Below are 283,458 nucleotides of genomic sequence, written 5' to 3' on the forward strand. Positions count from 1 at the left end.
GGGTGGTGCAGGGGGTGGAGTGCATGGGGGGCACCCCAAGGAGGGGAGGTGCAGGGGGTGGAGTGCATGGGGGGCACCCCAAGGAGGGGTGGTGCAGGGGGTGGAGTGCATGGGGGGCACCCCAAGGAGGGGTGGTGCAGGGGGTGGGGGGTATGGGGGGCACCCCAAGGAGGGGTGGTGCAGGGGGTGGAGTGCATGGGGGGCACCCCAAGGAGGGGTGGTGCAGGGGGTGGAGTGCATGGGGGGCACCCCAAGGAGGGGTGGTGCAGGGGGTGGGGGGTATGGGGGGCACCCCAAGGAGGGGAGGTGCAGGGGGTGGAGTGCATGGGGGGCACCCCAAGGAGGGGTGGTGCAGGGGGTGGAGTGCATGGGGGGCACCCCAAGGAGGGGTGGTGCAGGGGGTGGGGTGGGGGGCACCCCAAGGAGGGGTGGTGCAGGGGGTGGGGGGTATGGGGGGCACCCCAAGGAGGGGAGGTGCAGGGGGTGGGGGCATGGGGGGCACCCCAAGGAGGGGTGGTGCAGGGGGTGGGGGGTATGGGGGGCACCCCAAGGAGGGGTGGTGCAGGGGGTGGGGGGCATGGGGGGCACCCCAAGGAGGGGAGGTGCAGGGGGTGGGGGGTATGGGGGGCACCCCAATGAGGGGTGGTGCAGGGGGTGGAGTGCATGGGGGGCACCCCAAGGAGGGGGGCATGGGGGGCACCGGGGGGGCCCCGGGGTGGGGGGGCCATGCCGAGCGGCAGGGGAGGTTGCCGGCCCGGCCATGCAGCGAGCAGGGAGGGGACGGGGCGATCCCGCCGCGCGCTCCCTGGCAATGCGCATGATTCTGCGGCTCTGTGCACTGCGCGCTCCAACCCACCTTGAAACGGGACCTGCCTCCCCCCCTCCGCTCCCCGCCCGGCACTGGCAGCGCCCCAAGCCAATCAACGCCCCCTCTCTTCCCCTCCGGCCAATAGGCGCCAGGCGGGGGCGGAGCAGAGGAGCTAAAGAGCCCAGGCTAGGCTACGCCCTGAGCCTGTGCTGAGCTGCGCTGTAGCTCCTAGTGCAGGTGCCTGGTGCATGTCAGCAGAGAGGGCGAGGGGGCTGCTCTGGGGAAGGAGGGATGGGGAGCGCGGAGGGGAGGCAGCAAGGCGCAGGGATGCGGGCATGAGAAGGGCACCAGGAGGACCCTTTGCACCGGCCAAGGGCTCTGCGATGAACGGTCTCCATCCAGAAGGGCACTTTTGAGTTAGGATGCTGCTCCTCATTGATGGTCGGTAGTACTATGATTTGGTATGTGGCCACTTTGATAGCAAGTGTAATCACCACCAGAGGACTTCCAGCTCAAGGTGAGTTGAAGTGCAGCCTCTCGCTGTGTTTTCACCCCTGCACTCCTGCAAACAGCGTCTCCAGCTGCCTTTCCCCTTGGCCTCATGCCTGTTACCCTTGGGGGTCTTGTTGCCTGCACCCCCTGATTTGCAAGGATCCGAATTGTTGTGGTGATGTTGTTGTTGTTGCTGTAAGTTTCACTCCGGGAAGGAGGAACTGTCAGGGGGATTGTATAAACTTGCAAATCTAAAGCAGCTGATTTGGGTGCTGGCGAAGCTAGTTGTGTGAGTATTTCAAGAGGCTGCCTGCAGGGAAACCTTTTGGTCTGACCAGCAGAAGATGCTTAGAAGAAAGAGCAGGCTAGAGAGAGGGAGAGAATTTGTTCTTTCTCGGACTTTTCTGAAGTATTTTATTTGTAGCCAGCTTTTTGTATTCTTCGCTACAAGAGCATTTTAAATGTTTCAGAGCTGTGGTTTCTTTCTTCCTTTTTTCCTTTATAAGAAGTGGGGAAAGCTTTCAGAGACTGTAGAAATTCCAGGTAGACGAGTGCAGAGTTGATTAATACATTTTATTTTTTTAATTGAAACGTTATTGTACTAGCTAACAGGTTTTTAAAGTGAACACTCTATTAATGTTGCTGCTTTAAAAGTAATGCAACTGGGAAGCCTGGGAGAGGCTAATAACTTTTTTTTTTAAAATCTGGAAGAAAAATATCAAAGTGGGGAAAAGCCCAGTTTAGCAGTAAAGGAATTTGTTTCTGCTGGTCTCCGGTTAACAGCTCACCTTTTGTGTGAGACACCTCATAGGAATCTCTACAACGTATTGGGGGGGGGGGGGGAACCTGAAGTCATTTCCAGATATATTGTTTTTAACTTAAAAGCTGAGCAAACTTAATTATGTAGCAAATGCCAGCTAGGAAGCAGCTTGGAAAAAATGCCGTGGACTGGTAGGTGCTTTGTGAGCAAACGACAGGTGCAAACTTCTAATAGGAGGTGTTGAAATCGATGCAGTGGGCTTGTTGGAGGCAGCGGAGAGGTGGGGGAGAATGCGAAATCTTATTCAGAGATGTGACTTCAGAGTACATGTCCTTGTCCTTAGCAGTATGCTGGTAAAATGGGCTGGCTGTTGTGCTACATGGCTACGGGTTACAGCATGCGATGCGACTCCTTTCATGTGCATTGCTTATGTATGATGGTTAAATACTTTAAATGATTCCAGATAGCGCCTGGCAAAACAGGGCTTTTTATGCCTTTTAAGGAATCCTCAGGAAAAGAGCTAGCAGCGCCCCGAGCATCTTATGAAAATGCTAATTGTTTTTAAAATGACCTCCCTGAGGGTAGTCAACCCAAACTCATGAAGTTGATGAAGCATTAGCTTGCACGCAGCACTGTGCATTGCGTTGTCAGGGACCGGAGTCACTTGAATGCTGCAAAAATGCTCTGGAGGGCTTTGGAATTTTCTCTTTCAAGAAGTGAACCAGATGAGCTGCGGCTGAGAAGGCGAGCAGCCTGGGAGTGACGAGCGCTGGGTGAGGGAAGGAGGGGAAGCCAGGCAATCGCTGGCCCATTCCAGCAGGAGGCAGGCTTCCTATAGGGTTCTTTCTTCAGCTGCATTTCACTGGCTCTCACCAGACCGGCCACTCGAGGTAGATGGAGGTGGAAGAGTGAAAGCCTTGTCCCATTGTAGTGAAGGCGCACATGGAGGCGATCAGTATTTCTTTTATTTAGAGAGCAGACTTCATCCCCTCTCTTTCTCTAGGCATCGGGGATTTGGAGCAATGTCACTCCTGCCCCACTGTTTGTTCATGGCACTTCTCCAGTGCCTTTCAGGCTTGGGTCCCTAGGAGCATCCTCTCCATTTTACAGATCAGTAAACTGAGGTGGAAATCTGCTCAAGGTCACTCAGGCAGAGCTGGGCATGAAACTCAGGAGTCCGACTTCCCCATCTCTTGCTTCGATCACTTGCTAGCACTGCTGCCCCATTCGTATGACTCACCGGCAAACCCCACGAAGTTCCATGCGAGTTCTGCTCTCTTAGCTCCAACAGCTGGAGGTCCCCAGGTCACATTATTGGGCCTTCCAGCCAGTGGCGCCCGACAGGTCTCTAAGGACACGTAGCTGCTTTGGATCCAGCGGATGCCCTGATGCAGGGAGCCTGCTGGGAAAGCGAAGTTCTTGACTTCTGGGGGAGGGCTTGGTGCGTGGAGGCGAAGGGAAGAAAGGCCTTTAGAGCACTGCAGTACAGCGGGCTCCCTGAAAAGGATTCTGCAGGCGTTTGCTCACCAGTGCTCTGTAGAATTTCCCAAGAGCCTGTGTACTTAGTGGCTAGAAAGGGCGTATATTCAAAGCAGTAATTGACCAGTCCCGTCCTCCTCGCCTGATCCCAGGGCTGCACCCTGCAGGGGTACAGGGGCTGCCATGAGAAGTAACAGCCACCCCCATGTTTTCCCTTTTCTAAGTATAGGGGAAAGCTGCCATCGCACTAACGTGTGACTGGGTGCTGTGGCAGTGCCTAGGAACCCCAATCAGACCAGGAGCCCACTGCCCTAGATGGGGCGTGCACATAGAACAGAAAGCCCAGACAGCACCTGTGGCAGTGCCTAGGAACCCCAATCAGACCAGGAGCCCACTGCCCTAGATGGGGCGCACACATAGAACAGAAAGCCCAGACAGCACCTGCCCCAAGGCGCTTACAATCTAAGTCACAAAACGGCAGAGAGCGGCCGGCAGCTGGACACACATGGAGGAGCAATGGAGCAAGGAGGTTCAATGTTGGTCTAAGGCCCGTTATTGTAATGGCCCTCAAGGGTGGGTCCCTCGGTAGGCCACTTCCCTCCCCAAGTTCTCTGTCCGCGCAGGATCTGTTGCCAGGGGCAGCAGGTTTGCAGGAATTTTGCTGGTGCCCAGAAGGCCCAGAGCCTACACCCCTCCCCCTCTCAAAGTACTCCCTGCACCCTACCTGCTGAAGGCTCAGGGAGGGAGTTGAGGTGCAGGCTCTGGGCGGGGGGGGGGGGGAGGTCATTAGCCCAGCTGCATTGCCAGTGGTGGCGATGAGGGACCCCTGGGCTGTTTGCAATTGCCGGGGTGGCCAGTACAGCTGCGGGGAGAGACCTGGCCCCGAACTTTGGTGGAGCTGGACCCTAGGCCATGAATATTCCTGGTGCCCAGGCACTATGGGCCCATAGGACTCGCCCCCTTTGCCTGTTGCACACGAGCCTGCTGGCAGGTATATGCTAGGTTAGGGACTGTCACCCGCCTGGGTACTCCCGCACGTTGAGGCGTCTCCCTTGCTGGTGATGGCCTGTGCTCGGCATCCTTAGCTGGTTCGAAGAGTTGGCCGAGTCCTTTCTACCGGCTGATATGCTGGTGTCTGCTGAGCAAGAGGGTCGTTTGCCGGGGTGCGTCTCCGAGAGGAAGAGGGTCTCTTCTGTGCCGGAGGGTCAGGGGAGGGCACCACTCTGGTCTCTTGCTGAGCGCGAAGGGCAGGGCTGGCCTTACCAGGAGGCGAACTGAGGTGGCTGCCTCAGGTGCCAGACTGAGGGGGGCGCCACTAGGACCCAGAGAATTGAGACTTTCCAAAGTTTTGGCCCAAGCAAGAGGGGATGGGGGCGTCCTTTGAGCTCCCCGCCTCAGGTGCCAAAATGTTGTGGGCTGGCCCTGGGGAAGGGATGCTGAATTCCATGAGTGTCGGGTAGGGGGAAGAGATCTCCTGTCCTGGGCAGTTCCTGCGTTAGACATGGGGGTCCAGAGATCGGGGGCAGAGCATGGGAGCTGACGGGGGGCATGGGCTTTGGTGTTGTGCGGGCCTGCGAGCACGTGTGCCTTGGGGGGTGTGTGTGTGTGTGTGTGATGAGTGAGTAGAGAAGACGTGGGGAGTGAGTGTACTATGAATAATGCGTGGGAGCAGACTGTGCATAGACTGCGTGGGGCGAGTGAGCTGTGTGGAGTGAGTCTGCATGTTGATGAGGCTGGAGTGCAGTTGTGTGTATCATGAGGGAGTGTGTTATGGCTGGGAGGGGAATGCGCACACGTGTGTGTGTGTGTGTGTCTTGCGCCTAGTAAGTGCTGTGTGCCATGTGTTAGGAGTGTGATGTGCCCCTGGTGTTCTTCCCGCGTGCTGTCCCGGCGTTGTGCAGGTAGCTGGCCCAGTAGACGTTGATCGTACTGCGAAAGGGTCAGGCAAGGTACCCAGCGTGTACCTCCCGCCTGACCCCTCCGCTCAGAATGTTAAAAGGCATTTCTTCTGTGTTTAATATTTTGAACAAAACAGCCCTATTTATTTTGCTAAGCCGTTTTATCTTGTTCTCCATTAAAATGCATTTGTACTAGCTACAATATGTTTACATAAATATTTAGTGCCTTTTACGCTAGCAATAACTTTGCCAAGTTTGTGTACTGAACAGTGAAATTGTCAGCATTAATTCCTGGCCTAACTTAAGTTCTCAGCCTCTGGGTTCTTCAATCTAGCAGTAGATCCTCTGCTCCAGGCTGTCTCTTTACTACCTGGTGCACCACGAGGGCCACTGGTGTGTGTACACTGTGCTTAATTGTTCCCGGGGGCCAGGAGGGCCATGAGTGTATATGTGTGGTGTATTATGACAACAGTGCATTATGCTTGTGTTCTGTGCACAGCAAGGGCTCTGAGCAGTGCTCCCTCCAGTCGTCTTCATCCATGTGCGGAATAATGTTATGTGCACTGAGGTTCGTGTGACTGTGCACGAGCAATAGAAACACAAAACTGAGCTGTGGGCGCTCTGCTAATCATCAGGGCAGCATTTGAATCTCTCCTGAGCAGCGGCACAAGCCCACAGCTCCCAGGGAACGCTGGCCCTGAGTATGCGGGGCAGGGGGACATGTGGGCCCTGGAGATCAGGACATGGTTTTCCCTTGGGCTGTAAAGCAGGGCAGGCTAACGAGGAGCACTGTGTGTGCAGGGCTGCTCTGTGTGGTTCCACTCTAAGATTTCCAAATGGCTCCAAGCCTCCATTTACAATATTTTGGGGTCAGCAAATAAACAAAGTTGGAAACCACTGCCTTAGAAGGGTGACTGGTCTGGCCTAGTCCTGCTCTGGAGAGCTGTTCTGTTTCCCCGTGGGATTCCTCCCTGTACATCATCTCTGCGGGTTCAGCTTAGCACGGCCATAGGCTGGCTCCGTGGGGCCGAGGCAGGACATAAGAACTTAAGAACGGCCGTACTGGGTCAGACCAAAGGTCCATCTAGCCCAGTATCCTGTCTGCCGACAGTGGCCAGCACCAGGTGCCCCGGAGGGGGTGGACCGAAGACAACAATCAAGCAATTTATCTCCTGCCATCCTTCTCCAGACAAACAGAGACCAGGGACACTATTCCTACCCCCTGGCTAATAGCCTTTTATGAACCTAACCTCCATGAATTTATCTAGCTTCTCTTGAAACTCTGTTATAGTTCTAGCCTTCACAGCCTCCTCTGGCAAGGAGTTCCAAGGGTTGACTATGTGCTGTGTGAAGAAGAACTTTTGCTTATTCGTTTTAAACCTGCTACCCATTAATTTCATTTGGTGTTCTCTAGTTCTTAGACTATGGAAACAAGTAAATAACTTTTCTTTATTCACCCTCTCCACGGAGCGAGGCAGCTGTCTGCATGGTCCTGACAGGCTGTCCTGCATTTCTGCAGCTCTTGAGCGAATAAATGAACAGCCAGGAGCTCTTTGGAGGCAATAGCTTTTGAGAGTGGAGGTTGTCACTAGCAGGCAATGGGTGGGAGAAGATGGCCCAGGGTTCTCTTCTGTCCTTGTGCTGCAGATGCACACGCCGAAACGCCTTCAGCGCATGAGATAAGCGGGCCGAAGCCTAGGAATTCAGAGTGACGGCTGTAACCCCGGATCGCCCGCGGCTGCGAGTGACCATGGAGGGGTGACCAGTGCAGCCTTCGCTCTTACTGACACGGCTTTGCTAAGCTAGTGCCGAAGTCTGCAGCGTGTCTGTTCTAGCCTGTGTGCTGGGGTGCTGGCCATGCACAGCCGGCATCGTGTGTGGACTGCCCCGCCCCCCAGCGTTCCACCGCTGCGCCCGGCAGCACCTCTGCTGGCAGAAGTGGGCGCTGCAGCACCAGAGCTGTTGCGCTGTTGCGCTGGTCCCTGCTGCTGTGCCAGCTTGGGAGACGCGGGTGTGCTCGGGGCTAGCACCCTGTTCCCAGCGGGGGAAGCTGGGATGGGAATAGTTGTGAGCTGGCAGTGAACTGATCCTGGGCAGTCTCAGCCGTCTGCTCATGCCCGATAAGGAGACTGGCACCAGGGGTCACGTGGAACAGTGGGATGCTGTGTTGTGGCTCCCTTGGCTCTGTGGTCTTGCCCTGGGCTTGGGAGCGCTAGCCAGGAGTCTGCGCATGGCTCCTTGGGGCATCTGCCCTTCCCTGTCCTCCTGTCGTGCTGCACAGGTGGGTGTGTGGCTGGCTCCCTTGTGTTGTCTGTTGCTGGCTGCATGCAGGAGGGAGGAGAGAGTCAGGCTACCAGGGAGCAGGATGTAGGGCTGGGCACATCGGCCTCTCACAGCACCTTCTCTCTGAGGCTCCAAGACTTGACCTGCATGAATGAGAGAAGGCATTGTTATCCCTTTTTACAGTTGGGGAAACTGAGGCACAGCGTGGGGATGTGCCTTTCGTGAGGTCCTCTGGTACTGACTGACTCTGCCGACTGACCCTTTTGCCTTGGTTAGTTACAAGACTTGCTGATTGCCCCTGCGCTGTGAGGTGAACCCCCCACCCCGCCTTCCCAGGCTATTTTCTCCCTTGTGCCCTTGTGTAAATGGGAATCGCTGCAGCTGAGGTCCTGTGGCTGTTGAGCCCCCAGGGAGGCACTCAGTAGCTCCCCCCAGCTGCAGCAGGGCCCCCTTGCAGTGTCATCCCTCTTTCTAGTCCTGGGCTGGTAGCCTTGGTAAGACCCAAGGCCTCTCGCCTCCCAGCGTGGAGCCCTGCGGCTTGCCGTAGCCGACGGTAACGGGGCGGCGCTCGCCTCATGTTCAGCCGGAGGGGGGCGCTTGTCGGGGGGGGCTGCGCACTCCTGTTTTGAAGGCTCTTCCACAACTCAGCCCTCGGGCCAAGTCGCACCCTCTGTGTGCAAATCCACAGACCCCTTCGGGGGTGCACATCCACCCGGGGCCCGTCTCTGTGTCTGTGTCCGTGTCCGTGTCCGTTCCCCACTCGGAAGATAGCGGTGCCGCCAGGGTTTCCCCTCCAGAAGGCAGCGCCTTCGCCCTTACCTTTGGGCTTTATCTTGGAGCCCCATCGTAGTCCAGCGGCCTGCAATAAGCTGTCCCCCGTGTGGCCGTGCTCTCAGCCAGCCAGACCCCTCGTCTGGGCACCTTAAGATCGCAAGAGGAACCGACCGCTGCGGTGTTCCCCAGCTCCTTTTATAGGGCCTTCCTGGCCCCTGATTGGCCGCTTCCTCACTGCCAGTGTAGCATGCTTCCAGGGCTTCTCAATTGTGTCTCTGGGGCGGGGGGTGGCAGGACCACCGGGCCTCAGGGCCGGCTCCACCCTGGCACGTGGACTTTCTCCTGAGAACTCTCCATCCCTTGCCCTCTGCTGGGTCCGACACGCCGATTGCAGGGCTTAGCCAGCGGGCACCAGAAAGCTCATTTAGGGCCTTTGCGAAAAGCTGCGTGGGTGCCTGCCTCCTTCCCCACAGCTCCTAATGCCAGGCTACTGGCTTCCTACGACCTGGGGCTCCAGGGGACGGGAGAGCAGCAAGGAGCTCTCGGCCTGATGATCCAGCCACCCCAACCCAGCTTTGAGAGATGACTAGAAGACACACCCCATTGCTTTAGTTAGCATGGGCCCTCCACTGCAGGGGAAGGAATAATACAGGTTGAATTTCTCCGGTCCGGCACCCTCAGGACCTAACCAGTGCTTAGGCGGAGATTTGCCAGCCCGCAGGAGGTCAATATTGTCTTACCAACACTGCCACTGCTCACTGGGCTCTTAGGAGACATGTCGGGGTCAATCCGAGCTAAACAGCACGGAGCACTGAGAGCCAGGCCTGGTGGCTGTAAACAAACTTCATGGGACCGCGGGAAACTTGGCCGCACTCATGCTAAGTGGTCACCTGGCTCACTGAAATCAGGCTGGACCATGGATGTTGCCAGACTAGAGAGCTGGACTTGAGAGGTTCAAGAGCGGTGAACTCCGCAGGCTCCTGGTCTCACACCAGTTGCACACTGGTGAGAGTTTTACTGGGTGTGTTGGCCTTCCTGTTGCTCTGTAGTTGGGAGGAGGCTGGATGCGCCAGGGCGAGGCAAGGGGAGGGCGTCTGAGGGCGAAGTTGGGGATGGGTTCCCCGGCCGTGAAGCGCTGCAGCGAAGTGCCGGCGTTTCTCCATGCAGCCTGCCGGAGCGCCTCTGGCTTGGTCTCAGGTTGCTTCTCTGGCGCAGAACTCCAGCGAAGGCCTGCAGAAAATGGTGCTGAAGCCTGGTGCCCCTGCTGGAGCCGCTTCTCCTGCCCGAGTTGGAGCCCGGGGGGCCGGGAAATGGCGTGCCAAGGTGTTGCCGAAGGGGACTCATTCCATGTTGTGGCCCCCGACAGTGTTCGTGGGAGTGTTTGGACTGGGACCCGCCTGCCAGGATCCGGCATCTGGCTCCGTGCCCGGGCAGGGTGCTGCGTGGGAGGTCTTGGCAGCGGGACTTGCACTGAGTCGCAATGGGGGAGCTCTGGACTCAGCACGCCCAAGGCGGTAGGTCGGTGGCCGTGGCTTTCTCCCTTCCCCTGGGCTCAGAAGCGGGGAGGCAGGGGAGGAAGAGCGCTAGATTGCAGCGGTGGTGGTGACGGGGCTAAGTTGCCTGGTGTAGAAAACCCACCCTGGGAAGCTTGGCCCCGGGGCTCCCTGCTCCTTTCTGTGCTGCAGCCGCAAAGAGGAAACTTCCCGGTGGTGCCTGGAGTCTGGGCCAGGCCGGGCTGTTTCCTTTTCTAGCTTTTAATCTTTTCTCAGGGGCTGAGACTTGGGGGATCATTCCCCCCCCAGATGGCGAGCAGAGGAACCGTGGGGACCCATAATTTCCAGCCTCTGCAGGGAGCAAAGACTAATCGGATTTATCTTGATTTCCCAGCCTCTAATCAAAGAGCAACGTAATCGCCTGGTCCCAGTGAGCGGCTCTGCTGGACTCCCAACCCGGTGGCTTCTTTGCCGATTGGGGGGGGGGGGCAGTTGATGCTTCTTGCTGGCCCTGGGGTGCCCCTTGTGATTCTCTCTGAACGAGGCATCCCGGAAGGGAAGGCCCCATCTCCTTCCGTGGGGCGTGCCCTCCGGTGAGAGCAGAGGAGCTGGTGGCAGTGGCTCTGTTTGGGGGGAGGAGATGAAGGGTGGGTGCCTGGCCGGTGGGCTGCACTGGCAGCAGTTGGGAGCTGAAGGGGGCCGGCCCCCGGCAGAGCGAGGAGGGGTTGGGCCTGTTAGCTTTCGGGCTGTAAAAGCGCCGTGTCTGGAGCCACCGTGAACACAAGCTGGTTTCAGATGGACCGCGCCGTGGGCCGGGGCTCCAGCGTTTACAGGGGCAGACGGGCTCCGGCTCGGCCCCAGACTTCGTCACGCCCCTCTTGCACCTGCTCTGCCGGGCCTGCCCCTCTCCTGGTCCTTCGGGAGCGGGGCGTTGGTTCCCATCGGGCCCGGCGACCCCGCTCTCCCTGTGGGGCTGCTCTGAGTGGGGAGCAGGGTTTGTGGAAGTGCAGCCAGCGGGGCGCCCTGGGGATGGCCGGGTCTGAGGCAGGTCTGTGACCTGGGGGTGGTTTCCACTTGGCAGCTGATCAGCGCTGAAGTTAGGGCGGGGGGACCTTTTGGAGGCGCACCTGCAAGTGGCCCGAGGGGCAGCCACGTGGTAAGTGCGCGCGCTTCCTGTGTGCCCCGCTACCCTGGCGGGGAATCCCGGGGATGCCTGTTGTGGACGTGGCTGTCTCCTGCTCCTGCACACGCCAGGCTTGGCTTGCAGACTGCAGCAGCCACCCGGCACCTGTTTGGAGAGCCGACCTGCCCGCGTCCAACCAGTGGCTTGGCCCTTGAAGGCACCGTGCCTGTATTCGGGGGAAGAACGATCCTCGTGTGCGTGTGTCCGCGCCGCACGGGGAGTTGACTGATGCTTCAGGACAGGCAGTGTTGGGGCGCTGGCGTGCCGGAGCCAGTGTGGTGCTGATGCTAGCAGGTGAGTGTGCCGTGGCACGGCCGGGCTGGGTGCGGGTTGCCCAGGGCACTATGCTGATGTGCTGGTCCAGGGCACCCGTCTGTGGGGATGGACCGTGGCTAAGTCCATCTCGAACTCTGAAAGCGCTGCTGCAGGCTGGGCAGCTGTGAGATGGGGACTGGAGTTTGGGTTCTGCCATCGCCCTACTCCATGGCCTAGGACAAGTCCCGTCTCTCCGTGCCTCAGTTTCCCCATCTGCGAAGTGTGGATAATGCCAACCTCACCAGGATGCTGTGACTTAATTCCCAGGTGCACCGCACTCGAGGGCCCTGGCACAACCCAACCGGTCAATATCCATGCGGCGTCTCTGTGAGCAGGCTCCCTCTCTGGCCCCTGTGGAGTAGGCCAAGCTGGTCCCCAGTAGGTCCGCGGGTCTCTGACCTCGTTCTCTGGGCCGGAAGTTGTGTGGTGCGAATCCCGCCGTGGAGTCGGGTACCGGAGGTGTGATGGGGACGGGCAAGTGTCGCCATTGTCACTAATTGCCACCGGCATTGGCAGCGCCCGAGGGCTGGAGGGGAGCATAGAGGTGAGGGCAAAGCCGTCTCTGGGGGGCCCTCTAGCTCAGGCTTGGGGGGGGGGTGGCAAGGAAGCATCAGGCTCCGGGTTCTCAGTATGCGGAAGTGGGGGGGATGGGGAGGTCTGAGTGACAAGGTGCCCACCCCACACTGGACTGGCAGAGGTTAGGGGGCCAGGCAGGCCTGTGAACTGCAGAGGAAGAGCCGGGGAGCAGGGATTGGAAACAGGGTCAGCTGTGCAGGAACAGGTGCGGCCTGTCCATCCAGGGAGCTTCTCTCCAAGGACCCCTCCCCTGGAGCTGGCAGACCCAGAGGCAGGCGGGAGGACCAGCGAGGAGGCAGCAGCCCAGGGAAGGAGCCGGGAGGCTGGCAGAGGAAAGCCCAGAACTGCTGGCTTCCGGGTCCCTGAACTGGGTCCCAGTGGAGGGCAGGCCCGGGTTCCCGTCCCAGCCACTGAGGGACTGGCACTGGCTAAGGCTGCGAGGGGGAAGGGGAAGATGCGAGCCGCAGAGAGGGTTTGATTCCTGGTGGGAGCGAGGGGCCGCAGACCGCGAGAGTGTTGGAGCAGCCCCATGCCAATCCCAGAAGGGGTCTGGGCCTGGAGAGCGAATCCCTGCAAGGACCAGCCGTCCGCAGAACACCTGTGACAGGAGCAGAGTGGTTAGAGGCTGTGTCCTTCACCTGCGAGGCAAGCGAGGGCTGTTCTGTGGAGGCTGCTCCGGGAAGGAGCAAGATCTCCCGGCTGCTGCTTGAAATGAGTCAAGTGGATGAACCGCAGTGTCCTCACGGCTGTTGGGTGTCCAGTGGTTTCTGATCTCAAGGCTCCGTGCGTTTTAAGCTACAGGGGACCACTTCAAAACTGCAGCGTGGCTTCTGCATTGAAAACTTCTGCATTGAACTTGGCAGAGGCAGCCTGGTCTAGTGGGCAGGGCACTAGTCTGGGAATCAGGAAACCTGGGGTCTGGTTCTGATTCTGCCACCGACCAGCTGTGTAGCCTTGGGCAAAACTCTTCTCCTCTTTTGTCTTGCCTACCTAGTTTGCAAGTGCTTGGGGCAGGAGCTTTCTAACTGTGTGTGTGTGTGTGTGTGTGTGTGTGTGTGTGTGTGTGTGTGTGTACACACACTGCACCTAGCGGGAAGGGCCACCGTTTCAGCTGGCACCGGTATCTCCTGTGGCAAGGTCAGTTCCACTCCTGGGTCCCAGACCTTTGTTCAGTCTGCGATCTTGCAGTCTTGGTATTGCGGTACGGGTCCTGCTTGCCTGGGCCAGGGTTGTTTTTCTAGTAAATGTCTTGGTTTTCTAATACCCTTCTCTCCTTCGTGGTACTGGGAGCAGGGAGAGGACAGCGCCCAGAACGGCATGTTGGAAAGAGCTGGTGGGTGGAGGATGAACACTGCCCCGCTCGCTGGATTGGGAAGCCTCAGGATGCTCACGCTCTCATGATCTTGTACTCGCAGATGGTGCCAAGGGATCATCAGTGCCACCGCCAAGGGGCTTGTGATTTTACTTGGAGGGCCACTGCTGAAGAAAAGCCCCTCCCTTCTGTTGTGTGGTTCTCTGCTTTTCTGAAGGGCGTGTGCGTGTGCGTGTGCGTACACACGTACGAACGAACCTGGGGCTTGAGAGAGCCTGGTTATTCTGAACCTGACCTAGACCACTGAGCGGTCCCCTCTGGCTACTCCAGCTCTCTCTCCCTCCCCCATTTCTACTGTGTGACCTTGAGGCAAGTCACTTGACCCATGTGTGTCTCAGCCAATCCATCCGGAAAATCGGGTTTAAAAAGCAGGGATCTTGCTGCAAACCCAGATGCTGCTCCTGAGTGAGGTGGAGAAGTGGGGGAAGGGGGGAGAAGGGAAAGGCTCTTGATTATGGGACGAGTGGGGGTGGGGGGGGTAGTTCTCCTGGGTGGTGGGTCCAGGCAGGGGGTGGGTCAGGAGGCAGAGCCCCTCCCCGCCAGCAGTGCGGACAGCCAGAGCTCTGGTCGGGAGGGGCAGGAGTCAGGCCGGCGTCTTCAGTGATGCCTTAGATGACTGAGCAGCTAATTGCAGCTTCCTGTCATGTTCTGCTCGCGATGCGCGGGGATGGCAGGGAGGCGGGCGGAGTCCAGATCTCCAGTTAGCGAGGGTGGGGTCCTCCCCATCGGAATCTTTCCCAAGAGCAGACCCCCCCCGTGACGTGCCCGCGGCGTGCTGCCCGGTCCCTGCAGTAGTCTGCCTTGAGTGCCGTGACTGGGACGTGTCAAAGCGGATTTCATCTCCGCTCTGCGGGGTGAGAACAGGCCGCTGAGAGCTCTGGGCTGGGCTGATCCTGCTACATCATCTCTGCCCGTTGGGTTGGGTAGCAGGGTGCAGCTGGGCTCTGTGGCTGCCAGGCCTCTCCAGAAAATAGGGGCTATGATTGGTTGGGCCTGGAGGGGTGGGTTGGGTCCAAATGGGTCAGCGGTACCTGTATGTTGATTGGTGGATGTGCATGCTGGGTCAAGCCTCCCAGGCCTCTGATTGGTGGTGGAGTGGGAAGGGGGGGGGGGGGCGACACACATCTGTCACTTGTCTCTAGGCCCCTGATTGGCAGGGAGGCGCATCTCAGGCTGGCTGTCCGGGTCCCAGCTGGTCAGTGAGCCCGCTAATTACTCCATGGCAGAGGGCCCCGTGTGCATCGCGCTCCGGCGGGACGCCGCTTTCCCGCAACCTCGAGTGATCCGTGGGATCGTGCTGGTGGAGCGTGGCGAGATGGCTCCGGCATGCCGGGCGCGCGGGGAGCCTCCTGCTGCCTGGGCCACCAGCGGAGCATTAAGGACACGGCTGCTCCGAAGGGACTGGTCCTGGGAGATGGAGGGGAGGCTCAGTCCCGTGTCCCCCACTCGGGCAGAGCTGAGGAGGGCAGGTTGTTCGTCTGCCAGTCGGGCGGTCCCTTGGGGACGGGTGTCTCGTTCGGGATCTGCCACGTGGGGCTTTCAGGTCAGGGCCACGGCTCCTTCAACCAGCCTGCTAAAGCGATTGTCGGCCTGTCGTGCTGCTCTGCAGGCAGCATGCGTACAAGTGCACCAGGCAACTGGTAATGAGAGGAAACGTCGCCACCCAAACCCCTCTTGCTGCTTGAGAACCCGTCAGCGGTTGGGGGTTATCCCTCTTTCACAAGGGACACTGAGGCATGGGGGAGGAGGGCAAGCCAAAGATCTGTGAACCCCCAACCAGGAACAAGACTTGGGGACCTAGACTCTGATCCCAGCATGCCTGGGAGTAGTGGCAACATGCCCTTTCCTTTTTCCTTTCCTTTTTCCTTTCCTTTCCTTTTTCCTTTCCTTTCCTTCTCTCCAAGTTGTAGTGGAGCGTTGAGGGATTTGCCACCTCTTGGGGGTTGGGGGGGGGGTGCTGTGGTCCCAGCTGGCTGAGAGGGTCTTTTCACTGGGCTCCATGTGACTTTCTCAAGCCCTTTCTGCCTCTCTCCTCCTGCGTAGCAACTTGGCACCAGAGTAAGATCAGCAGAGAGACGGAGCCGATGGCCGGGCGCTCGCGCTCCTGTGGTTGGACGCTCTGTCTGAAGCTCCTCGGGGCCTGAGCCGCTCTACCCGCCACTGTCAGAGTTTGGCCTGTAGAAGTTCTTGGGCTTGGCGAGTCCAGTGGAGATGACCGTTGACCTGCCACTGTTGCCCCGGGGAGGGAAGGTGGGAGACAGACCCATTGGGGTGGTCCTGGGAACGACATGGGGAAGCGAAGCCGTGGAGTTCCACTCTGAATATTGGAGGCTTTCAGGCGTCCGGTTGAGCTGACGGGTCTGTCTTCACCTTGTCACCGGCCGAGGGCTCTGCTGGGATGGGCAGAGCAGTTTAAGTGCACGCACCATCCCCCTTTCCTCTGTGAGCTGAAAGGAGTTGGCGGGGAGCAGGGGGAACAGGCTGGCTAGGTGGAGGGGGCTGCAGAAGCTCCGAGTGCTCAACACATCCCTAAAGGTGTCTTCTCCCTGGTCTCACCCTGAAGCCTGCCTCTCAGGACTCCGAAAGGCCCTGCTCCCACTTGTGTGCGGTTGCGTTGTGTTCTAACGCTTTTCAGAAGGACCTACACGGTACTTGGGACAGGCGCTCCTCACATGGACAGAAGCAACCGCAGGAAATGTTCAGAGACGCTGGTTCTGCCATTCCCTGTCATCGCTGATGGATAGACCCAGCCACAGATGCAGGGCCTGTCACCTCCCATTCGCTCAGCTCCGCTTTTCCATCTGTCAAGTCCCAGTTCTGGGCCTGTGCCGCCCCAGCCTGCAGCTGTGGCTCGGTGTTGGCACCGGCTGTTGGATGATGCCTCTTGGCCGCTTGGTGGGCTGGGGTGACGGGAGTGTTTGACTCCTGCCAGGGCAGCAGGACCATGAAGATGTCCCTTCCAATGTTTCCTCTTATCGTGTCCATCCATGTATGGAATAAATTTTTTTACATTCACGGAGGCACGTGCAAATGTGCACCACCGGTGGAAACCACAACCAGCTATGGGCGCTCTGCTAATCAGCTGGGCAGCATCCAAATCTCCCTGAGCTACTGCGCTAGCACCCAGCCTACAGGGGACACTGGCCCCTGCTCTCTCCCCTGGCCCCAGAGGAGGGGGAGAACCCGCACTGCTGACAGGAAAGCAGCGGCTGGAGCGACCACCTTTGCGACCTGACTGGCTTTTACAACAGACTGTGTCCTTTTAAACAGATACTGCCTCATCCCTGCTGTGCCTGCTTCCTGCGGCTGGCTTGTGTTTCCACCAAAGGGGGTGCAGAATGCAGAAGACGGCTCATCTTTTGACCAGTCGGCTTGCACGACGGCAGCGAGAGAGAGCGAAGAGGGTGCGAGGGGAAAAGAGAAGAGTGGAGATAGTACTGTTGTGTGTGCACTGACCTTCTTAGGAGCACCGGGGCCTGTTTACGTAGGCATGGTCCATCAGGCCAGGGTGTGACACGTGAGCACCTGTACCGCTCCTGCGTGTTCGCATGGGTGTCAGCCGTGCCTTTCCATGCCATGCAAAGTGGCACTGCACACTGATGCTTGTGCACGTGATTCACTCAGTTGCTTGGGGCTTTTTAGTACCTTATCTCCCTGTATTGCTGATCATAAGTCAGGCCTCTGCAATCATGAAACATTCAACTACAGGCAGTCCCCGGGGTACGTACAAGATAGGGTCTGTAGGTTTGTTCTTAAGTTGAATTTGTTTGTAAGTCGGAACTGGCGTCCAGATTCAGCCGCTGCTGAAACTGACCAGCAGCTGACTACAGGAAGCCCGAGGCAGAGCTGCTCTGCCCCGGGCTTCCTAGAATCAGCTGCTGATCAGTTTCAACAGCGGCTGAATCTGGACGCCTGGGACAGAGCAGCTGGGGCACTGCCGGGTAGGTCCCCGCAGTGCTGAGGTGCGGCACTGTAGGGACCAACCCGGCAGCACCCCAGCTGCTCTGTCCCAGGCGTCCCCAAGTCAGCCGCTAGTCAGTTTCAGCAGTGGCTGACTTGGGGACGCCTGGGGCAGAGCAGCTGGGGTGCTGCTGGGTTGGTCCAGTAGCGCTGCATCTCGGCGCTGTGGGACCAACCCGGCAGCCCCCCAGCTGCTCTACCCCAGGCGTCCTGATTCAGCCGCTGCTGCGGCGAGAAAAGCCTGGTCTGCTGGGGGAAGGGGGGGCCGCACTAGCTGCGCCCCCCCCCCAGCAGACCAGGGAGACGCGGAGCGGCTTTTCTCGCCACGGAGGACGTGGGCGGCAGAACCTCCCAGACGTGCCGTGGTCTTGCCGCCTGTGTCCTTCGCGGCGAGAAAAGCCGCTCCCTGTCTCCCTGGTCTGCTGGGGGGGAAGCACCCCCAGTGCCGCTGGAGGCGGCGACAGTGGGGGAGGCACCCCTCATTAGCTGCCGCCCCCCCGTTCGTATCTAGGGGTCCGACTTAAGTCGGATCCACGTAACCCGGGGACTGCCTGTAATACGTTTGGGATTCTTTATTTGCCCTCTGTCTCTTTAATCTTTAGGCAAAGGGGAAGTGTTCAGCGTGCACAGTGAGTATGCCGGCGTATTGTGTAGACTCAACAAGCACTTACAAAATGTGACTCCACCTTGGCGTGGCAGGGTTACTGAAGAACCCGCTGCTGTTCTGGATGTTGTTCCATTCCCCTTGTGATGACGAGTTGGGGTTCCTCTGATCCTGCAGCCCCGTGGTAGAAAGAACAGTCTCCACCAGCCAGTAGAACAGGGGGGTTTATTGCTCCTCCCGGATACAGCCCAGCAAAGACGTGACGTGTCTACAGGGGTCTGGGCCAGGATGCTTCAGACCCTTTGAGATGGGTCCTCGGGCCCCTAGATTCCAGCCTCCCACTTAGACTGGTTCCTTCATGATTCCAGCCCCAGACTCCTCCTTCCCCCAACACTCACTTCCTAGTTCCCTCGCTGCCCTCAACCGGTCAGACCGGTTGGGTCTTAGGCAGCCCACCTGTTGGGCAATGCTCCGGACACTGGCCAGTAGGGGTCATCCGTAGCCCAAGCATAGCGACCAGCAAGGTACTGACACTACATTACACCCCTCATCTCTTCTCTAGTTCAATCCCTGACCATATCTCGGCCGTGTGTAACTGAGTGGGGCTGCCCCTGAATGCTCTGTTTGGGTTGGAGGCGCAATTCACACAACACAGAGCCAACCAGTGGAACTCCTTGCCAGAGGATGGTGTGACATCCAAGATTAACAGAGTTCAAAAAGAACTAGACAAATACATGGAAGATGGGTCCATCACTGGCCGTTAGGATGGGCAGGGATGGTGTTCCTAGCCTCTGTTTGCCAGAAGCAACAGGGGATGAATCACTTGATGATTACTTGAGCTGTTCATTCCCTCTAGGGCACCTGATGTTGGCCACTGTCGGCAGACAGGACACTGGGCTAGATGAACCTTTGGTCTGACCCAGTATAGCCATTGAGTAATGAGTTTCTGCTTGTCCCGCCTCCCTGCCGCAAGAGATACAGATCTCCCTGTGAGATCTCAGGCGCTGCCCTCCTGCGGAAAAGGGAGGGGAATTCTGGGCTAAGGCCACTAGTGTGCAGTCTGAGTAAAACTTGCTGGAGAGATGGGGCACGCAGCCAGGCGGGAATCTGTCCTGAAGAGCGGACTGGTGGCGAGAGCCAGGATCCCCTCAAGAACTGGGTGCTTGTAATGGTAACGGGTGGCAGACTGCTTCCCTCACATGGAGGTGAAGCGGAGCCGTGCATGTGGCTACCCCGCTGGCTTTTCGATTAGATCCCGGCACTGCAAGCTGCCAGAAACTGACCTATTTTCCTTCACTCACATCTCCGCGCTTCCATTCCAGAGGCTACTGCAAGGCATGTGTGTGCTGCCGGCTCCCTGTGTGCCAAGCCTATTCAGGCAGCAGTTGGCAGGAAGCGCTTGGCAACCTGTGAGGGTCAAGTTGCAGGTATGGGTAGCCACGTCCCCTCTAATCTCTTCCATCCACATGTGGAATAAATTTTTATGTGCACCGAGGCGTGATGCGTGCACCACCGGTAGAAACCAAACCTTCCTGTGGGTGCTCCGCTAATCAGCGGGGCAGCATTTGAATCGCTCCTGAGTGGTTGCAAATCCACGGCCCTTGCAGGTGGGAGAAGACCAGGCTCATCAGTGTGTCTAGGCATCTCTGACCCTGCTGGACTTTGCGCCCTCCTCTGGAAGGAGGGGTTGGGATTTCTAATCCGGCGCGTGTTCGTTCGGCTTCATGTGCCCCAGACGGTCTTAGCCTGGGAACGGCCGGCTTCGAAGTCACTGGGGACTGGCTCTGGTAGGAACGGGGATGCCCAGGCATGCCGTCCTTGCTCCGGCTCCCTTGGGTGTTCCTTTCCTTGTTCGTTTGCTCTTGGTCTCTCTCCCCACGCTCATCTGTTCTCTTCCCCTCCCCGCCTCCACTCTCTCTCTCCAGTTCTCCATTCGCCTTGCTGGTTCGCCGCTTGGTTCTTCCTGTGTGGCTGGTTTCCGGTTCACACTCCCGTGCCCATTCCCCACCCGGTATTAAGGAGCTGGTTCTCGGAGCTGGAGTTCACCTTCTCTGCTGCTTGTGGGCTGTGAATCTTCCTGACCGGGGGAGCCAGCTCGTTGGCTCCTGATGGGTGGGGTGCTGGAAATCCCTCCTTTGGCCATGCTTCCTGGGAAGGGCTGATGGCCAGCCAGAGAGAAGGGAGGGAGCCAAGGGGATCTCTGCATGGAACAGGTCTTGTCTGTGCAGCTCTCATGACTCTGACGCCGTGCGTCCCCCCAGCTTCGCTGCTGCCGCTTCCTGGAAGGGGTCCGGGACCCAGACACCTCTGCAGGGGTTAATTACATCACTTCTCGGCCGTCCACCTGCCTCCTTTGGTGGGTGTGGGTGACTCTGGCTATCCCCCCTCCCTTGAGCCCCCTCATGGCTGGATTTCCAAAGCGGCTGAGCTCCTGCAGCTCCCGGTGAAGCTGGGTTTCTTCAGTAGCTTGGGAAGTCAGGTTGCGACTGTGGCTGGGGCTGAGCTCCTCAGAGAGGGGTCGCGATGGTGGGCAGCGGGGACTTGGCTGGTGAAGGGAACCCATCCCCTTAGTGCCTGGACACGCGAGAACGGCTGATGCTCGTGAGTCCCCTTTCCTCCTGGGACCCCCCCAAACACTTGGCCAATGCCGTCACGGGTGGGTACGGCGCCTGGCCTCCCGTTCAGAGCGAGGAGGCCCCGGCGTGAGTTTGAGGCTCAGGCAGCGCCGGGTGAAGACCGGACGGGGGTTCAGTGCGGCCCCCCGGGAAGTGTCTTTTGCAGAGAGCGGAGCCTGTGGAGAGCTGGCAGTTGTGAGGAGATGGGGATGGGTGTGGGGAGGGGAGGGGTGAGAGGGAGACAGAGACCCTTCCAGGCACAGGGAGGAGGGAAGCACTGGGAGATGGGCTCAAACCCCCCCCCACACACACTTCGTTCTCCGCAACAGGGAGCCAGTGGAGAGAGTTGGGGAGCAGGGGGTTGGGCGCGGTGGTCAGAGCAGCGGGGCAGGAGGTCTGCATTACCTGCTGGGTAGATGGGAGGACCAGAGAGAAGGCTTGGACATGCAGCTCATGCCGCTTAGTCCCTGGGGCCTGTGTTGGCTGGGAGGGTCCCAGAGAGCCCTGCGCTCAGGTGGGCGCAGGGGAATGGCCGGGGAGTGTCTTTCAGCAGGGCACCGGGCGGGGGAATGGCCGTGGGATGAGCGTTGCCTGGGGAGCAGCAGCAGCCAGGGCGTGGGACGAGTGTAGAGGGAAGCGGGGGCTCTGAGGGAGGAGTGCAAAGCACCCCAACCCCCTGGGCCTTCCCTGCAAGGCCAGGAGTCGCTTCCAGAGCTTGGCCCTGCTTCCTGTGGCGCCGTGCTGGGGAGGGCGGTGTCGAACCGGTCGGGGCTGTACGGTAGCCGGCTCCAGGCGGAGAAGGGGCGCCCGCGGACGCCACTGGGCCCTTGGCATCGGGCCTCCTCGCCCTGTGCTGTTTGTGTCTCTTCTGTGAGAGCCTCTGGCGCTGCCTTGGAGAACGGCCCGTCCTGTTCCGGTGACGCAGCCGTCCCAGGGCGGAAGGGTTCGGCGCGCGGGGGCTGGGGACGCCCTGGCTGTGCGTGGAGAGCGCGTCCCGCTCCTGCAGTACCCGCCTCGCTCAGCAGGAGGCGCTGCCAGGGATCATGGAGCCGAGGCAGCCCCGAGGCAGGGTAACGGGGAGAGGTGGTGATGCGGTGTCGGGTCTCCGTGCTCTTGCTCGTTCTTTCCTCCCCACCAGGCTGCTCTGGCAGAAGTTGCTGTTGCTGGTTTCTCCACCCCCACTCGCCCCCGCTTTTGTGCAGAGAAGCTTGGAGATTGAATTACCGACTTCCTGCGAGGAGGGGCCTTGAAATACGACCCGGTCGAGAGCAAATGAAAGTTGCTGGTCGTGCCGAGAAGCCGGGAGGCTGGCTGTGAATGGGGATCGACCAGCTGCCTGGCCCGACAGCGCACGGGTGGGGTCCGCTTCCTGGCGCGCCTCGCTCATTCCCAGCAGGAGCCAGATGGTGGGCTGGGCGCTCCTCCTTCCGCTGCCTCGGTCCCTTGCGGCCAAGCAACGTGGGCCGTGCGCTCATCGATCTCCACTAACCGCAAGCAGGCTGGTCGGTAGTCAGATGGGAGCCAACTGGCCGTGCTCCTCCCTCGAGCCAGCATGCACCCGGCGCCCCAGTGTCAGGAGGGGGCAGTGGGGTATACGTGGCTGACACAGCATGCTCTGGTCTGCACGTACCACCAGTGTTCCCTGTAAGCTGTGCGCTTGTGTGGCCGCTTAGGAGAGATTCCAGTGCTGCCCAGCTGATGAGCAGCGCGCCCACAGCTAGGTGTGTGTTGATCCGGTGGTGCACATTTGTATGTGCCTTGGTGCATGCAACAACATTTATTCTGCACATGGATAGAAAAGATTCGAGGAAGCGCTGCTGATCACAAAGTGACTTTGTTGGCTAGCTCAGTTCTTCACGGCCACATCCAAACACTACTGAGTCCTGCAGGAATGTCCCTCTGGGTCTTGATTGGCGGAGCAGCATGCCTCTGTGTGGCTGGTGCTGCATGAGGCTGTCGGCCTGCCAGAGGGCCTTCTCGGAGGGGGTCTGAGGGCATGTCAGCTGAGCAGAAGTTGATGTGGGCTTGCATGCCGGAGCTAGCCTGACTCTGGCAAGAGCAGGTAACGGTGGTGCTAAGGACGGTGCAGCAGGCGCGCTAGTGTGCGGAGGACCTTCCCAGGGTCCGGGCTGGGCGTGTGCTCGCCTTACTGAAGCCTGTGCCCAGTGCTTGCTGTGGGGATGTGCCCGCTGGCAGGGAGGATGGGAGCACGGGGTCCGCTGGCGCTTGCGGCAGACGCGGTGGGTTTTGGAGATTAACCCTGGGGCTCTCATGTGAGCTCCAGAGCTGGCGCCTTCCTGTCACTCCCGTGAGTGTTGCAGCCCTGTTTGTGCAGGGCGGGTTGGGGTGGGCTGAGCTAGTTCGCAGCCAGCGGGAGTTGGTCCCTTCCCCTGCAGCAGGACAGGCTGATGCCGGAGGGGCGTGAGCCGCTTGGAATCTGGCTCCGCAGCAGCTTCAGCAGCTTTGGGGACAGGCTCCTTTCGAATGGGGCTCGTGCACACGTGCCCGAGGCCCAGAGCCCTGGAGTTCAGCCGGCAACGCTGGGCCATTGGAGCCAGCAAGGGGCTTGCTCTGTGGCCGAGCTAGGAGCTCTGTCCGTTCACCGAGCAGGGCTGTCCTGGCCCGCGGCCAGTGCCAGACGCCCCTTGCCTGGTGACGCCAGTGGCCAAGCGTTCCTAGGCTGGGCACCATTGTTGGGTCTGCCTGGCTGTAGCTCAGGAAGGGCCGGCCCGGCGCTGCAGTGCTCTGCATTTCTCCCCCGCCTCGTGGCTTCCTTGGTGTCCCCTCCAGGCCGGGCCAGCCCTGCTCCTGCCCCAGCCACGTGGCGCTTGCATCACGCGCACGCCGGGCGGGCGAGGCTGCGCTTGCTGGTGTCACGGCCCTTCCCCCAGCGCCCTGCTTCCTTGTGCTGAGGGGGCTGCGCTCCGCAGGCATCTGCTGCTTGCAGAGCTGCCGGCGCCGGCGCTAGCTCCCCCGGGCGTGAGCGCTGGAGGCAGGTGCTGAGGAGACACGGTGTCCCTGGGGCGGAGGGGGGCGCGGGGGCAGCAGCCGCGTGTGATTGGGCCCGGCGGGGATGAGAATTCAGGGTGCGGAGCTGGCGGAGGGAGCTGCAGGGAAGGGGGGGCCGCGTCCGTACCCGGAGCTGCCCATGCTGGGGCAGGGCGGAAGCAGGAGGGGGTGAGTTGTGATGCGCCTCTAGGGAAGCGGCCTCTGGGTCCCCTGGCCCAGTCCTGTGAGGTGCTGAGCACCGTCAGCAGCCAGGGCCCTGTCAGAGGGGTGCAAGGCGACTAGCGAAGTCTGGAGCTTACCTTCCGCTCGCGCCGCCCAGACCCTGGAGGGGGGCCCAGCTGAGGCCTGGCAGACTCACCCCACCAGTGCGCCTGAGGTGGCTAGAGGAGGGTGCGGGATGGAGCTGCCTGGTGCTGCCAGTGCATAGGGAGTCCTGCCTCCCCCTCCCTTCCTGCCCCCCACCCCCCATCCTCCGCTGCTCTTGCTGGCCGCGTGGCCTCTGCCTGCTCCTCAGGTGAAAGGCGGCCGGGTGCTGACTGGAGATAAGAGCTGGGGACGGTGCCAAGGTGCATCAAGTCCCACACGTGCTGGCAGGGCGCCAGCGGTGTGTGATAGGGAGACGCTGCAGCTGCTGCTACCGGCGAGGGCTTGGATGGGCTCCGAGCTTCTGCACCGCGCAAGCTGCTAGGCGGGGACCGCTGGGCGCGCTCGGCCCTGGGGCCCTGCTGGCTCCCTGCGGCGGGGGGCTGGCAGGAGGCAAGTCCTTGGGGCGTGGCGGAGGGGTCGTGCAGGGTCTCCCAGGGGGCAGCAGAGCTCTGCCCCCAGGCTGGACCCCAACCCTGCAGCCTTCGCCCAGCCAGGGCCCCCTCCCGCTGAAGTGAAAGGAAACCGGCACAAGTGCACGTTTGGCTCCTCACGCAGGAGGGGTGCTCCTGCCCCTCCATCCTCCTCCCAGCCCGGGCTCTCCCCAGCGCTTTGGCTCTGGCAGCTGCTGTCCCATTTAGGTGCGGGGGGGGGGGGGCGGTCGGCATCTCTGGGCCAACCTCCTGATGTCTCCTGCGGGGAGGAGGCTGCCTCGGACCAGGGAACCTTTGGCCTCCCAGTGCCCTGTGCGGACCCCAGCCCCTCCCACTTGCTGCTGCAGCCGGGCGGTGTCTCCTCCCCCCCCCCCCCCCCCCCGGGCGGTCCCCCCCCCCCCCCCCCCCGCCGGGCGGTGTCTCCCCCCCCCCCCCGCCGGGCGGTGTCTCCCCCCCCCCCCGCCGGGCTGTGTCTCCCCCCCCCCGCCGGGCTGTGTCTCGCTGCTGCAGCATCTCCAAGCAGGAGGCTCCCCAGAGTCGCGGGGGCGCGTCTGGAGCCGGCTCGTGGCTACTAGGCCGTGGCCCTGGCTCCCTGCGGTGGGGGTGCCTGCGGGAGCAGAGGGTCGTCGCCCGGGAGCCGGCCCTGGGACCCTGGAATAGGAGAGGCCGGATGCCAGTCCCGGGCCTGCCTCAGCTCCTTGCAGATTCCAGCTGAAGTCACCCCATCAGCTGAGGAGGCGTGAGAGTCTCGGCCTCATTAGAAATACAGCGCTAATGAGGCCCGGCGAGGTGTGAAGGCCGGGGGTGGGGGAGGGAGGGGGTGATGGGTGGAGAGGGCTGCCAGGCTCTCCTCTGCTGTCAAACATGCCCCCACGCCCTAGTGGGGCACAAACGTGCAAGGCCCCAGCCCCCCTCCCTTCCGCGCCCCCACACAGCATAAGCCCTTCTGTTCTCTGCGCCTCGCCTCCGAACCCCCGGGCCACGCTGCTCCCTGCGACACTTCGCCCCACGTTGGCTCTCCGTGCCTGGAGCGGCTCTCAGCCCTCGCGCTGCCCGGCTGGCGTGTGCGTCTCCCTGCACTAGCGCAGCTTGCGGAGGGGGAGGCTTTGGCTGCTGCCTGTGCTATCCCGGCAAGCGGCGGCGGGTTGCGGTGCCAAAGCCACCTGGCTCCGTGCCCCAAAGGGACTCTGATTATCAGCCTGCCCAGGGGCCCGGCGGGGCCTGTGGGGGCTGCTTGCTGCTTTATGTTCGTGTCTGCGCCAAAAATACCCGGTGATCTTACTCTCTGGTTGTGGAAAAACAGTGATGTCACTATTGGCCAATCAAAGCTGGCCCTGAAGAGCAGAGCGAAGGATCTGGGAACATGCCTCCCTGAAGAACGGAGATTCTTCGCTGCTGCAGCGTCCCGGCTGCCTGCGCAAAGGAGCCTTTTCACGCAGCCAAAGCGCCGATGCCCAAAGCCGCGGGACCCGGGGGCCACTTCCCCGAATGCCCCGGCTCTGGCGTGTGCAGGATGGAGGCAGGCGCCGACCGAAAGGCGCTTTTAAAACCCGCCGCTCTCCTGCCCCAGGGAGCTGGCCCGGTTGTAGGGGCGCTCACAGCGACTCCAGAGCCAGCCTCTTCCAGCAGGTGTCTCGGCAGGGCCTGGGGCTGACGGCTTCTTCAGCCCCGGTCTTGCTCGCAGACCTCTTCCGGAGGAGCGCTCGTTTGGGGGGAGTTTGCGGCTCCCCTCATCCCAGCACCTCAGCGCAACAGGCACTTTGGGGAGCAGCGCAGGCTGTAGCCAGGCGCGCCGAGGAACAGCAAAGCCAGCGTCCCCGGCAGAGGGTGCTGTGGGGCAGAGTGTCGGAGGGGCAGGGGGCTGCTAACAGCTGCTCCGGCCCTGACGTGGGTTGGTAAGATTGTGTGGAGAATAGTGTGTGTGTGTGTAGGGGGGGGGGGGCGGGGGGGAGATTGTGGGATTTCTGGGTTGCAAAAGGTTCCTTGCCTCTGTGGTGCTGAGCCAGGCTGGCAGTGGAGATTGGCCCCGTGTGCCCTGACTCGGGTACCCACGGGCCTTACTGTCCAGCTCCTGCTTGGAGAGAACCCGTGAAGGGGCCAGTGTAGAGTGAGGCAGTGCTGGCTCCTACCCTCCGCCCTGCCCCGGTAGGAGAATAGCTGACACCGCTTCTCACGACCCTGTCTGAGGACAGAGGAGGGGAGGAGCAAGTGTGCCCCAGCAAGCTGCCGTGAGCCCTTCTCGCCAAGCCTGTATCTGCTGATCGCTTTCCTTGTGTCCGGTCAGCAGAACCACAGACGGCTGCACTGCCCCGAGATTGTGCACAGCCCGCAGGAGCATGTAGGGAGGCAGTGCGGCCTAGTGGCTAAAGCCCTGGGCTTGGACTCCACAGGTGCGGGTTCTGTTTCTGGCTCTGCCGGGTGACCTTGAACAGCTGGGGGGTGTGTGCCTCAGTTACCCCATCTGAAAGCTGGAGCTAAGGACGCTCCCCTTTGTAAACCAGATGGGGCTCTGGATGAAGGGTGCCATGTCTGAGCTGGAGAGGCGTTGCCAGAGCTTCTCCTGCGGCGAAGGCGGCTGTTCAACATGGAGGAGGCAGGGGGGTTGGCTACCCCAGAGCAGAAGCGGCACTGGGCCCTTTGGGTCGTGTGCTTTATCTGAAAGGCTGCGCTGCCAGCAAGCGAGAGCTGCTCAGCGGGGGACTTGGGGGGCAGAGCTGACTCAGAGGAGAGTGTCACCTGTGGCAGCTGTTCATAGAATCCCAGGGTGGGCAGAGACCTCGGGAGGCATCGAGTCCACCCCCTGCCCAAAGCAGGACCAGCCCAACTCAGTCATCCCAGCCAGGGCTTGGGCAAGCTGGGCTTAAAAACCTCCAGGGATGGAGATTCCAGCCCCTCCCTAGGGAACCCAGCCCAGCGCTTCCCCACCCGCCTAGGGAAAGAGTTTTTCTTAAGATCCAACCTGGACCCGCCCCGTTGCCACTTGTGACCATTGCTCCTCCTGTCATCTGCAACCACTGAGAACAGCCTCTCTCCAGCCTCTTTGGAACCTCCCTTCAGGTAGCTGAAGGCTGCTCTCAAATCCCCCTTCACTCTTCTCTTCTGCAGACTAAACAGACCCAACTCCCTCAGCGTCTCCTCATAGGTCATATGCTCCAGCCCCCTAATCATTTTGGTCGCCCTCCGCTGGACCCTCTCTAATGTGTCCACATCCTTTCTGTAGTGGGGAGCCCAGACCTGGACACAATACTCCAGATGTGGCCTCCCCAGAGTCGAATAAAGGGGAATAATCACTTCTCTGGATCTGCTGGGAATGCTCCTCCTAATGCAACCTAATATGCCATTCGCCTTCTTGGCTACACGGGCGCCTGTTGACTCCTATCCTGTTTCTCATCCACTGGAATCCCCGGGTCCTTTTCTGCCAAACTGCTGCTTAGCCAGTCAGTCCCCAGCCTGTTCTCTGCAGCACTTGGGTCTTTCTCTCTCCCGCAGTGACCCTGACTTGATCCTGCTGAGCTGAGGAGTCCTCGCACAAGGGGAGGTGGGCTGGCCGCAGGCTGAGGTGCAGGAGCTGCCTGTGGTCTTTAGAGAGGGTGATGGGGCTGGGTTTGGACGCTGGAGGGGGGACGAGGAGACGTGGGACATTCTGGTTCTGGGGAGATGAACGTGGCAGGGAGGGTGGCTTCAGGGTCAAGGTGAAGGCAGAGCAGGGACCTCTCAGGATCTGGGGCAGCCATTTTGATGGCCCTGTCGCCGCTGTGGGTGACACGCTGTTGTACTCTGTTTCGAAACAGCCCAGCATGGTGGAGGGAAGCTCCCGGCACCTCTCGGGGTACCCAAGCCTTCGTACGCCTTGTCCCTTGGGCACGAGTCGCCCTGTGACCCCACAGAATGACGAGAGGCCGCTTACAAGCAAAGCCACCGACTCTGCCCGGCTGCTTTTTTCCTCTCTCTCAGGTGCCCACGGCTCACGGGAGGAACCCGAGTTTGTGACGGCTCGTGCCGGCGAGAGCGTGATTCTGGGATGCGACGTGATCCATCCAGTGACCGGGCAGCCCCCTCCCTATGTGGTGGAGTGGTTCAAGTTCGGAGTCCCCATTCCGATCTTCATCAAGTTTGGGTTTTACCCTCCCCATGTGGACCCAGAGTATGCAGGTGAGTCTCTCCCCCGGGCTCCTGCGCCGAGGGGCCTTCCTACTGGGTTTGTGCTCCAGCCTCTTCCCCTGGCCAAACAAGGTGCCCTGGGCCGAGGCGGGTGTCAACGGTGTCCTGCCCTAAAGCACAGGGCCCCCGCCTTCCGCTGCCACCCTTCCCCAGCCTGCTGGCGGTGTGTGTGGAGCCAGGCCCTCAAACCCCAGGAGCGCACTGCGAGCCGCATCTCCCCCTCCAGGAAAGTGTCTCTCTCCCCTTCCTCCTTTCATTGCCTGCCTTCCACCCGCCCGAGCAGCAGCATCGGGGAGCCAGCTGGGCTGCGTGGGCCGAAAGGAGCCAACGCAGCAAATCCCAGAGCAGCCGCGGGCTGCAGCTTCTGGGGACAGGAGCCTTTCTTGATGCGCCCGGGGAGGAAGTTTCCACCACCTCTTTCCTCTGGGCAGCAAGGGGAGCTAGTTTTACCACTGTGCCTTGGCCCTTCCCTCTGGCTGCTCAGTCCCGGGGGGCACCCCTTGGAGAGGGGGGTAAATTGGGTGAGTGGGACAGGCCCGAGCCAGGAGGTGCTGGATCCTGCGGTCCCCAGGGTTCAAGGCCAGCGTCCATGCTGTGGAGAGAGCCCGCCCGGGGTTCAGACCCCAGGCCCCTGCAGTCATCGGGGCGATGCTGGTGTATCTGGGGTGGCGGGAGCGCAGCTCCCCTGCAGATTGGGTGGGCGTGGGAGAAGCTGAGTCGTCGAGGAGGCTGATCTGGCTTGGGAGGGGGAGAGCAGGCAGCGAGCTGCCCGCATGGGCCTCTCCGTAGGCTCCTCTGCCCTGCACAGCCCCGCTGGCTTCCTAGGGGTTCACGCTTTGTCCCGTGGCCCTACCCATATCCCTTGAGCTCGGGGCTGATGGTCGTCAGGGACAGCCTGGCTGACTGGAAGGGCGAGTGGGAGCGTTCAAAACCGATTCCAGGGGCCTCCATTCTTGGGGGCCTGGCCTGAGACCCTGGTGGGAGACGAGCGTTGTGGTGTGTGGAGAACAGGCCTGCAGTGCATTGTGGGGGGCCCCTTTAGGAAAAGTCGGCTTGGGCGCCCAGTGGTGGCGGGAGGGGCCGGGCTAGGGCAGGGTGGGCTGCGGGACCAGGCTAACGCCGCAGCGCGGTTTCCCAGCGGGAGCTGACTCCCCCGGCTCTGCTGTGTCTCCCCCAGGCCGCGCCAGCCTTCATGACAAGGCCTCCCTGCGCGTGGAGCAGATTCGCTCGGAGGACCAGGGCTGGTACGAGTGCAAAGTGCTCATGCTGGATCAGCAGTACGACACCTTCCACAACGGCAGCTGGGTGCACCTCACGGTCAACGGTGAGTAGGAGCTGGGGGGAGGGCGCCCCCCCGGCATGTGTCTCTGGGCAAACCTGCTCCTGGCATGTCACTGGCCAACGCATCAAATCCCAGCGGCCCTCGTGTGTCTGGTCGGCACTGGCCACTAATGAAGAGCTTCCCCTTCGTCCAAGCATCTCCGGTCTCCTTGGTCCCTCTGCTGGAACTGCTGGCTAGAGTCCTCCCGACTGAGGAGACAGACCGTCCCCACAGAGCCCCGGCCCCTAGATTGTGTGTGTGCTCCCCCCCAGGGGAATGGAGGGAGGGGCTGGAGCACCAGCATGGGCTCCCCAGTGCTGCGGGGGGAACCCTGATTCTCAGAGGCTGATCCAAGCAAGCAGGGGGCTGCATCTGGCCCCAGGGCCTTAGGCTCCCCGCCCCTGTCTTAGATGGAGACTTGAGGAGGGGGAGAAAGGAGAGGATCAGGGGGGCGGGTGATGGGAGACAAGGTGGAGGAGTAATATCGGGAGACTCTCCAAGCCCTCTATGGACTAATTAAAACCTCACGAAGGCGCCTGTAGAATAGGGGAAGAATATAAAGTGGAAAGTTCCCTATATCCAGCATTGAAATGCAGCCACCTCTGGAGTGGAACATGGCGGCTGTTTAACAGTATCACTTGGACAGTTATTTGGGAAGTGAAGCAGAGTTTTACACCCCATCAAAACTGCCAAGGGAGTTGGGGTAATGGGAGGTAATTGCTTCGGGGCAGGAGCACTAACACCTCTACCCCTCCCTCGATTGACCAGAGCTGTCGAATGGCCCCAGCTGGTCAGGACCTAACTTCTGGGTGGCCCCCAGTGCTGGCTGGGAGGGAAGAGACCCACTTCGCAGCACTGCTTCCCGCGTGTCCTTCCACACCCGTATGCCTTCAGGGGCTTCCGCTCAAGTTCTGCCTCCCACCCTCCCGCCCCATCAGCTAGATGCAGGTGGCTGCCAGCCTGTTCCTCCAGGTTTCCTTGGCAGCACGTCTCAGCACATCCCCTGCTCAGCGGTGATGGTGAATGTCTGTAAGAGGAGCAGGAGGGCGACGGGAAGAGGTGGACGTGGTGCTGTCCCCTTATGGTACTTACCGAGCTCCCGCCGCCGTGTACCGTCTCAATAGCGTCCCAGCCCCCCGGGAGGTAAGGAAGCCCCGTGCTCCCCTCTTGGCACGTGGGGAGTGGAAGCCCGGAGAGGCGAAGCGATTTGCCCAGGATTACACTGGGGGGGGGGGTGTGTGTGTGTGTGTGTGTGTGTGTGTGTGTGTGAGAGAGATGCTGCAGGATCTGCCCAGACCTACACTGTGTTCACGAGAGCATCATTGGGCCATTGAGAGGGAGAAGGCGGGGGAGGTGACCAGGCAGCAGCTGGAACAGGATAAATCCAGGCTGCTCCATAGGGAAATTTTAGCTGGTGGGCAGTCTGGGACCAGACAGCCACGTCCAGGACTAACCCATCTGGAGACAGGCCTAGCCTTCCACGTGGGACCCCGTGGGACCACCTGGCATGCAGGAGCACTAAGAGCGTGATTCAGGGCTTACTGTGCATTTGGGGAAGGGCAAAGAGATACTGCGGGATCTGGGCGGTCGTCACAAGAGGAAGACCAGTGAAGGTGAGAAACGCTGGCCCATGGCAGGTTCCCTCGCTGCCTTGGTCGCCCTTCTCAGAGCATGCTCTTGGTGGCTGCGTTCGCGTTGTCTCCACGGAGCGGCTGGGAGACGGGGGCCCAGCCCAGGGCTGGTTGTCTGCCTTCTGGTCACTGCTGTGTCACAAGTTGAGCCGAGGAGGAGGCGGCAGTGTCTCGGTGAGATGAGATCAAATCCCACCCAGTCTGGGTGCCTGGCTCCCGACCCTGCCGATATAACCCACAGACCTCCCAGGTGTGCTCTTCTGTCCCACCTAGTGGCATGGAGACGACTTAGAGAATGGGTCTGCTCTGCTTTTAGCTCGTGCGTAGAGCCGAGGCTCACGTACTAAGCTCCAGAGGTCGCAGGTTGGATTCTGCCCACAGACGGATGGGGGCTGTTGGCATTACACAGGTACTCCCCCGCCTGGACGCTGTTGGGTACTCTAGGAATGCTGCCAAACTGAGACCCAGAATACGAGTCCAGGTGAGGGGGAGAGGAGCTTCCTGCGAAGAGATCGCCCTCGGACCGTGCCAGCTCGCAAATGGCACCAACTAGGCTAAAATCGGTTTCAAAACCAGTTGAGCTGCATTGGTGTCAACATGGGTGCATGCCCATCTGTTCACAGTGCGGGATACTGCTGTAGCTTGCTTGGCTGCGTTGCAAGGAGCAGCAAGGGAGCCTGGATAGGAGTGGGAGCTGAATTCAGCTTAAAATGGATTTTTGTTAAATTGTAAACCAGCTCTGAGATGAGCTTCTAGCCTTTGACGGGCTCTTAGAGAGCAGCATTTGCAAGTGGGAGCACAAAATACACGTTGCACAGCACCCCCCTTGGGCTCCAGGCTCTCCACTGGATTGAGATGGAGAATCTGACTGGAAAGAGAAGAATCCAGTAAGGAACGTGCTTCCGATCAGGGTTGTATTTACTCCGTGCCGGAAGGGCCTCTGGGGAGCAAGGTAAAGAGACGCAGGAGAAGGGGTTTACGGATTTTGGATCCTCCTGCTCCTGCCGGATAGCCCTTGCTTGGGGAGTAATCTCATTAGCATTCATGGAACTTTGATGGCGTAAAATTCAACCGGTGTCAGAGGCTCGGGATCTGTCCCTTTCCTGCCTTGGCTTGTGATGTATTCATTCCTAGAGTTCCGATTTAGAAACCTCTCTCGCTCTCGTTCTCTTTGTGGTCTCTGAACTTATGTGTAATGCTGTGAGCAAGATTTTTTGGGAACAAAATGTGCCTCATGATGCTGAGACGGCTGCCGTGACTGTTCTAGTGGCGCATTGGCACAAGCTGCTGCAGTGCACCGTGGCGTGTGGATTTCAGCTTGGGCTAGGTTAAAAAATATATATAAATGAAACCCATCTGGAGCTGGCGGCTGCTGCAGGTCAGGACTAGCAGGGCTAGGGGCAGGGGAGCTCCATTGTGGAATCGCGGGGACAGGCCCACCGTGGGAAGCCTTGCACTGGCATAGCAGGGAGTTCTGTGGGTCAGGGTTTGCAGGAGCAGTAGGCAGTAGGAGTGGGATAATAGCTTGGGATGCTGTGGCCAGGGTAGCTGTGTACCGGCAGGAGTAAAGGACAAACTCACACCTCACCTATTCAGTGATACTTTGCCCACTTTAGCACTTCCCATCTGAGAACTGCACGTGCTTTGGACCTGGTAACGTGTTCAGCTTTGCAAGGCCCTCGTGAGATGGCCAGTGGCTGCGTGCGGATTGCTTTCCTACCGCTGGAGTGGAGCAGGGCAGCGGTTTGACCCCGCACAGGGCACTGCACTGCAAAGCGAAGGGCAGGAAGGCAAGAAGCCTGAAATCAGTCGAAAGTGCAAGTTGCCAAGATGCTGTTAGCAAGGGGCTGGCATTGAGCCCTCCCCTTCCGCACACCGTCCTTTAAGGGCACTCAGGATGGGATTTCAGTTTTAAATCTCCCCTAGAAGCAACTCCAGCAGCAATTCGGGAGGGAAGAACTTCAGTTCTTGGCTTTTAACCAACGTCCAGCTGTGCCTCCTATAGCAAGTGCATAGGGACCTCCTCTTGTTCAGTGTCTGGGGGGTGCTTCCTTGCATGAGAAGAAATCTGCTCTATTCTGGCCAAAGGGCCACAGTGCAAGGCAGACCCCTCTGGGAACCTTCCTCTTTATTCAGGAAGCAGGGATATGAATGGTTTACCCTGTGCAGGTATAACCCACGCGCCTCGTGTTGTTCACTGGCCCAGGCAGTAGAACCTAGACCACAGCAGCAGATAAGATCAAGAGACCTCTGCAACCTAGGCTGAGCTCCAGCTGGCTTCATGGCTCAAGCTGTGGAGGGTCCTATACTCGCTATAAGCGCCAGAAGTCCTAGGTTCAGAAGAACATAAGAACGGCCAGACTGGGTCAGACCAAAGGTCCATCCAGCCCAGTAGCTTGTCTGCCGACAGTGGCCAGCACCAGGTGCCCCAGAGGGAGTGAATAGAACAGACACTGATCAAGCGATCTCTCTCCTGCCATCCATCTCCACCCTGTGACAAACAGAGGCTGGGGACACCATTCCTACCCATCCTGGCTGATAGCCAATAATGGACCTAACCTCCATGAATGTATCTAGTTCTCTTTTAAACCCTGTTATAGTCCTAGTCTTCACAATGTCCTCAAGCAAGGAGTTCCACAGGTTGACTCTGCGCTGTGTGAAGAAGAACTTCCTTTTATTTTTTTTTAAACCTGCTGCCCATTACTTTCATTTGGTGGCCCCTAGTTCAAATCTGCCCAATGGCAGTTACATGGGTAGGGCCCGCCATGGAAGACGGGTGACTTGAGGATTACTTGCTGTGTTCGTGCCCACTGGGCCACCTGGCACTAGCCACTGTTGGAAGACGGGACACTGGGCTAGATGGACTATTGGCCGTTCTCATGTAATTTCTGATGAACGTTTGTGCTATCTTCATCACTTGAGGGGGGAAAAAAAATCCAGACATTTTAGGTTAGAACATGCCTTCCGAAAGGGAAAAAATAGTATTAGCAATTACACAGTTTAATTAGGTGAAGCTTTTCAGAATAAATTACATTTTGAAATATTGTGGGAAAAGAATCACTTTTTCAGTAAATTAGTCGGAAAATCAAATCTTTATTTTCTTGAAGCTCAGATTTTAAAAAAAATTACCTTTTGTTTTTTATTAGTGCTTAATAACCTAGAAACTAGTAATTTGGCACATTAGGAGATGTTATTTTTAGCTTAGAATAAGTAACGTTGGGATCGTTTGTGTGAAAGCAGGGCGGCATGACTTAATGATTTAGAGTGAGGGAGTTGGTAGTCGGGGTGGCTGGATTATATTCTTGTCTCTGCAAAAGACTTAACTGTGCAGAGCCGCAACCTCCCTGGCTGTAAAATGGGGCTAATAATATTCGCGGATCAACCCATGAGTTGCTTGATAGGCTGTAAAGAGCTGTGAGATCTTAGGGTGGAGAGTTCTGGGGAAAGGCGAAGCAGTAGTTTCCATAAACGGAAAGTCACACCGGAAAGTCAGTGGCTTCTTGAAATAGCTCTTGCTGCCCAAGTTAGACATAGGGGCACGGCATGAGGGGAGCTGTAGGAGAGAGAGCATCCTGCCCTAGTTTAACAAGTCATTTGCACTTACGTAAAACCTTTCATCCATATGCCTTAAAATAGTTTGCACAGACACTGTGGTCCCAATGCTCCCATACGGCCCTTTGGACATGAAGTTCATGGGGCTGTGTAATGTCTGTGACTCAGCGCTGCTGCGCCTCCTGCTGGCCACTCCGCGAATTAGCTCAGTCCAGCACCAGAGCGCCCCCTCCTGGCGGTGTCTTGCCCACTTTTTTGTCGGTTCAGCCCCACTCATTCAGACCCACACTCCTCTCAGACTGCAGCGCCCTCCCCTCAGGGTACTGCCCCATGGCAGTGCCCCTACACGGTGGCCTGCTCTCCTCACAGGGAACCTCCCCCCTCTCTACCACCTTGCCTCAGTGACCGGCGGCCAGTCGTCATCCAGCCGCTGCCTCAGGGCAAACTGCAGCCTGAAATGGCCACTCAGCATTGGCAAGGAGATGGCAGCAGTTCCATACCTCCTGCCCTGGCTGCTCCTCTGCAGCCCTAGTACCAACCTGGGATCCTGTCACGGGGCTTCAGCCTGGGGTTAAGTCAGGCCTGAGCTCCCCTCGCCCAAGACACCCCGCGCCAACAGGCAGCTAGGTCCTCTCCCTCCCGAGCTGGAGCGAGAGTGTGCTCCTCCTGGCTGGCCATCTGTTTATACAGCCCCGCTGGGCTCTGATTGGCTGCCACAAGCCCCTCCTGATGGACTCGTAGCCACCGCCCTCTCTCAGGGCTGTTGGCGCCCTTTTCGTTCCAGTGCCCCGGTGGGTGTCATGAGCTTTCGTGGGCACAACCCACTTCTTCAGATGGTGGAATGGAGAACAATGGAGTCGGCCGAAAATGTTGGGCCATGTCACTTATCCGGGATCGCACAGTGAGTCAGTGGCAGACTCCGGGATCGAGCCCTGCACTCCGTGTGCTGCATCTTTGTCTCCCTTCGTGTGAACGCTAACCTTTTCCCCAGCTGCCTTTGCGCTCTTCCATTCCCAGAGCATTGGCCCTTGGGAGCCGTTGGCGGAGCAGTGGCAATCCAGTGCCAGGGACGTGGGCAGGGCGGTGGAGACCCCTGCTTAAATGTTGTGGCTTTTTAAAAACAATCATTAAAACCCCTGCTTGCCTGGCGCCCAGGGAACACGGGCCGCGTTTCATCGAACGCTCCCTGCAGCGTTCACCGCTGGTGGCTGGTGCGCTGAGCATGGTGGCTGGAAAGCCAGAGAGCGAAACCAGCCGGTCGAGTAGAATTGTCTGAATTTCATGAGGTGCAAAAAGGAAACTAAGCGCTGGGGCAGCCCGCGGGGTTGGGATTCTTTCTTTCCGTACTCAAGAACGGTCGAAAGGAGTCAGTAGCCCGGCTCAGTGCAGGGATGAATGACTGGAAGGCCCTTTTGCTCAACCCTGGATGTCCGGATGGTGACTGGAATTTTCCTGTCTCCTCTCAGCCCCCCGTTTGTCTGCATCTCGGCAAAGGGCCGTGTCTGCCTCTGGGCCAGGGTTACATGCGCTGGGGGCGTGCGGTGTGCGTGTGTCAGGGCCTATGATCGAACGAGCATGGAGAACCGTGCCCTCGTTCCACAGAAGGGCTGGGAGCTCCCTTTGGATCGAGGTTAGTCGTTGACACACTTTGTAGATGAGATCGTCCTGTCCCGCTCCCTCCGATCTAGTTCCCAGGTGCAGGGTTCCCCCTGGGGCGTCTGTTTCACAGCCTGGTAGAACAGGGAGATCATATTCATGCTTACGCCTACGGTTTCCTTTTCTTCTAATGGTTCCCCCCGCTCTCCTCCATCCTTTGCACATCTCTGGGGCTGAAGTCACAGGCCTGCTCGGCTTGGGTCAGGAAGTAGGAGGAGTTTTGGAGATGGGCTGGGATGTGTCCCAGGCCTATTGAGGGAGCAACCCAGGATCGTGGGTGGGTGTGTGTGTGTGTGTGGGGGGGGGGCGGGGGGTTGAGATTGACTCATTTATTAACTCAGGCAGGAGAGCCTGAGTCACCAGGAAGCGGGCGATCCAAACAGGATGGAGCCTTGTTCAAAACAGAATGCGCTCCCCCCCAATCCTTGTACATCAGGCGGATTTTGGTGGGCCGGCGAGGCGTGGGGGATGAAAAGCGCGAGTGACGATGGGGGGGATTTAACCGGGTGCCCCCCCCTTGTGACAGGGACCCTGGAGTGATTGTAATCTTTGGGAAGGGGCTCCCCTCCTGCACCCCCATTTTTAGAGACATTCCCCCCCGGGTCTGACCGCGGGGCTAGGTGTGGGGGTATCAGGACAGTGGTATGTCTGGGGATGCTGTACAAGTGTGGAGAGCATGGCGGAGCAGGGTTGGTGCTTCCATGAAGGCTTTTGGGTTGGCCACGTGCACTGGGGAATGCACCGAGCGAGGCCCAAGCTTGGCCTCCGCTGCAAGCCGTGGAGACGGGAAGATGCTGCAGCACCTTCCCAGCATACCTGCCTCAGGGCCAGCTCACCAGCCGCTTCCTCTCCGTGGTGGTAGGTGCCGATGGCACCGTGTGGCCGGGAGGAATTCTTTCCCCTGGCACGGGCTAATTCTTTCCTTCCCCTGGTATGGCCAGGAGTGAAGCGGCAGGTGCATGCAAGCCGCTCCTCTCCCTCGCGGGTCTGTGCCTGAGATCCTTTCCCCACCAGCTGCCCTCCAAGGTGGCGCATCCGAGGACCCCGTAGCCTTGTGGTGGCGGTGGCATACGCAGCCCAAGGACCTTGCCACGCACTGCTCAGCACTAGGGGCTTCGTCACCAAAATAATCCTCTGGAACCCTCTAGGCCCAGCCGCACGCTGTAAGCAGAACTGCTTTTCCAGGGAGGGCGGTCGGCCTTCTGGAGCGCATTAGCTCACTTCGTCGTCGTAGGGAAAAATGATTATTTTGGGGGGGAACCATATCTTCAGCATAGATTAAGTTGCCAACACATGTCCCTGGAAAGTGGGATTTAAGTACTGCTGATAATTAGGGGCGGGCTGTAATTCTGCCAGCCTCTCTCTCTCTCTCTCTCTCTGCAGTGCAGTGTTTTCATGTGTTGTGACAGGAACAAGTTAATGCATAATGGGAAAAGTAGCTCGAACTGTAAATGGGGTTGCGCCCGAACAGGGAGGCGGGAGCTGGGTCTCTGGCACTACTCCTGGCGGTGTGACCTGGAGCCGGTTGCTTCATCTCCGGTGCCTCAGCTGCCTACTTGGCAGGAGGGTGGGGAGCAGTGTTCCCTTTCATATTTCCATGTGTAGAATAAATTTTGATATATGCACCGAGACATGTGCAGATGCGTACCATCTGAAGACCCACATGCTGCCAGCTGTGGGTGCTCTGCTAATCAGCTGGGAAGCACCTGACGCGCTCTCCTGAGTGGCCACCCAAGCACTCAGCCTGCAGGGAGCACTGGTTGTGAGGCTTCATCATTTAGGCCAGCTCTTTCAATAGCAGCCTCAGTGTCTGAGTGTTCAGTGTCCCGCTGCTGTGAGATGTGCCCAGAAAGGCCGGGCTACCTCACATCCAGCAGCAGTGAGAAAGAGGGAACATTGATGCAGCTCCCTCTAATCTCTTCTGACCATGTGTGGAATAATTTTTTATATGCACCAAGGCATGTGCGCATGTGCACCACCACTAAAAGCACAAACCCTAGCTGTGGGCACTCTGCTAATCAACTGGGCAGTATTTGAATTTCTTCTAAGCACAAGCGCACAGCTTACTGGGAACACGGTGTGACGGCCAGTCAGGGTTCCTCCAATCCTGCAGCCCCGTAGCAGCAAGAACAGTCTCCACCAGCCAGTAGAACAGGGGGTTTATTGCTTCTCCAGGATACAGCCCAGCAAAGACGTGATGTGTCTACAGGGGTCTGGGCCAGGATGCCTCTGCCCCCTTGGGATGGGCCCCTAGATTCCAGCCCCCTCCTTCGTCTGTTTCCTTCATGATTCCAGCCCAAGATTGCCCCTTCCCCCAACACTCACTTCCTTTGTTCCATCCCTTCCCTTTACTGGTGGAACCGGTTCGGTCACGGTCATGGGGGCCCTCGACGCGCCCCCGCTGGGCAGTGCTTACGGACAGGCCAGTATGGGTCACCCACAGCAACCAGCAAGGTACTGACACCGCATCACACACTGCACCTCGGACACAGGTCTTCTCTTACACCAGGGGCACCTGAAACTGGTGGCCATTTGGCGGGGGGGAGGGAGGGGAAATGTTGGCCTTGCTGTTGCAGCATGTGCTGAGATCGTCTGATTGACAGAGCTACTGAGCTGCTCAGGGTGGCTGTTACTTCATAGGGGCAGGAGACCCATGGCTGGATTTTGGCTTTTATTCCGAGGTGCCAGCCAAGGTAAGTGACGAAAGGCAGCACATGCAGCTGTTTCACTTGCTGCTCTGTCTTTGGCATCAGCTGGAAGACCCGTTCCGACGGTGTTGGTATGTGGCCATGGGCCTCGGCCTGTTCGCGCTGCAGGAAGGGTGCGCAGGCTGGACATCCTGGGCGGCCCGGCGTGTCGCGCGTCTCCGTGATGGACGGGTTGATTTTTTTCCTGACTCTCTGTGTCTCCCCTGCAGCTCCCCCCACCTTCACGGAAACGCCCCCCCAGTACGTAGAAGCGAAGGAAGGCAGCAGCATCACCCTGACCTGCATGGCTTTTGGGAACCCCAAACCTATTGTCACTTGGCTGAGAGAAGGAGACCTCCTAGGCGCCAGTGGGAAGTACCAGGTAAGTGCTTGGCCTGCTCAGCTGCTGTGAATGATGAACCCTCCCCCCTCTGCTGGGTGCGTTGGGTGTGTCACCACTGCAGTGAATTTGCAGGGACTCTGCCTCGGTGCGAAGGGAGCGCCTTCACGCATGAGATTTCAGGCTGCTCTTGAAAAGCGGCGGGAGAAGCTGCCCCTGGTCCTGCAAGAGGCGCTCTCCAGGCCGGACTGGGCTCCAGGTGCCCAGAAGATGACAGGAAGCAGCACAGTCAGGGCTTCTGAAGGAAGGATACAGGCGATGCTGCAGCAGCCAGTGTCTCTGGAGCTATTCCTGCTGCCTCCGCACTTCCCTCCTCCCCCTCAGTCCGTTTCCTGGTGGCCTTTTGAGATGAAGTTTCTCCTGTCTGTGAGCTGACGGTGGCACCCGCAGGCAGGCGTGCTCCTGCATCCCCTAGCCGTGACCGTCCTCCCTCCGACCTGCCAGGGCCGCCAGGGTAGGGGAGCAACGGGTGTGCCTAGAACCTGCTAGGCCTTGGCTGCCACAGCCTGCAACTGCTTTGCTGACCTTGCTTTCCCACCCGCTCCCTCGTCTCCTCTACTCCATCTTCCTTCTGGCTGCCCGTAAGGGGCCTGGCCCCAGAGAGCTTCCTGGGCCTCCTGGAGAAGGTTTCTCTGTGGCCGAGGTGCCTGCTGAATGCAGCCGGGGGGATCGCGGAGGTTCTGAGCAGCAGCTTTGGAAACTCCCGGTTGTTCGTCACTTGATTTACCTTGGTGCGACTCAGGAGAGACTCCCTGGAGGTGCAGCCTGGCGCGGGGGAGAGGAGAGCCAAGCCTGTCGCCCTGACTTGGCTTGCAATGGAGGAGCTGGCTGGGACCAGGCAAACATTTGCTCCGGCCTTCTCTCTGTGCATCTCCACACGTCCATCTGTTCAGTGTGCTCCGTCCCTCCCCTCCCCCCGCCCTGGTTTGTCTTCCAGTTCTCTGAGCTGCGGGTTGGAAATCCAGAGTGTTCCTCCACATTTCAAAACCGTCACTGAGTCCTCCCCCGCCCCTCCACGCCCGGGCGCCCCGTCCTTCGGGCGCTGCTCCTGCCCTGCGGCCTTGGCGATGTTCGTTCTCCGTGGTGGCTCCCCTCTGTCCCCACCAGTGCTGCGTGGGGACTTTCCTTCCAGGGCACGGAGTGGCTCCTAGCTCCATGGAAGGGAGCATGGCCCCTGCAGGAGGCACGAGTCCCCTACGAACCTGCCTGCAGGGAAGGGACCGGCTGCTCTGGACTCCACAGCCCCAGTCTGAGGCACTGCGAGGCCTATCCCAGCCCTGAACGCTGTGACCACGCGGGGGGCCCTGGGCCAAGCACATTAGGTTCAGAGGGGGCAGATCTGCAGCTTCTGCATGAGGTTTCTTGCACTCCTGGCCAGTGCGGAAAATCCTGTTAGGGAGGGTGGGCTGCTGGGGGGGGGGGGGAGGCGGGGACGCTGGTGAGTACACGGTGGGGGCAGGGGGCTTTCACGTGGGAACGGCTGCTCTGGAATTCCCTTGACTGAACAGCGGGAATTAGGAAGATTTGTTTCCTCCCCTTGTCGTGTCCCTCCCTCTGAGCTTCTGTGTGTCGCATCAGGAGCTTCTGATCTTCCGCCCAGCCCGGGATTCCACACCGCTGTAATTGGCAAATCGGGCACTGGAATCTGCGCAGGCCTTAATGAGAGTCATTAGGAATCATTTGTTGCTAATTGAAATAGAAGGATGAGGCAGAATGAGCATGGGGGGGGGAGGGGGAGTGCATTATCTCTGGGTTTCTTCCCTCCCACCCTTCCTCCGAGCGGCTGTACCCTTCCTCCGAGCGGCTGTACCCTTCCGCCGAGCGGCTGTACCCTTCCTCCGCTGCTTCCCTGGTGCCCAGATTAAGAAGCAGTCCCTTTGCTTCCCCCCCCCCCCCCCGCCTTCTGTGCCATGAGAGGCAGGAGCCCAGCCATGCTAAGGAGGGGATGGAGACATGGAGCAGGTTGGATAATGGCTCCGGACAGCATTGCCAATTGCATTGCAGCCTCGTGGGACAGGTCTCTGCTAACGTGCCTGCCTGGAGCTGTCAGGGAATGACCATTTCACAGCTCGTCCCTGCTGCAATGGCTGGAGGGTTTGAGTAGCGTGAGAGGAGAGGCAGGGACGGAGGTGGCTGGACCGGATGGGGAGAATGCTGGTGGCTGCAGACAGCACCAGGCTGCTGTCTTGGTCCCCTCTCTCAGCCCTGCACGGGAAGAGGCGGCTTGAGTCCCAGTGTAAAAGTCAGGCTTGGACGTGCTGGGCCAGATGCTCCGCAGTGGAGTCTGGCGTGACGCCTGCCGAGATCATGACCCCGCAGGGATTAGTAACAGCCCCGGAGGCTGAAGGCCTGTGAATCCCTGGGGCCAGCATGGCATGCCTTTCCCCGTGGAGATAATCTCTGGGAATGAGGCCAACCTGTCTGGGAGACAGCATGGCCCACTGGTTAGGGCTGGGTGCCAGGCTGTGTTCCCAGTAGTCTGCATCACTTTGTGACCGTGAGCAAATCACTATGCCTCAGTTTCCCTAGCAGTTACACAGGAGTAATGACAGCAGCCTTCTCCCTCCCTCTCAAGTGCCCTAAGGAGAGGGGAGCCGGCCACACAGGTACCTTTTGGGGGTGAGAATTCAGTCCCCTAGTTCCCTCCATGCTACTTGGCCTCTGTTCAGCCCTGGCCTCCCACAGCCACCCATCTGCGGCGCATTGCTGAAGGCAGGGGCATTCGAAAGAGAAGGCTTTGAGCAGCCTACAGCGTGTGTGTGCGCAGGGTGGGGGGGTGGGCCGTGTGCACCAGCATGGGGCCGTGCGGATTCGTGCACCGTTGTGAGCGAGGGGTGGGTGCTGTGCACGGGCCTGAGCTGAAGTTTCTCCCTTCTCAGGTGAGCGATGGCAGCCTGACCGTCGTGTCGGTCAGCCGGCAAGACAGAGGCGCGTACACCTGTCGGGCATACAGCATCCAAGGGGAGGCCGTGCATACCACTCGCCTGCTCGTCCAAGGTAACGCCGCTCCCGGGGGAAACCCGCACAGGATTCCTAGCGCCGCGGCGAGGGCATCTCCAGACAGCTGGGCAGAGAATGGAGAGCCCTTAGAATTGGCGCTCGAGAGCCCTGTCAGTGACTGACTGGCTGCAGGAATTATGGGAGTTTAAACCAGCCAGGGAAAGCCCATCCATCCTGATTGCTTTCAGCTGCCTGGTGCTTACAGCGATTCTGGCCGCAGCCTGGGATTTTTCCCCCTAAAGGCTGAAGGCGAATACAGCAGCCAGTCGGAAAGCCGGGTTTGTTCTTGGCTTTGCGTCAGCCTTGTCAGTGATCCAGTGTACAGCAGCAAGTGCTAGCGGTTAGAGCAGGCGATTGGGAGCCAGGGATTCTGCTGCTGATTCACTACCAGGTGCAAGTCCCCCTCTCTCCGCTTTCATAGCCTGTGAACTGGGAGCCCTTGCTTCACGCTGGAGTTGCGAAATGCTTAGCGCCCCTAAGCTTAAAGCACCGTGGAAATGGTTTGAGCTCCACTGGGGACAAGTTTGCAGCCCCTTATGTTCTTAAACACTTGCATTGCCCGGATGCCCGAGGTCCTGAGACAAACTGGGCCTCGTTGCGCTAGGTGCGGTACGTACCCACGGTAGCGCGTGCACCGCTGCCTCGGCCTGTATAAAATAAGGCCTGTGCTGTACAGGCGGAGGGGTTCCGTGCGTGGCGTCTGGGGCACCTCCCCCGGGCGCCACGAGGCGAGTGTGCAGCTCTGGTGTAGGGACTGAATTGGCCGGTTGTCTGGCCCGGGCTGCCTCTTGCTAGAGAGACGTGGCCTCTCCCCAGCCTTCCATTTCTGTAAATAAACAAGGACATTGAAGCCCAAACCCCAGGTGTTTAACTAACACTGAAGGCTGCCAACCAAACTGACCCAAGAGGGAAGGCAAAGTGAGGGCTGATGCCGGAATCATAGGTGCGAATGTCTAGTGGACAGGGCTACTGACGGCAGCAGCAACAAGTCTTTGGCCTTGATTGTCTGTGGCTGCATTTTCTCGTGTCTTTCTCCCTTGGCTTGGCAGGCACCCTTGGACTACACCATGCTTGGAGCTGGCGGTTCTGGGGCACAGGGTTACATGGCCTTTCCCTTTGCCCCGAACTCTTGGGGGGTTGCTGGGCTGAGTGCCAGGCAGCAGTATCACCAACTCCCTGTGTGATCTTGGGGAAAGTCTCATCACCTCGTGCCTCAGTTTCCCTGCTTATAAAATGGGGACAGTGATACTTGCCTGCTTTTCTGGATTGCTCTCAGGCCTCTGGCTAAGAAACGTGACCTAGGGGAGGAGGGGAGCACCTTAGGAATGTCCTAAGAACCGTGGTCGACGTGACACAAAACTGAGTCTACCAGGCTTGATGGGGTCAAAGTCAGGACTGTCCCACAAATATTCATTGGTGGGCAGCTCGCAACCTGGCCAAAAATTAAATGACACCCGCTGCTCTTTGGTATCTGGCTTTGAGAGGGAAGCGTTAATGTTGAGGGTGCGTGTGCAATAGCTCTGCTCAACACCCCTGTGTGTAAGGGGTGCAGGCGGTGCGCCCTGCGGTCCCTTTTAGATGCGGTGCAAAGCCTTGTTGTGTTGGGTCAGTGGGGGCATCCGGATGAGCTCTCTTCGGCGCGTGGGCTGAGGGGTCTGTGCCGAGCGAGGGGTCACCTGGTGGGGGTTGCTCACTCCCAGCTGTTAGTGGCACTAGAAGGGGCTGAAGAGAAATAAATACTTGTTTCCAGAAGCAATTGCTGTCGTTTGCAGAGGGATGTCATGTGACCGCCAGTAACGGCGACGAGCCACTCCCACGAACAGGCACGGCTCCGGCACAGCCAGTCTCTCTTGAGCTGCGAACCCCAGGATGAAAATGCTTGCGAGCCCCCGTCTGAGTGTGCAAATCCCTGGTCTGCAGGGGATTGTGGGAGTCCACAGTAATCGCGTCTCGGATGGCTCCACACCCTTTTTTATTAATGACAAGGCAGGATTGTCGCCTCCGAAGAGCCCAGAGCCCCCTCAGACTCACGTGTAGGCGTGTACGTGCGGGGCGAACATCTGCTGCGTTAGCACCCACTGGTTCTACATCCCCTTTATACTACAGCAAAATCCACTTAATTGGGACTCCCCAGCGGATGGCCTGTCTTTTTGAGGAAGCAGCTGTCCCGACGAGCAGAGACTCCGCTGATTCTTTTTTTAAAGGCGTGTGGGCAGGCTTCCAAAAAGCCGGGAAATGCTGCGCAGAATAAAAATGACACCCGCTGGGTCTTGTCCTGATTGCAACCTGGCTTCCTCCCACTGTATAAATCTTTTATTTGGTCAACTTCTGCCGCGAGATAAGGGCGCTTAGCATTTCACACCTATTGAAGCACTTAATACTGCTCGCTGCTTCTGCGCTGTTTTCCATCTTCAAAGCGCTTGGCAGATATTAACCAACTAATTGGCACTGCGTTCCTGGTGGGTTGCTGCGGCCCTCCTGGGTGTTACCCCTGGGCCATGTCTCCACTGGGCTAATCCGTCCTGGTGTTCGCTGTCAGAGAGAGGGACGATTGCCGCATCTGGTGATGTGTTTCCTCCCAGCGTTGCTAGGTAGCAAAGGGGTGGAGGAAGGATTGTAAGGCAAAGTGAGTTGCCCAAGGTCAAGTAGGAAGCCAGTGGCAAAACTGGGAATGAACATAAGAAGCTTGACGCCCAGTCGTGCTTTAACCACTAGACTGCACTTCTGCCCAGAGCTGGGACTAAAATCCTGGCCCCTTGATTCCTGGGTTTCGCTGCTGAGTAGCGATCTCCTGCCACAGGCGGTGAGAGACACCACTGTGCTGGTCCCCGCTGGTGCTGGGGGGGCTGACCCGAGGGTGTGCAGCGTGTTGCGGGTGGCCGGGTGACGGTAGGAGGCTGAGTGTCCGCCTGGGTGACGCTGGCAGAGCGTGCTTGGTGAAGCTGTCTGTATTCCCTGCCCCCCCCCCCCCCGGTCATTCCATCCCCTCTCCCCGGCTGAAGAGGATCCCGGAGGCCGAGTATTGAGTGTCTGTTTCCTGGGCTGAGCTCTTCCTGGGGGACTGATTCAAACTGCTCTTTGGGTGGGGGGAGGTGTGGGGTGGAGGGCACTGGAGACCAGCTTGCTGCAAGCTGTGTCCTCCCCTCTAGACCAAGGTCAGAGCTTATGCTGCACTGGAGTCGGACCCTGTTCCGGTCCCCACCACCCCCCTCCGTTTGCTGTGTCCGCATGATCCTCTTACAGCACTTCCTGCGGGCCTTAAAGGGACAGAGTCCCCTCTCCCAGAGGACCCTCCTGCTCAGAATTGCCCCAGTGTGAAGGGCTTTGTCCCCAAGCTAGTCACGTTTGGGCAGAGGCTCTGGGTTGAAGGCCAGTCCCGGGGTCGCCAGGCCGACCGATGGCGCAGCGCAGGTGTCTGGGCCATGTGGGGGTGGGGGTGCTGCCTTTTCCCTGGGAGGCCGTTCGTGGTCAGGGCGTTTCTGCTGCTGAAGTAACTGGTTTTTCTCGTGCTCTCCCTCAGGACCCCCCTTCATCGTTTCCCCTCCAGAGAACATCACCGTCAACATCTCCCAGGATGCCCTGTTCACCTGCCAGGCCGAGGCGTACCCGGGGAACATGACCTACACCTGGTTCTGGGAGGAGCAGAATGTCTACTTCAAGAAGTAAGCTCGACCCCGGCTCCTGGCCTGGGCTCCATGCCGGGAGGAGGGACCCGCTTTGCAGGGCCGGGCTCGCTCTCGGGCGTTCAAGCGAAGGGGGGGCGGTGCTGTTCCCAGGGCCCCCAGCAGCGCGATGGTGTACTCCCCCAGCAGTGCCCACACACCCATGCGCGGCGCCCTTTGCTGTACGAGGGGACCTCGTTCCGGTTCTCCCCCCCGCCTTTCTCCCTTCTGCTCCCTCCACCCACAGTGACCTGAAGCTGAGGGTCCGGATCCTGATTGATGGGACGCTGATCATCTTCCGTGTCAAACCAGACGATGCTGGGAAATACACGTGCATTCCTAGCAACAGCCTTGGCCGCTCGCCCTCCGCCTCCGCCTACCTGACAGTGCAGTGTGAGTGGGGCAGAGAGGCCGGGGGATCTATGGGCCATACCCTGCAGCGGGGAGGAGATGGCATCCATTATGCTTTCCCAGTGCAACTTTTAGGGGTGCTGTGACATGACAGCCACAGATGGAGTGGGGCAGAGGGGAATAAAATCACACTAGGTTACCGGCTCTAATGAGAGCAGGCTGGCTGGCATAGTCTGAGTTCATTACCTTGTTTAATGCAATGGTACCTGGCATTTGCCATATTGAATCAGCTGCTGATGCATCAAGTTCAGTACGCCGTCAGGAGCTGATGTTTCAGTGGAAGATGAATACCTGACACCTAGTGAACAGCTGGATGCCATGCAGGGATGGTAGAATGCTTGATGCCTAGGTGCCCGTCGCCTGAATTGGCCCCAATAATGCATGAGGCATTTTCCAACCCCCCTGTCCCTGAGTGCCCGGAAATGTAAAACTTGATGCATCTTCATTCCAGAGTGTTCCCATCATAACCAAAGGAAATGTGAGATTATGTTCACACACAAAATACCCCAAACTTCCCTGCAGGGTACCCGAACCCTGGTTCACAAGTCCCCTGTACCTTGTCTGGGCATTTACCCCATGACAAAGTGGGAATAGAGCATTGGCCTGCTAAACCCAGGGGTCTGAGTTCAATCCTTGCAGAGGCCACTTGAAGCAAAAATTTGTCAGGGATGGTACTTGGTCCTTCTGTGAAGGCAGGGGACTGGACTCAATGACCTTTCAAGGTCCCTTCCAGTCCTAGGAGATAGGCAATCTCCATTAATTTAAGGTTGCACCCATTTTCCCTCTAAATGTTTCCATCCATGTGTGGAATAAATGTTATGTGCACTGAGGCATGTGTGGATGGGCACCACCAGTAGACACACCTGCTGCCAGCTGTGAGTGCTCTGCTAATCAGCTGGGCAGCATTTGAAAATCTCCTGGGTGGCCACCCAAGTGCTCAGCTTATAGGGAACACTGGGTGGTGCACACTGTGTTGGTACAAATGACTGTAACTTGTGCAGTCCAACTGTGTTCTGGGACAGTGCTGTCTTTGGCAGGGGAGGGGGAGTGAGCGAGAAACCACGTGGGATACACCGTGACTGTCTCTGCAGGGCAGTGCTATGCAGATGTAATGTATCGGGTCGGGGGGGTGAAAGGCAGGATTGAAAGGCTCAAGACCGATGGATGGGATTGCACTCCTAACGGCTCTAGGTGCAAAGTTCGCTATTGGGTCCAAATTCTCCAGCCTTTCAAAATGCCAGCCAGTGTGTTGGACTTGACAGCCGGTGGCTGTGAGCGCTAATAATAGAGTGTCTTGATTTGTTGCCTTCCGTCTTGTTCTGTGTGGGAAGCAGGGCTGTGACACATCAGATCAAGTGTGTGCTTATATTTTTATGTATAATTATAAAAACCTGTTAATGCCGCCTTGTCTTCCGGGTGTGCTGGCATCCTGAAAACATTAAACACAAGGCAGCGATTGATCTAAATAAGTTGAGGGAGAGATTCAGTGACTTCACATTTAGTATGCCTCCACTTCTGTGGGACTGGTTCAAATGACTGGTGCTCACAAGAATGGTATTGAGGCAATGTGGTCTAGAGCAGTCGTGCTCAACCTTTTCTTTTTTTTTTTTTTTTTATTCACAACTCCCACGTCCGGAAAAATTTTTGTTGAGCAAAAAAGAAATGGAAAAAAAAAAAGCGCGGCCCCTTTAATTTAAAGCACCGGTCCACTCCCACTATGCGTACGTCGGGTGTGAAGCCGGGAAAGCAATGGCGGCCAGCCCGGCACTGCGACCTCCCCTGGAAGACAGGCGTGACCCCCCTCCACAGGTTGCGCACAGCTGGTCTAGAGGATGGAGAATTGGCCCTGGACTCAGGAGATCTGGGTGCTCTAGTGTATTGGGTGACCTTAGGCGAGTCAGTGCGCTGCGCTGTGCCTCAGTTTCCCCATCAGTAAAGTGGGGCTAGTGGCCCTGACCTCTTGTGTGAACCGGTTTGAGAAGCACTGATGAAAAGCGCTGTATGAGGTAGGCTCTGTTATCGTGTTGATTGGGCCTGCTCCTGTAGAAGACTGGCATTTTATTTGATAAGCAGAGGCAAAAACCTGAACCAACCAAAGGGTCTTAGAAGGCGAATACACTCACACTGTGAATAGAGCCCTAGTCAATGTGCACTAAGGAACGAGCTTAGGCGGGTGGACCTAGGTCAGTTCCTCCTCTATGAATTCAGAGAAGCAAGGCCCAGAGTCAGGGAATTGTCCCAGAAGCACCTTAGCCAAAAGGGTGTGAGTTTAGGAATGGAGTATAGAGGCAGCTGGGCTGACCTCAGCTTTTGGGAGGGAACATCGCTTTACCACATCACATTGATCCTGCCACTGATGCATCTCTCACGCAAGGCTCATAACCGTCCCGAGCAGCTCTGGAGAGCAGGCACTCCGCTTTTTCCTTTTTTTCTCCCCCTTCTTTTTTCCTTTTTTTTTCAAAATGGGTGCTGAGATGCAGAGAGGGCTTCTTACACGTTGTCCTTCAAAGCTGCAAGGTGCGAGAGGTGTTCCTTTGCAGCTGTCCAACTCCTTGGTTGGAATAAGCTCCTCTGCTTTTATCCTGGGTCTGGGAACTTTGCTCATTTTGGCAGTAAATTCAGCTGTCCAACGGGCAGCCCGGATGCATTCCTCTCTCCCACCTACCTGGGAGCACAGGGTAATGTCAGCACAGACTCCCCATGTGCTGCTCAGCAAGGGAGGTGAATCATTTGTTCGGAAGGATCAAGTTCAGGATGGGCGGGAGAGCGGGGAGGGGAATTTGGTGTCCATGGCGTATTAAGTGCTTGGTCTCTCTGCTGAGAAATCTTAGCAGAAAGAGGAGCAGGTAGGCAGCTCTGGTAGGGCTGACTCTGAGGTGGTCACTCCTGTTAGACTCTGGATTGAAACCGCCAATGTGTTTCATGTTAGCCACCATCGCAGCCGTGCTGGTTGTTACGGAGCCCGGTTGGCTTTCAGCCCGTGACCTAGTGAAAGGCTCCGGAGCCCATTACTGATCACTTGAGCTTGTCTGGTTTTGTTGATTACATTCCCTAAGACATGATGTTAAACCGGGGGGATAAAGCAAGTTCCATATGATGAACTACTTTCCAATCTGGGTTACGGTGCCACAACCACCATCACGTGTCCTTGGATATTAGCCCTTAGGAGAGAGTGATTGGGCTTAAAAATGTCAGCCTGCGAGTGTGCAGGGTTAAAAACATCCTCAGCAGCCCCATATTACCCCGTTCCACATCTGTGCACCCAGGATCCTGCCAATATCCGTGCAGACTGGCCCCAGAACACAGCCAAAAACCAATAAGGTAAAACTCATGTGCATTTTAATAATGGGGTTTCCATCCTTTAGTTTCAATGTGGTTTGTGTTTTTCTCCCTCTGGCCTGCCATCAAATCCAAAGATAGGGAAGGAAGTAAACAAAAACATCCTTAAAACCTGACTGACTAGGATAAATTCTTCCGTGTTCCTGTTCCCATGAAGCCTTCCTGCCTTCTGCCAGTTCCTGACAATGGCAGGACCCTCCCCTCCCTCTGTGCTTGCCTTGGGGAATCACTGACACTTTCCCCTCTCTAAAATGCTTTCGGAGCCTGGGGAGAAGGGACCTGGAAGTGAAGCAGGTGATCAGGTTGCGAGACCAGCAAAGGAGAAGGGGAAAACAATATTCTCTCTTCACATGCTGTGGGTGGGAGGGAGATGTAGCTGGTAGCAGCAGGGATCATCACTCTAGGCTGAGGAACTGCCTGTGCGCCCTTTGCAATGCCCCTTCCCATGGAAAAGTCCTTTTCTTTCCAGGGTCTTACACGTAAAGGCATCTCCGCTCTTGCATCTCTCCATCTCCCTTGTTGCCATTTTCTCATTCATCCCCATACCGAAGGGCTCGCTTTGCTCTTTCTTTCACCCATTGTGTGTTTCCTTTACTTGCTGTTTCCGCGTAGCATGGTCTTTGCGGATCCGTGGATTGAATGGTGGAACCTGCAGCTGCCAACTTGGCTCACCGCCTGTTAAACCATTGGAGTCACCTGTTGGCTTGGGCTGCTGTGGTTTGCCGTGAAGAAGGAAACCCGGGTAGAACCCAGGCTTTTCTTTGCATGCCATCTCCAGCTGGATTACCCAGGCTGCTGCTACACCCTGCGTGTGTTCGCCACCTTGTGTTCTCAGGGGAGCGCCTGTGACACGCTGGCTTGCTTGACTTCCTCGATCCAACATTGGAGTGAGTGGCAGAGCGGAAGTGGCTTAGGCTGGGTGAGAGCTGCAGCTTACTTTGCAGGAGAGGGCATGTTTTAAGGGTGCCGTGAGGACAGCTGTAATTACGTTGTGCCTGTATTGTTCTTGTAACGATAATTCTACGTGGGCCTGAAGCTTGGGGTAGGGAGGTCGCTTTGAGTACGGAAAGCTCGATAGAAATTCTAAATATGTTAATGGATTTGGAGAGCATAATGGGGCTGTAAGGATAATGGCCTCGCGGGGCCAGGGGGAATGCAGGCTGCCGAGTTAACATTTGGGCTTTGCACTCCATTACAGCAATGATGTTGACCCTTCCAAACCAGGGTACGGTGACAAGAGCGTGTAGCGGGGGAAGGGGGGCAGATGGACTGACCCTCCAAGCTGCATTCAGCCATCTCTAGAAGTTCAGAAACCTAGCTGCACCGGCCGGGGCTCAGCTTCAGCCCTGCTGAACCCTGAATGCCACCAGCAGACTCCTCTCCCTGCTGGGCAGAGGCGATGTGGGGGAGCACGTGGGGGCAGAAGCTGTCCCCGATGATTTCTTTTCCAGGGTTTTCTGGCCCTGCTCAGTCGCATGGTGCTGCTGGATCCCCTCCCCGCATGGCAGCCACTGGGGCTGGGAGTTGCAGCCATGGGGAGAGGCAGCGGCAAGCGGCTGGGAGCTGGAGGGAGCTGCTGCTTTCACGGCTGCCACTTCCATCAGAGGTAAAGCAGCCGCTGTCTGGGAAGCTCCGAGCCATTTGCCACTGGCTCTTCATGGGGAGCTAACCCCCTCCGCAGCCCCTCCCTGCAGCTCCCCTGGAAGGGGGCATGACTCAAGCTGTTGGGTGAGAGGAACCTTTACATTGTGCCTTCCTCCCCCAGCCGGCATCCACCATCCAGGTAAAACTCTTAGCCTTGTTGCAGGGCAGAAGGCCTGAGTTTCTCCCTCTCCTAGCACCCACTCCGCTAGGCAGAGCGCGAGGGGCTCCGCCAGCCACACTCCCCCTGGAAACGGGCTGCACGCGGCTCCCGGGGAGGGCGAAGAGGGGTGAGATGAGTCGAAATAACTTCCTGTCGCTCCCCTCAGATCCGGCCCGTGTGGTGAACATGCCCCCCATCCTGTATGTTCCCATTGGGATACACGGATACATCCGCTGTCCGGTTGAGGCGGAGCCCCCGGTCACCCTCGTCAAGTGGAATAAAGACGGACGCCCCCTGCGCATCGAAAAGGTACGGGGGGGGGGCGGGGCCGGGGGGGTCTGGGCAGAGGCCTGTGGGGCTCTTCGGGGGGGGGGAGAAGGGGGAGACGCTTAGAACGCAGGGGAGATGTCGTACGGTGATGCCGTTGGGGGCCGGAGGGAAGGGTCTGGCAGCATGTGGCGATGGGTCTGGAGTCAACTGGGCAGGCAGGCCCATGGTTGGGGGCTGTGGGGGAAGGTTCAGCCCTATGGGGGGCAGGTGAAGGTAGGCCCCTAGCTCTTGGGGACTACCAACCTGATGGGAAGCAGTGAAATTGTAACAGGCTGTCTCTCCATGGGTCCCTCCCCTGCTGCCAAACTCCCCTTGGCCCTCCCCGCCTGAGGCATTCAGCCATTCTGTCCGTTTATCCTTCCTTTCCTTCCCGCCTCCCCCAGGCTGCTGCAGGACCAGACCAGAGACCGCTTCCTCCACCGTCCCCTGTAGGGCTGCCTGTGGCGGCCGCAAGCTCCCCGTGCTCCATGCTGTGAGAGCACAGGTGGGAGGAAGGCGCCCGCGGGGCTAGAGAGGCCTGAGGGGGGCACAGCCCGGGCTGACCCCTTCCCCCAGCTGTGTGTGGTGGCCGGTCGGCAGACAGCTGGTCAGGCCAGGGTACCACAGGCAGCTTCTGGCGGTTAGTTCCCAGTGGTGACGCTGTTGGGTGCTGGGGCTGAGGTGCCGAAAGCGTGAGGGAGCAGAGGTCGGTTGGTGTGAGGAGCTGCTGGACCCTTCTTGCCTCAGGTGGCTCTGAGAGTGCACGTTTGTATGATGGTCCCTTAAAGAACTACCATGCTGCAAACATTCCCTCCATGACAACAGTCCCAGGGCCTAGCTCGGGGTGGGGAATCTAAGGGCTGGGGGCTGGACGGAGCCCCCAGCTTGCCTGGATCTGGCCCCCTAGCGTTGGGGTTCCCTCCAGCATTGGGAAACCTGTGCTGGTGCTCCAGCCCCCCCCTTGGAGCACACACAATCTAGCTTGAGCCCCCCCGGGCTCTGGTGTGCGAGGGGAATGTGGGGAGTGTGGGGCCACCTCAATGAGGGTTTGGTTTTCTGTTTTGTTGGGTTTCTTTTTTTGCTTCTCACTTGTGTGCGGCCCCCAGCTGATTTTTCTGTGGGTCAGCTGCCCCCACCCCAAAAAATTCCCAACCCCTGGCCTAGATCGACTAGCTCAGGCTCCCAGGCCTCACGCCGTGGGGCTGAAAGGAGCAGGGTGGACACATTTGCTAGGGCTCTGAAACTCCTCAGAAGGGGGGGGGGGGGGTCTTGGAGCCTGAGCTCCAGCCTGAGCGGGCGCGTCTACACTGCTATTTTTAGCCCAGTAGAGTGAGCCCAGCTCAGGTAACCGAGGCTCCGGGCTTTGCTGCCGCCACGGGGCTGTTTTTTGCATTGCCATCGTACGTTTTGTGTCACGCGCGTTCCGGATGCCTGTGGTGAAAAACCTTTCTGTTCCGTGCGCATCTTTCCCTCGCGCGTGGGTATTTTAAAAGTCCGATTGAGAATGAAGGGCTCAGTCCGGAAAAGTCCTTCAGCCCCTGCCTCCCTTGGCTGCCCATGGGGCTTAAAGGTGAGCAGGCACTCAAGTGCTGTGCTTCGGATCGGGGCCAGAGCGCTCAGCAGCATTCAGGATGGAGCCTGAGTTGCTGGCATTCAGCACCTCCCAGATGGAATACCCACTCCTTAGTAGATGTCTCAGCAGCCTCCTTCCATCACTCGATTCCCTTCTCAGTTAAACAGCAGGTGCCAGCCTTCTGCCCCCAAACAAAACCCGGTGCTGTGCCCTGCAAGAGGGAGACGTGCTGTTGTGAACAGAGAAAACCTGAAGGAGAACTGCCATTTGTGCTGAGTGCCAGGACTCTCCGCCCCCCCCAAAAAACACCAGGGAAAAATAAGGGGGGGGGGGGAACACACCAAAGTTGAGCCAAAAAAAAACAAAACCGCATTAAGGGTGAGTCCCCTTTAAGAGTGAGTGCAGGGATAGGAACAGGGGAGCGGTTGAGCACTAAGACCCAGGGGAGTCATTGCTTCTCCTTGGTTTTGTGCCGGCAGCCTTGCAGAACCAGGTACGCATGGGGGCTGGGGTCAGGGTGCTGGAGGTGTTGGGGGCTGGGGAGGGAGGCTGGGTGCTGAGTGTTTGTAGCGTTGCCAGGTGCCTGGCATTTTTGCCTCCTGGCTGGGGAAAAATTCCGAAAATACCGGATATCTCAGGTGCCCAGTATTCTCTGAATTTTTTTACCAGCCAGGAGCTGAAAATACCAGACTGACCGGGTGAACTCCGGACACCTGGCAACCCTCATGGAGAGGGAGGTGCCCAGAGTCATTCTGCTGCTTGTCCTCCAGGGGAAGGAGGGCTCGGGCCCATGATCCAGCCTCCATCCCTCTGGGCCTGGGCATGGTGTAGGAGCAGAGAAGAGGGAGGAATGCGGGTGGGAGAGAGGAAATGGAAGGGGAGAATCATCTTGGCAAAAGCAAGGGAAGGAAAGAAGAAATGCTGAGCTGGAATAGGGGAGGAGGTGTGGTCTGTGGCAAAAGCTGCGGAGGAAACCCCTTGTTAGCAATTATGAAGTGTGTTTTTGGAACTCAGACAGGCCCAGCAAGTTGTAGAAAGAAAAGTGGAATGGAGGCAGTGGGGGAAAGGAAGGGGCCTGGCTTTCTAGAAGGCATGTGAGTTTGGAATCTGACTTAACAATTTGGCTCTTTCTAGCTGTCATCCCCTCCGACTGAAAAAATATGCCCTCCTGTGGATGCAGAGGGGGTAAACTCCCTCCGTCTCCGATTCACCCCCAGTGGGTGTCTATAGCCACATACTAGCAGGGGTGTGAACAGCTCTTTGTAAATCCACCTCTCCCATCGGGAGGGAGGGAAGGGAATTCAGGTGCCAGTTAAACTTCCCCTTCAGTGGAGTCTTCGCTGTAGGTTCTCCACTTAGCTCCTGTTGGTGTCCTAGCTAAACCTCCCACGTCTAAAGCCAGCATTGCTGTTAAAGGGACTGCCTCCCCGACTTGGCTTTTTATGAGAAACTGATGCTAAAAAGCCCTTTTCAGGAGTCTCCGTCCTGATATAATCCCAGTATAAAAATCCAAGCAAGGACAAGAGGCTTTTAATAGTTAACCTAAACACTCCATCTTGAAAGTGTTTTGTTTAAATAGCATGGGTACAGATGTGGTGGTCTCACCTCAAAAAAGATATTTTGGCCTTGGAAAGGGTTCAGAAAAGGGCAACTAAAATGATTAGGGGTTTGGAACAGGTCCCATATGAGGAGAGGTTAAAGCGACTGGGACTTTTCAGTTTAGAAAAGAGGAGACTGAGGGGGGATATGATAGAGGTCTATAAAATCATGAGTGGTGTGGAGAGGACCGACAAAGAAAAGTTATTTATTAGTTCCCTAAATAGAAGAACTAGAGGACACCAAATGAAATTAATGGGTAGCAGGTTTAAAACTAATAAAAGAAAGTTCTTCTTCACACAGCGTGTAGTCAACCTGTGGAACTCCTTGCCAGAAGAGGCTGTGAAGGCTAGGACTATAATAGAGTTTAAAGAGAAGCTAGATAATTTCCTGGAGGTTAGGTCCACTATTAGCCAGGGGATAAATGGTGTCCTTGGCCTCTGTTTGTCAGAGGCTGGAGAGGGATGGCAGGAGACAAATCGCTTGATCATTGTCTTCGGTCCACCCTCTCTGGGGCACCTGGTGGTGGTCACTGTTGGCAGACAGGATACTGGGCTAGATGGACCTTTGGTCTGACCCAGTGCGGCCGTTCTTATGTAAATATTAAAGGTTTAAAATTTGATTCGGATTGTTCCAACCGAGGATCACAACAGATCTAGAACTTTGCGTGCAGTCTCTGTATTAGCTTCTCTTGGCATGGGCACCTCCGATGATGCAGTTGCCATAAGATGGCTGCTGTCAGCTGGAGGAAATTCCAGTTGGGAATATAAACACTCGTCCCAGTGTATTCTGTGCGGCTTGTCTGGCGGAGGGAGATGAAGAACGGGTTTCACCCGCCCTGTCTCCTTTAATCTGGGCACTGCACACATGTCAACCCCCCAAAAAGGGGTGGCTCCATAGCCCTGAAGACAGGCCTCCGTTGTCCGTAACCCCACGTGTTGTCTTGACCCTGCCCTGTTGTCGGGTCCATTGCTAGGACAGCGAGGAGTTCGGTCTCTCTGGCCCACTGAGTCCTTGACCTCTTCAGGGAGACTCACAAAGGCCCAGTTGTGCTGCTGCTATTTTTTTCTAATGGGGATACAAAAGAGAATGGACTGGAAACTGCCCTGATTCATCTTCTGCTGGTAATGACTCTTGAACACTACTGATCTGGGTTGTGTATTTAAATTACTCCCCATGGCAAAGTATTCCATACCCCATATCTGGGCCCTTTGCCAACGACTTTCCCTGTGGCAATAGATTTATACCAGTTGGCTAGATGCATTCTAGCTAGCCAGCCCAGCTGATATGTTTGCAAGCCTGTTTTTAAAGCAGTATTTAAAACCCACTGTGTTCAGACAAGATACGATTTTTTTTTTTTTTTTGTTGTTCCTGAAATCACAAGGCAAGTAACCCTTGTGGGGTGTGAGTCCAAGCTTCTCTTTAGACTGCAAATTTCTTGAAGGGGCGACATTGCCACTTTGTTTTCCTGAGTGGTTTTACAAACGGGATATGTTGCCATAGCAAGAGATTTTTTTTCCAAGCAGTCGAGACATGTTACGTTAAATAATGGCAGGGCGCGTGTCAAAATCTTGGCCATCGTCCGTACGCGAGAGACAGGCAGAAGCAAATGGATGGGATTAACCATTTTGGTGCCACTTGACCCCACACACCTGGTGTTCGCATGGTGATGTTCCAGCAAAATGTTAGCTGAGTAAAACACACCTCCGCTCCTGGCTGCAGCACAGTTGACGAAATTGGTTTCAGCAGCTGTCATGTTAAGTTCAAGCTCTGTGTTTCTCCCCTCTGCTGTGGAGCAGCGAAAGAATTTCAGAGAAGCAGAAAGCAACATGACTTCTCTGAGGAAGGATTAAAAGAATTTGTTCAGATGACATCTTGAGTGGGTTTTGTGACTGGTTACAAACATTCAAATGGCAGAAACGTTGTTTAGCGTGGTCTGGGAGTAATGGCCTGAAATTGAGTGAAAGCAAACTCAAGGTAAACATCAGGGAGAAGTAATTTCCTGAGCTTGAGATTGGTTAAGGCCTGGAATGTGTTCCCCAAAAAGTGCTGGAATCTCCATTGCTTGGCACAAGAAAAACTAAATTGGATACAATATATTCGTCAGCAAACTAGACAGCAATCCTTCGTTGGTGTCTGGGATGGAGGCCTTGGTGGACCCGATACACCACAGGTCTTTTCCATCTCTGAAGAGAGGATTTCACACTGTGAATAAAATGAAACCTCTTAATGAGACCATTCTAGCCTCTGCTCCTTGGAGGTGGGAAGTTATAAAGGGGCTCAGAAGGCTTTGGAGAACAGGGTGCACTGTCTGGACAGTCCATTGGGTATTGGCCCCTAAAGGTCATCTTGATGCTCTTTGAGTAGCCTTGGTTTGTGGCAGGCTGGGGCAGGAATGTGGCTGATTGATAGAATTTTTTTTTCTTTTCAGGTCAGAAGGGAGACCATTATGCTAATCTAGTTCAAATGGGCCAGAAGGAACTCTTGTAATCATCTGGTTGGCATCTTCGGGGGGGTGTTCTTTTTATCATCCTCTAGAGAGAAATTCAAGGAGTTGAAAAAGAAAGGTTCTAGTGTGATGGAAACTCTGAAACCAGAGGTTCCCAGCTCCTGACCATGAAAGTCCCATTTGTCTGATCTGCAAAGGGGATCCCAGCTGTGATACAGAACTCTCATTCGCAACTGTGCCGTGTTTGAAGGTGTGGCAAGGTGACAGTAGCAAAGGGAAGGAAGTTTCTCCAGTCCAGAAATTACAGGGAATTATTATTACCAATAAACTTGCGTATGAGATTTGGTCCGCTTGCAGAAATGTTGCAATGTTGGGGATCATGGATAAACGATAATTTCTCATGGTAACTCCCATCTCTCTTGGCCCTGCACAGTATTCTGGCTGGAACCTGTTGGAAGATGGGTCAATCCAAATAGAAGAGGTAACAGAAGACGCTCTCGGCACTTATACCTGTGTGCCTTATAACGCCCTGGGTACGATGGGCCAGTCCCCCCCTGCCCGACTGGTACTGAAGGTAACGTGTCTGTTGGATTCCTTGCTATCAGAAAACGTTTAATAGTTTCTTAAATGATGGAATTAACATGCTAAAGAGTTCTGTGTCAGGGACTGGAGAACATGCATGTGTTTTTATAAACATCAGGATGGATAAAAAATGTTTTTAATGAAGTTTTTTTTATATTAAAAATAATGATTTTTTTAAAATTACATGTCACTAGTTCTCTTTTTATTGTTCAGTCCTTAATTGCTGAAATGGATGGTGTGTATTGGTTTCTTGAGCTAGCTTTCAAATAGTTGGTAGAATTTCTGGTTTTTATGTCATGACTTTTTTTCTACTAAGAAGTGTCATTTTTAAAGGGCTCACGTATGCTGAGAGAGGTCAGTGCAAGGCCTCCGTATGGGTGGCATTGTGTGAAAACCACAAAGTTGACTAGCAAGTAGCCTGTGCTACATTTGTGACCAACCACATTAGAATTATAAAATCCTAGGCCTGGAAGAGACCTCCGGAGTCATCGCGTCCAGCCCCCTGCCCAAAGCAGAGCCAACCCAATTCAATCATCCCAGCCAGGACTTTGTCCAGCCAGGATTTAAAAACCTCCAGGGATAGAGATTCCACCCCCTTACTAAGGAACCCATCCCAGTGCTTCCCCACCCTCCTAGGGAAAGAGTTTTTCCTCATATCCAACCTAGACCTCTCCCACTGTAATTTGAGACCATTGCTCCTTGTTCTGCCATCTAACACTACTGTGAACAGCCTCTCTCCAGCCTCTTTGAACCTCCCTTCAGGAAGTTGAAGGCTGCTCTCAAATCCCTCCTCACTCTTCTCTTCTGCAGACTAAATGATCCCAAATCTCTCTGCCTCTCCTCATAAGTCATATGCTCCAGCTCCCTAATCATTTTGGTTGCCCTCTGCTGGACCCTCTCCAATGTGTCCACATCCTTTTTGTAGTGGGGGGCCCAGACCTGGGCCAATACTCCAGATGTGGCCTCACCAGTGCTGAATAAAGGGCATTAATCACTTCTCTAGCTTTGCTGCAAATGCTCCTCCTAATGCACCCTAATATACCATTAGCCTTCTTGGCTACAAGGGCACCCTGTTGACTCATATCCAGCTTCTCATCCACTGTAACCCCCAGGTCCTTTTCTGCAGAACTTCTATTTAGCCAGTCAGCCCCCAGCCTGTAACTATGCTTGGGATTCTTCCGTCCCAAGTGCAGGACTCTACACTTGTCCTTGTTGAACCTCATCGGATTTCTTTTGGCCTAATCCTCCAATTTGTCTAGGTTACTCTGGACCTTATCCCTACCTTCCAATGCATCTACCTTTCCCCCTAGCTTACTGTCATCTGCAAACTTGCTGAGGGTGCAATCCATCTCCTCATCCAGATCATTAATAAAGATGTTGAATAAAACCGGCCCTAGAACTGATCTTTGGGGCACTCCTCTTGAAACTGACTGCCAACCAGACATTGAGCCATTGATCACTACCTGTTATGCCTGACAATCTAGCCAGCTTTCTATCCATGTTACAGTCCATTTATCCAATCCATATTTCCTTAACTTGCTGGCAAGAATACTATAGGAGACTGTATCAAAATCTATTCAATGTATTGAACTTTTTGCAAGTGAAGAAAGCTGAAATGCTGGAAGTAGGTTGTATGTCTCCATCAGGGTTTATAGTTTAAAGTCAGTGGACCTTGTGCTTCTAAGTCACTTAGGGTGAGTCTATACTGTACCGTTATTTTAAGATAATAAGCGTTATTTTGAAATTACAATGCGAGCATCTACACAGCCATTCTGTTATTTCGAAATAATTTTGAAATAACGGATGGCTTATTCTGAAATATGTAAGCCTCATTCTCTGAGGAACAACGCCTATTCCAAAATAGCTATTTTGAAATAAGGGTGTGCGTGTGCGTGTGTGCGTGTGTGTGCGCGCGCTCCACTGCTGCTATTTCAAAATAGCCCCTCACCAGAGCCATTCTGAGTTATTCCTCCCCTGTGCCTCCTGGGGCTTTAATGTATGTCTACATTAGGGAAGCCTGCCTCAGACTAATTTTGAGGCTTCCCTGCAGCGTAGACATGCTATTTCAAAATAAGCTATTGCGGAATAACTATTCTGGAATAGCTTATTTCAAAATAAGTGTGCAGTGTAGTAGACATACCCTAAGATGCTTTTGAAAATCCATTAGGTGCATAAAATATGTGCTTAGGAACCTAACTTTAGGTTCCTATTTTTGAAAATTTTGGTTTGTGTGTTTAAAAAATAACCACAAGAACTTAATTTACGTGGCCTCAGTAGCTTTGCTAACATTGAAGTAAAGGTCTTTGGCACTAAGAAAGGTTTTATAATAAATGTATAATTGTAGCCTCTAATATTGTGCAAACATTAATATACATGCTTAACTTGAAGCATGTTAGTGCTTCCAATGAACTCAATCAGGCTGTTTTTGTGAATAACCTTCCCAAATAATTTTTTTAACAAAAGGACAAGCTCAGTGTTGCAATGGCTAATGTTTTATTTTTTAATGTTTACAATGACAATGTTTTATAAACCTGTTACAGCTTTCAACATGAAGAAAAAGGTTCGTTAAGGAGCTGCTTCAGTGTTTGCAAGTTCAGGGCCTTAATTTCTAATGTTTTTATCCCCTCCACATTTAGTTATGTAAAATTCAGAGATGATGCCCGAGCAGAATGATCCTCTTGAAATTTCCCCGGCATATATAAAGTCGCTGTAAATGAGAGCTGCTACAGCACACATTTTCACTTAGTTTTACAATGCCTCCATCCGATTTTTTTAAATCAGTGAATTGGAAAAAAAAATCAGGTGATTTTTTTTTTTTTTTTTAAATCAGTGATTTTAAAATCCAGGTGATTTAAAGCCCACAAGTTCTTTACTTGAGCTGTAAGTGGCGCTCCAAGGAGTGATTCCCTGGGTGTTTGCGTGTGGGGCATGCGTGCGTGTGGGACGTGCATGTATTAATATACCCATGCCAATGTGATTTGGTGACAGTTACTTGAGTTTTCTCTCTGCTGTAGGACCCACCCTATTTCACGGTGCTACCAGGCTGGGAGTACAGACAAGAGGCAGGGAGGGAGCTGTTGATCCCTTGTGCTGCTGCAGGAGACCCCTTTCCTGTCATCGCCTGGAGAAAGGTACCCGGCCTGCCAGACAAATCTGCAGTGCCTTTGGCTTTTGATGAATATTGCAGACAGAGAAGCCACACTCTGTCCCGGTAAGAACAAACTGCAGGTGCAGCTGCTTCGCTTTGGGCTGTACCACTGCCCTCCTGTCCCGCAGGTGGGTGGGGGAAACCCAGCTCCTGGCATCCAAGCATTTAGTGCCACGAAACCTTCACAGCAGCATCTGCCACGCTGAGCACGGCCCCCGCCCCTCTTCCTCTGGCCGCTCCACACTGGTATCCAGATCAGCAACGCCACCTGAGCTCCCCGATCCATTCGGCCAGGGGCACCGCCTGCAGGATGGACTAACCCGCCTGCGATGCCGTGTGGGGAGGGTGCCGGGCTAGCACCCTAGTGCATCTGCGGAGGAAGCGCTGGTGAGGGTAGGGCGGGGGTTCCCCGTGACTGGCCTTGGCTGCACTTTGGAAAGCGTCTCTCACTCGGCGGAAGCTACCCGGCTTTTTTAGCGAAGTCCTGCCTCTGCGTTACTCCCCTGGCAGAACGTGTATTCTGCAACCGGGGGCATTTGCCCCCCACATGCGTCCTTGATTGGTGAAGATCCGGCCTGTTCCTTTAATGCTGCCAGATGGCACATGGCATTGGCATGGAACTTCCCTGCGTGTCCATTGCGTGGACGGGGCAGCGGTCCCCGGGATGCAGCCTGCTTTGGCTTGATAATGACCCTGTCATGATGACGTCCCGATATGCCTCTTTAACGTGGAGCCCTTTAACTGGCAAGTCTGTGACAGTGGCTGTCCCATAGCCCGGTGGATTGCGGCCGGATGGGCAGCCTTTTCTCCATTCATCTACACAGTCTGGCAGCTAGGGATGGAGGGTCGCACTGGCTCTTCTGCCCAGATGCTTGCTTCTTGTTTCCCGGTAGCGCCGATAGTTGTTCCTCAGTGGCCAATAGTCCCTCCTTCTGGGCTTCCCATCGCTCCTGGTGCCCCTTCCCTCAAGCCTCCTTCCTCGCTCTAGAACAGCCGTGGGACCTGCTTTGCCCTTTGTCCCTATTGCTGGGTCTTCTCCGCAGGCTACTTCTCCTTTTACTCCTCTTCTCTATGGGCTGCTGTTCTATGGCGCTCTCCAGCCCTGCCTACGTGGCCCATAGGGCTGGGTTCTCCCATGCACAGCAGCTGGGTGAGGGGAGAGAGTGGGGAACGGAAAGGTTCCCAGTAGGATAAACAAGTGGTCGTGCGGGGACAGTCAGTGCGAGGGTCCGCCGGCTTACGGTGGAAGACCGTGCGCGACTGGCTCGGCCCTTGATGTTTGTGGGTTCAAGGCAGAAGATGGCAACATAGTCCAAGTGCAAACCTTCTGGACACGGGTAAGAAAATGAGAAATGGAAGCGATTTGCCCATTGGTGCAGAACTGGTGCATCTTTCTGTCCATCTTCTTTCCTCTCTCCTTCATTTCTTTTAATCCTCTCATGAATGTGTCCGGCTCTTCCACGCATCCTCTTCGGCCCCAGGGTTTTGTGTGTCTTATGGCCAGGGATAATCAAGGCAGGTCATCCTCCAGCGTTTTTCAGCCAGGTCTAGTCTGGATTTACTTGGGTTTCCCCAGAAAACATCAAAGCAAAGGCCTTTGCATACTCTACAGGTTCATGAAAGCTACTGCCACCTCAAACCTGGCTTACATGGAGAGGCCACTGAAGGCCTTGGATTTAGCATTGCTAGCCACTTGGGATAGTTGATTGCCCTGCTCCCATGGGGGGAAAAAAAATCTAGTCCATTTACAGGTGCTCCAAAGAAGGCCAGTAAATCCCAGCGAAGCTAGGCACAAGAAATCCACAGAAGAGCTAGGCACCTATTGTGGAGAATGAGGACTTCAGAGCAATGTAGGAGTTGGACAAGTGCAGTTGGTGGCTTTGACTGGGGGTGGTTTATGGAATCCATCTCCCTTTTCATGGCTGAGACACTGGTCCTCTTTTTTCCCCCCAATTGAAGCAAAACAAAGCCTCGAGGCTCGTCTTCCTGAATGGGCCCAGCCGAGGTCCAGGGTGCCCTTTTGAACCGAAGAACGCTGTGGAGTGGATCCCGCTTATTTGAAGAGTGACGTGGAGGAGTATTTAAAGCATTCCTAGAGAGACACAGGGCGACCAACAAGGAACATGGGAGGGAGGTGTTGTGGCCACATGACTGGCATCCCTAGCTCAGGGAAGGGGCAGGACAACCCCTCTCTGCCCCCAGCCCTAACTGTGCCCAGCCTTTCTCCTACCCATGTTCCACCCCACCCCGCCTCTTCCCTTCCTGGGGGGGACTAGCAGGGCTGGGGAGTCTGGTGCTAGCAGCATGGGTCCCCCCCCCCATTCACTAGCAGTGTGCGGGGGGAGCGGAGCAACGCAGCCCCAGCTCATTCCACTCCCCTGCTCCCTGGCCACGTCACTCTGCTTCCTGTCAGTGAGTGCCGGGCTGGTGACGCCCCCTCCCCTGAGCCACGGAAGCAGAGCAAGCGAGGGCCGTGTTGGGGCCCGACTTATGATGCGAGTGCCAGACACCCCCCACCCCTGGCTAGTCCTCTGGGTCCCCCAGAGGCTCTGGTCCCACTGGCTGCTGGCCCCTTGCCTCTACTCCCATGGTGGTTTTGGGGGAAGGCATGTGCTCTCCCCCCGTCCCCCGCCCGTTGCCCCACAGTTGTACCATTGCAACAGAGACAAATTTGCCCTCTAGTCTGGAAACTTACAACCAGGTAAAAGATGGAAATCTCCTTTGCGGGCTGCCGTGGGCACTAAGCAGTGACTCGGTGTTAGGGTCTGACAGTGTCAACTGGAGCAATGGGAGATGAGTATCGCTCCCCCGAGGGATACAGACCTCTGAGTGTGTGATCGGATCTCCTCCCAGTGGCTGGCACCAGAGACTACAGTAGCTTCCTGCAGCTAACAGTGCTTTTTGATCTGCAGTGCTAGAGTGTGTCCCAGGTCGACTCCCCTCTGGGGTCCGTGGGTGTGGGTGTGTGTCCGGCCAAGTGGTGAGCCCTGGACTTTGTCCTGCGTGTGTTGGCTCTAAGTATTGTGCCATTTTAGTTGGCATGTTTCACTGAAAATCCACAATTTTCCTGCCATTTGCCAGTCTTCGTAGCCAGCCCAAGTGCTGGAGAGCCCAGAGCCTTTTGACCCCCTTAATCTGTAGGTCTCGCTTGCAGTGCCTAGCGGGTTCCCTCCTGCCGCTGCCTTGCAATGTGCTTCTGAGTTGTTATTTTTCTTCCCCTCTGCTCTCTCTGTTCTTTGCCCAAGGTAGGGAAGCCCAGTAGAAGCAAGCACAACACCCTTCCCGGTGGCAGCCTGCAGTTCCAGTCCCTCAGCAAGGACGACCATGGGGAGTGGGAGTGTGTCGCTACCAACGTGGTCACGAGCATTACTGCCAACACCCACCTTACAGTCATAGGTACGGGCAGGAGGGGGAGACCTACAGGGGAATAGGGAAGGGAGGGGGGTGGTCGTGTGTGGGGAAGCAAAGGCCTTGCAAAGAATGTGCATGACAAAGGGTCTCTGGGGGGAAGGGGTGGGGGAAGGACTGAGGCAGGGGATGGCGGGGCGGGGGAGGACGAGGAGTCGCTGAGGGGTGGAGGGATGTGATCAGAAAAAGGACAGCCGTTGCCCCTTCGTGTACCCGCCACGCAGGACGGTAGCCCCTGCCTCTGGCTGTGGGCAAACATTATTGGATTCGTCTCCCATCCTTCCCTACCCTCCTTTGTGTTCTGAATGGGTCTGAGCCCAGCGTCTCCAGCGCCTGGCTCCCTGGTGCCGTTGGGTACAACTCTTCACTTTAAGCATGTGTAGGGTTACCTGTGGTAGCATTAATCTAGCTACCGCAGGGAGTGTCGTGACTGAAGACGCAGCAGTCTGGACTTGCAAGGGGGTTTGTAACCCAAGTATGTACCCGGAGTCCCTGATGGGCCACACTTGCACCTGGATTTGTAATGTAGACGAATCCTTTGTTTGCCCCTGGAGTTGACTACCCGGACTTTCAGCTAGTGAATGGATTGGCTGCCAGACAGTTTGGAGATGGGGGAGGTTCATATTTCCTGTCTTGCTGCTCCGAGCTGTGTGTGGAAGGTGCTACTCAGGGACGCTTGCCATGAAAAGAAGAGCAACGTTTTCCATTAATTTCACCCTCCAGCGATACTGTCTTTAAATCTGTGCTTTTATTCTGGTCACATCCCACGGCCGATCGAAGGGCTCCTGTCCTCACTGGCCAAGTGTGTCCTCCCAGCTAGAAGACAACTTGGTTAAAACTTGAGGGTTTCATAATCTTGTGAGTTCCCAGATATTAAAGCACGTTCTTCTGAGGTTCCTCTAATTAACGGACTCGCCCACTGAGGAGGCTAGGTTTGCCCTCCAACCAGCACACCCGCATGTTTCCCACTAGTGCCTTCTGCTGGGGAAGCTGCTCTTTGGAATGGGTCCCTTTTGTGCACTACCAGACGGGGGGGTTGGTGCCCCTGGCCGATCTGGTGCATTCTCCAATGGGACGGATCTTGCCTCCTGAAAGGAAAGTTTAAAAAGTCCTTTAAGGGGAAAATGTCCTTCCATTCCTAAGCTCCTATTTCTCTAGGCTCCTGTCTTGTCTTCTAAACAACCAGAAATCCCACAGTCAGTTCTACAGCTGCCGTACTTTTGGGTGCGCCAGTGACTGGCCCCGCTAGTGTGTGTTTTTCTCTGTTTTGCCTCTGACACTGAGTTTCTTTCTGTCTGCAGGCACAAGCCCTCATGCCCCGGGTAGCGTGCATGTCGCGGTCTCCATGACCTCTGCCAATGTCTCCTGGGAGCCAGGCTACGACGGCGGATACGAGCAGACATTCTCAGTTTGGTACGGCCCTCTGTGAGTCATCCCAGCATGCTTTGCTCTCTGCTTCGATTCCTCTCTCCTTGGAGCAATCATAGGCATTGCCATTTCTAAGCAGGGGTGGGAGTAGAGGGGCTTTGAAAAGCATGGGGTCGGAATTGGAGCCGGTGTCTGTCAGCCTAGTTCCATTGACTTGAATGGAACGACACTCACTTCCATCATCTACGAATCTGGCCTGTGAGGTTTTTGCTTTGTTGAACCCTGGTGCCCCAGCACGGTCGAAGTGGGGAGTGCTGGGAGAATGTTTCTGATCGTATTTTGCTGAATGCTCAGTGGCTGCTTAATCGAGGTTTTGTCCTGGTAAGACCATCTCTTCCCCCTTCTCCCTACCCCTGCGGTCAGTGGATTTGAGAGACAGATGGATAAGTCTTGACACATGCAGTTGTCAACTCCTGTGCCCTTGTGTGTCTTTCTGTTGTAGACAGCGTTAGGTCTGCCGGGCTTTCCTTGGTCCCTCTGTCAGCCCTGGAAAACCTTATTCTGTTTTTATTAGAGGGGAAATACATTTTGACATTAACTGCCACCTTCCTGTCTCACTGTGTTCCCACCTGCACTGAAAATCCTGTTTTGAATGTTTAAAAGACAAATCACAGACAGAAAATAGAGAGACTTGAAAGTGTATTCTCAAGAAACACGACTGTCAAAAGACCACTTCTTCACTCTACAGCTGCCTGCGGGTAGTCCGTCCTGGAACAAAAGAACTGCAGCGCTGGGCAGCTAGGCTAGTGAGTGGCCCTCCTTCATTTCAATGGGTCACCAGGTTGAAATCCGTCACGTGCACTAACATGACCGAAAAGTAAGATTAAATACGTGAATATGCAGAACTCTGGATATTTGAAAACAAGCAGAAATACTTTCATTGTTCATATATTAATAGAACTGGCATCAACCTCAAATACTAATAAAAATGCTTACTTGACAATTCGTCCTGCTCAGTGCAACTTCTGCTTGGATCTGTCCTCTGCAAGCTTTCTTAAATTAGGAATAAAGATGTGCAGACGCTTTGCAATTCAGCACCGAGGTTTCCATCCATTAAATTCCTGCCCGGTCTCTTCCCCGCCTCCTCTCCCAAGCACCTCCCATCCCTGCTCTTCCGGCTCCCTCCCAGCACTTCCAGAGCACCATGAATCGGCCGTCCTTGCTCTTTCCCCTCCCTCCCAGCGCTTGAATGCTGCAAATCAGCGGATTTGGGGCATCCAAGCTCTGGAAGAGATGGAGAGTTGTGGGGAAAGGATGTGAATCAGCTGATGCTGGAAAGGCTGGAAGGGAAGAATAGGTAAATGTGGGGGCCCCAGCGCGTGGGGGCAGAGGGTAGAGAGGGGGTGTGGGCTGCATATGGAACCCTGGCAGGCCGCATGCAGCCCATCAGCCACAAGTTGCTGCCACACTGGGTCAGACCAGTGTCCTGTCAGCTGATAGTGGCCAGTGCCAGGTGCTCCAGAGGGAGTGAACAGAGCAGGGAATCACCAAGCGATCCCTCCCCCGTCGCCCCTTCCCAGCTTTCTAATACCACTCGGGACTCACGCAAAGTAAGTCTCCTATTTGCTGACTACAATGAACAAGTGATTATTGTTCTCTATTTGGCACGGCTGAGGCCACATCTGGAACACGCTGTCCAGCTCTGGAGCCCCCACTACAGAAAGGATGTGGACACATTGGAGAGAGACTAGTGGAGGGCAAAATAAATAAAAGAGGGTCCTGGAGCACATGATCAACAAGGAGAGACTTGGTCTTTAGTCTGCAGAAGAGTGAGGGGGGATTTGACAGCAGCCTTCAACGACCTGAAGGGAGGTTCCAAAGAGGAAGGAGAGAGGCTGTTCACGGGTGGCAGATGGCAGAACGAGGAGCAATGGTCTCAAATTGCAGTGGGGAAGGTCTAGGTTGGATATTAGGAAAAGCTATTTCCCTAGGAGGGTGGGGAAGCACTGGGCTGGGTTCCCTAGGGAGGGGGTGGAACCTCCATCCCTAGAGGTTTTTAAATCTTGGCTGGACAAAGCCCTGGCTGGGATGATGGAGTTGGGGTTGGCCATAGGCTTGATGACTCCTGAAGTCTCTGCCAGCCCTGGGATCCTATGATCTAGGTGAGTTTGGTGCATTATTAGTCCTTTTACAGAGCCACGGCAGCTGTAAGAAAGTGAGCCGTGTTCCAATGCCACTGGCACTTCCCCAGCGTGCGCTTCTGCTCCCATTGAGGTCAAAGGTAGAATTCCAGCTGAGCACAGTGGAGCCAAGAGCAGACCCCACAGTCTGGGGTGAAAAGCCCTTCTTCCTGTTGAGATGCCCTGGGGGAGGGCCTTTCCCGCTGCCACTGGGTCTATGCAGACTAGAAACCCCAGTTGAAAAGAACTCGAAGGAAGACAACAGTTGATTAATGGACATTAATGATTCAGGTTGAATCTCTCATCTGGCATACTTGGGACCTGACCGGTGCCGAATCACAAGAAGTCAGTATTGTCTAGCAGCATTACCAATGCTGTCACTGCTTGCTGGGCTCTTAAATGACATTTAAGGATACATTTGAACTAAATAGCAGCCCAGAACACGGAGTGTCAGGACGAGTGGCTGTAAACAAACTTTTTGGGGCCGTCGGAAACATGGCCACACCCATGCTAAGTGAATATCCGGCTAACTGAAATTATGCTGGACCGCGGATGTTGCAGACTAGAGAGCTTCAGTATATATAACCAAAGAGACTTTCATTTTCTACCTATATTGTCAGTGTTCTCCTGTTTGGAACGATTGGCCAAAACCGTGGATAGATTTTAAAAGCTGCTTGGCACCTCTCCCAAGTAAAGCTCAAATTCTGACTGCATTTGGGTGTGTCTGGATCCGTGTCTTATAGCAGTAGAGGCAAAATTCACACCAAGTCCCCCAAGGCTGAGATGCGTGCCAGCATTCAATCCACAGCTTTCCACTCGGGAGGGACCTCTATGGCAGCACCAGCTGGCTGCCAGCAGTAGTGTGACTCAAAGCAAGCGCCGGAGATTCAAATTCCCAACTTTATAACTGCAGCGACCCTCCATCCCTTTCCGGTGAGGCTGCTCTCGCAGCCAGGCTTCCTTTGTTCCTCGTGCAGCCTGGAGATGCTTCTGCAGTCGATCCTTGGTGCAGGAACCATAATGGACTGCAGCACAGGCCAGTCTAATTTGGATGCTCAGCGGATTCTTGGGATCTCTGTCAACTGAATTCTGAAATGCAAAGGTGATGGTGACCTTCCCTGCTTCAGCTACAGTTTTCTTCTCTCCTCCTCCCCCACCCCCACAGTTGGTTCATTCGGTCTTTCATTTCTTAATTTGGCCAGATGGAGTCGGCTGATAGAGTGGAGATTGGATACATGCTTCCCATGATAAATGCTGCTCTGTTTTAGACCCGGCACTGTACTGGAGCTGGGAGGGGTGGGGAGCTGGGCTGTAGCGTGAGGAGACAAAAGAAAGGGGCTAGAAGGAGGGAGAGAGACAGGAGGGAGGAAAAGAGCCCAGAACGAGCAAGAGAATGCGCTTAGAGTGCAGAATTCACACAACTGCCTCTGATTAAAATGTCCTTGAGAAGGAATGATTACCCCCCCGCACACTTCCTTCTGAAACGCGTTCCACCTTGGAGGAGGATGCCAGCTGCTGCTGTTTGCTGCCAGCTTCCTTAACTGATTCTTGGTTACCTTCCTGAGAAGCCAGCATCCCACACCTGCTTGGAGATCCCAAACAAAATGAGACTCGAATAAGAAGAAAACAGCGGAGGGGGAAGATGAAGAGGGGAGACTCTTCACCCAAACCTCATGTAAGGACTGTACGGTGGGGTTGGACCCTAGGCCCCATGTGTGGGGGAACCACTTCTGGGTAGAGGAAGAGAAAGGAGCAGTAGAAAGTCATCCCTCTGATGCTAGCTGCTCCGGGGAGGCATCAGCCAGGGAGACCCTGTGGGATATGGTGCCAGATGGCCTGGGGAGAGAGAACTGAAACAGGCTTGTGTGCAGCAGAGTTACTGCTCATGGCTAGTGTCTGCTTATCAATGCCAGCCTTCCTCTCCGTCGCAGCCGGGAAGTCTGGGCCCTGGGGAAGGTGATGCATTCTTTCCCTTCTGTATCGATATGACCCTCCTCAAAGAGACATTCCCTGCAGGTCGAGCACCTTGGTGTTGGCTCTCTTTCACCTTTGTCCTTGATCATGGCTGCTGCCATCCTTCTAACGTGGTGTTTTCTCCTGTGGTGCCGCGCTCCCAGTGCTGACGTTACTCCGTAGACCACCCTTTCAGCAGTGCTGGGAAGCTTGGGTTATAAATTTCACCCCTTCTGTCAAAAATGGCAATTTCTTGTCCAACAAACAAACCAGAATAAAGTTCCAGGGAGCCTACAAAGCGAATTCCATGCGTGTGCTGTGTTGGGAGCTAGGGTTCAGTGAGGCTATTGGGCTGGATTAGGATTGAATTGGGTTTGGGCAGCACCCTCCATACTCCAGGCACCCGGCAGCGAGACCTGGCCTGGGACTTTGGCTTTGCAGGCTAATGCAGAGACTAAGAGCTTACGCACAGCCATGGATGTTCCACTCTGGGTGAAAGGAGGATTGGCCAAAACTTGCAGGCTGCTGCTCTTTATAAGGAGCTCTAAGGGTTGTTCGCATCTGCCTTGGTTAGCTGGCCAGGGGAGTCAGAGAGGAGAATGGCATTTGAAAACCCCCCTCTTGTTGGTTGATCCCTTCTAAAGAGTGTGTTTCATCCAAGGATCACTTGTACATATCTCAATACCTTCTGGGTACACCTCTATTAGGGGGAGTACACACTGGTGGGGACCACCAAGTCCCATGTGTAGCCCAGACTCCGTTTCAGCTCTCCCCCCCCCCCCCCTCCTTTTCTCTAGTTGGCAGTGGGTGCTGTGAAAGCAAGCCTATTTCCACAGAGACATTTGGATAGAGTCCAGTGGACAGCAGCTGGGAGCTCACACATGCTGCTTGTGTATGTGCAGTCTCATTAGGGGAGAGCTTTCCCCGTGCTTTGATGGTAGTCAGTGCTGGATTTATAACCAGCACCTGCTGTTCCAGTTACTTACTGAGACTGACAGCTTAGAGACGTGGGTCAGGTGTCAGTAAGGAGCCAGTGGGAGGGGAAAACCTGGACCAGACAAAGGTTTGACAGCTGCTTCTTCCCTGCCCTCATCCCAACTGACCGAGGATTCCGGGAGCTGTCATTTTAATTTGTTTGGGTAGTTGTGTTAGGCAAGAAAGACCTCCTGTCCTCTCTTGGTTCTCTGCAGCACTGTTGCTTTCTGGCGGATGCTGAGTTCCTCTGGGCCCATGGCTTTGTTCCTTGGTTACTCGCTTCCATAACTTCATGCTTCCTTTCTCCCCCTCTTGAGGCATTATCTGTCTTCTCCCCATCCCTTATCTCTTGCTCTGTAGACTTGCCTAGATGAATAGCTGGGAGCTTTCTTCATGTCATGTGCACTGTAGTTCTCGTTCTCTCATATTTACAGTAGTCCCCCCTAGATACTCTGACATGATTATAAACTGCATCCTGTGGGGGGTTATTGCTGAAGGACATATTCCTACTAGAGTGTAGAGGTCCCAGCTGTTGATATTTGTCATCCCATTCCAATTCAAGGACACCACACTGAGTGACATTATTTGCCACAACTTCACATTGCCATGACTTGGAGATGTCATCTCACAAGGTCATGAACCCTGAGGAGTGCACCTGGGAACCTTGCTGTACGCTGGCTTTGTGGAAGGGAAGAATAGAATAGACCTGAGGCTGCCTTGTCTGAAAGGTTCTTGTGGTTCCATCTAGGCCAGTGTCCTGTCTGCCGACAGTGGCCAATGCCAGATGCCCCAGAGGAAGGGAACACAACAGCTAATCCTTACACGATCCCTCTCCTGTCACTCATTTACAGACAGAGGCTAGGGACACCTTTCCTACCCACCCCGGCTGATAAGAATTGATGGACCTAACCTCCATGAATTTATCTAGCTCTTTTTTTTTAACCCTGTTAAAGTCCTAGCCTTCACCACATCCTCTGGCAAGGAGTTCCACAGGTTGACTGTGTGCTAAGTGAAGAAAAAAACTTCCATTTGTTTGTTTGTTTTAAACCTGCTGCCAATTAATTTTGTTTAGTGACCCCTAGTTCTTATATTGTGGGAATAAGTAAATAACTTTTCCTTATTCACTTTTTCCACACCAGTCATGATTTTATAGACCTCTATCATATTCCCCCCTGCCTTAGTCTCTTCTTGTTTAAGCTGAAAAGTCCCAGTATTTTTAATCTCTCTTCATATGGGACCCGTTCCAACCCCCTAATAATTTTCGTTGCTCTTTTCTGAACTTTTTCCAATGCCAATATATCTTTTTTGAGATGAGGCGACCACGTTTGTGGGCGTAGCATGGTTTTCTATAGCGGCAATAAGATATTTTCTGTCCTATTTTCTATCCCTTTTTTTAAATGATTCCTAACCTTCTATTTGCTGTTTTGACTGCCGCTGCACACTGAGTGGATGTGCACTCTTTAATGGAGAGGAGATTGAGAAGGAAGCTTCATCTGTCCCCTACCAATATCTCTTCCAGATGAGGCCATCGTTCCAGAGTTGACATCACCTCCTTTTGAGGGCTTCGCAATTTAAGACTGTTAGGAGAGTGCCTTGTCTTTGGGAAGACAAGCAGAGCGTGTGCACAACAGTCCGCACAGACTGTCAGGCCTCTTGCAAATTCCCACTCCAGAAAGGGTTGCCGTAGCAGGGCACAGACTCACCATTGAGGCTCTTCCTGCTGGTGAGTCTGACCGTGAGGTCTCGTGCGTTGAGTGCGCCGCCTTCGACTGGGGTCTCACCTGTTGTCATAGAATCCTAGGGCGGGAAGAGACCTCAGGAGTCCTCAAGTCCAGCCCCCTGCCCAAGCCAGGACCAATCCCAACTAAATCAACCCAGCCAGGGTTTTGTCAAGACGAGACCTCAAAACCTCTAGGGATGGGGATTCCACCCCCTCCCTAGGGAACCCATCCCAGTGCTTCACCACCCTCCTAGGGAAATAGTCTTTCCTAATCTCCAACCTAGATCTTCCCCACTGTATCTTGAGACCTTTGCTCCTTGTTCTGCCATCTGTCACCACTGAGAACAGCCTCTCTCCAGCCTCTTTGGAACCTCCCTTCAGGTAGTTGAAGGCTGCTCTCAAATCCCACCTCCCTCTTTTCTTCTGCAGACTAAACAAATCCAAATCCCTCCGTCTCTCCTCTGTCTCCGTTGTCTGCACGTGTATCATTTCCTGGACCACAGGGTCTTTTCAGGGCAGAGACTGCACTCCCAACTCCATTCTCATCCCTTCGGGGGGAATGGGCAGTCTTCAGACCAGACCCATGCTGCAGTGCCAAGCTGCAGCGCTAAGCTGTAGCCTCTTAATTGAGCCCCTCTTTTGGGGGCAAGCTGCAGTCCTTTGGCTGCTTCCTTCAGTGGGTTGAGGGGAGGAGGGACTCAGGCCCTGGGCCCCAGCCCTGGGAACCTTAAGGCTGTGTGCAGACTCGGGGTTTTTTCGAAAAAACTTCACCTGCGTCTAGACTGCAGCCGCGTTCTTTTGAAATTAAATCGAAAGACCGCAGCTTTTCTTTTGACGGCGGTAAACCTAATTTCACGAGGAAGAACGCCTTTTTTCGAAAGTGCTCTTTCAAAAAAAGGCGTTCTTGAATGCAAACAGGGGTTTTTCGAAAGAGAGCATCCAGACTGTCTGGGCGCTCTTTTGAAAAAGCGGCTTGCTTTCTCAAAAGTTCCGCTTGCAGTCTAGACGCTCTTTTTCGAAAGAGGCTTTTTCGAAAGTATCTTTCGAAAAAGCCTCTTTTGAAAGAGGCTTGCAGTCTAGACATAGCCTAAGTGGCAGCCACCTGCTGCCCTCCGCCTGCCTTCTGCCCGCATTCCCTGTGCCACTTCCCCGTAGCTCTTGCTCCTTCTCTGATCTGTGTAGCTATCAGGCTGGAAGGTGCTCTCCATTGCTCCCCTGAGCCTGCCCAGCACTGCTCTGTCCTAGGTGCTGGCCTTTAGGCTGCCGTTCTCCCTTGCTCTCCAGAGAGACTCCTCTTTGATCTGCTGAGCTGCCTTTTATATCAGGGCTGTCCTAGCAAGCTGCCTTGTGATTGGTTTCTAATAAGCCTGCCCCTGACTGGCTGGATTCTGCACAGTGTCTCTCTCTCTCTCTCTCTCTCCAGCCTGTTTTAATCCCTTTTATGTGCAAGTGTGGCAGCCACCCCACCACAATTGCTTTTTCCAATAGTTAAGCTTTATTGGACTTTGAGAAGACCTTTTGGCAAAGACCTGCCTCTGTCCCATCCTCTGCCAAATGGGTGGACAGACATTAGTAGGTTCCTCATTGTATTATTTTACAGCAAGAAGTACAGCTGTGATTAAAATTGGTTATCCCAGTGACACGTTTCTACTTCTGCTACATCCTGATCCTTAATGAGAGGTGATTTGGACTTGAAAAACCTGTTTAGCTTTCTTAAGAAAATCAAGTTCAGGATTGTTCTTCCCTTGCCTTATTCTTCCAAAGCTGAAGAGAAGCTCCATTTCTTGGAGGCTGTGACATTTTTACCTGCATCAGTCTTTCAAATCCTCTCCCGGACTATTTGCTGAGGTGATTAAAGAGCAATCTGTTATAGCCCGGCCTATTTCACGCTGGATTTTACAGTATATCAAGCTTTGCTATGACCTGAAAAAAGTCTCTTCTTGATACACCCCCAGTGGACGGTAAATGTGCACAGTACATGTCAAGTAACAACAGCTCTTCTCAAGTGGTGTCTGTAGATGCTCCACTCAAGCAATTGGAGACTATCACTAGCAATTGGAGACTTTTGCTGACAGTGCCCGGCTGCACTGTGCATGCTCAGTAGGTACCCTGTAGTGCCCTGTGCACCCAATGCGGCTCCCTCAGTCCCTTCTCTCCTGTCCCGAGCAGCAGACAGGGCCCTAAGCAGTACGACTCCTCATGAGGGATGTAAAATCCCATTTAAATGTTAACCAGTTAAACTATGTTTAGCTGGTTAACTGGCTTGTTTCCCTATGATGTCACCAGAAACCGCTATTACCCACTACAGCTCTCCTATCCAGAATCCTCGGGTATATCTTGGACCTCAGAGTCAGGACTAGTCCTAAGCTCCCTGAAAGTCCATCTGGCAGCCATCACCACTTTCCACGAACCTAAAGATGGCTTGTCTGTCATCACCAAACTTTCTCACAGGAATTCAAAATATATACCTGGAAGTGCGACCAGGGGATTTAAAGCGTGCTCTTAAAAGCTCTCAAGGACCCCATTGGAACCGCTAGTGACCTGCTCCCTTCTCGACGTGTCGATGAAGTTGGCATTTCTAGTGGCTAGCACAGCAGCCAGGTGCATTAGTGAGAGAGCAGCCCTCACGGCAGAACCTCTGCCCCACGCAGTTTTCACAAAAGATGAAGTCACACTCCAACTCCACTCTAAGTTCTTGCCGAAGGTCGCCTCTTACTTCCACATCAATCAACCCGTACACCGGCCTTCATTTTTTCCCCCCTAAACCACACGGATACTAAAGAAGCGTCTCCTCACGCTTGAGAGGTAAGAAGAGTTGTTACTTTTTACTTGGGCAGGACCAAATCATCCTGCAGTTCCCCCTGAGTATGGGTTTCCATACGATCCAAGCACGCAGCAGTCCCGTCAATGGATTACCAAATAGATATCCTTTTGTATTCCCACCTGCCGTGCAGCTCATGACAGAAGTCCCCCCCAGTCACAGCATGTTCCACTTCAATGGCAGTTTCCACTGCATTCCTTAAGAATGTACCGTTAAGGGACATATGCAGAGCCGCTACTCTGGGGATCATCAAGCAATCCCTCTCCTGTCGCCCATTCCCAGCCTCTGACAGAGGCAAGGGACACCATTCCTACCCATCCTGACTAATAGCCATTGATGGACCTAACCTCCGCGGATTTATCTAGTTCCTTCTTGAACCCTGTTAAAGTCCTGGTGTTCACAGCCTCCTCTAGCAAGGAGTTCCACAGGTTGACAGTGTGCTGTGTGGGGAAAAAAACTTCCTTTGGATTGATTTAAACTTGCTACTGATTAATTTCATTTGGTACCCCCTGGTTCTTATGTTATGGGAACAAGTAAATAACTTTTCCTTACTCACGTTTTCCACACCAGTCATGATTTTATAGACCTCTATTATGTCCCCCTTTAGTCGCCTCCTTTTTTTAAACTGGAAAATCCCAGTGGGACCAGTTCCAAACCCTAATCATTTTTGTCCTTTTTTGAACCTTTTCCCGATGCCAATAGATACCTTTTTTGAGATGAGGCGACCACATCTGTACGCAGCATTCAAGATGTGGGCGTACGATGGATTTATATAGAGGCAATAAGATGGACTCTGTCTTATTCTCTCTCCCCTCTTTAATGATTCCTAACATTTCTGTTTGGTTTTTGACTGCTGCTGCATATTGAGTGGATGTTTTCAGAAGTTACCTTGTGCAGTAAATACCCATTTTTTTTCTGGGTGGTCCCATCCGCGGTCAGAAACTTTCCTCTGTGGAGACCTGCTAAGGGTGCCTTCTACCCGTTATCTGTGGGGAAAGAGAAGACGGCACAGGAGTGATTGGAAGAGGCAGGTGCCAGCTGAGAAACAAGAGGGCCCTGTCTTCCCAGACTGACTGAGCTTTGTTATTCCTGCCATCTCACTAGATTCATTAAAATCACCCCTTTTCTTTGCTCTCCTGGCTGGTTTCGTGGATCCTGTATTGGGTTAGTCTGGCACTCGAGTGGTGTTCAGAGTGTGACAACCCATGTGTTTTGAGTTGGAAGAAGTCTGTGAGGATTACAACTACAGCCTTTGTTCTCTGAATGGCCAGGATAGCCACCATCCGAAGAAGGAGATCAAGAGAAAGATGGGAGATAGAAATGAAACTGATGAGCTCAGTTTACTTCAGAGAATTTGCCTTCTGTGTTCTTAAAGTGCAGCTGTTCTGAATGACACGACACCAAAACTGTGCTGTTCTGTCAGGAAAAAAAAATGACTCTTAAAAAGTGCATTCAGTATTTCCTTATTTGTCTCTAACACTTTGTTTCCAAGTGAGAAGAGGCAGCTTTTTGCAGGAGAGAGGGGACAATCTCCCCCAGTTGCCATTGCTAGCTAGCCCTTCAATCCTGAGATCAGATCCCAACTTGACTGATTTTTTTCCTCCCCTCCCCTGCCTTCAGTCTGGCTTGTGCTTAATCACCAATTATGGAAATTATTGAGGACCGTTTCTGTCGTCCTAATGCCTGTGTAAACCCATTGGAATGTATTCTCATTTACGCTAAGGCTCCTTTTACATTGTTCTGAAATGTAAATAACATTGACTCTCGCTTTTAAACCCTTTTACATCGCTCCGACCGTATAAATGGGCCTTGGTTTAAGTGAGAATCTGGGCAATTGTCTATAAAATTCTGCTCTTCTTTGTCCTAACCGTAAATCCAGAGTCACGCCCTTGGTTTCCCTGGAGTGACTCCTGGCTTGCTCCTACGAACTAGATATCACAGTTTGGCTCCATGTCTCCAATGGGGTTGCACTGCGGGGGGGAAATATTTATTGTCTGTTGGGAAGTTAATTAATTTTGCTGATGAACAATGAGCCAGAATAGACTCCTCTCCCCCTGCCATAGCTGTGGCAGTGATAACAGGACTAAACAGCAACAAAATGTCCTTTTTTTGTCATGACCAGTAATCAGGTTCTGACTCTGTTCTGTTATTTGTGACCATCATCCTAAGAGCTGTTCGTTAAGGGTCTGGGGTAATAGAGGTGGGAGGGCTGGCAAGAGTAAATAAAGTTGTGTTTCCAACCGGGTGTACAGTGGGACCAAGTAAAGAGCCCTGTGCGCCAAGCAAACAATTTGAATCCCAGTTTCCCTCTTTCCTCTGACCTAGTTTCAAGGCAGTTCACATCTGTAGGCAGCAGACTCTCCGCATGTGTTGCTGGTATGTGAAACCCAATCCCGCATGCGGGGTAGTTCCCTTATTGCTTAAGGGGTTGGCTCTCTCTATCTCTCTCTCTCTCTCTCTTCTTTCATTCATTCAGACTTTCTCTCAACCCCCCCCCCCCACTTGAGTTGTTTGTCTTCTCTCTTGCCAGGATGAAGAGAGCGCAGTTTGGACCTCATGATTGGCTGTCTCTTCCGGTACCAACTGGTCCTAGCTGGCTGCAGGTAGACACCCTGGAACCAGAGACTGCGTACCAGTTCAGTGTCTTGGCTCAAAACAAACTCGGTACGAGCGCCTTCAGCGAGGTGGTCACTGTGAACACTCTAGGTGAGTTGGAACAGCATGGGGATGATAAAGAGAAGTCAGAGGGCTGCTAGATAGGAGAAGGGTGCTGAGATGAGGAAGGGTCCTTTGGTCACATTCATTAGGTCCCCTCTTGTGTTAATGGTGTCAGTGAAAAGGTATCGTGGCAATGGAAAGTTCAGAAAAGGACAACAAAAATATGGTGTTTGGAAAGGCTGCCATACAAGGAGAGATTCATAAAATTGGGACTTTGCAGCTTAGGAAAGAGGAGACAAAGGGGGATGTGACAGAGGCCTATACAATCATGACCAGTGTGGAGAAAGTATATTCGGGAAAATGATTGCGTGAACCCATAACACAAGAACTAGGGGGTTCTTGGGTTATGAAATTAGTAGGTAGCAGGTTTAAAACAACAAAAGGAAGCTTTTCTTCACTCAACACACAGTCAACCTGTGGAACTCCTTGCCAGAGGATGTGGTGAAGACTAGAACTTTAACAGGGTTCAAAAAAGAACTGGATACATTCATGGAGAATAGGTCCATCAACGGCTATTATTCAGGATGGGTGGAAATAGTGTCCTTAGCCTCTGTCTGTCAAAAGTAGAATGGGTGACAAGGGATGGATCACTTGACGATTCCCTATTTTGTTCATTCCCTCTGGGTTACCTAGCAGGATACTGGACTAGATGGACCTTTGACCCAGTGTGGCCATTGTTATGTTCAGTGACGTTGCCCGTGCAAGTACTAATGTGACCCATGGCTTATTCGTCAGGCACTATGGGATTCACCAGATTGCAGAGAGAAACGTTGAAATCTTGTCTTGAGTGGGGACTGGTTGGTTTGGGTGTTTCATACCACAGCACCATTCCCCTCTAGGTCTCCATTTCATGTTCAGCCCACCCTGGTAGTAACTAAAATTCATAGGCACTAGCTGGTTGTAAAGTACACCCTATCTCGGGCCAAGTCATGGTACAGAATCGCTAATCCTGCTAGTTTCCTTGTGCTGCTCTCAAAAGTTCCAGGAATGAATGGACTCTGTAATACTATATCCCCCCTTTCTTCTTAGACTCCTATCTAAGATGGTTCCTTTTCTCATACAGACTTCTTGGTTTCAAAGGTAGCCATGTTAGTCTGGTTCAGATAATGAGTCCAGTGGTACCTTACATTTGGCACACAGACTTCTTGGCACCTTTCAGAAAAGAGACCTTGTAGATCCCTTTGTGGCTACAGTTCTTACACCGCAATAGGAACTGCTATAGTGGATCAGACCAGAATTCCTCTACTCCATTATCCGCTCTCAGATGGGCAACCGATGGTCCGTGCTTGTAAGAGAGGAATAAAATGCCCTTAGTGGGCCTCCATTGTGCAGTCTTTTCCTGTGCATTTTGGAGGTGGTTGGTGTATGCCGGGAGGCCTGTGGAGTCAGAGCTCTTCAGGCGTAAATCCTACGCAGCACAGCTGCAGGTGGTGTTGGAGCTGCAGTGCGTGGTTGACAAAAGATAAAGGCATACGTGCACACTGAAATGAATTCAAGAAAGTAGCTACCAGTTGAACCTCTCTAGTCCGGCACCCTCGGGACCTGACCGGTGCCAAACCAGAGAATTTACTGACCATGGGAGGTCAATATTGTCTAGCAGCATCGCCAACACTTCCACTGCTCACTGGGCTCTCGGAAGACTTGTAGGGGTAAATCAGAGCTAAAGAACAGCACAGAACACTGAGAGCCAGGCCTGGTGGCTGTAAACAAACTTTATGGGACTGTGGGAAACTTGGCCATGCCCACGATAAGTGGGCATCTGGCCAACTAAAATCATGCCGGACCACAGATGTTGCCGGACCAGAGAGTGCTGGACCTAGAGAGGTTCAACCCGCAGCTGTAGAACCTACTGATCTTTTTTTTTTCTTGATTCCACTAAACGTTTTCTCTGCCCCAACCCCTCCCTACTCTGTGTGTCTTCAGCATTCCCTGTTACAACTCCAGAACCCCTGGTGCTGGTTACTCCACCGAGGTGCCTAACAGCCAATCGGACACAGCAAGGAGTCCTGTTGTCATGGCTTCCTCCAGCCAATCACAGCTTTCCAATTGACCATTACATCATGGAGTTCCGCATAGGGGAGAGGTGGGAGATATTGGACGATGCCATTTTGGGGAGTGATAGCGACTTTTTTGCCAAGGATTTGTCTCAGGTAAGTGGTTGTCTGAGCACTCTTGGGGTTTTTATCCCGGATTGGCCCTTTTCTTCAACAGCTGATTGTTCACCATCTGTGTTGCAGCCCTGGGAGAGCTTCTGGGGAATACTTTCAGGGTATCTGTTGCTTATTTCCACAGTAAGGGCTAATTTGGTATCCTGAAGCATAGACCTGGTAAAGAACATATTCCCCTTTCGGCCTGGGGAAGGGCAGTTCTCGTAGGACAGTTTTGAGGAGCCTCATCATTGGCCTGAAGAAGTTGCCCTGGTGCTTGATTTGCTCTGGTGTGCTAAATGTGGAAGTAAGCTGCTTCTTAGTGGTTGTGTTGTGTTTGGTGCCGTAGGACACCTGGTACGAGTTCCGAGTTCTGGCTGTCATGCAGGACCTCATCAGTGAACCCAGTAACATAGCAGGTGTCTCCAGTACAGGTAAGTGTTCTTCCAGCCCCCAAAAAACGTAAGCACATGCTCCACCAGGGGAAACAGTAGCGCAGTGTGGTGAGGTGCCGGCTCTGCTGCCGGGTACTTTGGGAATCGGGGGCCCTCTGACCTCACTAGAAATGGCATATTCTGCAACTCCCACGATTATGTCCACAAACAACTGCTGGACTATGCAGACTGGCGCTGCCTGGAGCAGGAAAGATGGCACAACACGGTTGCACGTAGGCCAGAAGCAAAAGATGGTGTTAGATACTGTACCAACTAGGGATGTGGAGCATCACCTTAACAGCGACCTCACACTGGGGCGGAATCAGCAGCCTTACCCCACCCCAGCTTCCGCGCCCCCTTCCGATCACCACACAACACTGCCGACTGCCAGCCTGTGTGGGCTGGGAACCAGCAGCCCCTCAGGGCTGGAGCAGCATCTGCCCCTGGCATGGGGACTGCTCCAGTCCAGCCATTGCAGATGGGGGCAGGCACTTCAGCCCCGTGGACTGGAATGTTCCCCTCACCCTCTCCTTAATTAGTTAACTAATTAAATGGCATTTGATATCCCTAATAACAGCACAGTAGGGTACTAAGTAAGGGAGCATATCCCTAAATAGGGATTTTCAGTGCACCACGGTTCGGCATTGTAGCTCCACATAAACTGCAGCGTATAGCAGCCCAAGAAAGCACACTGCTGCCCTGCATTCAGAGGTGTATTTCACAGACTGCAGGAGAATCCACCATGTCAAACATAGCACATTGTGATGGAAGGAAATATAATCCAGGAAAGGTGAGACACAAATAAGAGCGATGGGAACCTAAATGACACCAGCGCACAATACGAGACCAATGAGATCTCAATTCTGCAGTGTACAGGGCAAAGCCGGTCCAGCACTGCCCTCAAGTGGTGTTATGCAGAAACATTTTGCTGGATGTAACTTAAAAAAAAAAAAAAAAAAAAAAAAGATTAGCTTCCTCTTCTGCAGTTTGCCTGCCTGCACTTGCTTGCCTGGGGGTGTGTAGATGACCTCAGATTATGTCCAGGTGTAGCTAGACAATGTCCCTTACTGCCATCTCAGCCCCAAAAAGTTCTACCAGCTGGTGCTAATAACAGGTTTACAAACCCTGATATGAACGACTAAGTGACTAGATTATGTAGTTTGCATAAATCATGTTAAATCACTTCCCATAAATTGTACACTAACACTTACAAATCCACTCATGCCAAGCTTGCTGATTCAAATTCAGCAGGTCAGGAACCACTGAACATCCTCATCTGAAAGCTGTTGGGTAACCGCTCAGTGGCCTGTAAGTACTGAGGGTGTGAGTGCACATCCTGTAGGTCGGTGTTTACGTTACCTCTGGGGTGCTTGCTTACCATATGGCTATGCATGAGATACGAACACGGGCCTGGGAAGCTCCCAGCATCTTTGGTCTCCTCAGAAAGGTGGAGTGAATGGGGGCACAGGGACCTTTCACTCTTTGAGGTGATTTCTGCAAGTCAGGGTTATGGTATGTTGCCAGGCAACCTTTCACTACTACAGCAGGTGCTAGAACAGGCCTCCTCTCAGGCCACCTCCCAGGCATCTGATGGTAACAACGTTCACTCACTACCACTCTGGGCCCAATTACCTGGTAGGGAATGGCTCCGCACCTCAGCACCAATCCCCTCAGCAGTTTACATGCCCTATGCAAACCTCACTTTCCAGACAGTGATGAGGACCCTGGTGGGGGACAACCGTTTCTTTAAGAGGATTCCCCTTTCCCCTCTTCCTGCAGACCTATTCCCCCCACCCGACCTGACAGACGAAGGCTTGGCCCGACCGGTGCTGGCGGGCATTGTTGCCACCATCTGCTTTCTAGCTGCTGCCATCCTCTTCAGCACACTAACTGCCTGCTTTGTCAACAAACAACGCAAACGCAAGCTCAAGCGCAAGAAAGGTGAGTCCTGCTACTTTTACATCCCCCCCCCTTGGGGAATCTGGTGGTAAACTTCGCTCTTTGTCTTTGGGAGAAGAAGCTTGTCCTAACTCGGTCCTTCCTCTCTGACCGTTTGGATCCTGGCCCTTCCCCTCCCCCATTTTTCCTCACTTCTCATCCGGACAGATGGGTTAGCTATTAAATCATGTCAGAAGTGGGTGCTGAGGTCTGGAGGCTTGTGGAAATCTCAACATCTCAGTTCTGAGCGAAGTGCTGCTGTGTTAGAACAGAGTAGGAGTGGAGATGCCGTCTGGCTGTATCAGAACCTCAGCTGCTGTCCGAAACCTCTTGTGATCAGAAATGGGGGAGGCAAGGTGGGGATGAAGAAGAAACAGAGAGCGGTACCTAGACTGACATGGCAGGGGAACCGTCCTAATGGTGAAATCTGTTAGACCAGTCGGGTTGAGGTTTGGGCACTTTTCATTCTTGGGGAAGAGAAGCTGCTTGCAGACTCCTTCCTTCCCACAGCCCTCCAGTGGCTGGTTCTCAAGTCACGTCCTTCTGAGGGCCACCAAGACCAGTTGCTTGCATCACTGGTGTTTCATGGACCAGACAGTGTGAGAAGGATCTGGTGAGGCCACATCTGGAGTATTGTGTCCTCCCACTACAGAAAGGATGTGGACACATTGGAGAGGGTCCAGCGGAGGGCGACTAAAATGATTAGGGGGCTGGAGCATATGACCTATGAGAAGAGGCTGAGGGAGTTGGGTTTGTTTAGTCTGCAGAAGAGAAGAGTGAGGGGGGATTTGAGAGCAGCCTTCAACTTCCTGAAGGGAGGTTCCAAAGAGGATGGAGAGAGGCTGTTCTCAGTAGTGACGGATGGCAGAACAAGGAGCAATGGTCTCAAGTTACAGTGGGGAGGTCTAGGTTGGATATTAGGAAAAACTTTTTCCCTAGGAGGGTGGGGAAGCGCTGGGCTGGGTTCCCTAGGGAGGGGGTGGAATCTCCATCCCTAGAGGTGTTTAAGTCTCTGCTTGACAAAGTCCTGGCTGGGATGATTGAGTTGGGGTTGGTCCTGCCTCGGGCAGGGGGCTGGACTTGGTGACTCCTGAGGTCTCTTCCAGCTCTGTGATTCTAAGGGTTGTATTCTTAGATGATAGAACTGGTGTGTCCAAGCTGTGGCTCTTTCGCAGTTAAAGTGCAGCTCCTGGAGTCTCCCCATGCTGCTCCTCACATTCTTTGCCAATCAGACTGGGAGAGGGAGCTCATGAGTCTGCCCTCTGGCAAGATGGCGGGACCAGGGGCTTCTGTCCTGTACTGAGGTGGGGGTCTCGTGGTGTTAGCTCCATGGAAGGGGGCACCAGAGCTCAAGCCTTCAGCCAGGTGCGCCTGCCCAGCAGGTACCACCCCACGGCAATGAAATGCCAAGCCCCCGCGGGCGCTGCCCTTGGGCATGGTGTGAGTGTTCTGCAGCTCCTGAACTTCTGGTATGTGGCTCCGAGGGTCAGTACGTTTGGCCCCTCCTGCTATAGAGAATCTCCCAAAGGAAGTGGCAGAACCCCCCTTGTTAAGTGATGGAAGCTGGCTCTGGAACAAGGAATGCAGGGAAATTCATACTGGCTGGGCCTGCGGAGGGTGGACTCTTATCTCTAGTGTGTATAATTCAGTGACCACAGGATGGATAGGAAACTGTCTGGAGTTGTTTGTTTGTTTGTTTGCGACTATTAGAGCACTAGATCAACCAAAATCTGGCTGCCTCTTGAGTCTTTTTTTTTTTTTTTTCCCTTGATGTTGATGTAAGATTTCTGTTGCCTCCTTTCTGCCTGGTTGTGCCTTTTTAGCGTTCTCTCTTCACTGCCCCTTTTATTCTTTTCCAGACCCTCCTCTCTCGATAACCCACTGCAGGAAGAGTCTGGAGTCTCCGTAAGTATCTCTGCCTTAGAGATGCCACTCAGGCTATGTTTTAGCTGGTAGATTTTTGGAGGCACCTTTTTATAGGGATGCTACTCTCATGACATGGAAATATCTGACTTGAAGTGTCTCAGCTTTGGTGATCCTAGTGTCTGATGTGTTGGGTGTCTCCCTAACTGTGTGGAACGAAATAGTCTGCAGGAGACGGCCTGGCTTTGGAGCAGAAGCAGAGGAAATAGTTACCAATGAAGCATGCCTGGGAGATTTCCCAAGGGAGCAGTGCTGGATGTCTGTTTTGAGGTGGAATTGTAGTGCCAGTTTTGAAGTGGTTCCTTAAAAGAAGTGTTGGATCATTAATGCAATTTCACTGTGTCTAGGAATATTTCACCTTGCATTTTTTTCCCCTGTAACTGGGAAATGTGGAGTTCTACGAGCAACTCTTTTTGGCCTTGAAGATTCCCCCAGACTCCATTAAAGACCCTGGATCACTGTGTCCCGCTGGTCTCAACTCCTCTCGGAGCCCATCAGCAGTGCTCAGTGTCTCCACCAGCAAGGGTAGCTAGAGAAAGGGGGGGGTGTCTTTGTTGTGAGTGTAACCGTGTAGCCTCTGATCACCTCATCTGAAGCTTCTGGCGCATGAGGCAGGACTCCCGTGCTTACCCTGACACTTGGTGTTTTTTATCCTGTTCCACTGGTGTCGTCCCCCCCCCCCCCCCCCGTGGGCTCTCTCGTTTCACTGAGAAGGTGGCACTTTGCAATTTCCTTGCCCCCACTATCCCAGCTGGATCTGCAAGGTCTCTCTTGAATCCTGTTTGTCCCAAGACGTCTGGGTAGGATAGGTGAATTCCGAGCAGCTGCCCCTTTCTCCCTTTGGGAGCCTTACTAACCCTTACCTTCCAGGCTTGTGGGAAATGGATATGTGTTTTTTCTTCACATGTTGGGAGCTGGGATCAGAAGTTGCCAAATTTTGCAAATGGGGATGGTCTTGTGCTGTTCTTCCCCAGCTGCAGGTGAAAGCACTAGGAGTGAAATCACATGAGGGAGAACATCTTATTGAGAGGTTTCCCAAGCTAGTTTTACAAGAGGCTCAGATGAATCCAATGAATGTACCAAGCAGTGGCCTTGTTGTCATTCAGTCCTACGGGCTGGTGAAACAGATTTCAAGGAATTGCAGTGGGTTGCCTGCTCCAGGGGGGATGAGGGAGCATGGAACATTTCTCTGTTTGGCACTCGGGGAGAAGTAGCAGCCACCTGTTGGTCTTATCTCTTATGCCTGTTCCTTCCCAGCCCACTCCTGGGGCCTGTGTTAGAACCATGCGAGCTTCTGCCACTGTAATAATGCCCCCACAAAATTCTTCCAGGCCGCCCTCTTTTGGGAACGATTAAGGCTTTTTCCTTTTTTTGTGTCCAGCTGGCCTGAGATCCTGCTGGGCAAGCCCTCCAGATTTTTTCTCCTCTCCCCGTGACCATCCCCCCTTTTTGTTTTGGTTTCTCTCCTCTATGGTCCAGGTTGTCTTCCGGTAAAGTGAGTCCCGAGAGCATCCGCACGCTCCGCCCCCCCTCGGAGTCCTCTGACGACCAAGGCCAGCAGGGCAAGCGTATGCTGAGCCCCAGCAAGGAGAAGGAGTTGTCCCTTTACAAGAAGACCAAGAGGGCCATTAGCAGCAAGAAGTACAGTGTCTCCAAGGCTGAAGCCGAAGCCGAGGCTACTACTCCCATTGAGCTCATCAGCCGTGGGCCTGATGGCCGCTTTGTCATGGACCCTTCCGAGATGGAGCCCTCACTAAAGACCCGCCGGATAGAAGGCTTCCCCTTTGTGGAGGAGACAGACATGTACCCTGAGTTTCGCCAGTCCGACGAAGAGAACGACGACCCCATTGTGCCCACATCTGTAGCAGCCCTCAAATCTCAGCTGACTCCTCTCTCCTCCAGCCAGGAATCGTACCTTCCGCCACCAGCATACAGCCCCCGATTCCACAGGGGCTTGGAGGGCACAGGTGCTCTGGAGAGTCGCCTGCAGGCCACTGGTCAGGCCAGACCGCCAGCCCCCAGGCCTTTCCACCACAGTCAATTTTACGGTTACCTCAGCAGCAGCAGTCCTGGGGAGATGGATCCTCCGCCCTTCTACATGCCAGAGGTCAGCCCCCTCAGCTCTGTCATGTCCTCCCCTCCTCTACACCCCGAGGGGCCCTTTGGACACCCTACCATACCTGAGGAGAATGGAGAAAATGCTTCCAACAGCACATTGCCTCTGACCCAGACGCCAACAGGGGGCCGGTCTCCTGAGCCATGGGGCAGGGCTGAATTCCCTTTCAGCGGCCTGGAGGCATCTCCCATGATATTCCCTCACCAGCTCCACCAGTGCGACATGGCAGAGTGTGTGCAGCCGATGGCCTGTCTTCCTAGGGGCCCGCCCCCCTCCTCTCTCCAGGTCCCTGCGTCCTACCCTGGCATTCTGCCCCTGGAGGCACCAAAGAGTTGGACTGGCAAGCCACCTGGCAGAAGCCAACCCTCTGTGCCCACTACCACCAAATGGCAGGACAAACCTATGCAACCTATGACGAGTCAAGGGCAGCTAAGACATACCAGCCAAGGTATGGGCATACCCGTGTTGCCTTACCACGAACCGTCCGAGTCAGTCAGCCACAGTGGCACAAGCACATTTGGCCTGGACACCAGGTGGTATGAGCCCGAACCCAGACCTCGGCCTAGCCCTCGGCAAGTCAGGAGGGCTGAGCCCAGTTTACATCAGGTGGTGCTACAACCTTCGAGGCTTTCCCCTCTGACCCAAAGCCCCCTCAGCTCCCGCAACAGCTCCCCGGAGCTGACTGCACGTGCCAGACCGCGGCCGGGCCTCATCCAGCAAGCGGAGATATCGGAGATCACCCTGCAGCCCCCCGCAGCGGTCAGCTTCTCCCGCAAGTCCACCCCGTCGACCGGCTCCCCGGGTCAAAGCAGCAGGGGAGACAGCCCCAGCTACCGACCTGCCATGGCTTTCACCTCTTTGGCCACTGGCTACCCCTCCTCTCAGTGCCCCTCCCTTCCTGGGGACAATATGGATGTTTTTGGACAAATTCCTTCTCCGAGGAGGGCTGGGGAGGACATTCTCAGACCTGAGCCTACACCGACAACATTATCCACTTCAGGGTAAGTGTTTGTTTGAATCCTTTAGCTGCCCTTTATCTGCCTTTCCTGCCCTACCCCCACCTCACCCACTGCCTCCAACTCCCTCCTCCCATCATCATCATCATCATCCGAAATCATAGGGGTTGTCTGGACGCGCTGCAGCATCCCTTTTGGAGGTGACTTCCAGTTGGCACTGGTAGGACCCAGCTCGGAAGAGACTCTCGCTGCCGGCACTGTTAGGACATGGCTCACGTTAATGGGTTAAATAGGCAGAGGAGCAATCGGTCATTCACAGTGTGTTACTCGACAACAGCTGCTCTTCCCCTCGCAAGTCTCTTTGGAATTGGGACGGCTGTGTTTTCGGATGTGCAGAGAAGGGCCCACCCGTGCCAGGAGCTAGGTTAGGGGTCTCACTACCTGTGCTTTGTTGGGTCACCGGCAGTTTGCTTTTTTATTTCCTGGCTCTTGACTTTCCTGGAAGATTTGAGCGTGCCCGCTTCTTTGGCTTCTTTCTGCCCTTCCCCACGAAGTCTAGTGACCATTAACGAATGACAGAGACGGCCCCAAAGGTCACCCTGCCCTCCATCTCCAAAAGCGATGCTGCAGTCCCACGACTCGGGCGGGAAGCGGGTGCAAGGACTTAGTCCCATGAACAGCATGCAAGGAGAAGAAATTCACCTGAGCGGAAAGCAGGAAGCTGCCGGTATTCTCAGATCCTACCCTAAAGAGTGAGGCTGCTGTGCTAAACTCCAGTGGCTGGTTTTCCAGGTACCAGGGGTGCGCCAGGCAAAGCGTCTTTCTGTTTTTCTTCTCTTTCCCTCCGTCTCTGCCTCTTTTTCTTCTTTCCCTCGTCTCTTTCGCAGCATCTTAGAGCCTGTAGGCGTTCCTTCCTTCCATCCCTTTGTCTTTTTTTGTTTTCAATTCTATTTTTTCACATAGCGGGGGGTCTAACCTCTCAGTTCCCTCAACTCGTGGAGCTTAGAGATGAATGGCTTGAAGTAAGAAGTTCAGGGAAGTGGAGAGAAGAGCTTGGGTCAGGCGAGGAGGAAGGATGGTGTGTCGCCAGCTTTGGCTGAGGTGTCGGGAAAGCAGCAAGGTTTGGGGGTGGGAGCTGGCTTTTCACCCTGCGGTGCTCCCCTTGCATTTCACTTACTCTCTCTGGTACCTGGAAGCTTTAAAGCCTTAGAAACCCAATTAGCCCATTCAGCACTGCTGTTGGTTGCTGGTTTTAGAAGACTGGGTGAATGGGTCAGAGAGGGATGCTACTATCCGTGGTGGGTCTGTACTAACAAAATCAACCTCAAATCAATTCTATTGTCTTTCAAAAACATATATATATATCTCGTGTGTGTATGAGTGTGTGTGCATATATATATATGTCTCCAACCAATCTGCTACACCAGGACACCTTGGTGAGGCCCAGCAGGTATAGGGAATCACAGGACAATGCTTGTCAGAGCACTGTGGTCTGCGCTTGTATGCAGTGTTTTCATCCGCTTCGTTGATTTCTTTCTTTTTCTGTTTCTTTCCCCTTTTTGTTTCCAGCCTCATTTGGTTTGGGGCTTTTTTTTTTTTTTTTGGCTTCTTTTCCCACTTCTCCTCCGTTGGCGTTTTTGACGTGCTGATGTGTTGCGGAGCTCGGCTCCTTGCGGGTGTTAACTGCTTTGTTTTTGATTAATCTCAGCTATCTGGGCAGTGTTGTCGAGACAAGCTTCTCCTCAGCTCAATAGGTAAGGGTGATCCATGTCCGAAAGGATGGTGTGGGGGCTCTCGGAGGGTGGCGGGGAGTGGGGCCTGGGAGGGGCTTTTCCAATCCCATCTCTTCCTTTAAAGGGGAATAAGGAATTGTCAAATACTAGGACAAAACCTTTGCGCACACAGTCTCTGTGGCTTTTGGGTTTTCCTGCTTAGCAGTGCCTCAATGTTCTTGTGTATTCAGAGAGGCCTATTTGCAGTCGGGATACAGGTAGGAAAAACTTGGCGTGGCTGTGACTTGTGTGGGGCAAGCCCAGTGCAGAGAGTAGATAGCTCCTCATTCTTTATTGTGCAGGGAAATGCATGGTTGAGAGCATTGAACTATGCATTGAACCAGGATTGGGAGCCAGGAATGTGTAGGGTCTAGTTGCCGCTCTGCCACTGACTCACATGACCTTAGGCAAGTCACTTAATGTGCCAACGTCTCCACTTTCCTCCCCTGGCAGTGAGGATAATAACACCTACCCAAATGAGTTGCAAGAAATGGCCTGTGCTAGTGCTATAAATATTCAGTGCTATTAGAGAATTAAAGCTTTTTTTTAAAGAAATACTGGGTTCATCCTATGGATACAGATAAGAGAATAACAACACAAAATGGCACGTGCTCAGCAAGCACTAATAGCTGCTCTCAGTTTGACATCAACTAGCAAACCGATCTTTGGGATCATGATCTCATTCCATGAATTCATTAAAGGGATCCCCATTTTAGAAATAATTCTCCAATTGTATTTTAATAGTTGAGGTCCCCCCTCCCCCCCGCTTCATTCCCAAGATTCCTAAATTGTTTTAAACTGGAGGAGTTCTGGGCAATTGTCCCTCTAATCTTTCCCGTCCACGTGTGGAATAATTTTATGTGCACTGTGGCATGTGGGAATGTGCACCACCAGTAGAAACACAAAACCTAGCTGTGGGCGCTCTGCTAATCAGCAGGGTGGCATTGGAATCTCTCCTAAGTGGCAGCTCGGGTGCAGCTTACAGGGAACACTGGTTTTGTTTTATTTTGTTTTTCTTTCCTTGTGCCATTGGCAGCAGTACGCTGCGTAGCTTCAGCTCACCCGAGGAACAATATATCTTTGTTTTAAAATGGAGTCGGTTAATTACAGCGAGAAGCCTCAACTCTGATACTTTCCTTGGTGAAACCTTGCGAGATGGCTTCAAATCCAACAGTGAGGACAGTGGCTTAAGTAACCCTTGCTAGATTTCTCTGAGAAAACAGCTCTTGGCGATACTCTTTTGAAGGGCAGTTGCACAGATGAAGCAATGTCCTTATTTTCAGGCTCCTTTGTAGCATTTGAGCTTTCTCTTCCACCTTTCACTAAGTTCTTGTGTGCTCTTTTGCCAGTTACCAGCTCTAACGGCCCATTGAAATGACAGGCCACTACCAAGCAGACTGGGTACCGGGGAAGTAGTGTTCGGGTATGTCTACACTGCAGTGTTATTTTGAAATAGTTATTTCGAAATGACGCGTCTACACACAAAATGCATTTCAAAATAGCATTTTGCTATTTCAAGATAGCGCGTCCACACTGAGTGGACTCTGAATCCATTTAAGGCCGGCCGCAAGGCACCAGGTCAGGACTTGCTGTGTGGGGCTGCTGCCTGAGGCTATCTGAGGTCTGTGCTTAAAGGGACCCCCCCCCCCCCCCCGGACAGCCAGTTCTCTGGTTTCCCTGCTTGCTTATCTACCTCGATGAGAGATAGTAAAGCATTTTGTCTCTGCATGCTCTGGTTTCTCTCACTCGGGACACCACAGCACTCTATAACATGGAGTGGACCACAAGTTGTATGATTCTAGGTTGTATCAACAGGTGTGTTGTAAGCAAAACTCGTGAAGTCATTCTGCCGCTCTACTCTGCACTAGTTAGGCCTCAGCTGGAGTACTGTGTCCAGTTCTGGGCGCCACATTTCAAGAAAGATGTGGAGAAATTGGAAAGGGTACAGAGAAGAGCGACAAGAATGATTAAAGGTCTAGAGAACATGACCTATGAAGCCAGGCTTCATGAACTGGGCTTGTTTAGTTTGGAAAAAAGAAGATTAAGGGGGGACATGATAGCGGTTTTCAAATATCTAAAAGGGTGTCACAAGGAGGAAGGAGAAAATTTGTTCCTCTTGGTTTCTGAGGACAGGACAAGAAGTAATGGGCTTAAAGTGCAGCAGGGGAGGTTTAGATTGGACATTAGGAAAAAATTCCTAACTGTCAGGGTGGTCAAATATTGGAATAAATTGCCAAGGGAGGTGGTGGAATCTCCCTCTCTGGAGATATTTAAGAACAGGTTAGATAGACATCTGTCAGGGATGGTGTAGACGGAGCTTGGTCCTGCCTTGAGGGCGGGGGGCTGGACTCGATGACCTCTCGAGGTCCCTTCCAGTCCTATTATTCTATGATTCTATGGAGCCAGAGCTGCCCCTGGCCACTTTGGTACTTCTCTTGGAAGCATTGCTGCGAGCCTGACTGCACTTTCTGCAGGCTGCCATCCGAGAGGTCCAACGGGGGCTGTCTGTATCCAGGAGGCCCTGCAGGAGAGCTTCCGCCCTGAGGAGCACTAAGAGCCTCCTTAGTCTGCCCCACTGGGGGCTTGTGCCTCATTCCTCCCTCACGTCCTTCCACTTACCCCTCCCTAACCCCCCTTCCTGATGTCAAATAAAATACACGTATTTTCATGAACACAAACTCTCTTTATTTAACAAAACTGGGGGGGAAGGAATGAAACTCCGGTGAGGCTGGGGAAAGGAGGCGAGAGAGGGGAGAAGAGAAGGGAGGGGGGAAACCTGGGAGGAGGGAGCTGGAAGGGGGAAGCAAGGGGAAGAAGGGGGAGGGGAAGCTCAGGGTTGGGGGTCTCACTGCATCAATATGATTGTCATGCAAACCTGCTCCTGGGTTCGCATGTGGCCTTTGGTGGCCAGGCTGGTGGCTATCCTGCCATAGACGGCCGCGTTCCTCCGTCTAGTGTGGAGATCGTGGATGTTGGGGGCATCCCCCCCACTTGAATAAGATCCAGGATCTCCACCCTAGACCAGGAAGGCACCCGCCTTTTCCAGGTCTTGGCAGGCTCCTGGGAGCTGGCAGACTGATCCGGGGGAGCAGTGGAGGGCTGGCTGCCAGTGGCTTGTTTCTCATGTTTTGGAGCCACTGGTTCAGGGGCAGTGACTTCTGGCTCTGGGCTGGCAGGCTTGGAGCTGGCACAGGCTCTGTGGCCAGAGTCAACCCCTTTAAGGGCTCTAGGGATGGAGGAGGGAGAAGAGTGTCCTTGATTGAGGCTGGAGTGGCCACCAGGGTACCCTGGGAAGGCTGGAGGCCCCCTATTTTGATATAAGTGTCTATACAGCACTTATTTCGAAATAGCTGTTTCGAATTTGGCGTTATTCCTCTTGGAATGAGGTTTACCACATTCGAAATAAGTGCTCCGCTATTTCAAATTAATTTCAAAATAGCGGTTTGGCTGTGTAGATGCTAGGAAAGTTATTTCGAAATAAGGGCTGTTATTTGGAGATAACTTTGCGGTGCAGACAGACCCTTCCTGACTTGTTTTCAGTGCCGCTAGCGGAGAGGCTGCAGCAGATTGCCAGAACTTCACAGCTGCTGTGCCTGCGCAGCGTATCAAAGAGGCTTGCGGAGTGCAGCGAAACAGCGAAAGCTGCAAGGGGCACCCAAAGGGATACAGCCCCCCCCCCAGCGCTCTGTGAGGAGTGGCGGGGGATGGGAGAGCAACACGGGGTTGGACATTCAACCAGGGGAGAGAATGAGGAGTCATCCTGGTGCGTTCATCACACTGAGGCCCAGCTAGAGAATGCGGTAGACGGGGGTGAAGCATCGGGGTGAGGCAGAATGTGAGACTGGTCAAGAGAGCGGTCCTATTGCTTCCTTTGGGTGCATTACCCTTGGCGCTCCCAATCAGGTGGCTTCAGTCGTTCCCGCAGAGCTTCAGAAGCTCCCGGGAGGCCGGCCCTCCTTTCGGGGCAGTCTGTTTATCCATAGAATCGTTCTGTCCCACATCCCATCTCCTGCTCCCAGTACCCAGGGCCACCCTGACGCCTTTTCAAGCTTCTTGCACCAGTTCCAGGCAGAGATGTTCATCAGGGCCTATAAAAACCCATGCCCTGTAAAGATCTTAGCAGCAGCCAAGCCACACAGATGTCCATCGGCAGGGACCTCATGGCCAGAGAGTGAAATACAGCTTGTTCTAGGACTTGGGTACGAATGCACCGCAATGGAACCAGTTCTCCCTCCATTATTCCTAATAGGGAAGGCAGAGGGATAATAAATCCTGCACGCGAATGAGAAAAGAATCCCATAATCAGCACAGCCCAGTAATTCCTTCATGAGGGAGGATTTTAAAATGGTCAGTGGATCCGGGGCATTGGCGTTTTATACCAGACCAGCCAGGTTTTATGCTTCTGTAATAAAAGCAGAGAGGGGGAGACAGGCACGGTTTGCGCGCTCCGTGGTGGCCACGGATCAGTTTGGGGCACTGCTAGCAGCACACATGGGATCTCCGCTGCAGGGATGCGTGCAGAGCAGGCTGCAGGGGACAGGCAGACGGGGGCAAAGAGAGGGATACAAACGACTCTGCATGCTGGATCATTGATACTCCCTCCGCATGGCTGGAGCGGGATGGCGTTTGCAGGGCTGTATCTCTTGCTGCGTGAAGGGCAGGCGAGTTTTATTGAGGGGGGTGGGTAATGTATGCCAGGATGGAAATAGCACTAGTAACGTTCCCTGTTCTTTTAATGGAGCCCAACGTGCCGGGAATGTGTCTCCTAATTGGGAAGGGTTGGCTCTGTCCTCTCACTGTAGTAGGAAACCCAAAAACCACAGGGAAGGCAGGCGAGCAGCTGTCTGGTGCTGGCAGCCCCAGCTCCTTCCCTCGCCTTGGACAGCACAGTCAGTCCTGGGTCCTCCCAAAGCTTCCGCTGCCCTCTGGGTGCCAGTGGCAAAGCGACCTCCCTTCCGTGGGGGAGGAAGCTGCCTGCCTCCCCACCCCCCCCCCAGCGCGGGGAGGAGGTCTCCCCCTGGTTTTGAGTTTGAAACGAGTAGTTCCCCTTTAAAGACTCCATGTGCTGACCCTCTGCATGCGTTTCACGCCCACTCTCGCTTGGAGAAGTTGAGTCCTCTTGTCCGAGTAGTTTTCTCTGGTTTTCTTTGTCTTTTTTGTTTCCTCACTCCTGAGTTGATTTATTTTCCTTTTTCCTCCCTTGGTGCTCTTTTTTTCTTCTTCCTGTCCTCTCCTCTCCGGCCCCTCTTTTCCTCGCCCCTCTCCCGTGGTCCTCTCCTCTCAGCATGGCGAAGTCCATTGTGTAGATGAGTCGTGTTGTCTGCAGACCCGTAGAAGGGGTGCCATTTCCAGCGTTCTCCCTGCTCTTCTCAGCTCCTTCTCTCCTTGTGGTGGGGGTGCCTTGGCAGCTGCTCGGTGGAAAGGGCGTGTGACTTCTGTGTTTCTTTAGCGACTCTGATTTTGAAGCAACCTCACCTGGTCCCAAGTGATAAAACCACGGCGTCCTCTGGGATGGAGGCAGCAATCAATCCCACACAAGACTGGAGGGGAAAAGAAAACTCCTAAGCAAAGCCTCATCTGGGAACGGTAGAGTCCATGCAGCACACAACGGATCTTAGCTTGTTACGTTTCCTTACATGAAAGCACCCTTTGTAGCTCTATGGAGTTAATACTTTTGGAAGGGTGTAGGACCGAGTAAACCTGACCAGGATTTGAACCGGTGGGCTCTAGGCTGGCTAGATAAATTCAGACCAGCCCTTTTAGTTGCCAAGCTGTTGCTGAAGTTCTCTGCCTGTTTGCTCAACTGAAGAGAGGCAGGGATGTTTTCCTGGCAGGGAAAATTGTATATCGCACCCTAGGATCTTCCTGCCTCTTGTGCCGTGGATTCCCGTTCTGGCGGAGATGGGCTGCAGTTCTTCCCTAGGCTTCGTCTGCTTGTCTTCTGACCTCCTATGCACAAAGGCCTTGGAAGAGGAGCAACAGAGACTCTCTGCTGGGTTGGACCAGCGCAGCTCCTTGCTTAGCCTAGGATAAGGTCCTTCTTGCATAGTAGAAACACTTGTATCAGCTCCTCTAGGGAGCATTGGTGAGCTGTGCAAGCTTTGTAACACGCTCTTCTCTTTTAAACGCTGCCCTTTGCACACTCAGGAGCCGGCTGCTTTGCGCACTCCCTCCAGAACTGTGAGGTGCCTTCAGGAACTTTGCATATGGTTCTGACTCACTCTCATTCGGAAGTGTGGTAAATCGAAGCCCTAGAGAACTTCTCCATGAGTTCTTCTGACTCAAACTTTGTAGGGTCTGGGGTCTGTGTTCACTGCAGAACTTTCAGAAAGTATTTTTAAGGCCACCTTGCCTTGTTGTGACTCAGCGCTGCAGAGCAAACGAATGCAGGGACCGATTCCACATGCGAGTGTTCGGGATGTGCTTTGTGCATAGGCTGTTGCCCCAACCCTACAAGAGGGGCCAGGGGAGTGGGAGACCCTTTTCTGGTCTTGGAAAAAATCACAACCGGAGAGGTGCAGTTGACTACAGAAGTAAAGGGTGGCAGAGAGGGTTGGTGAGTAGCTGTTCTTTCTCCTGCCACCATCCACTCTATGGCAGTTGAGGTAAAACTGTGTTAATGGGTTTAGTGCATTTGTTATGTGGGGCCAAAAATGGAGGTGAGTGTGTGGGGAGGGAGACGAGTTTACCGAACAAATGGAGTTGGATTCATTTTCAGCCTAGTCTCTCATGTTTATGGTTCTAGAAAAATACCCATCACAGTTGCTAATATCCTCATAGAAGAGGAATGTAGCAGAAATGGCAGGGCTGCTGCATGGCCAGGCTGAGTGAGATCGGTATAGCTGTGTGGTAGGGGACCGGCAGTGGCACAGGATTGCTAGTTGGTTTAGGACTTAAAAAGCAGAAGCTGTTTCAGCCTGTTATGGAGGAGAATGAAAGGGCAACTAAAATGATCAGGGGCTTGGAACAGGTCCCCTATGAGGAGAGGCTAAAGCGACTGGGACTTTTCAGTTTGGAAAAGAAGAGACTGAGGGGGGATATGATAGAGGTCTATAAAATCATGAGTGGTGTGGAGAGGGCGAATAAAGAAAAGTTATTTATTAGTTCCCATAATACAAGGACTAGAGGACACCAAATGAAATTAATGGGTAACAGGTTTAAACCTAATAAGCGAAAGTTCTTCTTCACACAGCACATAGTCAATCTGTGGAACTCCTTGCTAGAGGAGGCTGTGAAGGCTAGAACTAGAACAGAGTTTAAAGAGACGCTAGATAAATTCATGGAGGTTATGTCCGTAAAAGGCTATTAGCCAGGGGGTAGGAATGGTGTCCCTGGCCTCTGTTTGTCAGATGGATGGCACGAGACAAATCGCTTGATCATTGTCTTCGGTCCACCCCCTCCGGGGCACCTGGCACTGGCCGCTGTAGGCAGACAGGCTACTGATCTAGATGGACCTTTGGTCTGACCCAGTACGGCCGTTCTAATGAAAGACCAAGAACGGAGCACCAGAAGTCACTTTTGGTCAGGACTGAGCTGCATTGACAGGACATTTGGAGAAGTTCACTGAGATCCTGCGTGCATAGAATAGCCACACACTTGCTCGTATCAGGGATGGAGCACTGAGGGTGTGAGCTGGGTGTGGGAGGACCACAAATGCTATCGTTGCCCATACCAGTTGTTGTTCAGCAGCAGAAAATGTGTGGCTCGTTAAAGAGCACCAAGTAGAAATGCTGCGGGAGTGCTAGCTTCTAAAATTAAGTTACAACCCTGCATTCACCACACATGTTGCCTTATTGAGAGGACTTTAACCATAGTGCCTTAGTTCTTATACATCTTAAATCTAGCCCCTCTGAGCAAGGTTAATTTCTCACTTGGTCCCAACAGGAGTGTGACGGACCGGGCCGTGTCTGGGCACAGCTGAGGGTGTCCTCTCAGGGCGAATTGCTCAAATCCGGGGCTCCTTACAGCCCCCAGACTGGTGACCTCTCCAAATAGGCCACAAACCAGTCCCACAGAGCGCTTCAGCAGCCTGCCTGAAGCCTCACGAGCAAAACCCCTCCAACACCCCAGCAATATCCGTGCCCCAGATGGCCCCGGGCCTCATACACAGGTGGGGGGTCCTAGCACCCAATCCCACCTACCCCGAACAAGTTCTGTCCGGTTCCAAGAAACCAGCCACAGATCCCTGGTCAATTTACCCTTTGGACCTTACCCACAAATCACGCTGGGCCAATCCTTTAGAATCTAAAACTAAAGGTTTATTAACACAAGAAAGAGAAGCATGAGAGTAAGGTTATTAAAGTACAGTACGTTACATGCACCGAATCTCCCAGTTCTCGATGCAGGCTCTAGCAGAAATGTTGCAGCTGCTGGTTTAAAAGTTCTTATTGCGCATCCTAAGATCAGGATGGGTTCACAGGTCTTTCGGGCCCTTCAATTCCTGCAATGCTGCCTCTGGGATGAAGTGCTGAGCTGAAGACAAAATGGCATCGACCACATGGCCTCTTTATACCTCCTTCCTGGCCTCTTCTTGTATGCAGCAGGTCACCTGGTCAGAGGCCAATCTCTGTGTTTCCTGCTGGCTGCTCTCAGGTGACAGCCCCCATTCTTTCGGTGTGTCCTTGGCCCATCAAGTGCCATTGTCCCACAGGGCCTGGCTAATCAGCCTGTCCATAGCAATGCTTAATCACATTCAGAGAAATATTCAGCTTCCACACAGATTACAGATTCCTACCTACACACACAGACATTATACACTCACATAAATAGCGTACATAAGATCAGCAAACAATAAGCTCCCATTCAATACCCCACATGGCTCCCTTTTATACGAATTTCTGGGGCCAAAACCCCCACCTAGGGGTGCAGCAGCGATCTGGCTGCTTCCCTCCAATTCGGTAATGTGACAAGGAGGGAATTGTGGCTTGTCTACAAATGGGTTTTCTCCTCTAGTGAAATTGATGGTTCCTGCTTTGTGGGGAGTTGCAGCTATTCCATCAGAGATAGTCTTGAGGCTCTGTCTCTTGGCACGTTCATCAAACCTTGAGGTGTGGGCTTGAGCGGTGAATATGAAAGGGGTTGTTTTTATATCCTAAATCTGATGGCTTCAGTTGCACCTGCTCTTTGTGCCAAATGCTTTTCAATGCTGTTAGCAAAATCAAGAAACTTTGCTAGTCATATCAGTGTCCTCAAAGTCACCAGCCTGCTGTATTCTAACTAAGCGTCTACTGCTATGAAAGCCCATTCCTACATCGGCCCCTCTTGTCTCCAGGTAAAGTCTCGCCATCCCGCTGCAGCCTTAGCACCAAAATGCAATGAGGGACGTAGAGTCAAGTAACAGGAAGTTCCGGTTCCGTGTATATTAAATACTCAGGAAGTAGCCTGAGCTAAGTGGCCACAGATACTGAAGTGCACTGTGATGCCTTTTTTCAGGGCCTATTGCAATACTTTAAGCCTTACAAAACCCCAATGTGAGGTAGGTATTCTCTTCATTTTGCAGATGCGGAAATGGAGATGTATTGAAGGACAAGTTACTGGGCCAAGCTTTGAGCAGAGCATAGACCCCCAGGTATCTCCTCCAACTTCCCTTCTTTCACTTCTCCCCAAACCCATTCAGTGCCAGACTGATCTGATTGCAACCGGGGATTGGGTTTCATGTGTCTTGCACGTTCTTATGCTTTCCAAGGACCTATGCCATTTCAGGCATCTTAAATTCAGGGTTGAGGTCTAAGCCTTAATCCCACAGAGAGGGTATGTTTTGCAGTTTGCTTTTCTCTTTGAAAGGAAAGGCAACTCCTCTACCTGACCTGCTGTTGGGTCGGAGCTTGGTTTCTTCATTAATACTCCGCATTGGAAGGCTTAAATGACCAGTTGGCTGCTAGAACAGAGTTCACACTGGCATCCAAAGCGAGCTCCTTCCGTTTAGGGCTGTCAAGGCTGTTCCCCTCTCTGGTACTTCGAGTGGAGAAGGTGGGGACCCACAAGAGTCCTTTAAAATACCTTGCCTCTATAGGCTTCTGCTTAAAAACGCCCCCAGGTCACAGAAGCTCTTTGGAACACCTTCCAGAGGGATACAAGCTCTTTTACCACAAGAGAGCTTGAAAAAGAAAAGAAAAACCGTAATCTCCGATAGCTGACCTCTCCATCTTAGGCATGCACACTTAGGCCTCCTGTTACCTTCCAGGAAACAAGAATCAGATCATAAACTTAAAAAAAAAGATGATTTTATTAACAAAACAAAAAGATGGATGGATATGGTAAACATACTTGATTGCTGGGTGTTATAATGCAACTGAGAACTGATTAAAGCACAGAGAATTGCTTCCCTGGGATTCAGCATTAGTTACAGTGTAAGGGCGGGGCAAGGTTCTCTTTAAGTTGCATGGTAGCATGGCCCTGCTTCCGCGTCCCTACTGGCTGGGAGAGACTTGCTGCTCTGTTCTCAGCAGGGAGCTCCTTCTGTAGGTGAGGGAGAAGCCCTGATTCCTGTCTGAGCGGGGTTCATTAAGCAGCTACGGGGCCATGCTACCGCACATCTCAGAATGGGGGCAGCACATGTACTCAGCACAGAGGAATTTAACCAAACAACAAAACAAAGAAAATAACCTGATTGCATTGAACTAAAAACATTCCCTATCTACTCACGTATCCGGACTTTCAAGGTAAGGATGTTAAGGGCTAGTCGACTATCCGATAAGCAAAAGTTTATCGGATAGTCCAGTTGATTATCAGTCCAGTTGACTAGTTCATTTCCGCCCTCCCCTCCCCCGCCCCCTGTATATTTCAAAGGAGGAATGCAGACGTGCCTATCGACTAGTTGAGTAGTCAATGGAAATTCTATCGGCTGCTCGACTAGTAAATTACTTGCTATTTAACATCGTTATTTCAAGATCCAGTCCAATTCTAGGCATGGGTATTCCTTCTTTAGGCATGGGTATTCTTTTTCTAGGCATAGTGTTCTTGCCTGGTTTAATTCATTCCCTTCCCCCCCCCCCCCTCCTGATTTGAACTCCCCTCAAAAAAGCAGCAGGCAGATTCTCTTTCAATTCAGATCTCAATACTTCCTTCCCATTGGTTCTCCTGGCTCCCTGCCAACACTTCCTAGCTACCTGGGTTTAACCCTTTAGTTACTCAATGCTGGGGTGTTTAGAAAAGGACAGCACCCCTCCCATCCATCACAAGGGCCATTAACAATGCGGTTTCCCCACAGACTGTCCGGCAAGCCAGACAAACGTTCACTTTTTGTCCATAGATGGCACTTTTTATCTGTGAGAAATGCACCGGCTAATGTAATCATTGTCTTTGTCCAAATCTTTTTGGCTTCTGCTGCTCTAGCCTGCCCTAGGTGCCTGCTGTCTCTCTTGATCTGCTGTGGTGTCTTTGTGTGGGCAAACTAGAATTCCACCACTCTTTCTACCAGAGGCTGTCGTGCAGCTGGCATGTAGAAATGAGTTTTGCCTCTCTGAACACACCTTCATCCGTCAACCCCACACTTATCGGTTCCATCTCGGGTTCTGCTGCTGCGTTGAAGATGAGCGCAGGGGAGTGAGGAGTTGATGGGAATGAATGAGGATGCCAGAGTGCTGAACTACTTTAAGTGAATCTCAAATGCCGTGAAGTGTGAACAGAAGACCAGCTCCGATTTGCATTCAGATGAACCCTTTCAGGGGAGTGTTACTGAAGTGCCCGGGATCTGACACATGCCTCCTCTTTGCTGTCTTTGCCATCGGCTTCTCTTTCTTTGAACCCTGGAACTGATGGCTGGGACGTGCAAGTGCCATGTTCCTTGCTGGTGCTACCTCTTGGAAACTGCCAGCCAGAAGAAGAATCGTTGCCTTAATTTCCCTCTTTCCCTCAGCACTTTCTGAAGCTTGGTCAAGCTTTGTGTCTCCTCAGGAGATGCAGAAGAGCAGACTATTTTTGGTCTGCCCATGGCAGTTACCTGTCATGGAACAGGAGAGTGGGACTAGGTTGACATTTGAGTAACACTACCATGACTCTGAGGCACCTGGGAATTCAGAAATGTTCCGAGCCACCCCTCTCGGAGCAGGCGTTTTGAGACAATTTGATTAGTGGTTTCCAGTGAGAGACTAATGGTACCAAAAGAATGTCCCCTCCTGTGTGGAAAGGTGTGACGGAGGGGAATGTGTTGGTGGCTCAGTGGATTAAATCTCTGTCCTTTCATCTCGGGAGACCTGGGTTTGAGTGTTGACTTAGTCACTGTGAGCACCATGAGGCCCTGGTGAGGCCACAGCTGGAGTATTGCGTCCAATTCTGGGCCCCCCACCACAGGAAGGATGTGAACACATTGAAAAGGGTCCAGCGGAGGGCGACCAAAATGATTGGGGGCTGGAGCACATGACCTACGAGGAGAGACTGAGGGATTTGGGTTTGTTTAGTTTGCAGAAGAGAAGAGTGAGGGGGGATTTGATAGCAGCCTTCAACTACCTGGAGGGCAGGTACCAAGAGGATGGAGAGAGGCTGTTCTCAGTAGTGACAGATGGCAGAACAAGGAGCAATGGGCTCAAGTTGCAGTGGGGGAGGTCTAGGTTAGATATGAGGAAAAACTATTTCCCTAGGAAGGTGGGGAAGCACTGGTCTGGGTTCCCTAGGGAGGGGGTGGAATCTCCATCCCTGGAGGTTTTTAAGTCCCGGCTTGACAAAGCCCTGGCTGGGATTGAGTTGGGGTTGGTCCTGCTTTGGGCAGGGGGATGGACTGGATGACTGAGGTCTCTTTCAGCTCTAGGATTCTGTGACCTATTCCTTGTGGACCCGGCCTTGTCACTGATGGGCTCTGGCTCATACCTCAAGCCACCTCCCCCCCACTCTTTGGCATTATGCCTGACAGTCGGCAGCACTCTGTGGCACTCTCCTAGGGAATGGGGCTCCAGGGCTTGTGAGAGCTGCAGGTCACAACTGAGGTGTGTTCACAGAGCTGTGTGAAGGCTCCGGTTCAGCCCAGAACTAGGGGTCACCCAGTGAAATGAATCGGTAGCAGGAAGGAAGTTTTTCTTCACACAGCGCATGGTTGGCCTGTGGAACTCCTTGCCAGAGGATGTTGTGAAGGCCAAGACTTTTAACAGGGTTCAAGAAAGAGTTAGATAAGTTCATGGAGGTTAGGTCCATCAATGGCTATTAGCCAGGATGGGTAGGAATGGTGTCCCTAGCCTCTGTTTGTCAGAGGCTGGGAATGGGTGAAGGGAGAGGGATTGCTGAAAGATTCCCTGTTTTCTTCACTCCATCTGGGGCATCTGGCATTGGCCTATGTCAGCAGACAGGACACTGGGCTAGATGGACCATTGGTCTGACCCAGTGTGGCCATTCTTATGTTCTTATTATCTGTAGTATATCTGGCCCTAAGTGTCAGTGCTCAGACTTTTGTTTGTGGATCATGAACTCGGTTTTGACGCGCGATGTATCAAGGTAGAACTGTTGGGGGGAAAGGTATGGGACAGAAGGGTGAGAATGGGAAAGTCAAAGATTTTGTGAAAACTGAACTTGTATAGTTGGGCAGACTTGGTCCGGAGGGAAGGGTTTTTCCTGTACTCATCTTCCCTCTCCCCGGGTGTCCTGCCTCCCCATATGTAGTAAAGGAAGGACGAGCAGACTGGAAAGAACTGTACAAAAAAAAAATGTATGCAGAGCCTGTTTCCCATGCATACAGGTTTTGGTGGAAGAATAAGCCCAGCAGAGAATAAATCAGAGAAATTAGCTGATGAAACTCACACTGCTGAACCCCTGAATGAAAACCCCATTGCAGGAAACAAAGATCTGGCCCCCCACAGTGATCAAATCTTGTAAATACTTTAACTTCCAAGTCCTGGTATGTCTTATTGTACTGGGAAAGAAAATCAGAAGGCTAGCATCTAAGAGTTAAACAGAACCAATCCTCAGCTCTTGTTTTATTGGGTTGCGGCTCAGAGCCCTGATTCTGGAAGGGGTATCAACTTGCTGGCCCCAGTAATGCTGGCTTGCAAACCCTTTGTGTTTCTGTTTGCCATATTTTTGTTGTGGGGCTGGGGAAGGGAAGGATCTCGGCTTGCGTTCTGTCTGTCTGAGTCCCTGCTGCCGCAGCTGGCGCTGTGCATAGTGGTCACATGGGGGCCGCTTTCTGTTTCCATACGCCTTTTGTTTTCTCTTTCTTTAAAGGGGTTTGATGCAGGTTTCCCAAAAGTGCCTTGTCGGACATAGGATCTGCCCCTCTCTACCCACTTAATGGTTTTGACATTACAGACCCAAATGCATTTTTAAGATGTGAGTCTTGGTACCAGTTGCCTTACAGCGTGGCTCTTCCGATTCCTCCACAGCTTAGCCATCAGCAGGCATTGGATTCTGTCCGCAGGAGCAACCCTGGCTGGATTCTAACCCCTCTCTGTGAACTTTGCCTGATCTGCACTCTCAGTGGTGTGAGAGGGAGGGACACAGTGGCCCGGGGAAAAGCTGAGGTGCTAGGGGAGGGGCACTACAGCTGTCCGAAAGGCAGCAAGTAGCCAGTGTCATGTTTCCACCAGCATCCCGTGTAGCATCAGTGCGGCCGGCTGACCTTACTCCATCCGCCCAGGATTCCTCACATTTTCCTTTCCATGGCAGAGGATGGGAACTCTTCCGGCCAGCGTGTGACAGGGGCCACTGATGGCGCATGTCTGCTTTTCCTTTCTAGAGAACGTCCATCTCCATCCGGGAACGCTGCTGCACCTGAGAGGCTCGAAGCTCTGAAATACCAGCGGATAAAGAAGCCCAAAAAGTCATCCAAGGGCTCCTCAAAATCCAGAAAACAATCCAGTGAGTGTGAGGATCACAAGCCTCCCCACTAGTCTCCCTGTCCATCCTCCTTGGGAGGCCTGATCCGATGCTCATTAAAGTCTCTGACTCTAATGGGAGTTGATTCAGGCCCAGGATCTGTAGGTCTCTGAGCTAATATAAAACCCACGTTTTATCCTTTTGCTCAACAATTCCTTACAAAGGCACCAGGCTCTTTTTCCATTAGGCCACGAGGGCTTCCCTGCTCCTTTCAGCAGTAAAATGGAGGCCCCATCGCCTGTTGTTTTTTCCCCTTGGGATGTTACTCCAGATCTTAGTTCAGAAGAGGAAGGGGACAACTTCCCTTGGTAGTCCTGAACCTAGCCAGAGAGCCCTAGAATGACCCTTCTGCCAGTGTCGTTAGTGGCTCTGTCCATTTTAAATTCAGTCTCCTACATCTCTCCACCTACATCTCTGCTGCCATTTCCTCCTGCTCCTTCTCCAGTCCCGTATCTTCTCCTCAGGTCCTCTGCCTTGACTCTTCCCCTTGTCTCCTACTCCCCTACTGAGCTGTGCCCTCCTCGCACTGTTCCCTATGCTTAGAACAACCTTCCTCCACCAAATCCCTCAGCTGAGAACCCTCTGTTAACCTGCTACCCAGCCAGACCAGAGGTTGGTACGTTCGTCTGAGTTAGACTGTGGCTTCTCAGGGCCGGGACCAGGTACTTGTTTGACAAGCTCTGTAAAGCACCACATCTGCTCATGGCACCCAGATAGACAACTAATCCTCTTTATTTCTTGTCCTTCCCTCTTCCTCCTCAGATGGTTCTGCCTCCCAGGTTCAGCAACTTCCCAACTCTCAGGTACTGTGGCCTGACGAAGCTGTCTCCCTCCGCAAGAAGAAGAGACACTCTCGTCAGGATCCCTTCGCTCGCCTCTCAGCGCTGAAGGATGACCTCTGCCACCGGCAGCTCCCTGAGGACCAGACGGCTATTCTCAACAGCGTGGACCATGATGATTCTGGCGGGCACGCCACCTTACTTTAGCGTAGCGCCAGCCAGACAAGGTTCAAAGGGGGGAGGGGGAGGGAGGGGAGATCTCGTGACCTATTGACACACGTGGGGAGAGATGGGGTATGAGCTTCAGGCTGGGTTCTCCTACCAACAGGCTGACTGTGCAAAAGCGATTGCGTCTCACTGGGCACAGTCTGCCTGGTATCGCATCCAGGGAACCCAGCATCCAGTCTTTGCCCACTGGGAGAGGCTCTCCCCTTCACAGGACACCTTCCATTTAATGCAGGTCATGGGGTGGGAAGGAGGGGAGGATATCCTAAATTAGAGGGGGGGGAGGGGAAAATACTTTCGCCTCACCCACCACCATGTCATGGGGCTCCTCTCCAGGAGCAGAAAAAGGTGAGGTTGGGGCATGCAGGGCTCAGAGCAAGAGGGTTCAACCTTAGGGCTGTCATGAGACTCTGTGGTCCCTCAAATCCCCCTCTCTGTTTTATGAGCCCTGGAAGAAGGATGAGGTTTTACATCCTGGCTTCCAAAAATACGCATCAATTTAAAAAAAAAAAACATAGGTGCAGATTGCAATGTATTTATACAGTGTGGCTGTGTCTAGACTGGCAAGTTTTTCTGCAAAATCAAATGATTTTGCGGAAAAACTTGCCAGCTGTCTACACTGGCCGTTTGAATTTCCGGAAAAGCACTGACGATCTCATGTAAAATCGTCAGTGCTTTTCTGGAAATACTATGCTGCTCCCGTTCGGGCAAAAGTCTTTTTCCGAAAGACTTTTGGGCAAAAGGGCCAGTGTAGACAGCACAGTAGTGTTTTCCGCAAAAAAGCCCCGATAGCGAAAATGGCGATCGGAGCTTTTTTGCGGAAAACCGCGTCTAGATTGGCCATGGATGCTTTTCTGCAAAAAGTGCTTTTGTGGGAAAAGCATCCTGCCAATCTAGACGTGCTTTTCCAAAAATGCTTTTAACGGAAAACTTTTCCGTTAAAAGCATTTCCGGAAAATCATGCCGGTGTAGACGTAGCCTGTGTGTTTGAGTAGAAACATGGAAGTAAGCAAATGATGTGAATTCACAGGAATCCTTTGGATTCCACAAACAATTAAGTGACAAAACAATCCAGATTGGAATTGATAACTCAGTTAATCTGATTACTTTAGAATAATGCATTGCAAAATTATCCCAGAAAATATTACCAGCGCAAAATCTCCTTGCCCCTGCGCCTTTTTGGGCAAGGATGATGAATAACAAAACCACAAATATTTTACTTCTGTCCACAAAACCTGCAGAACTCCAGGCTATCTTGCAAGGTCACACTCCTGCACACTCTCAAAGCTTGTTAATTTATGATAACATGTCTTTGCAAGCCTGCAAAATCGGGTGTGCGAGGGGGAGAATTTAAAACCAAGGATCTTCTATCCCACACTGTACTTTGTCAACTTGGATGAGGGTGGTGTAGATTGACAATTTATTATGCTTCTTCATATTCTTAGTAAATGTTCTCTAGTTTACTTTGTAAAATTAGTGAAGTCTTAGAATACAAGGTCTCACTACAGGAGTGTTGGCATTCTTTATGATTTGCTGCAAAAGGAGGAGCAAGGATGGATTTTCTGTGTAGAGTGTGAATGGATAAGCTACGACTGTGTACCCCCAAAAAGTGAGAGTTGCAACACGTCAGCCTGCACCTATCAGCCCTTTGCCCCACTAATGAACATAAACTGGGCGAATACAACGATGCCTGAGAGGAGGCTTTGGGGTGGTAACTTTTGGTCCCTGGAGTTGAATAGTTGCTTCTAGCAGCAGGCAGTAAAAACCAGTTCTGTCACCTTGCATCAGTTCTAAATGTGTTGCTGGTTTGTCACCTCCACCTCCGTTGTAGCATGAATGTGGGTGTAGGTGCATTGGGTTTTAGCGCTCTCATGATTCAGTCTGGGGAGTTACATTGTCCTCCTTTTACTCATGCCATTCCAGTTCTTCACCAGAGTGTTTTCTATCCCAGTTTCTTTGATTCACGTGGCCATCAGTTTCTCTCTGGATTGCATAGGTCTATATAAGAAGGGCAGCTCTGGTGTAGTGAATGGAATATGAGGCTAGGAATCAGGACACCTGGGTTCTAATCTTGGCTCTGCCAATGACTCAATGTGTGGCCTAGGGCAAGTCACGTAACCACTCTGTGCCTCAGTTTCCTCATCTGTAAAATGGAGATTATGATACTTAAGCTCCTTCGTAAAGTACCTAGAAGTCTACAGCGGGAAAGTGCTACATAAATGCTGAGTATTATGATATTCCTGTATTCATAAATATTTAGGTACTTTCTAAGAGGCAGGATCAAATGGTGCATCCAGGTCTTTGTGTGTTTCATCCCTTGTGGTGGAGTGCTAAGATCGTATCCTGCCTGGGAATAACACACTTACACTTCTTAAAGTATTTCATGGGGGCATTTTTTGTTTAAGTGATTTCAGGATGTAGAAAATGTCTCAGGTAGATCCTGGGAAGACTTACGTACTTCTTTGCACTGTTTCCATGGCAAAGGCTGTTCGCTCATATACTTCCCAAGATGTTGTTTTAAGTGGGGATGCCCACAATGTATTTCCCAGTCTTGCTATGGTTAACACAAGCTTTGGCTATTGTTTTTGCTAATGGTTGAACTTCGAAGGGCTCGGGGGGTTGGAGAAGCAGCCAAGAGTTTCAGATGCTTTGTAAAAGTGAGCAGTTTAGACTAAGCAATATTTCTGAGTCAGTTATTTGGTGAAATTTAAGGTAAACTTTTCTCTTTTCAGCCCACCTAGAAATATCCCCAGAAAACCTTTTTTAAAGATGTTTCCCAGCTCATCTGCTGTTCAGAAATAATAATAAAAATTACGGCACACTTTGAAACCTCAAAATCCTGATTAGGTTCAGAGCAACAAATTTGCACGTGAAAGGAGGATACTCTGGACAAAATCTGAATCTCGAGCATGGCTCAGGGCTTTTTGGCAAGTACATAGTTGGTATCCCTGGCTAGGTGAGAAACCAGCTTTGCTTGTGGCCTGAATGAGGATCTTTTTGGTTACTGTGTGTTTTAGGGATTGCCCGATACTCCACTAGGACCTGGATTGGATCGAATGTCTCTTGCACTCTAGGGGTAAAACCTGAGCCCCTGTGACTTCAGCTGACAGACATTAGTGCCACAGAGAAAACCAGAAACTAATTTCTAGCGCTGGTCCAACAGGCCAGTTGTTGGGTCTGATTTTTAAAAAGACTTCTGACAAGGGGGAAGGAAGCAGTTGGCGGGAGGTACCATCTCAAATTTTTGTAGGAATCTCTGCTTAAAGGTTCCTAGCTTGCTTTGAGGAAGACTTCATTCTGTGGGCGTATGCCCATGTATGCTAATGTCACAAGACTCTGGGCTGCTTCCAGTTGGTGGCACTGCACAGAAGTCGGCTATTTAGTCCTGCTTCCAAGCCATAGGTGAAATTGGCCCCTGTGCAGAGAGGTAGCACAATGAGTCAATAGTCTGACACTGTTGCAAAAACCGCAAATGTGATCCTGGGCTGCCTTAACAAGAGTGTTGTGAGCAAGACACGAGAAATCATTCTTCCGCTCTACTCTGCACTGATCAGGCCTCAGCTGGAGTACTGTGTCCAGTTCTGGGCAGCACAGTTCAGGAAGGAAGTGGAGAAGTTGGAGAGCGTCCAGAGAAGAGCAACCAAAAGGATTAAAGTTCTAGAAAACATGAGCTCTGAGGGAAGACTGAAAGAATTGGATTTATTTAGTATGGAATAGAGAAGACTGAGAGGGGACATAGCAACTTTTAAGTACCTAAAAGGGGGTCACAAGGAGGAGGGAGGAAAAATTACTCTCCTTGGGCTCTGATGATAGGACAAGAAGCAATAGGCTTAAATTGTAGCTTGGGAGGTTTAGGCTGGACATTAGCTAGAGCTTCCTAACTGTCAGGGTGGTTAAACACTGGAATAAATTGCCGAGGGAGGTTGTGGAATCTCCATCGCTGGAAATATTGAAAAACTGGTTAGTCAAACATCTATCAGGGATGATCTAGATGGTGTTTGGTCCTGCCATGAGGGCACAGGACTGGACTTGATGACCTCTCAAGACCCTTCCAGTTCTAGTGTTTTATGAATGTCTGCACACCACGTACGTCTCCCTGAAACTCTATTTTGATGAGTTGCAAAGATGGTCTGCCAGCTCTGAACAGGGCAAACTTCACTTCACTTGCAAAAATGCTTCCTTTTTCTGTTTTCTTTGTGACCATCCATGCAGGATGTTTGCTTTTTGAGCATTTTCTGAGCTATTTGCGGGACCTGTTCATATTAACCAGGCAGTCTTTTGGGACGACTGTCTCCTCAAGACCCTTTCAGTCTCCTGACTTACATAGCCGTAGAAGACTTAGATGCACGCGGCAGAATATGCCAACTCATTTGGACAGCATTCTAAGGACTTGTTTCTTTTGCAGAAGCTTTGAGCAAAGACCCCGTGCTTTTCACAGCCTTCAACGTTTAGATACTGGAGCTGCCATCCTCTCTATCTCTTTTTCAGCTCTGTGAGCCCTAGAAGAGCTGGAAAGGGAAATCCAGCCAGTGAGCCTCATGGAAGCATCTTTCCTTCTTCAGATGATCTTTTAGCCTTTGCAGTTGCTTCCTCTCCATCTCTGTGATCTTGGCTACTATTTGTGGATAATGTTGGGGAGGGGGAGAAGTGCTGGGCGTGAAGGGAAAAAATATTGACTCCCTGCAACCATAGCAGATGCTGTGCTATGGCAAATTGACTCTCATTCTGCAAAGTACTTTCACAACCAGACTCCGATGGGGCCTTCTAATGGGGAGGAGGTGGGTTCTCTTGACCTTGGCAGTCTAGGACATTTGAGTTGTGCCAGTTTGTTCTCCCGTTTCCACCCTGTTGAAAACTTTGTTATTTTTCTTGGTCAGCTACAAATACACCTTGTTCTTGAAGACGGCAGAAAAATTCCCGAGCCAAATTCCTTTTATGTAAACCTGTCCTAATGGGAAATGTTACGGTCTCTTCAGTAAAATTATGGCTGCACTCCGGATGGAAAAATGAGCACTTCTATTGGTTTTTCTAACAAATCCCAGGCAACATCCAAAACACAAAGTTTCACGGGAATCGTGATGCACCACCGGCAGCAGGAATGTGTCCCCCCCCCCCCCCCCCGTTCTACAGAGTATCCTGAATGTAAATACTACAAGGTCACAACATCACATCCATAGATTCTTGTCCCTTTTGGGAAGTCGGTTTTCCTGCTGTGTAGAATGATATTTCAGTGTAAGAATTCTTCCCATCACAATCCTTCAGCTCCTCTTCCCTCAGTCTCAGTTGCCAGATTTCTGCAGATTTTGACAACTTTTCCTGTTGCGGCTAGCTAGGCTGCTTGTGGAAATGGGCAGCAGTGTATGGAGGATGGGAGTGAAGGTACTAACACTTCTGAAAACAGTCGGCCCCGCTATCTCTGGGTGTTGCAGTCAGTATTCAGCCATACATTCAGGGAGAATTTCAACAATGCCTCTGTTTCTGGTTAGGTGTGTAGAAAATGCTGAGTCAGCTACCCATGGAAATCCCAGGGAATTATGTCGTGATAGCTATTCAACTGCGTATTGTAGGCTTGGCAAGTGAAGATATCCCTTATTAAATGGAACTGAGAGGCCTGGTTTGCGCATAGAGCTCTTGGCTCCCAGTCCTATTTTCATCTCTGCCACTGGCTCCTTCTGTGGCCTTGGACAAATCACTTCACCTCTCTGCCTCAGTTTCTCCATGTGTAAATTGGGGAAAATAATATTACCTACCTTTATAGGAGTGTTGTGAGGATTAATTAGTTGCTGTTGGGAGATAAAGTTGCACTACAATGCTCAGCATTAACTGCATATTTGATAGGGCTGTTGTGATGCCCATTTGATGGGTCTTGCCACGTAAGGCTGAAGGACAGTGCTCACCAGCATCACTCCTGAGTCTGCCAGATGGTCTTTCTCTCCTTCTTCTGTTCCAGAAGCTAGCTCTTTGCCCAAAGCTGGTTTGTCGTGGTTAATATATTTTCTGATGGGAACAGCATTTCCTATTTCTTACTACTTGAATCAGTTTTTATTTTTTTAAACTGAGAAATTTCGCTCATGAGTTTTAGGTGAAAAGCTAAGCTTTTCAGTGTAATCAATGAAAGCAGATCAAATGTATTGTTTTGGACCAGTTAGCTAAGCCTTGCCTACATGAGAAAGTTGGCAAGGGTGTTACCTGAGTCAGATTTTAAAATGCTATAGTTAAAATGGGGCATAAGGCAGAGTGGATGCTCCCAGTTGGGGTTAAGTGTGGCTCATTTTCTTTACTTGAACTTGCTTCTAATTGTTATAAGCAAAACTAAAGTAAGTCTCTCTAACATGATTGTCCAGCAGCCTTTTGTACCAGTTTAACTAACTCACTTAAATCATCACCTAAAATAATATCAGTGTCTGCACGAGAAAGCTACAAGGCTTTAAGGCACTCTGAAACCGAACTGAAAGTGTTCACGTGAGGGGAGTTACACCCATTACCTGACTAGGTTGGTACAAGGGTCTCGTGTAAATATGGCCCTTGATTTATTTATGTGCATTTATAAGTCCCTTGTCCCTTTGTATTATAGAGGTGGAGTGGAAGTTTTCCCCCTCAGTCCAGCCGCTCAAGAAGGTGTAAAGCTCTCAGGGCTATAAGCAAAACACATGGCCTGTGTTCAGAGGCACTTGTGTGGATGCAAAATTCTTGAGGAAATCAGATTTCATAGGCCCCAAAGGGTCAGACTCTGTTCCCGGATGCACTGGTGTAAATGTGGAGTTCCTCCATTAATAAACAATATAAAAACCAAATTATCCTAAAAAATTCCTGTTTGTAGAAGCCTAATGACAGTCTCATAAAAGCAATGGCTAGATTTTAATAAATAACTTTGAAAAGTTAATTGGTGGATAGCTAACGAAGATGTAATGCACTGCTTCTGTGTATGAAGTTGGGGCCGTGCTGTGCCCCATTGCTGCTGTGGGGGTACCGCGTGAGGGATTGGTAAACATCATGCGTGGGGATTGGACTTCTCCTGGAGATATCGGTTCATCTCTTCTGCGCGTAGCATTGTTACCCAAGGCTACCTATGGCCCCTTCTCCAGACTCGGGTGATATCTGACGCCTGGTGACTTGGCTTTCTATTTGGCATTTGCTCTTTATTTGAGACACAATCCATTGTTAGAATTGCTGCTTATTGTTGGGAAAGGCAGCCAAGACTTGAGTCGGAGAAAAAAAGGGAGGGGTGTTTTAGAATCCTCCCTGGACATCATCAGCCTGAGTGGCTTGGCTGGGGTTAGACAATTTTTGTTTCTTAAACCTTTTTGTCTCATGTACCCATGAGGTAGCTGAGCTCCCCTGGATCATCCTGGCTGGCCATCCTGACAGTCAGGGACCGTGCTTAGTCTTCCCTCCTAGTGGCTGGTTATTGGAGTCCCTCCATAATGAGCTTTCAGACATTACTGTGTTAGCTGGATCAGTTTTTCGGACTCTTCCGTTTCTTTTTCCGGTTTCCCTTCTTTTGGGGTTGGGAACTCTGCTTTCACTGTGCAGTGTGGGGACAGGGGTCTGGAGCCAGGCTGATGATCCCAATGTAGGATCGTTAATTGCTGAATTATTTTTTCCTGACAGTCACTAGTGCAGAAACCCAGCACCTCTGGCCTGACAGTCCAGATAGGCGAAGCACAACATAGTAAAAATGTTCTGGCTTGTATTTAACAAGTGCCTCCCTCTTGCCCTGTTACCTACATCGTGTGGGCTTGTATAGGCACTACAGCAATAAACATCATAATAAGCTCTTTGATTTGGGACCTATATTGCTACAATGGATTACAATGTTCAATGCTAGATGCTGGGAAAAGTCACTAACCTCAGATCAGGTCAAGAGCTGCCAGTTGCTTATGGATAGGAGTCCTCAGCAAAACGAGGCAGGATTCACCCTCCCGGCAGTACGGTCTGCCAGTGCATGGGCTAGAGATGAAGACATGCGTAGGCAACTTATCTCGTTTTAATCGTAGGCTTGAACCAAATCCATGGATCCACACGCACCTGACCTTTGAGACGTTGGGATCCAAGCATCAACTTCATGGCTCAGGCTTGGAGTTGGAGGCTGCAGAAGTAATTTCCCAGTGAGGATGGACCAAATCAACGCCAACTCCCTCTGTCACCCCACTTCCTGTGAACCTTTTGGGGTTCACCTGTGACTCCAGCCGAGAGCTGGCCACTGATCCTTTTGCAGAAAGGAACATTTCCGAGGAACTGAAAGAGAGATGATGTATATAGGTTCTGTATAAATATGTAGAAGCGCGTTGGAGAAGAGGTAGATGTAGTTACGCAGGCTTCTGATATATTTGCATGTAAAGGGGACGTTGAGGGTGATGGGGGTGATGTTAGCTGTTTGGTATCAGGGTGGGGAGGAGGCCAGGGAGGGAAGGGGATGGAAACAATACGTCTGGGCAGGGTGTGGGAGCAGACACGGGCATGGGGCACCCGTCTCGGCTACTCACGTTACCAAGGCCTGGCCTGCATTTTGGTCCTTTAACCCCACACCTGGACCCGCGGTTTTCTCTCGCTAACCATTGCAAATAATTAAAATCATTGAATCATGGCACCAAGGTAATGGAAATGGGTCTCGCAGCCTCTTCAGCTGAGTCCTGCAGGGCACCCGTGTAAAACCTGATGGGTTGCATTAAAGCTCTCTGGCCTAAGGAGTGGAGAAGGGGGCTGCTTCAAAGAAGAGTTTGGCCCAGGGGCTGTCTGGACTGGGAAGGGTCGAAGCAGAGAGGAGCAGCCAGTTGTATTGGTGCTAAGTCAGTGGGCCTTGGGCGCCATGCCACACCAGGTTCTATTGGGCCCATGTAGACCAGTGTTTCTTAAACTTTTTAAGACTGCGGAACACCAATCTTTTTTTATTTTTATGTGGAACACTGGGGGAAAGCTATTGAGCAAAAAACAAAAAACCGGTTGTGGCCCCTTTAATTGCCACACGTGTTGTCCCAACTGAGCTTCCGTCTCCGCTGGCAGGAGGGGAGGGGGGAGTTAAGAGTCGCGGTACACCTCCAATGTGCCGCGGCACACAGTTTAAGGAACACTGGTGTAGCCCTATGCCTTCACCCGTTGGCTGGGCCTTTGCTTTGTGTAGGGACTGTGGCAGGGACAGAGGGCGCTGAACAGATTGGGAGCGAGCAAGGCAAGGCGGTGGTTGGTCAGGCAAAGTCTGTTTCCTCACAGACACGCTGAGAATTTTGAGGTGTATTCAGGGATCCCGGCAGGAAAGAGTCCCAGGGACATGGGGTTCAGAGAGGGGCGCTGAGGGTTCTCACTTGTTTGCTAACTAACATCAGACCTGAGGGATGTTCAATGCACGGAACACCGACAGCATTTGCTCTACAGACCTCCAAGGCTTCATAACTGCATCCCAGCATGACCAGGAACGTGATGCAAGAGGAACGGATGACTTGGGCTACCAGACGCTCCACGTGGTTGTCCTGGCCAATGGGCAGTCAGCACAGTTTCTCTCGTGGCAATGCAAAAAGGGAGCTTATTTCAAACTTTCCCCTGCTCTTGGCGCAGGAGGGAGAGGTGGCTTTGCTTCCTGTAGGCCGGCAAGGGTTACCCTTCTCCAGCAGGGCTGCGAATTGCTGCTGGTGGCCAAGCCGATGCCACAGAGGGCCTCAGGCTGTCTGACAGCAGCCTGTTCTGCTTTTGATGTAGTCCTGAACCTCTGCCGAGGCACATGTTGCACACTGGATGTGTGTGTGTGTGTGTGTGTGTGTGTGTGTGTGTGTGTGTGTGTGTGTGTGTGTGAGAGAGCGCGCCCGCGCGCCTGGGGGGGGGGGGGCGTGTGTGTGTGAGAGCCTTGGGTGTGTGTCAGTAAGTAGCTCCAGTGTGTGCACATATGGGGGGGATACTTGTGGTGTGTCAGATGGACTTACAATGAGGGAGAATTGAGCATACCTTGCTGCCACGTGTGAAGATCTGAGTTTGCTCCAGCTGCTATGCCTTGGAGTCATTTGTCAGGAAGTGTGTTGTGTTAGGCGAGGGGCAGGGCTGGATTACCCAATAGGCAGACTAAGCATGTGCTTAGGGCACCAGCAAAGCAGGGGCACCAAAAAAAAAAAAAAAAAAATTTTACGGTATAGCATTGTTTTTATTTTTAATTGCATGGGGGGGGAGAACACCATAATCTTTTCCGTGCTTAGGGCCTCTAAAGGTCTTAATCCGACCCTGAGGAGGGGTAATGAAAAATAGTGCAGTTGTTCAGTTTTGGTGTCCTTATAAGAGCAGGATTCAGATCTCTCTGAGTTTACACCCGTGTAACTCCATTAACTGGACTGGGGTTACTCCAAGCATATACCAGCCTGTGGGAGAACTCTTTTCCAGGGGGTCAGGAACTGGGGGGAGTGTCCGTGGGCTCCAGTGCACTTACACTTCCTTATGGCTGTCTGTGTTGCCATGTCTCGGCTCACATTGTCTCCTTGGGCAGAGGATCTGTGTCTCAGCAGCTCTCAAACTGGCTGGCCCAGAGAGTGCTGTAGACACGAAGCATGCACATGCGTGGGGAGGATCAGGAAAGGCATGTGTACAAAAATCCTTTCTCCAGCAAATGCTCTGCTATGCGATTTAATGGCACCTCATTTTTTCTTTGACTTTTTTATAGTGTCGTGAAAAACAAACACACAAAAGCCCTTTAATATAAAATCCCCATTGATTTTAGTCTCTGGTCACTTAGGAGGAGAAACAAAACTCTTTTGCATCTGCTCTTCTCAGAAACCCTTCCTTTGTTCCTCGCTTTGAGACATGTAGTGTTCTCCATGCCAGATTGCACCAATGGGTATTTGAAGCTAGTTTCCTCACATAGTGACTTATGCCAGAAACTTGATGGAAAGATGAACACTTCTATAAAGTGGCCTGTCGCACAGGGTTCCTGTTTGCACTGGGGAGGGGGAGGGGGACTTTGTGTGGTTTTAATCTCTTTAGAGTCACAAGCCTCCCACCGCGAACACTGCTCAAGACTCACTCGCAAGCTGTGGCGTTCTAGTCGACAGACTTGTCATTGCTGGTAATATTTGCAACATTCCAGGAAACTGCCGGTCGGTCGCCATGCCCCATGTGGGAGTCAGGTGGAAGGGGGACAGACTAAGGCATATGCTGAAGGCAGGGTAGTGGGCCAGGGCCTCTGGTGGCTCAGTGGATAAGCCGTTGGCCTCCATAGCTAGGGGGGATGAGCTTGAGTCCTGCCCTGGGGAGGAGCAGGGCACCCACCACCACTTGGCCCAGCACTGGAGTTGAAGGTGGACAGGATAAAGCATCCATGGAAGATGGGGGTGGTGCTGCAGTTCCTTGGATGGCCTAACCGATAAGGGGCAGGCCTCTGAAGCCCAAGGTGGTGGGTTCAAATCCAGCTTGCAAGTGTATTTCTGCAAGTTACTGACTGGCCTGTCCCCTTGGCTTGTAGACTGGGTTCATCTCTTACCCTTTCAAAAATGCAGCAGTAAATGCCATGCTCACTGGTCTATCCAAAAGCATGCTCTTGTGTGCACCCTGTAGGAAGGCGATAGCCGACAGCGGCAAGCCATTATGTGCACAGGAGAGTCAGAGGAGATGGAGTCTTACCATAGGACTGAGAGTCAGGTCTGAGTTCCCATTTACACTGTTGACTTGCTGTTTCTTATCTTGCGTGAGTCGCTTCCCTGCTCTGTGCCTCTATTTCTTCATCTCCCAGACACAGAGTGCATCACAGAGAAGGTTGTGAAGTTTGCTAATGTTTGAGAAATGCTCCAGGACTGCCAGGCCTGATGGTAAACTCACTGTGTTAAAGTCTCTTACCCCTGGGAATGTGATGACCGCATTGGTGCGTTAAGCAATGGGCGCTTAAGTTGAGCTGTGGATGGCAAGGTTTATACATGTGAGATTTGTGTCAATTGGTGAGTTAATTTAATTTGCACTAGTTTACTTACACACACACACACACACACACACACACACACACACAACACTCTCATGGAATGATTAGTGCCACAAACCTTATTCCGCTCTCCGAGAATGGAGCTTGAAGCAGTTAGATTTAGAGGAGAGCTGAGGAATGCAGAAAATAAGTTCATTTCTTCCTTGCCTGCTCTGCAGAATGCGCTCCATGTAGGGAATGTTCTCCATCAATTTGTTCTGTCCCCATCAATGATCCCTTTAGAGATGGGTGTTCCTCCTTCACGTCTTCTAATTGAGTAGGCTTCTCACTGCCTGAGTCTCGGTTCCTTGTTTTCTGTACGGCACTACATAGTTCATCCAGTTGGACTGGGTAACGTCAAGACACATGCAATTGAGCGGACATCCCCATCCCAAATCCTGGGGTCTCCAGGAGTTTGGTAAATGCATGGCTTAGGACTTTAAGGTGGGGAGGAGGGCAGGAGGGGGTTGGCGTGGGTCTGGGGGAGTTAGCTGTTGCACGCATGCTTTTTAGTGATTATGTAAGGATTTTTAAATTAAAAAAAAAAAGTTGGTGTGTTCTTGGAGCTCCGGAGAAATGAGGGGCTGGCAGCCAGCTGTTTGCCTCAGGACAGAGTCTAAGAGCAGATTGAACACCTGCAACTTCTGCTGAAGTCAGGTGGCCTTCAGATCTCCGACAATAGTCCTGTAGCTGAATGGCTGGAAGCTCTGGAGAGGTGTGGAGGGAGGGATGGGATGTCACATAGCTGTCACTGTTTGTGTGAAGGAGCTGGGAAACCAGGTCTTCTTTTGTTCCCCGGTGTGGCCAGGAATCTCCTTGATCCTCTTTTCATTCTGGACAGAGCAAAATTTGGAACTGAAATCTGCCTTCCAAGTGCCCCATGCAACCCAGTTTAGCTCTGAATGTAACCAAGAGAAGAATTTGGCCCAAGATTGCGTGTGATCAAACCCAAGGTCTCGAAACAGGAGGGCTTCTTTTCTGTTCCTCTTGAGCTCACAAGCTAAAATGCCTTTGAGGAATAAACACAGGGGCTATACATCCGTAGGGGCAATACCTCTCCCTTGGAGATGTTGATCCGGGGGCCTTAAATTGCATGTACGTTTCCTGTTTCTGAAACACCAGGTGAGAATGAAACTGACTTGACAGGTCAGTGTCTGTGCAATCCCATAAATACATGACCTTTGTGTATTGAAAATGGCATTGTATATAAAACTATATAAATATATATTTACTTTCTTTTAAATACTTTCAATTTATTTCCCTCTCCCTTTGAAATAGAAAGTACTTTATTAATATGCATCCAAAATGTCCATGAAGATCGAGAGGCCATTGGAGGTGGAGAGAATCTAACAGCAGGAGCAGAGCTACTATTTTTTAATTGTGTTGCATTTAGAATTCTCCACTTCTTCATCCATATATAAATATAGATAAATATATATATATATATATGTGTGTGTGTGTGTATATATATTGTAAGTCACACAGTCTGCTTTATTTTTGTACCCTTGCTTAGCTCCATTTTGAGCAGCGCAGTATCTTAGGGTGATCGTGGGCCTTGTGACGCAACAGATCCTCTGTGTGGCCCAAACAACTTGTCCCAGCTGAAGGTTTCCTCTGGATCAGATGGGTCCATTAGGAATTTCTGTGATTTTTTTTTTTTTAAACCCTTGCTGGAATCATGGAGCTTGCTGGACAACAGCCGGTTTGGATTTCCTTTACGATGAGTTTTGAATCGATCTGCTTCACTTCGGTTCTTGCAATTCGTGCCTGTGGTGCAGCTTATCTGTGAAGTGCGTTGAAGTTGTCGCTATTGTACATTATCACTCCAGTGTAAAAACACTATGCAGGGGATGGGGAGAGTGTTTGTTTAAGCTAGTGGAGGCTGTATGTCTGGGTGTGCAGATCTTGCCTAGTATTACAGCATTCGGTTTTTCCATGTGCTGCTTCTGCGTGGATCTGTAGGGTTGTGGATGCTTCTTTTTAGGAGGCCCCGTGTGACGGGAAAGGTAATGGGCTGCTCCTGTGAATTAGGGATGTCTGCACCGAGAAGGCCCCTGTGGCTGTATTTCTGCTTCAGGCAATGTTTGACATTTATTTTTCTGAGAAGGGAATTTGTCCTTTATTTTTTTAAAGCCTTTTATGGGGAAACAAATGAGCCTTTTAGTTTTCAATTAAGAAATCCAAGCCCTTAACACCTCTGCAATTGCCATGGAAGTGGCATGGCTGTGTGTTCACAGCCCAGGCAGGCGGCCTCTGCATCGGATGAGCTGGGTCTGGGACAGCTGGAGAGAGAGGTTGGATTTGGTAATATTGTTGAAGAGGATACCGTTCTGCTGATTGTTCTGGGCCCCTCCGGAGCTTCTCCAGATGTAGGAGGCCCAAGAAGGGAACACCGTTACCTCACTGTGGCTTCCATTGGTTCCCAAGCCTTGTGGTCCCTCTGTCTTGGAGAGTGTTTTGTTGCCTTTACAAAACCTGCAGAACTCAGTGACACTGGCGGGGATGAGTGGGGCTGCGGGCAGCTGTAGCTGACGTTTAAAGATGATCTGTTTTGTTCAGCACATTGGAGTGGAGCAGCTCTCAGCAGCTATCGACTTTGTCTGCTGGAGGCCTCCAGTTTCCAGGGCATCCTCAGTGGAAGCACGGCTGTGAGTGGATTTGTTTGGTAAGCTTGGGAAGGCATGGAGACGTCGGAGGTTTCCAGGGAGCCCTTCGTGTGACCTCTAGACCGCTTCAGTTAGGGGCACGTTGTCTGTAGGTTTCACACTGTAGCATGGAATTCAGTTGCACACTGTAACAGAGCATCATCTATCTAGGTAACTCTATACCTGTCCTAAAAGGATCCCGGACTTTAAAGCCTCGGTTGGTGTCCTGTGGGACTGCCTTGTTCTGTCCTCTCACCCGAAGTCCTGTCTATGGTAAAGGTTGAACCTCTCTAGTCTGGCACCCTCGGGACCTGACTGGTGCTGAATCAGAGAATTTGCCTGACCATGGGAGGTCAATATTGTCTAACAGCATTACCAACACTTCCACTGCTCACTGGGCTCTTACAAGAATTTTGGGGTAAATTAGAGCTAAATAACAGCACAGAACCCTGAGTCAGGACTGGTGGCTGTAAGCAAACTTTATGGGACAGCGAGAAACTTGGCCACACCCATGCTAAGTGGACATCCAGCTCACTAAAATCATGCCAGACCACGGATGTTGCTGGATCAGTGTGTGCCGGAGTGGAGAGTTTCAACATGTACAAGCAGAGATAGTGCAGGTGTAGTTTTAACTCCCCACAATTCCTCCTGCCCTGCAGGGTGCATTCCATAAAATAACCCCCCATTCCTGCATGAAAACAAAACCCTGCTCCCTTTCTCCTGGAGTTGTACTGGGGCAGGACTGGTGACTGCATGGTGGGTGCAATAGAGTGTACTAGGGATGGGTTTTTCCAGTTTTTCTGCAAAGCAGCATTGAGCCAAACCAGACAAGACTCTGAATTTGGGTGAGTCGAGGGGGAAGGTAATTTCTGAAAGACTGGAAAGACTCTCTTTAAATGTAAGCAGAAGGGCTGCCAAGAATCCTCACACTGGGTTTCCATTGCATTTTCCCGTTGCTGCCCGGCCCTGTGTCACCCACCGAGATTCCACAGGCAGAGAAGAGCAGAAGGACCTGTGTAGCTGAGCTGTGTAGCTCAGAAAGGGGAGCGGTCACCATGCTGGGGCATTAGCTGTACGACAGGTGGGAGAGACAAACGGATTCTCTTGAGACGAGTGGCAGAATTCCCGAGGACTTCTCCGAGACCGAGGATTGGCTCAAGACCTTGGGAAACGTGGGATCTGCTTTCAGGAATGAGCCGTAGGAAGTCCTGAGCGCTAATCCCGATTCTGATGCTCATTTCCCAGAGTGCCTTTGGGCTTATACGCTAGGAGCCAACCTCCCCTGCGGAGGATTGAGGCGTTCTTGTTTGCAGCGCTTTGAAGCTGGAATCTTGGCCTTGCAAAGTGCTAAGTAGTATTATGTGGACTCGAGGCTTGGAGCTTTTGGCTCCCTCTACCTCTTTCTCTTCCTCTTTGGGCATCTGACTCTGCACCACTGGCGACAGTGGGAGTTTTACCTGGGGCTTCAGTGGGAGCAGGCGCAGGCTCTCGATGACTAAAGGGGAGGTGTTGGCTACTGTTCCCATAATGCTCTGAAGTCGGAGGCCCGGGCAGAACCTCCCGTAGGTCCAGTCAGCATTTGCTGACTGAGGCTGAGCTGGTGGCTAGATACTGAGCAAAGGGCTTCGCCCTGGACTTGGAACAAGCAGAAGTGCGGGTCAGGGAAATGGTAGCATGGAGAGGATTTCTGGAGTGCGCAGGCCGCGCTCCTCCCATCACTGGCCCCGTTGCCTGCCTCTCTCTTGCTGAAAGGTGGCCTGGTTCCCTTGGACGTGGCCATGTAACTTCCATAGCTGAGTCCGCGTAGAGCTGTAAACGCTTGGTCTCCTTTCTAGCATGTGTGCTTTGTGGGTGACCTTTCTCCCCACTCTGCAGAGTAACCAGGCCCGTCACAAGTGCATGAGCATGGTCTAAAATCTGAAGGAAGATGTGGAAAATCCCATCTTCTCTCCCCTCTCCTGCTGGGTCTCTTCACGGAAACAGCTCTGCCAGTGGGATAGGCAAGTTGCCTACGGCTGTAGGATTCTTTTATAGTCTGTGTGACGCTGATCGTGTGGCTGCGAGGGGTGTGCACACTCCAGATATCACACTGATCTGTTCCCGCGCAGGCGAAGGAGCGCGTGTTGCCCACATCGCTTGGTTTGTGTCATGGGCTCCAGCTTTAAGAGCCCAGCCAGCAATAGTCTGGCGGACCTAAAAAGCCGTGGATTGTGGCTGGAGAAGCTCTTTGTGTCGTCCGACCACAAACCATGCGTGGCTTCCGAGGAAAATGACTGGTGATGTGACACGAAGGGATACACGCTCGAGGGACACAGAATCGCCCATTGCCTCCGTACTGAAAACGGTCACCTGCTAGCAGTCTTCTTACTTGTGACTTTCCCGCGAGGAGGAAAGAGCAAAGATAGAAAAGAACTGCAAAATATACTTCAACATCTTCCATCCCCCTTCCTTAACCCAAAGGGGTTGTACAGCAAGCAAGTAGGTAATGGGGCACAGAGTAAGAAATCCACCAGAGGTGACCTAAGGGCACTCTTCATATAGAACCGGCTCCAGTCCCTTACTCGAGATCTTACCTTGGGAAATTTCCACAGTTCCCAAGAAGGCACTGCATGGTGGAACGGTATCATGAACCAGCCCTTTGAGCTACGCTGTGCTACTATCACAGTCACTTCCAAAACTAGCCTGGTACACCACGCTCTGTACCAGGGTAACTCCGACCGGCTAAAGCATGAATGTAACCCGTTTGCAAGGAGTTCAAACTCTTCGAAACGGTGCAGTTTCTTTCATCAGTATATCCTGTTATGTTTCTTGATCTTTTATTCTTTTTTTTTTTTTTTTTTTAAGGGAGTGTTTCTAATGACGAGCCAAGATTTGTTCAAAGAAAAGCATGGTAGATGGCACGTCTAGATTGCATTGAGTAGCAGTAAACGAGTGAAACAGTCAGAAGGACAAGGGCTGTCCTTGGTTACCTTGTTCGCTTGTGTGGCTGACAGCTCTCTGAGTTTGGAACACTCACATTGTGATGGTTTTTTTGGGAGGGGGCAGGGGTGTTAGCAGCTTTCCCATTTCCCCCATCTTCCCCCCACCCCAGAAATCACTTACAGAAAAAAAGAGGAAAAATAATGGAGAAAAGACGTTTATGAAGCACACTTTCTACAGTAATATTAACTCTCTTGATGCCAAATGCAAACCAACGGCACCTCGTTTCCAACCTGATGCACTAGCATTTAGGGAGAAACCTTGGAGACATGCGTCTGTCCACTTTCTTTTTTGTTTTTTTTTAATCACCAGCCCCAGTGTCCATCCATCTGCCATGCCCCTGTCCAGTGCAATGCAGGTTTTGTTGGGGTTCTTGCGGGGCGAAGTGTTGGAGGGATTTGCTTTAAATGGTGGTTCTGGGAACTTCGGGATTTTTAAAAACCTTAAAATGAGAAGTAAAAGGGAGGGGACGTGAACACAGGGAGTCAAAGGCTTTTCATTATGGGCCTTGTAATACCTAGAGAGCTTATGTGGAAGCCCCCTACAGGATCAGAGGTAACGAAGGGATTTTCCTGAGCACTCTTTTGTGTTAATCTGCCGTGTGACTGCTTGGTTGGAATGTCCCATCCATTCTCCTGCCCAGAAATGCTTAAGGGCCTACCTAACCTTTCAGGTCAGTCCCAACCAATGTTCCCTCTAATCGTTTCATCCATGCGTGGAATACATTTTATGTGCGCTGAGGCATGTGCACCACCAGAAGAAACAAAAATCCTATTGATGGGCACTCTGCTAATCTGCTGGGCAGCATTTGAATTTCACCTGAATGGTCACAACAGCGCCCAGCTTACAGGGAACACTGGTCCAACCCCACTTCTGCCCGGTGATGTTCACAACGGCCAGTGCAAGGCATGAGGGCTGCTGATTGCAGAATGGATCTAGACGGGCTGGTGGTCTTGGAGATGCTTTTTCCCCCCATCAGTTTTTTCCCCTCTATGGGCTTCGCATACACACCTTCCTTTCTTCCCTGTGCTTAGTAACTACTTACTCTTCTTTTAGAATGACCCTACGATGGGGCATGGATGCCGTATCTACCACTCAGTCTCAAAATTTAAGACAAGACAACTTAGGACTTTCTGTGCAGACTTTGTTTGTATTTCTCTTGTGGGAAAACCCTACTGAATTTTAATAACAAATGACCACTTTTCTGTTGGTCTCTTGAGTCATCCTATGGAATTTAGTAGGAAATTATATCCCTATAGAATTGTGTAGGCTAGTTTGCAACTCCTATATAAAGCTTATCATTTTCTATTCAATGTGATAAGTTTAGAGCCTGTGGAACCCTGTTGAATTTCCACAGACCTCTAACGGTTTAATTCCCTGTTCAACCAGTGGGTTTTTTTTTGTAGAACTCCAAGTGATCTTCTGTTGTGTAGGGTATTTTTTTTATTTCTTTCTTTTTCAGACAACTTGCCTATATTTAAAAATGACTTTAACCCTTGAAGACCATTCAACCTCGTCTCCATTTTTTGAATGTCGAGTATTACAATGTATAACACACATTAGGGTGCTCTTTGGTGCTGTTTAAATGGTAGCCAGTGGAACTGACTTTTTTTAAATAACAATAATAAAAGAAACTTTTGTCCCACTGGTTCCTTAATGTGCGTTGTTGTGGTTTTCTTTCTTTAATAAAGGTTCGTGATTTGAACTGAACTTCCGTGATCTCGGTTGCTGACATGTGCATGTCAAATCTTAGCCACTGGGCCCGGCCCATGTAGCGACGATGCCAGTCGCTGCTGCAAGTTGTGCAGGCTGTGTACCAGGTTAACAATAGTTTTTGAGTTTCGTATTCCTTTTTGTGTCAAAATTGCACAGATGCACACAGCAAAAATAGGCGACCTGAGCCCGAATGGCAACTAGAGGGTTAATTTTTAACTTCAGGTATGTTATTCAAGAGAATAAAATTTAAAAAAAAGAAGAAAAACAGAACACTATTTTTTCAGTAAGCTTTTTTTTTTTCTGTAAACGATTTAGAAATAAATCCAAGACATGATGGTGCTGTACCAAAGCCTTATACAAAACTTATTCTGCGCTCTATATAATCTCCCGATAGCTGTATTGTTGCTCTCAGCCTCTGTTTTTGTGAAGGTCTGTAAAATACCAGCAGGGGGCAGTAAGGTCCTGGACTTGGCCCTGGAAGTTTAGCTAGTGCCAGTATTTTGTCACTCCAGAGCCCGGGCAGGGAGCCTCATTTCTGCTGGGGAAGGACATTGGTCAAGTTTTGTCTGGCCCTTGACAGTGTAATGAGGGGAGGAAACAGGGATGTTTCCTCTTGGGTCTCGGAGGGTCAATGCAACCTCCTGGGGAGGGACAGCTCCTTTTTGCTCCCCTCCCAGGCTGTCTCCTGGGAAGCTGACTGCAGAGAACCCTCAGGAATCTTAGTGTTTCCCTTGATGAGTTTGCAGGCCCAATTCTTGCCCCCTGCACTGATGCACTCCACTTTTGAGGTCTGTGGCTGGGCCTGGGTGTTACAGAACAAGGGAATTTGGCTCTAGCGGGAGAAATCTTCCAACTCAGCCATGCTGGCACTAGACCTGCTCGGGCCAAAGAAACACTGACTTTGCCTGGTTCTCTCTGTCAAACAGCATTTAGTCGTCCTTCTCCCCGGCACTCTTTGCCTGTCCCAAATGAAGAGCTAACCTGATTCACATTCACTGGAGGCAACTCCTACCCGCTTCTGGTTGGGTGGCTCTAAGCAATAAATCCACTCTGTCAGTCTGCCAAGGATGTTGGCCGCTGAGGCACTTGGGCTACTGCCAATTGAAACACAGAGTCTAACGTTAGGGGGAAATTAATGTGAAGCCCTGCCTTAATGTGACTGGCTAGTCCCTAGACCTTCACTTGCTGGTATTTTAAGGCCTGCTGAGTACTAAACAACTCATCACCAGTAACATTGCATGACCATAGATTTGATTTAAAAAAAAATGTACCCAATTAAGAAATTATGGCAGTGTTGCAATGTTACGTAAAACTAGCCATTCTGTAGGAGAACGATGGATTTTGGAATCGATAACGTTTAACATTGAATTGCTCCTCATGTAACATTACTTTGCTTCAGAAATGTTTTGTATTTTGATATAAATAAACATTTGCTTAAAAAAGGCTGGCCTGTGGCATTTGCTTGCTTTCAGTTTCTTGCTCTGGGGCCATGTGCTAGTGTGAAATCCCTTTTTTTCTTGTGACTTCTCCTCTGTCCGTGGTCCAGCCGATGAGAACGTAAGAGCGGCCGCACTGGGTCAGACCAACGGTCTATCTAGCCCAGTGTCCTGTCTGCCGACAGTGGCCATTGCCAGGTGGCCCAGAGGAATGAGTAGAACAGGGAAACATCAAACGATCCAACCCCCGTCACACATTCCCAGCTTCTGACACAGTCAGATACTCCCTGTGTCCTGTAGGTGATGTTACGGGAATCTTCCCTGGCTCACGTGGTATCACTACTGTTGAGGTGAGTGACTGGAGAATTCTGACGTCTCCAGCATCTTACGGTCACATTAATCACATTACCCCCCGCGGCACGAGTGTAAATGATGAGACAAGAGAATCAATTATCAGAGGGGTAGCAATTATCAGAGAAGCAATGGAACTGAAGTTCCATGCCTGCCTGGGTAGGACTATCCCCTCCCTCTTCTGTGCTCCAGCCACCTCTCCACAGCCATACACACACAGAAAGTTCTTCATGTCCCAGGAGGTCACATAGTTGGGACACTACTGGTGTTGCCAGATCAGTCTGACCTTTCAGAGGAACCCTGAGAAGTCTATGGGAACAGACCCTGGAGTAGGACTAAACCACTGGCTTCAACTTTTTTTTTTGTAAATCCTCCTCCCGGTAGGTTGGTTGATCTCCCCACCTTTTGCATCTTCTCAGGTCATGCCAGGCACAGTTCCCATGTCTCTTTTGCCATCAATCACACAATTGTTAGCTCCAGTCCGTTCATGGCAGCTTGATCAGCTACTGTCTTAACAACTAAGTTGTTCAGTCTCGGAACTTTTCGCTAACTCTCACTCCACCTATGAAACCCTTCGATTTTTGAGCAGAGTGGAGCAGTTTTTCAGGTACAAGTATTTCTCCATCGCAGCATGTCAGAGAAGGGATTGTGCTTTTTTCTTTTGTTGCGCACAAGGAGCAAAGCACTGTTCTAAGCTGCAGTTAGTTAGCAACTTTCCACCTGGAAGATCCCAACATTCTTCCCAAACCCTATACAGGAACCTTTTCACCCACTGCTCAAATGCAGACCCCTCTGGTGTGGAGTACAGCAGCTGTTTCTACAGCGACGTGACACAATTGTTTTGGGGCAGGAAGCGAAGAATCCCGTAAAAACAGCTGCGAGGATTTAGGGCGGTAGATGGCCCTACTTAACCATGTCTAGCTAGACAGTGGAAAGCCTTCGGGGAATAGGATTAATGCCTCAGATCTTACGAAAATCACCGTGGGATAGTTAGTGGCCCGTGCTGCAGCTTTGTGTCAGGTGGGAAAGACGGCGGCTCTAGTGGCAGAGTGCCTCTTAGCACCAGGCTGGGGTGTTGGCCCAAGGAGCCAGTGGGCAGTGAATCACCCCACCTCCCTGCAGCACCTGGTACCCTCCACGAAGAGGAAAAGATCTTCCCGTAAACACCCTTGCTGCAGAAAGCACTGGCTGGTCCCCCCCAACTCTGGCCAGGGATTTGTAAAACCTGAATTCCAGGGCCCAGCTTGGCAACAAACACCTGGGCACGCCCTGCGTGCGTCCGTTCCCCAGCTATAAAATGGGGAGAATGCTTCCCTGTCTTGCCGGGGGCTGGGAGGTGGCCAACTACCCCTGATCTTCCGTTAGGCACTCCAGAGCGTGTGGTGCTCTAGCACCCTTAGCAAGGAGGGCCTAGGTACCTGGTAACATCCAAAGGAGGATTAGAGGCTGGAGAAGGGAGAGTCCCTACTCAGGAGCCTCCTCCTTGCCTCTTGCAGGAGCGGCCTGTGTGTGTGGGAGGCAGCACCAGGAGGCAGCGGGTTGCTGCCCGTTGCCATTGTTACCGCGTCAGCGGTTGCGGTGCCGTGGAATCCAGTGATGGAACAATGCTGCCCCCTCCGCCAGGATTCTTACGGCCAAAGAGGGGAGCTGAGGCTGAGGGAGCGGACGCCTCCCGGGGAAAGGGTCCCCAGGATGATTATTTCCACGTGGGCGGTGTACATCTTATTCCGTAAATGCATTGGCCACCGGTTCCCATCCAGCAGGGCTACGGTGAGAGAGCAATGGGCTTAGCTGCAGACTCCCCGTGGAGGGACAAGCACGAGGTTAATGCCCACCCTGTCTGATTCCTTGCAGGACATGGAAGTTATGGAGACCGAGATGCTGTCTGTGCTCGAGCACTGGCTGAGGAAGGTGAGCGTAAGCGCCCGAGAGCAGTGGCGTGTCAGAACTAGAGCGAGGTCCTAGCCAAGAAGAGGCCGGCAAGGGCGACAACCAGGAAATGGGGCACCGCGCGAGCACCCGGCTGGGAACGGGGCACTGAGCCCTGATTTGACAGTTCAGTGGCTGTCAAAAAATTGGGAGGGTTTTGATGCTTTGGTACCTTGCTAACCCCAGAGGTGGGGAGCAGCATCAGAGCCTGGTTCTGCTACATTGATACTAACTAGGGGGACCCTGGATTTTAATGTTTCGTTACCCAGATGCTAACGAGGAGGGAACCAAATGGATGAGGTTCAACAAGGACAAGTGTAGAGTCCTGCTCTTGGGACGGAAGAATCCCAAGCATTGTTACAGGCTGGGGACCGACTGGCTAAGTAGCAGTTCTACAGAAAAGGACCTGGGGGTTACAGTGGATGAGAAGCTGGATATGAGTCAACAGGTCGCCCTTGTAGCCAAGAAGGCTAATGGCGTATTAGGGTGCATTAGGAGGAGCGTTGCCAGCAGATCCAGAGAAGTGATTATTCCCTATTTGGCTCTGATGAGGCCGCATCTGAAGTATTGTCCAGTTCTGGGGCCCCCACTACAGAAAGGATGTGGATGCATTGGAGAGGGTCCAATGTAGGGTGACCAAAATGATTAGGGGGCTGAGGCACATGACCTATGGGGAGAGACTGAGGGATTTGGGTTTTAGTCTACAAAAGAGAAGAGTGAGGGGGGATTTGAGAGCAGCCTTCAACTTCCTGCAGGGAGGCTCCAAAGAGGATGGAGAGAGGCTGTTCACAGTACTGCCAGATGGCAGAACAAGGAGCAATGGGATCAAGTTACAGTGGGGGAGGTCTAGGTTGGATATTAGGAACAACTATTTCCTTGGGGGGGTGAAGCACTGGGCTGGGTTCCCTAGGGAGGTGGTGGAATCTCCATCCCTGGAGGTTTTTATTTCCCGGCTTGACAAAGCCCTGGCCGGGTTGATTTAGTTGGATTTGGTCCTGCCTCGGGCAGGGGGCTGGACTCGATGACTCCTGAGATGTCTTCTAGCTCTGGTTCTATGATTCTAATGCCCAGGTGTCGGATGGGTACGGATGAGGGGACATGGTTTTAGTGTCTGGGTTCTTGGGTGATAACCTAGATGGAGGGGCGAAATCTAGTTTCATTCCCAGCTGGCTCAGCATCAGGGCTTGTTCTGCAAAAGCCTATCTTTGAGAACAATGTCCTTCAACAGGCGGGAAGGGCTTGTGGTTTTGGTCCTCAGCTGTCAAATCCCCTGAGGGTATCCTTACTTCAGTCCACCTTCGAGGTGATTTCTTTGTCTAAGATCCACTCTAGTGTCTGTTTTATAAGGCCAGGATGTCCTCTCCTCATTGGGGCTGTATCAGATATTCGAGGACTTTTGGCAGATTCAACTCGTGTACCCTTCTATGTCTCCAGGTGGGATGGGACCGGCAAGTGTTTTCCCTGGGTGGATAGTTGCTTTGTTATTAGCCCACAGTTCTAAAGAATGATACAGTAAACCCCCAAGTGCGTAGGGACCGTTGAGATCCAACACCTGCACCGTTCATCTAGCCACTGGCCTGCCTCAGGAGTTGCAGGCAACGCTGCCGAGGAAAGTTGTTGCTCTTTTTGCTTCCCTTTCAGATTGAAGAAGAAGCATCTAAGATCTTTAGGCAGAAACTGGAAAACAAGGCGGAAACCACAGTAGAAACCAAAGCGACCTCTACTGCTGGCCAAGATTTGGGAACAATGAAGTCACAGGTATCTTCGCCAGAACAGTGTCCGTGGGGACCAGGACTGAGAGGTGGATGGGGTCTGTGATTCTGTACAGAAAGAGGGGGAAGATCAGAGCCCGAGAGGCCTAGTAACACCGTTGCCCCATGAAGCACTATGAATAGGCTGGGCTAGCGTGGCCAAGGAGGCATTCGCTGCTCCAACACCTTAACAGCAAGTGAGGTGTGAGAACCTGAATGGAACTAGCTACAATAGTAGGTTTTCCTTCTGGTGATGACACCGGGCCTGGCTATGCCAGTGAAACCGTAGCAGCTATAGGTTGCTGGACTCTGCTGGGCGTTCCCCAGGACTGGGCTGAAAGCATTCCTTGTGTCCGCCAAACCCCAGACGGCCAGGTTCCCTCGGGCTCAACACCCTCATCCAGAGCCAGGCTATCGAGTTTTTCTCTCCCCTTTTGGTATTTTCCAAACAAGGTCTCCGTTTTCCAAAATGTTCAGCAGCCGGCTCTGCCCGGCATGCCCTTTGTGTGCCGAGCTCTTTTGGAAAATCTGGCCCTTGCTGGTTAGAATGGTGCCCTTCTCCACAGAGGAAAAACTTCCCAAGCCGTCATTCCCCTGTGCCTTTTGGAGTGGCTCCTGGTTTCCTTTGTCATCCCTTGCTGTGCAGTTGAAGGGCTATTCAGATCTCATAAGAACGGCCGTACTGGGTCAGACCAAAGCTCCATCTAGCCCAGTATCCTGTCTACCGACAGTGGCCAGCACCAGGTGCAAGGTGACCCAGTCACGTCGGATAAGCTTATAGACAAATAAGCAGCTGATCTGGTCCAATGCCCACTGGAATTAGCCGAAAGTCTCTCATTTGTCTTGGCTTCAGATTGGACTCTTGGAGCTTGAGGAACAAGGAGCAGGGTGGGTTTGGGTTTTTTTTGCTATGCACACTGGTGGTTGCAGTGCTCTGATCCAGTATGGGAAATCCTGCTCTCCCCTGTCTTCCATGTGAACATGAAAAACAGCCTTTCCACAAACCTGAAATGCCCCTGCTTTGCATTCAGGTGTAATAGACACTTCTCAGCTGCCACGTTGGTCTCCTTAATGTTGAAGTAAAGTAGATTTTAAAGGGGGGTGGTGGTTCTGGTTCAGATTCTGAGCTGCGTTTCATCTTATTTCCTTTCCTGCTGCTATGAATAATAAGATCTGCTCTCCCCTGCTCTCCCTAGACCATTCAAGTCTCTAGCACAAGCCTGCCAGTGTCCTCATCCAGCCACAGTCTTCTGGAGGAGAGGACAAATATCCAGCTCATAAGATGGAGGTAGTATCCCTTGTAGTTATCCCATTGGAATTCTGCAAGGTACAGAGCTGGAGTAGGAAAGCGAAAGCCACGCAGAAGCAAGAGGGGGAAACAGAGAAGGCGATGAATGAAATGTGGTGCCAATGAAAGACGCAGAGAAATTGGAGAAGGTCCAGAGAAGAGCAACAAAAATGATGAAAGGTCTAGAGAACATGAGCTATGAGGGAAGGCTGAAAGAATTGGGCTTGTTTAGTTTGGAAAAGAGAAGACTTGAGAGGGGACATAACATCTTTCAAGTAACTAAAAGGGTGTTACAAGAAGGAGGGAGAAAATTGTTCTCCTGAAGCTCTGATGACAGAATAAGAAGCAATGGGCTTAAATTGCAGCAAGGGAGGTTTAAATTGGGTTAGGAAAAGCTTCCTACCTGTGATTAAGCGCTGGAATAAACTACCTAGGGAGTTGATGGAATCTCCGTTAGTGGTGATATTTAAGAGCAGGTTAGACAGACACTTGTCAGGGATGATCCAGACGGTGCTTGGTCCTGTTGAGAGTGCAGGGGACTGGACTTGGTGACCTCTCAAGATCCCTTCCAGTTCTGGTATTCTATGAGCTTTAATGGGAGCCAATGGATTCAGGACTGGACCAAAAGACCAGATCTGGTGTACATCAGTGCGGTGAAATCAGTGATGTGCTGGTTTATGCCAGCTGAGGGTCTATACCAAAGTGGGTGGTGTTTGGTCATGTATCAATGGAGTTTATATGCAACTATGTTGCAATGTATATTTAAAAAAGAAAAAAGCCGCAAACTTAACAGCCTCATGTTATACTGCCCAGGGCAGCAATTTTGATCTCTTGGTGGTTCTAGAACTATCATTACAATGGGGAGGTGACCTTGTTAGTCTGCAACTTTAAAAACAATGAATAGTCTTGAAGTGGGTAAAACGCACTTCATTAGATGAGTTGGAGTTGGAGTGGCAATTACAAAATCCAGGGTATATATAACAGCAAAAGAAGTACCTGTCCATTGTAGGACCAGTGTTTAATGAAGCTAATTGAGTCAGGCTGGATGTGTCCTATTCATAGCTTTTCATGTGTAAATGTGAATATCAAAGGTGAGGGGAATTGCTTCTGTCGTGCATTAACCAGTTTATTCAAGCTCAGATTGATCGTATCAAACTTGTAAATGACAGGAGCACTTTTAGCATAGAGCATTGGTTGCACTGGGAGAACATAAAGGTTGGGGACCTCCACAGAACTGGGCATGGAGGGCCTGTTGGGGGAGGTTCTTTATTGGTGACCAGGCCATCCTGATAAAAATACTGGAATGGACTTTTTCTTGCAGTCACACCCGGATCTATCGGGTATCAAGCGAGATCAGAAACGAAGCCATGCGGGAGAGGCTGGAAAAAGTACGCAACAGGTGAGAGCCTCTTGGCCAGGCCCTTCATGGGCTGGCAGGTGTTTACTGAGCTTCTGCCCAAAAGCTGCCAGATGCTGCCCCCGTCTCAAGGCTGATGCAGTGGGAGTATGCAGGTGCTGGAATGGAAACCGCATGCTGGAGCACTAGGGTAATATTGTTAGGACACTGGGAGAAGATAAGAACGACCATAGGTCCATCTAGCCCAGTATTCGGTCTGTTGACAGTGGCTAATGCCAGATGCCCAAGAGGGAGGGAACACAACAGGTAATCATCACGCTACTCCTCTCCTGTCATCCATTTTCAGACAGAGAATCGAGGCACATCATTTCTACCAATCCTGGCTAATAGCCATTGATGGACCTAACCTCCATGAATTTATCTAGCTCTTTTTGGAACCCTGTTAAAGTCCTAGTCTTCACAACATCTTCTGGCAAGGAGTTCCACAGGTTAACTGCTCTGAGTGGGGGGAGAAAACTTCCTTTTGTTTGTTTTAAACCTGCTACCTATTAATTTAATGTGGTGACCCTCTAGATCTTATGTTATGGGAACAAGTAAATAACACTTTACCTTATTCACTTTTTCCACACCAGTCATGATTTTATAGACCTCTACCATATTCCTGCCTTACTCTCTTTTCTAAACTGAGAAGTTCCAGTCTTTTTAATCTCTCTTCATAGGGGACCCATTCCAAACCCCTCATCATTTTTGTTGCCCTTTTCTGAACCTTTTCCAATGCCAGTGTATCTTTTTTGAATTGAAGTGACTACATCTGTATGCAGTATTCAAGATGTGGCTGTACCATAGTCTTATATAGTGGCAATAAGATATTCTGCCTTATTCTCTTATCTCTTTTTTTTAAATAGTTCCTAACATTCTATTTGCCTTTTTGACAGCTGCTGCACAGTGAGTGGATGTTTTCAGAGAACTATCCACAATGACGCTCTTGTGTAGTTGTAGTTAAATTAGTCCCCATCATAGCGTATGTATAGTTGGGATTATTTTTTCCAATGTGCATTACTTTACATTTTACAATATAGACAGGACTAGGGGGAAGGGCTTGGGACCCCAGGGGTCAGAGCCAGTATCAGAGTCAAGAATCAAGCTGAGGTTTGAGTCGAGCCAAGAGTCAAAACTGGACAGTGTCAGAAATCAGGCAGAGGGTCCAATACCAGCTAGTGGATCGCAGTTCCAGGGGTCGTTCAGGAGTCAGAGCTGAGAGCTTGGAGACAGAGAAGCAGACCGGTCACGCAAACTAACTAGGGATACTCCTCGTTGCCTGGACACATCCTGGTACACCTCATGGGCGTACATGGGGATGCAGCGCCAACCAGGGACTGCTAAGACACTCTATCAGATCAGCTGAGGTGAAATGTCCTGGGACATTGAACCTCTGCAGACTGTGGGTTGCAGGGAGTGGCCAGGTTACAGGTGCTATTGCCTGGGGCTGTGGGGATGTCATTTGGCTGCCTAGTAGCCCTGCAGGCCTGAATCCAAGTTGTGTTGTGTCTTTATGCCTGATACTCCAAGTGGGTCCCAGGGAAAACTCTGCTAGGCCTCCATATCCGAGAGAGAATTCAGACATTTGTGCTACTATCTAGGTTTGCCACCACTTGGAAATCCAACAAAAGTCCTCGAAACCAGGTGTTCTTCCAGAAGGAGAGCCCAGGTTTCTTGGCTGTCCAGGGTCTTCCCTGGCTAGACATCAAGTCAATTGTCACCGTACTACCACAGCTGCTCTGCCAGCTGGAAACGAACTCCTTGTCCCTTTGGCACAACCAAAGCACAAGGGGAATTTCAAGTGAACGGCAAGATGGAATGTTTCCATGTGGAACAAAAGAAATACATTTTCTCTCCACATGTGTTTAAACAGCGAAGCCTAGGGTGCCTCTTAGAATGATAGGGCCGAACATTGATATGGAAAAGGAAAATACTGAGTGCTGATAGTTAATGCAAAAATTTTTGAAGAGAGAACACAGCCCCCTGCTTCTGGGTTTAAGCCAGTCTCCAGAGATTTGGGGATAGGGTTAGGCCTTAGTAAGGACAGTTTATCCCACCTCAGCATATTGTAACAGTCTTGCACCTTCCTGTGAGACCTCTTGTCTGGCCACTTGTCCTGGCTGTTCTTATGTGTCAGGGCATCTGTAAGACGTCCAGTTCTAGCTTATACCTCTGCAGATTCAACTGCAACATGTGCTTTGTCAGGGCGTTTACCAGTTGAAGATTGAAGTGTAGCTCTCCCTAAATGACCTCCGGGTGCAGGACACTGATATCAGAACCCAAATTCTGCAGTTAGGCAGTAACACAGCTCACGTCCTGCAGTGATAGGCATGTGTGCAAAACCAGGAGCTGGAGAAATGGAAGATCTCCCCGGTGCATTGCCGAGTCTGGCACCTCCCTATAATATCTTGTTTCTTCAGCGTGTCCCAGGTCATGCTCCAAGCAATGCAGAACAACAGGTCGAACACGGATATCCGAGCCACAGTTTCAAGCTAAATATAACAGGTAAGATGTATGGGCCGTTGGAGATGAGATGCATTCCTGGGTTCAGTGCTCTTTGCTTTCCCAAACCTGCCCCTGGGAGTTATTTTAGAGGGGCTGCCGTATTGCCACCTTTACTTCTGCGCTGCCTTCAGCGCTGGGAGGGGGGTCGCCGACTGAAGTCCCACCCTGCGGGGAGCAGCACAGAAGTAAGGGTGGCGATACCACCCCGTGCCATCTTTACTCATGAGCTGCTGCTGGCAGTGATGCTGCCTTCAGAGCTGGGCTCCCAGCCAGCAGCCGCCGCTTTCCAGCTGCCCAGCTCTGAAGGCAACGCCTACACCAGCAGCAATGCAGACGTGAGGATTGAAATGCTGCAACTCTCCTCCTACAGTAACCTTGTGACTCCCCCATTCCCCTTTGCCTCAGAACCCCTGCCATTACACCGCCATGACATTTCACATTTCAATAGCTGAAATGGACCATGAATTTGATAGGCGTTGCACACCTGACTTAGGCATCCACGGACGTCTGAAACTGGGCTCCCCACGGTGGCTCAGTGGAACCTTGCTGACCTTATCTCTCCTGTGCAGAATCCCACGGGATCCGGTCCCATGCCATCCTGGCTGGCCATTTTGGGATCGTGTCAACTGTCGCTCTAAGCCACCCAAGGGGCTGAGGGTTCACTTACTTCATCAAGTTCTACCAGGACTGCTTGCTGTCAATACCTGAAAACAGCCTGGGAAGCTGTCCCGGCCAGCAACTGCTTGCCAAGTCCATCTGTGTGGACTAGGCCAGAGGGAAGGCACCGAGTTTCTTTTCCATTGCCTGGGGTAGGCCTGGTATTTTGCCCAGTATTTTGCCCTACACAGGGAAAGGTGGTGATTCTGTTCATCTTTGCTTTCTGTTCTCAATGGGCTCCGATTCCTGTTCACCAAGAGTTAGGGAGCGAGGAAAGTCTATAGTTCTAGGCAATGTTCCCTCTAATTTTTTCCATCCATGTGCGGAATAATTTTTGTTCTCTGCGCTGAGGCATGTGCAAAACCAGTAGAAACACATGCTGCCAGCGGTGGCCATTTGAATCTCCCCTGGGTGGCCACCCAAACACTCAGCTTACCGGGGTCACTGGTTCTGGGGTCTAGTTGTATCTTGACACCCAAAGTCAAGTGTTGGGTTCTGGCCTGGGCTCTGGTGGTACGCAGAGGAGCTGTGATGGCCCCTAGGCAAATCCCCACCCATTTGCAGAGAAACACAGTAGATCAGCGAAGGGCAAGAATAATGAGTGGGTTGTCTGAGTGGCCCTACTTCATCTCTGTAGGCCACATGATCAATGGTGGGCAACCTGCAGCCCGTGCACCCCCTCTCTGCCCCCTTCCTCCACGTCCCACTGGAGCCCCACACTTCTTACTCCTCCTGCCTCCCAGCACTTCCAGAGTGCCACGAATCTGCTGATTGTTGCTCTCCACTCTTCTGCCTCCCTCCCAGAGCTGGAGTGCTGCAAACGCACACAGGCGGTCCACACACCACAGGTTGCCCACCACAGTGATAGATGCTGGCAAACACACCGGGGCTGGTCTAGCTTGTGCTGCCCTCTGGAGCAGAGAGCATCCAGGAGAGACATAAGTGGTTTAAACAGCAAGGAGCCCTGTGGCACCTTAAAGGCTAACGTTTCTTTGGGCATCCGCTTTCGTGGGTCAAAACCGCTTCGTCAGGTGCATGGAGTTTTGCGGAGGTGGTTTGAAAGACACCCTTGCCTCCTCCTCCTCCTCCCAGAATGCCTCTTCTGTGTGGTGGCTCCCGAGACGCCTGGCACAAGAGCTAGCCCAAAGCCTGGAGTAACCCTGATCCCCTTGGTGAGATATTGGGCTCTGCCGTGGCCTGAGCCAAGCTGACTAACTTAGCATCTCTGAAACCCAGGGCCTTTAAGGTGAGCTGAGCCGGCCAGCCACATGCTGAGGCCCCTCCGAGGCCAGGTTTGAAGATGTTGGCCTTGACTTCTCCAGGCTGGTGCAACAGGGGACAAGAATCCTCCTCTTCTTTGTGGGGCGAGAGAGGTTGTGAAAGGCCGTTAGCAGCTGTGATGCTGAGGTCAGCTGGGCTGCACTTACGAGAGCTCTCTGCGGGCCATCCCGTCCTGGCAAGAGTCCTGGCAGTTGAGAACCGGCAGAGATGGAGTCCTCTGACCTGTAGGGTACAGTGCCAGCCTCCCCTCCTGAAGAAGTGTCCATTGGCCTGTAAATCGTTACAGATCTATGTGCTACGGCTAGTGAGGACTGTTAGCAATGACCAGCAGGAAGCTGTTTGAACGAAAGTACTGCTGTCTAAGTTTTGCATGCACCTCCAGCCGATGGCAATGGGGTTGTAAAACTCCTTAAATAACAGAAGTGCTTTGTGCTCGGTGGGGAAAGGTGCTAATCCTATTTACCTCCCTAGGATTCTGTCCCATTGGCTCACCCAGTGCCCTAGCGCTCGTACTCAATGCTCGCTTGCTTTTTCTTTTGCAGAGATGTGTCCAGTCTGGGCCTCCCACTGCCGAGATGGGCTGCATTGGAAAATTTTTCCTCCAACCCTTTCTGAGCAAGTCTGGCAAAAGTATTGTATTGTTATGACAACGGCCTTACACCTCCTCTTTTGTACACCCGAGATGGTCATTAAAGACGCTTGTTATGTAGAATACGACTTGCCCGCTCTAAGGCAAAGCTGTATTCAGGGAGGCATGTCTGTGCGGCTCTCTGGCCTGCATAGCAATGACAGGCCACAAGATGGGGATGTTGACTTGCAAGATGGCAGTGCAGCGAGATGGAGGGGAGGAGAAAGAGAGAGAAGGTGGCAGGAATGAAGGAAGTGAGGGGACCCCAGAGGGATAAAGTAACATGCATGACCGTAAAAGCCCAGAGGTGTTTGTGCCTCTCTCTTGTCTGGCAGTGCCCAAGATGCTCCCCACCTATGTAAAGTCCCCGCCTCAGAGGCTAACAATTTAAGGCTGGCCAGACATTAAGGAAAGGGGAAATCACAATTTTTATCCATATCATCCAGCTGCCCTGCAGGCAGTGGGAAATGTTTTAGAGGGACCGAAAGGGGAAGGAGTCTGAGGGGCTCTACTGTGTGAGGTGGCTGGGTGATGTAGGCACAGATGTGAGTATCTCAGAATCCCCCCGCTTCTCCAGAAGGAGGGAATCGCTGCGTCAGCTCTGATTTTCCATATCGGAACCCTCCTCCAATAGCCTTTTGGACACGAGTTGCCCCCTGAGAGGAGAAATGTGCCCCAGGCTCTATGTAGACTTGTGTAGTTGCATTGCTCAGTGACTGGTCCCTGCTGTGCTTGGTGCTGTACAAACACAAGATACCGGCCTGTCCCCGATGGGCTTACCAGCTGGAGCAGCGCTGGCAGGGCTGTGCTGAGGACTTGCTGCTGAAAAGTCCCCTGAGGCTCCTTGTCATTCTTATTCTGTGATTACTACTTGTGGCTGGGGAGCCCCTACGAGACCTTTGATCCGGGGCCTTATGGTGCCAGGTGCTTCAGAATCCTGGAACAGCGCACAGATCGTAAGGAGGAGACACGTATTAGACACGATGCGCCTAATGGGCTGTGTGAGGACACAATAAGGCCACGGTGGTCAGCGTGACGGGGCAGTGCCCTTAGCAAACCAGCAGTCGGTCTGTTGTCAATCATCAGTTGCCTTGTCTAGTAATTGCTTCCCTAACCCCCGTAGTCACCCCCTGCCCTTGGCTGCTGCCTCTCTGGGACCCCAACCTCCTGCCGAGTGCTGCTGCTTTGATCCCTCCCAGCAGACCCCCCCCCAGAGAGCATAGCAAGACACCTGGTTTCACCTGCTGCCGATCCTTGCTCTCTCGCTAGCTGGTCCTCCTGCTTGTTGGGCAGCAACAATACACCCCATGTGAGGGAGAGAGAGGAGGCAAAGCCATTGTTATGGCGATTACAACCCAGCTTCTCCAAGCTGCTGGCAGGAGCAAACTCATTAAATGCCTCCAGTGGAGCTTTGTTCCACACGTGACTGAGCCGGGGTGCGGGTGGGGGGGGTAGAACCAGTGTCTGCTGCACTGTTACCGAGGGGAGGGGCACTGATTCATGCTGGATTAAAGGGACATGAATGGCAAATGTGAGCCAGGACCAAGGCATTTGTGTCGCTAAATAGTGCCAAAGAAGCTCGTCACGGTGTTAGTGGGTCCTGGATTTCGCAGGGGCATGGGGCAGCGTGTGGCTGCAGCAGGAATGCTGAGGGGTCCTTGGTCCGGAAACTAGCGCTTGGCACGGCAGAAGCGCTGGGACGATGTGTAAGTCTGAAGGTGGGCCTGGGCCAGCCTGCAGATTGGGGAGGTCGCCATGGAGCAAGCAGAGGATCCCAGCGTGAGTGTTACCTCAGACATTGCTCGGAAAGGCCAGCTGGTCACAGCTCAGGCACCGTGGCCGGCCCAGGACCTCCTCAAGATTGTTGACTTCCTTGCTGGGACCCTGACTGCCAGGCAGGAATTTTAGACTGCCTTCCCTCAGGGCTCCCAACATGCCTCTCCCTGACTGCGAGAGGCTGACGGGTGAATGGCTCTGAGGGAAAAATGAGGGTTTGCGTAGCAGGCGGGGCTGGGAGCAGTTAGAAAACATGTCTTTGAGAGAGACTCAACCTTGATTTTATTGGTTCCTTAAGAGGGGACTTGATTGCAGTCTATAAGGGCCCCCGTGGGGAACAAATATTTGATAATGGGTTAGTCTAGCCGAGAAAGGTCTAACACGATCCAATGGCCGGATGTCGAAGCTAGATTGGAAATGAGGCCCACCGTTTCAATGGCGAGGGTAAGGAACCATTGGCGGTGAATTGTGGCAGGTTGTGGCTGACTCTCTCTCACTGGCAACTTTTAAAACTGAGGTGGAATTGTTTCTCTAAAAGCTCTCGGCGTTCTTTCAGGCATTTCTCTGGCCTGTGTTGCACAGAAGGACGTGGCCGAGGATCACAGTGGTCCCTTCTGGCCTTACGGTCTCTGGATCTATGAATTTTGAAGGGCCCTCTGGGAGAGCAGTGGTAATTTCCTGCAGTGCTGTTGTGAAATGTGATTGAATTACAGAGAAGTGGCCCTGCGGTGCATTGTATTCAATGAGGGGTTTGTCACAGTACCGGCTAGGTCTCTCTGAAATCTCTGGAGGGGGAGATGCAACCAATGTGGGACCTGGGAGTTCAGAGGACCAGAGAAGAATGGGTCTCTGGGGACAAAGAGGGGGGAGTTGTTTCCCTGGGGAGGATCTAGGGGGCTGAGGAGCGGACCGTTGTCTGCTGATTGATAGTATCTGAGGCCAAATCAAAGGTGCAAACTGTATTTAAAACAAAAGTCTGAACTATTTGTGGTGGTTCTGGTTCTGAGACCGTTAGGCGCTTGTGTAACCCTGGGGAAAACCCAGTTACGGGTTTTGACACCCGCCACAGTCCCTGTGTGGTGGGGTGACTGCCCCACACTGGCCAGAAGGGGTTCATGAAGGTTGGCCTCCGCAGAACCCTAGCCAATGAGGGAGAGGCTTTCAATGAGCCAACCAGGGTGTAACTCGAGGGGCAGCCCTGTATATAAGGAGCTGCTCAGCAGAGCGAGTCAGTTTGGCTCTGACTAGGGAAGGGGCAGGACTGGTTCCCAGCGAAGCACCTTCTGGAGACCACTGCTGGGTGGGCGTACGGAGGCGGCTCCAGCCTGATACCTGCCATGCTGCAGGCCTTGCTTCAAGGGCCAGGAGGGTGCAAAGGGACACAGGGGAAGTGGCCCAGGGGACTAGAGGCAGTAGAAGAGAGCACGGGAGGGCAGGACAAGGCTGCGCCAGAGGGTCGCTGGATAGGGACCCAGAGTAGTGGGTGGTCCTGGGTCCTCCTCCTCCTCCCCCCCCGCCCACTGTGGCAGCAGAGACACCCGACTGCTGATAAACCCCCTGGAAAGGGGGTGAGAGACAATTGTACCGGGCAGTGTCCTGAAGAGGACACTGTGGTTTGGGGGGTGATGGGGCCTACAACTGGGGTGTGGAGTGAGGACCCGGGGGGATACCAGCCAAAAGGAGGCACGCTGTGGACTAAAGGGCTGTGTCTAGACTGGCACGTTTTTCCGCAAAATCATCTGCTTTTGCATGAAAACTTGCCAGCTGTCTACACTGGCTGCTTGAATTTCCACAAGAACATTGACGATCTCATGTAAGATTGTCAGTGTTCTTGTGGAAATGCTATGCTGCTCCCGTTCGGGCAAAAGCCCTTTTCTGGAAATGTTTTTGCACAAGAGGGCCAGTGTAGACAGCTGAAAACTGCTTTGTGCAAAAAAGCCCTGATGGCGAAAATGGCGATCTGGGCTTTCTTGCGCAAAACCGCGTCTAGCTTGGCACAATTTAGACGCTCTTTTCCGCAAATGCTTTTAACGGAAATACTTTTCCGTTAATCTGAAAATCATGCCAGTTGAGACGTAGCCAAGGACTAATTCCCTGGAGAAACCAGCAGGAGGTGCGGTGGCAACGAGCGCTCGTCCCGAGACACCCTGGTTGGGGTCAATTGGCCTGATCCCTGCAAGGCACCTGGGTAGGCTCTGGTCTTGTTGTTAATCTGAAAAAACTAACGCGCTTGCTAGGAAGGAGCTGGGGCGGGGGGTGACTTGTAGCTAGGGCCCTTCTGCTGCCCGTATCCTCTGGCGAGAGAGCCCAGGAAGCAGCTGGGCTCCTGGGGAAGATCCTGGAAAAACCCCTCACAGAAAGGAGAGGCGTTCAGCTCATTACCCGGGAAAGGCGATGGCTGAGGAGGCAGGAGGCTACAGCCCGGATACGGCTGCAATTGCCCTGAGTTGTGACACTCCCAATTAGGGTTATTGGGGGGGGGGATCCTCTTCCTTCTCCCGTCCCCTTGTCCCCCTTCTGCTCAGCCGAAAGAGGCACAGCCAGGTAAAGTTCCCCTCACTCAAGTTGCTTAGCAACACAACCCACCTGTCTCTTCCAGCGGGGGTTCCCCTGCCTTGCACGGGGCCACGCCCCAGGGAGAGCTGGACACCGGGCCCTCGGCTTGTCGGAAGGAGTATTGGCTCTGCTTCCTCCTGGGTGGAGCCCGGGGATGAGAGGCTGCAGCCGGGAGTTCAGCCTGCACTTTGCGTTGCTGCGCCTGGCACTGGAGGCGGGCGGGCGGTGGGGGGAGCGTTTCTAAGGGAAGCCCCGGTGGCCTACGCTAGGCAGACCGCATGGCCGGAGGCGCCGTTACAGCACATCCGTGAATTATTGATCGGTGTTAACGCTACAGCTCAGACAACACCATTACTGACTTGGAGTTCATGTTTAAATCATCGCTCCAACGGCTCTGAAATATGCGATCTTTTATTTAATGTGCTCAGCGGCTCTCTGAGCCTCGCGCCTTGTTTGTTTTCCATGCTCTTGCCTGGGGCTGAGGGGGAGTGGGCAAGCAAACCGAGTGCCACTGGGACGGGGCAGATGGCGGGATCCAGGCTATGGGCAAGCAGTTGGAGAATGCATACAGCAATCACAGAACACTAGAACTGGAAGGGACTGCAGGATAGGGTTGCCAGATGGCTGAAACAAAAATACCGAACACCCCCCCCCCCAAAAAAAAAACACTGGGAAAAAATTTTGTTGACGGAAAGGAAAAAAAGAAAAAGGCGGGAGGGGACCAAAGTTGTTGAGCAAAAAAACCCCTCCAAGAACCTGGATCACTGCTAGGGGTTACCAGGTAGTCCGTTTAAAAAAAAAAAAACCCAAAACCTTTATCATTGGAAGCGGGGGGGGGGGGGGGGAGAATGGCCAGGAAGGGAGCAGTGCTGGCCTGGAAACAGCTAATGGGAGGGGGGCAATGGGGCTGGCTGGGGGAGATAGGGGGAGGGGGAACGGGAAGCAGGGTTGGTCATGGGGTTGGGGGGTCGGCCGGAACGGGGCTGGCTGCGGGATATTGGGGGAGGGGGGACCGGCTGAGAGGAAGAGGGCGGGAAGCAGAGCTGGGAGGGGGTGGGTGCAGGGGTCTGGCCAGGGAAGATCAGGAGGGGAAGTGGGGGAGAACCAGCGGGCCGGGAAGGGGGGATAAGCAAATTGGCTGGCGGGGAGCGGGACTGACCTGGGCACTTGCTGCCCGTCCTGCGCAGGATCCCGAGGATGCACGAGCGATGAGGAGGCTTCCCCTCCTCCTCACATTCAACTGACTGAGGGCTCCCGGCAGCAATCGCGGCCCCACCTCCCAGCTGGGACTCCCAGCCGCTCCCCGCTGCCCCTTTCCCCCTCCCCCCGGCTTCCGTCCGGTACGCAACCGGAAAAATCAGAAAACACTGGACATTTCACATGTCCGGTATTTTCTGGGTTTTTTTAACCAGACAGCTCACGCAAATACCAGACTGTCCGGTACAATACTGGACACCTGGCAACCCTAAAGGTCATCAAGTCTAGTCCCCCAATGCAGCCAGGGGGAAGGTGGGTACCAGGTTCTTGGAGCGGGACAGAGAACGGCTTGCGTTGTGGATTTTGTTCTCTTATCAATGAGTCCCATGGGGTATATCTAGACTACATGGCCGCAGCGCTGTGCTGGCTCAGCTGAAACGAGGTTTATGGGAGCGGTCGACAAAGGCTTTCCCCGTCGACCGATCCGCGTCTTGACTGCCGCGCTGTGCTGATGATCAGCTGAGCCGGCACAGCGTGGCAGCCACGTTTATTTTAATGAAGACGGGGATATTTAAATCCTGGCTTCTTTGACTATGTCGGATAGTCTAATTTACACGCCTCAGGCAGCAGAGCCATGTAGTCTAGACATACCCATGGGCTCCCTCTCGGGGTGAGTGTGCGCAGGGGCGTGTTTGGGTTTTCAGGACGTCAGCGCTGCTCTGGGTTTGTGTGAGGAGAGTGCCTGGTTCTGCGAAAGGAGGGTTTGCAGGGGCTGGAGTTGTTGAGGGATTTCTGTCCACAGCCCATCTCCTCCCCAGAGAAGCTTTCTCGCTGTGCTTTCTCCAGGCTGCTGAGCCATGGGACTCTCCCCCACAGTGGTACCCTGGAGCATTTGGCGGCTTAGCAAGGCGGAGAATCTTGAAGGTAAGGGCCACTCTGCGCTGGCTTCCCAGAGAGGGGCAGCTTCGAACTGGCGTCAGAGGGGTCTGCCTTTCCCAGACACACACAGGCACTGGTCAACCGCTGTGCTGTGTGACACCTTACCAGTCTCTTTGCCTCCCGGCTCCGTGTGGAGGTGGGTGCCCGGCAGCTCCCAGGGCTGGCATAATTGGAACCCACCACCCCTGGGGCCGGAGGCTGGCGCTTTGTCCACGAGGTCACCAGAGGACCGAGCCCACCACCCCACCTTCCCCAGATGCCTGCCCCTGCCCCGTTTCAGCCTGGCAGCAGCACAGGAGCGGAGACAAAGGCTTTGTGCAAGGACACGGTTATCCCCTTCCTGAAACTCAAGGCAGGTTTTTTGATTGGCTAGCTCCCGGTACCAACAGGAAGGGGGAGAGTGGATGGGAAATCAGAGACTGGCCATGCCAAGGGACAATAGAGAGAGGCCAATGAGCCCCGTCAGGCTGACTGACAGGGCAAACAAGCTAAGGAGGGAGGTGGGAGGCAAGAGAGGTCCCGTCCTCCATGTGAGATGGAATTACCTGGGTCAGCCAGTGTGGGGCAGAGCTAAGGGGAAAGCAGGGGAGCGATGGAGCAGCCCCTCAGAGAGCGGATCCATGTTGAGAGCCTGAGCCGAGCTGTGCAGGGCTGTAGCACCCGGGGCCAGAGAACAACCCAGGGGTGGGAAGCAGAGCAGCACCAGTGCCCAGGCAGAGTGGAGCCGGGGCTGGAGCAGTCGTGCAGAGAGCAAGAGGTGGACCCTGAGCGGAGGCCCCAGTTTCAGGGAGGTGCCCAGCCAAGCAGCCTTGTTTGGATCATAACCCCAATGCAGGAGGGGGGCGTGATGCTGGGGAGAAAAGTTCTGCCACCCAGAGCAGAGGGGGTGTGGCCACAGCGAGAGCAAATGTCTGACCCACGGCGTGGCCGGGGGCCTGGGACGTGTGAGAAACGGACTGAACTGGCCTTACGCTCCAGTGCTGTTGGTTTCCTTATGTTCTAACATTACGTGCCGTTTAATGACCGGTATTTGCTTTGAACTGCATCTAATGGCCAGTGGGCCAGGGAAACAGCCGGGGTGGGAGCGAGCACCCCGCTGTGGAGACACCCTCACTCATGCCCTGGTGACCATGACAAGGTTGGGGGCTGAGACCCTGCTGGTCCCACCCTTGTTGGGGTTCCGAGGACTCTGCCTCACAGGAGCGTGGCTGGGAAGCCCTGGAGGTCCGGGAGGCCTCTGGGTAAAGGGACTGGGACCGAGGACTCAGATCCTTTTGCCGGGGTAATGTCTAAGCCAGGAAAGTTGCCCTCGAGAGAGGGACTGTTTCCCCCACTTGCACTTAGCTCATCAAGGCATCCCTGTGTTACAGCCCTGGCTCTGCCTTCAGCTTTACCGTGCCTGGCTCTGGGGATACCTAGGCCTGCTGCCCAGGGCAGTGCCAGGTTTGTCTCTCCAGTGCCTGAGATGCGCAAAGGGCTCTGCTTCTCCCAGGCCCATCCATGCACAATCCCTGCTGCTTGGTCCCTCGCAGCCAGCTGAGAGCCGGGTTGTGTGTCTGCATCTGGCACAGGCTTTGCCTCCCACCTTCTCTGCTAGTGCTAATGGGATCTTTCCCCACGTGTAACAGCCCTGGATCACAGACTATGCCAACCCCCACCACAGCGTGCGCCCTCCTCGGCTCCCGGCAGCCGTCCCCCGCCAGGTAACCCCCCCGAGTGCGCCCCGCCCCCAGGGAGCAAGGGGCCAGCACAGTCGCTCTGTGCTCGACTCCCAGAGTGAGACGAAACTTTCATCGTCCGCTCTCGGGATCAGAGGAAAGATGGCAGGCACTTGGGAAAGGCAAACACACGCTCGCCTGGTGAAGAGCAGCCGGAGCGGTTCCCGTGTCCACACTAGGCTTGTCGGGTAGTTGGCTGCTCGCTTACTCCCCTGCCTTCAGCCCTGACCTGACTGGCACCCTCCCGTCTCAGAGCCAGTCCCGAAGCAAAGCCCTGCCTAATCCCAACCAACCCCCTTGCTGGCTTACTGCCCAGCCTGCTCCTGTAGTGAGTGCCAGCTCTGGGGCCATGCCTCGGGGAAGGCTGGGGAGCCTTAGTACACCGCACAAAAGGCCTTTTCAAGAGACAAGAGGACACCCAGCCGCCCCGTTGGCTCCTCTGGGCCTGCCTGTCTCTCCCCCGTTACGGGCTGTGGCTTCCTGACCAGGCCTCTTACCCGAGATGCAGCCCAGGGCCAGGCAGCTGCTCCTCTGGCCTCCCCTTGCTGAGGCAGGAGGTAAAATCCAGCATCGGGGCCAGCTGGCCAAGCACCTTTGGGTGAGCAGTGCATTGTCAGCCTGCAGAGCCCCTGCCCAAGTTCTGGTGCGCTCTGCCGCTCCGAGCGAGCCAGCGCTGGCCTGGGGGAAGCAGGCTGTGTGCCTTGTGTGACGTAGTGGGGGTACCTTGCTGGTTGCTATGCTGGGCAGTGGGTGACCCCCACTGGCTGCTGTCTGTAGCACGGCCCAGCAGGACCGGGGATGAGTCACTAGGCAAGGGTCTCTCAACCTGTCCGACCCACTACCCCCCAGGGAGAGAAACAAAGGAAGGTGGAATGCCGCCCCTGGCTGGGGGCAGGGCTGGAAGTGAGTTAGTTTCTGTCTGGGAGCATGGAGGAGACAGCCTAGGGAAGGGGCTGGGATTTAGGGGCCCAGTCTCCCCCATCTCAAGGGGGGCTGAGGCATCCTAGGCCTGCCCTGGAACCAGATTACATCTGTGCTGTGCTGTATCCTGGAGAAGCAATAAACTCCCTCCATTCTACTGGCTGGTGGAGTCTGTCCGTGCCATTACGGGGGTGCAGGAGACGGGAAAACCCCGACGCGCCATCACACCTTGCACCCCAGAGCACAGAGGGCCCAGGGTTTAGCCTCATTCCCTGCTCCCCCTCCCCCCAAGGCATCGCGCTCTGGAGATAGTGCTGTTCAGCAGCCGCTCAGGAGGGAGCTGGCGATGGGAGGGGCAGAGCTGGCAGACGGGTACAGGCAGCTGAGCAAGGGGCTTTTGGCTTCAGGGACTGAACCAGCTGGGATGGTGCCCTTCTGCCCTGAGCTGGGTGGGGACCCCCGCCAGGAAACGGGCAAGGCGCTGCGGGTACCAAGTGACCACTAAGGTGGGGCCGTCACATTTAGGAGCAACCCTTCTTCCCCCCCGATGATTTCCTCCCTAGAAATGGGACCGCGCTTGCCCCCACGGCGGGGAGCGGGGCCGGAGAAGGGCAACAGCAGGGTTCCTCTAGTGAGGATCTTACAGGGGCCACCCACACACAAGCAGACAGGCGCATAGCAGGCACAGACTAGTTCCACCGTTGGGGGATGGAATGGCCCCTTTGTCTGCAGCTGTCCTTTCCAGGCCTGGGCCCCGTGTCTCTGTTGGGGTGGGCCTGGAGACGTCTGTGCCCACTGGCCCTCTGGGAGGGGAACAGCAGCATGCCCTGTTGCATCAGGAACACAGCCAGGGGCAAGGCAGAGAGTAGCCCGGGGGCAGAGCCGGCTGGACCGTGGTGTCCTCTTCACTCCTGAGTTGGCTGCTGTTGATATGGTCCCTATTGCGTTTTTATCAGCATCACCATCCAATATCCCCTGGCTGCTTTGTCTTGGCTTTGCATTTTATCAATATTACCGGCTGATCCTCTGGGCCCCGTGCGTGGGTTTATTAATATTGCCCTCTGATCTGTGGGTAGGAGCCATGCTTTATATTCCAGCCCCATCCCCAGCGCCTCCAAGCCCAGATGCCATGTTTAATTAGATTTTCTCCTTCATTCCGGCAAACACAAACTGAGCGCCTGGTATCTCTGTGCGCTAGAGTGAGGGCCTGTGTTCCCTGCTATTAATATTCCAGCACGATCGTGGACCTGTGTTCGTCTCAGGGCTAAAAAGTCCAGCGAGATCTCTCTCCTCGCGAGCTGCTCTTTGGATGAATAGTAGGGAGCTGGCTCTCAGCCCCTCTCCTGCCTTTATGCAGTACTAGACCATTTACCTGGCATCGCTTGGGTCCTTACCTCAAGTAACGTTTGTGTTTCTGGAAAATGAAAGGAAAATGTCCATGCTGCATTTGAATTCTTGCTCTGGGGTGCGGCTGGGCTGTTCATTATGTGGGCTGTCCCAGGGAGTGAGGACAAGCCCAGTCCGCTCTCGCTGCAGTAGCTTGGGGCCAGCTCTGTCCCTGCACTCCCTAGCTAGACTGCACTTTTCCCTCGCTCCCTGAGGAAAGGGAACAGCCAGCCATGTTCCCACATGGATTGTGGGGGAGGCCCCTTTGCCCTTCCTAAAGGACACTTGTGGGGCTGGATGCTCGGAGCTGGGACATTCCTAACGTGGGGCGGGGCCCCTTTCCCCTGCCTGGTGATTCGGTCTCTCTCCTGTTTGCTTTTATGAGCAGCGATCCCATTCCAGACACATCCCGTTGTCCTAGCACAGCCAACCCCGACCTTGCTTTAAGCCAGGGGTCTCCAACCTTTTCAACCATAAGATCACTTTCAATTTACGTGCAATGTAAGATCTACCTCCAACCCCAATACCCTTCCACCACTTCCTTCCAGCCCCTTCTGTGAGGCCCTGCCCCTGCTTCACCCCTTCTCATAGAATCACAGAGCTGGAAGCTAAATCAACCCAGCCAGGGCCCTGTCAAGCGGAGACTTGAACACCTCTAGGGATGGGGATTCCACCCCCTTCCTAGGGACCCCAGCCCAGTGCTTCCCACCCTCCTAGGGAAATAGATTTTCCTCATATCCAACCTAGACCTCCCCCACTGTAACTTGAGCCCATTGCTCCTTGTTCTGCATCTGTCACTACTGAGAACAGCCTCTCTCCAGCCTCTTTGGAACCTCCCTTCAGGAAGTTGAAGGCTGCTCTCAAATCCCCCCTCACTCTTCTTATCTGCAGACTAAACAAACCCGAATCCCTCAGCCTCCCCTCATAGGTCCTGTACTCCAGCCCCCTCATCATTTTGGTCGCCCTCCGCTGAACTCTGTCTAATGCATCCACCTCCTTTCTATAGTAGGGGCCCCAGAACTGGATACAATACTCCAGATGTTGCCTCACCACTGCCAAATAAAGGGGAATAATCACTTCCCTGGATCTGCTGGCAATGCTCCTCCTAATGCACCCTAATATGCCATTAGCCTTCTTGGCCACAAGGGCCCACTGTTGACTCATATCCAGCTTCCCATCTACTGTAACCTCCAGGTCCTTTTCTGCAGAACTGCTACTTAATCATTTGGTCCCCAGCCTGTAACTCTGCTTGGGATTCTTCCGTCCCAAGGGCAGGACTCTACACTTGTCCTTGTTGATCCTCATCAGATTTCTTTTGGCCCAATCCTCTAATCTGTCCAGGTCACTCTGGACCCTATCTCTGCCCTCCAGCGTATCTACCTCTCCCCCTAGCTTAGTGTTATCTGCAGACTTGCTGAGGGTTCAATCCATCCCCTCATCCAGGTCATTAATAAAGATGTTGAACAAAACTGGTCCAAGAACTGATCCTTGGGGCACTCAGCTAGAAACCGACCACCAACCTGACATCGAGCCATTGATCACTACCCGCTGGGCCTGACAGTCTAGCCAGCTTTCTATCCACCTTACAGTCCATTTATCCAATCCCTACTCCCTTAACATTGTGGAAGACCATATCGAAAGCTTTGCTAAAGTCAAGGCATATCACATTCACTGACTTCCCCATATCCACAGAGCCAGTTGCCTCATCATAGAAGCTAATCAGATTGGTCAGGCACGACTTGCCTGTCATGAATCCATGTTGACTGTTCTCTGAGGACTCACCCTACTCACTCCATCCCCCTTCCTTCCCCATCCTCACTCACTTTCACCAGGCTAGGGTAGCGGGTTAGGGTGCAGGCTCTGGTCTGGAGTGTGGGAGGGGCTCTGGACTTAGCTGGGGTGGGGGATTGGGATCCGGGAGGATTTTCAGGGGGCAAGCTCTGGGAAGGAGTTTGGGTCCAGGGGGACTCATGTTTGGGGCAGGCGGTTGGGCGCAGGAGGGGGTTCAGGGCTGGGACAGGTTCAGGATGCAGGCTCTGGCTGGGCACTGTTTGACTGAGATGGCTTCTAGGTGGTGGAGCAGTGGGGTTAAGGCAGCTCACTCCTGTCCTGGCTCTGCACCACTCCTGAAAGCAGCTGACATGTACAGCAATGGCTCCATGTGCTGCCCCTCATCTACAGGCACCGAGCCCACAGCTTCTACTGGCTACAGTTCCCCATTAGTGACCAGTAGGAGCTGCAGGAGTGGTGCCTGCAGGCCAGGAGAGCATGTGCAGGGGCAAGCCGTAAAAGAAGTAACAATAACCCCTAAGTATGTGGGGCGGGAGATGCTAGCGAAGGACAGGGTGTGTGTGTGAGACTGACAGACACACACAGTGTGTGAGAGCGACAGAGATTTGCATTGCCAAACTCCCTCCATCCCCTGCACTCTGGCTACGGCGACACTGGCATCATTTTCCAGAAATGCTTTTAACTGAAAAGTTTTCCATTAAAAGCATTTTTGGAAAAGCGCGTCTAGATTTGCAGGACGCTTTTCCGGAAAAGCACTTTTTGCGGAAAAGCATCCGTGGCCAATCTCGATGCGCTTTTCCGCAAAAAAGCCCCAATCGCCGTTTTCGCGATCGGGGCTTATTTTTGCGGAAAACACTACTGTGCTGTCTACACTGGCCCTTTTGCGCAAAAGTCTTTCGGGAAAAGACTTTTGCCCGAACGGGAGCAGCATAGTATTTCCGGAAAATCACTGACGCTCTTAAATGAGTGCAGGAGGCTTCCAGGGGACATCCCCAAGGCAGAGAGCAGGAGCAGCACGGCAGTGCTTGCTAGCTTCCTGGCCAAACCAGTCAGGATCCCGTCAGAGGCTCCAAGATCTCCCGGTAGATCCCGATCGACTCGTGGGTGACCACTGCTTGACGTTATAAGAGGAGGCTGCATAGCGAATTTGGTGCTCCTAGCTCTTCCCATGTTGGAGGAGTTCTTGGACAGACAGACGGACAGACAGACTCTCTCCAATGTACAGTAGATGATGATACCTGGTGTGATGCGAACACGCTTGGAAATACAAGGCCCACCCCAGGGACTCGGGATCCCAGGGCTCACGTTCAAATGATCAGAGGGGCAGGATGCTTGATTCTCTTGGCTCTGGGAACGCGCGTGCCTGAGGACGGGAGCCAGGGATCCCGAAGCGAGGTGGCGCAGGTCCCATCACACGCTCCACGTGCACTGTTCAGCTCACGCTGCCGTGGAGTTGTTTGTATAATTTGTTGAATCTCATCTGTGCTGCCATTCATGGAGCAGCTCTGCTCGTAGAACCCACCCCGGGCTGCGGGAGGAAACGTGTCTAGGAACAGACCCCCTGGGACCTATTACTGGCTTATTGCGCGACCCCGAGCGAGCCATTTGAGGACGGGCTCCTGGCACCCAATGCAAGCAGGGCGGTAGGCTGCTCCGGGAGGATTCCCGTGAGCAGGGCCGGCTCTAGTTTTTTGCAGCCCCAAGCGAAAAAAAATGTTGTTCGTCCCCGCTCCCTTTTTGTCCAGGGAGGGACTTGGGGACACGGGCCCTGCGAGCACCAGAGTTCCCCTTCCTCAGACAAAGGGGGAGGGAGAATCGCCTGGGTCCCAGGCAGGGGTGAGGTTGTCAGGACACAGCACAAGGGGGCTGGGTTCCTGGGCAGGTGTGTATGTGGGGGGGGGAGGGTACAGGGCCCAGAGAGTGGGGGGGGGGGATTGTTTAGAGAGCCAGACAGGAGATGGGGATCCAGGCGGGGGAGGGGGGAGAAGAGGAGACGGGGTCCCCTCAGTGTTGCAGGGGGCCAGGACGTGGGGTTGCTGGGCAGAGGCCGAGCCGGGGAGAAGAGAAGGCGGAGGTAGTGAGGGGGAGGGGGCCGCAGGATAGTGGTCAGGGGCACACAGGCCGGAGGGGAGGACAGCCGGTCAAGGGGGGTTCACAGGCAGGGGAGTTGCGGGGGAGAGAACACAGGCGGGGGGGAAGGGGGAGTTGCAGGAAGGATGCACGGGGGGGGGCACACTCACGAAGGCGAAGAAGAGGCCCCCGGGCTCAACCTCATCAGCCGCAGCCGCCCCCCTGGAAGTAGCCAGGGCTGCCCATGCAAAGCTCCCAGCGCCCCAGGGCCAGGCGCCCAGTCCTCCCAGTGCCCTGCCCCACCCCACCCTGCCCTCCCAGAGCCCCAGGGCCAGGCACCCAGTCCTCCCAGTGCCCTGCCCCACCCCACCCTGCCCTCCCAGAGCCCCAGGGCCAGGCGCCCCATCCTCCCAGTGCCCTGCCCCACCCCACCCTGCCCTCCCAGCGCCCCAGGGCCAGGCGCCCAGTCCTCCCAGTGCCCCGCCCCACCCCGCCCTGCCCTCCCAGCACCCCAGGGCCAGGCGCCCTGTCCTCCCAGTGCCCCGCCTTGCCCTGCCCTGCCCTCCCAGCACCCCAGGGCCAGGTGCAGGCTCCGAGCAGCTGGGCGCGGGGTTCCCAGCTTGGGGCGGCCTCCGCAGGGCTTCTCGCCGCCCTGCTCCTCCTGCGGGCCGGAACGCCGCTCCTGGCAATGTGCCGCCCCAAGCACCTGCTTGGTTTGCTGGTGCCTGGAGCCGGCCTTGCCTGTGTGGTCAAACTCCCTGCAGCTCTCACGGGGGAATGGGCTTTGGTGAGCTCCTGGGTGAAATGTGCCATCCAGCTGGCATGGGCGTTAACAGATCAGGAGGCCGGGTGTGAGCTGGGGATCAGCTGTGGGAGCTGCCTGCTGCATGCCAGGAGCTTCTGCAGATCAGAGGGAAGGAAGATTGTTTATGCAAAGTTTGTCAGCTCCTTCAGGCATGAAGGAAGCTAATGATTGTTCTCCGTGTAGCTCAAATCTTTTGCCAATTTGGAAGATTAAAACTCTTCCCCCACATGTCTAGTGTTCTTTTTGCCAGTCAGACGTGTCTATTTCCATCTCCGCCTCCCGCCGGCGTGGCTTTTCCTGGGTCGCTTTTCCTTTCTCCGTGGTCTTGTTTTCAGACGGCCTAGCGAACGGGGCCGTGCTTTGCACAAGTGGCTCCCGATTTCGGCTGCCTCCATTTTGGGGGAGCCCAACGTGAGATACCTTCAAGGTAACCGGTCTTCCCAAACGGCTGAGCCCCCGGCCATTCAAGTGCAGGCTCCTTTCGCGATGGCGGTGGTGTAAGAGACGACTGCCCCAGCTGACTCCGGCGTGTGGGCCTCGAGCAGGAGGGGGGGCTTTCAGATCCCAGGCTCCAGATGGAGCGGGAACTAATTTAGTCCTGCAGCCCACGCCTGCCGTCCCAGGCTCTGAGACGTGGAGGCCGGTGTCACAGTGCAGACCTAGTCTTGTAAAAGCTCAGCTGGCCTTTGGCTCTAGCTGGGCAGTTTGAGGATGGGTTTTCCTGCCAGCCAGGTTTTAGTTTCCGGCCACCTTGCCGACAGTGGCCTTCCCTTCTAGCCCACGGAAGTAGCTGATGGTGGTTGCTAGCCCCACACAGTGCCCTGGAAAGCCCCTAGCCAGCTTGCGCAGTGTAGTCCCCTTGCTAAAGGAGCCTCTGACGTTTGCCAGGGCTTGGGGCTCCCGGTGGCATTGGTGGGTGGGAGGGAGGAGGAGCAGCAGGGATCAGGGCTCCAGCCTGGGTGGGGGTGGAGGGGTGTGCCGGGGATTGGGGCTTCAGACCAAGGGGCGCACTGGGGAGCCGGGCTCCAGGTGGGGGGGTGAGGTCAGAAGGAAGGAGGAAGAGTCGTGGCTGGTGGAAAGGCAGGCTGTGTGTTTGCACACAATGAAGACAGAAAGCAGCTGGGGTGGTTAGAGGGTCCTGGTGGGGCAGGGTAAAAGGTGAGCTTCGGCATGCCCTGCTGTGCTGAACGCTAGCCCCAGGCTAGGAGAGAAGCCAGGCAGCACCACGACTCTGGGGGCGGGGGGCAGGGGCAGGGGGAGGTTGCTCCTGTTGGTTTCAGGAGCTGGTGCTGTTCCGCAATGACAGCGAGTGTCCTTAAATGAGGCCCAGGGTGGCTCCACTCTCCTCTCGATTCTCAATGGAATCGGGGCCCCCCGCAGCTGTAGGCTCCTCTGGAAATCCAGGCTGTATTCCTCCAGGCTCAGCTGAGTCAAAGGGCGTTCAAGCCCCACTGGAACCCTGGGGGCAGCTTAGCACCCGGCTGGATCAGACCCAAGCCTGCCAAGGAAAGTGCGTGTGGGGGAGGGGCAGCGTTTGGCACGTCTCATCTCACAGTTGGGGTGAGTCCCCAAGGGGAAACCGAGGCAGGGGGTCACCCAGGCAGCGGAGCGGCAGAGCCTCGCTCTCAGTTCCATCCCAGCCCCGTCCATTGGATCATGTCCCTGGACGGGGGGCAGCGATGGGTGAGAACAGCAACGACCCAGGAGGGTTTCTCTAGTGCAGGGACCCTTCTTCTAACGTCCCATTTCTGCTTCCTCCAGCCTAACCTGCCTCTCTCAGCCACAGCAACCCCCCAAGAGCTTGTCAGGCCATTTACACAGCTGCTCCTGCTCACTGCTGATTGTCACACCTAACAACCTTTCAGTGAGGCCGGCTGGGCTGGCAGGAGCCGCTGGGCTTTGCTGGCAGGGAGTAGCTGAGAGCCAGTGGCTCCCAACAAGCCAAGCAGAGGGCCTGGCTGCTTTGTTTGAGCCTAGAGACTTGCCCCTGGCTAGGGCTAACCGGGGCGGTATCTGCGGGGAGACCAGAGCGAGGCAGCTGTGCTTGGCGGCCGGAGGAGGGGTGAGTATAAATCACCCATTGCTGCCCATTCGTGTGCCCCGGGGAGCCGGGAAAAGTTTGTGTCCTGGGACAGTGGGGTAGGCGCAGCGGCGCTTGGATGGTGGTGCCGGGGTCTGGCACAGCGTGTGGCTGAGAGCCAGGGAACCACGCTGCTTCCAAGAGGGGGGGCGTCCGTACCCCTCCTTCAAGCACCGATGCCAACGTAGAGAGTGACCGTATTTCCCTGGGGTGAACACAGGCCACCTGGTAACGTTGCTTGAATGCGAGTGAGTGCAATGGCAGCCAGTCAGAGCTGTGGGACCCCCCCCCCCCCCAGCATGTTATAAACACCCCAGAGCCCAGCAGGAAAAGGGAGCTGTGGGGTCCAGGCTGAGCGGGGGGAGAGGCTCAATCCTATGACCTCCATTTTGGGAGCAGGGGCCAGGAGGCTCAAGCCGGCTCATTAGGGCAGGGGGCCGTGCCCCCTCCACCCTGACTCGCCCCAGCAGGCTCCCCAGCCTGTCTTGGTTGTGGCGGGGGAGGCACAACCAAAAACTATAACTTAAAGGGGGGAGCTCAGAAGCAGTCCAGGGTAAGGGAGAGGGTAGCTCAGGGTGCTAGGAATGGCCAGCTAGGGGCTGTGTGAGAGCAGGGGAGAGGGGCTGTGTGTAGATAGGAGGCTAGCTCAGGGTGCAGGCAGGGGCAGCCCAGGGGGAGGCAGTCAGAGGGTAACCAGGGACTGTGTCCCTAGGGAGTAGCCCTGGGGTCAGGAAGGGGGTAACTAAGGGCTGTGTGCGGCCAGGTATTAGCTCAGGGGGCAGGGAGTGAGTAGCCGGAGGCTGTGTGCCAGGAGAGCTGCCCTGCAGCCCCTGTTCCCTGAGGGCTTGGCCAGCTGGGTCCCCCACCCCTGCGGCTCTTCCTGGCTGTGTGAGGAAAGGGGGCTGGGAGCAGAGAGCAGAGGGGCAGCTCAGCCCCCTGCAGCAGGAGAGGATGGGAGACTAATTTGCAGTTTGGAGCACGACTCCATGCGATCCCCTCACAGAGCCAATAAGGGAACAGCAAGAAACCACTCTCTGTACCAGATCAATTCCCTCCGAGCCCCCTTCCTCCCTCCCCCACTTGACAAGAGACAGGTAGGGGAGAAAACTCATTCTCCTGACAAGCCAGCCAGCCTGCCCCAGCTCCCTGACTCACTCCTGTGAGGTTTCCTTCCTCCTCTTTGATTGAAATCCAGCTTCAGTGCTGAGCTTCCACCCCGCACCGTGGCATTGTTCAAGCCAGAAAATTATACAGCTCCCTCGCCGGGATCCCGGAGGGTTTATCCGGCTTCGGTTCTGGGCTGGGGGGCGAGAGCTCATGACTAAATGTGGCACTTTCTTACTCATGATGTCAGTCTCCTCCATCTGAGTCATTCTCTGCCTCAAATAAGTCACTGTATAACTTGCTGGAAGAAGTGGGAAACGTTTGTATTTGTATCGGTCACCTCCAGGGGTTGAAACCATGATTGGGGATCCTTTGTGCCAGGCGCTGTACGAACCTCAGAATGGTCCTATTCGGTCAGACCAAAAGTCCATCTAGCCCAGTATCCCGTCTTCTGGTAGTGGCCAATGCCAGGTGCCCCAGAGAGAATGAACAGACCAGGTGATCATCAAGCAGGATCCATCAATGGCCGTGACATCATCATTGGGCGCCCCGGGTTGGCGGCACCCTAGGCGACCGCCGAGTCTGCCAATGCTCACGGGCCACCCCTGTCATCAAGTGATCCCTCCCCTGTCATCCATTCCTAGCTTATGACACAGGCCATTCCTGCCCATCTTGGCTATTAGCTATCAATGGACCTCTCCTCCATGATTTTATCTAGCTCTCATTTGAACCCTGTTATAGTCTTGGACTTCACAACATCATCTGGCAAGGAGTTCCACAGGTTGGCTATGTGTTGTGTGAAGAAAAACTTCCTTTTGTTTTGTTTTAAACTTGCTGCCTATTTATTCATTTGGTGAGCCCTAGTTCTTGTGTTATGGGAAGTAGTAAATAACTCTTCTTGCTTCATTCTTTCCACACCTGTCATGATTTTATAGACCTCCTATCATATCCTCTCTTAGTCATCTTTTTCCTAGCTGAAAAGTTCCAGTCTTTTCATATGGCAGCCTTTCCATACCCCCAATCATTTGTGTTGCCCTTTTCTGAACTTTTTCCAATGCCACTGTAAGGAGGAGTCTCTGCCCTAGACTGCTTGCAATCTCAATAGAAAGGAAGGGATACTATCTAACTTTTATATTTGGGAAACTGAGGCACAGAGATTAAGTGACTTGCCCAAAGTGTCTCAGAGAGTATGTGACAGTGGTGGGAGCAGAACAAAGCTCTCAGAAGAACATACTTTTTGCTATGTTTCTCCCCCCAAACCCAATATTGACATTGGAGAGCCAATACAGTGCTAGTAAATCCAGCTGCATTTCAGTCTGGCTTGCGTGTTGCCAACAGAAATGTGAGCTAACCTGTGGTTATGGTAGCATTTGTAGGATGCTGATACGGGGGAGAGAACCTTGCTTGACTTTCAGATTCTAGGCTGCATTGGCACAGATGGTGCTGAGAGGGTCCTTGATCCAAGGAGGTCTCTGTCTGAGGGGGAGAAGCATCATTAACTTTCACCTAATGCTACAGAAATAGATCAGTGGGCCGTTTAACCTGGCATTGGCCTGTGCTGGACATTTCATGAATATGGGTGTTACTGAATCAAGGTGTATGGCTGGTCCCCTCCTGGGGTCAGCAAGATCTCCTAGAACACAGGATTCCCAAACTGGGGGGCACACCCCCCGGGGGTGAGTGAAGAAATTCCGGGCAGGTGGCACAAGACGACCCAGTGTCCCCCGTCTCCCCCCGTCAATTGCCCCAGAAAATGTGCAATTCGGGCTGGCTGGGGCAGGGGGGAGGATGGAGCATCCCGCGCAGATTTCAAAATAGCTGCCTTAAAAGAGCAATGCCTGCTCTGCTCTTAAAAGGGCAAACTTTTTTTTTTTTTTTTTTTGGCCCAACAAGTTTTGCTATTTTGGGGAGGGGGCGTGAGACCTTGGCGTCTAGATCCTAAATCTGCCTAGACTTGTGCACAAGCTTAACCTTGGGACTAACTCTTGCTTAATATCAGGTCCTCCAAGCCGGGGGAGGGATACAGGGTGATCCGGTGTCTCCTTCCAGCAAAATACAGGACTATGTAGCACTTTAAAGACTAACAAGATGGTTTATTAGGTGATGAGCTTTCGTGGGCCAGACCCACTTCCTCAGATCAAATAGTGGAAGAAAATAGTCACAGCCATATATACCAAAGGATACAATTTAAAAAAAATGAACACATATGAAAAGGAGAACTCACATTTCGGAACAGAAGGGGGATGCGGGGGGGGGGGGGGGAAGGAAGGTGAATGCCAGTGAGTTAATATTAGAGGTGGGGAAGGGTAGATGTCTGTGAGTTAATATCTATCCTTCCAGCACTGATGTTTGGTACTGAACACATAATAAATTTAATGCACTCTGCTTTCCACTAGGGGGCAGCTGTATCTTGCCAATCCTCCCGGTGAAGGGCTGGTCTCTCCATCAGCCAGCTGTACTGCCTAACTAGGCGGCTAGAGTAGCTATAATGACTTCCATGCCGGGATGGAGGCTTTTATCCGTAGAAAGATGGTTCCCGGTATAGGAAGGGGAATAAGCTGTACTGTAGAAGGCACCTTTACACAGTGTAGTGGTGCCCTCCCTTGGGTTTGCACTGGTATAAACTTACACCCCTGCTCCCATCGTACAAAGCTGAGGGTACCTCCGGCCTATGGAGAAGCCTCCCGTGGCTACGAACTGGCCTCCTGCAAAGGCCCCAGCTCTCCCGTCTCTGGGCAGCCTTTCTCTGCAGTCGGAAAGACGCTGCCTCTTTCTCTAAGCAAGCTGCTCTCTAACTTTTAAATTGACTTTTCTTCCCTAAGCCCGGGGAGGCTTTTCCGAAGCGCGCAGTCTATTCTTGAGGGCTTTAATAAGCCTTTAGTGGCTTAAGACAAAACTAAGTTTGCCCTAATCTCTCATAAAAACACACAGGTTTTTGCCCTTCTATTCCCTCAAGGTCTTAGCCTGAGGTTTTCCCTTCTCTGCAGTGTTTGCCTCTCAGATTGAAAGGAAATGCCTTGAAAATCCTCCCTTTAAAAACCACAAATCCTTAGCTAAAAACAGAGCAGGTGGGGCCGCCAAGGGAGGCTTCTTTCGCTGGGACACCGGCAGCCAGAGCCTAGCATATGAAGGGCAAGGTTCCAGCTGGCTACCCGAGAGTGGCATTGTTTTTTGAGGTCTCTAGACTGTGCTGCAATGTAATCAGACTACAATATAATTGGAGGCTTGTACAGCATCTAGCACAATGAGGCTATGATAGACCACCACTGTCCAAAACAGCGTACAGGCCAAACAGACAGGGTGGGGCAGGGAGAAAAACAAACCAACAAGCAAAGCAATGGGAGTGGATTGGGATGAGACGGACTAGGAAAAGAGCACTGGAGAGGTCCTCCAAGCAGGCTAGAGTGGCTGCAGGGAAAGCAGCCAATCGGGGGTCAGGAGGGCCAGCTAAAAGGAGCTGCAGAAGAGAGCAGTAGCAAGGTGCAGCTTGGAGCTGGTGGGGAAAAAAAAGACTGCAGGCCTGGCTGTCCCGGAGATAGCTCAGCGTAGGCAGGGACCAGAGGAGCAAGATGCTCGTAGAATCGGAAGAGACCTCAGGAGTCATCGAGTCCAGCCCCCGGCCCAAAGCAGGACCAGTCCCAAGTGAATCAGCCCAGTCAGGGCTTTGTCAAGCTGGGACTTAAAAACCTCTAGGGATGGAGATTCCACCCCCCCCCCCCCGGGAACCCAGCCCAGCGCTTCCCCACCCTCCTAGGGAAATAGTTTTTCCTAATATCCAATCTAGACCTCCCCCACTGCCACTTGAGACCATTGCTCCTTGTTCTGCCATTTGTCACTGCTGAAAATCGCCTCTCTCCATGCACTTTGGAACACCCATCCCCCTTCAGGGAAGTTGATGGCTGCTATCACATCCCCCCCTCACTCTTCTCTGCTGCATGGCCGCCTTCTTGTAGGTCATGTGCTCCATCCTCATCATCATTTTGGTTGCCGTCCGCTGGTTCCTCTCCAATGTGTCCACATCCTTTCTGTGTGTGTGTGTGTGTGTGTGTGGGGGGGGGGGGGGGTGCCACCTACAACTGGTGAGGCCACAATACTCCAGATGTGGCCTCCCCAGTGTTGAATAAAGGGGAATAATCACGTCTCTGGATCTGCCAGCCATGCTCCTCCTAATGCAACCTAATATGCCATTAGCCCTCTTGGCTAGAAGGGCCCCCTGTTGACTCATGTCCACCTTCTCCTCCACTGGAATCCCGCTGTTAGCTGGCTGCTATGATTAAGAACATAACGGCCAGACTGGGTCAGACCAATGGTCCACCTAGCCCAGTGTCCTGTCTGCCGACAGTGGCCAAGGCCAGGTACCCCAAAGGGATCACCACGATCCCTCTCCTGTCACCCATTTCTAGCCTGACAAACAGGCCAGGGACCCCCTCCCTGCCCATCTTGGCTAACAAGTATTGATGGTCCTAACCTCCATGAACGTATCTAGATGGAGTAGGGTTGAGCCTGGGAAGGGCTATTTCTCCAGTCCGCAAGGCCTGGGGATACAGTCCCATGTCAGGCCTGGGCTGTTGAGAAGACCAAAGCCCAGGGATGGGTAGTAGGGAAAGGCGCACCCCAGACAGCTTAGTGCACAGACCATGCATGAGCTCTGAGTCCCTGAACAAACCTCCTGAGATCCCCTGAAAGGCCTGGCCAGAACCCAAGAGCACAGACCTGACCAGCCAGGGGGGGCCCTTGTGAAAGGTGGGTGCAACCCTGTTACAAGGATAGTGGGGGGCCCTGGAGGGTGGGTAGTGAGGCTGAAGAGGGATGGCGAGGAAGCTGGAATGAGCAACCGAGCACATTCCAGTGCAGGGCTGGCGCGCTGCCGTGGTCTGAACTGCCTTGTGCGTGTTCCAGAAGAGGCCCCCAAAGCACAGGGCTCTGGGAAGGGCACGCGCCAAACACCTGCTGCAGAAGCGCTTATTAAATCTCTCTTTGCTACGGAGCAGTGAAGGGTCTCTGCCCCAGCTACAGCATTGCCCGAGGGCTGCCAGTAGCACCCTGGGGCCATCCCACACACAAGAATGGGATTCTAAGCCACCTTAAAGAAGTGAAGCAGAGCTCGGAAGCATGCGCTTAAATCCCGTTAAGTGCGCTCAAGCATGTGCCTGCCGTGGAGGGAGCTGGTTGGCTTGGGGCGTGTGGGCTTTTGTGTTTGCTGTGTTTTCGGGATTGTTTAAAAATAGCACGTGCGGTTCTGCTGTTCCATAGGGGCAGCCACAGTGGGTCAGACCAAAGGTCCGTCTAGCCCAGAGGTCTCAAACTCCTGGTCCCGGATGGAGCAGTTGCACAATCTGGTCCAAGGGGCAGGCCCTGGGGGTGGGGGGGCTGTCTGTTTCCATCTCCCAAGCCCTGACCCTTGCTGCCATCACCCCACCCTCTTCCCCCATGTCATCCCTGCCATCCTGGCTAATAGCCATGAAGTTATCTAGCTCTTTTTTTTTTGAACCCTGCTATATTCTTGGTTTTTGCAACACCCTCTGGCAGGGAGTTCCACAGGTTGATGGTAGGTTGCGTGAAGAAATACTTCCTTTTGTTTGCTTTTAAACCTGCTGCCTTTTAACTTAATTTGGTGACTCCCTAGCTCTTGTGTCATGGAAGGAGTAAATAACACTTGCTTATTCCATCCGGGTTCCAAAGAAGCTAATGGCGGAAGTAGCTACTCAATCCTGTATCCCTCTGACTTGCCAATAACGAAGTCCAGGCTAGGGAAGGCGTGAGGTGCACTGAGACTGAAGGAAGTTTTATTAATGAGAGATGGGGATGCAGAAGAGATTCTAATTACAGTGTTCTGATTATGCTAATAGTCTGTAGTGCTTTGTAAGTGGCAGCCATGGCTCTGCTGATGGGTGCCGTGGGATGGAGGAGATGTGAGGAGGTCCCTTCAGGTTCTCCAGAGTGAGAGGCAGTTGTTCTACTTGTCAGTCATTTACGTAACTGCTGCGAATGTCCCTCTGTTCTTTGCAGGCTATGACCCAGCCCCAGCACGCTTGAGTTAGCTGCCTGACTCAGCTGTGCATTAGAGATGGACACTTCGATGAGGTTGTTGCTGCAGTATTGAAGCACCTCACCGATGACCCACGTTCCCAGCCCCCCTCTGAAAAGGGGAGCAGCCCACATATTCCAGAGGGGAAACTGAGGCACACAGAGGGCAAGTTACTGTTCTGGGGTCAAACCAGATAGGTTCTGCTGAAAGCTATGGTGAAAATCGGGCTTTACTGCCTCCCAGGCTAGTGCCTTGACTTCATGACCACCCTTCTTCTGGGTAAGGTGCTTAGCTGCTACCCCAAACCTGCTCCTCTTTGAGGGCAGACAGTCTCCATCAGCCAGAAGGGACCAGTACTGAACAGCCTTATAGCCACCAAGCCTGGCCTGGTTAAAATGAAGGCATCCGCTCTTCCTGGTGTGCCTGGGCTCAGCAGCATGAAGTGCGCCCTGAAGGCCAGTCTGGGGTTTTTGTGTTTTCTTTCCAGTGGGCAACCTCCTTGCTCCCCTTGGCTCGAGCCACTGACTTGATAGGAAGAGAGCCTCCCGGCTGGCTGGAATCCGAGCCACTGCGCGCTTGTTGAGTGCCAGGGCCGTGCACGTTTGGGTGGCCTGACGTCACCGTGCAGCACAAGATCAGGCTAGCGAGTCGGTGGCTAGGGATGAGGCTAGCGAGTCGGTGGCTAGGGATGAGGCTAGCGAGTCGGTGGCTAGGGATGAGGCTAGCGAGTCGGCGGCAGGAAAAGAGGACACGGGCTAAGATTAGAGATCCAGCGCTGTGCAAGCAGATGGCAAACGGAGACACCGAGCGTGCCAGGAGCCCCGTGCAAGTAGAAGCCTGTACAAAGTCTCCTGATTGGCTGGGGCTGTGCTCACCAGGGTCTGCTCACATGCAGGTCTGGATCCTATGCGCATGCAGCCTTTGAGGCAGGGACTCTGACCACGTATTTGGGTGTCCCCTAACGCCACAAGACCTGCTGCTGACCAAGGTCGCTAGTTCAGGGTGGGAAATGAGCAGCCCCTGGGCCAGATGTGGTTCGCCAGGGTTAGCCCCGGTGGGCTGCCAGAGGTACGGCCACTCGCAGCTCCCGTTGGATGTGCTTCACCGTTCCCGGCTACCGGGAGCCGCGCTGGGCGCCCTGCAATCCCATGGCGTAGGTGGGCTCCCCGTTCTGAGAGCCAAAGACCTCGGGACGTCGAGACTGAAGGTTTCTTTCGAAAGAAGCTTTTCCAGAAGAGATCTTCCAAAAACCTTCTTCCGAAAGAGCGTCCACACTGCCACACCGCATTGAAAAAGTGATCTGCTTTTTCGAAAGAGCGTCCACACTGAATGGACGCTATCTCGCTGTGATTACTATGGATGGAGTGGCCACCAGGGCACCTGTGATTTTTTTTTTTTTCTGGAGGCCTCCTCTTTTGAAAAACTCCCTCTTCTGCATCTACACGAGCTCTTTCAGAAAAGGCATTTTTGGAGAAGACATTCTTCCCCATAGAAAGAGGTTTACCAATGTTGGAAACCCCCCTGCATCTTGTCGATTTTCTTTCAAAAGAACACAATAGCGGTGTGGACGTAAGTGGAGCTTTTTTCAGAAAAATGATCCAGGACTGTCCCATCCCCAGGCCACCCTTTAAGAAGAGCAGGGAAGAGGGGGTCTCAAGTCCCATCCCCCAAATTCCTACCAGTACTGATTGCTATACGCCCTCCTCGCTGTCAGGGAATGAGAGGAAAACACAGTGTGGGTCGCTCCTCTTACACACCTCTGCCCTGTTTCCTGCACCCCTCCTTGCCACTCCAGCACCATCCTGTTACTCTGCCCTGAGCTGCTCCTCGCACTCCGACCCTGACTCCTGTAGCCCCCTACACACACCTGGCCCCTGACCTGTGCTCCACCCCCAGGTCCTTGCAGTCCTCCCCACACTTACATTTCTTACAGGTACTGACACCTCTCAACCCCCAGGAGGAGTAATGCAACAGTACTGGCAAGAAATGTAAGTTACTTTCACCCCGGGTGCAGGCAGGGAGGCATGATGGAAATAAAGACGAAATTGACCAGAGGGGCAGCCCTCGTTCTGGTACAAATGTGTGTGGAACCTCAGGCAAGTAACTTAACCCATCTCTCTGTGTCTTGGTTTCCCTGTACGTGTAAAGCACCTTGAAATCACAGATAAAATAAAAGCGCTAAGTATCCTATTTGCATGAGGCAATTGAAATGAAATAGACACGGTGAAAAATAAATTAAATTTCAAATAACCGATTTGGCCAGGCAGGCTGCGGTGGTGCTAATGACGGGCACGTGAAGTGTGCGGCTGAGCACGGTGGGCCGTTCGGCATGTGGCGTGGGCAGGCGGTGTGCCGGTGGCCAGAAAACACAAGTTCCCTGGAGTTTCTAGACATGCGGGAGATGAAGATTTGAGAGGGAAGGTGGAAAAAAGTGGAGCAAGGAGGTTGACTCTAAAATTGGGGGGGGAGGGGGCGGGGAGCTGCAGTTCAAAGCTACCAGAGCAGAACATACAAACCAGCCCATTACCTGTATCCGCACATCACGCCTCCTGTGTAATTCATGAGGGGGGCTTGGCGTAATTCACAATTAAGGCTCGTTTCTTGTTTCCTGTTGTGAGCTCTCAACTTCATGGGTTCCTAGCGAGGAAGAGAGCCTGTTGGAAGCTGAGGCATTTGCATATTACTAGAGAGCTGATGAATCATGCAGCCGCTGTGGCAGGGCCAGGGAATTTGCTGCTCTGAAAAGCATATTTCTCCTCTTGTTTGTCTTGATTTGACCCCCTCTTGTCTTGCCCCTTAAAATGTGTCCGCAAGCTGCACCAAAACAGCCTCAAACCTGGCCGACGTCTCCACTCTGATGCCCCGCCCCCTCCTCCTAATCCCCTGGGATTTATCTTTCTTCTAGTGTGTGATCTCGAGCGGCTGGGAAGCCCTTTAAAAGAACCAGTGACTACTTGATTGACAGAATGGGATTGGAGGGGGTTTTGCGGGGAAGAGCTGGGATTCAAGCTTGTCTGTGGCAGTACATGGCTTCTAATGCAGGAGCTGATGGGCGGGGGACGTGGCAGGATTGCGTGGTGTGTAACGCATGGGGGTGAGGTGGCTGTGCTTGTAGGAGTGTTAAGCCAGCTTTTCTTTCATCTGCCTCGCCATTCCTTGTGGTCTATTCCCCACCCGGGAGCTCCAGGCCAGGATCCGCTGTACTAGGTGCTGGACAAACACAGAACTTGGATGAGTCCTGCCCCAAAAAGCTTGAAAACAAAGTGATCTGTCTAATCAGCTATATCCTTGGATCGATGCACCTGCCCCAACCTTCAGTCAGCCTTTCTGGGGTCAGTGAGCTATTCGGCTAGGCCTGATCCAAAGCCCGTTAAAATCAATGGGCGCTTTTCCACTGGCTTCTGCAGGCTTTCGAGCAGCCCTGGTTCTGCCAATAGCTCTGTGAATTAGGCTGGAGGCAAGCCCCGCGTGCTGTGTCTCCATCTGGAAGATCGGGTGAACCAGCAGGCTGGCTTTTGGGCACTGGCATTGTCCTGATTCATGGCATCCTACCGGGGCCCTGGTGCTGGGGAGAAAAGTCACAATTCTCTTAAGAGTCTGCCCAGAGCTAGGGCTAGAACACTTGTCTTTGGGCGCCAAAGCACAGGCCCCTAGCACTTCAACTAAAGGAGATCTCGCATAGCTGACTGCAAGAGCAGGGTCTCGGGGCAGGCAAAGGGGCTGACTTGCAGGGGGCTGTTGCGCTGCTCTTTGGGCCAATGGGTCATTCTCTTCCTCTTTAGTGCTCGAGCGATCGCAGTGCTGATTAGAAAGGCTTCCGTCTCCCGGGTTGTCATGGGTGTGGGTGCTCCACTCCCTCCAGCCTGACCTAGAGGGATGCCCTCTGGGTGTGGTGAGGTCCTGTTCAGCCCTTGGTCTCTGATGAGACGGTCCACCTGTCTTGCATGGATCGGTGTCTGCCAGGAACTGCTCTAAGCCACTGGGTTCTCTTCACTGGCTGCCAGACAGCGTCCAGCCACTCCTGAGCCAGTCAGGGTCCGAGTTAGTGAATTGTCAGCAATGGCCAATGCGCGATACAGACTGGCTGCATGAGCCATGGGCAGCCTCCACTTCGCATCCGAAAGGGACCGTCCGAGCCCGGAATTCTCTGCCCCTCCCTGGCATCGTTGCCAGCACCCTCATGACCCAACCAGTCTCTGGGAGGACGTGTTCCCAGAATTCCCTGCTCCACTTTCCACCTCATCTTCTCCCCTCATCTCCCCTTACTGTGCACTTCCTCTTCCTCCCATGCCGGCACTCCCATTCCCATATGGCCCCTCTTCTACCCAATGGGGGTGTGTGTGTGGAGTCCTGTCTTTCTGGTTGTGTGGGTGAAGCTGGGGCCGCAGTGTTCCTACATCCTCTGGCTACAGGCTGGCTGTGTTCTCCCAGGTGGAGACGAGGGCTTTGCATTCCTATCCCTGGGATCCTTTGGAAAAAGCCTCAGGAGCAGCGGCTACCTTCCTGCATCCCTTCAGCTTGAAACCCAGGCATGTTCCTGCTGGGAGGACTAACCCTACAGCTGTCTACCTCACTGTCATAATGAGCCTGCCCCCAGCCCTCTCCTGTCCTGTGTCTGCCCTGCACGGGGTGGAGCCAGACAGTGTAGTACACTAACGCTGCTCCCTATTTCTCTCCTTGTGCCAGGGCACGCTGCACCTGGAATCTCTCCTGCCCGCACCTGCTCCTTCCTCCATGGGGTGTGTGTGTGTGTGTGTGTGTGTGTGTGACACTAATGAAAGTGACAAACCCAGGTAGGAACAGCAGCTGGATGAGTCCACCCAAGATGCCCTGGAGGTGTCTGGGAATTGGCTGGCTCCTTGCTGTGTGTTCGAAATGACAAGCGTGTATGGTGCCAAACCTGTGTTTCCAAGCACTTCAAAGGCTGTCGCAGCTTCACCGTGATAGCCAGCTCTTCCTCCTCTTGCTGGACAGGCCTCTGAGACCAGAGCGAAAGGAGAATCTCCCTTAGCTGTTGGCAGTATAGGTCTATAACACACAGCTGAGCTGGGGCGAGCCCACCCAGCAGAGGGCAGGAGTGCACACATCACAGGAGGCACGTGGAGCACCTTTGCCCCTCTGGCAGCCAAACAGCCCGTTCTGCCTCGGCTCTGAGGATCTGCTCGCTGGCAGGGGGCCCTGTCCTCCTTGCTTATCCAAGGCTCTGCAATCGGACTGAGCCAGTCCCAGGCTGGGTTCTTGGGAAGGGGGCCCTGGCTGGTCTTCCACCCCTCCCTTCGCACACTAAGTGGGCTTCCCAACTTTCTTGCTTCCTTCTAAATATCCCCCCTTAAAAATAGTCCCTCTCTCCCCGAGCCCAAAGTTCAGCTCCACCCTTGGGAGAAGTTCCTGAGCCTCAGATGCTCATGATCTGACTAGGAGCTCGAGAAGCCCATGAGAACCTGCGTGTTCCTAAACGGCTGCATGGAAATCTCTGGGTGCAACAGACACCTTGAACTTCGCCTGCCTTCCCGTTTTGCCCTGTCCTGGCTCCTGGCGCTCTACTCCCTTCCTGTCTTAACTTTCTCCCAGTAGAAGAAAAGGTTAGCCGAGATCAGAGCCAACCGGATGCTTGGATTCGAACTCCCTGGGGCTAATTATGGAACACCATTAGATAAAAGTCAACATATGTTGTAAAAGGCACCATGTATCACCGCCTGACAGCTCTTAACAATGTGCTCATGTAACAGCTGTCAAACTGCAATGCTAGAAAATGAGTAATATGTTGATTTATGTAGATCGGATCTGCCCTTGCATTCAGCCACAGCAATGCAAGATGCTTGTGCAGTAGCAGCATTGCAGGGCCGTGGCAGGGGCTGCCGAGTTTCCGAAGGTGCTTCTGGAAAGGCTGAGCCCAGAGAGCTCCAGTTGGAGGTCCCCTAGTGACCGAGGCTGGCGGAGAGCAGATCCAGAGCAGCTGCACGGAGGCTTGTCTGGGACTATTGCTGAGCTGGGAGCAGTAGCGCTGAAGGCATAAACTCCATTCTCCAGTCCATGCACCGCTTCCCTGCTTACTCCTGACCCTGGGCTGCATCTGAGAGAAGGGCCCTGAACTTGCCTCTGTTACAGTGAATAGGAACCTCCCATAGGCATGAGGTGGGGTGGCTGGGCCCGAATTGAAAAGCGTGTGGCTGTTCGCACCGTGGGGGCCAGATCCTTCCTGGAAGGTTTCCTTCACGCTGCAGGATTCAAACTCCTGAACGTGGGCTCAGTGACTCGTCCTGCCTCAGACCCCTGTCGCCCTCCTGGAGGAGGCCCGCGATGCTGCACGTTGCAGGGCTGTGATTACCCAGGAATTTCCTGCCACAGGCTCTGTGTCTGCAGTGTGTGGGCCGGGGGCTGGTGGGACTCGAGGCGTGGTGGGGAAGGGGGGACTCCGCTCCTCTCAGCCGGATCTGTTGTGCACGAGTCCCGAGAGAGGATCGGGGTCAGGCGAGCGTTGGCAAACAGGCTGCCTCATTGGCCTGCGTCTGGAAGAGCCAACCCAGTTCTTGCCCATGGTGTCGAAACCCCGCAGGGCAGTTGCTCTCGCCACGTGGCTGGAGCTCAGTCACTCTGGTTTGTCTGGGACTGCCCCGGTCGCTCTTGTCTCTGTGCACGGCGCTTGGCCATGTGCGGGGACTCGTGTTGAACAGCCGGGGGGGGGGGGGGGGGAGGGTTTGCATCATGTGTGGCCAAACTCCCCCTCCAGCCTAAAACTGAGGATTCGTCCAGTCCCCGTTAGGGGGTGATTTTATTGCTCTGCACCCTGCAGTTAATGGACCTGACTGGGTTTGGATAGCTTAGAGGAAGAATCCTCGTCCGCGAGATGCCCTGCTCAGCATGGACATCTTTTACTCTTCACTCCAGATGATACACTCCCCCCTCCCTCCACACGTTTGGAAGGTGCCGCCTTGGCAGCAGCATTGGGAAGGACGGAGATGTGAAAGCGGGGAGGGGAAATCCACGCATCAGTATGATGGAGGGGAAAAGCCCTACTGTTAGCAAGTCTCTCTCTCTCCATCCTGGCACTGGATGGGAACCGAAGCTTTGCTGCCACAGGGTTTTCCCAGCGTTTCATTGCGTTCCTCGATAGAACGAAAATGTGAAATTTCCCATGAAACAAAACCCTCCTCTCTCTCCCCCCGCCAGGTTGGGTGGTTCAGCGCGGAGAGAATTGAACTGTTTCAGTCTCGTTGTTGTGACTCGATTTAATAGCCTAGAACACTAACACGTAATGGAAACCCACCTTGTTTAGAAACTGACAATCAACATGTTCTACCCGCCCCTCTCGCAATGCCCCATTCTGATTTGGTTTTGTTTTTCTAAATGACATTTTCCTCCAAATCAACATGTTTCTGTAAAATGTTTTCTTTGTGCCCAAGTGGGGTTCAAAGTAGGTACATAAGAACTGCCGTACTGGGTCAGACCAAAGGTCCATCTAGCCCAGTATCCTGTCTGCTGGCAGTGGCCAGCACCAGGTGCCCCGGAGAGGGTGGACCGAAGACAATGATCAACCGATTTGTCTCCTGCCATCCTTCTCCAGCCTCTGACAAACAGAGGCCAGGGACACCAATTCCACCCCCTGGCTAATAGCCTTTTATGGACCTAACCTCCATGAAATGATCTAGCTTCTCTTTAAACTCTGTTATAGGCAATAGGTTCTATTGACTTCTCCGTTACAGGTAGGAGACTGATCTGGTGCAGCAGCCACAGGGTTATGAAAAGAACCTTAGTGAGGAGCCAAAAAATCTGTTCCCATATCAAATGTCCGTCTGCTCTCAGCCAGTCTCCAGCAGACTTCTTAGCCCTGATCACACCAGCAGCCAAACACGTGTGAACCACAGCGCGGAGCAGAGGGTTCCTGGATGTGGGTTAGAAGCAGCGGTTTGCCGTTCCATGGCTGAGCATCCCCATGCATTGGTACTTGCCTGCCTGCGCTCAGTCTCCCGGACATTTCAGTGAGCCGTGCTGTGCTCCTGCCCTGATGTTCCATTCTCTCTCTGCTGGAGCTTGACAGGTCTTTCAAAATATTTGGAGCCAAGATTGCACCAGGCTGGGTTGTGGCTGGCGGCGCTTCCGCTCCTCCAGTGCCTGTTGAATCAATTCTCTCTCCCTCTCGTTATGCTGCTTAGCAGAGCCATTGCCCAGGCCTTGCTCTCTAGCTTGGCTGGCCAGAGAAGACACGTATTGCCAGACACCCTATTTTGAACTAACCTATAATTCAGTTAAAGCTTGAGGCAAACCTCAACAGCGTTGCAACTTCTTGCAAACGGCACAGCAATTGGCCGGGGTCCTCCCAGCCTCTTCTCTGACAGCGACCTCACCGAATCCTTGAGGAAGGTTCACACAACCAAGCAGATAGTAGTTGTAGACAGTGTTCCCTCAAAGCTGAGCGCTGGGGTGGCCACTCCAGAGAGATTTAGGTGCCGCCCAGCTGATTAGCAGAGTGCCCATAACCAGCCACAGCCAGCAGCCTGTGTTTCTAATGGTGGTGCACATCTACACATGCCTTGGTGCACAGAACAAAATGTATTCTGCCCAAGGGTGGAGAACATTAGAGGGAACCCTGGTTGTGGAGGAATTGGCCTTGATGAAAAGTTTCTTTCTGACCCTATTTAGTGAGAGGTTGAATTATGCCCTGAATCATCAGGATTTCAACTATTTCAAATAAGAAAAAGCCTAGCCATTGGAACTCAGCACGTTCTTATTTTCTTTATCAAGCAATGAGAGCATCTTTGGCAGGCAGACACCCTCCGAATGGGTAGCCTAGATCGCAAGGGCTTTGCTCCTTAAGGCAGGGTTTGTGTGGGATATCTTGAGATGAAATCCTATTCTGGGATTTATAAAAATCTACTGCCCCTTTTCTCCACGTCCTAAAGCTCATGGCAAACTGATGTGTTCAGACCAACCGTTTCCTCCTTCCTTTTACAGTACAGCCTCAAACCAGCTGTTAAAAAATCATGTCAGGCCTCAGACTGACAAGATGGGCTTAAAAATCATGAAATACTTTTCTCAAGGTGGGTTTTTTCTTCTTTCTCATTTTTGAGGCTTTGAGGTTCTCTTGTCACATTTTCAAACTTTTTTCCCCCAGCTAAAAGGACTAGAAACTTATTTTTTAAATGGCTACTGATTCTGACACACAAGTCAGAGGTGCAATCTTTTAGTGGATCAGCTTCTGTTAGAGAACAGTACAAGTTTTTAATTTACACAGCTTTTTTTCAGGTCTGATGGAGGAAGCAGAGTGTCTGAGCTGAGAAGTAACCATGTTTTCCTTCATAATAATATGATTCCAGGAGCTGGGTCTTTAAGAACAGCCCTTCTTCCACTAATTTTTGTCTTGAGACCTTTGGTAAAATTGCAAGAGATGGCAACACTGCATTTATGATGCAACAGGTCCTCTGAGTGTGTTTGGAACAAAACAGTGCTTGATGTGGAGATGGAAAATTAATGGTTCTGCCTACACATTTCTCAATTTTTCTGTATTCTAAATTTAGAGAGAGACTATTTCTGTCTGTCCTCTAATGTACTGTGACCACTTCCTTAACTTAATTAAAATGCACCCAAATGATTTTCTGGTTAATCATTTGTGGTGGTTTTTCAACTGTCTTTCAATTCTGTGTTGGCACTTAGGAAACCAAAATAGGCAGTTTTTAGTTTCACTTACTGTTTCCTTTCTGGGTTTTCATGGGCCACAGTTTGTATTGGGTGCCATTAGAGGGTTGTAGCCCCTTGAAGTCTGAACTGTGGAATTTCATATTTGAAGTCTGCTTAAAGCATTTGCCCTAGCCCAGTATTTTCTCAATCAGTGCTACAAGTACCCTTAGGGCTACTCGATGTACCCCATGGACTTCTCTTAACACAATTGAAATTTGGAGAAAACCGAATTTGTTTGAAGTTTTACAGCATTTTATTATTTTTGTACATTTTACACACACATTTCATCGTCCGCCTGGCTACGATTAAGTTGTTTAAACAAATGTGTTGCAATGGCAGAAAAAAATTGCTTCTGAAAACTGGGGGTACTTATAATATATATTTTTCAAAAGGGGTACTTTATAAAAAAAGATTGAGAAACACTTTTCTAGCCCCAAATATCAGAGAGGTATTAGTCTGAATTAGTATTAGTCTGAATCTGCAAAAGCGGCGATGAGTCCTGTCATCTGACGAAGTGGGTCTTTGCCCACGAAAGCTTATGCTCCAGCACTTCGGTTAGTCTATAAGGTGCCACAGGACTCCTCGCCGCTCCAGCCCCAAATGCTGCTCTTAACTGCCACAGAGCTTGTGGTGCTGTTCACCTTATTCATAAATGAACTGAAGAATGGGTAAAGAGCGAGGTGGCAAACTGTGCAGGTACTACGACATTACTCAGAATAGTTAAGCCCAAAGATGACTGCAAAGGTTTACAAAGGGATCTCACAAAACTGGGTGATTGGGCACCACAAGGGCAAATGAAATTCAGTGCTAATAAATGCAAAGTAATGCACATGGAAACATATAATCCCAACTATACATATAAAATGATGGGGTCTAAATTAACTGTTACCTCTCAGTAGATAGTTCTCTGAAAACACTCTCAATATGCAGTAGCAGTCTAAAAAGGTAACGGAATATTGGGAATCGTTAGGAAAGGAATAGATAACAAAATGACAAATACCTATATAAAGTCATGATATGCCCACATCTTGAACACTGCATGCAAATTTGTTTGCCCCATCTAAAAAGGACCTATGGGATTTGGAAAACGTACAGAGAAGGGCAAGATAAATGATCATAGGTAAGGAACAGCTTCCATGTGAGGCGAGATTAAAAAGGCTGGGATTTCTCAACTTGGTTTGTACTAAATGTGCTCAGTAACACTGCAGAAGCTGCTGACCTCTGTCACCCCCCCTCCAATCTGAAAAGGCACCTCTGGTTTCATGCACTGATGGGGAACGCAGAAATCGAAATGTAACAGTTTCTCGTTGAGATTCAAATGTAACAAATTTATTTGAATCATTTTAACAACAAAAATACCTGTGTACCTAAACTAGTAGTCAGTCCCTCTAATCTCCTACACAATTATGGCAACCGCTGGGCTGGACTGAGTGGTGTTGAGCGGAGGTATTGAGAAAGCCGCAAGTAAAACGAAATAAACAACGGCTCCACTGCAATTTACTCTTTATAGACTGATAATTACCAACTGTGGTTTCTAGTCTACTTTCTAAGTTAATACATTTTTATTTTCCTAATTCATATTCATTATTTATTAACTTCTTTCCACTCTGAGTTTTCAGCTTCTTCGTCTGGTTTCTGGTGGGGATTCTTTTCATACGTAGAGTGTGTGTATGTGTGTGAGAGACTTTGAAATCCCCCAAACAGAAATCTATTGCCTTTTTGTTTGGTGATTTTATTCTAGTGGGAGGCCGTAGCAGCTGGGATCAGTACTGTTTGGGTACAGTCATGCATTGACTGGGTTAGAGGAGAACACTCGCTCTTGCTATGTTCATTCCAGCCAATCAGAGGAATCTAAGGCCTTATCTATACTAAAAGGAAGATCCCTGCTGCCATGATCGATCTTTTGGAGTTCAATTTAGTGAGTCTAGTTAAGACCTACTAAATCAAACACTGAAGGTGCCCCAGTCTACATCTGGTACTTCTGCTCTTGCCAGGAGTAAGGGAAGCTGACACGAGTGTTTGCTCCCATTGACCTCCCGCTGTGGAGAAGCTGCCAGGCTCGGCTTAATGTATTCCGCGACTTCAGCTAGTCGGATCGTAAGCTGAGCTGCTGCGCCCAGCGTAGACCTGCTTCTCTTACTGTTCAGAGGCAACAGCTTGGTGCCTGTTTGGCCAAGTACTAACATGCAGCATTTATGGTTCTTGATGCCCCATGGAATAATTAAGTCAGGAACCTTTATCACTTGTTTCTCAAACCCCATTATTTAGCAATGAGGGAGTCTTGGGTAAATCCTTCACTTGGTTTTCAACTCTGACAATCAGGGACCAGACCATCCCAGAGGAGAATGCCCCCTTGCCCCAGAAGATGAAACAACTGATTGCACACAATATTATTCTGTATAAAATAAGCCAAGTAAGACCTTGTAAGAGAGCTTACAGCATAGGCGTGGGGGATGCTGCAGCCCCCAGACTCCCACCTACCAGCTCTGCTGCCTGCCCCGTGCATCAGGTTCTAGCTGCTGCCTCACTCGCCAGGGGCTCTGCTGCTGACCCTGCGTGCTGGTTTGAGCACTGTACACCCGAGGCCTCCGCTGCTGGTCCCATGCCTGTGGTCCCAGCTGCTGACCCTGTGTGCTGGTTTGAGCACTGTACACCCGAGGCCTCCGCTGCTGGTCCCATGCCCGGGGTCCCGGCTGCTGACCCTGTGTGATGGTTTGAGCACTGTACACCCGAGGCCTCCGCTGCTGGTCCCATGCCCGGGGTCCTGGCTGCTGACCCTGTGTGCTGGTTTGAGCACTGTACATCCGAGGCCTCCGCTGCTGGTCCCATGCCCGGGGTCCCGGCTGCTGACCCTGTGTGCTGGTTTGAGCACTGTACACCCGAGGCCTCCGCTGCTGGTCCCATGCCCGGGGTCCCGGCTGCTGACCCTGTGTGATGGTTTGAGCACTGTACACCTGAGGCCTTCGCTGCTGGTCCTATGCCTGGGGTCCTGGCTCTGGGTGTGGGGGATTTTCCTCCTGGCCTCAGCTGGGAGTGGAATTGGACCAGGGTAAGAGGGCTCAGCATCCCCACTTCTAAAAATGTTCCTGTGTCACTAGCTTACAGTGTTCTAAACTTGCTGGTCACTTTGATAAATTCATAATGACAGACATGTGCATGTAGTCATGTGTATAGAAAACTGTGGTGCAGTCCGACAGGGAGGGGCTGCCTCTCCAACCCCCTAGCATTGTACAACCCAGGAAAAGACAAGTGATGGGCCATTAAAGGTAATGGGAAGACACTCAGACATCCCAGCTAGAATTTTCTCACCCTGAATAACTCTGAGTCATTGTGCCAGGAGACAAAGGAGGAGGCCAGGAATAAAGGGCATTTAAAAACCAAGGTTTGAAACTGATGTCTTCATCCTGATCTCAGGGTGCTGTCCTGAAACATTGGCTCCCCTCTATGGTGGGACAGGCTTAGAAAGTGTTCAGAGGCAACAGGCAACTTGGCTTTAGAAAACGGAATTGATCTAGTTTGAAAGAGTTGAGCCTGAGGCTGCAACTTTGTTTATTTTCCGTGGAACTTGATTGTGTTTGCTGGGCCTTGCTACTTCCTCTTTGAATGTGTGTTTTTATTCACTAGTTCCCAGAAATTATGTTCAGGGTATGTCAACTCCGGCTATGCAATTCTCATAGCTAGAGTTTTTATCTTAAATTGAATAAGGATCTCAACTGGTTATCACATTACAAAGGCAATTTCCCCCTCTCTGAATATTCACGTCTTCAGACCAAATGCTATGAATGACCCACTTCCACCCTGACTTGATTAGTTTCCTTAACACAAGCAATTTCTTCCTTCTGTATCTTCCTGCTTCTGTAACTTCCACTCCAATTCATCTGATGAAGTGGGTTTTACCCACAGAAGCTTAAGCCGTCAGAAATCTGCTAGCCTATAAATCTGCCATGTTTACATAGAATCATAGAACCATAGAGCTGGAAGAGACCTCAGAAGGTCAAGTTCAGCCCCCTGCCCTAGGCAGGACCAATCCCAACTAAATCAACCCAGCCAGGGCTTTGTCAAGCCGAGACTTAAACACCTCTAGGGATGGAAACTCCACTACTTCCCTAGGGAACCCATTCCAGTGCTTCACCACCCTCCTAGTGAAATAGTTTTTCCTAATATCCAACCTCTCCCACCGCAACTTGAGCCCATTGTTCCTTGTTCTGCCATCCGTCATGACTGTGAACAGCCTTTCTCCAGCCTTTTTGGAACCTCCCTTCAGGAAGTTGAAGGCTTCTCTCAAATCTCCCCTCACTCTTCTCTTCTGCAGACTAAACAAACCCAACTTGCTCAGCATCTCCTCGTAGATCATATGCTCCAACTCCCTCATCATTTTGGTTGCCCTCCACTGGACCTCCTCCAATGCGTCCACATCCTTTTTGCAGTGGGGGGCCCAGAACTGGACACAATGCTCCAGATGTGGCCTCACCAGAGCCGAATAAAGGGGAATAATCACATTTCCAGGTTATACACTACCAGCTTATTTTGAAATAAGTTATTTTTCGAAATAACTATTTTGAAATCGCATTTCCACACTACAAGTCCCCATCGAAATAGCACAGAGTTCTGCTGAACTGGTGTGTCCGCACTGATTGGGGACTGAATCACATTAAATGCCCCTTGGAAGCGCTCCCGGCAGGGCACCAGGACAGCAGTTACTTCCTGTAGCTGCTTCCTGAGCCGAGCTGAGACTCATACTTAAAGGGGTTCCTCTCGACAGCTGTATCGCACACTCCTCTTCTCCGTTGCCTACCCCCTTAACGAGCAGCAAACTCACACAGTTGTGGACACTACTGCACTTCCAGCATGGAGCCAGAGCTGTGGCAAAGCAGTGCCAGCCTCTTTGATGTCCTTCCTGCATCTCCTAGCCAGTTCATGCAGACTGTCCACCAGGTGCTGCAGGAGGACGACGATCAGCCCAGCACGGGGGACCTTCTCACCAGGCCTGGGTACTTCTCCTGCCCCACGTTGCCTTCCATCCTCCCCTGCACACCATGCATCGCCGTGTCTGGTGCTGGGAGACCAGTTCCGACGGGTGGGACCGCATCATCATGGAGCATTGGGGCGACCAGCAGCAGATCCAGAACTTCTGTATGCAGAAGGTCACTTTCCTGGAGCTCAGCGAGTGGCTTGCCCCTGCCCTTCGGTGACGGGATACCCAGGTGAGATCTGCCATTCCCCTCCAGAAGCGCATCGCCATTGCACTGTGGAAGCTCGCCATTCTGGACAGCTACCATTCTGTTGGGAACCAGTTCGGCATAGGGAGATCAATTGTTGGGGCCGTGCTCATGCAAGTTTGATACTTACTATTGCCCTAGGAGGGTGGTGAAGCACAGGAATGGGTTCCCCGAGGAAGGGAGTAGAATCTGCGATTTTTTAGTCCTGACTTCACAAAGTCCTGGCTGGATTCAGAGAGCTCTTGCAACCTTGTGATTCTATGATTCTACAGGAGGTGAAGGCTATCAATGCCATCACACTACGGAAGGTCATCACCCTGGGCGACATGAACCCCATCATTGCTGGATTTACCACCATGGGCTTCCCCAACTCTGGGGGGAGTTGATGACACCCAAATCCTCATTCTGACCCCTAACCATCAGGCCTCAGACTATATAAATAGGAAGGGGTACTTTCCCATGGTCCTGCAGGCCCTCATGGACCACCGGGGCTGGTTCACTGACATTTACGTTGGGTGGTCGGGGAAGGCGCACGATGCCTGCATGTTCATGAATGCCAGCCTCTTCCAGGGCCCGGTGCGGGTGTGCCCCTTCTGGGCCAGGTTTGCAGCCCCCTGGCTCTATATGTCTGTGTTCCTGTGCTTGGTGTGGAGAGATCCTGGAGGTTTGACTCCTTAAACCTCATTCCAGGAGGAATACCAGCTAATTGGATTTAGGACTTGAATTTGGAATCCCGTTTCACTGCTGCGTGTAGAGGTGGGCAGCTACTTTGGGCTAGTCAATTTCTAAAAATGGCAACCGGCCGGGAACATGCTAACGAAGCACAGGATATTTAAATCCTGCGCTTCATTTGCAATTTTGGTCGCCCTCATTAGCCTCCCTAGGTCGAACTAGGGGGCTAGTGTAGACATACCTGAAGAGTTTTGAAAGGGTGTGGACAGAACGGCCCCCAGGGCAGCTGTGAGAAGCCCCAGAGGCCAATTATTTTGAAGTCAGCACAGCAGCGCGTCCACACTCGCCCTAGCGTGAAATAGCCATTTTGTAATAGGCGTTATTCCTCGTTACAAGCCCGTTATTTTGAAATAATTTCAAAACAAGGCACTTGCTGAGTGGATGCTTGCCTGGGTATCGAAATAACCCTGGTGCTGCAGGACTCCTCGTTGTTTGTGCCACTACAGACAAACACAGCTCCCGAGAACTGGTCGTGGTTAATCTGACGGTGTCCCCGGCCTCCGGTGTTGCTTTAGCTACTTGGTGTCTCCAGTGGGGTTCACCAGGACCAGCGGACTCTTGAAACGTGACTATATTTGTTCCCCTTCAGGGCAAAATTCAGTTGACCAGGGAGCTAGATGACACGTTTTCGAACCCTGTGCTTGATCTCTGTATGCACAAGATTCAAGAGAGTCGGAGCCAACTACCTGCTGGTGCTGCGCAGAGAAAACAACTTAATAAGAACATAAGAACATAAGAACGGCCGTACTGGGTCAGACCAAAGGTCCTTCTAGCCCAGTATCCTGTCTGTCGACAGTGGCCTGCACCAGGTACCCCAGAGAGGGTTGACCAAAGACAATGATCAAGCGATTTGTCTCCTGCCATCCCTCTCCAGCCTCTGACAAACAGAGGCCAAGGACACCATTTTATCCCCTGGCTAATAGCCTTTTATGGACCTAACCTCCATGAAATTATCTAGCTTCTCTTTAAACTCTATTATAGTCCTAGCCTTCACAGCCTCCTCTGGCAAGGAGTTCCACAGGTTGACAACACGCTGTGTGAAGAAGAACTTCCTTTTATTAGTTTTAAACCTGCTACCCATTAATTTCATTTGGTGTCCTCTAGTTCTTCTATTATGGGAACTAATCAACTTGAGACTCTTGGCTTGTCCCAGCTGCAGTTTGGCTCGCTGCTGTCACTGCCAGGGCCACACGCTGCTACGGCCCGGCCCGGAGAAACGAGCTGGTGGACACTGAGGTAGCCAAATATTATTTCTGAGCGGGAGGCTTAGGAGGCTTGGAGATGAAGGGAAAGATAAAGGGCCCTCAACTCAGGCTTGGCAGTTCATCAGGGCCATTTGGAAAGCCCCATGGCGGTTGTAATGCAAATCTCCCCGTCATGCTTTAATCAGTACCGCAGGGAGACAATTAGGGTTAAAATATAGTGAGTGTCCTAGCTAACGAGCAGCCAGTAAAGAGAGGAGCAGAGCGAAGAAGTAATAGGACTCATTTATAGCGCGTCCTTCACGGAGGGGCTCGGCGGGGGTTGTCCCAACAAGTGGGGGGGGGTTCCTTCAGCCAGGGGGTCCGAGTGGGGGTGCCGAGGGCTGCTGGGTGGGCTGATCTCGGTTTCCACCTCTGCATACTGGGGAGAAGGGGCACTGATTGGATGTGATACAATAAGGAAAAAACAGGAGTCTCTAGAGCAGCCGGAGAGAGGCAGCAGCCTGGCCCTTTGCAGATGTGGGCACCCGGGTCTCCCGCTCGCTGGTGCTTGCCAAGGAACTCAGTCCTGCTTCCGGCTTCATGAAGGGACCGATGTTTTGGCAGGCTGCCTTGCGCCTCTGCTGGGGGTAGGACGCCCTGCCTCCCCGCCGTCTAGTTACAGGATGGGGGCAGGGCTGTGCAGGCTTCCTTTGCCCACTGCCCCTTTGCTGCACCCCGGCCCTGGTGCGCAGGGATCAATGCTCAACGGCAGCGGTTCCCAACCGCTGGGCCGCGGACGCTGGCTGCCGGGCTGCAGCGCGCTGGGGTGGGGGACACTGCCCAGTGCCTCCCCTCTCACCACGGATGTTGGGAGAGGCGTGTCCTGCCCTGCCAGGCGGGGGCGGGGTGGTCTCCTGGCCACGGAAGAGCAGTTCACTGTGCGGTGGGAGGGCCGGCACAGCAGACTTAGAGCAGACGCAACCCGGGTGGCAGCGCTCAGCTGGCGGCTGGGAGGCAGTGCAGGGCTAGGTGAAGAGGGTGCGGCAGGCACTACGGGCTCTGGGGATGGGTAATATTGGGGACTGAGGGCTTTGGGTGTTGGATGCAGTGGGGCTCTGGAAGGAGGAGGCTGGCACTGGGGGGTCTGGTGGGGTGGGCTCTAATGGGTGGGGGCCTGGCACTGGGGGTCTGGTGGGGTGGGCTCTAATGGGTGGGGGCCTGGCACTGGGGGGGTCTGGTAGGGTGGGCTCTAATGGGTGGGGGCCTGGCACTGGGGGTCTGGTGGGGTGGGCTCTAATGGGTGGGGGCCTGGCACTGGGGGTCTGGTGGGGTGGGCTCTAATGGGTGGGGGCCTGGCACTGGGGGGGGGTCTGGTGGGGTGGGCTCTAATGGGTGGGGGCCTGGCACTGGGGGTCTGGTGGGGTGGGCTCTAATGGGTGGGGGCCTGGCACTGGGGGTCTGGTGGGGTGGGCTCTAATGGGTGCGGGCCTGGCACTGGGGGGAGGTCTGGTGGGGTGGGCTCTAATGGGTGGGGGCCTGGCACTGGGGGGGGTCTGGTGGGGTGGGCTCTAATGGGTGGGGGCCTGGCACTGGGGGGGGTCTGGTGGGGTGGGCTCTAATGGGTGGGGGCCTGGCACTGGGGGGGGTCTGGTGGGGTGGGCTCTAATGGGTGGGGGCCTGGCACTGGGGGGGGGTCTGGTGGGGTGGGCTCTAATGGGTGGGGGCCTGGCACTGGGGGGGGGTCTGGTGGGGTGGGCTCTAATGGGTGGGGGCCTGGCACTGGGTGGCTCTGAGGGCAGAAGGCTGGCATGGGGGTGTTGGGTGCAGGGGACTCTGGAGTAGTGTGGGGGTGGGGAACTCTAGGGGTTAGGGCTGGTTCTGGGGGACCCTGGGAGCTGGGACTTTTGGCAGACCTCCAACATTGCATTTGCATATTAATTCTTCGCATAAAGAATATGCAAATAAATACTACAAGTCCACCAAAAATTTGTGAATGGGTTTGGCAGAGCCTGGTATAAAAAAGCTTGCTGTGGTACACCCAGTCCTGAGGAGCTTTGCTCCTTCCATCTTGGTGTGGAGTGTCACAGTTTTGTGGGTGGGGGTTGGGGGGAAGAGGTGGACTAAAGCTGAGTAATGTCTGGAAAATGCCATTTCCTGGTGCCCAGAGAAATTCATAGATGTATTCAGAAAAATATGAAAGGAAAATCATTTTAAAAAATCAGTTTTGTTCCAACATTTTGTTTCTAAACAGATTGCATTGGTTTGCGATGCCATTTGAAATGTTTGCTGGGTTGTAGTGAAGTGTTTTTAGCCTCTCTTTTCCCCCCCCCCCTCCCCAATTTTGGAGAAAAGAATTCAGAGGAACAATATTTTTTCCTCAGATTTCTTGGTTAAGCCACTGAACTGAAAAATGAATTACTCATTCAACTCCAGTGTGGATGCCGGTATGCTGAGAAACAAATTGAAACCCTCACCTATTTCACAGTTAAGAGTCTGGAAATTCTTCTGGGAGCTTTAATTGTAGCAACATCCTATGAGCACAAAGAGCCTGAAAGTGAAATGGGTTATAAACAAAGTGAAAGTGACTGGCCTAATTTCAATGTCTGTAAAAAAACCCCAACAAACAAAAAAAATTGATCAGAGTAAACAGAATCAAGGGCTGAAGAATAAAGAGCATTTTAAAAAAACCTTTTGGGTTTTAAATTTGAGGTGACGTTTATAATACAGTTAGGATTTTTCATTAACTGGGTAGCATGCTTTGAAATTGCCTGCAGTTTGGGGTTGGAGCAAGGCAAACTGCTTGACAGAAGTCAGTCCCCTGAAATATACGTCCTGGGACTGAAATGGCTGTCATGACACTGCAAATGGAAAAAAGTGTTTTGTTCTGAGGTACAAAGTGGCGGTTTGCATGCTCTTGCTGTGAACAGGGAATGTACGCTTGGAAAGATCGCTGGAGATAGCCCGTGTCCCTGATCTGCCAGATCTTCTGCATGTCGTTCATTTGCTCAGCTCTTGCCCTTTTGTGAATGTTAGCCACTGTTTTGCCTTTGCATGGTCCCAGAAAACTTTCCTGTGCATGCAAGGTAACCCAGACTCCTAAAAGAGTCCGTGTAGGGCTATTCCTATGCTCCCTCATCTTCCCTGTTATTAGCGGGTCCCCTTGCTCTTTTAGAGGGAGGATAAATTTGGTCTTAATTGTCGCTAGCACACAATTTTCACCTAAGGGCAAAATCGGCGCGGTCATGGAATTTAATTGTACCTAGATGGGAAACAAAATTGGGAGCATGATTTTAAACAATGACTAGTGACTTTTGAAAGGAGGGGGCAGCTCAAGACTTCTTAAAAGGGGCTGATAGTCAGAGGGGCAGATGTTTTGAAAATCAGGCCCTTTTGATATCATTTCAACTCCCCCAGTCATGAGCCCCGTTTTAGAAGTGGCAGCCTGTTTTGGGGTTTTTTTTCATCTTTTCCTGGAGGCAAGGTGTGCTGTGCTTTGTCATTACTACTTTAACAAATCCATTTGTTTACTTTTTGCTGGGAGAGTAAAGCCCAAACTGAGATCGATCAATTTCGCATTGTGTTTCCAGTCAGTTGCGCTGTCTGGTTGACATTCAGTCAAGTGGCACAAAGCCTGGAATTCCAACTGCAATGCAGGAAAGTCTAAATCCTCTTCTGCACCCTCCAAAATGGTGTTTGCTGAATCTTACCCGTCTCCCCTAGTACAAATCAGAATGAGTAAAGTTTCGTCAATGGCTCTGCAAATGCTATCTACTCACATTAGGTTTTGTAATACCCATTCAAAATCTAAATGTAGGGCCTTGATCCACCAATGAGAATTTATATAGCACTTCTCACGGTTATAGCTAAGTACTAAACATTATTCCTTTGGGAAAAAAACCCTATAATCTTGAATTATACAAGCACTTAGTCTTGCTGGCTAAGTACCGTCTAGTATATGATGGATTGTATGGATGGTGAAGGGTGCATTGTATGTACAGCAAAAGACCTGCTAATGCTCTGCTTTCTTCTTTTTCGCCCTGAAAAGAGAGTCTCTGATTTTGCAAACCCGTCCTTATGTGCTTAATTCTATGTACATGAGTAGTCACATTGAGTTCAGTGAGAACTGGACCTAAGCCACAGACTTTAATGGAACTATTCATGTTCTAAAGTAAGCATATGTATGAGTGTTGGTGGGATCCGGGCTGTTGATGCGTCCAATGTTCTGGTAAGAATGGCCATACTGGGTCAGACCATCTAGCCTAGTGGACCTTAGATGGACCATCTAAGGTCCATCTAGCCTAGTATCCTGTCTGCCAACAGTGGCCAATGCCAGATGCCCCAGAGGGAATAAACAGAACAGGGAGTCATTACCTCCCCTGTCATCCATTCCTGGCTTCTGACAAACAGAAGCTAGGGGAACCATAGTTGGGATTGGTCCTGCCTTGGGCAGGGGGCTGGACTTGATGACCTCCTGAGGTCTCTTCCAGCTTTACGATTCCATGATCCCTACCCATCCTGGCTAAAGCCATTGATGGACCTAACTTCCATGAATGTATCTAGCTCTTTTTTGAACCCTGTTAAAATTCTGGTCTTCACAACCTCCTCTGGTAAGGGGTTCCACAGGTCAACTGTGCATTGTGTGAGGAAATACTTCCTTTTGTTTGTTTTGAATGTGCTACCTATTAATTTCATCGGGTGACCCCCTAGTTCTTGTGTTATGGGAACATCAGTAACTTTTCCTTATTAACTTTCTAATGATTGTATAGACCTCTATCATATCCCCTCTTAGTCATCTCTTTTCCTTGATGAAAAGTCCCAGTCTTATTAATCTCTCTTCATATGGCAGCTGTCCCATACCCCTAATCATTTTTGTTGCACATCGGGCACGCCCCCCCCCCCCCCCATCGATCCTGGACCCCGTCTGCAGCAAGATGAGACTCTGCCAACCAGTAGTATAGAAAGGGCTTATTGCTCCTCCAGGATACAACACAGCATAGATGTGATGTGGTTTCAGGAGTAAGGGCCAGGATGCCTCTGACCCCTTGGATTAGGGTGTCCATTGTCATTATTGGACCCTCAGCACTCAGTTATGGATGCTTCTTTCATGATTCCCAGCCAGCAACTCACCCTTCCCCCAAAACCTCCCTTCCTTTTGTTCCCTGCCTGCCCTCAACCGGTCCGACAGGTTGGGTCTTTTTGCCTAAGTGACTTAAGGCAGCCGTCCTGCTGGGCAGTGCTCCAGGTACCGGCCAGTAGGGGTCAACCCCAGCCAACATACAGCCGCCAGTGGATCCCCAGAGGGTATGGCCTGCCCACTACATCACAAGGGGATCATAATATTCACATGGGCGTACACGGTTTAATATAGCGGCAATACGATAATCTGTGTCTTATTCTCTATCCCATTTGTAATGATTCCTAACATTCTGTTTGCTTTTTCGACTGCTGCGCCACATTGAATGTATGTTTACAGAGAACGATCCGCAATGACTCCAAGATCTCCCACTTAAACTGCTAATTTAATCCCCGTCATTATGTAGGTATAGTTGGCATTGTTTCCCAATATGAATTCCTTTGCATTTATCAACATTAAAAGTCATCTGCCAATCACATAGTATGGTGAGATCTTTTTGAAGCTCCTCATAGTCTGCTTTGGAGTTAACTATCTTGAACAGTTTTGTATCATCCACAAATGTTGCCCCCTCACTGTTTAGCCCTTTATCCAGATCATTTATGAATGTTATATAGGATTGGTCCCAGTATGAGCCCCTGCAGGACCTCCCTCGTTACCTCTCTCCATTCTCAAAATTGATTATGATTACGCATAGTCCATGAGGCGTTCCCAGTACTAAGTAACACTATAACTGGAGTTGACAGTAGGAGCACTGTAAATACAACATATCCATATCACTGTTGGATATGATCAAAGAACAGGGGGAACAAGAGTAAATGAGCAAAATTATTTGAACATTGATAGAGGGGTTTTTAGGATAGAAATATTTTATGCAAAAAACAAAACCAAAAAAAGATGGTGTTTACCTCTCCTTATGTGAATATTTCCCCCTAATCCTATGAGTCCAGCAAGAAAAGATATCTCTGCCCTTATGTAATGGGTAAAGTTTTCAGATCGGACCATGTAAGCTTTGATGCTTAGGTTCTATTATTAAATTTCACTGAAATACAGGCTCCAAAGAGCTTTAATCCAGGTCCATACTAGACCTGGAAGGTCAGCTTAAGGTATGCAACTCCAGCTATGTAAGTAACCTAGTTGGAGTCAACACATCTTAAACCAAGCTTTGTGCTGTCTTCACAGTGGGAGGTTGTCAGGAGCAAATGCTTCCATCAGCTTTCTCTACTCCTCACTACTGTAAGGAGTATTGGCACCCACCAGGAGTGCCCTCAGTGTTCTAGGGTCAGTTTTATTCAGCATCTTTATTAATGACCTGGATGAGGGGATGGATTGCACCCTCAGCAAGTTTGCGGATGACACTAAGCTAGGGGGAGAGGTAGATATGCTGGAGGACAAGGATAGGGTCCAGAGTGACCTAGACAAATTAGAGGATTGGGCCAATAGAAATCTGATGAGGTTCAACAAATGTAGAGTCCTGCCCTTGGGACGGAAGAATCCCAACCATAGTTATAGGCTGAGGACCAAATGATTAAGTAGCAGTTCTTCAGAGAAGGACCGGGATTCCAGTGGATGAGAAGCTGAATATGAGTCAACAGGGTACCCTTGTAGCCAAGAAGGCTAATGGCATATTACAAAAAACAGGACTATGTAGCACTTTAAAGACTAACAAGATGGTTTATTAGGTGATGAGCTTTCGTGGGCCAGACCCACTTCCTCAGATCAAAGAGTGGAAGAAAATTGGAATGACCATATATACCAAAGGATACAATCAAAACAATGAACACATATGAAAAGGACAAATCAAATTTCAGAACAGAAGGCGGATGGGGGGGAGGTAAATGTCTGTGAGCTAATGGTATTAGAGATGATAATTGGGGAAGCTATCTTTGTAATGGGTAAGGTAATTAGTGTCTTTGTTAAGACCTATGTGTAAAGTGTCAAATTTAAGCATGAATGACAGTTCAGAGGATTCTCTTTCAAGTCTGGTGTTAAAATGTCTTTGAAGCAGGATGCAGGTAATCAAGTCGTTGAGACAATGCCCTTTCTGGTTGAAATTGCAAGACACTGTTTTTTCTTTGTGATCCTGTCTAATATCCGTTTTGTGGGTATTGATTCTTTGGCGAAGTGTCTGAGACATTTGTCCAATGTACATAGCAGACGGACACTTTCGGCACATGATAGCATAAATTATATTTCTGGATGAGCAGGAATATGTGTTCTTGATCTTATAACTCAATTGATTAGGTCCAATAATGGTATCTGCAGAGTGAATATGTGGACAAAGCTGGCAACAGGGTTTGTTGCAAGGGAAAGTTCCAGGATTGGTATTAGTGTGGTATGTCCTGTAGTTGTTGGTAAGAATCATCTTGAGGTTAGGTGGTTGTCTATAGGAGACTATGGATCTGTCTCCCAGAGCCTCTCGGAGTTTAGTATCCTGTTCCAGTATAGGTTGTAGTTTATTGATAATGTGTTGGACAGGTTTAAGTTGGGGGCTGTAGGTGATGACAAGTGGTGTTCTATTGTTGGTTTTCTTCGGTCTGTCTTGAAGTAGATGGTTTCTGGGTATTCGTCTGGCTCTTTCAATTTGTTTTTTTATTTCTCTGGGTGGGTAGTTGAGGTTTATAAATGCTTTGTAGGGATCCTGAAGTTTCTGGTCTGTCAGTGAGATTAGAGGATCCATAGATGATGGATCGTATGGTGTGTTCTGGATGGGAGCTGGAGGCATGTAGGTAACTGTAGGAGTCAGTGGGTTTTCTGTAGAGAGTGGTGTCTAATTTTCCATTGGTGATTTGTACTGTGGTGACTCATACAGTTACTTACATGCCTTCAGCTCTCATCCAGAACACACCATACGATCCATCGTCTATAGCCAAGCCCTTCGATACAACCGCATCTGCTCTAATCCCACTGACAGAGACAAAGGTAGCTTCCCCAGTTATCACCTCTAATATCATTAGCTCACAGACATTTACCTCCCTCCCACCCCCCATTTGTTCTGAAATTTGATTTGTCCTTTTCATATGCATTCTTTTTTTGATTGTATCCTTTGGTATATATGGTCATGCCAATTTTCTTCCACTCTTTGATCTGAGGAAGTGGGTCTGGCCCACAAAAGCTCATCACCTAATAAACCATCTTGTTAGTCTTTAAAGTGCTACATAGTCCTGTTTTTTGTTTCAGCTAGACCAGACTAACATGGCTACATTTCTATCACTAATGGCATATTAAGTTGCATTAGGAGGAGCATTGCCAACAGATCCAGATAAGTGATTATTCCCCTTTATTCGGCTCTGATGAGGCCACATCTGGAGTATTGTGTCCAGTTCTGGGCCCCGCACTATAAAAAGGATGTGGATGCATTGGAGAGGGTCTAGCAGAGGGTGACCAAAATGATTAGGGGGCTGGAGCACATGACCTATGAGGAGAGGCTGAGGGATTTGGGTTTGTTTAGTCTGCAGAAAAGAAGAGTGAGGGGGGATTTGATAGCAGCCTTCAACTTCCTGAAGGGAGGTTCCAAAGAGGATGGAGAGAGGCTGTTCTCAGTAGTGACGGATGCAGAACAAGGAGCAATGGTCTCAAGTTGCAGTGGGGGAGGTCTGGGTTGAATATTAGGAAAAACTATTTCCCTAAGAGGGTGGTAAAGCACTGGGATGGGTTACCTAGGAAGTTGGTGGAATCTCCATCCCTAGAGGTTTTTAAGTCTCGGCTTGACAGGGCCCTGTCTGGGTTGATTTAGTTGGGATTGATCCTGCCATGGGCAGGGAGCTGGACTTGATGACCTTCTGAGGTCTTTTCCAGCTCTATGATTCCATTTATTGGGTCTTTATTAGACCCACTAAATCAAACACCAGAAGATTGATCTCCGGCTTGGCAAGTGGAGAGCATTTTAAACTCCTATGTCACTTAACCGTTTATGAAAAATTTCCCACTAATGTTGTTTAGGTGCCTCTAGAATTTTATATATGTAGGTACCTATTGCTCCCATCACCACAGCATATGGGCACCTCACATTTAGCCTCCAGTCATCCTGGATGGCAGAGATGTTGCATTAGTGCTGGTTTACAGATGGGACCAGGGACACAGCGCGATGAGGCAATTCTCCCTATTTCTCACAGGAAAGCTGTGGCAGAGCAAGGAACAGAATCCATATATTTCTGAGCCTAATTCCTGTTCCTTAATTCTCCAACACCCCTTTTTCTGCAAACTGTTCAGGACCCAGGCTGTCCTGACTCAGGCTGCCTTTCATTGTGCATGTTCAATGCCTGCCATGATAGAACCCTGATGAGATCTCTAGTTTCCACTGTATGGTGAATAATGACTACATTGCCTGGGGACAGATTTTAAACCCCCTGAATAGGTCCAGTGCCCCATTACAGAGCCCTGAACCAGCTGGCTCACCATTCAATTGAACCTCGCTGAACTGTACTTAAGAGGATGTGTGTGGCTGGAAAGCAAGAGAGCTTAGCCAACCGGAATGAGCAGCCTCCCTGTTCGGTAGAAAGGAGGGTATTTGCTTCAATTAGCCAGCACATTCTAGTATGGCAAGAGCGTCCCTTTCAAGAATTAGTCCTCCGTCAATTATAGTCTCTGAATCTGGCTTGGTAATTAAATGCCAGCTGACAGTAAATATCAAACTGCTTGGGAGCTGTTGTGAAATATAGACAAGTGGATTCTGTGTGATTGCTTTGGTAATTTGCTTTTTAATCTTTAATACCAATTAAATGCAGGGAGACAGAAGCCAGCCTAGTGGATACAGACTAGGAGCCCAGCTAACACGTGGTAGCAGAGGACTCTCTTAGATGCTGGGTGCTCAAGAGGGCTGAAGGGGGTGGAGGGATGTGTGCGCAGAGAGGTCGCTCTCCCCACGCCAGGACCTCGGCAATGCCTGTTTCTTCTTCCCGAGCTGCAAGGCCAGATAGCCTGGAACCACTCCTTCCCACCGCAGCATTCACTGCCCAGCCTGGACTTGGTGAAAGCACCAACCCCCAGCTCCTGCCAGGCCCGATCCAAACCTTGACATCTCGTCTCTGTTCCGTCATGTTCTCAGAGCCCCATGACAGTCCTCAGGTGGTTCTCCATCGCCGGGTGGTTTTATTCTTTAAGCCCCAAGTAGGCAGAGCTGGCCTCACCATGAGGTAAACTGAGGTGGCCACCTCAGGTGCCAGACTGTGGGGGGAAAGGGGAACACCACTAGGACCCAGAGTGTAGAAAATTGTGTCTGCTGCTGGTGCAGATGTTTTCTCTCTGCTCTAGATGCACAGAGATGGGGGAGTGCCATGAGAGGAGTAGAACAGGAAGAAGACAGAATTGAGACCTTTCAGTTTTGTCCCAAGCGAGGAGGCATGGGGATGTCATTTGAGCGCCCCGCCTCAAGTGCCAAAATGTTGTGGGCAGGTTCCTCTCTCTCTATTAAGTGTCAGGGTCCAGTTGAGACAAGAGGACCTTGTCATGAGGTGGCACTTGGCTTGCTATGACACAGCTTCTGCAAGCTTCCAGGTGCCTCTTCTACTCCATGTCTGGAGATCTTTGCATAGCATCGTCTACTGGCAACCGGTCACCACTGTAAGTGGTTTCCTCCATTGGCCTCTCGATGCAGGATCCTAGGGATTGGAGGAGACCTCAAGAGGTCATTGACCTCAAGAGGTCATCATCCCAGCCTGGGCTTTGTCAAGCTGGGACTTAAAAACCTCTAGGGATGGAGATTCCACCCCGTCCCTAGGGAACCCATCCCAGTGCCTCACCACCTTCCTAAGGAAATAGTTTTTTCGAATATCCAACCTAGACCTCCCCACTGCAACTTAAGACCATTTCCCCTTGTTCTGCCATCCGTCTCTACTGTGAACAGCCTCTCTCCACCCTATTTGGAACCCCCCTTGTTGAAGGCTGCTGTCAAATCCCTCCTCATTCTTCTCTTCTGCAGACTAGGGTTACATCTAGACTGCACTGTTAAATCGGAAAAAGATACATGATTTGCTCTTTCGAAATTTGGCATGTCTACATGGCGCCAAATTGCAAAAGAAAATGCTCTCTCAAGCCATCCCTTATTCCTCATAGAACGAGGTTTATGGGGTTGGTGAAAGATCATGTCTATTCTTTTGACATTTTTTTTCCGAAAAAGCGGACGTGTTCCTTGGACGTGTGTTGCTATTTCGGGATGCCTCTGGTATCCCAAAATAGCAACGCAGTGTAGACGTAGCCAAAATAAGCCCACATCCCGCAGCCTCTGTGCTCCATGTGTAGGTCATGTGCTCCAGCCCCCTAGTTATTTGGAGAAAGTCCAGCTGAGGGCAACACAATGTGTCCACACCCTTTCTGTAGTGGGGGACCCAGAGCTGGACGCAATACTCCAGATGTGGCCTCACCAGTGCCCAATCAAGAGGAATAATGACTTCCCTAGATCTGCCACTCGTACTAATACTAATATGCCTCTAGGTGGTGGTTCTGCATCATCTGTAAGTCTGCTGTGGCTATGTGGCCCTACTCAATGATTCCACATGTTTCTTTGGGTTGCCCCCCTGAGTACATGTCAGGGCTTTGTGCTTCCCATTTTTGCGTTTCTCTAGTACACACACTGTGCAGCTGCTCAGTTGGGGGTGCTGAGGGGAAGAAACCACCAGAGTGTTTTCAGATTTGACCATCCGAATGTGCGAGTGTGTGCTTGAGAAATCGAAAAACACACCACAAAAATCAACACAACAAAGTTGCCTAAAACTCCTATTTCCATCCTTGTAGGAGGGCGCCTGGCTGACTGGAATGCTAACGTCGCCCCTGTTTGCATCCTTTTAAACAGGAGCCGATGAAAGCAAATACGCCACTGCAAATAATTATAATATTTTAATTGCGTTTCTTCGGGGCTTTTGTTTTTGCAGGAGACAAAGACAGCGTGGCGAGCTGTCAACTCTGCCTGCCCGTCTTGTATCCACAGAGCTTTCACATATGCTGCTAGCCCCTTTGCTGGGTTCCTTTGATCTTTATTGTAGCCCCCCCAACTCCTCTCAGGGCCGGGGGGGGGGGGGAGAGGGGGCGGGGTTATTTCCTTTCTGGGAGCTGGTGCCCACTTTAGTGACCAGCAGAGGATGGGGGCTTGGGATCCATGGATTCTAGTCCTGCCTCTGGCCGGGGATCGCTACTTCCTTCTGTAAAATGGGGATGCTGACAATCCCTACACACAGTGAACTTGCACACAGGTGCTAATGTTTACAGAGTACTTGGGGTTCCTATGCTAAAAGATGCAAAATAGCATTTGCCAGCTGCCTTGGGTGGTGTTGCAATCAGTCTGCTCGACAACCAACTTTCTACAGAGCTAATAGCCTCTGTCCTTGTTTTGCTCTCTGGACATCTCAAGGTCAGTCCCGTATCCTTGGTCCAGCTCTTAGGGGCAGACAAGCCAATCTGAGGCTTTGTCTCTGTGCTGCAGAATTAGGTGAATGTGAGGCTGCTTATGTCGACCTACCCCGTAAGTGTCTACACTAAAACGCCACTCCCACCGACGTAGATTGCCCACTGTGCTGGCTTACTAAGTCCACTTCTACAAGGGGTGCGGTTGTAACCACCACTGGGCAGATCTGAACCTGAGATCTCTGGAGCTTAACATAGGAGATGCTACAGTTTGAGCTATAAAGTCCGCTGGCTCCCAGCTGGGGCTGTAAAGCTCCCTTGTTCTTAGCTCTCGCTGTAAGTGGTCTAAGTGCCACTCCATGGGACAGTGACCCACACCTGCTAGGTGTGTGGGCTGCAGGGCTTAGCTTGCTGGAGTTAGGCTGATGCAGTGTCAGTGTGAATGCTGTGCTACTCTCGTCACTGCCTTTCGGAAGCCATCCCCCAGTGCCCCCACACCGACGGGGGCTAGCACTTCTGGGGAGGATGGCCGGCTCCAGGAGTGTAGCATGAGCAAAATTAGGTCGACTTAATTCTAAGTGCGGATTTGCCCTTGATGACCTGATGCTAAGAAGGCAAGAGGCAAACCTGACCGGTTGCAACTCTGCTCAATGAGTCTTGTCTATTCACTTCCCTCATCCAGAAACCCCTAAAGCCACATGACTAGCGCTGTGCCCTGCCGTGCTCTCTTTCACCCTCTTCTCCTGCAAGGGGAAACTCAGCTGAGTTTATTTATTGAATACCTGCCATCCTTTGAGCTAGATAGCCATTGAGGGACCCAGCCTCCATGAATCTATTAGCCAGGATGGGTAGGAATGGTGTCCCTAGCTGCTGTTTCTTTCTGGAAGTGGGAGACGGAGGAGGGATCATATGAGGATTTCCTGTTCTGTTCTCTCCCTCTGGGGCACCTGGCATTGGCCACTGTCGGTCGACAGGACACTGAGCTAGATGGACCTTTGGTCTGACCCACTGTGGCCGTTCTTACGTATGTGGTTTCTTGAAAGGACTGTCACAGAAATGTGCTGGCATCTTCTCCGAGGATTTCAGGCAGTTCTTTGATCCTATGGGAATTCATCCCACAGCTTAAGATGGGCTCTAGAGAAAGCTCTTGTCTCCTCCACAGACAAGCTTTATCCAGCTGTTGGTCTGTTTTCTGTAAGCGGGGTGCTTGTGTGGCCACTCAGGGGAGTTTCAAATGCCGCCCAGCTGATTAGCAGAGCGCCCCCAGCTAGGTTTTGTTTCTATTGGTGATACATATTTGCATGTGCCTCGGCGCACATAAACATGTATTCCGCACATGGATCGGAAAGATTAGAGGGATGGTTTGGGCTGGGGGGGGGTGATTAGATCCATAGTGCTTGTCTCAGGCCTCATCCTACAACACCAGCTGATCTTTTACAGCTGCTCTGTCATTACAGCTGTACCTGCAGCTTTCAGCCCTTCACCGGATTTCCCCTGGCCCCAAGCAGTCTCACGTCTAACCCTTCTTCAAGGAGCCCGATTGCCGTTCTGCAGCAAGGCTGTCCGCTTTGAAGTTGACACCATTCTTCTCAGTCATGTTGCAGCTTTTGCCGCACCCAGGCACTCACACACACGCTCTCTCTGCATGTGGGATGCCAGGAACTCCCTGCAAATAAATGAATTCAAACTTCTCTTCAGTTTAAATAGTGAAGAGGGGAGGGACAGGGGAGGAAATGGCCACACTCCGCATGTTGAGCCAGCCCTTTGCACCTCTTCTCTTCCTGCAGAGTGAAGGCCATTAATTAGCAATCGAGACCAGAACTACGAAGGGGTTTAGGCACCTACCACCCACTAAACCCATGAGAGTTAGATGCCTACATGCCTCTGGGGATGTGAAGCTCAGTTCCTTGGGGAGAAGTGACATACTCCCATCTTTTAGGGCAGATGCGTTTTTTAAACCATCCAGTGTAAGTTGTGGTATCTCTTGCAGTCCAAATGAATGTTCATTGCCTATTGCTAGATTTGCAGCATTGCCAAACAAAACATTCAAAATGCAGGCCCTGGAAATCATGAGACTGAATTAAAAATCGTGAGATTCAAAATAATAGTATTAATGGGGGTATTTGTCTTTATTTAATCTCAGTGCAGAGCTGGTTGCTCATCACTCTTGTTTTAATTCAACAGTCCCCACAGGCAAACCACGTTCTTTGAAATAAACCTGGAACAGTTGCAACAAAACTACATTTCCCAGAAGGCCACAGACTGAAAGGTCAGAGGTCACACCTCACTCCCTGGATATAAAAGCTTCAGAGGGACCGCTGAGTTAGTCTGTAACAGGAAAAACTTAAACAACAACAAACAGTCTAGTAACACTTTAAAGACTTAACAAAATATGTAGACGGTATCACGAGCTTTTGTGGGCACAAGAAGAAGTGGGTTGCACCCTCAAACGTTCATGATCCCATCTACATGTTTCGTTAGTCTTTAAGGTGCTACTAGACTGTTTGTTGTTTTTTAAGTTTTTCCGTGGGTATAAGCTGCCACAGCTGTGGGCTGTTTGTGCCTTTGCTGCAAAGAAACCTGGTCTCAGGGAGGGAATTGGGTGGTCAGTAGCAGCTTTCTACCTTGCATGTAGGGTAAAGTGCTTTTAACTATGTATAAATCCTCATGTATAGCGCCTGGGTTCTGCATTGGAACAGAACTTACAGAAACAGCTTCCTAGTCCTTCATTTGCCCCTAGATCCTGCTTTCTGAGATGCCCCAGCCAGCCCTTGGCCTTGAGGGCGGGTTTGCAGGCTGAGTAAATTAAAGAGCTTGTGAATCTTTCTTCCTTGCCTTCCTGCCCAAGGATAATCCCTGTGTTTGACAGCAGCCTCCTCTTCCCGTTCACATGCATGTACTCGCATATTCCACACTCCCAAGCCCGCGCAGCAGTGTTGCTCCAGACTGCAAGCGTTGCCCTGGCCTTCCAGGTACATTCTGTTATCAGCGAATCATAGATTCCCAGGGCTGGAAGAGACCTCTGGAGTCCTCGAGTCCTGCCCCCTGCCCAATGCAGGACCACACAGTTTAAAAGCCACCCATCCCATGGGGCAGGCCATGTGTTCAGACCCCATGTCTGCAAGTAGCAATGTCTGTTTGCTCTTGCATAAATCTCTTGCCCCTTATGCAGCTAGTTATCAGACACTGTGTTTAAAGCCAGGGTATCTCTGTGCGGTGACAGTGGAATACGGAGAGCACAAATATGTAACAGCTAGTTCTATGGGGCCTCACTGTTTAGAGGAGTGGATGCCTGTAGCTAAATATTATAACGCTTAGCACTTATGGGCTTTTTGCCCATAGAACTGAAACCACTTTCCAAAGGGAGAATGCCCTTATTTTCAGGTAGGGAAACTGAGGCACTGGACAGTGACGTGTGTAGCTCCAGGGACACAGAGCAAGTCACTGGCACAGCACCAGCTATCACTGCTGATCAGTTGGGTCTCACTGTGACACCCCGTCTGTCTGTGTCCATCTGTGACCCTTGTGTGACAGGGACCGTCTGCACCTAGCAGGGAGAACTCCTGATCTGTGATTGGGGCTCCTACGGGGTGTACATAATAGCTGGGAATCTAACGGGATCCCCTCGTTCCTGGTCTCATACCCTCTCTGCTGGACTGTAATCTGCATGAGAAGGTAGAGGGGTGTGTGTGTGTGTGTGTGAGAGAGAGAGAGGGGAGGGGGGAGAGACTGTGTGTGTGTGTATATGAGAGAGACTGTGTGTGTGTGTGTGTGTGAGAGAGAGAGAGAGAGAGAGAGAGAGAGAGAGAGACTGTGTGTCTGTATGAGAGGGGGAGAGAGAGATAGAGAGAGTGTGTGTGTGTGTGTATTAATTATAGCCAGAGCTGGTAGCCAGGAGTCCTCTGGAAAACTTAATATGTGCTCATGTAATTGAAGACTGTATCATCCTTAGACATACGTGCCAGGGGGTGAATGAAAGTTAAATGCTTGACTTGGTGATCTTAACATTTTTTAATACAGTTTGTGTGTGTGTAATGCATATAGAAAGTGGGGAGTGCGAGTAAGTGGCTCCTGTTCGATCTTTTGGTGCCCAGCTGACTTCTCCCGTGGCCTTTTCGGCTGCCCTGAGAGTCTAAACATGCTGGGGGAGGGAGATCACGGGGGAAGAGGGAGGGGTTGGCGCGCACATACTAATTAACATTTTCATCCTCCTCCTTCCCCCTGCACATTGCCTCTTTTCGACTCGCTTGATCATACCCTGCCCCAGCCCGAGACCAGGCTGCGGGTTGCTCAGGTCTGCTGAGGACAGACGTGTGGCGAACCAAGTGGTCGGACATTGCTCAGCTGGCTAGTTGCTTAAAACCCCGTGCTGCAGGAGGATGGCGTCTGTTGCTCCATGAAGCCGAAGCGACATGCCATCTGTGTTAGTGTCTCCCCGCTGCGACTCGAACGCTGCCCTGGCTGTGCCTGAGCCTGGTGCCGGAGGAGGAGGAGCTGAAATGCCTTTCCAGGCAGAGCCAGCTAGAAATCCACTGGGTCATTTCAGCAACATGGAAACATGCCGGCTATGTCTACGCTGCAGGCTTCTTGCGCAAACACTTGTGGAGCGTCCAAACTACAAGCCCGTTCGTGCACAAGAAAGTTTACAGTAGATCGTCAGAAGGGAGGGCTTTTTGCACAAGAGCTATTCCTCTCCCCACGAGGAATAAGCCTTTTTGCACGAGAGGATGGAAACCCCTATGGCTAAAATGGCCATCACAGCTTTCTTGCACAAGAGAGCGTCCACACTGCCATGGACACTCTTGTGCAAAAGCACACGGCAGCGTGGACGCGCTCTTGCACAAGAACTCCTACGCAAAACGTTCTTGCGCAAGAAACCTGCAGTGTAGACCGAACAAGGGAGGAAGAAGGCGCTTCTGACAGCCTCTGCTTGGGAAGGAAAAAAAACCCTAAAGAAGAATGGCTCAAAAGAAATGAAAGGTACTTATGGGAAAATTAATGACCCAGTGTCCATCAAAACAGAAGGCAAATAGAGAATTGGGTTCCATTTATTCAGTACAGTATTCAAAGTATACTTATTGGGGGAAGCCCCTGCCCCTGCACACCTGTCCAACATCTTTGAATACGAAGGGCTGAGACACACGTCTGGTTTGAGAAACACGCATAGCATCAGCAGTCTCACTCAATTTCATAAAGCCACCAGAAACAACACGTCCCAGATGCTATAAAGCAGCTCATTCTGTAATATCATGTTCCATTAGTCACGTTGCTTAGTGCGCGACGGGAAAGCGCTCAGCTGCTAGGGTGCCTGGACGGAGCTGAACGTGTATGAAAACCTATACAGAATCGGGGGAGAGGCTTCGAATTCTGCTGCTCCGTTCCACCGACGTGGCCAAAGGCAGAGGGGCTGAAGCCATGTCCTAGGCTTTGGAGTGATTCTGGAATAGCTATTGTGCTTGAAATTCAGGCCCAGAGTAACTTCATTTGCAGACGGGCTCCTCGTGGGAGAGACACCAGACGGAAGTTGTCAGAAACGGCTGGGAATGGCTTTAACGATGCAGCTCTATTAGCTGCCACCTCCTGCCTGTCCTCGCCACTGGGCCAGTGTGATCTAGGCTGCGCGTGAGACCAGGCGTCCCTACAACTCCAGGAAGGCGGCTGAGAGGAAGGATGGTTTTGGGAGTGAGGCTGAGGGACAGGAGGTCTGGGTTCTATCTCCAAAGTCTGCCACAGACTCTGGATAGCCATAGCCTCCTTGTGCCTCAGTTCCTCTCTCCCTGCCCCGGTTCCTGGGGATAACCACCCACCTCATGGGGGTGCGGCCAGGATAAAGCGTTAAAGATTCCAAGGTTCCCAGCAGCAAGCCTGTTTAAAGCCCCCCATTTGTAATGAGCCTGAGTCCCCCCCACCCTCATGCCTTCCGATCTTTCCTTCAGCCAGCAAGTGAAGCTGGAAATCTTACGGGAACAGATACTCTCTAGGGCCTCACGCTCTGGTTATGGGCCAGACGTACCAGAGCAGCCCACTCCATGGTGCTTGTGCGTGCAGGCTGAGGGGAACCTAGCAGTGCAAGGGCCGGAGTGAGTTTCATTGGTCAGAACCTCGAGAGAGGCTCCAGTTTGGGGGTGAAAAGGAGAGACGCTCGCCGGGGTGGGGAGGGGTGCGTGTGTGAGAGAGAGGTGACTTCTCATTCCTGCCCCCACCCCATTCTCTTCCCCTTGCCCTGCGGTGTGGGAGGGAGGTGTTCTCTCCCCTTCTGTGGGACCCCTTTGGATCAGTCCTGGGACTGGGACCTGTTGCCAGCTGACCCGGGTGGAAGCAGCAACTTTGGCAGCCAGGGGTTCAGTGGAGACGAGCGAGAGGCCTGTGGGCCCAGCTGCATTTCCTGCATTTGTCAGTCTGAGGAACGGCTGCTGCTCTCCTGGCGGAGTCCAGACCCTGCGGAGACCCTCGCCGGACCAGGCCGCTGCTTGCTCCATTTACAGCCTGAGGCACTCAGCCAGAGCACGGAAGGCCTCAGCTCAGCAAAACGCATCAGCCCGGGCTTACATCTGTCCCATGTGCAAGACTCTGACGTGGGGTTGCCAGGTGTTCGGTATTCACCCGGACAGTCTGGTATTTTCAGCTCCTGTCCGGTGGAAAAATTCAGAAAATACTGGACACCTGAGATGTCCGATATTTTCTGAATTTTTCCCCGGCCAGGAGGCGAAAAAGCTGGGCACCTGGCAACCCTAAAAACACTCAGCGCCTGACCTCCCTCCCTTGCCCCCATCATCCTCAGCCCCCCGACCCTAGCCCTCATGTTTACCTGGTTTCCCAAGGCTGCCGGCACAAAATGGCTGCCGGCCAAAAGGTGTAGGGGTCTTAGTGCTCAGCCGCTCCCCTGTTCCTATCCCTGCACTCACTCTTATGTGGACATGCAGTTTAATGCCGTTTTATTTTCATTTAATAAGTCCCAACAGAATTTTTTCCTGGTGTTTTTTTTTGGGCACGGGGGTGTTCGGCATTTTTGTTTCAACCATCTGGCAACCCTTCTCTGACGTGCTCGCCCCAGCTGGGTGTCTGGTGGGATGGCGCTGAGCAGCCAGAGAGCAGAGGGGGCAGGGAATTTTGGGAAGACAACTGGCATGCCGGAGCCTGACAGCATCCAGGCCTCACCCGCCAGGTCTCTCCACTGGGGCTCGGGTTCATGTGCAAGAGACAGCATGTGGATGTGGGTGCAGAGGCACAGGCAAACCGCCCAGTCCCCTGTGTTTGAGCCTGGGCAGCTAGCTGGGGCTCCCACGTCCACACGGTTCCTTTCAGGGGGCCCACCCGAGCTTTGTTAGAGCAAGTCCGTCTGCCCGGGTTGGGAGGCCCAGCGCCCGTGTAGCCATGACCCAAACGGTTTTCTGGCTGAAGGCAGCATGTGGCGTGGGAGAGGGGATGGGCAGGGCGTTGCAGGCTGCAGGTGAGAGAGAGAGAGACTTGGGGAATGGCCCACCTGAGAGTGAAAGACAGAGGGGGAGGCGTAATCCCAAGACTTGCAGCTGCCTCATTGGCAGCATCGCCTGGGGGCAGGAGAAGCTGCCAGTGACAATTACCTCAGACCATCTCTCGTCCTCCTTATACCAAGCACCTAAAGACAGCCTCAGTTTTCCTGCAGGTTTTTGTATTGCAGCAGCCCCCGTCACGGCCCTTAGCCCCGGTGCGCTCGGTGCTGCACAAACCAAACAAAGGGCAGCCCTGTCGCCATCCACTGCTCCGCCGGCGTGCCACGACTGCTGGCATGTGGTCTGGGGAGCATGTGGTCTGGAGCCTGTGGCAAAAGGTTGGGAAAGCTGATTCCATTTCCAGCCCCGTCACGCAGGGTACATCAAGGTTGCGGTCGCACCCTGTGACCCATGTTCTCTGTAAACTGAGCTCTTCGGCGGCCGCCCAGGAGAGATTCAAATGATGCCCAGCTGATTGGCAGAGCGCCCACAGCTGGCAGCATGTGTTTCAGGGTGGTGCACATATGTCCATGCCTCAGTGCACAAAACAAAATGTATTCCACACAGAAATGGAAACATTAGAGGGAATGTTGTCTCTGACTGCCGCTTAGCTAAACATACCCAGGCTGGATAGGGTCTAACTAGCTCGGGAACTGAGAGCCACAAAGTGGTGGCAGTATGGGCTATATGATCCCACTTGAAGTGCAGGGTTGTTACTTGGGTGGCTAAGCCATGATGAAATCGGGCCCTCAGGACTTTGCTGCTTCAGTCTCCGAGCTGGCGAGAGTAAAGGTAGCTCAGATATGCCTTCCGCTGCAGTCCCACCCAGCCCTGTGCACTTGATGAGTTCAGGTCTGCCCTTGAGCCTCCATGCTGCACGGTGAACCAGGCTTTGCAATTGCTAGACCTGGTCTCACCCCCATGCCAATGTGTTCGTATGGCACTGTCCTGAGGGGCTGTCATGACCCTGCCAGGCTAAGGGGGCGAGAGGCAGAGGCAAACCAAGACAAGAGACTTGTAAATTTTTAGAAAACGCAGGAATTATACCAGGAGCATAAATAATATGGAAAGTTACCAATTACTTACTACTTATCATAATAAACTATAGGTTACCACTCATCAACCTTTGTGAACTCGTACAGGCGACTCCTCCTCGCTCTGTGCAGTTAATACTGAATGCATTGTTATTAGCGAGAACAAAAGCGAGAACAACACGCTGTGTCGTGTCAGAGAAGACTCAGCTTTTCCTCACCGTGGCAGCCAATCCAGCTGTACTGTTCTTTGCTGCTCTTTGGCTTGAACCGCTCCTTAGATCCGCTGCTGCTGCAGCCGGGCCTCCTTTCGCCATATCCAGGGTTTCTTCACGTGCTGGGACCTCACATGGCAATTAGGAACCTTTGAACTGGTTTCCGTCACTTTGTCGGTCCCTTGTGGGCCGGCGTCTCGTTTACTGTTGTCAGGATCTGTTTTCCTCCAAACCTCGCTCTTTGAGCTGTTCCCCTTTTTCACCCTTTCGATTTCCTTTCAGTTTTTTTCTCTTGATACTCTCTCTGCTACGCCTCTAGATGGGGTTTCCTTCTAAGTCCCCTCTCTAGCAGTGTCTGCTTGCATGCGCAGCACCATTTCTTCTGCTTCTCCAGACCCGAAACCTTTCCTGGTTTCCTCCTTCCTCCTCCTCACTTCCCAGTGCCCTGCATTTATTCCCCTCTTGTTCTTTTACCACAGCTCTGATTCATCCACTCGCTCCTTCCCCTTTCTTCTCTGCTCTCATCTGAAGAAGTGGGTTGTGCCCACAAATGCGCATAACACTATATAGATATATATATTAGTCTCTAAGGTGCTACAGGACGACTCCTTGTTTTTTTAAAGTCACAGACTAACACAGCTACCCTGCTGAGACTCCTTCTCTAACAGGTTTTGCAGCGCCCTTGGCCTTTTAACAGACCTCCTACCCCTTACAGCACATAAGTCACCACATCAGGGACTCCTACAACTGCACAATCTCTAATGTGATACATGCTATCAAGTGCCATCTATGCCCCTCTGCCGTGTATATTGGCCAAACGGGACAGTTTCTGCGACAAAGGATAAATGGACACAAATCAGATATTCAAAATGTTAACACTGTAGAGGAACATTTTAACCTGCCGGGATACTCAGGAATGGATTTTAAAGTAGCCCTGCTTTTACAAAGGAATTTTACAAGCCAGCTACAGGGAGAGAGAGGGCAGAAGTCACCTTCATATGCAAATTTGACACCTTCTGGCTTGGCCTGAACAAAGACCTGAACCAGTTAACGTATTAAAACACCACCTTGCCTTGCATTCAACACCCTATTGATATCAAAAGCTAAGCATGGGACATCTCCATCCCTCTCAGTTAACCTCATTAGCACCTGCACTGCAATTGGCAGGTCATTTTTTCTCCCTCTCCCTTCTTATTCTGAGCCCCCGCCCCCCTGCTTTTTTCTCCACTCAAGATCATCTCAGCTGAGGAAGTGGGCTGAACCCACAAAAGCTCATGGCACTACATATCTATATTGCTATATTTGTTAGTCTCGGAGGTGCCACAGGACTACTTGGTTTTTAAAGTTACAGACTAACACAGCGACCCCGCTAAGACTTTTACCTCTTCTAGAGTATTTTTCATCAGGGCGCATTAGCATGTATTAATGTGCTCAGGTCCTTTCGCCACTTGGTGCATTGCAGGCAGTTGACTGGTAATAGCATGTGGGTAGCTCCCTTCTTATGCCATTGCTTGGTTCATTTATATAAGCCCAGCTGGATGGTCCGTTTTGCCAGCCACTGTGCCAATATGCAGGCTCTGTCTTGGCACTCAATACATTTCAAGTCAGTCTAAAAGCATGCAGTTGCTCATGTGTAATCCAGGGGTTTTTCCACAGTCAACCCCCCTGCCTCGCCTCTTCTCCTCTGGGCAGAAAGAAAGACTGATTGAGAGGAAGCCACTCGCATGTCTCTGACATGAACTTTGCACTAGCTCAGTCTGATTCCCTGGGGTCGTTCGGCTAGCACGCTATAGCTTATTGCCCTTTCTCAGTGGGAGGGGGAAATGGGTGTTGAAGGGAGGATCTGGCAGAATGGAATTAAAGTGCATCACTGTTGTCATTACTAGTCATTCCAAAGTAATTCATGTCACTGTGAGTTAACCTTGATTTTTTTTTTTCTTGTCACAATCTCAATGATCACAAACCAGCAATGGGATTGTTTTCCTCCTCCTTGATCAAACACTTTTGTTTGAAGGTAAAGCCCTTAGAAAATATCAGAGTGGGATGTTTGGACGGTTGTGAATTTGTTCCCCCCAAAATGTATTGAAAACGAGAAATTGGTTGAAACAGATCCTTCCCGGGAACGGTTTCTGTCGCCACACATCAGCATTTTCTGGGTTTAAAAACATCCCATTGAAAACTTCTCGCCGAGCTCTGGTGCACACACAGGGCTCCTTCCTCACTCCTGTGATATGATTTTAATCGTTTAACCAGTTAACTATTTTGATTGACATTTTAAATCCCTAGTGGGGAGAGGCGGCGGGGTCTTCCCCTGTGGGTGTGGTGTCCACCTTAGAGATCTTTGGCATCTGACATCCACTCATCCCAAAGTCCTCTAGAGATGCCCCAGTTCGTGCAGCAGGTCCATGGCAGAGCTCTCAATAGAGCCTGGCAATTCCGTCTCCCAACCCGCTGCTCAAACCAGTTGGCTAAACCAGGAGTAGAATCCAGGCATCCCGATTTGCACCACTGGAACGACTGGCTCCCGAGGCTTCCACGTTAACTGGCCCGGGAGGAGTTCTCACCGCAATGCACGCCTTTTCCCTCTGTCCAAAACCAAACTGCAGCTTGTCAGTGGTCCGGATGTGAGGATGATCCCAGAAAAGATCAGGGATGATTCACGCAGGGGACCCCATTGTCCTCACTTTCTCCCGTCCGCCCACCCGCCATATCACTGCTCACCACTACTCGGCACAGCCCGCTCCTCTGCAGCCGTCCCTCCCGAAGCCCCTCCAGACGGCTGGAGTCTGCATTTGAATAATGAATTCTGTTGAAGACGGAAAAGCTCGGAGTTCCATCTGTAACAAGACTCGAAATAATTACAGCTGATGATTGCCTGGTACCTCAGCCAGAAAAAACAGAACAGATTTTGGCCGCCAGCAATTACAAGCAGCACCCGCTTGAGTACAGAGAGAACTTTTAAATGAATACATGAATACATTTCTGCAGATCAGAAGGCAGAGGATCCAGCATTCCACGAAGGGCAGAGAAAGGAAAAACCAAATAGTATCACCCCACACATGGAGGAGATAGGAGACAGGTTGCCCCACAGGAAGAGGCAAGAATTCCCTCTCCTTCCACGTGCCCCACTGAGGGGAGGGAATTCTCGGTTCCTTGTGGGGAGTGAGTGCTGAGTTGGGATAGAGAGATGCTGCTCTGGCAAGGATGAGGCCTGTGGCTCTCGGCCAGACAAGCCAGTCCTCCGTGGTATAGGGAGCAGGACACAAGACCGGATGTCCCAGAGAGGGAGTGGTTGGGCACCACTAATGATCCTGAGGAAGTGAAATGATGCGTATGAGCTTTCTGGGACTCATAGGCCCATCTGGGAAGTCAGGCAGGAGGCTGCAATCTCTCTGAAGGCACAGGCTGGAGAAAGACTTCCAGTCTGGTCAGCCCGTGCTGGCCCTCCAAACAGGAGCCCCTTGCCCTCAGCTCTCCTCCCCTTGAGATGACCTGCCTACCTAAGCAAGGTGGGGATGACGATGCATTTGAATAACTCACTGCCCCCAGTTCTGTGGACACAGCCGTGCTGCGTTCTCACATGTCCAGGTGCCTTGGCAGCGGGTGTCTTCTGGTCTTTGGTTTTCCATTGATCAGGCAGGGTCTTCCACTCCAACACATTGATTCCAGCCCAGGCAATCCTAGCAGCTCTGTCTCTCAATACCAAGCCTGATTCTCCCATAGCCCAGAGAGAAAGTGATTTATTTTTTGTGCCACAGTGATGCCAAGGTGATCGTACCATGTCACAGTAGTGGTGTTCCAATCAAGGAGGAACTGGTCCTTATTATTTTGGAGCCCTGCAGCTGTGGCACCTTGCAAACAAGCAAGCAGACAGATGCGCTGCTTTGTGGAGCTTGCAGTACTGTACAGGGTAAGCAGATGAGCTGTTTGATCAATGATTGACTTTTCACTGTATGCGTGTGCCATGCACAGCACCTGGGAGCCTCAGTCGCTGGCTGGTGTCCTCTGAGCACAAAGCAACAATGAGAAACAACAGGCTGGGCAGAGGGGGAAACAACTCAAGAACACATTTTGAAAGAGTTTGTGACAGCCCTTTTCCCACCCACAGCTTCTTTTATGAGACTTAAAAGTGTGTGTGTGTGTGTGTGTGTGTGTGTGTGTGTGTGTGTGTGTGTGTGTGTATCAAATGTGCCCATCATCATCACCATCTTACTGAAGTTCCAAAAGCTGGTGAGATCTGGCTATTTGGATGAAGCTTAGCTTATGTTGTCCTCTCTGATTCTTTTATGTTTGATCAAACTTAGTTTTTTCTGAGGACTGGAAGTTCCAAATTAAAGCATGGGATGCTGTTCCCATGAGATTCCCAGACTCAAGAGTGTTGACTAGTTTAGAGTTAGGAGAAGCATCTGAAGGAACTCTTAGATAGCCGTGTGGGCTAGAGGAATGAATTTTAATTCTGATTCTTCAAAGGATGTTGTGTTTTCATTTTGCCTGTATGGCCACTTGTCCTATGAGCAGACGCTCTACATGTTAGAAATGACCTGGACACAGAGCCAGAGAACAGACTTTTCCTGATGATGTGCTCACCTTCACAGAAGAGCTGCACCATAACGAAACAACAAGCATTTCTCCTAGATCTTATTGCCCATACATTCAGACCAGCAGAATGCATAAGGTTGTATAACATCACCTGGTAATTCCTAGCAACGTACAGGCTGTGTCACTGCCTTAGGCAAATCTCCTTGCATCTGTTCCTCTGTTTTCCCCATCTGCAAAATGGAGCTAATAGTCAGAGGTGGTAAGAAAATGTATACTTTCATTTCTAGGGTGATTTTCTGATCTGGTCTGAGTTAGAATATTTTACTGAACTGATACTGCGAGGCAGGCATAATTGTTGTAACTGTCAATACTGGGAGGTAGGCACTCTCCACAAAAAAAGGAAAAAATATAAACCCTGGTGGAAATATGGGAGGGCAGCTGATCCCGTGTATCCCCTGTGGGTTGTCTCTGCAGGGAGAGATGAAAGTAGCTTAATGATTGCATGGTGCTTTGAACACGTGTGGTGTTTTGTCAGCGCTGCATATGATTATTATTCTGCAAACCTTTAGTGGTTTCCTTAAAAAGCACCACGTCCTCTGCTGAGAATATCCACGTTCCGAGAGTCCTCAGACCCTGTTTTCTTTGCCCCCCAGAAAGTGCCTGACCAAGCTTGAAGGGAATGCTTGACCAGCAGTTGCGGAGTCTACCTGGGGACTGTAAGTACATGACACTATCTCTTTTCTCTGCACTATAATCGCCGCTGCTTTGACTTGTCCTCGTGTAGTATGTCGAGATTCATCGCTGCTCTTGCCTTGTTCCACTCCCGTCTACCAGAATCTGCTTCGTTCTCCTTGGCACCTTAAAACGGTCTCTCATCTCAAGTGTCCTCGAGGAGCTGTGTGGCACGGCCCGTTTCCTTCCGAATGCAGCTGCTCAAATCGTTCCGTGGCACATGGGGGGGGGGGGGGGTCCTTGCCAAGTGGTGTCTGCTCCGGTGGGCTCCTTATGCTTCTGGTAGGCCTAAAAATCCACCTCCCTTGTCTTGCTAATGCAGGATTTGTCCCCCTTCTGCTGCCCAGTCCAGTCGGAAAGTGTTCTGATGAGCTCTCCATCACACTGCCAGTTTGGTAACGGAACCCCCAGCCTGTTGGGTAGCGCTGCCTTTCCATGGATCTGTTGCCATGTCACAGAGGGTATGTCTGCACCACCCCCCTAGTTCAAACTAGGGGGGGTAATGTAGTCATACGGAGTTGCAAATGAAGCCCGGGATTTGAATTTCCCGGGCTTCATTTGCATAAAGCCGGCTGGCGCCATTTTTAAATGCCGTTTAGTTCAGACCCCGTGCCGCACAGCTACATGCGGCATGGACTAGCTAGTTCGGATTAGGTTTCCTAGGGAGCCCTGTGTTGCATGAAGTTATGGTTTTTCTCCTCTCTGTGTGGGGTTTGAGTCTGGGGCAAGAATCGATGCTGTTGTCTCATTGGATGCAATGCCTATAAAAAGGATTCTTACTTGAGGCTGCTGGACATAGACCGACCCTGCAGTTCTTAACAGAGCCCAGCCCGGGCTTGTGCAGATCTGAGTGTCTGAATATGCTACAACGCACCTGTTGAACTTTCCTCTCAAGAGCACCAGTCAAATAGTTATTTTGAATGCAAAAGAAATGGCTTTGCAGCCAACACTCCTTTGGGCAGTAGTCTTCCCTTTTAGGTGACGAAGCAGACTCCAGCTCACGGAAACTTATGCCCCGATAAATGTATTTGCCTTTACGGCGCTGTAGGACTCCTTGTTAAATTTTGTCATCTTTTTTTTTAACTTGAAACTTTAAAGTTTGGTAAATACGAACAAAACGGATTTTAACTGATTTTTTCCCCCCCCTTTCAAACGAAAATCTTTTTGCTTTTCATTTAGGGGAGGTCACATTTTGCATGGAATTTTGAAAAAAGTTTCTCCCAAAATTTCCTGAGAGAAGTAATTAGAGTTTTTTTGATGAGATCTTTCCAAGCACAGAATGAGCCACAGGCAGAATCTGAGTCACTTTGAAATCAGACAGATAGGACACAGCTCGGGGGGTATCAGTGCTGTGTGTTTATGGATAGGCCAACAGCATGGACATGCGTTGGTTTCTTTTCTTTGAGGTCCTAGTCCCGCTCCCTATGTGGCAATCACAGCATTGGGAAATGTTAAATTTCCCTCCCAACATGCTTCCTGTAAGTTAAAGTCCCATGTCTCACTAATTGTCACTGTGGGAGGATGAAAAGCAAAGCCAGTGTTTCCACGCAGAAGGGAAGGGATGTTTTCAGAGCTGTTTCTCAGGCCTGACACTGAAGTTTTGACTATGTCCAGAGTAGGGCTTTTATCATTTTCTTCAGCTTTTCCAGGTACCTGTGATGTTTCCAGCCAAACGGTGGCTAGCAAGAGAGCAGAAATCTCTTTTCCTTTCACTGTGGTTGACAAGGGGTGTTTTTTAGGAGGGGTGTGTGTGTGTGTGTGTGTGTGTGTGTGTGTGTGTGTGTGTGTGTGTGAACAGCCAGTCTGCAGGGAATTCACAGGAAGGGAATTTTCTGACAACTTGGGGACGATTCTTTACTTCCTGAATTTAATTAATCTCCTCCATGGACTTGGTTGTGGCATAAGACCCTCACAGAAGTGAAGGGGATTGAATGGGGCCTGCTGTGATTTTTGTCACTGAAGTATTGTATATTAATGACCCACGGGGAGAGCAAAGTTTCTTCTCGCCGTCGACCAGCACTCTAGGCTTTCTGCAGCTGCAGAAAGATTTTCCTTCTTGTTCTCTGCTGTGTCCCTGGTGAATCTCAGAGCTTGTCTCACGCGGGCTTGATTCTAGTTCTGTGTTTACAAAGATGGGTTTTCTTTCTGGGGGGACAATTGTGGTTATTTTCTTTCATTCCCTGGTTGGAATAAGGGCCAATAAAAATAAAGCTGGAGCCAAGACTTGGAAAATGAGTAGCAGTTTGAAGGCCCTGCTTAGTTCTACATTAACTCATCCCTGGACCTGAGGCAAACACACACATCTGGGCCTTTATCTTCCAACGTGAATAATAGCAGAGACATGGAAAGAAGGTGAATACAATACACCTGGGGGATGTTGCCTTCCAGGCCACAGCTGTAAATTCCCATTGCAGCCAGTTCACTTGCCAGTGCTGGAGAAGGAAACAGTTTCTTTACCCAGCGCCCTCCTCCCTCTATGGCTCTGGGGGGTATGCCAAGATGACCTTCAACTGTGTACGAAGACTCTGTCTGCCCACTCATCCCGATGCGGCTTTGAGTGAAAACTGAAAGAACGTCACGCACTTGAGTGACCAGCATTGCGACCTGGTGCAGGGGATAGAATGCCACTCACTCAGATTTGGTCCAGACACGCCTCCGTCATGACCAGTCATTCAAGTGTGCAAAGTTCTTTCAGGTTGCCCATCAGGTCAAAACAAAAACACACTCATTTTGGGTTCCTCCTTCCCCATATTTGGACCCTACATGTGTGCCTAGTTGGCCGTTGCGTTAATTCCATCCTGGTTCCAGGAGTTTGGCACTGTTACTTCTATTGCCTTGATTCAGGACAACTCTTAAGCTGGCGTGTTGTTCTGAACAAAGATGAGTTCCTGAACTGGATCCTATAATTCCCCATTTATAGCATACTCATTGATAGAGCCTTGTATGGATACAAAATTGGTATCTGCAGATATTTGCAAAAATGATCTGAAGATATTCACATCCACATCCACGGATATAAACTAGATACTGCAAATTTGCAAAGTTCCAGATACAAAATGTGTATCCACATCCGCATCTGTAGCCGCAAAAATGAGCAGTGGCTATCTGTGGATTTTCAGGGTTCTTCCCATTGACATAATATCTAAGCAACCTGCGTCGTATAGACTGAACAGCATTGTTAAAAAAAATTAAATCTAGCTAAATTTAAAAATAAAAGTAGTTGTGAAACAAAAAGTTGCAATGTTGCATTTCCATTTTTTTTAGTTAGTTAAAATTATGAGCTGAATTTGACTTGAATTTGTAAATACTTTGGTTTGACCTAAAAATGTTGGTTTTTTTTTTTTTTTTTTTTTAACAAATAAACTATTTACCACTCCCCACTAAAATCCCCACCCAGCTCTAATTGGAACCCAGATAATAGGGACATCTGGTTAATCAGCTCAAGTGGCTAAGAATCAGTTTTTTGTATATTAAATAGCCTTTGATTACGTGTAATTGGGGCATCCCTGAAACCTTGACATCTGATAATAAGGACAGTGGGAAACTGATCTGACAGCTCGTTAACACTCAATTAATGCCGCTCTGCACAGCACAGCAGTAACTTTTTAAAAAATGTATGTGTGCAGTCGAAGTGGAATCAAATTGTGACTGCAATTTTTTTAAGTGCCCGATCTGAAAAAGGCTCTGATTTCTATGCAGCATGGTGTTAACTTTGTGCATCTGTGTGCAATTGAAATGGAATTAAAAGCTGAAGTGCAATTTCTTTAGGTGAGTGCAGTTGCTTTGCCCAGTACAGAATTAGCTCATTTTTAATTTATACATGCAATTAAAGTGCGCTAAGAATAACATTAATAAATCTTTATCCAACTGATTGATTTTTGAAAACCTTCTTTGTGCCTCCTGATGTGTATTATGGGAGAGCCTGTCGTGTTTGGAGTAATAATAAATTTGTCTACTTCATTTAGCCTGTTTCGTTGTCAGAGCACTGTAACCCTTCAGAGGGCAGTTTTTCAGATTGGTCTTACTGAGATCTCCTCTTACGGTGACATCCTAGCACAAAGATGTGCGTACACAGGTTTTTATAGGCTCAGTGTAGGTGATTTAGAGACCTCGAAATGCCAAGTTTGCAGGTACGGTGAGGAGGCGAGACTGGATTGTGGGCTATTTTGAGAAAATGTCCCTTAGCATTTCTCTCGTGGTCAGGTGAGTAGCCTTATCATCCCCATTTTACAGTTGTAGAAACAGAGGTACAGGGAGGTTGGGTGACTTGCCCCAAATCACTATCCACACCAGGATTATAACTAGGAGATGCGCTGGGCTCAGATCACCCAGGCCTCTTAACAATTGTGACGGCGCGTCGGGGTTTTTCCGTCTCCTGCACCCCCGTAATGGCACGAACAGACTCCACCAGCCAGTAGAACAGAGGGGAGTTTATTGCTTCTCCAGGATACAGCACAGCACGGATGTAATATGGTTACCGGGCAGGCCTAGGATGCCTCAGCCCCCCCTTGAGATGGGGGAGACTGGGCCCCTAAATCCCAGCCTGTTGCCTAGGCTGCTTCCTCCTTGATCCCAGACAGAAACTAAAACTCTCTTCCAGCCCTGCCCCCCAGCCAGGGGCTGCATTCCACCTTCCTTTGTTCCTCTCCCTGGGGGGTAGCGGGTCGGACAGGTAGAGAGACCCTTGTCTAGTGACTCATCCCCTGTCCTGCTGGGCTGTGCTACAGACAGCAGCCAGTGGGGGTCACCCACAGCCCCAGCATAGCAACCAGCCAGGTACCAACACTACGTCACAACAATATCATAGTGATTGAAGGTCTGGGAGATAGAAGGACAAATGCTGTATTTAAGAGCTTGTGATGGAGGAAGATGGGTCTCAGATGGGACTTCCAATCCTTCTGGAAGTCTTAGCATGTTCAATCAGCTAATGCCAAGTTGGATGCAGTGTGTCCTCCAGTCCGTTGGCTGGCGGTGTTCTCAGCATCTCCAGAAATCATCCTGCTCCAGGTTAAACCTTTCATGGGTATCGTACGTGTTAGACAAATCTTTGGTGTGCTGTGAGCGATGTTTACTTCAGGGATCTGTCTCCGGTCAACCTAAGCTCTGTGGAATATTCTCCAGGCATGAAGAAATGCTTTTGGTGTCAATGCCTTGCATTCTCAATGAAGACAAAACAACCAGTCCGTCAAGAGCAAAGTTAATGTGAGTAGTTTATGAAGCCCAGAGGGATCAGAACTTGAGGGAGTGCAGTGTGTGTGATTCTTCCAGGATACTGTATCTGAACTACTCACAAAATGGCTGCCCCTCACTGAAGCAAGGAAGAGGGGTTTCCTCTATGTTGAAAGCAGGGCTCTCCTTAGGATTTATGGTGCCGCGTGCAGGGCTATTAAAGTGGAGCCCCTGTGTCTGATGATAGTTGGGGGAGGGAGGGAACAACGATTTTTTTAGAGGTGTGATTTTATAATCTTCAGCAACACACTCATGAAATATTTTTAGAACAAATTTTAAACTCAGGTCTTGTTGACTCTCTTAGTAAATACAGAGACTGACTGTAGCTACGTGGGGTTGGCAAATACCTGTTGAATAGCTTTATTACCACCTCAATGGCTCTTTCATGGGTTCAGTGTTGTGCCAATGAGTCTGGCATGCTTTTTCACTTTGAACAGGATCCTGTCCGGAGTAACAGCGCCATGGCACGGCGACAGAAAGAGGCAGGTGGATGGACATTAAGACCCAGTGGGGCCCCACATTTTTGGGTGCCCTACTCAGCTGCGTAGTCTGTGTATGGATAAGGATGGCGCTGTTTGAAAGGCAAGTGAAACTGACCGCAGAATTGCAGCGTCTCCTGTCAGTCACGTGGCTGCGTAGGCCTCCTCTCCCACTTGTGGTGGTAGCGGGGAGAAGTTCCGTGCACTCCGATGGGTCCCACACAATGCTTCGTATGGCCAGAGGGTAATTAACAACCCTTAGGCTCATTAATGAACCCTCGTTTGCTAACGAGCCTCTCACTGCTTTGTGCAGCAGGCACTCACATGCAGAGCAGGGAACCTCTGTTCTGGGGGTCCATCTCTGAGTAGGGCTTGGAGTGGTCCTTCTCAGTCCCTGGAGCTGTTAAAGAGGGGCTGAGTTCCATGCCAGCAGGTTTATAAGTCAGCTCTCTCTAACCATTCATCTTTGTCAATTGGGGATTAATTTAAGGCCCAGGTTTTTTTTTTCCCCTTTCTTTTTTTATTACATCTGCACGCTCGGTCATGCAAAAAATTACACGATTCCAGAGATTCGGCTGACTCCGCTCTTGGCACGCAGGGGCTGCTTAGTACCACCATAACCATTCAATTAGGCCAGGCACACAAAAGAGATGTCGTGGAATAATACAGCCTGGACTTCAAAGCCATTTTGTCCTGCTCTGAGCCCGCCACAGAGAGCACAGGGCCCTTTCTGAACCCTGCAGCACCTCTCTGGAGCAGTGCTGTTCCCTGCCACCTGTCTGGAGGGACATCTCCCTTCTTCGAAACCGGAGATGGGGAGGGGTGGGGCCACATGATGGTCTCAGAACTGTAACGTACCAGGGCTGCGAATGCATCCGTTTTCCTTCCTTTCCTTCCAGGTCTCTTTTTCTCATCCTCATTCCTTAGCTGTACAGCAGGGCTGCTTGGGATCTGTAGCCTCCTAGGTTTGGCACGGTGCACACATGAAACAGAAAGGCAGATCACAATCTAAACCAGGCATTCTCTGCCCCCACTCTGCCACTGATGGAGTGCGTCACTTCAGGCAAGTCGTTTCTGCCACGTTGTGCCTCAGTTTCCCTATCTGTGTCTGCAAATGGCATGTTCACTGTGAGAAATTCTGCAAGGGTCTCTGGAAGAAGAAGGTGTCCCCAATGAAGTTGTAATGAAGTTTCTGCGTGGCGCTGGGAGAGAGTAAACTGGAGGGTGTCTTTGGTTGGGAAAACATAGCGTGTCTCATGGTTTTGCAAAATCTAAGCCAGATGTGGTTTGGCTCCAGGTCTTAATTGATCGTCACCTCCTGAGGGGATCAGATCCATGGTTCCAGCTTTGTCTGAATCTTGGATCCCGGCAGGGACTGCAGGGGATAGGGGCCCCAGAAATGTATGACATTAGATACTGCATCTCTGTACTTGGAGGAGAAATGGAAGTGGACCCGTAAGGAGAAAGTGAGCTTAGCGGCCATGTAAAGAAAGTGGTGTGGGCATTCAACGATTATCTTAGCAGCTCGATCTCTCCCAACGCCTGGTTCGCTGACAGATTTCCCACCACGAGGTAACGAGCGACGTTCCTGCCACTAGCCTCCAACAATGCAGCTGAGGCCTCTAAACTCAGTTTGTGTGATAGCAGCCCAGCTTGCTGCTGGGTCAGACTGCAGTGCCAGGACTGTAATCAGAACCCTTTGCTAGAAGCCATGCAGCTGCTGTATGTTGCAGGCCTTGGGATCGCTTGTTTGTCTTAAACTCAACAGCAGGTTTGCAGTGCACATGCCAGGTCGTAATCGTCCTTTCTCTTTTGAATTATGATTTTTAAAGTTACTCTGGCTGCGTTGAAGTGAAGAGGGAAATCACTCTCTCTCCCCCACCCTTTCCCTTGAAAAGAATTGGATTGACCCCCCCTAAAAGCCAAAGCACTGTTCCATCAGGAAATCAGCTTTCATTCTGGCTCTGCCTAGGAGCCATGAGGATGAAATATTAAGCACCAGCGCAGGAATGACACTGTTACAGCGGGCGTAATCAGATGAGTAGCTAAAGGTCTGGCATTCTTTGGGGATGCTAGTGATTGATCAGCCCCAGCAAAAATAAATAACCCGGCTCTTTAGATCGCACTTTTAAATATTTAATCTGTATGCATGTGAAGGATGAGTCCTACTGGGCGCTCAGGACTGATTCAGTGGGTGAATTTATCACACGCTCCCTTTCGGGGACACTGGCCGGGTGATTTAGATTTCTTGGCCCATCACTATCTTGCTGAGGTGTGATAGGCAACAGGTGTGGTTATCAGCCTGGCCAGGGATGCTCTATTGGTGGGACTCTTCCAGAGGATGTGCTGCGCGGATTCACGTGAGCCATGTAGCTGGGTCTTTGCAACTGGACCCTCCCTGATGCTGCTTTGTGGAAGAATAGAAATGTTGGGGTTCAGTCTCACAACTGCTCATTTTCTCATGGTTAAAGGGCCGGGTGGCTTTGTCCCCCAGGTGCGGCTGGGTAGAGGAATCATCGAATCGTAGAATCCTAGGGCTGGAAGAGACCTCAGGATGCATCGAATCCACCTCCTGCCCAAAGCAGGACCAACCCAACTCAATCATCCCAGCCAGGGCTTTGTCAAGCCAGGACTTAAAAACTACTAGGGATGGAGGTTCCACCCCCACCCTAGGGAACCCATCCCAGGGCTTCCCCACCCGCCTAGGGAAATTGTTTTTTCTAATATCCAACCTAGACCTCCCCCACTGCAACTTGAGACCATTGCTCCTCATTCTGTCATCTCTCACCATTGAGAACAGCCTGGCTCCATCCTCTTTGGAGCAGGCTGGACAGCTGGGTTTCACAGCTGCAAGCCCCCTGGCTCCTCTGCTGCTGAGTATAAGCAGTGATGCTGCGGTGTCTCATAGCAGGAAGCTCTGCCTTTTGTACCAACGCAGGCAGTCCTCAAAGCTGGAAGTTTTCAGGGGGTGCAAGGAGTCATTTAGGGACAGAGCTGAAATTAGAAAACTCCTCAACTTGTCTTGCTAAGGGTGGTGTTAGCTGAGCAGGCAAGAACAGATAGCTCGGTTGCAGTTCAGATAGCACAGTGACCTTGAAGGCACGAGGAAATAATGGTGTTCGAGGAACTTCATTTGCAAACTAATTAAAGCAACTTCTCCCATCCAGGGTACTGCCAGCTTTTTGCCTGAACATCCCAGTAGCTGGTACAGTGGTCAGCAGATGAAGTGGCAGGTGATGTTAGCAGCAGCGTTTGGATCTGGTACAGAAAGTTGTTTAATTTGTGCTCCCCTGGCTCCGAGGCTTGTTTCAGGCTGGGAAGCCACCGACAGTGCGTGGAAACAGGCCTGGCTGATCCAGAGTGAGTTTTGCTAAAGAGGGGTACAGATGGAGAGGCTGGAATGTTCCATTCTCCTCCCTCCTCCAAAACGGGAGCAGATGGTCCCTCTTTTGTGTGTTGCCACTTGTGCTGGCTGCTGGACTTCCTTCATCCCCGTGTGCTCTAGTTCCATTGGCTGGAGCCCATGGACTCAGACCACTGGAGCTGAAAGGCTGTGAGCTTGGTCGCAACGCAGGGGAACAGGAAATGGTTTAATCTTCTACCGAGCAAAAGGACGGGAGGCAAAAGGGCTTGTCTAGACAAGGGAAATTTGATCCGCTTCATCCACCTGTGCAAACTCCTCATGTAACAGAGGTTGCACTAGTATGAACCAGAGCAGTGAATCGACATATACACATTGGGAGTTTGCACTGTGGTGAACCCCCCACTCCCAAGATGCATAGTGAATGAGATACCTTGGGGGGGGGGTCCCTTTACTGGAGTGACCACTGCCAAGAGGGGGAGTGTATGTGCATGCGCAGGAAGCTGCAGAGACCGGGTGGCTATTGAAATCCTGTGGATTTGTGGAGAGCAAGCCTCGTGCACTTGCCGTCAATTAAGGGCTTTTTTAATGCTGGCTAAAACTACAGGAGGGACTGGCAGTGATGTTTATCATTAAAGTTGCTTAACGCTTTCCATGCTAAGTCCCTGTTCCTGAACTTGAGCCAATCAGGCTGAAACTTTGCGAGCTTGTTCCCTGCCTCGGGCTGAATTTCTGTAGACTGCATAAAGCGAATGATGCAGCCATTGCTGAGATCAAGGCTCAGAGAAAACAGGTGTTTTTTGCTGATGTTAAAATTTCCACCTAAGAGCGCTACTGTTTCCACGCTTTGAAGCAGGGACTGGAAATTCTGCAGGGAGAGAGTCCTGCAGTCAGGGAGGTGCCCGCTGCTGTCCCTGTGAAACTCCACCCATGTGTGGCAGAGTTATAATTTGCTGGACGTTGTCGTTAGTACGTGCTCAGTAGGGCTTGCTGCTAAGATCTTTGCACTTTCTGTTGCACTGAGCATGCTCTAATTCCACACAGCTCTTGTGTTCGGTGTGCCCGAGAGCCTTCCGGCATTGCCTGCGTTAGCAGTTGGCAATCACCATGTGCACTGGGTATGTGTACAGGGAGGAGTCCAGGAATCTTAGGATTAAAGCCGAGAATCACCATTAGTGGCTGAAAACTTTTCAGCGGTGACATGTAACAACTGATGTACCAGAAAAGGGAAGGAGAGGAACTGCTAACAAAGTTCCAACTATTGAGCTTCCCAAATAAGAAGTCGTTCTCCACTGAAATACTTGCAAAACAACACACACACACACACACACACACACACACACACACACACACACACACACACACACACAAGTTTCTAAGAGACTCATTTTTTTCAAAGTTACAGACTATCACGACTACCCCCGTGAGACTTAGATATTCGCAGTTAAATAACCTCTGTGTTTGCAATATTTGAGCCCTTTCATGTAGGTCAACGCAAGGGAATAGAGCAGATGCAGAGATAAGGATTTTGGATCTTAGGTGAAAATGGCAAGTTTTTTAAAGTAACAACTTAGCAGCGGCCAGCTGCCCACCTGGCACAGGGAGAAGTCTCTTCCTCTGGGGAATGAATTTGCAAATCTCCCTTGGGCAGCATGTTGGTTCGTCACTCTCTAAGGGGATGTCTACACTAGCTCGTTAGTTCGAGCTACGTAGGCAAATGAGGGCAACCAGAGTTGCAAATGAAGCCCGGGATTTAAATATCCCAGGCTTCATTTGCATGTTCCCGGGCGCCGCCATTTTTAAATCCCCTTAGTCCGAACTAACTGCCAGCGGCTAGACGCGGCAGTTAAACGTTAATTCGAACTAATTCTTTAGTTCGAATTAACTGTTACTCCTCATTCCACAGGGAGTAACAGTTAATTCGAACTAAGGAGTTAGTTCGAATTAATGTTTAACTCCCGTGTCTAGCCACAGGCAGTTAGTTCGGACTAAGGGGGATTTAAAAATGGCGGCGCCTGGGAACATGCAAATGAAGCCTGGGATATTTAAATCCTGGGCTTCATTTGCAACTCCGCTAGCCCTCATTTGCCTACGTAGCTCGAACTAACGAGCTAGTGTAGACGTACCCTAACATACTTTTCTAAGGGTTAGATGGTGACCCTAAGGACATGTGGTTCCCTGGCCCTTTGCATCTTGTTACCATGCCTATGGGAGCTGTGCTTCCACCTGCTTTTTTATGTACAGTTAATGTGAAACTGCCGGACTGTCTGGTGCCCAGGGAGATAGCAGGTTTACACCCCGGGCAGTGAACTGTTGCTCCTTTGAAATCATAAATGGTGTGAGAACCAAGGTGCTTTGCATTCATGGCCTCCCCAAAGAAAAGCCAAGTTGAGGCCCTCCTGCCAAAACCAGTGTGGTGGGGAGTTGTTATATTCTATTATATATTTAGTTCTGCATTACGCATCTTGAACTCAGTGTTGTACTGATGAGATCACCTGACTCTGTCATCTGTGCTGTTCCGAATGTACTTAAGTGCCACTGGTTCCATGTCAGGCTGAATCCCGGCTGTCCGCTCCCCCAGCCGGTGCTGGAAGCACAGCGCTGACATGGAGAGGGAACGGGAGACACGCGTGTCAGGTTGGAGAGGAGGCGAGACAGGTGTGGAGAGCTCAAGAAACCTGCCCGCCCCGCAGAGAGAGGCTTGTAATACACATGCTAACACGGACTGGGAGACTGGTGAGGAAGTGAGGATGACACAAATAGGAGACGGAAACAGATGTTTTCCCGCAAGGACAGTAAGTGAGCAGTAATCACAGTCAAACTCCTGTGGGGAGCAGATGGGCTCTGTCAGCCGCGCCACACAGCTCCAGGAGACTTAAACAACCTTTGGCCGAGAAGAAAAGTGCTCAGTAGAACACATGGCTTTGGATGTGACTTTGGTCTGACAGGCCCTTTCCAGCACAACTGCTAGTGAAATAGCTATTGTAGCAGAGACCAGCTTGGAGATGGACAGGGGACTGGGAGGGGTTGCCTGTGTTCTAACTAATGACAGCTGCAAAGATGTGGAGGGGCAAATTCATCCTATGGCATTCTGCCCCCGGAGCATGCTCCAACAGGTCACGTTTATATCCACAAGCAACCCATGCGGGGTCTGTCTGCATTGGATCCCCTCTCTTTGCTGCAGCAACTGCCCAGGAAAGCCAAAGATGGTAGCTATGGCTGTGACCAGACAAATGGGTGTGGAATAGTTCCCTACTAACCCTTCAGGAGTCAGGGTTTGTGTTTCCATAACTGCGAGCCCCACACGGAATAAAGAGCTGGCTAGATGGAAGAAGGAAAGCAGGAGTCCAAAGACAAGAGGAAGAACCAAGGTTAGAGGGCACAGAAGACAGCATGGTCCAGTGCAGGCCTGGGCAAAATATGGCCCGTGGGCTGGATTTGGGCTGCCAAGCCTCCGGATCCAGCCCATAGAGGCAGTGGGAAGAAGCCCTTGGCAGGCTCTCCTGCTTGCCCCGCAGCCCCGTGCAGAAATGTGGTTGCTGGGCTTCCTTTCTGTTTCAAAACTGGAGGGGAAGGGGTAAGTTTCAGGAGCTGTCCCTGCCCCCCTCTGGTGTCTGGAACCGGTGAGGTCTCTAGAGGTGTCTGGCCTCCAGCCAGTGTGGTAGCATCTCGGCGCTGGGCAGTCGCTGTGGTTTGCCTGGAGCTGGCAAGACACGTCCTCCCCCTCTGGCCGCCAGCCCCAGCTGATCTGGGCTGCTCTCTTTTATAGCCGAGCAGCTCAGGCATGCCCAGTGAGGCTCAGGGGGTGGAGCCTTCTCAACCCTCAGGACTGGTTTAACCCCCTCCTGCCCAGCGTGGGGAGGAGACATCCTGTCACAGGGTCTTGCCCGGGAGCGGGTTAAAAATGGCTTTTCAGGTCCTAGCTCCATGACAGACCATGGCCTGCACGTGGATGCTGAGTCCTCAGCTGTCTTCAGCACGTGTGTTTTTATGATATCGTCTTCAACCCCTCCGAGCTGATGTTGAATTCCATCTCTTACTGGCACAGCTGGGAGTGTCGGTATGTGGTGTATGCGCACCAGGCTATATGCACATCATTGTTTCTGAGATTGAAATAAAATGGCAGGTGGGTAACTGTACTGCCCCGTGGGCCAAATCTACTGCTGCTGTAAAGGGGCTGCCCCTCTCCTGGAATCCAAGGGAACCTGCTTGCGCCAGGAGTGAATTGAGCTTTGTTTGGATTGCAAACCTTCCCGCTGTTCGTTAAACACTCTCATCAGCAGAGCCCTGATGTGGCGGCCAGGTTCCTTGCTCGAGTTTCAACGACTGATTGCCTCCCTTCTGTGCTCTGTTTGCTGTCTCCATTTCTCTGATCACCGACAAAGGGGAGTATTAAGAAATTCGTCTCCTTGCAGATAATCTCTCTCCCCAGGCAGCCCCATCCTATCCGTCTCCAAGTACCATTCCCTTAGCTCCGTCGGTCCAGCTCCATCTCTCACGCTGAGCCCCAAAGATCAGGCTCCTGCCTGGCACGTCAGGGCCCTTTGGACTCTGTTGTGCCTCTGTGACCAGGCTTTCTAACGAACCCAGCGCCCGTGACAGAGGCCCGAATTTCCCAAGTATCCAGCTCCTAGGAGCAACCCATGTTCCGAGGATGCCCCATAGTGTTTCTGGAGACGTCTCCTTTTGAAACTCCGCCCCCTTCATGTGGAACTGAAATGGAAGACGAGCTCTCCTGAAAATCTTAGCCCCATTGTGGCTCCTTAGGCGTATCTTCGGCATTGGGTCCAGCTCTCCCCTCTGCATCCTTGGGTGTTTCCTCAACAGTGGGTTGGACCACAAGCCCTTTGAGGTGGTTGGTGGTGGCATTCCGCATCTGCATCCGTGGGTCGCGATGGGATGGAGGAGTCCTGAGGGTGTTCTGGGTCAGGTAGGCTGGGGATCCCAGCTTTCCCCCTGAGTCAATGTGCCCACCCTGCAGTCTTAGCACTCTAGCTCGGCTCCAACTCGTGAGGCTGCCTCTCAGCTGCAGTGTAGACACACCCTTGGGAATTTCAGCCGAGGTCAGGGCCCCATTGTGCCAGGCGCTGCACAGACACACAGGCTGTGTCTACACTACAAGGTTTTTGTGGCAGAGAGTATGCTAACGACGGACTCATTATCATGAGATGCAATGTCATTAGCGTATTTTCTGCTGATGCTTTTTGCGCAAGGAGTTTTTGCACAAAAAGAAGCAGTGCAGCCGCTTCCGTTTTGCACAAAAAAACCCTTTTGAGCAAGATCCTTATGCCTCTCCGGGAAAAAGAGTCCGCATTAGCATACTCTGTGCCGCAAAAACCTTGTAGTATAGACATAGCCATAGTGAGAGCCAGCACCTGCCTGAATGACTTACTCTAACTGGACCGGACAAAGGACAGGAGGGGAACAGCTGATCTGCCCAAAGTCACGCAGCGGAGCTAAGACCAGAATCTAGATCTCTGGCATCCAAATCCAGTGCACTAGCCACTGGGCCACACTGCCTTAACGTGCACTTAGGATTGTGGCATTATTGGGCTTAGTATCTTACTCTCATTTCTCTGCTCATCTGGCATGAAGCCACTTCCTCTTCCATTGCAAAATCTGTCTCGTTCTCCCTTGCATAGACATCTGTGACTCCGCAGAATTTTCCTTGGACTCTGGCTGTTGGATTTAATTCTGTAAAGCATTTGGGAAGAAGCAGTTTGGGTGGTGACCCCTGTGTAAGCAGAGCTGGCTCGCTGTGAATTTTCTCTTGTGCGCATATTCCTTATATTTGCAAAATGCATCTGTGTCGGAGACAGAGCTTTCTCTGAGGCTGGCCCGAGCCTGCAGGATGAACTCTGCACTGATAAGGCCTCAGCTAGAGTCTTGTGTCCAGTTCTGGGTGCCACGTTTCAGGAAAGATGAGGAGAAATTGGAGAAGGTCCAGAGAAGAGCAACAAAAATGATTAAAGGTCAAGCTATGAGGAGAGATTGAACAAACTGGGTTTGTTTAGTCTGGAAAAGAAAAGACTAAGAGGTTCTTATCTGATGAGGTTCAACAAGGACAAGTGCAGAGTCCTGCACTTGGGACGGAAGAATCCCAAGTATAGTTACAGGCTGGGGACCAACCGGTTAAGTAGTAGTTCTGCAGAAAAGGACCTGGGGGTTACAGTGGATGAGAAGCTGGATATGAGTCAACAGTGTGCCCTTGTAGCCAAGAAGGCTAATGGCATATTAGATTGCAGTAAGAGGAGCATTGTCAGCAGATCCAGAGATGTCATCATTCCCCTTTTTTCGGCTTTGGTGAGGCCGCATCTGGAGTATTGTGTCCAGTTCTGGGCCCCCCACTACAAAAAGGATGTGGACACATTGGAGAGGGTCCAGCGGAGGGCAACCAAAATGATTAGGGGCCTGGAGCATATGACTTATGAGGAGAGGCTGAGGGACTTGGGTCTCTTTAGTCTGCAGAAGCGAAGAGTGAGGGGGGATTTGATAGCAGCCTTCAACTTCCTGAAGGGAGGTTCCAAAGAGGATGGAGAGAGGCTGTTCTCAGTAGTGACAGATGGCAGAACAAGGAGCAATGGGCTCAAGTTGTGGTGGGAGAAGTCCAGGTTGGATATTAGGAAAAACCATTTCACTAGGAGGGTGGGGAAGCACTGGGATGGGTTCCCTAGGGAAGTAGTGGAGTCTCCATCCCTAGAGGTGTTTAAGTCTTGGCTTGACAAAGCCCTGGCCGGGTTGATTTAGTTGGAATTGGTCCTGCCTAGAGCAGGGGGCTGGACTTGATGACCTTCTGAGGTCTCTTCCAGTTCTGTGATTCTAAGAGGGGACATAACAGCTTTCAAGTACAGCCAGTTCCCAAGTTACGAACGGGTTACGGACCAAACGCTTGTTCGTAAGTCGGACCCCATTAAGTTGTATTGCGACCACACTGTTCGTAAGCATGGGTTGCGTTCGTAACTCGGGGACCGTCTTTACGACCGCTTAATGGGAAGTTTGGTCGTAAATGCGAACGGTCGTAAATCGACCGTTCGTAACGCGGGAACCGGCTGTACCTAAAAGATTGTTACAAGGAGAAGGGAGAAAAAAAAACCCTATTCTTTTTAACCACTGAGGATAGGACAAGAAGCAATGGGCTTAAACTGCAGCAAGAGAGGTTTAGACTGGACATTAGGAAAAACTTCCTCACTGTTATGGTGGTTGAACACTGGAATAAATTGCCCAGGGAGGTTGTGGAATCTCCATCACTGGAGATATTGAAGAGCAGGTTGGACAGACACCTGTCAGGGATGGTTTAGATGATGCTTGGTCCTGCCATGAGGGCAGGCGACTGGACTCGATGACCTCTCGAGGTCCCTTCCAGTTTTAGTGTTCTATGATTCTATGAATTCCCCCAGGAATGAAGGGCCACCACAAACCTTCTCACCTCTGCTCCAATCGCCCCGCGGGGCAGGTGTTAGTGATGCTGCTTGATGCAGAACAAGCTGATACTGTGGTGATGAGGGAAGAGTAAGAACCAAGCTAGACTAGAACATGGGATATAGCGAAACCCTCAGTGCACCCTGAGAAGAATGTCTGTGGACATCGGTGTTTTCTTTTAGGCCCTGTCTGAGCCATTGATGTTCCTGGGTCTGTGTAGGATGCAAAGTCTGGATATCCTCTGCCCTCAGGAGCTTGTAGTGGGGCGGGTCTTACAAGGAGCAGGCAGGGAGTAGTGCCAGCCTCCTTGCAATGAAGCTCCTGGAGTTTTGGAGGATGCAGGAGGGTGAGGTGTTCTATGGAAGTGCTGGGGCATTAGGATGGGATGCTAGAGCTGGCAGAGCAGAGGAAGCAAGAACAGGGAGGGTATTGGGGCGGGAGAGCAATTCCTAGAGCCCAGAAGATGGGCAGAATTGGCTAAGCGGACCCAGCAGGCTGGGGTCAGGGGAAAAGGGCTGCGGTAGATGGGCAGAGGGAGCAGAGTGGAGAGGAGAGGCTCTGAAGAGGAGGTGACTGATTTTCAAGCATTGCAGCCTGTTCTGGGTTTGTGTCCTTTGGACAGCGGGCTCTGTGCTCTCCGCCACGGTTTTGCTTTGCCGTGATTCTGGGAAGCCGTTGGCCCTGTGAGATGAGGCTAGCCCAAGCCCCTCATCCCTGGCTCCTTTCAAGCCCGAAACCATGACGCGAGCAGCGTGGGGGTCTTTCTCTTCCCCCTCATTTCCTTTGTGATTCTGCTTCATGCAAAGGCTATAGAAAGTGCCTTTGATCTCGCCGCTCCGTTTTTGGCCCCTCTCTCTCCTTTTTAGGAGTGGAGTTTGGGAAATGAAGCTGGAGACAGGACACACGCATGCAAGTTTGCTCATGAAAGGAAAGGCCTGGAATAAAACAAATTAAAGCGCCACCTGGCAAGAAGAAGGGAATTGGAGAGAAAAGGAGGGAAAATAAAGCCCAGATCAAAAAGACAAGCGATAGCCGGAGCTGGCCAGACTGCGTGTGCGGATAGAGGCATAGCATGGCAGTAAAATAATTGTGCCCCTCCAGACAAAGTCCTCCACTTCCTTTCTGCTGTGCTCACCCAAGGCCGCCATCTTCTTTAACTCCGGCAGTAGGTATCCACCAGGCCCAGGTCTTGTTCCCTGATGATGGAGAGGGCTTGATTATCTCTTAGGCAGACACCCTGGCTCGATTGGGTGACGGCTGGGAGCTATTTAAAGGGATAAAGATGAACAGCAGCAGCTGCCGCCTTTCCTCACTCATCATGTCCCACTTCGTGGTTTGGAAACCCACCTTCCCCGCACTCTTTGCCCCCGGGGCAATTGGTGGGGGAACCCCGGGAGCAAATACAGAAAGGCCAGCCGCATGAGGAGGGCGCCAGATAGAGGGGGCGATTGCTAAGGAGGAAATGGGTCAGGCTGCAGGGCAAGAGGGCAGAGTCACCGGGCGTCAGAACCTCCCCTCTCCCATGCGGTGCAGGGCAAGGAGGAAGCTGGCACATGCACCTGTAGCTCCCTCCTCAAATTGCGGGCAAGCCTCTCCCACACAATCCCCTTCTGTTTGTAGGAGCTCTGCTCAAGGGAAGGGGACCCCAGGGGCTCAGGGCTTCCCCGCCTCCGGGACAAATGTAGCCACCTGAGGCTTGCAGCGGAGACAGGCCCCCCCCCCCCCGCTCCTTGGCTCATTAAAGCAGAGCCTTGCCTTCAAGTGGCACAGGTAACGGATCCTCCGCAGGGTGCCTGCTGGCTTTAATAAGCCCCGGAAGAGAGTTAACCCGGTAGGATTAGATGACTCTTCCACAGGAAGCGGTGGATTTGCCCCCCGCCCGGAATCTGAGCTTCTCAGCCGGCCTCTGCAGGGCCCTGCTTCGGCAGCACACGCACGGGGCGGGTGGGGGAGGTGAATTGGGAGCAGGGTATTAAACCTGGACAGGCCAGAATCTGAAGTAAGAGGGCAGCCCGGTGCAGCTGAGGTCCCAAATCCCTGCACCCCCTTGTCACACGCTCTGGCCCATGGCATACAGGCGCTCTGACCCCTGCGGCTCCCTGGGGGGACACACACAAAAACGGGGTTGGAGTAGGAAACAGTCGTCCAGGGCTGATGCCCACAGAGCGTAGGCTCATATGGCAAACAGCGTGGGGAGCGAGGTAGCCCCAGGGATGGGTAATGGGCCATGGGGCCTTTTGTCTCCATCTGGCTTTGGAGCTCAGTGGGCGGAGAGGCGCCCAGGCAGGCTGGCGGCTAGGTTCTTGGGGAGGCAGTGGAGGTGGGATCAGGGCAGGGGCGCATTGGCAGGGAGTTATGCAGGGCAGCGTGGCTTGGTGCTCCGTGGCTGGTACGGTTTCACCCTGTGAGCAGTGGCATTGTGTTCTCAGGGGGAGACCACCAATGCCTTGAGTAATAGAAAAATGGGCCCGTTTCATTTTCACCTGTGGCTAGTTGAACTGTGGTAGGCTGGGGAGGTAGTCACGCCTAGGGGTTAAGGCATCGGGCTAGGAGCCAGGGTTCCCAGCTCTGCTGTTGATGCACTGTGCACGCTGGAGCCCAGTTGCTTAGGCCCAAATCGACCTTTGGTTTATAAAAGCACTTGAGTCCCGTCCCAGATACCCTGCAGTCATGGTACCTTTGGTTGGATATTTTTGCTTTTATTTTCAGTAAACAGCCTTGTAAGGTACCACCCTCCCCCCCACATGCCAAAGCAAGCTCCGTGACGGGAGAGACCGCCTGCTCCAATTATCATCCCTGTTGCTGCACTGGGAATAATTCTGCAGCCGCGTCACTTGGGCTTCGTCTAGACTTCATGCCTTTTTCGACAGAGCCGCTGTTGAAAAAGAGCATCTAGACTCCGATCAGTATTGTTGAAAAGACAAGCCGTGTTTTCGATAGTCTAGACGCTCTCTTTCGAAAAAGCAGTTTCCATGCAATAGCACCTTTTCCCAAAAGAGTGAGGTTTACCGCTGTTGACAAAACCGCCGCGTTCTGTCGACTTCCTGTTGACAGAACGCGGCGTAGTGTAGATGCAGGAATAGTTTTGTCGACAAAACCCTGTAATTTAGACTCTAGACATGCCCTCAGGTGTTAGTGCTTGTGGGGGACTCGGGGTAGAAAACAGCTGTACGGTCACACCAGCCTGCGAGCCATGGCCCTGCCCTTTGACAGGGTCCGGCATACGAGGTCCCAGATTGCTGGACTCCAGAGCCATGATTTAGCAGGCATATGCGGTCATGCAGGTATGGTCGGGAGGGCTTCCCTGGAGTATTAGTCTGTCTCGGTGCCCCCCAGCAGCCTCAGGGGCTGTTTCAGGGAAGCAGAACGGGGAAGTGATATCACCTGGCTCCGGCTGAGCTGAGGCCCCACAACCAGAAACCTCACCATGGCGGGAGGGGTTATCGATCCCAGCTACATGCCAAGGAGGGGGTTGTACTTGGAGCGCCCAGATGGACCTGCCGTGTGCACCACTCACCTGTGAGCACCAAATAAAGCTCAGGACTCTGGAGAAGCATTTTGGTAAGAGCCAGAGGGGTTCAGGTGCACCAGGCCATCTCGAGAAATGCCCAGCCCTGCCAGGACTGCCCACCTTGGCGTTCGGCTGTGCCGAGAGCAGCCGGGCTTTCCCTGCAGCTGCAGACCACCCTGGAGTGAAAGCAGGGTCGGGAGCCATGTTCCCTGTATGCTGTGCACTTGTGCGGCTGCTCAGGAGGGATGCTGCCCACCTGATTAGCAGAGCGCCCAGGTTTTGTGCTTTTATTGGTGGTGCACATTTGCACATGCCTCAGTGCACACAACATATTTATTTCACACATGGATGGAAAAGATTAGAGGGAACATTAGTCAGGAGTGCGAGTAATTTTAAGAATTTGGGGGAACAGAGTGTCCCTCTGGCTGTAGAACCCCTGCAGTGCTGCTACCGAAGTGTACATGGGGGCTGGGGGAGCAAGGATTCAGACGGGTGCCCGTCCAGCGTGCAGCACAGATCCTGCCTCCTTCAATGGTGGAGGCCCAGAACTGGGAGACCCGCTACTACCCTGCAGTTCTTTCCTCCTGCGGAGAGAGGACACGCTCCAGGGAGCAGGGGACATCAGCCACGACGCCGCTGCAGCGTGTGCAGAATAGCTCTGTTCTCATCTGGGTGAGGCCCTTCCCTGCCCACGCAGTTTCCTGGGACCCCACTGAGCAATGTGGGGGACGTGTCTCTGCAGGGAGGAATTGCCCTTCCCAGGGACCACGGGGGAGTGAATATTTGGAGACCGAAAAGCCGCATGTGGTCATAGAGCTCCTCCCGCTGCAGACAAAGGATCCAGCAACAGGACACAGAGAGAGTATTGCTCTGATTCCAGGCCTGCTCCCTGATTCTGTGTTCCTAGGGACGTGTCCAGGTGGGCCCCGGGCCGGGCCAGGCCTGGCAAAGCTGCATGATTTCCTGTGGTTTCCTGTCGGCCTGCGTGGTGAATAATCCCCTCGTGCTCCTTGTTCCCATCCGGTCTCTCCACTCCGGGGAGGCTGCACTCATGTCTCCAGCGGAATGGAGCCTGCATAGTAATGAGGAGTTCGTGCTGCCACGCAGCCTCTCTCCGACATGTTCTTTAAGCACAGACCTGGGTTTTGAAAAGCCCTTGATAGCACTGCCTGTGATTATAATGTAATTGGTGGAATTGAGAGCCCAGGGCCTTTCCTTGGGGCTGATTTGCAAACATTTAACATTGCCTAAGGACTTGGTTGCGTCTTCCCCGTCGCCAGTTTGTGCCTTTTGCAAAATGGTTGTGGCTGGACGGAGTTAAGCCCAAGTATGGCCCCTGTCCTGACACCCTGCAAGAAGAGCGGAAGTTCTGAGTGCTCAGTGAACGTATTCCTCAAAAACGAAAGCCCCGAACACTAGAACCACTGGAATGATTCATACTGAGAATATTTGTGCAATCATTAGCTCCTTTTCGGGACTAGCAAATCACTTGCAAACCCATCGAGGTCTTCTTAGCATGTCTTCATTGTTCCCTGAAGAGATTTCAGATTGTGCTCTGTCAGTAACGTGCCGGCTTCTACTCCTCACGGCATGCGGTTGGTTATCTATCTCACAAGGCATGGTTCATGCTTCTTGATTGAGTGGTTGATATTTTTGTATACAGTTGAAGAGTGAGTGATGCCTCCTGGTGAAACAGTTTTTAGTGGGGATTGAATGCGGAGTCTCTAGTAGGGTAATGCACCCTCGCTGGCCAGGGCCTCATTATGACTTTCGTGGGCCCCTTCCTCCATAAAAAAAAATATTAACAATTATTTTTGATATAACTTTAAATACTTCAACATTTTATTTTTTTCTGTTTTAGGCAAAATTTAATAGATTTCCGTGGGCCCTAAAAGTTCATTTTTTTTCTTCTGATTTTAAAAGAAATTAAAACATTTTCGTGGGCCCTAAGCACTGTGCCTACTGTGCCTAATGGATAAGTCGGCCCTGTCGTTGGCGTAAGCTAAAGGAGTAAAGATGGTAGAAGCAGCAGACTTTTATTCCATATGAAGGAGGCCAGCCACATTTCCATTCGGCCTCCCAGTGTGACCAGAAATTTGTAAACCACCTGACTCTGAATAGCAGCAAACTGAGCTTCATGCACCAAAATAGTAATGAGTTCGGATGCTGGATTTTGAACCCTCACTATAGAGTGTCTGGCTCCACGTCTATTAAGAAGGATCCACCTGCAAGTCCAGACCCAGTTGGGAGGTGAAAGAGGCATTAAATTACGAAAAAGTGTTTAGTTGGAACAACCGAGTTAGGGATGAGGAGGAGCCGTCATTGCTTTCTGTCTTCAGATCCAGGCGGGAGATCTTTCCAAAGGAGATGTTACATCTCAGACGGAAGTTGATTCAGAAATTATTCAGTAAGGTTCTCTTGCCTGAGTTATGCAGGTCAGACCAGTTTTTTCTGGCCTTAAGCTACAAATTGCCATCCTGGATGAGATGAGTGATCCATATGGCTGCTATTCTGCTCCTTCAAAGGGTGTGTCTGCACGGCAGGACTTAGCTCAATTTGCGTAGCTTATTTCCAGTTTTGTCAATTGCATAGCTTATTTTGAAATAGGGAACATCTACACAGCACTTATTTTGAAACAGAGCGCTCTTCCTCCCACTTCCCTTATTCCTCCTGCAATGAGGTGTAACAGTTAATCCGAACTAAGGATTTAGTTCGGATTAACTTCTGACTGCCGCGTGTAGCCGCGGGCAGTCAGTTTGAACTAAGGGGATTTAAAAATGGCGCCCACCCGGGAACATGCAAATGAAGCCTGGGATATTTAAATCCCAGATTTCATTTGCAACTTCGAATAGCTACATTAGCCACCCTAGTTCGAACTAGGGGGCTAGTGTAGACATACCCTTTGAGTGGATCCCAAACTGAGTGGCAGCTTGACCTGGCGCAGGAGTTCACACTGAAATATGGGCTGGTTGCTCCTTTGGCATTACAGAAGGGTGGCCAGGCCAAATCGGAAGGGTGCTGCAACCCCATGTGCCAGGTTGCAATGTCTTTCATTCTGATTTGCCCTAGTCACGATGGTCAAAATGAGAAACTGAGCCCAGCCCCCCTCAGTGGGAGCCAACATTGTAACACGAGAGGGAGGTGGGTTGGTTCTTCAAGCCCTCAGCCCTCTGCCTCCCCTCAGTGGTAACGTATTTGAAAAGTGGGGGAGGGCTCCATTTCAGATTTGGCGTCTGTCCCCCCAAACCTGCATGCACTCCTGGGGCCCAGAGCTACTGGAGGATTTGGGTTCCATATCTGATTTTAGCTCCCTACGTCCTGGTACTCATGCCAAGAAGTTATCCCCAGAGTTCTACATCACAACTTCCATGATCGAGTTGATTGGGGTCTTAAAAACAGTGAGGTAAGATGGTTGATTCCGGGGGGGTGGAGGGGAGGAGAGAATAAGGAGGGGGCGGGAGAGCAGTTTCAGGGAGAATTGTTTCACTTATTCTACTGCTGTCACCATCTCTCCATTCTGCTCAGGGAAGAAAGAAAAACAAGCAAACAGAAAAAAAAGCAAGAGATTTTCTTTCAGAGATCCATTAGTGAATTGAGAGAATATTTGTGCTCCTTGAATAATGGCTCTTGATATGTAATAATATATTATGAATTTTTTGATGGCCAACATTGCATTTATTTTAAATGGCACAATCAGTGCTTGGTGTCTCAGCTGATTTAGTCAATTAAGTTTTTAACCTCATGTCTTCAGTCTCATCTATGGCTAATTTAAATGCAGTGATTCTGATGCAAGCGCATCTACCTGTTCATTTATAAAGGCATTTGAGTGACCTTGGATTATTCATATATATGAATTTTAGATTTAAAAAAAGTCAAAATATTTAATGGTGATGGTGAGACAATAAATTGATTGACATTAAGAAGCTGGTATTTTCTGAGTAATCCAAATATAGCGCATGCTGTGATGTTCAAAGCAAAATCACATAGATTAAGGATTTTTAAAAGGACCAAAGTCTTTCCTCTAATTTCTGGGCTGTAGTTAATGATGGAAGCAAATGATAGCATTTAGACATCTAACATTGATGTGTGTGATTCTGCAGTCAGGCAGTTGGATAAATGCTGCCATTTGCACCCACGGTTAATTGCAAGTGCAAAATGCATAGACAGTTATTGGTAGCTGCAAAATTGCACCTGTAAAATCAAGGGCTGTTTCTGAAATACAGGCTCTAGATGTACGTTTATCTTTTTTTCTTGCTAGCTCTAAAGTGAAAAGTTTGGATCAGGGAGAACTCATAGCTATTGTGGTTCTAGCACCTCCCAGACGGTATCACTGCAGGATACGATGTGAAAGAGTTAGCCACAAGGTGTCTGGGATATACTGGGGACACTGTGCTGAGACTTCAGACTATCACTTTAAGAGAGCATGGATGTTTTGGACCTTCTAGCAGGCTAGGGAGTTCTGTTGAAAAGTGTGCAGTCTGGAAAGAGCCATATTAAAGCAAGAAGGATGGGGGGAGTTGTACCTTGCTGCCACCAGGAACAGCCTGTTTGCTCGCTCTTGGTTTCTAGATTTTTTGTGTAATTGTTTGGAGTTCTAAGAATGGGACGTGTTATGCTGCATCCTTCCAGCAAGAGTATGTTCTATCTAATATCTCTATTCAAACACGACTAAGGGGGGATCTGATCGAGGTCTATAAAATCATGGCTGGCGTGGAGAAAGTAAATAAGAAAAAGTTATTTACTTGTTCTCCTAACACAAGAACTAGGAGTCATCAAATAGGTAGCAAACGAAAGGAAGTACTTCACACAACACGCAGTCAACCTGTGGAACTCCTTGGGAGAGGATGTTGTGAAGGCCAGGACTTTGAGAGTTCAAAAAAGAGCTAGATAGATTCATGGAGGATAGGTCCATAGCAATGGCTGTTACCCAGGATGGGTAGGAATGGTGTCCCTAGCCACTGTGTGTCAGAAGCTGGGGATGGGCAGCAGGGGATGAGTCACGTGATGATTACCTGCTCTGTTCATTCCCTGAGAGGTACTTGGCAGTGGTCGCTGTTGGAAGACAGGATACTGGGACAGATGGATCTTTGGTCTGAACCCTTCTGGTCATTGTTCTGTGAACATGCCAGTACCCCCATTTATTTATTTTTTATCCAGCATCTCCCCGCAGAAGCCAGTTATGAAGATAGCATAGAAGTATTAGCTGTCGGGAAGCTCCTAGTTTCTCTAGTCCTGATCTTCCCCTTGGACTCCTGCCTGTGCTCTTTACTTTTGTCTCTTGCTGAATTCAGACGTGAGAAACAAAGCTGTGCTTTTCTGTTGATGAAACAGGCTGAGAGAAAGCACCGTGTGCTGCTTTGTGGGCTAGCCAGGCTTTTTCTTCTGCACGCTTCCAAGATGTGCATGCTCCCCCCAGTCTCACTCCTTCGGGTTGTCCTGTCCTGCAGACCTCCGGCAGGCTGGCTCCAGGCAGCTCCTGCAAGCCAGTCCCCTGCTCTCTTCTAGGCCTTCCAGGGCTAATTAAACTATTGGTATTTGACACAATGGCTGGGATGTTGCATGGCATTGGAGGTCTCTTCTTTCTCAAGGCAAAGACAAATGTGCACTGTGGCGTGGAGTAGCTTTGGCTGTTGGGTGCTCAGTGATTTCTGCTTAGTTTGATTAATACTGTATTAAAGAGATCATCTGTGTGTCATAGGCCTTACACTGTGGATAGATTTTTATTTGGTTCATGGCAAAAGAGCATATACTTACTGGCAGGCGTATGTTCAGCAGGAGGGCCACGTTTAGCCAAGTAAGCTTGGAAAAGTCAGTCTGAACCTTTTTCTTTATTTCCATTAGGGGCATAATAATCATGGCTGTAAATGTTTGGATGCATTATTTAAAATAAAACATTCCTAGAAAAAAATCATGGAAAAAAATGAAATGATTTTAAAATAGTGAAAAATTGAGGGGGAAATCAATGTCTTTGGTTTGGTTTGAAATTTTCAGTAGAAAATGTGAACCATTTCCCCATCAGCTGCTAGTCAACACTTGTACTTGTCATGGATGGATAATGCCTCACCAAGGTGTTGAACAATTAGTATTTGGTGGCTTAGAAGCATCAGCTGAACGGGTAAAAAGCCAACAAGCATTCCAGTTTTTGAAACAATGAAAAATGCTTGGTGAGAAATTTTTGGAGTTTTGTGAAAATGTTGATTTTATGTTTCCAGCCAGTTCTATGGCTCCATATTGGCGAGTGCTAAATGCTCTTATTAACATGAATGTTCTGATTAGCATGATTGCTGTGACAACCTTTTCAAACCAAAGGCAGGGGGCTTGGATCCTCCAGACTCCTTCTCCCCCACACCCCCAGTCCTCTGCCATAACACTCCTGCACCCCCCCATCTCAACCCCCTGCCCTCATACACCCCAGCCCAGACTCCTGCACCCCCGCATCCCTAGCACCCTGCCATAAAATTGACAGAAGACAGCCTGAATGCAGGCATGAAGCTGGGTTTGACTAGTTGTGATGTAAACTTCCAAGAAATGTGTGAAAAGATGCAGCAGCAGAAGTCCCATTAAATCGAGTCTGTGAGTTCAGTTTCATTTGTGCTGTTATTAATCATCATGCCAATTGTCAATAATATTAGGCTGTATATTTTCAGTCATGCAAATGGGCATTCTTATTGGGGAGTTTAGATATTGGGTATTTGAATAGTTGTGTAACCACAAAATATCTTATCGATTACACGATTATTGTGCGTTCCCAGCCCCACTCCCAGGGAGCCCCCGGCCTATCAGAGGCAGCAGCACGGGATGGTTGGGGGAGCCAGTTTAAAAACCAGATCCCCGTGCAGACCGGCTGCCTGATGCCCCGCACTGCTCAGAGCCCCCATAGACAGGGGCTGCTACTTGGAAGCCTCCCCTGCCCCCCCCCCCCCCCACTGCTACTTCTGATAGAGGCAGCAGTGTGTGTGGGGGGGAGCGGGGGAGGTGGCATGGTGGAGCCAGTACTGGCGTGAACCTGGTTTAAGCCATTTCCCCCCAGCACCAGCTCCTGCCCTCTCCTCCCCACCACTAGCTGCCTCTGGTAAAGAAGTGGTGGTGGGGGATGCGAGTAGTCGACAAGATTACCCGAGAACCCCGAGAAGCCTTGGCTGAGCTGTTAATCGTCCGGTTACCTACTCGTCGACTTCCCTCATTCTTATACAGCCCTTGGTTGACCACTTGGCCTGGATATTCATGTGCTTTGTTTGAAAAAGTTGCTGACCCCGGCTCTATCCTATTGAGTATCTGCAAGGCTTTTAAAAGCCGGGGACAGTGCAGGATCCTGCACTTGGCCAAAGAGAGGGGTCACATGTGGTGAGTGCCCATCCCCCCCCCCCCCACACACACACACGATCAGCACGCTCCATTTTGGATTTCAGAGCATTGGGGGAAACACACACACACCCACACACCCACTCATCAGCACACCCCATTTTGGATTTCAGCGCATTGGGGGAAGCGCACGCGCACACACACGCGCGCACACACACACACACACACACACACACACACACCCCAGCACGTTCCATTTTGGATTTCAGAGCTTTGGGGGAAACACACACATACACACACACACGCACGCACACAATCAGCACGCTCCATTTTGGATTTCAGAGCATTGGGGGAAATACACACACACACACACACACACACACACACACACACACACACACACACACACACCCCAGCACGTTCCATTTTGGATTTCAGAGCATTGGGGGAAGCGCGCGTGCATGCACACGCACACGCACACGCACACACACACACACACACACACAAAATCAGCATGCTCCATTTTGGATTTCAGAGCATTGGGGGAAATACACACACACACACACACACACACACACACACACACACACACACACACACACACCCATCAGCATGCTCCATTTTGGATTTCAGAGCATTGGGGAGGCAGGGAGAGTTGCTGCTGCGAGGCTGTCCCATCCCTCCTGGCTGTGTGTTTCTCCTGCCCTCGAAGCTGCTGCGAGCTGTTTGTGTGAGAGAAGGCGATTCCCGGCAGGGCTCTGCCTGGGTCTTAGTCCCAGCCAGCTGGTGCTGTCGCTCCTGTTGACGGCCTGTCCTTGCCCTCCCAGGCCTGCGCTGCGCACCGCTAAACGGCTGCGGCACCCCCCAAACACTCCCTGGGGAGCCCCCCTCCTCCATCCCTCCAGCAGCTGGCAGCCCCGGCCGCCCACTCCATCTTCGGAGCCTGCCACCCTTCAATGTAATGACCCACTTCCACAGAGCAAATGAGGCAGTGCCTGGATCCCTCCCCCTCGCCTGCGAATGAATTAGCACTCCATTAGCTTAACGAGGACTCCTGGCCTCCCCCGACAGGGCGTTTGACACTTCGTGAGCAGTTGGCGGGGAGGGTGAGGCTGCGGAAGAGCCAGGCTTGGGCTGGCATCCAGTGTCACAGGAGCTTGTAGCCAGGGAGCCGGGGCTGGCTCTGCCTCACGTCCCAGGTGTCCGGTTGGGGAGGGAGGGAGTCTGTGGTGAGGGGCAGGGCTTGTTGGGATGAAAACACACTTGCTGGAGCATGCTGGCCAGTCCCACAGGTCTGGCCCCTTGCTTGGATGTGCCCCTCTTCCTACCCCTCTCCCTGGGCTGCTGCCCCTAGGGAGCCGGCACAGGCCTGGGGCTGATTCAGGGAAGCCTTCCCAGCTGACGCTGCATGGCTGGTGCTGAGCTAGGGCTATTTGCCCCGTGGCTTCCACGCCATGCCCAGGATCATGGGCGCAACAAGGCCTGGTGCTGCTCCTCAGCTCTGCTTCTGGGATGGCCTGAGAGGGAGGGCCAGGGCTGAGCCTTGGAGACATTTTGGGGAAAGAGCCTTTCCCATGGGCCAGGAGGTCAGCCCGCCAGCAAGCGCAGCTGCATCCTTCTGTACGCCGGGGCGGGCCTGTGGGTCTATGTGGCCAGGGAGCAACGTCCCATAGCCCAGGAGGATCCAGTGGAATCACATCCATCCCCTGCCGCCATGGAGACGGGGTTAGGCACTGCCCCATGCCGACGTCCTGGCTCCGAGGTTGCCCTGTGCCCCATATGAGGGCTGGGCCGGGGCCGGGGCTGGCGCCCGTGTGCCGGAGCTGGTTATGCAAGCAGAGCTGCAGATGTGAGTCAGGCAGCATTAGCTTCCTCAAAGTCTTTGTTTGTTGACAGTTAAATTTGCAATTTCATGGTTTGGTTACAATGAGCTGAGTTTATCAAATTCATGAGCTGTTCTAAGGTGTGGGGGCGGGGGAGGGAAATACTCCTCGCGAATCAACAAACAGTGGGGAGGTGGCCACCAATCTCCTCAGCGGCCGCATCTCCTCACTGCCGAGTCTCCCCGCATCTCTGCACCCCGAGGACGGGCTGTGTGCCAGGGGGACAGGGCAGGGCTTAGAGACCAGGCACGTGCTTCCCTCCGTGCCTGGCCAGAGAGAAGAGGGGCTGACGAGATGGTGGGGACCAGAGCCGGGGGTGGGGTCGGGAAAGGCGATAGTATTCATTTCCCTCGTGCGGGGCTAGTACTCAAATAGACATGGAACTGCAGCCACGGGCACGTTAGAAACTGGGACCCGATCCTGAGCGTTGCTGAGTGCTCCGAGCCCTGGTTGTTATGAATGGGACTTAGAGGACGCTCAAGGCTCTGATGAAAATCTACAAATGGCCACGCTGGGTCAGACCAAGGCTCCGTCTGGCCAGTAGCTCGTCCTCCCACTGTGGCCAGCGCTAGGCTGGTTGACTTGAAAGGTAAAGGACTTATCCCCCCCCCCCCAGCTTTGTAAATGTGATCTAGGCTCCTCAATCAGCTAGGCATTGCAGCTCTGTGCTCAGAGCTGGTACCTTGAAACACACTAGTCCCTTGAAAAACCTGGGTGCTAAGCACAGGAGTAAAAGGGAGGTGAATTTATTTTACTTGCTCCCTATAGATGTTAAGATGGCTAATCAGTCAACCATTTTATCTCAGGGCCTGCCACCTGGTTCTGCTGCGGCCACAACCCTGGGGTCCCACTGCCTGGCACATCAGCTCCTCCACGGCCGGGACTGCTCTGGCCTGGCTCAGCTGGCTGCCACTGGAGTTCACCAGCAAGAGACATTTAACAGGTTTACCAGTAAGCCTCATGCTTATCGGTTAACTGGCTCACGTTCCCATTGCGGATCTGCTACAAGCTGTGTTAGTAAAGCTACATGGGCAAAACTGGTAAGAGTAGACCGGGCCTTATGAACATGTTAAAGGGCTCCGCTTCCCACCCCTTCCCCGAGGTCTCTGGGCAAACCAGGCATGAAGTTTGCCTTCAATACGAATGTGTCCCAATCCAATAGCAGTCTTTGGGCCAGCATTTAACCCAGCCGCATGTGGAAAGAGAGCCATTGGTGCACGCCTCGTGTAGTGTGTGTGTGTGTGTGTGTGTGTGTGTGTGTGTGTGTGTGTACACGCCTCGTGTAGTGTGTGTGTGTGTGTGTGTGTGTGTGTGTGTGTGTGAAAACCCTGAAGAAAATAAAAATAAAAAAGCCCCCAAGGCCAGTCAGGAGGAGTTTCAAAACTGGATTGGAAACCAAAGAAGCAAGATCCGTTGTTTGCAAGTGTCCAGCTCACAGGATCTTGCCTGAGCTGGTTGTTTATCCTCTGGGTTCTCCTGGCAGGGGTGGCAAAGAAGAGAACACTACCATACTTCATCCTTTTGAAATACCACTGGGAGCTCGCTTCTCCTCTCTTGACGCGCTTTGCCATGAGTTATTTTCAAGCTCCTCCCGTCTCCAGGGCAGCTTCCGAACGCTATGCTGGAAGAGAGCCCCTGCAAATCCCAACCTTCGCTTCATGGTATCAGGAGGCATCCCGCTCCCTCCTACAAGTAGAGTTCTCCGTTGCATTCCCCAGGCCGAAAATCTCCAAGCTGGTGCTGAACTTCATCCAGAAAATGGCCGGGATGATCTAAACAAATATTAACCCATTAATATTACATGCAGGGGAGCTCAGAGGAAAGTAAGGCTACCTGGTATGTATGCAGCTATTGCAGATTTGGTCTGCTTTCCAATCGCTAAGCTGCGTGTGGCAGGAACAATCATCCACAGCTCTCTTGGAAAAGGATACGTCCCGTTTATACACGTGTATATATCCGATATAACTATGTTGTGGTTCAGCGCATTAGCTTGATTTACTTGACTGCAAAATCAGTAAGAAGCCGTCATGTTTCCAGGTTACTTCTCATTGGCCGGTGAAAGAACGCCCCAGAAATACCAGGTGGCTGATGTCAATGTCTATTATTAGTCACCGAGTGAGCTGCCGCCCTCACCCCGGGTGCAGAGATGTAGTCCAGAAACAAACACCAAACACCCTCTCCCTGGGCGCACCCCTTTGTGCGGATTTGCGTTCCTGGAGCGCTTTGCCTTGGAGAAGGTTTTGCAAATGTCAGGAGCATCATCCTTGCCTTGCAGATAATGCAGATGAGGTCTGGGGAGGGGAGGGGGAACTCGTTCCAGGTCACAACGGGTGTCAGGAGCTAAGATGTTCTCCCAGAGCCTGGGGCTCCTCCAAAACCGGAAGGGGGGCGTCTTGCTCTAGCCATGGTGCTGTGCCTGTAGGGACTGTTTGCAGGGGCTAGGGGCAGTCTTGCACATAGGTGCAATGGGGAGCTTCTCATTGTAGGAGGCAGGGGAAGCGCAGGCGGCTTTATCCCTTCGCATAGTGCAGCTTGTTTCCCTGTGAGCACGGAAGGAAGGCCTGCGGCTCTCTGTGTGTGACAGGAGCAGGCGCTGAGCGCTGGGTCTGTGTGACTGTGGCTGGCTCCTAGATGGGCCACGCCAAGTGGAGGAAGAGTCCTTGAGCCGTCCCTGCACCCTGCTCCTCCTTCCAGCATCTGCACCAGGCCAGCCACGTGCCAGCCCTTTGCTTAGATACTGAATCCCGTTTCCAAACCCTCTACCTGTTGCAACACAGACTGCCATTTCTCCAAGGTGGGGATCCAGCGTCTGACTCAAGTACATAGATGGCGCTTGATGCCATAATAGCCACGCCCCTCACAATCCTCACAGCACCCTTGAATGACAAGGCAAGGCTATTGTCCCCGCTGTACAGATGGGGAAACTGAGGCGCAGAGCGTGTGTCACCTCTAGTTCTGTACAGCAGGGAATAGGATGTGCTGTCACAAGTTCCAGCCTGGCCCCCTCTCCACTGGCCCATCCTGGATGCATCACACAACTATACCAGGCACGTCCATGGAGTCATCCACCCAGTGTTGCCGATCGGCTCTCAAACATCTAGCCAGGGCGGGATGAGGCTCCACGTGAGTTCACCATCTCCCCACAGATTTTGCCGCACCGGCGCTTTCCCCTCATCCCATTTTATCCCTCCCTTCTCTTATCGCAAGAGGAGCCTACAGCCATGGCGCACTCCTTTGTGCAATTAGACCCGCGGGTGGCACGTTGCAAACAAGTGGCAGATTATTTATTTTATCCCGTAGGCCCGTCAATGCCCAAGATTAATCATCATTAGCTCACGCTGACCTTGGCGCGGGTGGCACCCGCATAGCAGCATTATATGGGATTTGCATTGTCATTGGCTAGTAATTAATATCCGCTGATTGGAAAGCAGGGGCTGACCCTTCTTTGTTAGCCGGGCCCTGCCAATGCTACACGGATAAACATGCAAAATGAAAGGGGCTCCCCCGCCATTCAGTTGCTGCTCCAGATTAAATTTCAAATGTCAGAATGGAAACGGCGGCTCATTAAAAGTGCAGCTGTTTAAAAAAAAAACCCCACCGGTGCCACATGCAGAAAGGTGATTATCGAGCAAGCTTGATTAGGTGTGAACAATTTTAGCACCAATAAGGTAATAAACAACACGAGTTGCCCAGCAGCGTGCTTCCCCTTCCACTGTGCTTAGCGGAACGGGCAATTTTCCACTTGTCTGTTAGCAGATCCCATTGGGGTGGTGCTGAAAGAACTAGAGGACAAGGTGTTGGCAAGATTGATTATGGAATCCTCCAGGGACCTTCATTGCTGCCTCTCCTCCTGCTTCCTCTTTGGCTTTTGTATTAGTTCCTCTCTCTGAGCGTCTTAGTTAAGATCCAACAGAAAGGCTGTTCTCAGCAGTGACAGATGGCAGAACAAGGAGCAATGGTCTCAAGTTGCGGTGGGAGAGGTCCAGGTTGGATATTAGGAAGAATTATTTCACTAGGAGGGTGGTGAAGCACTGGGATGGGTTCCCTAGGGAAGTTGTGGAGTCTCCATCCCTAGAGGTGTTTAAGTCTCGGCTTGACAAAGCCCTGGCTGGGTTGATTGAGTTGGGATTGGTCCTGCCTAGGGCAGGGGGCTGGACTTGATGACTTTCTGAGGTCTCTTCCAGCTCTGTGCTTCTATGATTCTATGATTAACCCAGCCAAGTCCCTGCTGGATTGCCTAGAGCGTTGGCTTCACTTCGCCCTTCTTTAGATCCAGGAAGGCCTCTGTGGGGTAGGGCTTTGCTGGCTTCCTGTGCTGAGCCTCTTGAGATCAGGGCACAAAGTTCTAGAGCAGAGGCCCAAAGCCAAGGAAGAAATGGGTGGCTGGAGGTGGGGCTGCCTCTCTGTGCTACCTAGCAAGCCTATCTTAACCTATGGGAAAATGGCATTTGCAGCCCCCTTCCTGCGTGGGATTGCCTCTATGGGAAGGGGCTCCACCCACCCACTGGCCTCAGAGTACAACTCTGGAAGAGCCCCGTGGGAAGGCACAAGGAGCTGGTCTCCCTCCCTTTCTCCAGGCCGGCCTGTGTTCACATACTTCAATATATACAGGACTCCTGGGCAAAACAAGGGGAACTCGGACCCTCTGCCCCAGTTTAACCATGGAGGGATCAGTGTTCAGGCGAGGGCCGGTGTGAGGTGCCCAATCTCAGCCTAGACCCTAGTGGGCAAGGCCAGCTTTTTCCGGAGCTAAAGGTCAAGTGCCTAAACCCACCTCTTGGAAGCAGAGTCGAGGTTTTTTCAGATGTGCTGAGCCCAGGTCTTGCCAGAGTTCATGTTCCATAACTCGGGTCGCAAGCGGGCAGAAGTCGTTGCAAGGAAGGAGGCTTGATTGTGGTGATAACACACTAGTCTGTGATTCCAAAACTCCGTGTTCAATTCCTGGCTGTGCCCAAAACATCTCGTGTGATTGTGGATAAGTCATTTGCTCCCTCTATGCCTCACGTACTCATCTGTGACCCAGGGTGTTACAAAGAAGAGGGAGAAAAATTGCTCTCCTCTGAGGATAGGACAAGAAGCAATGGACTTAAACTGCAGCAAGGGAGGTTTAGGCTGGACATTAGGAAAAACGTCCTACCTGTCAGGGCGGTTAAACACTGGAATACATTGCCTAGGGAGGTTGTGAAATCTCCAGCGCTGGAACTATTTAAGAGGAGGTTGGATAGACATCTATCAGGGATGGTCTAGAAGGTGCTTGATCCTGCTGTCAAGGCTAGAGAGTGGACTTGATGACTTCTCAAGGTCTCTTCCGATTCTAGTGTCTATGAAGCAGAGATGAAGTTTCCTTTGTCGTGTCGATTTAGATGGTAAACTTAGGCTATGTCTAGACTGCAAAGCTTTTCCGGGATACTGCCGAAATAGCGGATGTGTTCTTTCAGCATCCCTGTATTCCTCTTGGTGAGAGGAATAAGAGATGTTCTGAAAGAGGAGGTTTTTTCTCCAAAATTTGGCCCCGTGTAGACAGGCCAAATTTCGGAAAAGCCTCTTTCAGAAAAAAAAGTGGAAAAAGATACACAAATTGCAGTTTTCAATTTACGTATCTTTTTCTGACTTTTCTCAGCAGTCTAGACATAGCCTTAGACATATGTGCTGTCTCCTACCCCGCGTTTGTCTAGCACTTAGCAAAAGGGTACTGTGTTGTAGATGATGATCTCTGAATTTTGTGTCCCAGTTAGCCCCTAGCAGAGTCTTCCAAAATGGTAATATAACAATACATACCACCCCCATAGTACTTTCTCTCTAATGTCTACACACAGCTACATGCCAGGAGATTTGAGCCTTGGAAGACGGGGGAGGGCAGCGTTAGCCTTTGGCTGTGGAACGGTGTGGGGATAGGGAGGGATGCAATTTGCCTTGGTCTCTGCTGTGAGTCAGTTCGTGAAGCAGAACAGGGAGCAGGCATACCTATTGGGCTGAGGCTGCTGGAAGAAGGACTGACTCACTGCGCTCTGTTAACAACCTCTGTTCCAGGACTGGTGGAAATAAAGCAACACTTAAATTCTATCCATGTTACTGGCTTCTCCTCCAGCTCACCTGCCAGGCCCTACACATCTGTGACTGCTCAGCAGAAGGGTGGACCCTAGAGAGAATCATAGAATACTAGGGGTGTGTCTAGACTACCTAGTTTTGTCGACAAAAGTAGAGTTTTGTCGACAAAACTATACCAGCGTCTACACTACCGCTGAGTTCTGTCGACATAACGTCGACAGAACTCAGCAGTTTTGTCGACACTGGTAAACCTCATTTTACGAGGCATAACACCTTCTGTCGACAGAACTCTGTCGACAGAAGGTGTTATTGCCTGTAACGTTGCGTCCAGACTACGGAGTTCTGTCGACAAAGCAGCTTGCTTTGTCGACAGAACTCAATGTGTCTGGACGCTCTTTGTCGACGGAAGTTTTGTCGACAGTATCTGTCGACAAAACTTCCGTCGACAAAACACGGTAGTCTAGACGTACCCTAGGACTGGAAGGGACCTCGAGAGGCCATCGAGTCCAGTCCCCTGCCCTCATGGCAGGACCAAATACTGTCTAGACCATCCCTGATAGACATTTATCTGCGGGGGAGGGGGCGCCGGCCCCGGGCGCTTGGAGGAGGGGGGGGCGCCAGCCCCGGGCGCAGCTATGGGGGGGGGCGCGCGGCTATGGGGGGCCCCACCCCCGGCCCCGCCCCCTGGCGCCCGGCCACCACCACAGGTCGGGGACCACTGGTCTAGACCATCCCTGATAGACATCTAACCTGCTCTTAAATATCTCCAGAGATGGGGATTCCACAACCTCCCTGGGCAATTTATTCCAGTGTTTCACCATCCTGACAGGTAGGAACTTTTTCCTAATGTCCAACCTAAACCTCCCTTGCTGCAGTTTAAGCCCATTGCTTCTTGCTCTATCCTCAGAGGCCAAGATGAACAAGTTTTCTCCCTCCTCCTTATGACACCCTTTTAGACACCTGAAAACTGCTCTCATGTCCCCCCTCAATCTTCTTTTCTAACTAAACAAACCCAAGTCTTTCAGCCTTCCCTCATAGCTCATGCTCTCTAGACCTTTCATCATTCTTGTTGCTCTTCTCTGGACCCTCTCCAATTTCTCCACATCTTTCTTGAAATGCGGTGCCCAGAACTGGACACAATACTGGTGAGGAGACTCCCTTTGGGCCTCTCAGGAAATCAGTGGCAGAGAGGGAAGCAAGCCCATTGCACTTGATACAGCGTCAAAAATCTTGTCTGCTCAGATGATTGTCAGGGGTCTGTTTGAATTACTTTGGCAGGAAGTGCCAGTCAGAAAAAGTACATTCATTTCAAAGGTCAAGTAAAGCCGATTCCTGCATTTGGTATGCGAGGACTTATCTTTTTAATTCTCCCTGTCTTAATGCAATGCTTGTGTCAAAGCGGTTTCTCACGCGCCCAGGATTTGACAAAGTGCAACGCGTTTATTTTTTCATTCATGTATTTATCCTTTTATTGGGCTCCCCTTTGGGAGAGGGTTTGGCTGGACAGGAATGAAAGAAGGCACAGTGAGATGGTCACCCAGAGGCGTGGGGAGTGGCTCGTTCCCAAGCTAAGACAGGTGTTAAGATGAGAAGATGCAGATAAGAAACAGGGCTATGCCAGAGGGTAACACTTGGGTTTAAAACACACACGCACGCGCCATTTCCCCCTAGGTGCCAAAAGTATATGAAAAGGCAGAGAGGGCTGTGAGGCATTCTGAGCAGATTTAAAAGACCGCTGGCCACCACAGATAGCTTAAGACAAACAAGCAAGATGTCGATAGAGCTCCCACGGAAACCACTATGGAAATAAATCTGAGTTTAGCCTGGAATGGCAGAGTACTGCTTCTTGATTAAATTAATGTGTATTGATATTTCTCCTGTTGTTTTGACTTCACAGGCTGTTTAAATTCAGTCTTGTCACAACAAAATACAAAGGAGGTTTCTCTGGGATTGATTTTTTTGTAAATCCTGTCTCTGAAGGAGAGTATTTTTTATTTTATTTATTATTTCCAGGTTTGACAGCTAGGAAAGGCAGCAAATGTTAAAAATGTTGCACAAATAATTATGCTGAAAAGTCAAGTGCCCATTTTATCGGGGGAGAAATATGTTGATTGTAAATACAAGTCAATTTCATGCGTCACAAAATTACCAACATCAGTGGTTGCATTGGTGATTTATTTCCATGAGGGCTCATTACATGAGCACCCGACTAGTTTCCCCATGGTTAATATTTTGAAGGCTGAGGCTTTGGACTCCTCTTTGCTGCCATCTCTGAATGCATCCTGTGTCGGCTTGCAAAAGAGGATACCCTCCAACGTTTCGAATAGAATCTTACACGCAACTTGCATCCCCAAACACTTTGCAGAGTTAAATAATGCAGTTACAAAGTTAAATATTGAATAATGGCTAAGGAAAGGATTAAAACAGAGCCAAGAGAGAAAAGAGAGGGTCTCAAATGGGTTTTGAACGTAGATCGAGTGGAGATGGCACAGACAGCTGGGGAAGGGTATACCATTCTAGCTACAGAGGAGAAGGCTCTAACAACAGTTCAGAATGACATAAACTAAAACACTCATAAATATGCCTCATTCTACTCTCCCTTCAAAAGTTAAATTAATTGCCTGTTTCCACCTAACCTGCCATATCCCAGGGATTTGGTAAGGGTGTATTCAGCACCTAGACACGGAGCCAATGATCAGCACCATGGAGAGCAAACAGGTGCCAGAAATTCGTAACTACAACATATGTAGCTCCATGCTACTGAACTGTGAGCAAATCAGGTTCTTTGATTCCAGTTGAACAGGGACCAGTGGCCTAGAAGGGGGAAATAGAACCAAATACTTTAGAACCAGAGAAATTCTAAAATAGCTTTTCAAGACCTAAAAATAGCACTGCCTCCTGGAACCTTACAGATGTGGGGTTCAGGGTTGTGGATCCTTTGGGCAAGGCCAGATGTTTCCCTTCTGAGTTCAACAGCTCCTGTTTCTAGCCATCTATTCAACCCCCAAATATTAGGGAAATAGAAATGTGCACTTTTGGGGGAGTACCAGAGGGGAAGAAACATACCTCTGTTTCTTTCTAAAATGGTGGTTGTCTCAAGGGTTTGGAGTCTACCTTAGAATATGTCCCAGGGTGACAACTCAGTGGGTAGGTGACACGGTTCCAAGCAAATTATGGGAAAGGCATGGGATCAAATAGATTCATCGTGTCTGTGCAAATTATCCTGTAAATAGAACCTTCATATATATAGGGGTCAGAGTGGACCACAAGCTAATATGAGCCAACAGTGTGACACTGTTGTAGAAAAAGCAAACATGATTCTGGGAGGCATTAACAGAAGTGTTATGAGCAAGACACGAGAAGTCATTCTTCCGCTCTGCTCTGCGCTGATTAGGCCTCAACTGGAGTATTATGTCCAGTTCTGGGCACCACATTTGAAGAAAGATGTAGGGAAATTGGAGAAGGGCCATAGAAGAGCAACAAGAATGATTAAAGGTCTAGAAAACATGAGCTGTGAAGGAAGACTGAAAGAATTTAGCTTGTATAGTTTGGAAAAGAGAAGACTGAGAGGGGACATAATAGCGATTTTCAAGTATCTAAAAGGGTTTCACAAGGAGGAGGGAGAAAAATTGTTCATCTTGGCCTCTGAGGACAGGACAAGAAGCAAGGGGCTTTAACTGCAGCAAGGGAGGTTTAGGTTGGACATTAGGAAAAAGTTCCTAACTGTCAGGGTGGTTAAACACTGGAATAAGTTGCCTAGGGAGGTTGTGGAATCTCCATCTCTGGAGATATTTAAAAGCAGGTTAGATAGACATTTATCAGGGATGGTCTAAATGGTACTGGTTGGAGTCGATAACCTCTCGAGGTCCCTTCCAGTTCTAGCGTTCTATGGTTCTATGATTCTATGGGCTGTTTGTGTCTAAACCACATGCTCAGTCTTAACGTGCCAGCACACAATAAATTGCCGAAGGAGAAATCTCCATGGGCATTCCAAAATGTCTTTGGAGGCATGTCTCCTTTCTGCGGAAGGTTCTACGTATGGTGCTTGGAGACACCTTGGCCTTCTGCAGAAACAGGGAAAGAGATGTTGTGAAACTGAGAGCGCTGATTTCAGTTAGACCTGGAGATGGCTTTTCTTTCCATTTCAGATTGGGTTTAGCATGGATTGTGTTGAGGGTAGGGGGCATCTTTATTTATGTGGGCCACATAGATCTCTACCAACATGAGCATGTCTGAGAGCATTGTGCTTTGCCTGCTGAAATCACATGAAAGCAGGCTGTGCTAATTGCAGGTATCAGTCCCTTTAATCATCTGTTCCATGAGTGTGTTTTCAGTGCTCCTTCCTGCTCGAGAGACTTTTCTCCTTATTAATAATACTTAGCTTTTATATTGCATGTTTCATCAGGAACCTCAGAGAACTTTACAGCAGAGGTCAGTATTATTATCCTTATTGTATCAGTGAGGAAACCGAGGCACGATGCTGGTCAGGACTTGCCAACAATAGCCCAGCAGGACAGGAGAAACAAGTGAGACAGTTGTCTTGTTTAGTTTAGTGTGTATGCCTGTGTGGATTTTGAGAGACTGATTCTATCGTTATTCCATTCCTATGTGGTCCTTATTGTGTGTGTCTCAGTAATCAGAGTTGAATTTGAATATATAGATGTACAGACAGCAAAAACAAAAAAAATAGATTTACAGAATTCTTCCTGTCTCTGAAACTTGCTCAGCTCTGCACACAATATAAGCTAATTTGATCACAGAAAATTCACAATTTTTTTTGTCTCCAGATTTTCCAACAATCTTTACCTTCCTGCAAAGATAAATCAGGTTGTAGCAGCTATTTGGCAGCTATTTAAACCGGAGAATTGAACAGCTTAATTAGGCAAAGTATATTAAAGTATGTGAGAGATGCTGCATCATTTAGCACCTCCTTGTGTATACAGGCGGGCGGGGGTGTGCGCACGTACTGTGTCTTGCATGGTGTGCAGGAGCACTGTGGCATATGCATGTGGTACTGATCGGCCAGACCCAAATCCCACTGGGCTTTGGGCGGGTTCGAATCCAGGCTCTGATCCTGCTCGTTATGTACCCCTGCGGCTGTGTACATGTTGCTTTTGCTGGAGCTGAGCGCACTGGAGCATTGCTGCATTGGGGGTACCATGGCAAAGCAAACTGGGCTCAATTTAGGATGGTGTTTACGCATGGGCTTAACTGCGGTTCCCAACGGGGATGGTTTTAAGCACTTTTCTGAATTAGGGCTTCATCCAGGCCTCAGTTCAGCAAAGGATTTCAGCGAGTGCTTAACTTTCAGCATGCACTTAACTGTTTTCTTCAGCGAGCTCAAGCACTGTCACGCCAGTCCTCCAGCACCCCTTCTGGAATGATTTTGTCTAAGAAGAATCCTGGATTTATCATTATGAGCAGGCTCACTGACAGGGCCCCAGGGCAGAAATTAATGGGCCCCCTCCCTCAGCCGGTGCCACAGCTCCCCCCTCCATCCCTCCCCGACCTGGAGAAACCCCAAGAACCTCCCCCCTGCTAGTGGAGTCCAGGGCAGCTACCCCAAAGTCCCCCATCTGCTGGGATGAGCCCCAGGGCAGCAGCATCGCGCCTCCCCTGCCTTCCCCGGACCCAGCTCTGTGGAAAGCGGCGGCAGCCGCTCTCGACTAAAAGATGCTTTTCATGTGCCCCCGGCAGGTTCCAGTGCCCAGGAACCTCACCCCAGAGCCTGCCCAGGGCACATCCGAAGCATCTTTCAGTCAAGAGGCAGAGCTGTAGCAACAGTGACCAAGGCTCCCAGGCACTTTTAAATTGCTGGGCCCCTGGGCAGTTGTCCTCTTTGCCCCCCTTGTGGGCTGCCTGATTACGTGTTACTTGTGTCACAGCAGAGGCCGTGATACTTCTAGCTAGTGGCCAACAGGATGCCGCAGAACTTAGAGGTCAAATAGACCAGGCAGACGCAGGGTTGTGGGGAAGGTCAGCAAGCATCATGTTGGTGCCAGGTTTATTGCATTTGTTAAAAAACGTGGCTGGGTGGGTGTTTGCTGAGAGGTGTGCAGAGATGAGAGGAGGGCAAGGCTACCTGACGAACAGGTGTGACAGCTGGTGTGAGGCTGAAGGTAAGGCACAGAGGGAAAGGTGATTGGAAAGGGTTCTAACTACTGACTACACGTGCTCAGAATTTTTCTGTCAACCTCCTCCTACTTCCCGTTTTTCTGATGGTAAACTGGGGTTTTGCTGGAACCAATGTTTTTTCCCCCTCCAAGTGTTTTTGTTGTCCACTTTCAGTTTTTTGGTGGAAAATTGAAAATTCAAATATGAAAGTTTTGGTGCTTAAAAAAAAAAGAGGGGGGAGCAAATTTTCCTTGGTGGTGGGGGAAACCCAATTGTCCAGCCAGCTGTACTGTTGGATTAAGTTCACTGCTCTATATGGATGTCTTGGGAAACAAACTGAGCTGAAACAAGGAAATCAAAAGAAGGAGAGAGCCCCTCCAAAAGCACACCTCCACAGCTACATTTGCTTCTTAGTTTGCTTCTTGTCTGACATTACTAATGGAGACACTTAAAAGGTAAATTTACCACCTCTAGCCTCAAAATCCTTTTCTTGTCTGGTTATTAACTCAGTGCTAGATATAAATCACCTGCCCCCAAAGCAGTTTTACGCTTGCTTCCACAACGCACTTAGACGCCAGACTTATGTCTCTAGATTTAAATGAAGATGTTCCAAAATTATTGCCAAGTGTGAATGGGGCTATAATATAAATAATGCATTTCATTATTTAAGGGGCAGGTGATATGAGAATTGCTTTCCCAGATCGTCTTTCGGCAGCCTGATTCTAGCTCTGCCCCATCCTTATAGCAGAGAGGAAGGTGAAAAGTGCACTATAAAGCTCTCAGCTGACAGTACAACTGCTCTGTGGGGCGTGGGAATGTGTGTAAATTTTCTTCCTGACCCCTGTGCTGCATCCTGAAGCATGTGATTTGATTGTGCTCATCTGCACTCATGAGAAAGTTGTGAACGATCATAAAAGCCGCCCATAATACCGGCAATGCCCCATCCTTAATGTATGGCCTTGCCTTTACAGACATGATGCATGCACTTGAAAGAGTGTTATTGCATATTTCTGTTTCCCCCCTATTTATTCTAGACCTAAACATCTGCAAGTTGCAAAACTGCAGGGAAGCATAGTCTTAGTGGTTGGAGCGCTGGTGGAAAGATACATTTAGATTCTTTTCCTTGCGCTTAGGTATTCACTTGATGTCACCTTGGGCATGCGATTTACCCTATCTGTGCTTCTGTTTTCCATCAGTAAAATGGAGAAAATACAACCTGCCGAAACTACTAGAGACATTTATCAGCCCAGGAACAAAATCTACTCCCCTGCCTTTTCCAATGATAACTCGGAACGGCATAGTGAGGATTAACGGTTGTTGTAAAGTGCTATAAGACTGTAAAGGCAGGAGGAGGCTGTGGAAATGCGATTTGTATTATCCTCTGCCTTGTTTGCAGCTCGCGGACCACCAGGGTGGCTGCCCACATGTGCCTTACTGTAAAAAAAACAAACAAAAAAAAATACTTCCTGATAAAACGGCAGACGGCATGAGTCAGGGGAATCTGCTGTTGTGCCTCCCTCGTCTTCCATTAACAAACATCTCAGGCCAGTGGAGAGCAAAGACGGGAAATATTTCCCCATCTTAAGTGACAGCTTGTTTCTGTTGCACCTTCATTAGTGACATTCCCATAAATGGATGCCTCCATCCTCCTGTTCTCGCTCATTACATGATTAGTCTTTCTTCACAGCATCTGCGGCTCACTAGGAGGTCCCCTCCTTCTAATGGCAAAAGCAGCCAGCAGGGTGCTGCTTCTAGTTTGACACCCTGCGATTCTGTTTTCTGTCTCCCCACTTCCCTCACTGGTGATGCTCTTGCCTCCCTGCTGGCTGATAACCCACTTCTGAGATGAACGGTCTGCAGGGCCGGTGTCTCCTTGCAGCACAAAATATTGTGTTGGGCTAACTGGCTGAAAAGGGCAGGATCCCACACCCGAAGGCCCTGGGTAACAATTTCAAAGGTAAAAGAATTCCTAATTGACATAATGCTGTCAACTCACAGGGGCAGGGCCCAACAGGGTTGCGGATCCGCTTCAAGATAGAGTCGATGAGGGATAGTTGCTTTTATTAATCTCACTACGTCACTAATATTACAGGCTTCCTACTGCCAGATGGTTACACAGCTACTGCAAAGTAATATGCCAATAAGCATAGGCAGAGCAATGCACAGATGAGCAGCAGGCACTTGGAAATGCTTATGCCCCTTCAGACTGTGGGAAGTCCCGTTCCGGTCACCTCAAACCCAGCCACAGTGGACATGGCTCCAGCTAGGGGGGATCCAGGGCACCCTTTGAGGTCTAGGTCCCTGGTGAGACGCAATGGACACGGGACTCCCTACACTAGTTGTACTACAGTACCCATGTACTACATGGGTGTGCACATGCCTGGCTCAATGCCATTCTTATCACTCTCATGAGCTGAGACCGAGGTCAAACTTGTTTACTGCTCAGTAATTTCCCAGCTCAACACATGGCTTAACGCTGATAAAGCCCTGCTGCTGTTCGGGCTTGCAGGGTCCCAGGCGATGCTAAGCTGGGTACAGCAGGGATGGAAACTTCCATCCCAGGTCTGCTAAGCTGCAGGACCCACAAATGCCATTAGGAGTGTCCCAGTGAAAGTTCATCTCACTTCGGTGATGTAGAAAATTTGACCTCTTATCATAATTAGCAGGCACCATCCTGACCTCTAGAGATTTGAGTCTGGCTAGGGATCCATATCTAAACTTAGAGATCAAGCCAGGGGAAGTAGGGATGAGCAGAAACTGGAGCCTTTTACCAAAGGTGGCATTTGTAGAAAGTATGAACAGGTTCTTCCGAGACCCAACCCCAACCCTGTGAGACTTTGCAAAGCCAAAATCACAGCTTCCCTTTCTATTTTCAAAAGGAGATGGGTTATAACTAGAACCACGCAGTCAGTTTCCCCTCTGTGAGCTCAGATAACATGCAATATTCAGTGTGGCCATAGAGAAAACATGGGGGTTGCCCTATTAGATCACTCCAAAGACCCATTTAATCCAGATTCCACAGCAGCCAGTGCTTCGAAGAGCAGATCTAGAGTCCCCAGAATGGATTGATATAAGCTGCACAAGGGAGAAGTTTCTTCCTAAAGCCCCCTGTTAATTAGAGGTTAGCGTATGTCTTGAATCACTAAAGTTAATTGTGACCAACAACACGTTGTAAGGCCTGAACATCCCTGCTTTTGTCGTAATTCAAAATGGCAATTCCAAGGTGGAACATTCAACGTTAATTCTGTTTCCTGACCCTTGTGTGTTCGCTCTTAGCCATCTCTAAAAGGACAGCATCCCTTCAAATCACAGCGTAGTATGAAAAATGTTACCCATGATTGTTACAAATAACAAAGGTGCGACTGACATCACTCTGCATATAATCAGTATCACTGTCTCCCCTGCATAGTCACTTTCAATTATTTGTGTGGGCCTTCCAGCTAGCATGAGGGAGAGAATTTTAAGTAGTAAAATGTGATTGAAGAATAAATAGAAGGCGGCTTTGGAGATATTCATCAAATTCCCTTACACTCAATTTGGAAAAGTGGTTTAGATTTTAAGGTCCCACTGTCCTTTTAATACTGGAACTTTGCATGGACATGGGTTGTTCCGCCGAGCGTGTGCGCATTTGGAGCGTGCGTGTGTATACGCAGTTATTCTTGCCTCGGCACAATGATTTCCTAACGATCTGTTACCCATCTAAGACAGATTGCTTTTCATGGTTCACTGGACGCAGCTCAGACATTCATTTTAATCAATAAAACAGTCAAAAGAGAGAATAGATTTACTTGTTTCTGGGGTTTTTTTACATTTAATTGAAAATTTTCAAATGATTACTGGCATAAATATTGTATAGACTGAAGAGTTTAGAAAACAGTAAGGGCTGGAGAAAAAACCCCAGTAACATAAACTTAAACAAAAAACCCATAAACACACACAGTATAAATCAATAGTGCACAGCTATGTAACGTAATGAATCTCCTTCTCTTACCTTGTGTGTAATAACCGTTACTGGAATTAATTAAAGTTGTACATGGACATCAGAAAGAGAATGTACACATTGGTCAGTAATTAACACCATTATATTCCCAAATAACTCTATATCAGTTTGGCACTGACCACTGACTGAAACCAGAAAATGCGACTGTCAGATAAACCTTAAGATCATAAACTCCTTTTCTTCATGTGTTAGAGAACTCACTGCAAAATTTTTACTAGGTCAGCTCAAAGGCTTTCTTTTTCCTCACAGATGGTTGAAAGGCGACTTTGAAGAAAAATGACTTTGTTGGAAATGATCACGGGGGAAGAATTTATTTCCAACAAAAACATTCAGCCTTTTGGGTGACAGCCCCGTGTTTAAACTGCAAAAGGTCCTTAAAACACTACTTTTCTGGTTTTGATTTAAGTTCTTCATGGGCAAAATAATGACATTTTCCAAAGAAATGCCAACAAAAATGTAATAAAAACCCTGAAAATTTATTTAAAAAGTGGATATTTTTCACCCACCTCTAATTTTCTGCTCTTCAGTTCTCAGCATAAGCCTGCTAGTGATATGCAGTGGCAATGAGAAATTCTTTCAGATGTTCTTTCAGAGAGTAAATGCTGCCCAGGGGTTTTAAAGGCATTGATAGTAACAAGGAGGCAGGACTCCTGGGTTCTATTGACCTTAGACAAGTCATTGTACCTCTGTGCCTCAGTTTAGAAAAGAGGAGACTGAGGGGGGATATGATAGAGGTCTATAAAATCATGAGTGATGTGGAGAGGGCCAATAAAGAAAAGTTATTTATTAGTTCCCTAAATAGAAGAACTAGAGGACACCAAATAAAATTAATGGGTAGCAGGTTTAAAACTAATAAAAGAAAGTTCTTCTTCACACACCACGTAGTCAACCTGTGGAACTCCTTGCCAGAGAAGGCTGTGAAGGCTAGGGCTATAATAGAGTTTAAAGAGAAGCTAGATAATTTCTTGGAGGTTAGGTCCATAAAAGGCTATTAGCCAGGGGATAAAATGGTGTCCTTGGCCTCTGTTTGTCAGAGGCTGGAGAGGGATGGCAGGAGACAAATCGCTTGATCATTGTCTTCGGTCCACCCTCTCTGGGGCACCTGGTGGTGGTCACTGTTGGCAGACAGGATACTGGGCTAGATGGACCTTTGGTCTGACCCAGTACGGCCGTTCTTATGTTCCCCATTGTTAAATATGAATAATATTTCTCTTTTTGTAAAACACTTCGACAACTACGGATGCAAGGGGATAGGGGTGTTAAATAATGTTTATTCTCATAACATTAAGTTATTGATGTAGATGGTGGATGATCATGAAGGAAAAGGCCAATATTAGACATCACTCCTTGTTTTTTCAGTCATAAGAAGAAGAAAGACTGAGGGAAATTATGTGCTCAAATGGCAGATGGTTTTTGTTGTGTTCTCAGTTGCGACACACTTTGAACTTGTTAGGCTGTTTGTGGTGATCTTGGTTCAAACAAATGCAAGATTAAGACTATAATGTTCAAACTGGAGCAAACAAAAGGTCCATCTAGCCTGGTATTTTGTCTTTCACTGTGGCCAGGACCAGAGCTTCAGAACAATTTTGGGGAGATTCATTTGTCTTTCCCTTCTGGCAGTCGGAGGAGAAGGGTTTCTCCATGCATGGGGTTGCATCCCTGACCACCTTGCTGAATGGCCAATGATGGACCTATCCTCCGTGCTCTTTTTTGAACCCATGGCCAACATCCCATGGCATTGGGTTCTAAAGGTTAATTGAACATTGTGTGAAAAAGTATTTCCTCATGTCGGTATGACACCACCAGCCATTTAATTTTATTGCAGAAGGCCTGGTTTTGGTACTGTGGGACAAGATAAATAACGTTTCTGTTCACTTTTTCCACACTATTCAGGATTTCATAGATCCCATCATGTCCTGACTTCATGGTCTCTTTCCTAAAATCAGAAGTCCTAATCTTTTTAACTTTTTCCTCATACGGAAGCCATTCTAAGCCCTTTAGCATCTTTGTTGCCCTTCTGTGAACCTTTTCCAGTTTCACTATATTCTTATTGAGATGGGGCGACCAGCACTGGACACAGGGTTCATGCTGTGCGTACACCTTGTATTTCTATAATGGCATTCTCACAATCTCTCATTTTCTCTCCCATTCCTTATGCTGTTAGATTGTTGGGTAGTGGTATTGAGTTGAAGGTCTCCGAAAACAATTCATGATGATTCCAAGATCTGTCTTCAGTGGGAACAGTTAATTTAGAAGCCGGTATTATGTATGTGTAACAGTTGGATTGTTTTTTCCAAGGTGCATGCCTTAGCACTAATCCATGTGGACTTTTCATCTGCCATTTTGCTGCTCAGTCACCCAGTCACCTGGTAGCCCTTAACAGTCAGCTTTGGGTTGAACTATCATGAATAATTTTGTGTTGTTTGCAAGCTTTGCCACTTCCTTGATCACCCCCTTTTCCAGATCAGTAATGCATATGATGAAGAGCACAAGACTCCATACAGATCCTTGGGGAGCCCTGCTGTTTGACTCTTGTGAAAACTGTTTATTCCTACCATTTGTTTCCTATCTTTTAACAAGTTACTGATTCAGGAAAAGATCCACCAGGGTCTTCCCTACCATCCTGTGACCACATCATTTCCATAAGGGTACGTCTACACAGCAATATTATTTCGAAAGAACTAGCGTTATTTTGAAATATCTTAGTCCGCATCTACACAGCAGGCAGTTATTTCAAAATAATGTTGAAATACTGTCAAGCCGAAGGATTTCTTGCCCCAACTCCTGTAACCCTCATTGTACGAGGAGTAAGGGAAGTTGGAGGAAGAGTGCACTATTTCAAAATAAGTGCTGTGTAGACATTCCCAATTTCGAAATAAGCTACGCAATTGACATAGCTCAATTTGCATAGCTTATTTTGAATTAAGCCCGGCTGTGTAGATGCATCCTAAGGGTATGTCTAGACTACATGGCTCCATCGACAGAGACATGAAGATGAATTTACTAGACATAGGAAAATGAAGCGGCGATTTAAATAGTTGTCGCTTCATTTACATCAAAATGGCTGCCGCGCTGCGCCGATCAGCTGTTTGGTGGCACAGCGGGGCAGTCTTGACGCACCACAGTCGACAAGGGAAGCCTTTGTCGACTGCTCCGATAAACCTCATTTCACGAGGCATAACGGCGCGGTCGACAAAGGCTTCACTTGTCGACCGGCGCGCATCCAGACCGCCCCGCTGTGCTGCCAAACAGCTGATCGGCACACTGCGGTGGCCATTTTGATGTAAATCAAGCAGCGCTTATTTAAATCACCGCTTCACTTTCCTATGTCTAGTAAACTCATCTACATGGCTCCATCGACTGAGCCATGTAGTCTAGACACACCCGAAGAGTCTTGTCAAAGGTTTTCTGCAAATCCAGGTTTCCTATATTGACTTGATCACCCTGGTCTGTTGATTGCCACAAATAATGCTAATAGATTGGAGAGGCAGGACTTCCCTTTACAAACGCTGGCTTGACTCTTCCCCTACAAATTGTAGTTTTTGATGTGCCTGGTAATGCTGATCTTTACTATAATTTCAATAGGTCAATCTCCCGCAGCCGGAGGAGGTTCCCAGCGGTGGATCTGATCTCACAGTGCTGCTTGGAGCACCCTACCTGTGCTAGCAGGTAGTCCTGGCCAAGCTGGGAAGGGACAGAACTTCTTCTTCCCCTGCATGGCCTGCTCGGAAGGCAACGTAGCTACTGTGTTCCCTGCAGCCAGAGGGACACCATAAGTAGGGTCTTGTCTCCTACTGAGAGTGGCTATGCAGGAGAAGAGGAAGTCCTGTCCCTCCCCAGCTTGGTTGAGGCTAGTAGTTGGAGCCTGAAGCCTGGTAGGACCCCATGACTAGGGCACCCTTAGCCCTGCGCCCTCCACATGCTCAATTTCATGGCATGTGTTTCATGTCTGTGAGCTTGGTAAAGCCCTACTTTGTGGACTTTTAGAGTTACCATGGCAGAGTTTGTGCTCCTTCCTTTTATCCTCAGGAGGCTGGGCCTTCCACATTTTAAAGGATCTTTTCTGCCTCGTTTACTCTGCCCAAGGGGGCATGCTTTTGGCCCCGTTGTTCTCTTGTCTGAGGTAGGGTGTATATTTAGTCTAAGACTCTATTATAGTGTTTTCAAATAGTGCTCTTGCAGAGTTAACCCTTACGACCGGTCTTTTGACTTCCCACCTGACCAGCATCCTCGTTATTGTTTAGATTCCCTTTTAAAAGTTAAATGTTACCATGGTGGGATTTTTTGCTCTTATCCCCCTTCCTCTCGGATGTTACATTTAATTATAATTACTGTCCTGAACAGCTCAGTTGTCATTATCTGCTGGACCGCACCCCGTGCTCTCGTTAGGACTCAATCAAGAATTGCCTCTTCTCTTGTGGGTTCAAGGACTCGCTGCTCTAAGAAGCAGTCACTTATGGTGTTTAGAAATGTTATCTCCGCATCACACCGGGGAGTGACTTTTATGCATCCAGTACAAGGCTAGTTGAAATGATCAATTATTGCTACGTTCTCTGGGTTTGTAGCTTCTCTAAGCACCCCTTAACATTTCACAGTGACAGTCACCTCCTGCTCAGGGGTCGGGACCATATTTCTACTGCTGTTCTCCTTCCTCCAGTAGGGACTGTCTGTCCATAGAGAGGCCGTGATTCAGTTTATTTCATGTACGATTTTTACTTTATTTGGCTCTCCTTTCTCTTGCATACAATGCCACTTCCCCACCAGTTTGTCCTCCTCTGTTATTTCTGTAGATCAGTGGTTCCCAACCTTTCTCATACTGGGGACCAGCAAACCCATTCACAAACTTTTGGCAGACTGCAAACTCTTTGGTTTTTTTTGCATATTCATTATACACATAACAAATATGCAAATAAAATATTACCGGTCCTCCAAAAGCCCAAGCCACCAGAGCCCCTCAGTGCCAGACCTAGCCCCTAGAGCCCCATGCCCCTCCACTACCCTCCAGTGCCAGCCTCTATCCCCAGAGTCCCCTGCATCCAACCCACCCCAGTGCCAGCCTCCTGCCCTCAGAACACACCAGTGCCAGCCCTTCACCCCTTAAAGCCCCCCCACCAGACTCCCCAGTGCCAGCCTCCTCTTTACAGAGCCCTACTGCACCCAATCCCTCCAGAGTCCCCCCAGTGCCAGATCCCCCCCAGATGTCCCAATGCTAGCCCCCACCTTTTAGAGACCCCCACCCCCTGAGTCCTCAGCACTAGCCCAGCCCCCAGAGACTGCCCTGTCCCCCTCACCTAGCCCTGCGCTGCCTCCCTCCTGCCAGCTGAGCACTGCTGCCCGGGTCGTGGCAGCTCTAAGGCTGCTGTGCCGGGCTCCATGTGGCCCTCCCGCCGCACAGTGAACCACTCTCCCACATCTGGGAAGAGACCCCGCCCCCACCCAGAGCTGGTGGGCTGAGAGGTGGGGCAGGACGCACCTCTCCCAACAGCCACGGCAGGAAGGGAGGCATTGGGCGGTGTATCCAGCCCTAGTCCCCCCACGTGCCAGAGCCAGAGGTCCATGGCCTGGCAGCAGGCTGTGGCCATATTATTAACTCTGATATTACCATATTCCATAGACTCATCTTCATGTTAGCAAGCTTCCGTGCTGTCTATTGTATGAATATTCTCATCTAACACCAGGCGCTCTAGTTCTCCCATCTTAGTGTGTAGGCTCATGGCGTTTGTATGTATTTGTACATAAGCCCTTGTACATTTGGTAACTGTTTAGTTACTTGCCTCCTCTCTGCAGCCTCCTTTAGGGTGTGTCTACCCTAGCTCGTTAGTTCCAGCTAGGTAGGCAAATGAGGGCAACCGGAGTTGCAAATGAAGCGCGGGATTTAAATATCCCGGGCTTCATCTGCATGTTCCCGGGCGCAGCCAATTTTAAATCCCCCTTAGTCCGAACTCCGTGTCCGTGGCTACACGTGGCACGGAGTAGGTAGTTGGAATTAGAGATCCTAATTCAAACTACCTACTCCGTGCCACATACAGCCGCGGGCATGGAGTTTGGACTAAGGGGGATTTAAAAATGGCGGCGCCCAGGACCATGCAGATGAAGCCCGGGATATTTAAGTCCCAGGCTTCATTTGCAACTCCAGTTGCCCTCATTTGCCTACCTAGCTGGAACTAACGAGCTAGGGTAGACATCCCCTTAGATCTTAAGAGTTCCAGCGGGTGCCAAGGGAGCCAGCGTGGAATTTAGCCGTTGAGAGATCTTGTAAGGCCGCATGAAAACCTCCCCGCATCTAAGAAATGCAATTTCATCTTCAGAGCCATCTCCATCCACAAAGCATTCCTCATTAATAATGCTTGTCGCCAATGGATATGTCTTTGTCTTAACCCTTCTCTGGCAGTCAGATGAGAGATGCCTAGAATGCCAGACACACACCCTGGGGGAAGACCCATGGCTCCTCCCTCTGGCCATGCCAAGATGGCATATATTATTCAGCCTACTTGCAAATTGCCTGAACTACAGTGCTTCCGTGACTCCCTCGGGAGGATGATTCCTCCACAGAATAGATTTTCCTATTAGTGCGTCTGGCCTGAGCTTCCTGTTTATGCATTCCGTCCCGCGTCTCCTGGAAGCATGTGCAGTGCGATGTGCTCCGCAGCTCTCCCCTCCAACCCCCGCTTCTCCCTGCCCCCCTTGCTGCCGTGCAGCCTCGGGACCACTTCCACTCCTTTGCCTGCTCATCCAAGCTGCGCCTGGCATTCCTTTCCTAAGGTGTACAGGAAACTGGACACTCCTGGAATTCTCCCAGGAATTCTCCCAGGGTTAAGCTACGTGTCCGCATTGTAAGTCAGTCATGCTTTGGCTGCCCTCTCCGCTCGTCACTCCGATCAGCTTCCGGTCAATCTAAAAGGGGCCCACATCCCTGCCCTTCCATGGCTCGCTCCATTGGCTTCCCCTTGCCCTCGATCAGGTTGAAATTACACGTTTTGCACAGTGCCACCCCCAGTGTGCCCCTCAGCCCTGCCCTCTTAACAGGTGCCACGCGGCTCTCCTCCTCAACAACGATGCCTCCATCCCTAGAGGCTTTTAAGTCCTGTCTTGATAGAGCCCTGGCTGGGATGATTGAGTTGGGATTGGTCCTGCTGTGGGTGATTCCTGAGGTCTCCGCCAGCCCCGGGGTTCTATGATTCTAAGTGAGGTACATGCTGATTGCACACAACAGTGACTATGAGAGCCGTGTGCTCCCTTTGCATCCAATCACAGCGCTGCTACAGTTCAGTGGGCACACCCTGCAAATTCTAGGTACCCAAAACTATCCTATCCCGGGAGACAGTCTTGATTGTGACAGTCTTGCAGCCCACTGAGATGAAGGAAGCCACCCATGCAGCCCACTCATTAGCCTAGCTTATCCATTGCTGTTTTAGGTGGAGCATTTACTATTGTGATATTCATCATCTACTGTCTGGGAGGGTAATGGTGTCTCTAGTGCATTACGCTGCTCTGGATAATTTGATAATCTGTAAATGTAACTGTGGTGAGGGCACCTAGAGAATTCTAAGCATATTGTCTTTTAAATTGGAATAAATAAATATATTGATTTCAGCCAGGAAGGAACTACCATCCTAGTTTCTTGTGCTGCTATGCTTTCCCAGTTTCTGACTCCAACAAACTGGGGATAGTCCTTTCCTCTAAGCGGGGAGCGGTGGTCTTCCAAAAAGCCAAATAAATGCCATCTCCCTGGTTCTGAGTTTAATAAACCTGGAAGCAGTACAGGAGCTGAGATTTGAGAGTCAGAGACCATTAACTCAGACGAATAAGGAAAAGTTTTTAACTAGTCATCCAGACCCCTGTGCTCCCTGTGAAATGAGGTCTGATTTCTCTTTAAGCTGTTTTTAATAGCTGGAATTACTGAAGATTGGTGTTTACCAGTTAATAGGCTTGTGCATGCTGGTTGTTGGTGCTTGTATGGTGCTATCCTGTCCCCTGATACTCATGCGGTAACCCCTTGAGCTCCCAGGTCTCGTAGCAAATTAAAGTTGAAGCTTTTGCGCCGTACATGCTCCATCTCCCGGAGAGAAGATTTCCCGGGTATTTTTTCATTGTCATTTCTCATCTACTCAGCTGTACCATCTGTTGGTGGCTTATTTGCTCTCGAGTAGACCAAATCTATCCCTGGATTCGCAGTTCTCATTTCCCAGTCTAATCAACAGGGATGCCACACTTGTGTCTGAAGGCCGATATGGCTTAATGTTAGTTGATCGCAAAGGACAAAATCCCCCAAAGAAGCAAGCAAATGACTTTCCGAAAGCGATCAGTGAAAAGACACGAGGACGAGGCCCTTGGGGAGGGAGACGACCTCGTGCGTCTTTGGTGACATGACGAGGAAGACATACTAAAGTTTGTCGGCACCATGGAGTGATGCATTCTGGGGGGTGCTGATTTTTAAAGCTTGCTTGCAGAGCCAATCTAACTGATAACGGTGCTGCTTGCTTTGAAAAGATTGCTGGCATTTTCCCAACTTTGCCTTGGCTCTGGTGAGAATGGCCAAGCCCATCTCAGCTGTGTGTGCGGATTCTCCCTCCACACCCACCATCCACTGGTGTGGATATGCCCATGAACTGAAAGAACTACGCTCAGCGGAGTGTCGGGCATCGGGACTCGGAACTCACCCCCATCCAACGTCGGAGCTGAATTTAACCCAACTCCCCAGAGATGCTCCAACGCGAGAGTCAGAATCTGGGGCCAGAACTGAGTTTTGTGGGTTCTAAAGGGAGGCTGGAGCTCTGAGCTGGAGCTGGGGTTTTCTCTGATCCATCTCTTTGAGCGCTCCCTGCTGGAGAGGCAGGCACAGGGCACCACACAGCTCAGAGGATAGGGACGATGGGTCTGTGGTGGCTGCAGGGGGCCTCCCCCTCAGATGCCCTTCTCTCAGATCCTGGGAATGCGATCACTCCCTAGCGTATGAGAAATAAGGGGCTGGTCTCACTCTAGTTCCCTGGTGTCCATATCGCAATCCCCATTCACGTCTCTTTCGGCAGCCTTTGCAGGGAGGCTTCGGTTTTAGTGCTCCCCAGTGAGATAAGACTGAATTCCTCTCAAGCCACAGAAAGAGTATCTCTTGGGTTCAGACTTAGTGAACCGACACAGGTGAGAAACTTGCCCCTGTTGTATCGACCTTGGTAACAAACAGAGAACCGTGTTCACCAGGGCCGCCAGCCCCTGTTTGTTCATCCTTCGCCTGCCACGTCAATGGTGTAGTGAAAATGGTTTTACTTGCAAGCCATCGCTTTTCATGCATTGGTCTCACTGGCCGGCAAGGGGCTCAGGTCCCTGCTGAATCAATCTCAGGCGTCGCTGCAGACTGTGGCACCTGTGGGGTGAGTTGTACCTCTGGCCTTTCTCCTGCATGGAGCTGTGACGGCCAGTCAGGGTTCCTCCGATCCTGCAGCCCCGGAGCAGCAAGAATAGATTCCACCAGCCAGTAGAACAAGGGGGTTATTGCTTCTCCAGGATACAGCCCAGCAAAGACGTGATGTGTCTACAGGAGTCTGGACCAGGATGCCTCTGCCCCCTTGAGATGGGTCCCTGGCCTCTAGATTCCAGCCCCCTCCTTAGTCTGTTTCCTTCATGGTTCCAGCCCAAGACTCCTCGCTCCCAGACCCTGCCCCAAACCAGGTGTTCGTCTCCGCCTCCCTTCCTTTGTCTCTCCCCTGGGGAAAGAGCCTCGTTATCAGGTGTCTGGGCTAATACACATGTGGGTGAGGCAGTGGGAATCACACAGCCCAGCGCAGGGGGACACCGGCTTACAGAGCAGACCGCCCCCCCCCCCCCCCACGCCACAGGAGCATCCTGCCGTGTGGGTCTGTTTCTGATGCCGGTGTGCTAAGCCACTCAGGTTTAAGAAATAAAGTCGCGCCGTGTCCCGACCTTCCCGCATTAGGCTTGTAGGCGTTTATTCTCTTCCCTCGGGATTCCTGTGAACATGGTCCTGTTCAGCTCCGGTTCTGTGACAGTCCCTCCTTTGCTTTGCTGGTCCTGCCTGCCAATCCCAGTCGTCCAATAAGCTGGCCCCTTGCGGCAGTGCTAATGTGACCCTGACAGACGTTGGTCGTCGGGAGCAGGCTCAAACTTGGGAACCTTGAAGCTTAGTGTACAGGCCCACTGACAAGGGGGGGAGGGGCTATTGTCCAGGGTCTGGTGATTCAAAAGGGCCTGGGGTTCTGCCCCTTTAAATTGCTGCCGGAGCGCCAACATGCTCCAGGTGGCAGTTAGGGCTGCTGGAGTGGGGGTTGGGGGGCATGAAGGTCTGGTTTCTGCCAGCCCCACCCCTTCTCCCAGAGGCCGCGTTCCTTCTGTGAGCATGGAACCAGCCACTCCTCTCCCCCCCCCATACCTTGTGAGGCTGTTGGCTCCACTATTAGCCTCTGAGCTTGCACAGTCCAGCTGCGTGCTAATAACCAACCTTGCCCATCAAGGACTCGAGCTGAAAGCCACCTGCTTCTTAGCTAGGGCTGTAACAGACTCATCAGTCTGTCTCAAGACTCAGATAAAAACCTGCATCACACAGTAGGGATTTCACTAAAACCATATCAAAAGAAGCAGCAGCGATAGGGTTAATACCTGTGAGCGGCACGTCACTTTCCTGCAGTACAACCCGGCTGTGTCCTAGACTGGCCAGCTTTTCCGGAAAATCAGCCGCTTTTCTGGAAAAACTTCCCAGCTGTTTACACTGACCGCTTGAATTTCCGCAAAAGCACTGGCTTCCTACTGTAAGAAATCAGTGCTTTTTGCGGAAATACTATGCTGCTCCCGTTCGGGCAAAAGTCCCTTTTGCGCAAAAGGGCCAGTGTAGACAAGCTCAGATTTGTTTTGCACAAAAAAGCCCTGATCGCGAAAATGGCAATCGGGGCTTTTTTGCGGAAAACCGCGTCTAGATTGGCCACCGACTCTTTTCCACAAAAAGTGCTTTTGTGAAAAAGCGTCCGTGCCAATCTAGACGCTCTTTTCCGAAAATGCTTTTAACGGAAAACTTTTCCATTAAAAGCATTTCCGGAAAATCATGCCAGTCTAGACGTAGTCCCCTTGTATTGCAAGACTGACCCATCAGCGGTCTCCCCCTTTAAATAATACGCCTTTAGGAAGCCAAACGTTTCCCACCCACAGCAAACAACTGGGTCCTATATTGTGTCGGGGATCCTTATAGATCAGCTGGAGCTAGTGCAAGTTGACACGGGTCAGAATCCGAGCAGTGCAGTGCACGTCGTGGTGCTGTAGGCATGTGCGTAGCTTGTCTAGAGTCTTTCTGCCGTTCTCATTCATGTTTGCAATGAGATGGGAAGGCTGAGCTGACACTGCCCTTTCCACCCCCACGCTATCCTGATTTATTACATTGTAATAATTGAATCATTCACTTCATTATTTCATATTGGAGGAGATTTATAGATGGCTGACGAGGCAGTGATTAAAGGAGGGGGGGGTGCTAATGAGTGAGCTGCATCACAAAGCCCTTTTAATTAATGCACAGCAGAGGCTGTAAACTGCTTGCTGATAACCAACCTTGCCTATTCAGGACTTGAACTGACAACTTCTCTCAGAAGGCCGCTCCCGTGCAGACGTGGAAATGTATTCAAGCAGCAATTAGGGCTAATAAAGTGATTTGTCCATCCCATGCATCCCCGAAGTGTGGGCCAGCCAATGGGATTTTCATTTCTTTCCCCACCTTCCTTCCTCTCTCGGAAGACATGGCTAGTGGAGATTTTGCTGGGCTTTTCCAAATGCACTTCCAGGTTTAATGTATGGCCTGGATGGTGTGTCAGCTCCTGGGTGCTGCTCACACAATAGCAGCAGACAAGGACTTTCACTCCAGCTTTCTCCCCGGTCACCCAAGATTTGCCTGAATCAGCTTATTTTTGTCTGTTTTCTGAGTGGAAATAGCTTTTTTTTTAAATTCATTGCCTTGCCAAGGAATTGAGCTGAGAGAGAGCAGTGAATTTGTTTAGTCTCCAGTCCGTCCTCACTATGCTCTTGTCAGATGGTCAATCTACGCTGGGCTGGCCCTCTGCCAGGCTTGGGTGGGAGACTGGGACGAATAAAACGACTCTCCGTGGGCAGAAGCAGTGTTAGTGGCTTAGCTGGGAGCACTTATCCTGTTGAGTTGCCACTGACCCTAAGTCTCATAGACTCATAGGGTATGTCTACACGACCCCGCTAGTTCGAACTAGCGGGGGTAATGTAGTCATCCGCAATTGCAAATGAAGCCCGGGATTTGAATTTCCCGGGCTTCATTTGCATAAAGCCGGCCGGCGCCATTTTTAAATGCCGGCTAGTTCGAACCCCGTGCCGCGCAGCTACACACAGCATGGAGTAGCTAGTTCGGATTAGGCTTCCTAATCCGAACTAGCTGTACTCCTCATTCCACGGATTAGGAAGCCTAATCCGAACTAGCTACTCCGTGCCACGTGTAGCCGCGCGGCACGGGGTTCGAACTAGCCGGCATTTAAAAATGGCGCCGGCCGGCTTTATGCAAATGAAGCCCGGGAAATTCAAATCCCGGGCTTCATTTGCAATTGCGGATGACTACATTACCCCACTAGTTCGAACTAGCGGGGTCGTGTAGACATACCCATAAACTTTAAGGTCAGAAGGGACCGTTATGATCATCTAGTCTGACCCCCTGCACAGTGCAGGCCACAGAATCTCCCCCACCCCTCCTAGAATAATCCTCTCACCTATGTCTCAGATATTGAAGCCTTCGAATGCTTTGAAGACCCCAAGATGCAGAGAATCCTCCAGCTGTGATCTGTGCCCCATGCTACAGAGGAAGGCGAAAAACCTCCAGGGCCTCTGCCAATCTACCCTGGAGGAAAATTCCTTCCCGACCCCAAACATGGTGATCAGCTAAACCCTGAGCATGTGGGCAAGACTCACCAGCCAGACCCCCAGAAAGTTCTCTCTAGTAACTCCTAGCATCCCTCCACTGACCTATTGACCACTGATAACGAATGGTCAAGTAGTCGATCCATGGTGTCCTACAAGCCTACTGCTTCTGCAGCAGGGGATAGAAAACACAGAGCTGTCAAAATCTTGCCCGTTCTTGTGCGAGGTTGGGAACATTCTCCCTGGTCGGTGGGAGGATTGCTCCCTACCAGGGGCGGCCCGTCGGTCGCCAAGGGCGCCAAGTTACATGGGGTGCCAAATGGTGGTGCAATATCATTGAGGGGTTTGGAGGTGGGGGTGCCGATTGCATGGTTCGCTTAGGGTGCCAGTTGCTGGCACCTAGTCTAGGGCTGCCCCAGCTCCCTACATTTCCTGCGTTTTCATTGGCATGACATCTTCTTTTGCAGACTGAGCTGCTTTTCGCCCTGTGGCTGTGTGCTGCGAAGCCTCAGACCCTCTGGGGGGGGTCGTTTGTGATGCACTCGGGTAGTCACGGCACTACCTAAACGACTGCTCTTATCCCTTCATAAAATGAATGGAGCCTGTGATGGCGCTTGCCCTGCACTGGCCCTTTAAGGGCAAAACCCCAGCCCGGCCCCAGCCGAGGCAGTTCTAGCTGACAAGGGCCCAGCTAGGAGCTGTCTAAGGGGAACTGACAGCTGGTCAAGAGGGAGAGCAGTGAGGGCCTGGCTGTTGGGGAAGCAGGAGGCTCCCTGGAGCTAGAGCAGTGCTGGGGAGGCAAGGCAGGGCTAGGGGAGCTCTGACCAGACAAGCTCCCAGGCTTTAGCTCCTAAGGAGATCAGGGTGCTCTGAGAAATAGAGAATTTGGGATGTGAGCAGTGGGAACAACCACCTCCCCCGGAAGGGGGCTTGGACACTGGGGTGGGCACTACAGGAGGGCCGTGTCTGGAAGAGGATGCCATGACCAGAGGAGAAACATGGGGCAACACCCCCTAGAGCAGTGGTCCCCAATGCGGCGCCCGCCAGGGCATTTATGTGCGCTCGCCGAATGGTCAGGGCCGGCCCAAGTCATTTTTGTGCCCCAGGTGCGCGGTGCATTCCTGTCCCCGTCCCCCGGCAGCCCTAAAATGTTGGGGACCACTGCCCTAGAGAAAGGCATCCAGTGAGGCCCAAAGAGCTAATTCCCAGGACAGCCGGCTGGTGGCGCTGTGGCAGTGAGTTGGCCCTTCACAGAGCCATAAAGGCAGCTAACCTACCAGCTTACGCTTCGCTGGTGCAGCTCTACCAATACACCGTACCCTGGATGCCACCTCGGACGCTTTGTGTGATGGGTCCCTGCAGTTCAGTTGTGAGAGGCTACGCCTTGTTGCCTCGGGGTAGCGAAGATTAACGATCCGCTTATGTTCTCCTGTTCGTGCACGGTGGACGGTTGCCCATCAGGCGTCACGGGCCAGATGCACAACGGGCGCGAATGGGCACTGCTCCATTGACTTCAGAGCCGCTCTTCTGATTGACACCCCTTCTGCACATGGTCTTTTACGCGTTCCCTAGGCGTTTCACAGCCCCATGCTCCGTGCCAGTCTGCAGTATAACGGCAACTCCATTTCAATCATTGTCTACCATGGTTTCTTGGGTTTTGCAACTACAGTTGAACCTCTCTAGTCCGGCACCCTTGGGACCTGACCAGTGCCGAACGAGAGAATTTGCTGAACAACAGGCGGTCAATATTGTCTAGCAGCATCGCCAACACTCCCACTGCTCGCTGGGCTGTTAGAGGACATGTAAGGGTAAATCAGAGCTAAAGAACAGCCCAGAACAGTGAGAGCCAGGCCTGGTGGCTGCAAACAAACTTTATGGGACATCAGGAATCTTGTCCACACCCATGCTAAGTGGACATCCGGCGAACTAAAATCATGCTGGATGTTGCTGGATCAGAGTGCCCGACTAGAGAACTTCAACCTTTAGTAGGTAAATAAGAGGCAACCTCTCTCTGAAGGGAAATCACGATCTTTGCCTTTTATTTGGAAGATGGGCTCTTATGGGTTCCCTCTGCGTGCTGGAAGTGCCCACACACACAAAGGCCTTCTCCATCTCCCTTCTCTGGTGCCAACCATGCGTATCCTCTCAACAGGCCTCGGTGCCATTTTTCAGCAGGAGACAGTGAGCTTTCAAAACATAAAATAAAGAGAGAAAATATCAATGCTGCTGCCAGAGGCCGGCAGATTTAATGATATTTACCCGTTGGATTGATGAAGATGATGAACGAGGCTTTGTGGCCCGTTGAGGGTGAAAAGTCTAAGTAGCAGAAGGGAGAGTGAATCCATCATGCTCCTTCGCCGGATGGGTTCATCAGTTTAGCCGCTGTTCCCAATAGGGTTATAAATTACCCCGGGCTGAGGGACGGTGTGTCAGCCGTGGCTGCTGACTCTTCTTCAGAGAGATCGATGGCCCATGCCAAGTGGAAACAGTGCGGCGTACGTTAAATTCCTTTCCATCTTTACCCCCCTGCTAAAATATGTTTATTCATACATTTGTATTCTCATAAAACACAATGTAAGGATGGGACCATGCTGGGGGTTCACTAAGTGCCTATGTCCTCCAGAGTTGGCCAAGAGACAATAATCTAAGAGGAGGGTGGAAAACCAACATTATGACCAGTTTTAGAACTGAGGGTGTATCACCGGTGATCCAGTTCTGGCTAGCTAGGGTACTTAGTTGGCCTATCACCATAGGATCTGAGCATCACTTCCAGGTACTTATTCTCACAACACCCCCGTGATGAAGATACGAGCAATTGAAGCACCCGTTGTCCACACAGCACCATTCCTGGCCAATGGAAGATGCAGGAAATGGTGTCCCTGTGTGCCCCACTTCCTGCAGCTCCCATTGGCGATCATTGGCCAATGGGAGCTGTAAGTGGCCATCGCTGTGGATGCACAGGGAAATAAAGCACCAGTGGCCAACCTTAGCCCACCACCTCAGGCTTACTGCCCACCCCTGCTGATAGGGATTAGTAGAGATTATGCAGGAGGTTTTCAAAGACAAAAAAGGCAGGGTCCTATTCCCGTGGAAAGTCAGGGACCTTATTCCATCTCAGCCTTTGAAATTCTCCCCCTGTGCAAACTGTTCCATGCTGGGATTGTATCTTTGCTAGTTTTTATACAGCACTTGCTGCATGTTGGGACACCCAATGGTAATATGCATATCATCATATGGACCACTGGGTGACTGGGCTGTGGGAAATATTTGCAGTGATAGGGCATCATGCAACGCTTGCCAGGTTTCTTCGCCAGCTCCGGAGTCAGACAGTGTTTGGGGATTTTACTGCCGCTGAGGTTCATGAACCTTCAAGCAAGGCCAAAGGGATTTATGGCTTTAGTTCCCATAGTCCTGTGGAAGTCGTGGTTTCCATGTGATGTTCTTTGGGTTTTAACTGCCCACTTTCAACTGAGCTCTGCTTTGAGATGATTATTTTTCATGTTGTTCCAGGCATTTCTAAAGAACCGATCACAGTGGGAATTGCACATTTTTAGCATTTAATTCTCTCCACTTATCTTGAAAAGTAAAGTTTCCCTTTTGTAAAGCCATTTTTTATAAGGGTAGATGTCCAGGATAGACACACAAAGTGTTTTACCATGTGTGCGGGGAGAATGCCAGTTTATATGGGTATCTCTTGCCACATGCTTTAAAGCCCAGAGGTAAAGCTCAAGAACTAATCTCCAGGAATACAAATACCATAGTTGTGACTACTCCATACACAATACTCTGGCCTTGAGTGTCACAGAATCAAATGTGGGTGGCTCTATCAGCTGAAAGACCCCTGCAAGATGCAGCAGAAATGCAGGGAACCTATGCGTGCATGTGTGTGTGTGCGTGTGTGTGTGTGTTTAATTCATTGTGAAATCTCAGCAAAGGGCTTTGAAATGATGTATGGAAACCTCTGAAAGGGGCCCTGGGATTTCTCTGAGGCAGGCAGAACAGAAGTTTCTGATTCACCATCTCGCCCATTCATCATGTCAGATACTTCCATGGTGTGCTGCCTTATTCGTTTCTTCTATAAAAGAAGCAATCCCACCCCTTCCACTCTCTCTTCATGGGAACTCCCACTCATTCATGTTGCCCATCTCGGAAGCCCCTTTATTTCTGCCATATTCTTCTTGAGACGGGGCCACCAGAACTGAATATGGAATCCAAATGAGGACGTCCTTGCGATTCATTTAACAACCATAGAACTTCTCCCCATTAGTCATTAGAATCATAGAATCATAGAATACTAGGACTGGAAGGGACCTTGAGAGTCATCGAGTCCAGTCCCCTACCCCCATGGCAGGACCAAATACTGTCTAGACCATCCCTGATAGACATTTATCTTAAGAACATAAGAACGACCCTACGGGGTCAGACCAAAGGTCCATCTAGCCCAGTGTCCTGTCTTCCAATAGTGGCCAGATGCCCCAGAGGATTCATCAAGTGATCCATCTCCTCTTGCCCCTTCCCAGCTTTAAACAGAAGAGGCTAGGGACACCCTCCCTGCCCAGCCTGGCTGCCAGCTCTCTTTGGAACCCTGTTCATGTCTTGGCCTTTTTTCCCCATCTTGCTCCTTATTGCTTCCTAGCCTTTCACTTGCTCATTGGATCCCGACTACACGTTGATTGGATGCAGCTGTGCACAACTCTGAGTCTTTCCCCTGAGTTCACCGAGACAATCCCTTAGCACGGGGATTGTCTTTGCTGATTGTGCAGCACCTACGCACAACGGGGTCCACGCATGGGCCCGCTAGACACCACTGCAATAAATAAAGGATCGTTTAGAACTCTAACGCGTATAGAAAATGAATAGATTGAATAGACATGTCTTCACCAACAGGAAAGCCAATTCCCTGATCACACTTGAGTTTGTTATGAAACATACTCAAGAGCCCAATTTATAATGGCTTATTGCAAAGAGTCAGTAATAGTACAGGTTGAACCTCTCTGGTCTGGCGACATCCGTTGTCTGGAAGGACCACGGATGTTGCTGAATCAGAGATCCCCTGGACCAAAGAGCCTCAGTTGCAGAGGGTGTCAGTGGCTGGGAGTGGAGCTGGTCTGGCAGCTGGCAGCCCTCAGAGGCTGGGGCCAGGGAGCCCTCTCTGGCCAGCAGCTGGACTGTGCCCAGCAGCTCAGAGTGGAGCCCCGCCAGGAGGCCAGGTGACAGCGCGCCTAGAAGGCGAGCCAGGGGCAACGCTCTGGCCAGGGCCAACGGCAGGAGGGGAACCCTCGGAACGCATAAGGCCTGACCTCCCCTGGTCCGGCAAACTCCCTTGTTCAGGACCACTCAGGTCCCAAAGGTGCCGAACCAGGGAGGTCCTATTTGTATAGTAAGAAAAACAGGATTCAGCAGAATCCAGTTTCTTGGAAGCTGTCTCATGCAGTCTAAATCCGCCGTACAGAGCGAGTGCTCTTCCCACAGCTGACCGTTTGAGCTCGGAGCATTTACAGGCTGATTTTACAAGTGGCAAAACTCTTTCCATGACCCCATTAGTCTGTACCAGCTTTTCCTCGCTGCTCTGCACCTGCCGTCGCTGTTTGGAACCTGGCATTCTGGGTGCTGGTAAAATGGTGATAGTGATCGTGAGCTGCCTCCTTTGGAAGGCTCTCCTCAGATAAGGGCCAGAAGTCAAGGGCTGTTTTAGAGGTCAGGGCATTCGTCTATGTATTTTCCATACATTAGCACTCCTCTCCCCAGGAGCTGAGGCCATGTGTGTTTAATCAGTCTGACCACAGGTCGGGACCGGGTTCCCTCTAAGATGTTGTATCTGTGAGCGGAGTGAGTTTTGTCTTGTGTGCCAATATTGAGGGCATGTGCGCTTGTTCGGATGTGCACCGCCATGGCACCCACCAGTTCCTAACAAAATTATACACGCCCCCCATACCCACACACACAGGCGTGCCCACACACACACACGGGCACACACTACCTAGATATAATTTAGAATTGTTATGTAAGAAAAAAAAGACTAAAAAACGGATAATTAAGAAGGTGCATGGCCCTGCTCCCACCCACTCTGAAAACCACCTCTCTTGCTGGCCCCTGCCCCCAATGTACACCGTGCATGGCCCTTTGCACCTGCCACCCCTGGCATGCAGGAAAAACCTTGCTGGGGGGATCCAGCAGGAAGTGGTACGTCACCGCTGGAGGCTGGTAGCAGGTCCCTGCAGTTGACTGTAGTAGCCTGACAGGCAGCATTGAGGGGAGCCCTTCTGTTGCTTGGAAAGCCCCTGCAGATGTATTTCCTGGCCAGGACCCAAGTGTGTGTGCGCGTATCCAGGCACCAGTCTCAGCAACGGAGCTTGATGTGTGTGCGGGGGCTGGTTTGGCTGCATGCATCATTAACAAGCACTTACTGCAGGTAGCGCTGTCAATATCGCAGTACTTTGCAAACACAGGGGAAGGGATGTTCCCTGCCCCGGGCTGGTGACTTGGGCCTGGATGGGCAGCCACATTGCTCAGGAGTTGTGCTCTCGGCAGGCTGCTTTCTCCTGTGTGTGGCGTGGATTGCTGGGGAGGGGTTTTCCGGGAGAGTGGCGTGTGTGGGTGATTGGTTCTTGCCACTGTGGAGCCGGTTGTGTGTACCACCGTGGAGCTGTAGCTGGAGTGTGTGTGTCTGTGCTGGCATGGTTCTGAAGCTTAATTTCTCCATGTGAGATTTGTGTGTGTAGCCAGGGGTTATTTTTCCTGGGGTGAATCTTCTTGAGTGTAAATATCTGCGGGGCTGTTTGCACCCAGGCAGGCTGGGTAATGGATGAGCATGTTTATGAACCAGGGTGCTGGAAGCTGATGGAGTGCCGGCAGGTACCTTTGTCACCACCCCCTCCCATCCATCTTTATCAGCTCTGCCAAGTGCTGCTTCTTTCCCTTTGCTTTCCCTTCACGCTACAGGCAGTGACGAGCAGCCTTTTCCAAAAACATTCTCCCGGGCCAGCGAAACCTGCCCGTGTGCGTGCGCTTAATTATCAAACCCTGATGCATTCAGTGGCAGAAGCATCTTGAGAGAGATTCCCCTCTCCATGGGTTATCCGCTGTGCGTGGTTTCTGGCAGGGCCCTGCAGCCAATCTGAATGGCAGATGGTAGTACCGAGGTGAGCAGAGAATCCTTCCGCAGCCAGTGCCTGCATCCGTTCCCATTCAGTGCCTGCTGGCCCCAGAGATCCCCTCCAGCAAACCGTGAGGGATGTTGCTGGTTGGAAGTGAAGGAGCTCTGAGCTTTTGTCCAGCTGCTCTTCCCTTATCCTCTGTAGCTGCTCCTTGGAGATGCATGGACTAGCTTGGGCTGAAGCATAAGAATGTCCATATTGAATCAGACCCATCTACCCAGTATCCTGTCCTCTGACAGTGGCCAAATGATCCCTCCCCTGTCACCCATTTCTAGCCTCTGACAAAGAGAGGCTAGGGACACCGTTCTTACCCATTCTGGCAAATATCCATTGATGAACCTCACCTCCATGAATTTTTCTAGTTCTTTTTTGAACACTGTTAAAGTCCTGGTCTTCACAACATCCTCTGGCAAGGAGTTCCACAGGTTGACAGTGTGCTGCATGAAGAAAAACTTCCTTTTGTTTTAAACCTGCTTCCTATTCATTTCATTAGGGGACTCCTAGTTCTTATGTCATGGGAAGCAGCTGCTAGGCTTCTCAGTTTCCTTGGGTGACTACAGCTGAATGTTTATTGCTGACTTGAGAAGTCTTCTCACGGGACATCCAGGACTCCAGAGACCACTTTGGCTGACATCCTTCCAGAAAAGAAGCCTCCTACGAGGCGTTCCTAAAAGCCCAGACTTTGAAAATCTGAATCTGAATGACTGACGCCGCTGCTCAGAGAGGCTTTTACCTTTTGCATGTCTTCTAAATGATGCCAGATGTTCCTGATGGCACCCGAGGCCAGGATCCAGCTTGCTGGCTGGCTCAGTGCTTTGGAAATGATATAATGAGCAGCACAGGGGGAACCATGGCAGGGGAGAAAGCAGGTTTCCGGAGCTTGGTGTCCCCTACTCATCTGAATTAGGGAGACTGAGTCACACCAGCTGTCCAGACCTAGAAATAGATGGGTTCTTTAATTGCCGTGGGCATCCTCAGCCGCTCCATTGGCCAAAGCCTGGCCTAGCTGCATACCAGGGGCCTGTGTAATTGGAAGCAGATGCCTAACCCTGTTTCTCCCTTTGCTGAAGGGGGTTAGGTATCGGTCTCAGGCAACGTAGGACTGATGTTCTGGTTCTGTTTAGGAGACTGGCTGGGCCCAGTCCTCAGCTGGGGCAAACCTCAGAGTGTTGCTTCACTGATTTAACATGCTGGAAGTTAAGCGCATGCCCCGCTCATGGGCGGTGGGTGAAGGTAGGGCTGGGGGAGGCAAGCCCCCACCCCCAGTTCTGCCCCCAGCCCCGCCCCTACTGCCAAGGCCCTGCCCCCCACAGGAGCCAGGCCTCCTCCACCCCATCGCAGCACCACAAGGAGGTGGGTAGGGCATGACCCCAGAGCATGGAGAGGGCCCTTAGTACGCCTACAGCAGGTGTTCTGGGGGCGGGTTCTGGGCGGGGCCAGGCTGGTGGTTTGGGAAGGTAACGCCCTCCCCTGCATAATGTACCTGCCGCCCCTGGCCCCTCTGGAGGGGGCTGCCAGCTTGTGACTCAGATGAAGTTGAGCTAACTGCCTTGGCAGCTGGAGTCCTCTCTTCACCCTCAAAGGCTTCTTCTGCCACTGCGCCTCCCGGGCCTCGCCTGAGGGACTCACCAGGTCAGGCACCATGGGTGTCAGCTGGGCCGGGGACCAATTCTGTGGCATGGACGCCTTTCACCCGGAAGCGGGATGGACACGCTGCACCCCATTTTGGACAGGCGACTGCAGGGTGTCGGCTTTTGGTCACTACTGCGGTGTGCTGGGTTTGAACGTGTGACCTACAGATGAAAGGGCCCCTATTATGCCCCCCCCAACTAACTGCAGCCAGTGTCCCACCTGTACCAGGGAAAACATACTTCTAGAATGGCTCCTTCACATACAATATGATGGGGACTAATTTGGCTACAACTACTCAAGAGAGAGATTTTGGAGTCATTGTGGATAGTTCTCTGAAATCATCCAGTCAGTCGGCAGTGGCAGACAAAAGCAAACTGAATATTAGGAGTCATTAAAAAAGAGATAGAGAATAAGACAGAGAATATCTTATTGCCTCTATATAAAACCATGGGACGCCCACATCTTGAATACTGCGTATAGCTATGATCGCCTCATCTCAAAAAAGATATACTGGCATTGGAAAAGGTTCAGAAAAGGGCAACACAAATGATGAGGGGTTTGGAACAGATCCCATATGAAGAGAGATTAAAAAGACTGTGACTTTTCAGCTTAGAAGAGAGGAGCCTAAGGGGGGATATGACAGAGGTCTATAAAATCATGACTGGTGTGGAAAAAGTGAATAAGGAAAAGTTATTTACTTGTTCCCATAATATAAGAACTGGGTCACCAAATGAAATGAATAGGCAGCAGGTTTAAAAGAAACAAAAGGAAGTTCTTCATGTAGCACACAGTTAACCTGTGGAACTCCTTGCTAGAGGATGCTGTGAAGACCAGGATTTTAACAGGGTTCAAAAAAGAACTAGATAAATTCATGGAGGTTAGGTCCATCAATGGCTATTAGCCAGGATGGGTAGGAATGGTGTCCCTAGCCTCTGTTTGTCTGGAAATGGGTGACAGGTGAGAGATCACTTGGTGGTTCCCTTTTCTGTTCACTCCCCCTGGGGCATCTGGCATTGGCCACCATCAGCAGACAAGACACTGGGCTTGGTGGACCTTTGGTCTGACCCAGTGTGGCCGTTCTTATGTTCTTAAATATGTAACTTACAATGGGCAGGGCTGGGTTGACGTTTCTTCTTCCTACACTGCGCACTTCTACTTGGGCTGTGTGATGATTTTGGGGAGCAGCTTGTTACCAGTCTGTGTGTGATACCTTACGCGGCACCTCTTAAATACAGATTAGGACAAGAGTGCGCTAGGTGTCGTGAGTGCGTCAGGCCTGACACGACTAGCTGGGACAGAACAGGGAACCCACCTGTGGGCTCCTGCCACCTCTCCCCCTACCCCGTACAACTTATTTTACTAGCAGGAGAGGTGGGCAACTGCCCTCCTGGAAGACACCTACATCTCCAGCAGCAGGAGCATGACTACAGTTTGAGCTAGGCTTTCCAGCAGCGACCTTTAGAGATCAGGGATAGTGCACCCTGGAGCTATGGATTGGGAACAGCACACCCTGACCACTGGCTAGAGATCCAAGGTGAATCAAACTCAGGATCATCCCAGTCTTTGGTTGCCATCCTTCACATCCTTAAACACTTCCCTTCCATATGCAAACCTCCAGCAGGGTCCCCATCGGTCTCCAGATCTCGCTGGCCTGGCTTCCTGGCAGCAACATCCTTCCTCTTTCAAGGGTCCAAGTAACCCCAAAGCCTCATTTCTGACCCGCCCCCCAGGGGATCAATGGTAACACCTGGCAGGTCTGTGTATATGCAGGGGCTGATAAAGAAAAGTTATTTATTAGTTCCCTAAATAGAAGAACTAGAGGACACCAAACGAAATTAATGGGGAACAGGTTTAAAACTAATAAAAGAAAGTTCTTCTTCACACAGCGTGTAGTCAACCTGTGGAACTCCTTGCCAGAGGAGGCTGTGAAGGCTAGGACTATAACAGAGTTTAAAGAGAAGCTAGATAATTTCCTGGAGGTTAGGTCCATAAAAGGCTATTAGCCAGGGGATAAAATGGTGTCCTTGGCCTCTGTTTGTCAGAGGCTGGAGAGGGATGGCAGGAGACAAATCGCTTGATCATTGTCTTCGGTCCACCCTCTCTGGGGCACCTAGTGGTGGTCACTGTTGGCAGACAGGATACTGGGCTAGATGGACCTTTGGTCTGACCCAGTACGGCCGTTCCTATGTTCTTATGAATCGGCCTTTGGGGGCGAGGAGATGGCTTAGGCAGCGGATGGGGAGACTGGACGCGAGGAAAGCGAGACGTGTGCCTCTCCTTGTGCGCTTGAAGGAGTCCCTCCTGTCCCCGCCTCACACGGGGGGAGGAAGCAGAGAGCGGCTCCCTGTTTGCACGTGCCTAGGGCAGGCGGGGGGAAGGGTCAGAGGTCGACAGTGTTGTCTGATGCCCTCCCTCCGGTGGATCTCTCTCCAGCCCTGATTTGGGGGTTGGAAATGAGAAAAGCAAACCAAGGTCCAGCCACCCCAGTTGTCACCCCTTGGGCTGCCCCTCTCTGATACTCCACTCTGAGGAAAGAGCGACAGACCGGGGGGAGGGCACATTCTGCAGGGCGGGCTCCACCCTGGTCCTGGGTCGGGGCTACGCCTCGGGAGCTGGTGGCACCTCCAGTGTGCGATTGCTCAGTGGCTGCTCCCCTCTCCCCGCCGTAACCTGTGCAGGAACTTCTAAAACTGACGGCTTGGCTGATGAGCCTCCACTCTGGTGTGGCGCCGTTGAGAATCTGCTGTCTCCTCTGCAGCAGGGCCGGCCTTTTGTATCCACTGCTCAGCAGCCCTGCGGGGGCCACCGGCCGGGGAGCGCGCTTGCCGTCACGGGCTTAGCTGAGGTGAAAAGCATTTGCCATGGATTCCTCCCTGGCAGCCGTGGGTCCCTGTCCAGCGCTAATGCTGCCCCCAGGGGCCCATGGTGCACAGAGCCACGCGCTGGTGCCTCTTTCTCAAGCTCACGTTGATACTGAGCACTTTTCCCTCCGCGACAGTCACAGGAATTCAGGAGGAGGGAGCCCTCTCCTTGCCTGGCTGTCTCACGCCCCTGGGCGCAGAGACTGCCAGGCTCAAGGAGAGACGCTTCTCGCCATCTCACGTTAGAGGGATGTTGGGGATTGAAGGTGATTCAGGCTGGGACATATCAAACCTTTGGGTGGCGCAGGATGTCTACCCCCTCTCAGGGGCTTCAGGGGGTAGCCCAGTTAGTCTGTTACAGAAAAAAACAGCAAGCAAACGGTCTGGTAGCACTTTATAGACTAACTAAACACGTAGGTGGGATCATGAGCTTTTGTGGGCACAGCCCACTTCTTCAGATGCCCCAGAAGTGGGCAGTGCCCACGAGAGCTCATGATCCCATCGACATGTTTTGTTAGTCTATAAAGTGCTCCCAGACCATTTGCTTACTGTTTTTTTACCCCCTCTCAGGTACTATCATTCTTTGATCTCCCTTCCCACGCTGCCTTTCACTTCCCATCCACTAGCCTCCTTCACCACATCCTCCCAAGTGCTGCAAATAGACTCGGGGGGCTGGAATTCTCCACAGACACGTGCCCTGTGTACTGCCACCGAAGTCAGTGGTTTTGCTAAGTCAGCGCAGCACGTAGCCCTGGGTCCTTCACTAACTTGACGGGCCTCCTTATATTGCCCGTCCTCAACGCAAGCCTCCTGCTTTCCTCTGCATCTATTATCAGTCTCCCAGCGCTTGTCAAATCCCTTGCAGCAGCTCAGACCTTCCCCAGGGAATCCCAGAACTGATTTGTGGGCACTTCCTTCCCCAAGAAATGGGGCAATGGCTGAGCTAATACTGCTGGGTGCATGCAGGGTAGTAGGAGATCACATGCTCAATCTACAGATGCTCAGATGACCTGAAGAGAGAGAGAGAGAGAGAGAGTGCATGCACGTGTGCATGCTCGGACTTGACTTTGCTGGATGAGGATCCCTGCATCTTTCAAACATTTTCTCAATGCCGGTTTGGCGCAAGGTACCAGGCTGACACTCATGTCCTTTAGTTATCTCCCAGAGCAGTAGCAATGTCATTTGCCTCATACCTGTAATAGGGCTAGGCCCTAAGGCCAAAAGGGTCATAGAGAAGCCTTCCAGGAGGCTAGAGTGGCTGTGGAGGAACCAGCCAATCAGGAGCCAGGAGGGACTACAAAGGGTGCTGCAGGACCAGAGGCAGCTCACTTGCAGCCCCGACCTGGAAGGGAGAAGGTCGAGAGGGTTGGCTGGCAGGACAGCTCAGAGTGGGGAGCTGTTAGAACACTGTCTCCAGGAGGAGAAGGCCTGGAGGCACCACTCTCTGACTGAGTGAGACGCCCTACAGAGGGTACCGGGACGTGCCCCTGGTAGAGGTGTATCCGGAAGGGGTTGTGATTGCATACGAGGCTGTGTGACTTGTCTGGAGGGCTGAGTAGCCACAAGGCTTTCAAAGGCTGGAGGCAGAGCAGGAACCCGCACTCCGAGGTGCGAGGTGAGCGCCGACTCCATTACAATCCCCTTTGCTGATGTGCCTCATCCCTAGCTCTGAGTGAACGTCTCTCGGTGCGAGATCCATTCCCTCGCCGTGGCACCCTTCGATTCCAGGCGTCTCTGCTGGCCCTGCCTACAAAGTCCAGGGGGACTCGGTGCCAGTGATGGTGGCGGGTGTGGTGGTGGGAGCAGACTGAGTCGGACCGTCTCACTCGGTACAGGCAACGGAAGAATTTGTCCACCTCTGACTTTGAGCCAGAGCAATGATGGGAATAGCTGAATGGTCCATTTCCAGTACCTTGGCCTGTGCGATCCCCGAGCCATAGGTGCTCCGTCGCCCAGCGCTTCTGCGCTGCCTTGTCTGCTAACTGCAGCCCCGGAGAGCGGAACCGTGTTGCTTAAAGAGCAGGCAGGCTGCTTAAGGAGCTAAATTTATTTCCTTTTCCAGAGTGCAGCTGGGGGAAAAATAAGGGGCCATTAGGCTGTAGAGTTGTCAAGGAGCTTTACGGGGCATCGATACTTCTTGTTTTTCTTTACCAAGACAGGCAACGTGTGGAGGCCTGTGATGAAATGTGTGGCTTGAACTCAAGGGCCAGCGGGATGGGAGGGCAACCGAAACAGGGAAACTTCTTCACCGATTCTAATGCCCACCCCGTTTTGTGGCTTGCGGGGGGTGGGGGAGGGGACATTTTGTTTTTCCCAGCTGATTTCCAGGCAAGTCTGTGGAGTACTAGTTGCCAGAGAGATGGAAGCCATAGGGACAACTCTTGCCGTACGTAGCTCTGGTCCTGGGAGAAACCTGGCCCAGTGGCGTGGGCTGTGGGATTGATTCCCTGCTTCGGTTTAGAAGTGACTCCCCTTGCTGGCTCAGCCCCCGCTATTTCTCTGGAATCGTAAGAGCTCCTTTGCTTGCCGCCCACCGATCAGCTCCTGATCACTCTCCTCCCACCGTTAAATAGCAGTTCTGAGCCTTCGCCGGCGAGGCCGTGCATGCGAACTAGCTAGGCTCCTCTTCCTCCGATGTGCACCCCAGCAACGACTGGTCCTTCTTTCCAAGCTGGGCTCCAGGGGCACCTTCTTGCCAGCTGCTCGGAAGCCTGCGACAAATGGAATGGAACGTAAATCTGACCCTTCGGTTATCATGGAAGGGCGCAGGGGAGAAAACAGAGGGGGGCGGGGGAGAACAGTATCATCAGAGTGACTGGCAAGGACGGGAAGGAATAATGATGGGGAGAGGAGAGGGGTTGGGAATGAATATTGCACTGAAGGTGTGTCTCAAAAAACCAGCTGGCCCTCCCTCCTGTTAAGCCAAAAAATGCACCAGACTTAAAGGCTGCCCCCAAGAGTGGTACAAAACCAGGCTGGTGCCCTGACTTGGTTCTTCTGAGCAGGGGGAATAGAATCTCGACAGAGTGTCCGAATCCTGCTTTGTCCTCAGCCAGGAAGGCCACGGGGTTGATGGTGCAGAGGAGAGAAGAGGGACCCAAAATGGAGGTAGGGCCAGAGATTAAATGTCACATTGACAATGTGAAAAACAATATAATGGGTTGGTGGCAGCCACAGCGAGGCCTGCACAGACAAGGGATGCACTGTTCAGATTCACCATGGCCGGAGGCCTTCTGCAGGAGCTGCACCTGAAAGCCAGGCTGGCAGACACACCTGGGTAAAGGAGTGTGAAACAGGCTTCGCTTGAGGTAATAAATGAATTCCCTAGAGCATGGCTCTGTGGGTACCCAGTGCATGGGCAACATTTCTATTAGCTAAAAAAATGTCAATATTTAATTTTTCAGGCCTTCAAAAGTAGTTGTGAATTTAGGTCAAAGTTGATGAATGATTTTAGCTAAAAATAATGGGGGGGGGGAGAGGAGAGTTGTAGGAAAGAGTCAGAATGTTTCATTTCCACTTTTCATGTTGAAGCTGCACTTTGCTTTCAGATTTGGCCGACTGAAATAATTAATTAAAAACACAAAAAGGAGGAAGGGAAAAACCAACAACATACACCCTGAAAACATCTGATAAACTATAAATGAAAAATCATGTTGTGTTGAGCAGAAATGGTTTAGTTGCTTCATAACAAATGAAGTTTTCCATTTCACGTCACTATTTTGGGGGGAGGGGACTGATTTTCCTTTTGAACTGAGGTGGATTTTAATTTTTCCCCTTAGATTTGTGGATTTGGCTCCTGAAGTGAAAATTCCATTATTCATTTAGCTCGAGTCATGAACAAGAGGTTACTAAGGGCTGTGCCCATGGGTGTGTTTGAGAGCTGGTGGGATCTAGAGCTGGCATGGCCCCATGTGCCTCGTTGCTCCCTTCTGTATAATGGGGCAAATAATACCGGCCTTCCTTTGTACAGGACTTTGAGAGAATGGATGGGAAAGGGCAAAAGGAGGATAGTATTATGTGGAGAATTGCTATGAGTACGTCTTGGGGCTGGCACTGGAAGAGTTAATTAGCCCTCCACTTTCTTGGTATCATGTTTGTGGTCCCCAGGCTGCATTTATCCAAGCTGTATCACCATTGAGGTACTAGATCCACTAGCTTCCATCTTTGTGTGAAATAAATGTTACGTGCACTAAGGCATCTAAAGATATGCACCACCAGTAGAAAAACATGCTGCTGGCTGTGGGCATTGTGGATGCTCAGCTAATCTCTCCTGGGTGGCCTCAGAGCTATCGTACCCCATGTTCGGTTGCGGCCTCCAAGCCTCTACACCAGTGGTCCCCAACCATTTAAGGTTGCCGGGCGCCATGGGGCGTGGCCGTTTGCCTGCCGGGTGCCAGAGGGCGGGGGCCCCCCCATAGCTGCGTGCCAGGGGCAGGGCCCCCCTCCAAGCACCGCGCGCCCGGGGCCGGCGCCTCCCCCTCCAAGCACCACGTACCCGGGGCTGGCACTCCCCGAGCACGGGCGGCCAATCTGTGGTGCTTCTGGGGCCGGTGCTCACCGTGCACCACGTGCCCGTGGCCAGGCCAGCCCCGAGCACTTGGCGGGCGCACACAAATGCCCCCACAGGCAACATGGCACCCGCGGGCACCGTGCTGGGGACCACTGCTCTACACTTTGGGGCTATATGGGATGGAGGAGATGGGAACACATAGCATTCTAGCAGCTTGTGGCCACATGGAACCCCCCCCCCATTGCATTACAGCAGCACCTGGAAGCCCCATATGACAGCAAAGCTCCCTTGTGCTAGCTAGGAGCTATACATGCACATTGTGAGAGCCAATCCCTGCCCAGAAACATTTGCATCCTAAATAGACAAGGCAGAGCAATGGTGGAAAGGAAACTGGAGCTGTAGAAAGGGGCAGATAGTCACACATCCGGTCAAGGTCAGGCATGGAACTGAGGTAGAAATGTAGCCGTGTTAGTCTGGTGTAGCTGAAACAAAAAACAGGACTATGGAGCACTTTAAAGACTAATAAGATGGTTTATTAGGTGATGAGCTTTCGTGGGTCAGACCCACTTCCTTCCAGTGCTGCTACCCACTAAACCGCACTTCCTACATCAGCTTCACATTCCCCAGCTGCTCTGACTGAGTGACACAGAGCATGCAGTCTACAACCCTCTCTGACTTGCATCCTCTCCTGTGATGAGTATGACCAGCCTACACAATACACAGCCTACACAACTGCATGGCAGGGTCCCCTGGGAACACTCCACTTCTTTTAAGACACTGTGTTTTCAACTCCACTTGGCCAGCATGCTCATTAAGGAGACTGATTTCCATGTCTTGCTTGCAGACTAAAATATCTCCATCCTCTGCCTTTTTCGGTGTCGTGTGTGTCACGTGTCACTCAATTGCGCTACCCCGGTGCTTTAGCAAGAAGAGACCCTGCGAGCTTCATTGTGGTTCTGAACTTCTCAAAGTCCATGTCCATTACTGGGAACAGCTTGATGTAATGTCTGGGTTTGTGTGTGTTCATGGGTGTGCATCCAGATGAGGCATACGCTTACTTAACCCAGCTAGCATGTCTGGTACTAAGTTACTGCACACGTATATCAATGTCCCTAATAATTCCCTGGGACTCATGTGGAGACCTGCTCTGGACACATGAGCCCGGCCAGCGGTGCCTCTGAAATGCTGGACATTTTTTCATCCTGTACGATCGTTTTTTGACTTTTTGGGTTGTCAAAAAAAATCATTTTTAGTTTGACAGCAAACAGTTGTTCCTGATTTTTTTAAAATTTCCAGTAAAATTGAAAAATCTGATACTCTCACTTTTCTATCCATCATGTCCCTCGATCAACTGTTCCCGTGATTAAAATGACTGTTCCCTTCAGAAATTTGCCCCAAAAGGCATGGGGCTGGGATGGGGAACATTAGACCTGGGACTGGCTTGACTGGATCTGGCCCCTGAGGCTCAGCCCCCACCCCGCCCAGCATTGGGGGGTTGGTGCTGGTGTGCCAGCCCCACCACTGCCCCACTGCAGGGCTGGAGCACACAAAATCCCATTTGGAGGGGGCAGGTCTTTGTACTGAATCCTGGGGAAAAAGGTGTCACCCGGTCACACCCCCTCCTGGGCTGAGGTGCAGTGTATGGGGAAACAGAGGCACACATACACACCTGGGCTACATCTACATTGGCAAGATTTTGCGCAAATACTTTTAACACTGGCATGTGCTTTTGTGCAAGAGATGTGCTTTTGCGCAAAAGCATCCGTGCCAGTGTAGACACTCTCTTGGGCAAGAAAGCTCCGATGGCCATTTTAGCCATTGGGCTTTCTTGAGCAAGAAATTCATGTTGCCTGTCTACACTGGCCTTGCGCAAGAGGGCTTATTCCTGAGCGGGAGCATCATAGTTCTTGCACAAGAAGCCCTGATTTCTTACATTAGAATGTCAGTGTTCTCGCGCAAGAACTCGCGGCCAGTGTAGACAGGCGGCAATTTTTTGCGCAAAATCGGCCACGTATGCGCAAAGTCTTGCCAGTGTAGACGTAGCCATGGGGTTCCTATAGGTTACATTAGAAATCACATGCACCATAAGAAGGTGAATAAAATCCCCACTTTGTCACAGGAACTCTACATGCTAATTCCTTTACCCACTGTATAACTAGGAGCACTTTCTATTATGATTTCAGGAAGAATGGATTATGGAAACTGATGTAAATAATCAACATCAATAACGTGCAATACAGCTCCAGCTCCATTAGGGGCAGAGGAAAAATCCCATAGGAGAGGAGTGATGTTCCACACAGAAAAATACTTTGGGTTTGCTTCCAATTCAGGTGCTTGTTATCCAAACAAACTGCCATTCCGCGCAAAGCCTTTAATCTGATCCGGGGAGAGATTTTTCATTTTGCCAAACAGGCGTATTAGTCAAATTATTAACAGCAAGAATATTACTTCTCTGCTAATGACTCTGTAATGGGCTGCAGTGGGATAATAGAATTACTGAAAAGTCCATATCTTACCAAAGCCATCTCCTTTTCCCTGTGAGTGATGGTTTATTCCCCTCATTAGTGGGAAATGATGCTATCCTCCCAGTAGCACATCTGCTTGCCAATAGATGGAGAACTCTGCGTCAGGTTTCAGGGAGGCTGGCCCAGAGTGTCTGGTTCTGGTGCGGCTGAGCAACCAACATCTGGGTTCTTATCTGAGCTGTCTGGATCTGGAAATCTCACAAAACAGACATCTCAGTTTTGGGAGGGTCGGGGGGAAGCACTTCTGCTTTAGGCAAAACTAGAGCTGACCCTAATGAACCCAAGTGAGGTTTCTAGTAATTGGTATTAGAGTAAGAATGTTATTGCAAGTCAGGAACTAGCCTCTAGCATTGTCTACGCTTAGCAGGAGATGGACACTGTGGAGATCATTCTCTCTGGAGTCGATTTAGGGGGTCTAGTGAGGACATTCTAAATCAATTGCTGATCATGCTCCCATTAGCTTTGGTGGCATTAGAGGGTTTTGTAACCCTCCCCTATCTCT

The 283,458-nt window shown here is 51.8% G+C and overlaps 3 protein-coding genes across 6 annotated transcripts in view; all 3 read left to right on the forward strand.

The window, feature by feature from the left end:
• The first annotated feature begins 1,028 nt into the window (after positions 1–1,028).
• On the forward strand, positions 1,029–126,641 carry IGSF9B (immunoglobulin superfamily member 9B). Of its 4 annotated transcripts, none has more exons than XM_025190747.3 (20): positions 1,029–1,325; positions 28,373–28,570; positions 29,757–29,903; positions 39,657–39,808; positions 42,706–42,823; positions 46,347–46,488; positions 46,736–46,881; positions 52,209–52,351; positions 58,403–58,543; positions 61,566–61,682; positions 64,945–65,095; positions 66,409–66,532; positions 78,655–78,830; positions 80,766–80,992; positions 81,339–81,423; positions 83,203–83,364; positions 85,221–85,266; positions 86,764–88,401; positions 104,788–104,909; positions 105,690–126,641. In XM_025190747.3, the coding sequence occupies exons 1-20, from the start codon at positions 1,247–1,249 to the stop codon at positions 105,911–105,913; spliced, it is 4,338 nt and encodes a 1,445-aa protein (XP_025046532.2). In that variant the 5' UTR covers positions 1,029–1,246; the 3' UTR covers positions 105,914–126,641. The 4 variants fall into 4 exon arrangements, with proteins under 4 accessions (XP_025046532.2, XP_006135180.1, XP_025046535.2 ...); XM_006135118.5 differs by having other exon boundaries at positions 66,409–66,520; XM_025190750.3 differs by lacking the exon at positions 105,690–126,641 and adding an exon at positions 90,065–90,110 and having other exon boundaries at positions 104,788–104,912.
• A 1,956-nt stretch (positions 126,642–128,597) lies between these two features.
• SPATA19 (spermatogenesis associated 19) lies at positions 128,598–138,512 on the forward strand. Its single transcript, XM_075909632.2, has 7 exons — positions 128,598–128,754; positions 128,839–128,895; positions 130,555–130,671; positions 131,861–131,952; positions 133,274–133,351; positions 135,769–135,853; positions 138,334–138,512. Exons 1-6 carry the CDS (start codon positions 128,677–128,679, stop codon positions 135,842–135,844), a joined length of 498 nt encoding a protein of 165 aa, XP_075765747.1. The 5' UTR covers positions 128,598–128,676; the 3' UTR covers positions 135,845–135,853; positions 138,334–138,512.
• Positions 138,513–155,466: 16,954 nt separating this feature from the next.
• Positions 155,467–283,458, forward strand: part of OPCML (opioid binding protein/cell adhesion molecule like) — a 1,015,531-nt gene continuing 887,539 nt past the window's right edge. Inside the window, exons 1-2 of the mRNA XM_075909407.2 lie at positions 155,467–155,640; positions 205,980–206,042. The gene's annotated coding sequence lies outside the window, so the exon portion shown is untranslated. The remainder of the gene's footprint in view (positions 155,641–205,979; positions 206,043–283,458) is intronic.

Source organism: Pelodiscus sinensis, chromosome 25 (genome assembly GCF_052426305.1).
Source record: "Pelodiscus sinensis isolate ZL-2025 chromosome 25, ASM5242630v1, whole genome shotgun sequence".
Classification (NCBI taxonomy): Eukaryota; Metazoa; Chordata; order Testudines; family Trionychidae; genus Pelodiscus; species Pelodiscus sinensis.

Excerpts from the sequence above, each read along its gene's own strand:
- IGSF9B (XM_025190747.3), top strand. The coding sequence starts at position 1,247 with ATGGTCGGTAGTACTATGATTTGGTATGTGGCCACTTTGATAGCAAGT. Across the intron at positions 29,904-39,656 it reads GGTGCACCTCACGGTCAACG|CTCCCCCCACCTTCACGGAA; the intron begins GTGAGTAGGAGC and ends TCTCCCCTGCAG. Across the intron at positions 88,402-104,787 it reads ACAACATTATCCACTTCAGG|AGAACGTCCATCTCCATCCG; the intron begins GTAAGTGTTTGT and ends TTTCCTTTCTAG.
- SPATA19 (XM_075909632.2), top strand. The coding sequence starts at position 128,677 with ATGATTATTTCCACGTGGGCGGTGTACATCTTATTCCGTAAATGCATT. Across the intron at positions 130,672-131,860 it reads TGGGAACAATGAAGTCACAG|ACCATTCAAGTCTCTAGCAC; the intron begins GTATCTTCGCCA and ends TGCTCTCCCTAG. Across the intron at positions 133,352-135,768 it reads CTGGAAAAAGTACGCAACAG|CGTGTCCCAGGTCATGCTCC; the intron begins GTGAGAGCCTCT and ends TTGTTTCTTCAG.